At 39.7% G+C, this 288,358-nt stretch overlaps 8 protein-coding genes and 1 long non-coding RNA gene across 14 annotated transcripts; 5 read left to right on the top strand and 4 right to left on the bottom strand.

The window, feature by feature from the left end:
- Nucleotides 1–4,087: 4,087 nt before the first annotated feature.
- LOC136285911 (stromelysin-1-like) lies at nucleotides 4,088–10,894 on the top strand. The gene is made up of 10 exons (XM_066177422.1): nucleotides 4,088–4,195; nucleotides 4,941–5,182; nucleotides 5,272–5,420; nucleotides 5,739–5,864; nucleotides 6,401–6,559; nucleotides 6,693–6,849; nucleotides 7,643–7,776; nucleotides 8,263–8,422; nucleotides 9,648–9,748; nucleotides 10,794–10,894. The coding sequence occupies exons 1-10, from the start codon at nucleotides 4,088–4,090 to the stop codon at nucleotides 10,892–10,894; spliced, it is 1,437 nt and encodes a 478-aa protein (XP_066033519.1).
- A 10,079-nt stretch (nucleotides 10,895–20,973) lies between these two features.
- LOC136285910 (interstitial collagenase-like) lies at nucleotides 20,974–27,660 on the top strand. Its single transcript, XM_066177421.1, has 10 exons — nucleotides 20,974–21,084; nucleotides 22,011–22,255; nucleotides 22,548–22,696; nucleotides 22,787–22,912; nucleotides 23,673–23,834; nucleotides 24,185–24,302; nucleotides 24,887–25,020; nucleotides 26,040–26,199; nucleotides 27,142–27,242; nucleotides 27,432–27,660. The coding sequence occupies exons 1-10, from the start codon at nucleotides 20,974–20,976 to the stop codon at nucleotides 27,530–27,532; spliced, it is 1,407 nt and encodes a 468-aa protein (XP_066033518.1). The 3' UTR covers nucleotides 27,533–27,660.
- Nucleotides 27,661–32,564: 4,904 nt separating this feature from the next.
- Nucleotides 32,565–39,852, top strand: LOC136285909 (matrix metalloproteinase-27-like). Its single transcript, XM_066177419.1, has 10 exons — nucleotides 32,565–32,690; nucleotides 33,050–33,288; nucleotides 33,928–34,076; nucleotides 34,170–34,298; nucleotides 36,067–36,228; nucleotides 36,399–36,522; nucleotides 37,414–37,544; nucleotides 37,754–37,913; nucleotides 39,449–39,552; nucleotides 39,752–39,852. Exons 1-10 carry the CDS (start codon nucleotides 32,589–32,591, stop codon nucleotides 39,850–39,852), a joined length of 1,401 nt encoding a protein of 466 aa, XP_066033516.1. The 5' UTR covers nucleotides 32,565–32,588.
- Nucleotides 39,853–92,167: 52,315 nt separating this feature from the next.
- Nucleotides 92,168–96,513, top strand: MMP7 (matrix metallopeptidase 7). The gene is made up of 6 exons (XM_066177418.1): nucleotides 92,168–92,288; nucleotides 92,837–93,060; nucleotides 93,167–93,315; nucleotides 94,953–95,078; nucleotides 95,610–95,771; nucleotides 96,297–96,513. The coding sequence occupies exons 1-6, from the start codon at nucleotides 92,172–92,174 to the stop codon at nucleotides 96,308–96,310; spliced, it is 792 nt and encodes a 263-aa protein (XP_066033515.1). The 5' UTR covers nucleotides 92,168–92,171; the 3' UTR covers nucleotides 96,311–96,513.
- An 8,336-nt stretch (nucleotides 96,514–104,849) lies between these two features.
- On the bottom strand, nucleotides 104,850–110,095 carry LOC136285907 (uncharacterized). The gene is made up of 3 exons (XR_010719587.1): nucleotides 109,979–110,095; nucleotides 105,888–106,022; nucleotides 104,850–105,310 (listed from the first exon to the last, which is right to left on the bottom strand). It is a non-coding gene; the product is annotated as an uncharacterized lncRNA (long non-coding RNA).
- A 275-nt stretch (nucleotides 110,096–110,370) lies between these two features.
- Nucleotides 110,371–126,966, top strand: TMEM123 (transmembrane protein 123). The gene is made up of 6 exons (XM_066175747.1): nucleotides 110,371–110,689; nucleotides 115,620–115,688; nucleotides 117,654–117,716; nucleotides 122,327–122,521; nucleotides 123,973–124,126; nucleotides 125,157–126,966. The coding sequence occupies exons 1-6, from the start codon at nucleotides 110,626–110,628 to the stop codon at nucleotides 125,179–125,181; spliced, it is 570 nt and encodes a 189-aa protein (XP_066031844.1). The 5' UTR covers nucleotides 110,371–110,625; the 3' UTR covers nucleotides 125,182–126,966.
- A 4,203-nt stretch (nucleotides 126,967–131,169) lies between these two features.
- Nucleotides 131,170–141,147, bottom strand: BIRC2 (baculoviral IAP repeat containing 2). Its single transcript, XM_066175746.1, has 9 exons — nucleotides 141,005–141,147; nucleotides 137,555–139,645; nucleotides 137,345–137,444; nucleotides 136,053–136,131; nucleotides 135,447–135,495; nucleotides 134,253–134,495; nucleotides 133,081–133,335; nucleotides 132,889–132,930; nucleotides 131,170–132,073 (listed from the first exon to the last, which is right to left on the bottom strand). Exons 2-9 carry the CDS (start codon nucleotides 138,426–138,428, stop codon nucleotides 131,880–131,882), a joined length of 1,836 nt encoding a protein of 611 aa, XP_066031843.1. The 5' UTR covers nucleotides 138,429–139,645; nucleotides 141,005–141,147; the 3' UTR covers nucleotides 131,170–131,879.
- Nucleotides 141,148–174,535: 33,388 nt separating this feature from the next.
- On the bottom strand, nucleotides 174,536–263,427 carry YAP1 (Yes1 associated transcriptional regulator). Of its 5 annotated transcripts, XM_066175739.1 has the most exons (10): nucleotides 263,199–263,427; nucleotides 262,277–262,834; nucleotides 259,155–259,402; nucleotides 213,745–213,860; nucleotides 205,320–205,433; nucleotides 192,873–193,066; nucleotides 191,310–191,357; nucleotides 184,059–184,189; nucleotides 179,971–180,083; nucleotides 174,536–179,342 (listed from the first exon to the last, which is right to left on the bottom strand). In XM_066175739.1, exons 2-10 carry the CDS (start codon nucleotides 262,595–262,597, stop codon nucleotides 179,104–179,106), a joined length of 1,524 nt encoding a protein of 507 aa, XP_066031836.1. In that variant the 5' UTR covers nucleotides 262,598–262,834; nucleotides 263,199–263,427; the 3' UTR covers nucleotides 174,536–179,103. The 5 variants fall into 5 exon arrangements, with proteins under 5 accessions (XP_066031836.1, XP_066031835.1, XP_066031838.1 ...); XM_066175738.1 differs by lacking the exon at nucleotides 263,199–263,427 and having other exon boundaries at nucleotides 262,277–262,932; XM_066175741.1 differs by lacking the exon at nucleotides 263,199–263,427 and having other exon boundaries at nucleotides 192,885–193,066; nucleotides 262,277–262,932.
- Nucleotides 263,428–263,504: 77 nt separating this feature from the next.
- CFAP300 (cilia and flagella associated protein 300) lies at nucleotides 263,505–284,510 on the bottom strand. Of its 2 annotated transcripts, none has more exons than XM_066175744.1 (7): nucleotides 284,400–284,510; nucleotides 283,891–283,972; nucleotides 282,148–282,220; nucleotides 276,614–276,780; nucleotides 274,283–274,455; nucleotides 268,870–268,936; nucleotides 263,505–263,865 (listed from the first exon to the last, which is right to left on the bottom strand). In XM_066175744.1, exons 1-7 carry the CDS (start codon nucleotides 284,507–284,509, stop codon nucleotides 263,734–263,736), a joined length of 804 nt encoding a protein of 267 aa, XP_066031841.1. In that variant the 5' UTR covers nucleotide 284,510; the 3' UTR covers nucleotides 263,505–263,733. The 2 variants fall into 2 exon arrangements, with proteins under 2 accessions (XP_066031841.1, XP_066031842.1); XM_066175745.1 differs by having other exon boundaries at nucleotides 276,614–276,771.
- Between the last annotated feature and the right edge of the window lie 3,848 nt (nucleotides 284,511–288,358).

Below are 288,358 nucleotides of genomic sequence, written 5' to 3'. Positions count from 1 at the left end.
GCTAGATATGCTCTAAGTACCTCTCTACGTCCAGGTTTAAAAACAACCTACATTACAAAACAGGCCATGTCTTAAAAGTTACTTTTCACTTTAACAACAGTCCCTTACTGTTGTGTCAAGTAGGGACACAACAGCTCAGCATTGCCTCAAGGGCAGTGGTTCACCATGGTGAAGTCATGGACTGAGAAGTGCCTGAGCTCACCTGGCAGGAGTCCAGGCAGGGCAGAGGCACAGGAAAACTGATGTTGCCCCAACATCTCCCAGAGTCTTTCTCAATAGCTCTTGCTCTGTACATAGCCTATCCTGAACAAACTTCAGTCCGAGGACTTCAGATGCCTCTAGGCTTGTGCGTACTATTTGTGTTTAAGTAATGGAGTTAATTCCCTCTGTTTTTAAAAATTCCTACATACTTTGATATCTTAAATAGATGTCTTCTTGTATGTGAAGGCTACTTTCAGAAATCAGACCTTTAGGCTCTGGTTGCTGACTGAGACTTGAAAATGGTTGAGGAGGAACCAGAGGGAGCATTTCAACAACAGTGAAGCAGAACACTGTTGATGTTTACAATGACTCACATTAGGTTAAAGTATTTCTCCTGCATAAGATTTGTACTACTTTTTTAGTTATGGCATCTAGTAAACAGTGAAATTAAAATACTCCCTCCACCTTTGGGTATTAATTAGCTCAAACTCACAATATCTGAAAAATGAGTGATACTTACTTAGCTGTGAAGAAAAAATGTAGCAAGTGTAGCCTGGAGGAGAAATGGATGACAACACGCTATGGGTTTCACATAGACAAGGGGACTAGTGAAATGTGTTAATCACGGAATTTCTATCTGTATTTCTGCTTCGTTAATTTCTTAAATTTTGAAATGAAACAACACTACTTTCATTTTGGGAAAAGCAATGAAATTCCTGGCAAATGAAAGATGTAGCTCAGATGACGTTGGAAACTTCAGAAGCAGGAATGCTGGAGCTGCCTGTTCTATACTCAGTGAACAAGAGAAGGTTTCTTGTAACCATGATTTTGTTATAACTCATAAATTATTGTGGGAATTAAAGGTCTTTTGGTCGCCAGCAGGGGAAATTTATCCATAAACGTAATTCCAAGTACTTGTCGTGTATGAATAGGAACTTTCCTTGGAATCCAAGCGCAGACATGCAAATTAGAGTCACAAAATATAACCTGTTACATCTAAAATTCTTGACTGCACAACAGTTGACCTAGACCCAATCCCTTGCACATGAAATCTCAGGCAAAAGTCCCTTAATGACTTCACTGGCAGAGAGAAAGGGTGACCCGTGTGCAAGCTGACGAGAACTGGAACACTCAATGTTGCCAGGAAATCAGCATTACCGTTCTGGAGACCCACAACTGTTATATAAAAGCCAGAAGTAGGTCACACACTCATCTTTGTCAGCAATAGGATATTTTTGAGGCTTGGTTTGTGCTGCCAGGTCTGAGGGTTTGCAGCACAGCCAGGAAGGAGGTGCCAAAGGCACTGAATTAAGCAATGTTCATGGCAGCACAGGCTGAAGTTGCAGTTTTACAGCTCAGAAGTTTCCCCTGCACAGACCTGCTCTCCCAGGTTTTGGCCAGGGGTCCTGCACTGCTACAAGAGTTCAGCCTGGCCAGGACACTGAGGGTACATAAGGCAGCAGAGAGGAGAAGGTTCAAGGCCTGAGTAATTAAGCTCTTGGCTTTGCACAACCAGCCAACTTAGTTTCATCCTATTGAGGCTCTATGAGAGCCTCTTTCCTCTGTACTACATTTTTCATTAATTTTAAAATATATGAACTGTGAATTAGCAATAACCTTTGTGTTAAGGCTAATAATAATAATAGCAATAAACATATTTTATCTTGTGTTATACATCTTTGGGTGGGACTATGGGAATGCATCCAAGGCAGAAGATTAATTCCCGAAGAGGAAGAGATAAGGACAATCCTAGGAGCTTTCCCAGACAATTTTACAGATTGTAAAAAGGAGAACGTTGCAATTTTCACACTGACTTTGTTAAGCTAAAACCAGAGATTGGCATTATATATTGTATTACTTCTGGATAAAGTCACCTCAAAGAGCAACATCAAAGAAGGTCTCTGATAATGGAATTTTTTTTACAAAGCATATTCTAGGTGATTGATCTCTTGAGAGAAATGGGGAATAGTATCAAGAAAGTGAGAAAGAGGTTGACAGAATAGCAAAAGTATGTACTTGAGAAAGCTGATCGTCAGTCAACTATATAAATTTCATTAATACCTTCCTAGATGGTTTTGATCCCTTTTAGTAGACTTCTCATTAGAGAGAAAGATGAGTTATGAAAATTTAAGACTTATGAGCTCTAAAGTTCTTCCTTCCAGTACACATGGAGACATTGAGGGAAGGGAAGAAAGAATTGGAAGGCTGTAAGGGGCTGTAAGTACCAGAAGCTATTTCTGCAGAGGGGTGCTGTTGATGTGTAAACATCACAGGAGAACTCTGCGCCAACTTTTGGATTCATCTCACCCACTCTGGTACACCTCAAATTGGAGTCATTACCAAAAGCACCCTCAGGGGACTGCTTCCCCTTGGCTCAGCTGGTCCATTTCTGGGTCATTCCCTGTCCATCTCCTTCCAGGACTAGGGAGGGGTTTTCTCCCTAAAGGAAATGCCTCAGGTAGATGTCTACTCTTAGGGTAGGAGTTCAGTCCTCAGTGACCAGATAACCCTTGTGGAGTCTCACCAGCCTTGCCTTGCTCTTTCAGCTGCCCAGACCTAGCAATCCCTCATGTCCTGCCTGTGGATGGTCACAGGCATGCTGTGCTCTGGGGTTCCTTCTGGTACCAGCACAGTGCTCTTCAGCAGGAGATAATTTCAGCTAATACCTCAAGTGTACAATTTATTTATAAACTCTCACATCTCTATTATCCTGGCAGCTCTGTGGAAGGGGGTTTATCTCTTTGCACATTCAAAGTCTTACCTGCTCCTCAGAGCTGCAGGCTTGCCCAGAATCCTGTGTAAGCCCCACACAGAAGTCTCGAATACGTAAGGCTGTCTTTAATGGCAGCAGATATCTCTCTTCAGGACTCCCATCCCCACAGCTTTGTCCTCATTTGTGGCAGTGCACGGAGGGTGTGATTGGGCATGGAGGAAAAGTGGACCCAATCTAGAGTGGGCCAGCTGTTGAATCTCAGCAGTTCTTATCACCAATAGCAGAAACGTAGGACAGAGCAACCTCTCTCTGGCAAGGACAGCCATCAAAGAGTTTGATTCATAAAATCTCAGTGCTTTTTAAAACCTTTTAGTAAGTATCAAAGAAGGAGAACGTGAAATAAAGTCTTTGGGCAATTGTCTGAGGACAGTAGAAAAACTGCTGAATAAAACTACCATGAAACATCTTGGCTCAATTTTTACAATTTTTATATATGCTTAGAAAAGTGCTTTCATTTATTTGTGTTAATTTCACATTTTCCTGCAGAAAAAGAAGATTGTTTCATCCAAGTGCAAACTGTTTTGAAAAAATTGCATAAACCACACATTGCTTCATCAAGCAAGGACTTATAGCAGTGACAAGACTCTACCAAAGAGAAAGATGGTGGCATCATAATAGCCTCCAAAAGAAAAGATGTAAACCCCTCTGGAAAAAAATCCTAGAAAACTAATTTTCTGTTTGTAGTCTACAGTCCTGTAACATTCTGTGAATATTTATCCCTTTAGGCACTTCAACAACCATTCTGAAATCAATAGTATCTTTAAATGGAAAGCATTAAAGAGACATGCTTTAAGTTTTGGGGAGTAAGACTACATTTTAACAATTAAAAGGTTAATAAGGTCATTAAAAAGAACTACAGGTCTATTATCTTCTCATTAATCATATTTCCATGTTGCAAAACCTGCACAAGGGTGGAGCCGGATGAAAGACAGCACTGATTTGTTTTATGGTAAAACTCTTGTTTTGCATGTTCTGTTGCTAACTAGGCATTGTGAGAATCAATGAGTCAGGGATTGGAAAGCTTTATAGAGCAAAAAAAACCCAAAAAACTATATAAAGGTGAAGCAGTTGTGTGGCAGACTACAAAAAAGACTTATATAAAGGCTAGTGAAAATGAGAATGGGAAATCTCCCATTTCTCCTATTATCATGTGCAGCACTTTCTTGTGCTTTTCCTGCAAATACAAGGCAGACAAAGGAAGAAGGCACGGAGCTTATCCAGGTGAGGAAGGTAGAGAAGTTTAGCTACTGTTGTAGCATCCATGGCAGTCTGTGTAACTAGTACAGAGCAGCCAAAAAGCAAGAAGAATAAATAACTGTTTGAATATTTCTCAAAATGGATGTGTGATGATAAAGGCTACATAAGCACTATCTTATTTTACTTTTTAGAGATCAGTTAAATCCAACGATACATTCACTCAGTGTTAATTCTAAAAATAATTAAACTCCTGAGTCTGTCTAGGGTGGGTTTGTAGTTCAGGTGGAAATGTGGTTATTTACGTGACTTCTGACATTATGAAACACAACTCTTCATGGAGTAAGTATAGTATATTTTTCTGAAATATTACTGTCTATAATGTGGGCAAATGGGATACAACTACTGAAATTTTATACTCAGTTATGTATGTCAAATTACTTCCTCTAAAGGACTCTAGGTAACCTTGGGGGAATGGTAAGTGGAGGGTACATTATCAGAAAATAATATTTTAAACAAATGCTAATTTTGAATGTATTTTGATAACTACAAAATATTTATAGTGATAATACAATGTAAAAAACTACCATTAAGAGAGAAATATTCATATCGGCTTTAACAAACTATTATCCATGCTGACATAGAATAGAAAGAAAAGTAGCAAAGGCACATGCCTGAGTGGTGTTTGTTTAATGTCTTACAAGCTTTAAAAGCAAACATCAATGATTGTTCTAAGTCTTGGGTTTTGTTTGGTTTTTTTTTTTTTCATTAGAAGTACCTGGAAAATTACTATGGCTTTAAGAAAGATGGGGAATCTTTTGTTTGGAAAAATAATAATGCAATGACCCAAAAACTAAAAGAAATGCAGGAATTCTTTGGGCTGGAGGTGACAGGGAAAATGGATTCTGGCACTTTGGACTTGGTACAGAAACGCCGCTGTGGATTCCCTGATGTAGCCGGGTTTTCCGTCTTTGCAGGAGAACCAAAATGGACAAAACAAGTCCTGACATACAGGTAATCACAATGGAATTCTTCATGTCAAGACAGTGTGAAGTAGAGGGTGAGTGATAACAACACAACTTGTTCTCTCCTGCATTCTGAAGGATAGTAAACTACACACCAGACCTGCGCCCAGCAGATGTCAATGCAGCCATCAAAAAAGCACTAAGTGTTTGGAGCAGTGTGACCCCACTGAGATTCATCAAGAAGGACAGAGGTGATGCAGACATACTGATCTCCTTTGCAGCCAGAGGTAAATATCTATGCTACCATTATGAGTTATTGCCAAGTTACTGCCTATATGGAGCAGTTGACCTGGAGTGACTTCTCCCATACATAACACATGTGGAGATCAATGTCCAGTTGAACAAGCAGACAGAAAAATACAGTTCTTGCTTTAGGTGCTATGGTCACAACTCTTGACAGACTTTGGGGCAGGGCATAGAGGCAGATGAAGAGAAAGAGGAAGAAAATTTAGGGAGCTGCTGGTAGTTCACTGGATCTACCTGCTATGTGCTGCTCAGTGCGTGCATGACCCCCCAGTCAGCTGTGTTTGGGGTTTGCTCCTCAGGTCACAATGACTTCATCCCCTTTGATGGCCCAGGAGGCTCTCTTGCCCATGCCTATGCACCTGGCAAGGACTTGGGTGGAGATGCTCACTTTGATGAGGACGAAACGTGGACCAAAAGCACAGAGGGTAGGTAATTAAGTTCTCCTTCCCCAAGACCTTCCTGAAGCAAGTTGCACATGGAATCAAGGGTGCAGTGTCTGTCCCCTCTCTTCCTTAACAAGTGTTTAAATTGCCACTGATTTGAAGCAGCAAATGGTTTGCATAGCTATAAAAAGCCTCTGAGCCTCTGGTTTAAGAAGTTAAGGCCCCAGCTCAGCTTCTGCCATGCACTGCTGGGAGCTTTATTTGTAAGTGGGCCCCACTTCTTCCCACTCCTCAAACCGCTTCCTGCACAGTTACCTCACTTGTACTGGCCTGGGATCCTTCTTCCACACTGAATTCTGCAAGATCTACAGGCTATTTCCTTGCATTCTGCTGTAATGATTCCATTATTTTTACTTCTGGTCAGTATTTCATCTCCAAATGAATTTCCCACAAGAAGTTCATTTTCTTGGGCATGCAGTTCTGAAAGCTTCTGACCTACCTTATGCCCTTCATGTTATTCAGGACAAATAAAAAGACACAGCTCTCCTATTACGTGCTTTATTTGATGTTTTCAACAGGCACGAACCTGTTTTATGTTGCTGCCCATGAGTTCGGCCATTCACTGGGACTTTCCCATTCCAAAGACCCCAGTGCTCTGATGTATCCAGTTTACAGGAAATTTGACCCTTTGGTACTCCTTCATCAGGATGATATTACTGGCATACAGTACCTCTATGGTAATTCAGAATTTTTCATCAACTACTTCTTGTAATTTCAAAGACTTTGGATACTTTTCAATGACATTTTTGTGTACTGGATATACCTCAATGAGTTCACACTAGAATTTTTTCCATACACTGCTTCTCTTAGGATCATCTCCTAACACAAACAATGATCAAAGGGAATCTACTGAGATAAAAGACCCAACTGAGTCAAAAGATCCTGCACTGCCAAACAGCTGCAGTTCCAATTTAACGTTTGATGCTGTCACCACTTTCCGTGGAGAAATAATGTTCTTTAAAGACAAGTAAGTCAGCTTCTGAAAGTAAAATACCTGAGTGTCAGTTTTTAAATTATACCCTACAGCAGAGAAAAAAACACTTTAATTAGAATATCAGCCCTTTTAGACAGGAAGATAAGACAAGGAATCAGGAGAATAGATGGAAAACAAAAACAAAGAGGGTGATGGAGAAATGAAGAGAGATAACTGTAAAGAGGATGACCTTTGGAACAGGGGATGCTGTCAATAGGGTGGGGGAAAATGGCTCCTCTGCAAACACCAGCTCTTCTCACTTCAGGCTGTAAGGAATTTCCAAATGTTCAGCATCTGGGAGAGTTCAGCTTTGGCAAAACACATTACCAACCCTGGGACACTTCACACTCTCTTTGCTGTCCTTACTCTGAGAGAGCTGAGGGCTTACCAGCCCTGACAAAATACCTGCTTGTAGACAAAATACCCCTTGTAGTGAGGATTTAGTATGGCAATAAAAGGAAAGGAAAATTGGGCTTTTGTTACCAAAGTCTTACCGCATATCAGCCTTGTGAAACAGGTGTCTCTAAGATGCACTTCTGCGTAAGGGGAAATAAGTGTTTGGACAAAACAGCTCATCTGACCTATTCTAGATGTCTGCATCAAGAAGAGAGCAATCCCACCATGGAAATAACTGTCTTTAAGTTTAGAGGGAATGCTGTGTGACTAACTCTGGTACATAGCTGGGTTTAACCAGATAAATACTGGCCTGGTTGCCATGATGTGGTTTCATGCGTTAGTGTGTGTGAACATCCAATTTTATTTAAAACCTCTTCTATATTTACACAAGGCATATTTGGCGCAAACATCCAGCAGTCAGAACAACAGATTTTGAGTTGGTATCTTCATTCTGGCCACAGCTGCCACCTGGTGTCGATGCTGCGTATGAAATTCCTGAAAAAGATGAATTGGTCATTTTTAAAGGTAAAGTGTTGTCTTTTTACTTTTCCATGTTGTCTTCCCAAGTAGCCTAGAGAATTTGCATCTGAATTCAAAATCATTTAAGCTCTTTCTGTAGGATTCCACAATCCTGAATTTAGTCCAATAAACTGGTGTGCTTCAGTCACAGAAATAATAAAATTTTTGTCCAAATTAAAGAAAATCTATCTTGTTTTTGTTACTATCCACATTGAAAATTTTCCCTGCCAAGAAAAATGTCTTTACTTTTCTTCTGGGAAATTTTCTATTGAATTTAAGAGTGATACTAGCATTAGTATGAAGAAAGAATGGAATTTCAATTTTCAAAAAAATAATGTTAAGAACAATTCATTTTTTTGGACTCTAGAACTATTTTCAGTTATTTTGAAGTTCAGTGATTATTTTCAAGTGACCATCAGGTTTCATTAAAAAGATTGTGTCATTCCTAGAAGAAGATTCTCACAACATGTTGTTATCAACTTTTCTTAATAGGGAATGAATTCTGGGTTGTGAGAGGAGATACCATACTTCCTGGATACCCCCAAAAAATCTCTACACTGGGCTTTTCAAGGGATGTTACGAAAATTGATGCTGCTTTTCATAATGAAATTGAGGGGAAAACATATTACTTCATAGCAGACAAGTTTTGGAGGTAATATTTCCTGTGCTACTTTTCTAAATAGAAGCAAACATAAGCACATGATCAATATCCTGTCATGATTTAGGATGCATTAGTCAGACAGTTTTGGTGATCTCTTTCAGTGTCACAACTGGCTGAGAAAAAATACTTGAAAGAAAGTGGAACAGTACTTTTAGTTCTCCTTTTAGTTCATTTAACAGTTTATTTGTTTATTTGTTTGTTTGCTTTCATTTCACTGTCATGGTTAGAAAGCCATTGTATAGCTCCACAACTCATCTCAGGAAATCAGGCAGAAGTTCACTATCCACATATCAAATGTGTTTCTGTGGAGTAAAAAGGAGAATGTCCCCCACTTTCCAGTGACTAACAGATAATTTCATAAAGTTGATGATAAATGCCATGTACTGCAAAGAATTATCTGCCGTGCATGGTTATTATTTATTTCTTTTCAATCCCATCCCTACTGCTCAAGTTTGTCTTACAGGACATAGATTTCTAACAGCCGAAGGAGGTGCTCCCATAATGGAAGCAGTAAATAACCTGAATTATTTTAGATGAACAAAACTTAGAGTGATTATAGAGTAATTATTCAGCCACATATCTGTACTTTAAGCAGAAGATCAGACTTCCACATTTTAGGTCAAGCTCTCGTAACTTGAATGATGAAGAGTTTGATCATTAATTCTCCTGCTAAGCAAATTATAGAAGGAAAAAAGCTTTCACAAGCCTTCTTGTTCCAGCACTGATAAATAAACTGCACTTCACCAAAAATGTAATAGCTCACCATAAGTACCTAAACTAAATGGACTTAAAATACTTTCTAACTTCAGAAAAAGACCAGATTTTTCCTGATAAACCTTTCTTACAGAGATATAACATGAAAGAAATCTTTTTATTATCTACTAACTATTGCTTCTTTAGGCATGATCTCTTAGGAAAAAAAAAAAAAAAAAAAAAAAAAAAAAAAAAAAAAAACACAAACCAAATAGCTCTATAGTGATGGTTCCAATATTAGTTACTCTTAGGTGGAGTAAATAGAAGTAATTCATTCAGAACAGCTAATAAAGTAATGATTAATTTATGGCAAATTGTGTCTCTTTCTACACTACCAAATGGCACTGAAAATCTTCAATGAACTTGGTTATCTGTTGATAGGTAGAAGATAATGAGCTGAGAGTTGTAATCATGAGTTGTTTGCAGGTTTCACTGACTCCTGTTTGTTTATATTGTTTCTCAGTTTTGATAGAAGAAGTCAGTCTATGGATAGGAAGCCATTACTGATAAGACATGTGTTTCCAGGAATTAATGGGAAGATTGATGCTGTTTTTCAACATGGAAGTGAGTAACGGTCCTTGCTAAAATCTAAATGAAATGCTCAATGTGATAGGGCTGAAAGTGCTTGGGCAGAGCCAGGTACTTCTACATGCTGCTCAGAACCCACAGGATGACCAACAAGACCCTGAAGCAGTCACATAACACTCCTTTGCTTCACTTTACCCTCTTGAAAAATGGTGATGGTACACCTTTTGTGACAGCTGCACATCTGAAAAGGCCAGCTCTAAGGGAGAGATGTATCTGTATTCATGCTGATGTGCACATCACACTATGAACACTCAACACAGTGGCATCTCAACAACATAAGGTATACCTATCACATCCTGGCCCTCAGACATAAAACAGTCAGTGCCAGCTCCTCCTGCAGGAGGGTGAATGTCACTTAGACAGGGAAATACTAGACTAGACTCAAGGATATATTCACGCTGCCACATGTCACAGCTTCCCAGTTACCTCCTTGCTCCTTATCTGCTGCTCATCCAAACCCATGCATGTTAATTGTATCATAGCAAACCTTACTTGCTCCTAAATGAGTCTCGCACTGAGAGACCTCACTCCCAAGAGGGCAATGTGGATGTGACTGGCCCAGGCTGGGCCTCTCCTTCCCTGTATAGAATCTGGCAGCACCCATCAAGCAAGTACCTGCTCCCACCTTGCTGTGCTCTGCCCGACACTCTGGTCTGTGCAGTACCTACCCACAGGTGGCTGGAAATGCACCCTCCTGGTGAGGTTCAGCACAGCTGCTGTGTAAAAGCAGATATTTTAAACTGAGGAAATGCACAGGCTACATCTTTTGTAGAGTGACCTTGTGGGGTTCATCAAGCATGTGATGGAGCACGTGCATGGCTGGTTTGCTGTGGAGTGTGTCTCCATGCTGCTGGGCCATGTTTTGCAGAGGTTACACCTGGGAGTAGATACTGTTGGCAGCATAATTGTATCCAAAGGTTGCTTTGAGCTCTTTGAGGATGTTGTTAAAGTGTACTAATCTTTATATCTGCAATACCATAATTAATTCGGGTTTGGTTTTCTGTTTGTTTTTTTTTCCTAGACTTCCTTTATTTCTTCAGTGGAAGAAAGCAATTTGAGTTTGACCCTGATAAAAAGAGAGTTGCACGCTTCTTAAAGACAAACTTTTGGTTTCCATGTTAAGAAAATGAAATCTGCAATGATGTTGGAAAGAATGTACTGTTATTGTGCTAGAAAAGCTGTTTCTTTTATAAATATATAAAATGTAAAGGTACTTCAGCACTAGTCAGCAGATATCAGTTCCAGCACAATCTGTGTTTCTTTAAATAACAGAACAGTATTTAACATATTGATGTCCACATATGTATGTAGTTAACATCAGGCTGTCTAGCTTACCAAAAATTAACACAGTTTTTACTTTTGATACAAAATTTTGATTGATTTTATTATTTCTGCCATCTTCTTTTCATTCTTCTTGCCATACATCACCATACACAGAGCCCTGCCATGGAGCCAGGAGTCCATGAGGAAAAGCATTTCCCTTCCTAAAGCTAGGATTGCTTTCAACCTGTTTTAAATATTTCAAAGCTAAGCAAGAAGACTTAGCTAGTGCTCTTAGTTACAGTGAGACATACAGGAGTTTCAGAGAGCAATCCCTCCCAGCCTGAGGGGTGCTGAGAGGTGGAAGTTCTTTTTTTTTACACTGACTGGAGAGGTAGTTTATGTTGGACACTTGATTATAGAAGGCTAAATTTAAGTGTGACGAATACTACTCTATTTATTGGTATATGTCATTTCCTGTGCAATGTGCTCTCAGGGAGGTTGGAGCAGATGACCCTACTGTTATCCCTTCCAACCTTACTCATTCTGTGAGCGAAGGCTTATTACCACAGACATAGGAGCAGAGGAGCACACTGGCATGTGGGGAAAACCCAGATATCACTGACCTGCCTCTGCTCCTTTCCACTTTTCCCTGGGGAGTCCCCATGGGCTGGGGGACACCCATCATGTGTCCATGAGAAGTTCCCCATCACGTCACCTTAGGGGCTGGGGGGGATAGGGATCAATATCCCGGGTAAGAGCATTTGCACATTTCATACAATTTATTTTGTCATGTTCAAAGGGGACTGCAGGAATGTTCAAAATTTATTGTAAGTTGATTACTGGAAAGAACAAAGGCAAGGAAGAGAAAGCATAAAGATAGACTGGGAAGGAAAGGGAAAATAGAGGGATAAGTTCATAAGATGTGTTGGTTGTGTGCAAACAGGCTGCACTCAGCTGCCTCTTTGGCCCTGTCTTCTCAGTAAATCATGCCTTATGTGTGGATGAGCCCTTTCTGTGTGAGTTTGGGTGAACTTTAAGCTGGACTGGCCACTGAGGAGCTTAAGAGAGCTGAACACCAGCAGTGGGAGCAAGGCTGCAAGCTACAGGGACATGAATGTTCCTGGGGATACAGGAGGTGCAAGGCCAGCTGCTGTACTGGGAGGGCTGTGTGTCTTAGAGCAGCTCCTGAGGGCCTCCACAGTGTTAGTATTTCCATGTTGGTGCTTCACCATGGGACAGAAGTTCTCATCAGAGGGAGGTGAGAAATGGGGTGGGGCCACAAGTCCTTTTCATATTTGTCCATGTGCTCCATGGTTTCTGTCTGTGATGGTCTCTGGCCAGTCTCACGGCTCTCTGGACCCAGGGGGCAGACATGAACAAGCTGCCAGCTCAATACTGCTGTCACAATCTACCTGATGCCAAAGTCAGGCATCACTTGAGGCCCATAATTATCCACATGGACAGTGAGCAAGATCTAAGGTCTTTGAAAAGGTATCCCCTCTTTCATGCATATAAAAAAATATCTCCCAGACCCAGTGTCTCTCCCTCATTGAGCAACATCCCCCCAAAAAGGAAAAAAACTGAGAAAAAAATAGTTCTTCTATTTGATTCTGCTTCTCCATGAATCACAGACTAATCAAATGACTGATGTTAGTTGGGCCTCTGGAGGCTGTCGTGGTCAACCCCCTCTGCTCAAGCCCACCTAGAGTGGGCTACTGAGTCTCTAGGTGGCTTTTGGGGATCCTGCTTTTGCACAAAGGAGAGATACCACCACCTCACTGGCCAACCTGTCACAGCGTTCTGTCACTCTCACAGTAAAAAATGTGTTTCCTGATGTTGAGAGGGAACCTCCTGTGTTTCAGTTTGTGCCCACTCTCTCCAGATCTGTTGGGACAAGGGGATTGTGTTCTATTTATGCATAAAATAGTACAGCAAGATTGCAATGAGATATTCCAACATACTTCATATAACCTTTTTTTCTGATGCATTTTTAAAACCCCTGGTAGCAGGGCTACTCAAATGGGACACTCCAGTCACTGAGGAATCTCTATCTGAATTCAATCAGGGTCAAAAATGTATAATGGCATTGTCAGTCCTGCAAGACAAATATTGCTGCCACACCTGCTGTAGAGGTGGCAAACAATGCTTTGCTGTCCAAGCAGAAGTAAAGTCAAGATGATTAATTTTAATCACAGCACCTCAAGAAAAAGAAATTAGTCAGTGTCTGATATTGCCAAGGTCAGAGAAGCAGGTTCAAGCCCTGTAACAAGAAAGTTTCAATTGAATTTAGCAGGAAATATTTTTGTGCTGTTTATTTCCTTCTTATTAGTCTTGTTCCTGTTTTTTAATTCTATAGTTCCTTCATGTTTCTGGTACAGCCTATTGATTGGCCTTGCAGCTGAAAGTCTTTATATCTGCAGTACCATAATTCATCTGGGTTTGTTTGTTTGTTGGTTGGTTGGTTTTCCTAGACTTCCTTTATTTCTTCAGTGGAAGAAAGCAATTTGAGTTTGACTCTGATAAGAAGGTTACACACTCTTAATGGACTTAATCAGTCCATGGTCTCAGCTAAAACAGTGAAAGTTAAGAAGATGCATGAACAGCTTGGCTCACACTTTATAGTGTTGTTTGTTTGCTGTTGTTTGTTTGTCTTGGTGGGTTGAGGGGGAGGGTTTGTTCATTCTGGAAGTTTCTGGTTTGAATAGTTTTCTACAGAATCCTAACTGTTCTCGTTTGAATAGTTTTCCTCTATTGTTCCTACTGCTGGTGTTCTTCTATGGTGTCTGTGCCTTGCAAATCATTTCCATTGTGGACAACTGCATGAGACCATGTTATTTTAAATGGGATAATCTCTTCCGGCTCTGGTCTATCCAACTTTCTTTTGGAAATACTGTCTTTCAGATGAGATTATAGCTCTCAGAACAAAATGGCTGGTCCTAGACCTTTCATGATGGTTTTGTAGTTTTCTGGCTGCCACATATTTATCCCACTAGTTCTTCTTTGATGGTTTTTTGATGACTTCTGATTAGCTGGAGTTCTTTCTTTACCTATTTCTATGCATACAAATAGTCACACAAATTGTGAATATGAAGTCTAAGATCTGTGGCAAAAATAGAGCTTAGCTGATTTTAGTACTGTCTGTCTTAATATAGTTTATCTGGTTTAGTCTCGCATGTTGGTATAATTTTTTCTTCAGAATTCTTATTTTAAAAACCTCTGATACCACTAACAAGACAGCCTTACCATTTGTGTGAAAACAGGCTTTTGATTTGAACTTAAGGTGATTTACCTGCATTCAATATCCTGTGCTCTTCTAAAATACAGTTTGAGACATAGGCTCTGAGTTAAATGCATTCATTGTCTGTGGTACACTTAGTCCAAGCATTCCAGTTATAGTTTTCTCAGTCTTCTAAACGCATCAGATTTTCCATGTTCCAGACAATTTCTACGCTTTTTGCATAGAAACTTGGGTGAAGACAAAAGTCTCTCTCACAAGGAACAGGCTTATTAGTGACTGTAGAATTCAGATCACAAGAATTTCTCTATTTTCTTCTGTGTTTTATATTTAGTGGTCTCATCTTGTCTTGGAGGACATTTTGCTACATCTGAATATATATATTTGCTTTTTGCTTTTCAAGGACTCCATAGGGTGACCATCAGACACAACCCAGAAGGTCCAACATGGAAGTCCCAACACTATCTAACCAAGGAAAAAAACTGTTTGGCTTGCAAGTTCTTTTTCTTGCTATTTATTTGTTTTATTGGTTTCACACACTCATTCTGCCCAGAATGGACGAATGACCTCTGATACTGTTCTTGGCGTGATTATAAATATATGATCAAACAAGGTAGGTCTGTGGTGCTGACCTGAACTGAAAGATATTGTGTAGTGATTTAAACACTCAGACTAAGAGAGTTTGCCACCTCAGTAAACCAGGCAAAGGTAACTGATAAGTCCTGACAGAACAGAATAAGATTAAAATTGCTCCATTTAAATATTGTCTGCAGGAACTTGTTTGAAATGTTTGGTTTGGTTAATGGAAATGCTGTGGGGGAAAAAGAACCTTTCTTGAGAGCAGAAACAGCAGATTTGTAGGTTCAGAAGTGTTTAAGACAACTCAGAGCTGCAAAGATGCATGTCTTAGGTGCCATTGATATTACAGAGGAAATACTTAAAAACTGCCAAGGAGCAGGCTTTGTTTCCAGATTATTCCCTGGCAGCCTCTGAACTTCCATCTGGCTGCCAGGAAGAGAACTGCCTTTGCAGGTTCACAAGCAGTAGCTTCCTCATGAGATGTTTTGGCATTTGTGCCATGTATCCAGCTGGGGGACTATGAACCTATAGGAGTTCCAGTATGTCCCAAATGGGGCAGATCCACAGTAAATATGGAGATTTAGTTTGTAGACCAGTGTGGACACGTTAATTTCTTCTTGCTGTCTCTTTCAGGACAAGTTTTACATCTGCACAGCTTGTGTGATTACCACCAAGTTTAGAGGCAAAGGGTTTTGAGTTGGTAATGCTGGCTCTGCAGGGCATTCCCAAGGCCTATCTGCCATCAGGGAAATGAAGACTTGGACACAACAGACCAGATTCCCATCCCATGTAACAGCCCAACTGCAAAGATAAAGAATGCAATTTGATTTTCCTGTGTTCAGGAAACAGGTGCTTGGCATGGAAAGTAGCACTCCTTCCGTTCTGCTTTTACTGAAATCATTGATGATGCCATGTCTGAGACTGTGCCAGTCACTGAGGTGTAACACAGGTGCTGCCCCAGCGTGGGACTGTTCACGCTGAATTGCTTTTCTACAATAGGATAATTAGAGTTGATTCAGCACCTGTCATCTTGAGCCCTATCACAGTGGCCTTTGGACCTCTGAGTGGTTTGAACTATAGAACTGTGCTCCTAACACTGCCCAGAACTGCACCCTGATTTGTAAACCGAATGACTGATCATTCCCTTGGAGCAGTACCAACAGCAGTTCTATAAAGGAAATATTTAACACAAGGTGACGTGAAGCCATGAGCTTGTGCAAACTTCAAGACAGCTGATTTGGAGGCTTGCCTTTGGCTGTTTCATCTCAGTATTAAAATGTACTTGGTTCATTAAGAGAAAACTCCTCACAAACTCTCTAACTTCAAGCAAATATTTGGCAATCAGTAGAATATTACTGCACAGTGACTTCACATGAAAAATGACATCCTCCAAGGAAAATAGCTTGTTTCAGGATAATATTCTAGGTTTGCAGAAAGATTTCTATTTTGTTGTTACAAAATAGATTGGAAAGATATTAGAATATCAAGACATACATAAGAGCACAGAATGGAAAGAAAAGTATTTCCTGTGGGAATGATGTTTATTTTGTAATGCCACCTGCTATTGTGAAAGCAGTAGCAAACCTCATTGTGACAAATTGTAACAGTAAACAATTCTTTGAATTATGAGGTACTAGTTTTCATTTTTGTAACATTAAGATTACATAGCTACCAATCAATGTTCCCTTTTCTAGAGTAATTTTGTAGTGAGAGGCTTGATTTAGGGAAACCCCACAATGATTCACACTGTGAATTTATGTTTTCATTATTCAGTCAGGGGTGTGGGTGGAAGTCATCAGAACATGTTACCAGAGACAGCTAGGGGAAAAGAGAAGTAGCTTCAAGAGTCAAATCCAAGCCCTAGGTAAGTGAGGTACAAATTAAATTGAAAACACAGAGACAGAAAACTGTTCAAAGCTGGGAAATTCTTCTGGGGAAGTACGTCTCCTCTTAATGCCTCTGCCTAAATGTCTTTTTCAGTTAATGCATGAAAAGGGAAACAATTCTGGGTAGACCTCTCACAGTGCTTACATTCCTGTGCAGACCTAGAGAGTGAGGAGCAGTCAGTAGAGTACCTAGAAAAGGGGCATTTTGAGGTCTTTTGTCTCAACACAAGGAACAGTGGTGCAGTTTTGCTGAGGAAGAATTCTAAAAATAAAGCAGGATTATTGCTAATACAGGGAGACACAAATTTGTACTGCTTGGGTGGACACTGGAAAAACCCTTTAAAGCACTGGCTTAACATCTGTGCCACCCTCTCTTCCTTAGCAGTGGCTTAGCAGATGGGTACCAGGCCTAGCAGGGTGATTCAGGGTGAGTGAGGCACTGATGCATTTGGTCCAGACGAGAGTTGCCTCTGAAGAGCTGTTGGGGATAGGTAAATGTAAACTTTCCCTCTCTCCTTTGATTACATGGAGATTTTCCATGTAAGCAGCTCTGGAACAGCTCTGTTATGAAGACAGGCTGAGAGAGCTGGGAAGACAAGGCCTCAGGAACACATCATTGTCAGCTTCCAGTACTTTTAAGGGAATATAAGAAAGAGGTTTAGGGACTTTTTAGAGGGGCAGATAGTGGTATGACAAGGGCATATGGTTTCAAATTAAAATAGAAGAGATTTAGATTAAATCTTGGGAAGAGGTCCTTTACTTGGAGTGTAGTGAGGCACTGGAAGAGTTGCCACAGAACTTGTGGATATCCCATCCCTGGAAGTGTTTGAGACGAGGTTGGATGGGGCTTTTAGTGACCTGGTCTAGTGGAAGATGTCCCTACCAATGGTAAAGGGGTTAGAACAAGACAACCATTTAGGTTTCTTCCAGTTCAAGCCATTCTATGATTCTAAATTTCTATTATTTTAAACAAACTCCAGACAGGGACAGTGTGTTTGGGGCTGTCCAGATCTAGTACCCTGACAGACCTAAAGCTGCTGCAGCTCCCTGACCCCAGCTCCAGCAGTGAGGCTGTGCTTGTATCCCAACAGGTACATACACATGTACATATGTACCCAATGGACTTGTGTGCACCCTGGCATCCTTCCAGTCACAGCACCAATGGCACAGGGGCCTCCAGGCCTGGCCCCACCCCAGAGGCTCTCACTGAGATCCCCCAGACAGGATAGAGCCACTCACATAGGAAAATAACTGGAAGTGGGGTTTAGTGAGAGGCCAGGACAGTGCCAGTCAAATGCAGGTGCAACACAATGGTCCAGCAAGAAAAATAAGGAACTATGCAGACACCACTTAGGCTGTCAGTACCAACCCTCATGAGATCTCCAAGAAGGAGGAGGTCTCAGTTTCATTTTGGCATAGTCACGTCTCCTTCAGTTGGGATTTGAGCCTTTGTCTGAAAGCAAGTGCTTGAGAAGGAGGAGAAGGTGGTGGTGTGCTAGCTGCCACACCATGGGAAAGCAGATGACTGAAACCAGTCCTTCGCTTGACTGTAGGTTCAAGGGAGCTGTGCAGAAGGACACGCAGTAGGAAGTCAATGCAGATGGTGAAATGGGACATGACTTTGTAGCCCAACACCATGGAAATTCCCAAGGCAAGGGGATCCCACTACTATTTCCTCTTCCTGATGCTGCTAAAGTTTTTCACTCCTCAGATGCAGAGTTCCCACAGCTACTGCTGGAGTCCAAGATTTTCTAGTCCTTCCACTGGCTGCCTTTGAAAATAATTTATTTAAAGTGTCATAGAAAAAAGCCAGGAGTCCTCTCTGACCCTCTGCCCAACTCAGTATCCTCTTGATCACATTAAAACATGGCCAAAGTCCCTGCACAGAAATCTGCAAGGCAGAAGGAACTCTGTGAAAGCCACAGCACAGGATTTCCTTATGTTCCTGTCTCAGCCACCAGATGCATCTGATCAATGTGCTTCTCTTCTTTGCATGTATGTGCTTAAACTTGTCTATGATGGCCTCAGAAAATTAAGGGGGGAAAAACAGAAAAAATAAGAAGCAAAATACTTCTTAAGGAAAAAATAAGAAGTGAAGCTATTGAATCAGGAGTTATATTAACCATCCTAAAGAAACACAGGAAGGAGAAAAATGTACAGGGTCATAAGACTCGTTTATAAACAGAGTTAGAGAAGTTACGCAGCATTTCACCAATCCCAAGATCCTTTGAGTTGTAGCCAATTCTTTGGAGAAGTATCCAACACACAAAATTCTTTTTGTACGTCTGTATCAAGATGGAGTAAGAATAACCAGTAATTAAGTCTCCTTGGATTATGAACCATGAAGTTGAATTTCTTTAGTCTACAACAGCTATACCTTTTGAGGAAATCTTTTCCAAGTAATTTCAAATCTCAGCTTCTGCCTTTGAAGTGTCCTCCATTAGCTTCAATCAATCACTCCAGGCAAGCCATGTGACTTCCATTGGAAGATATAAGGTATTCTACTTTTCCCAGGAATGGTGTAAGTTCTGCTGAATCTGTTATTAGGGCATGATACACTACAGTGAGTGCAGCATCTCATATTAAATAGATTACTTTTTATGATATTTGGGAAAGTAAGTGAGGAATTTCCTGGCATAATTTAAATAATGACATTTATTTGCATTCCTCCCTCTCACACTAACATTTACTATTTCTCTTTTAAGGTTTACAAGGAGGGTCTTTACTTCCAAAAAGGACAGAAACATCAAAATCATCCTGAAAGATATCCAGTCTGTACATGAGAGCCTGCAGAGTTAGCAAACACACATTCCCTTCAGGCCAATTACTCTGATGTTTGCAGTTAGAAATATTTTCCTCAGTTTAGGAGTGTAGACTCCTAATCAAGGATATTTAAACTTCTCTCATCACTTTTAGGGGCCTGGTCAATACAGTCAATGTAGCATGGAGAGCAATTCTCATCTTGAAATCTGTGTCATGTGGTCAGTTGAATCACTCTCTAGATTTCATTGTCCAAAATGGGAACTTGGAGACCTAAATAACTTACAGATATCTACACAACAAAACACTTAAAGCAGATTCCACCTCATTACTCATTTGCCCATACTTCAGACACCCACCCAGGGCTGGCTGCCATAGCACAGGAGCTATGGAGACCTGTGTCCATCCAGGGCAGCTGGAGGTCAGTTGTCATTCCCTAGAGAATTTCAAATTACACTAATATTCAGTCAGTTGAATCCCAAACTTTATGTCTAAACTTAATCACTGTTGTTTAAGACCACACTAGGGTCTTGGAGACTGGAGGCTGCTAAATGTTTTTAAATACTTCCTTATATTTATCAGCTTTTATCATGGCTCCTCTCACTCTTCCTTCTATGAAACAGTGAACACAGGATAAAAAAAAATGGTTATTTTCATCTCCTTTTTCCACACTGATGAAAATTCCTGTTGTCTTTCATTCTGTCTTTTCCTTTCATCATCTCACTCTGCCTGAATTGAAACACACTATTGCAGCAGAGACCTTATCCATGCTGGCAAGAGTGGAAATGTTACTTACCATACAAATGAGAACCAGATTACACATTCCAGTAGCATGACCAAAACTGTTAATACCGGTAAAAAATGTTGAATCATTTTAGCACTCCAGCTAACATCAAAAAATTATAGTAGATAAAACTGTTAGATAACTGTTAGATGACAGTCCTCCTGGAGTTATGCTGCTGGTTATGCCTAAATAAGATTGGCTCTTGGTACTGTCATTTGTAGCTTGCTATTACATATTCCTACATAATATGATATAGTCTGTTTACTATTAAATCATATGTAGCAGATGTAGCATAATTTGATTAACTATCATACAATACATTATGTTGCTCTTAAATGTTCTCATTATTTCTCCAGTTTATTGAAACCTTATGCCATTAAATAGCCTAAATTCATGATTCAAAAAAAAAAATACGAAATGTAGCTCCACGTTTTACCTGTAAAACATTTTCTTATTCTTAAACATGCTATAAAATTGCCCAAACCAGAAGACTTGGGCAAAATAAGGATAGTAATATTAGTTCAACACCTTGTGATGAAACACCTGATGATGAAACTGCTATGCATCATTTTTACTAATCAGAGGATATTATACAGCGTGAGTCAGGCTGTCACTGGTTTACTATCAGCTATATAAACACAGCTGAGAAGTGTGCTCAGTAGCTCAAGAGTGAAACTGAGGCAGACAACCTTAGATGAAAATGAAGACCTTTGCAATTCTCCTGTTGCTATATGTGACCATCTCCTCTGCATTTCCTGTGCCTTCTGAAGCAGAAAATGAAAGAAAAACGCTACAGCTTGTAGAGGTAAGTATTTTTTCAGTGTGTATCTAAAGGAAACAGAAGGAATTCTGAGAAATAACTGTAATTCCAATTCACAGAATATGGGTGGAAAGTAAATGTGCCATTTTGCAGAGGTTTTAAGAGAAAATTGTTACTACTAGCTTAGAAAATGTGTGAAAATTATGTAGAACTTATTTACCCTGAAGTCATCTGAATATTACATACTTCCCTTTTGGTGTTGTCAGTAAAGTAAAAACAAAATTACTGAGGCATGAGCTCTAGAAGAAAGAGTCAAGCTCAGCAGCAATTTACATTTCAGAATATGCTTTGAAATTTGTGATAGGACTGGTCTTAATAATATAAGGAAGGAAACGTGATTGAAGCAGGCATGTTTTTCTGTGTTTTGGCTGAAGAGATCTCTTCCAGAATATTTTGGAAAAAGGGAACTCACATAGACACAACATAATTTTCCTGAGGCAAAATTCTTGAAATTCAGTAGGAAGGCCTGAGTTTCTAGGATCATATTGTGTAGCTAAAAATAAAAGGCATGATTTGCCAAGTCTGACTCTAGCAGTAGTCACCCACTTTGGTGGGAGTCCTGGCTGTGTGGATTCTCACTGCCAGCCTTAATTTCCTTGAGACCAATCGACGAGACCAATTATAAGTTATCTTGTAAGCTTCGCTGTTAGAGTAATTGAGCACAGTAAATAATGTAGAATTAATTATTAATAGTAGGTTTTAGATTTTTAAGACGTATTTCATCAGTAAAACAACAAATTCAGAAAAGTACAGGAAAACTGCTCTGAAGAAAAGAGGCTGTTGTTGGTCCTGGTAAACACAGGGCATGTCAATATGGGAGTAATTTAAGATTATTTAGAAAATTTTAAGTGACCGAAACAGTACTAATAAGTCGCAATTCTCCTTTTTTTTTTTTTTAAACTCTGATTCAGAGTTATCTACAGAATTTCTATGACCTTCAGAAGGATCCCCAACCCCATTTAAGAAAAAGTGGTGAAAACCCCCTTACTGCAAAGCTCAAGGAAATGCAGTTGTTCTTTGGACTAGAAGTAACTGGAAAACCTGATCTTGACACACTGGAGGTGATGAAAAAACCCAGATGCGGTATACCTGATGTAGAGCGATATGTGTTCACACCAGGGAATCCCAAATGGAAAAGAAATAATCTGACATACAGGTAATCTTTCCTAATCTGGTTCAAAAATGTATAAATCTAGCACCCCAACTTTGGGGTAGGGGATCAGAAGGAATCATGTCATGGATGGACATATGGAGTGATTTAGTGATTTCTGGAAGAAGACAGACACTTTAGAAGGTGGTATCTAAAACAAAGTCTTTATTAATTTTCATTCATGAAAGATAAGTCTAAGATTTTTGATTTTTTTTTACAAGTAATTATATTTCAGCTAAAATGCTGAAATTTCAACTATTTTCTAACCAGTGTATTATGTGTTGGGTTTCCTTTGAAGGATTTTGAATTACACCCCAAAGATGAGACGAGCTGATGTAGATAAAGCAGTCATAAAAGCCCTCAGTGTCTGGAGCAGCGTGACACCACTGACATTCCGAAGGGTTGACGACAAAGAAGCAGATATAATGATCTCTTTTGCTTATAGAGGTAACAGTGATAACATAGGATATTAAATACCCATTTGAAGCTATAGAAGTAATTTAGGATTTTAACTAATTTTTTACCTCTTCATTTTAGACCACCGGGACAATTCTCCTTTTGATGGTCCCAATGGACAGCTGGCTCATGCATTCCAGCCTGGTGAAGGCATCGGTGGAGATGTGCATATGGATGAGGAGGAAGCTTGGACAAAAGATGGAAGAGGTAAGCTTTTGTAGCTAAATCTATATAGTTTTAACCTCATACAATCTTACCTCATGTGATGTTTACTATTTCATGAGCCTGACTACAGGCAGAAAAGTGAGCAAAAAGGACTGAGTTTTTCATTTATAATTGCTTGCCCTTTCTTTGTTGTTTTTTACTGCCATTTTTAGGCATGAACTTGCAGAAAATAGATATTTTGATCATAGTGGCATTTATAATGTCATATAAATATTTAGGTCCTAAGGGTTTATAATGATTTTAAATTCAGCACTTTACTTTTTTGTTCAGAGGAAAGCTAAACCTTGGATACAGGGAAATCTGTTGCTTGACTTCTGAAGGCAAATTATTTCTTTTTCTCAACCTAGCACTTCAAAGTTTAGTGCGAACTAGGGTGTTTCAAGTACCACTGAAACTGTAATCTCACTGTTTGTTTTGAAGTCCTTTTTTCAGTAGGATTACTTCCAACAATCCCTCACCATGGACATGATCCTTGACGTGAGGAGTTTATGTGATAGCAGGGGAATCAACTCGTGTTTAAGAAGGAGGGACACTAGAGAAATGACAATGAGAGCACAATTAAAATCAGACATTCTTCACATACTCATACAGCTCTTCTGTAACAATGTTTTTGTGTTGTTATGATGATAGAATTACTTACAGTCTCTCTTGTACCTCTAGTGTATATTAGTTTCCCATTTAGTCAATTGTGCTAAGTATTGAAACAGATTTTATCTTGTTCCATATGGTTTTCATCCTACAGGCTACAATTTGTTCATTGTTCTTGCCCATGAGCTTGGCCATTCGCTGGGTCTGTCTCATTCAAATGATCCTGGAGCACTGATGTATCCAACTTACTCCTACACCGACCCCAATGAATTCCTTCTTCCTCAGGATGACATTGATGGAATTCAGGCCATTTATGGTAAGAAAATATATATTTATTTATGTATATATTTGGGAGGCTGTTAAGTGGTAAAACAAAGGTATTTAATATTCCACCAAAATGAGAAGTGTAACAGTTTCTGAGAAATAGATAACGAAAGAGAGAAAATTCATGGAAGCTAACTTCAGCTGAAGTCTAGTTCCACAAAAATCTCGTTTTGGAAAAGATGAACACAACTTGTTTTATCAACATTAGAAATCTGCATTTAATGACATGCTCTAACTTTAAAATTATATCCTTTTTCATTTTATATAAAACATGTTTTCTGGGTCCTTCTGAACCCTGTCCTTATATTTCTCCACATTAAATGATAAATATTCATCCTACAGGACAGTCTACTTCTGCTGTGCAGCCAACAGGGCCCATAACTCCAGAAGCTTGTGACCCAAATTTGACATTTGATGCTATTACAACCCTACGTGGAGAAATATTCTTCTTCAAGGGCAGGTAACAACAATAAACATACATATTATTTCTTTAAAATGTTCAGTAGCTTTAAAAAATCCATGAGGGAAAACTGTCCTTTTGGAATGTAAAACAAAGAGAAGTACTAGAAGCTCATTCTCATATCATTAATCCAAAGAATCCTATTTGACAAGAGCAGGGAAGGTGACAGGAACTTGTGGGTTGTTTTCCAACTATTCTATCACTGTGCCCACCACTGTGACACACCTCTGAAATTGATTCAAATAAACAGCAAAGCAAGAGCACTCTGTTAGCATTGTGTCCATGGGTCCCACACTCATCCTCAGTACAGGAGCAGGGACAGAAGTGAAAGCAGTGCCAAGGAGAAAGATGTTTGAGCCTTATTGCCCTACAGAGACTTAGAAGGTCTTATATTCAATTTGCTTAATTTTTAGCACATAATTGAGGGGCAAAAATTACAAATGTCTTAGCTCTAGATTTCTTTTACGCTCAATGGATGGGGGTATTCACATCTCCCCTCTGTTGTACTTCAGGAGAGATATTAGTTATTTTGAATTTTGGATAGAAGTGGATTTATTTTATGACTGAAATTTTCTTTAAAACAGATACATGCTGCGCAAGCATCCTGCAAGGACAGAGACAGAGCTCAATTTTATCTCGCTGTTCTGGCCAAGGTTGCCATCAGGAATTCAAGCTGCTTATGAAAACATTGAGACAGATGAAATTATAATTTTTAAAGGTAATTGAATCAGAAGGTCTCCACTTTTTCTGACCTGTTACTTCCTGCTTCTTACAAACTGTGCAGTTATAGAAGTTAAAGTGTTTTTAAGGAAGTAGAACAGACAACCTTACAATTCTGAAAATAATTACCAGAGGATCATATTTCTGTAATGGATCTCCAGATGTCATAATCCAGAAAATTTTCCACTCTGTCACAGATAATGTCCTGAAAAAACAAGTTATGAAAGCAGCTACCCTTATTTGGGTCTAGTTCTCTTCAGGTAACAGCACTTCACTTTGTGAAGCACTACACTTACTGAATTCAAATGACAAATACAGGCATTTTTATGCTACAGTTACTGATATGCTTATTAGTATTTGTTATATTTTTAAAAAATGCAAAAAATATGTTGATGGAAAATTGTACTGTGAGAGGAAAATTGCTCACTGAACTAACAATCAGTCCTTCTTTTTCAAGGTCTCAAATACCCTTTAAATATCTCAAATAAATTCATTATGCACAGACTATAATACATGATCTATTACCATATATAAATATGTTAATTGCATTAAAAATTACCAAAGCATTTTGACTAGACATGTGCTTTCCTTAATAGTTTAATTTGATGCACATTTCCTAGTTTTGAAAATATTATATGGCTCTATAATCAAATAGGATATTACAGGAATATAACAAATTCAATATCCCCATCCAAGGTCAATGGTTTAACTCATCAACCTCCTGCCCTCCCCCAGTTGTTATACAGAAAAATACCTTATATTAACTTTTAAAAGTTCTGGGAAATATTCTATCCAACATACCTCATGATTCTAATGTTTTATTCATAAAAAGAAAAACCATTTCCCCTGTCTTCATGATTTAGTCCCAGTGAAAGAATTAGAAGCATTTTCTAAAGTAGTAAACTGGAAGGTGTAATACTGACATCTAGACACACTGTCTTCCAGACATCTAAACCACAAGTTTCATTTGCTTTTTATAAATGGCAAAAACAAATGAAACTTGCTCATATTTTTCAGAGGATAAATATTGGGTCATCCGGGGATACGATGTTCTACCTGGCTATCCCAAACCAATCTATCACTTTGGGTTCCCGAAGACTGTTAAAAGAGTTAATGCAGCTTACAATGATGAAACCACAGGAAAAACATACTTCTTTGTAGCTGACAGATACTGGAGGTAAGATTTAATGTTCATTTACCAGAAGACGTTCTCATTTCCCTGGGGACTGATGTACTATATATAGTTTGAGTGGATTGATGTTTAAATCAGGAATATCCCAGAAAGTTAAATGTGTTTCTTTGGAGGGGTTTTTTTTTTGTTGGTTTTATTTTGGGTTGCTTGTTTGTTTGTTTGTTTGCTTTTTTAATTAGGTATTTGCTAGAAAATGTCAGCTTTTCATTCAGGATTTTTTTCCTAAGTATGAGATTCCTGTAGCAGGATTATAAGTACTTCCACCAGAATGAAAAGCTATCCAATAAAAAAAGAGTCTGTTTCTAGTAGATTACTAACATTTGCTCCACAACAGTGCTACTTTTTTATGCTATATTGTAATAGTGTCCACTTTTAATTCACTTTTCAAACGAGTCATCAATGCAAAGTGTTGTAATTTAATTCCTCTACGGAGTAATTATGAATATTCTCCAATTTTAAGGTTGTTTTTATTTCTAATTGAAGCTGGTGACAAATTCCAGAGAGCAATTTTGTTTAAGAAGTCCATCACTGGTGCTAATTCAACTATGGTTCAGGACTGTGCTACTGTCTTCTCTGAAGTTTTATGTTTTGTTTTCATGTTGAACTGGATATTCAGTGCCTTGAAATAGAAATTCATTTTATGTGCAAGTGATGGCCAAGGCTCCGCTAGTCCAGAAATACAAAAATAAATTTCTGAGCTGTGTTTCCAGGGTCCCTGGGAACACTGTGACAAATTTTACCATAGATAGGATTTTCAAATCTCAGAGAAATCTCTAAGAGAAATTTAATAATAAGAATCAAAAAGCTAAAGTTCATCTCTATGAGTCTTCCTAGTAACAGTAGAGTTGCCTGCAAGAATTTGCTTTTGACTTTCAAAATATTGTCCACTTCCTCATAAATTGTAATGACATTTCTTTTTCTTCTAAGATATGATGAAAAGAAAAAATCCATGGATCATGGGTATCCCAAGAAAATAGTCTCCAGCTTTGGAAACATTGGCAGAGTTGATGCTGCTTTCCAGAAAGATGGTGAGTGAAACTTACCTTTAATCTGTGTTTATGTGAATATTTGGGCTTCTGTAGATAGCATCAATTTTTTTCAAAAAGCTGTTATTAAACTTAATGAGAAGGAAACAAAAAATATCAGGTATATATGGACTGATAAAACAATGAAAAAAGTCACTTGTGAAATGTAATTATTTTAAATTTTGCTCCTAGGCTATGTGTATTTCTTCCATGGAACAACTCAGTTCCAGTTTGATCCTCGTGCCAAACAGATTGTTGGACAAACGAAGAGCACCAGCTGGTTTAATTGTTAATTGCAATGTTTTTCTATATGCACACTGTATGTTTTTAACTGCTGCGTTTTTTCAGCGTTTCATGATTCTCAGGTCAGAATGGATTTCTGTTCAAATTCTATGGCACTATAGTCTTAATAATTATTTATTTTAAGCCAAATATATATATAATTTATCACAACTTCTCCTGTTGTGATCAGGTTTCCTAATAAATTATATTTCTCATATAATTTTGTCCTTGATGTCTTTTTTTGCCCTGATGGTCAAGAGCCAAGACTAGCTTTCAAACACTAAAAATTTTATTCTGGCAGAAAATGTCAGGTTTTTTCACAAAGACAGGGAAAGTAGGACACACTTGTCTCTGAACCCCCCATTCCTCACAAACCCTGGTGAAAATCTGATGGTTAATTATTTATGGCTCATTATCATCAGTGTACAGATCTACTTCCACTTTCTGCTCCTCTTTCCCCTCTTTCCGCTCTTAGGCTACACTCCAGGGTGTATGTGTTTACAACGGTGGGCAGAGGGCAGGGGAAAAGAATATTCTCTTGGATTTGGGTTTGGAATCTGGTTTCAAGTACAGAAACACAGAAATGTAGATCAGAAAGGACCCCTGAGATAAGAAAGAAGTTACTTGCTCTCAAAGGCAGCCACCTCACATAATAAACAAATAAACTTCTTTAATTAAAGTTCTTTCTACTCTCTTACTACTCCAGTAGTTACTAAATCCCACCTAATCCCAGTGGGTTAAGAATCAAGAAGTTTGTTTAAAAGATGAAAATTTCTGGCCAAAAATTTTTCTGATAAAAATTCATTAAAGGACAGCTTGATATCCAGCTTGATCATATTTTCTGCAAAAGCCCTAAATTAACATGGTGTTTGAAGGGTTATTCACTTTCTCTTCAGTCTTTGTAGCTTAGCTGATAACATTAGAAGACATATGAACAGAACAAAATCTATTATATTTTATTTCTGTATAATTCAACAGGCTTCAGAGGAAGGTTTAAGGATAGTGTAATAAAAGATACTATATTTTGAGAAAATAATGTGTAGTCTCATTAAAACATATCTGTTTCATTTTTTTATTACTTATCTGTCTGTATTAGAAGGCTATTAAATTTTATCCTTCATAAATAAAGAACAGACTCGGTTGTCTCTTATTTTTATTAAATTCATTAGAGATCAGACTCAATACTATTCAAAGATAAGAAATTGTATAACTGAAAATTCATTTGATCATATACTTTATAAAACCTAAGAAAATATTACAAAATAATAAAAATAAATTGTAGCAAATCAAAGGCTTTAATTAAGAAGTTAATTTATGTGAATCCTGTTCTCACAGGGTGTTATAGGTACTAGTTCTTTAATATCAAACCTCAGTAGCAATGCTATTGAATGATATTTTCTTGTATAAGCCAGTGCTGCTGAATGGCAATTAAACCGAAAATTATTTTAGTAGTATATAAATCTAAATTGATTGTGTTGTGTTCTGCTTTTTTAGCAGAAATGGTCTACAAATATAACACAAGATTTACAAGCAAAGATAATAATTCTTACTAGAACAATTTCTATTAAAAAATAAAAACTGGGGGCATGTGTTCCCCACACATACGAAGTCAAAGCAGAGGATCTCAAGGTGATGTCAAAAGAGTTTCTCAGATTTAGAAAAAAAATGCTAGTCCCTCTCTAGAAGCAAACAGTGGTGAGTACTCATGGGGCAATGAAAATGTTAAATGGGACATGAGGGGTAAGGAGGTGGTTATATTTCAGAGGAAAGAGAGCTAAAGGGTAATTTACAGACTGTGGAAGATGAAGTTAAAAATAGGATGCAGTTTCTAATGCAATATTTTTAGTCCATGCCTTTTCGAATGCTGTTCAATTTTTAGTTACCAGACGCAGTTTTGAAATTCACTTTGTGAATTTCCCATGAGTAGGAAGACGAGTGCTCAAAATGAAGTGATTCGTTTGTGAGAAATCTGCCCCGTGCTTATGTGAGAGAACACTTCCTCTGCCTGCGGGAGCGCAGCGATTGCTCCATCCCAGCCACACCATGAAGAGGAGGCACATCTGGTGCCAGCTGCTCTTGTCTTCCTCCAGGCACAAAGCAGGCTTTCAGTAATTAGGAATTGGGGGGTGTTCTGTCCATAAAATCACCTGTCTTTTTTTTTCTTTTCCTTTTAATAAGTTTACCTCTATTTGCTAATTACTGTACTATGTTAACGTCCTGTACCCCTCCCCAGGGTCTTTCTACAGGTGTGGTGTGTAATTGTAGCCCATATCATTAGTAAGACAGATTTGCTCAGCCAGGAATTCAATTCCCTAAACATGTTTAGTGCATTTGCAGTTCTGTAAGGTCTCCTAGTAACCCATGCAGATATGAAACAGGACTCCTGGGAGCCCATCAGTTCCCAAAGGCCCACAGAGACTACATGGTCTCTGGGGACATGTGTTGGCATGGTTGAGTCCTGCCCTCACATGCTGCAGTCTGCTAAAAGTCCATCAGGAGTCAAAGACAGTACATGGACCATTTGCCCCATGATTTTCACTCAAGCTGAGAAACAATTCAATTTTACTGGCTCCGTGTAAGGATTGAGCCTGAAGAGTAGTGGCACAACTCTTCTAGCTGAACAGCTCTCTAGTGCCATTGAGGTGCCTAAAGGTTTCCAGCTGGCTTCCAACTACCAGTCTAGAAGCCACATGTCCCCTCTAGGTTCTGGATCACAGCTGCCAGTGTGGCTTTCTTTTTAGAGATCTGTCTTACGTTTTTAAATGGATTTATTTGCTTGTCTCAAAAGTTTCAAAGCTAGAAGGAATGACCATGGTGCTACAGTCTTATTATATTCATATCAGAAAACACAAACACTCTTCAGGGCTTTTGCACCAAACATGTTTTCCCATGGCACTAGAATACATTTTTGGAAAACATGTTTTGGCTGATGTGAATCCAATTTTATAGAAAAATCAAGAACTATGGGCAGATTTGATATGAACTTGGAGAAGTGGCTGGCTATCAGATCCCCAAAGCTGTCTGCCATGTAGAAGAAGGATAGAGACAATAAGAGCAGCCAGGTTAAGATCAGCTGCATCTAACTGTATGCATTTATTAGTTAAGCTTTCTTCTACAGAAAACAGAAATATATATCTCTGGAGAGGGATTCAAGCAACTATCTTAAAATAGGATTATCTGACCTCTACAATGTCTTCATTCAATCTTGAGAAGTTGAAACCTCTAATTTAGACTACATTTTTAATTTCAGCTAATATTAGTGTTTGCTCAGAAGACATTTGAATGACAAATGATGGAGATCTACATCACAGAAAACACTACCAGGGTTTTGCAACCTGGCCATCTACACAAGGCAGCTGCCAGGTCCCACTGCCCAAGGGAGGGAGACCAGAAAAAGTTCACAAGTGATGTTTCACAAGCATGTCTACAGCTGGCCTTGGTGTCTGGGAAAAGAAGAAGCTGTATAAGTAGCTTCTGGTTACAGTTTCCTAATGCTTATCTGACATTTATTAGAGTTGGTGGATGTTGAACTACCTCATGGCTTCTTTTCTCCTCTTAGAAGGCAGCAACGTTGTGACCCTATTTTAACCCAGAAAGTTCACTGCCTATCCTCATCACATCAGTAGTACTGATGATGTTACAGGGAGCATCCTAGGAACCAGAAATACTGCTGCAACACAGTCATGACCTTAAAACTATACCAGCGGGGACTTAACATTCCTAGTTGTTCACAACATGGGTGTCTGTTAGGTAGCTTCCTAAACATGCAGTATATCAACAAAAATGTAATCAATACGGTCAATTATATACAGAACTGAATGGGACCCATACAATGCAATGATAATAATCAAGAGAAGGGTTTGATTTCTTTTTTTTAAAGAAGCTGAGAAATGCCTTTAACAACGAGTTTAACAACGAGGTTATTGGCATGAAAAAATTCATCATTAATGCCTCCAGCTGAAGAAAAGTTGGCTGGAAGGGAGAGCAAAAAAAGCCAAAAAAGGAAGCATGGATTTCCTGAAAAAGCCATGGTCCAACATGAAGGCATTTCTTTCAACCGTTTTGTAAAAGTTGAGTAAATGCTGTGAGAGCTTCTCTGTGGTGCCAAACACCTTCATCTCTCTTTGCTGCCAGTGGAAGAGGAAGGTGCTTGGCTGGAACAGGGTGAAATCCCATAATTTGTCATAGACTGTGTGACTCTTGAAACTTCCCTTATTCTGAATTACTTAAGACAGGAAATAATCATATCCCCTGTGGCTAATGCGGTTAAACTGAAAAAACCCTTTAGTGATGAAATGTCAGATAGAAAGATTAGATAGATAGATAGATAGATAGATAGATAGATAGATAGATAGATAGATAGATAGATGCAGAGATATAAGATTATTCACATTCTTTAGGCTCAATTTGTAATGTAAAATCGATTTCATTCATAAATATCTTGGATTCAACCAGAATAATTTGAAAGAAACACTTGTTTCAAAAAGTTGCCAGAAAGATGTGAGTAGGGAATTGGCATTTTTATCCATTTCCCAAAACATTCTGTCTCACTTTACGAATCAATTTGAAAAGAAAATATTCTGCTCACAGCAGTTTCTCCCAAAATTTGTTTTGTTTGTTTTTTTATGAGTTTCATACCTCACACACATTTCTCATTTTCTAGGCTGAGAATATAGAATCCCCCTACATTTGGTGGTCCCATTTCACACAGGTGTGTTGGGACAACTTACAAGGTTCTGCATTTGTCCACCACTTAATCTGGCATGGAATTGCTGAGGTTTGTCAAAGTCAGTGTAAAATCACTAAAATTGAGTGCCAGTTTTGAAAGGGTAGCCAAGCGCCTTAGACATATTCAAATCTCAACTGACTTCAGATGACTGTGAAATCGCATGGGCTCAATTAAGTTTTATTGTGTCGATCTGCACAGTGTTACAGCTTGTGTGGAGGGAATCAGAGCATGATGAGCTCTGAGTCAGTCTACAGCTGACTCTCCAAAGCACCCCATAACCATACAAACTGGGACTGACACCAGACAGCTCTCCTACCAGCACAAGGACGAGGGTGAAAATGAAGGCTCTTTCACTTTGGCTTGTAACATGCACAGCTGTTTTGAGCACTCTCCCCATCCACCCAGAGAAAGACAATGAAGAAGATGCAAAGCTTGTACAGGTAACTGCATTGTCCGTATCTGGGATCTATTGAGCCCTCTATTTTTAGACCTATTCTGTGTGTTCCAGTTGCACAGCAGCTTGCTGCTTTTCTGAGACAATGTTATTGCATAGACCTCTGTTGCCTGAACTTTACTAAAGTAGGATAAATCCATACAAACTGGAAATGTCAAGTAAATAAGATTCAGGACAATGTTGTCTGTTTCTGTTTAGCTGTGATCCTCAGGAAAACATCTGTTGTGCTCCAAAATCACAGGCAGAAGGTTTTGCCAGCAACTTACACAAACAACATTAGTCCTAAGACATTTATTTGTTCAAGAAACAGACCAAAATGTGAAACGTGTCACCTTTTTTCTCTAGAACTATTTGAATAAGTTCTATGCTGTTGAGCCAGATCCAAATCAACTTGGATGGAAAATAAATGCTGAATCAGCAACTGAAAAACTTCAGAAAATGCAACAATTTTTTGGTTTGAAAGTAACCGGAAAACTGGATAACGAGACACTAGAAATGATGAAGAAACCCAGGTGTGGAGTTCCTGATGTGGGTCTCTATGGCTTCACTCTGCCCGGATGGAAAAAAACCAAACTGACATACAGGTAGTATTTCAGTAATTACTTTTTGAGCTTACATCTTATGTTTATGGGTATCCAAATTTGTTATATTTAGATGTAACTTCTATAGAAATTGTTTTCTGTTGGGAATACAAAAATGTTTCGTTCTCCACAGCTGTTAGGTATGCATACTCCTGAGAGGAATTCCTGAAAATCAAGCTGGGTATTTTACATTAACTGGTTCAACCATAGTATTCTTCCTGTCATTTATGACTCCTGACAAATATTCTGTAAGCCAAACAGAAGCATCAATTGCACTCTGCACAAGGCTCATTATCTACAAATTTGCTGAGACAACAGTGTAGTAGTCACAGAAACCTGAAGAGGTGACTTTCCTCATGCTCAAGTGTCAACCTCCTGGCTAAGGCCCATTTTAAGAAAAAAACTGATAATGTGTGCACAACTATTATCATGAAAAAGACATATTGGACAGTTAGTTGCACATACTCAAATGAACTCAGTTTTCACATACCAAACTCACTCAGCCCAAGACGAATCTTGGGAACTATTTGTTTAAAGGTTACATTGTTTCTTATATTTTCTGTTCATCTTCTTAACCATATTAGGGATTTTTTCTTTTCCCTGTAAATACTAAATATTATACTTGAATTCTCATAATTGTAGAATTGTGAACTACACACCAGATATGAGCAAGGAGGATGTGGACAAAGCAATTGAGAAGGCATTTAAAGTGTGGAGTGTTGTCACCCCGCTGATTTTCACTCGCATTCGTAAGGGAATAGCAGATATAATGATTGCTTTTGGGACCAAAGGTAATATGAACACTGCATACAATGATGAAATCCATTAATAGATTTTTCAACAGTCATAACCTAAGCTTAGTGTTGTATCAATCTCATATTTAGTTCATGGACATTGCCCTCGCTATTTTGATGGCCCCCTTGGAGTTCTTGCTCATGCCTTTCCACCTGGTAATGGTCTGGGCGGTGATGTGCACTTTGATGAGGATGAAGACTGGACCACAGGCTCAGCTGGTAGGTTCAAAAAGGGTTTCTAAAGTGTCATGCATAAATTTCATTCTGATTTATTTAAGTGAGGGAAGAGACTGAGATTCAACACTGCATTAACCATAAGAGCAGTTTGAGGATGATACAGGCTGTCCTCCAACTGGGATACTTACAATGACATAGACATAAACTCACCTTGATCTATTCTAGTCCTTATTTAGCCCTGATACAAATACCAACAGGACAATCCTTTTCAGGTAGGAATTCCACAAGCACAGCCACCCTTACCTGGCGGTTGGTGGTAGCCCAGAGTTTCACAACCCTTGATAAAAGCTTTCTCTTTTCCCCTCCTGGTGCACACCAGGCCTGGCATGACCATGGCCTGTCCTTTGCAGCTGCTGCCAGAGAACTGAAAAATCAATACGGCCACCAGGGAAAATTAAGACTGCACTAAAAATTCCAGGGTATGTTCAACAATAGGCAGCAGAGAGAACACTGAATGCCCAACCTCAATCTGTCTGGGATATCTTCTCCGCTCAGGCTCCAGACTGGCCGTACAGCACCTACTGCCTCTGGCAGGTCCATCAGCACACAGACATATTACCCTCTGCTACTTTGGATCCTTTTCTCATCCACTTATTGAGATGGAATCTGCAACAACAGAATTGAGGTCAGAAAGAGCGAGGCACTAATGAACAGAAAGGTGCTGTAAAACCACTGCACAAGGAGGAAAGTGTGGGTTTATTGTGGTGGGAGAAAAAGAGATGGATGAGGGCTGGACATGTCATGTGATTAGATGTAATGTCTTCCCCATACTGGGACTGAATGGGTCAACCATAGTTCTTCCACTGATCCTCAGCAGCACAGCTCCAGCAGCCAGACATTGCAGAACCCATAGCACTTGGAAGACTCGTGAGAGGGGAGGACTGACTGGAAATATGCATGGAAAAAATGAGGCTTTATTTTGTTGGGGTTTTTGAGAAATTAGTGTCTTGGCTTCAGCCAGCCTTTCTTGGGCAATCTATGACCAGTCCTCTCCTCTGCCACAGACTTGTGATCTTCATTGCATCTGTTGACATTTCTGGATCTTGGTCTGCAGGGCAGATGATCATTCTTCCCTAATTCAGGAAGGCATGTTACTTGGAGGGATGCATGGTGAAGGAAATTCCATTTTTATTTATTTATTGTGTTAACATATTTCACTAGGAATAAGCATGCAGAAGCATAATATTTTAAAAAATTATTTTGTTTGATGAATCTCCAAAGAAACCATATGCTTTAAAGTCCCAATGGTAGAAAAGTAAAGCATTCTGCTAACATTTTATTTTTCCTTGTCTATTCATGATCTCACCTTTCTTTCTCAGGTTAGTAGGAGGGAGAGTGACACACAGAGTGACACTGATATCCGCAGTGAGCACAGAGTGTGTCTTCCTGCCTTGCCCTGGAGAGCTGTTTGTTTGATCTGACTCACTATCTAATCTGTTCTACCTCAGCCAAGAAACCCTGCCAGGACATTCCAAGGAGCTGCACCCACACTCACCTCAAGATATCTACTCATGACACACACACACTTTCAGTAGCTAACAGAAAGCAAGAGGGTCAAAAGTCTCTTCTTTCCAGTGGGGGAAGTCGACAATCTTGTCCTATACAAAAATCATGTTCACATGGATGCATTCCCTAGTGAACGTCAATAGATTGTATGAAAACTGCCGCTGAGCAATAGCCCTGCTGTGATCGTATCAGACATTTACTGAGTAAAATTTGACTGATCTCTTCTCTCTATCCATTTCTTAAGGGTTCAACTTGTTCCTTGTTGCTGCTCATGAGTTTGGCCATGCCCTGGGTCTCTCCCATTCTAATGATCAGAGGGCGCTCATGTTCCCCAATTATGCCTACATCAGCCCCAGTGAATTGCCCCTCTCTCCAGATGATATAAGTGGCATTCAGTCCATTTATGGTGAGTAAAATTCACTGTTTTAAATAAAAGCAAGAAGGGGATAAATAATCTATTTCACAAAGTTTCACCATAAACTTAATCATATTTGCATAATATTTTTTAAAAAGCAAGGTGTTGAAACCTTAATATTTCTACAATTTGGTATATCCTTTCCAAAATGTCTCCCTCAGGATCCCCACCAAATGCCCCAGATGAAAGGCCTACTATCCCTACCTCACCTAAAACCTGTGGGTCCCAGATGTCTTTCGATGCTATAACGACACTCCGACGAGAAGTCATTTTTCTAAAGGGCAGGTAAATACTGATATGACATTTGTCTTTGTGGTGTTTAATTTTTCTTGATTTATATTTTAACACTTTTGTGGTTCACACGTTTACAGGATTTACAATGAGACAAATTGATTTCAATTAATGGAAATTAAAGTTTTATCAGGTATTAGCTATATTAATAATTTCACACAATCCCCTGAAAAAGCATTTCATTTTTTTCAAGAAAAGAGCTCTGTCTCAATGAGACCTTATTCCCAAATGTATAGATGGTTACACTGAGTAGTGACTTGACTTAATGATGCAAATATTCCCGGAGAATTGCATAAAGGTTTGGTTTGGAAGGTACCTCAAACATCATGTAGTTCCAAGCAGGGACACTTCCCACTAGACCAGGTTGTTCAGAGCCCCATACAACCTGGCCTTGAACATTTAATTAAGTGTTTAATTAATTTTACTTATCTAAGTAACTAACTAACTAAGAAATAAATATGTTTGACAATACAGTTGAGCTTCTCCTCCAGTCACCTCTGCAAGCCCAAAATTACCTGGGGAATTTATCTGCTGAAGACACCACAATAAGTCTTACCTGGGCTCCTACAACCCTCTTACTATACAGTACAGGTACAATGTGAAATATTCAGCTGCTTATAACTGATCCCATTTACCAATCAGTATCAATGAAATGCCAGAATGAAGATTGAAAAAAAAAAAAAAAAACAAAAAAAACCAAAAACAACAACAACAAAAAAAAACCCTCCAGCACAGGGAGTTATTTCCTCTCTAACATCCTTTCTAACACATCTAGCCAGGTAGTTCCGCTGACAAGAAAGAACTTGCAAGTGACAATGTTGTTACACATATAGAAGTTTCTGTGGTTTGTTATGTACTACAAAATCTGTTTCATATTTAAATCAGGCACTTATGGCGGGTATATCCTGATAACTCAGAAGCTGAACGGGAATTAATTTCTGTCTTCTGGCCAAATTTGTCTCCTGGTATTGAAGCTGCATATGAGAACACAAAAGATCAGATCCTACTTTTCAAAGGTGAAGTATGGGATTTTCTTTAATTTTTTTTCTTAATTTAATTATGTGGGAAGAATGGATGTGTGCATAAAAATAACTTTTCAAATAAATAAAATAAAAACTCAGAATATTTCATCTAGTTTTCCTACAACCTAAATAAAGGAATGCATTTTATAATTTACTGTCTGAAAATGAGTGGTGAAACTAAATATTTTCATTTCTCCTAACAGGCAACAAATTCTGGGTTATCAGCAGATACCAGGTGTTGCTTGGTTATCCAAAAAATATCAACACACTGGGCTTCCCTAAAGGTGTCAAGAAAGTTGATGCAGCTGTTTGTAATAAAAATACAGGGAAGACAGACTTTTTCATAGGTGACAAGTACTGGAGGTAAGAAGAATTGACAAACGTTTCCCTATTAAGGACTCCAATATAATCTGGATAAAAATTAAAGCATCTATGTGATAAAAGAGAAAGTAGACCTTTTAGGTAATTATATGTAACTAGATAATTCTAGTAATCCTACTTTTCATAGAAGTGCTTCTTTGACTCCTTCGTTGGGAGAAGAGTATAGTTTCATCTTTTGAGATCTTAAGGGTGTCTTGAAGTAGGCATTCAATAAATGGACATGCTTGATACATTATCCCTAGAAGCTGGAAAAAATTCAGCTTATAGAGACTTCTACAAATACAAAAACATCTCTAAATATTAAAGATCTAAGGTAACCTACTTAAGCAGAAGGTTGGCTGTGATGACTTGTGCAGGATTTCTCTGGTTTCTGAAAAGTCCTAGATTATTTTATCCCTTTCAGAAAAAGGAAAGTGAGAGTTCCTTTTCTGTCTTAGACTGGTTAGAACCAGCTTTTTGACATGTTCCCTCTAAATCCTATTCCCAAACTGGCATGAATGTGTCCTGGATACCCAGAGAGCAGGCAGGTGGAAGAAAGAAGCCAGTTTTGGGAAGCCGAAAATTTCTTTCTGTATGCAAGGACAATGGCTGCTAAGGTCTTCCTCAGGCAACCCAGGCAAGCGTGGGTCACACAGATTTTATTGTGACTAATTGTGGGATTCCTCAGTGATACAGAGTCAGCTGGATTTTGAGATTCCTGTGGTTTCCTGTTTTTAGGTCTTGATTAATTTGGGTAGAGTATTTACAATATCTTATTGTTATTTTACTGCTTTGGTCACAAGACAATAGCATGCAAGAAAACCAAAACACGCATTTCTTACCTAGTAACTCATTCTCTCAGCCTCATGTGCCTGGGAAAACTATTTCTTGTATCCAAGGAGAAGAAAAACAAAGGCTATGTTTACTTGTTTTGTTTTTTGGGTTGTTTGTTTTTTTTTCCTGAGAGGGTTCCTCAAATCTGGAAGAACATTTTAGGTTCTCCTTTCAACTCCCTTAATTTAGCCCCATCTCACAAAAATTGTCCTATCTCAGTTAAGAAGAACTTCATTGTATTAGAAATAAGCTATCTTCCTTGCCATAAATATGTCAGCTAGTGGAGGACTATGTGCAATAACTTATCCAAGTGTGCGAGGAGGAGTCAAAATTCATGCTATAAATATGTGCTGTAGCAGGAACAAATCTGTCCAGTTTCCAGGCACTGTCACACTCTCATCATGAGAGGAGGTAAATCCTATCCCTGGAGTCAAAATTGTGGGTGTTCATTCAATTTTTCTCACTTAGGATGCTTCTTTGGAGCTTTACCTGCCTTTATCAGCAAAAAAGCAACAACCTCATGGAAAACACAGTGGCCAGCAACCTGTAGCCATTTGTGCAAGTAAATAACACAAATTTCTCTTGCAATCCCAGGGATACCAACTAAATTGCAGATGGTGGAAACCTTTTAAAAGCTGCTTAACTCTGTGCAGAATTAAAGTCTAAACTCCAGAAAATTGCGTGTCTCCCATCATATGATTTAGGTTTGATGAAAACAGCCAGACCATGGAGAAGGGTTATCCTAGACTGACAGTCGATGAATTTCCAGGAATTAGTCAAAGGGTTGATGCTGTTTTTCAACAGAAAGGTAAATGAAATGAGCTTTTAAGTAAAATCAGTTTTGTTCTAAAGATTTTAAGTTCTGAAATTGTGATGAATGTCATTAATGCTGCATCCTGCAAAAAGACAGCAATGAAGAGATGCTCTTCTGTGTGTACAAAGGTGATTTGGCAGAGCAAAGCCATTTCTTGTATCTGTAACATAATGCTTTGCTTTTTCATTTCCAGGATTATTCTACTTCTTCCATGGATCGAAACAGTGGGAGTTTGACCCTATTGCTAAAAAAATTATCAGAGAAATGAAGAGTAACAGCTGGTTTAACTGTTAGCATCATTAAACTTTCTTACATTCAGCACAAGACAATAAATACCATTTCAGAGATCTCAGAAATTGTTTGTATGTACACTGCTCTACAGAATAGGCAACAGGATTATTTTTCATAAATACTTTTCATGTATTTTAATAATTAACATGTCAGCTCAAATTTTACTTCCAAAGACTAGAACAAAATTGTATTTTTCCCATAAGTGGAAATTGTACAAAATAATTTATTACTTTATGCTCCAGATGGTTTGGGGATTTTTTTAATATTATGGCAATAAACAGTTTTAGATTGATGGCACCTGTTTTTTGCTTCATCTGTTGAAGGCATTCTACATTTTTGAGGAGTGAAAGGCTGCAGGTTAATATGCTAATGTCCCTCCAGCATACAATGTTTGTACTTTTCCTCTTTTCTCTCCAAAGAACAAGCTTCTTTTCTCTCCACTGGAAAGATACAGGCTTTCATTAGTCACTTGCTATTCTGCAGAAGATGCATTCTCCTCTCCAGGTACTTCTTTTACATTTAGTTCTGGAAACAGACCCAGAACACCCTGCCAAATTGTTGGCCATGCTGCGTGCATGACTGGGGATATCTGAGAACCTGGCCTCAGTACTGGTTTGTCCTGCTGTTCCCTGGTTCTCACATATTTGTCTGGTTTACACACCTCTCACACGCTTTAGTAAAAAGTTTCTTTTTGCTATGTATTTTTGTAGCAATGCAATGACCCCAGTATGAACCTTGCCCACCTGATTTGCTGTAAACAGCAACAGTACTGCTGTGTTGCTGCTATTGCTGTCAGAAACCCACTGGCTTTGGTCCACCCAGGAAATCAAAGTAAAGGGTCAAATGTGAGGTTTCACTACTCTACAAGTCTAATCATGGTGAACATCATCACCATTTAGATCCCTAAGAAAATTTAAACTTAAAGTGGGGTGACATGGTAGAGATTTGAGGGAAATTCATCTGACTGCTTTAGCTTTCTGTCTAGATATATGAGTTAGGGAAGATCCCTGTACTGAAAGAAGAGGAAGACATTTTCCACTATGTTACTTCTTTTCTCTTTTCATCTCATCTCATCTCGTCTCATCCCATCTCATCCCTTCTCATCTCTTCTCATCTCTTCTAACTCAAAGACTCTGCTGGGGCAAAGCAGTGTCTCCAGCCTCCAGAGAAAACATCTCTTGGCAGGGGAAGGTTACCCAACTATCATAGAGTAGCTAACTTTCAGACAGATAAGGCTAGGTGGAATTAATAGTGTCTTTGATGGGTATCTTTCAGTTTTTATTCAGAATGGGACATCCTATATTTCTCCTATATGATGTTTGCCTTTTTGACAAGTTACAACAGCAGCTTTTTTTATTACCACAAGCCAGGGACAAAGTTGTCTGAAGGCACCTGCTTGCACTACCACTGTGGAGTGGTTGTGATATCCCACACAAAAAGAGCAGAGCATGCTGGAGTCAAGTGGGACAGACACAAATCCTTACCTCTTTCTGTATTGTCAGGCTCCTTAAACTCTTCTCCAGCATTCAATGAAATTCATGGCTGTGTAGTAGAGAGCACAGTTTAACAACACAGTCACAGAAGCCGCCACGTTACACCCAAGCGTTTATATTCAAAGGCAAGATTACTCTCTCAAACACAGTCTGCTCAGTGTGTAATACAATTGTAATCTTAACTTCAAGAAACGTTTCACCACTGAGTCATAGAAGAGGTTATTCTATTCTTTGCAACACATAGAGGAGTTCCACTGTCTTCAGATATATAAACAAACATCATAGTTACCCTGTGCTCCTTCTTTTCTCAGGTGAAACATTGTTTCATGATTAATGTAAATCCATGGCCTTAAGGCAAGTTAATCTTTAACAGTGAAATGTAGTTAATGAAGTTTTCTGACTAGCAGCTCTGACATTCTGTTAAACCAGTGTGAGGTTCATGTTCACAGGCCACCTGTGAGAACGAATAAAGCAATCAGTACTGCTTTTCCTTTATTAGTAAAAAAGGCCTAGAAAGTCATTTGCAACACAGAAAAACTTGACTTCTGATTAGTGGTACTGCTTTTCACTCAGTTTTCCCTCTCTGATTGTCATTTCATTGGAAAAGTAGGAACCAGAATAGGAGTATCAGAACAGAAGAGTGCTTACTGGTGGTCCCACACTTCCATCTCTGCCAGGAGCCTGAACAACATGGGATTATGTCTTGCACCTCACCATATCCTCCCACAGCCCTAAAGAGTTCCCAATACCCCTCCCCCTCTCTTTTGCCTCCTGTAGTTCCTCATAATGCATGTCCCATACTATATTTAGGTGTCTAGCTGAGTAATGCTGTGTAGTTACCCATGGGGTGACCAGCCACTGGCCCCACAGCCTGGCCCAGGGGTAAATAATCTGTCTTCCCATCAAGAGGGATTTTTCTCTTCTAGCCAGCTGCTATTTTCCATGAAACAAGAGTAGGAACTGTGGAATTTCAGTTTGGCTTGGAAAAATTGGCCAGTACCTCCTGTTGCTGTGGGTTCAGATGGACACATAGACATACAGAAAACAGGATCCCATGTGGTCAAGCTGAAATAATTTTCTCAGTGTTTTTACTAAACATTCTTCTTGCTTTCCACTGCAGATTTCCATTCAGTTTTATAATACTGTATTCCTCCTACTGTTGACAAGAGGAGTTTGAGAGGGCAGACAAGGAAAGGCGGAAATGACATAGAAAACCAAGGAGACAGCTAATCTGTACTGGTCTTTCCAGTTGTTTCATGTCACTAAGAAAAATGGTCATTTGCTTCTCATACAATTAAGGCTTTTCAACAGCTGTTTTTCAAATGAATTAGAAGATCCTAAGATGGTGAGACTGAACTGAAATGAGGAAATTTTTCATCCTAATGCAGTGTGTTACTGAGGCACACAAACTACAGCATTCTTGGTAGATTGTCCTGAAAAGTCCTGCTCACTTCTTTGCCTACAGGAACCCAATCTCCTGACAATAGCATGGGCGCACAGAGCTAACAGCTAACAGAGTGGTGCAGCAGCTATGTATGATCAAATACTTGCTAGAGCAGAGTTGAAAAGCCACATCTTACCCTTTGAAGTGAGCAATTCTCCCCTGTGCTCTCAGGTGACAGACCGATACCCCAAAAGCCTGGGGAAAACTGATAGTGAATTTTTTTAAGGGTTTGGTACCTTAAAGGAAGAAAAAGGACAAGCATGGGAACCAGTTTATAAAGAAAGAACTTGTTATTACCTGGCTGTACATAACCATTCCTCCCTGCACTCCTCATAACTTCATGCCCCTTGCTGCAAATTGCCCAAATCCCAATAACGGGAAAGGAAGGTACAAGGCTGTGTTGAAGTGCTGATAGCCAGCATGCTCTTTGAACAGCTTATGCAGTTTGAACCTTTCTCTACACTGGTCCATCACACGTGCCAGAGCTATATCCAAAGCCGAGAACTGAAACCCAGTACAGACATTGCAGGTGTCATCAGAACAGAACATCAACAAGAACTGCAGATGAGTGGCACAGCAGCGATGAGGGGCCTGGCCAAAACAGAGAGAGCACTTTTCTGAGGTCTACACACACAGGCAGAGAGCCTTGCAGGGTGAACATATTTAATGACAGCCATCTCAGTGATCTTACTGAGTGTACCTCGTACATGTACTTTGCAGACAGTATCCAGAGGTTTGAGATGTGGATTCTGTGGTTCTGACTGTAAATCAGACTTTTTCATGGTCTGTCTTGCATTCATTGATTAAATCAACTTGGGATAAGGGATGTCTGTTGGATTTTTCCTCAGGCATCCCAGGCTTCACATGTTTCTATGGTCCTGTAAGCCCTGTATCTTGCTAACTTTAGGCAAGTTAGTGGACATAGACCCATGTGTGTGTTCGTGTGGTCCCTAAAGTACCTTGTCCCCATACGGGTGCATGCGGGTCTGCCCAGGCTCTGTGGGGCTCTGCAGCCTGCAGGGGCTAAAGGAGCACGGAAGCTGTGGAAATGCCCTCTCTGTATGATAGGAACAAATGCTGCTGGTGGAACCAAGGGCCGTACAACCTCCACATTAATGAGCACCATGGGGTTACAAACTATGAGATAAAAATCCTATGTAGGCTCCTAAAGACTAGGCCTGGGTTTGGGGTGGGTAACTCAGCCTCTGGATATTGTGGCTGTGGGCTGTCTGTTTGACCTTGGGCTGATGAAGATGGTGATTCCTTTTGGAGTATTTGCTGCAGATACGGGAGGTTAGCACAGGCCCCCAAAGAAAATACTGCTTCCTGCAACAGATTGGAGTTATGAACAGCCTAACAATTCCCATGGACACAGCCCACAGGGACCTGCCAGCACTGCCCAGGGCCCCTGCTTCGGGTCCCCTGGTCTGGGAGTGGGGATCACCGCTGCTGTCCCAAGGTCACCGTTGTCGCCCAGGGCTCACAGCCGGCACCCCACGGCCACAGAAGCCACCCAGTGGCTACAGCTGGCACGCCAAAGTCACAACTGTCACCCCGCGGTCACCGCTGCCACCTAGCGCTCGCAGCTAGCACCTCGCGCTCACAGCTGACACCCCTCAGTCACATCTGGCACTCCGCGGTAACATCTGGCACTCAGCAGCCACAGCCGACCCAGCATCGGGTCCGGCTTGGCTACGGACAGCTCAGATGCTTAATTTAAGTTGCGCGGTTTCTCGGCTCACGATTTTTTAAATCGAAGTCTGCATAAAGGTATTGTATAGGGAGAAAAGCATGCGAGGAGAAGCACTTAGATTTGAAAATGAAAAATGCTTTGTTAAATCTAATAATAGGGTTATTTAATTTGAATAAGCTGAGCTGTGTGTTTGCCATATTGGTGATGATTCAAAATCACAAAAGGGAAAACATAAAGAAAAGCACCAAGAGGGTACTAGGAACTATGCTCTGAAGGACTGTGTCCCCTAAATTATCAGCAACTATTATAGGAGCTGGTAAAAGCTGTTTTGTCCTTGACTGAAAGGGTTGCAGTGGTTAGGATGAAAAATTGATACTTTAAAATGCAGGTGTTTTCAAACAAGAAATACTTACAGACCTATGGGAAATGTTATTATTGAACAGAGCAACTTGGTAATAAAGATGAAAAATATATAGCTTACAAAAAGCAATGAAAAGCATTTTTCAAATGTGTGCCCATGCATGTAATATAGAAATATAGGCATATATTCATCACTAGCTATGTTTCAGGCTATCACCATTACTTTTATAACTACTGTTTTTGATTTTCACCAAAGACTATAGAGGATATGATTTGCATGGTCAATATATGAACTCTTTAAAACGTGAAGCAATTTCTAGTTTGGTTATAATTTTCCAAGCAGCGGAACAGTGCATTCATCACCTCATACTACTGTAAACAGGATTAGTGTGAACACACCAAGCTTTCAGTGTAAAAAAAATCCACTTTGTGCAAGGAAGTAAGGAAAGTTTGCACTGATCTCAGGAGTAGACCAAACAGGTACAGGTGTGTTCTGGAGCAAAATTCTGCAAGTCAAGAACTGTTCGTTTATGGTGGTGTACAGAGTATGGAAGGAGAACGACAATTAGTAAAGATGTCTTTTTGATTTCTAAGTGTGATAAACTCTTTCCTCATTTCCAGGAACACAGTGCAGCCTCTGTACATTGTGAGCCAGAGGACAGGATTTATTAGAGAAGGTGCTGGTTCAGCAAAGCCCTGAAGCTCATGCCAAAATTCCAAAATGTATTTAAGTAACACTACTTTTGAAATCTTTGCACAGTCATAGCCCTAATGGGACATCTGTGCTCATTAACACCATAGAGATATACTTCCCCAGCAAAGTTCACACAAAGCATGGCCATTCCTCAAGCACTTGGCTGTATAAATGTACATTCACATCAGTACATCCAAAGTGATCTGTGTGTAAATGAGAATGGACCCCTCAGGTTCCTTCCCCTTCAAGAACCCTTGACTCTCCTTCCCAGAGCTTCACCCCCACCTTGCAAACCTTTCTGCTTCTGCCTCTGGTTTTGCAAAGATTATTCTCTACAGATTATTGGAGGCCATAATTTTGGGAATCGGTGCTATCAAAAAGGCAGAGGTGTACACAAAATGCAAATTGTACAAAGGGAGGTACAGAGGTCTTTCTTTCATCCCTGAATATGCTGTGAGATACTCTTACAGTCATTGCATTTCTGAAAGAATTTGGTAACACTGTGAAGGGCAAGTATGAGGTATCTAAGTCTGTGATTTTCACCTATATCCTTGTGTCTGGTGTCCTCCTAACTAGATCTGAGCCTTTAAAGATGCTTGACCATCAGGAAAAGTCTCTGCAATTTGGGATGAATTTGACCATTATTATGCCATTCTTAAAGCTTTTAAGTGAGGGTGAAGCAAAATGCTTGTGGAAAAAAAATTATCCTGAGCTTAGAGAACATACTGCCAACAGGCAGGAATAAAGATCTTATCTCTTAGAGCATCTATCTGAGGAAAGGACAAAGGAACTATGGTGTTTACCTGAGAATGGTTTTGAAGCCAGCTTCTTCATTATATTCACTTGCCTTGCATGTTTTTAGTTTGTGGAGCACTCTGTCACCAAAATCCTGGTCTGATCCGCCAAGATCTGTCCACATGCCTAATGGAGACATCTGAGCTCAGACCAATGAATGGTCCTTTGGACATGATGAAATCATGCAGCCAAAGGCAAGTGTTTTAGCACCAGAAGTCTGCCCAAGTCAGCTACTGAGTACTTCTCCTATGTGTGGCTGACAGCAGAGACCTAGAGAAGAGATGGATGTAGATCCCAGGTAAAGGTTTTCTGCAACCTCTAGGAAAAAAAGGCACATGGGCATCTCCTGAAGGAAACTTATGAGAGCCTTTTCCTCCTTCAGCATCAGGCCAGGAACCATTCTCAGTAGACATGGATCACTTAAAAACCTGGTCTCTGCACCTGCTGTTGGTCATCGAGGCTGGGCTGAAACTGTAAGAGAAATGCAGGGCTGCTGGGTTTGGTTTTTTTTTTTGCACCCTGAAAAAAACAAAGTGTGAACACTCTGTAACATGGCACAGGTATGAGCCATTGGTTTGCAAGAGAGAGGGGTTCCTATCCTTTCTCTTACTCTAAATCCAATTGTCTTCCTGCAGCAGTGGTGCCATACTCCTTGGCTGGCAGCTGGAATTACCAGCAGTGTGTGGTATCTGACAAAGAGACAGAGGTCTAGTTTCATTACCATGTACACTTATGTAGTAGTTTGAAGACAAAACAAATGAGAGGCTCCAAGTCAGAGATACAATTTAATAGGAAAAAAAAAAAAAAAGAAAGAAAAGTAAAATAAAATAGATGCAATAATACAAAAGACCACTGACAGAGTCAGAATACAACCTGAGCGTAGTGATGGAAGCAGTCTAGATGAGGTGGTCTTCTTGAAGCAGTGATTTTGTAGAAAGGTCTGGTAGCTCGGGTCTTCTGGGAATCCAGTGGGTAAGCGCTTCTCTGGTGTTCAGAGTCTCAGCTTATATCTAGGCTGGAATGCTTGGTTTCTCTCTCTGGGCGGAGCATCCCACAATGGGATGGTGAGTCATGTGATAAGGCCTGATGGGCCTATTAACAGGAGGTAGTCCAGGAGGGGGTTATCTGTGAGCTGTGTAGCAAAGGTGCTGATGGCCCATTAACAGAAGATAAGCCAGAGTGGAGGAGGCAGGGAGCACTGCCTCACTTGGTTTCAACAGTTCTTGAAGATGGTGATAGAATATACTTCAACCCAGGACATTATCTACCCCTTATTTTATTACCATCTACATCATCTCAAATCAATACTTTCCTTAAACTACACACACACACATATATATATAATGAAATCTTACACACAGTTTTCACTTAAAATAAGGTCTCCTTGTGGTACACAGTGGGTGTCTCCATCCTTTTGCATCACCCACCAAGTGTAACTAGGTCTTTGTGCAAAGACAACCCCACGGATGGGTTTGTCCTTGCCCGAGGTGGGATTAATCTAAACAGTCTTTCTTAACATACTTCTCATGTGTACCACAGGGACCTTATCTTCATCCACTGTATGCAAGGATTCAGACTGGGCAGGACCAGCTTGATTGATGGACCTTTGGGTATTGACTATCCAGGTGGCCTTCGCTAAGTTCAGTTCTCAATTTTTGAAGGTCCTTCTACTAAGTGCTTTAAGGGTAGTTTTAAGCAGTCCATTGCAGCGTTCCACCTTCCCGGCAGCTGGTGCATGGTATGGGATATGGTATATCTATTCGATTTTGTGTTTTCTGGTCCAAGTGCTTATGAGGCCATTTTTGAAATGAGTCTCGTTGTCTGACTCAATTCTCTCAGGGGTGCTATGTTTCTACAGGACTTGCTTTTCTAGGCCTAAGATGGTGTTCCGGGCAGTAGCATGAGGCACAGGGTAGGTCTCCAGCCATTCAGTGGTTGCTTCCACCATGGTGAGCACGTAGCGCTTGCCTTGGCGGGTTTGGGGAAGGGTGATGTAGTCAATTTGCCAGGCTTCCCCATACCTATACTTTGACCATCGTCCGCCATACCACAGAGGCTTCACTCGCTTGGCCTGTTTGATCGCAGCACAGGTCTCGCAGTCATGGATAGCCTGGGAGATGCTGTCCATAGTAATGTCTACCTCTCGGTCACGAGCCCATCGATATGTTGCATCTCTCCCTTGATGACCAGAGGCATCATGAGCTCAACGAGCTAGGAATAATTCTTCTTTGTGCTGCCAGTCTAGATTAACCTGAGATACTTTCACCCTGGCAGCTCGATCCACCTGCTCGTTGTTATGATGTTCTTTATTAGCCCGACTCTTGGGTACGTGCGCATTTACATGTCGAACCTTTATGGTCAGCTTTTCTACTCGGGTGGCGATGTCTTGCCAAATCTCAGCAGCCCAGATGGGTTTCTCTCTGCGCTGCCAGTTGGCCTTTCTTCAGCGGTCCAGCCATCTCTACAGAGCATTAGCTACCATCCATGAGTCAGTGTAGAGATAGAGCTTTGGCCACTTTTCTCGTTCAGCAATATCCAAAGCCAGCTGGACAGCTTTAAGCTCTGCGACTTGACTTGATCCACCTTCTCTCTCGGTAGCTTGTGCAACTCGTCGTGTGGGGCTCCATACAGCAGCTTTTTATTTTTGGTTAGCACTTACAATTCGGCAGGAACTGTCGGTGAAAAGGGCATATCGTCTTTCACTCTCTGGTAGCTCGTTATATGGTGGGGCTTCTTCGGCCCGTGTCACTTCCTCTTCTTTTTCTTTAGAGGATAATCCAAAGGTCTCACTTTCAGGCCAGTTTGTTATAATTTCTAGAATCTCAGGGCGATTCAGGTTTCCAATACGGGCGCGCTGCGTGATCAGGGCGATCCATTTGCTCCACGTGGTGTCGGTGGCGTGATGTGTGGTAGGAACTTTTCTCTTGAACATTTACCCCAGCACCGGTAGTCGAGGTGCTAGAAGCAGCTGTGCTTCAGTACTAATCACTTCTGAGGCAGCTTGGACTCCTTCATAGGCGGCTAAGATTTTCTTCTCTGTGGGAGTGTAGTTGGCTTCGGATCTTCTGTAGCTTCGGCTCCAGAATCCCAGTGGTCGTCCCCGAGTCTCACTCGGCACCTTCTGCCAAAGGCTCTATGACAGACCGTGGCTCCCGGCTGCAGAGTAAAGCACATTCTTTACCTCTGATCTTATCTTGACTGGGCCAAGGGCTACCGCATGAGCGATTTCCTGCTTGATCTGGGCGAAAGCTTGCTGCTGTTCTGGGCCCCAGTGGAAATCGTTCTTCTTGCGGGTAACCAGGTAGAGAGGGCTCACGATTTGGCTATACTCGGGAATGTGCATCCTCCAGAAGCCTATGGCACCTAGGAAAGCTTGTGTTTCCTTCTTGTTGGTCGGTGGAGACATTGCAGTGATCTTATTGATGACTTTAGTGGGAATCTGACGCCGTCTATCTTGCCACTTCACTCTTAGAAACTGGATCTCTCGAGCAGGTCCCTTGACTTTGCTCTTCTTGATGGCGAAGCCGGCCTTCAGGAGAATCTGAATGATTTTCTTTTCCTTTTCAAAGACTTCTGTTGCAGTGTTTCTCCACACGATAATGTCGTTAATGTATTGCAGGTGTTCTGGAGCTTCACTTTTTTCTAGTGCAGCCTGGATCAGTCTATGGCAAATGGTGGGACTGTGCTTCTACCCCTGGGGCAGTCGGTTCCAGGTGTACTGCACGCCCCTCCAGGTGAAGGCAAACTGAGGCTTGCATTTTGCTGCCAGAGGAATGGAGAAAAAGGCATTTGCAATATCAATGGTCGCATACCATTTTGCTGCCTTGGATTTCAGCTCATACTGAAGCTCCAACATGTCTGGTACGGCAGCGCTCAGTGGTGGTGTGACTTCATTCAGGCCACGGTAATCTACTGTCAGTTTCCATTCTCCACTGGACTTACGCACGGGCCATATAGGGCTATTAAAGGGTGAACGAGCTTTGCTTACCACCCCTTGGCTCTCCAGCTCACGAATCATTTCATGGATGGGGACCACAGAGTCTCTGTCGGTGCGATATTGCCGACGGTGCACTGTTGCTCGGGCGATTGGCACCTGTTGTTCTTTAACTTTTAGTAGTCTCACAGCAGAGGGGTCGTCTGAGAGTCTAGGCAAGGTACTCAGTTGTCTGATGCCTTCTGTCTCTAGAGCAGCTATGCCAAAAACCCAGCGGTATCCTCTTGGGTCTTTGAAATACTCATTTCTGAGATAGTCTATGCCCAAAATGCATGGGGCCTCTGGACCAGTCACAATGGGGTGTTTCTGCCATTCTTTCCCAGTTAGACTTACTTCAGCTTCTAGTACAGTCAGCTCTTGGGATCTTCCTGTCACCCCAGAAATGGAAATGGGTTCTGCTCTCATGTACCTTGATGGCATCAGAGTACACTGAGCACCGGTATCAACCAGAGCCGTATATCTTTGTGGGTCAGATGTTCCAGGCCATCGGATCCACACAGTCTAGTAGATCTGATTGTCCCTTTCCTCTACCTGGCTAGAGGCAGGGCCCCTCTATTCCTGGTCATGGCATACATTGCTCTCTTCTTGTAAATATGTTTCTGAGGTTCTTTCAAGAGGATCAGTCATATCGTCATTCCTGTACCGTCTGGAGTTCTGTGCACGAGAGACCGGAGCAACATTGATTCTAGATGGGCTCTTTGTGGTAGGTGTTTCTCTTTTCAGTTCACGTACCCGGGCTGCTAAGGAGGAGGTGGGTTTTCCATCCCACTTCCTCATGTCTTCTCCATGCTCCCGAAGAAAAGACCAGAGGTTACTTCGTGGTGTGTATCCTCTCTCCCTGGCTGGGGAGTGCCTGCTCCTAATGGCAGAGACTCTCATTGGCTCTGGCTGGATATGGTAAATTTCTTCCTTAAGTTCTTTTTTCAGTTTCTGATGGCTTTCTTCAATCAAGTTCCGGACTTGCTCAGCCAGTCTTGTTTCCACAGACGAGACATGGGTACGAACTGGAGCAGTGACAGTGTCCTCGTAAATTCTTAATTTATTAGCCAAGACACCTACCCTGTCCTCACCTTCTTTCCATTGCAGTGTTGCCAGGTAACGTGAGTACATCTCGGGTCCAAGCCGTGCAAATCTCAACCACATCCGTGATGTGCACTGGACACCATCTGGATTTTTAGGAAATCTCTCATCTTCTGAAAAAAGGATTTCCAACACAGCCAATTCCCTCAGGCATCGGATACCTTGTTCTATTGTGTTCCATTTTCCTTGGTGCACTTGGAGGTCTTCTTTACAAAGGTATCTATTCTTCACACTTGTTAGCAGTCGCTGCCAGAGGCTGAGAGGTTCTTGGCTTTTTTCAATCCTCTGGTCAATGACCACATCCCGGGACAACGATCCCAGTTGCCTGGCCTCACTTCCATCCAGAATGGTGTCATTGGCTGCAGCGTCTTAGATGCGGAGCAGCCAGGTCAGGATGGACTCGTTGGTCTGGCTGGTGAATTCTCTTCGCAGGTCACGCAGCTCACCCAGAGATAGAGAGCGAGTGACGATTTCTGGCTCTGTCTCTTCTGCTGATTGTGAAGGTCCTGCTGCACCCTCATCAGTCACTATGCAGACTGATTTGGTCCTTGATTTCTTCTTCTGAACGGGGGCAACTGCTACTGGTTTAGGCTGTTCCGGTTCGGTGATGGTTTGTGTGGAGATGCTGATGGCACTCTTAGTCCCTTTCTCCTCTGTGACAGTCTGCGTAGATGTGGACACTGTTGCCTCACTTTTGGCTTCTTTCTCCTCTGTGACGGTCTGTGTAGATGAGGACACTGTTGCCTTGCCTTTGGTTCCTTTCGCATCTGTGACACTCTGTGTAGACACTGATATTGTTGCTCTGCTTCTTTTTCCCTCTTCCTCTTCCTTCAGAACACGCTGTATCACACCATGTAGTGTTTTGATTTTAAGCATGGTGCGGGCCGTGCAGAGAAGACAAAGCAGGACTAACAACAACATCATGCTGTCCTTGGCATCCAGAGGGTATTCCATATTTTTAAAAACTGCTGTGTCATGCCTGAAAAGCTGGAAAAAATCATTCTTCACCCTTCCCCACAGGGGCTGGGTGAGATTGTTGAGGCCCCAGATGTAGCATCTTAGACCAGAACAAGAAAACAAAAGTGGGTGTATATTCTGAATAATGTTCATTGCCTCGGAGTTTATCAAGCAATGGACATAATAGACCACTAAAGCAATTTTAGTACCATACCCTGGTCTACGCAGGAGCATTAAGACTGGCAGATAGTACCCCAGTTGTGGAAAAATATAGAGAGATAGATATAAGACACATGTAAGCATGCTGAGCATCATAGCGAACAGGTGTCTTCTTCAATACAAAATTGTAATTCTGACTTTTCTCAGTGTCTTGGGCCCCACGTTGGGCGCCAAAAAAATGTAGTAGTTTGAAGACAAAACAAATGAGAGGCTCCAAGTCAGAGATACAATTTAATAGGAAAAAAAAAAAAAAGAAAGAAAAGTAAAATAAAATAGATGCAATAATACAAAAGACCACTGACAGAGTCAGAATACAACCTGAGCGTAGTGATGGAAGCAGTCTAGATGAGGTGGTCTTCTTGAAGCAGTGATTTTGTAGAAAGGTCTGGTAGCTCGGGTCTTCTGGGAATCCAGTGGGTAAGCGCTTCTCTGGTGTTCAGAGTCTCAGCTTATATCTAGGCTGGAATGCTTGGTTTCTCTCTCTGGGCGGAGCATCCCACAATGGGATGGTGAGTCATGTGATAAGGCCTGATGGGCCTATTAACAGGAGGTAGTCCAGGAGGGGGTTATCTGTGAGCTGTGTAGCAAAGGTGCTGATGGCCCATTAACAGAAGATAAGCCAGAGTGGAGGAGGCAGGGAGCACTGCCTCACCTGGTTTCAACAGTTCTTGAAGATGGTGATAGAATATACTTCAACCCAGGACAACTTAGTAAGTTTATCTCCATGCACAGTAGTAATTTTACATCTCTTTTGAGAAAAATAGTGGAAATAGTATTTTTCTGGTGCTAATGCTAGACAAGGGCCCGTACAAGTCATAGCTGATGTTACAGCACAATCTGTTAATTCAAAATAGAAAAGCTGAGCCCTAACCATCTACAAAATAATATGCACTCTACATTCTGCAATAAAGTTGCTGTATAGACTTCTTTGCATTATTTCTTTTTGCCTTAGAGAAAGCTGATACAAATAACCTAAAACCATCAAAACCTGAATGTTTGATATCACAGAAAATACCAAATTTGCAATTTCCTTTCATTCAGAATCAAACCTCAATCAGCATAAAATCTAAGATTTCAGTATAAATACACCATACTGTCTTCATACTAATAAACAAAAAACTGTTTGCACTGCCAGACTTTACTAATAATTGTATGTTCATGTAGATTATTTTTAACCATTTCATACATTTGTAGTGGTTTGAAAGCAAAACAAATGAGAGGCTCCAAGTCAGAGATACAATTTAATAGGAAGAAATGAAAGAAAGTAAAATAAAATAGATGCAGTAATACAAAAGACCACTGACAGGGTCAGAGTACAACCTGAGCAGAGTGATGGAAGCAGTCCAGATGAGGTGGTCTTCCTGAAGCAGTGATCCGGTAGAAAGGTCTGGTAGTTCAGGTCCTCTGGGAATCCAGTGGGTAAGCGGTGCTCTGGTGTTCAGAGTCTCAGCTTATAATTAGGCTGGAATGCTTGGTTCCTCCCTCTGGGCGGAGCATCTCACAATGGGATGGTGAGTCATGTGATAAGGCCTGATGGGCCCATTAACACGAGATAGTCCAGGAAGGAGTTATCTGTGAGTCGTGTGGCAAAGGTGCTGATGGGCCCGTTAACAGGAGATAATCCAGAGTGGGTGAGGCAGGGAGCACTGCCTCACCTGGTTTCAACAGTTCATGAAAATGGTGATAGAATATACTTCAACCCAGGACAACAATAAAAATTGTAAAATTTGTATCAGAAAATACTCAAATTTTGTCAGTCAAAATATTGACATATCAATGAGAAAAATTCACTTGAATTTTTTTGGTTTTTTGGGATTTCTTTCACATGTATTATATCAAAAAAAAGAAGGCATCAGTCTGCAAAGATGGCTGCAGCAGCATGACAGGAAATCTTAAGGACATGCAGGCATTCCTAGCTTTTCAGGTGACCAGAAATGTGGGTTACAGCCCTATGAGTATGAAGGACTCAGAGACCATGCTGTGGTGTTCCTGACATAGCAAAGTACCAGCTGTTTTCAGGAGAGCCCAAATGGATAAAGAATACTTGAATGCACAGGTGATAAATTGTGGATTTTCTGGCTTTGGAAATAAGCAAAAATTGTTTGGATGACTTAAAAGGACCTTTGACTTTTTAATTTTTGCCAATGTTGTCTTTGTTTTGTATTTCAAACATTTTATCTCTGTTATAAGCTCAGCAAGGACTCTGTAATAAAGTCTCTAAGACTTTGTAATAAAGACTCTAAGATTTTTCTTCCATTAATTCCTGGTACTTAGAATTAAAAGACAACTGTATAAAAGGACACAATGCAAGCTCAAATGCAAAATGTTTTAGTGAGAAACACACACTTTTCACCACACCACTAAGTGCATAGCATTACATTAAGTGCATTACCCTACATTTACATTGCATGCAAATTTAAAAACATAGGTTGGTTATCAGAAAATGAAATGATCCCACGATAATGGATCCTGAAGGGCTAGAATTTTCCCACGGCGTGACATCCCGGCTTTTTTGACCTCATCCCTATTGCACAGCACTGCCACTAGATGTCAGATGATAAAAGGGTCCCCACAAGTGAGCCTGGTCAACAGATGAGCTGGAAAAAAGTATTGCACAGGGTAAGATGAGTCGCCAGGTAAAAATAGGTAGCTATTGATTTTTAGCTGTTGGAAGTACTAAGGTATAGGTTTTTCAGGACAAATTTCAGTGCTGTGACACAAGAGAACACAGGAAAACTCTTGAAGTCACCTTCTTTCTCTGGGCTGTTACACTGTTTTTAGAGCATCTTTCAAAACGAACCCTGTTTCATTACAGGAGCTCTTCAGCATTATCACAATCATAACACTGAATAGAAATGGAAAAATGAGACTCAGATCTTACTCACTGGAAATTAAAGTGAGATAAAGAGAAATAAATTATTTGGTTTAATTCCTTCAGTCAGTAGAGATTTACCTGTATTGATATCTCAGCTGTCTCCACGGCCCTGCTCTTTAGCCCCACACTCAGAACTAAATTGCAATAACTGTGGAGTTTGGTGGTGGAACATGTTTACATCCAAAGAAGTTTTCAGACTGGACACTGGAAAGGAAAGAAGATTTGATACATCCTCTTAGTTATGGTGCGGAGTTGATGAATACTCTCCATAGCAGTTTAAGGGAATTTTTGCAAAGGTCAGAGCCAAGAAGACAGCCCTGGACCACATCCCGGTACACAGCAGAAGCACCAGCCTCAGACCATGAATGCCATCATGATCAAAACTTCGCAGGACAAGAGCTGGAAAGGTTAAGGACAGGGAAAGGGCAATGTTCTGCATAGAAGAGGAGAAAAAAGCTTCTGGCTTTTATCAGCATACAGGTCAAGTTCTGTATTCTGTGATTACAGCAGTTTAATCAGATTCCTCTATCCATGTTTATAGGAAAAAAATCTGCTTCAGAGAACTTCATTTTTTTTCTAGTACCTTGTGTAAAGTGGAATGATGCAAAGGGATTTTGGTCACAGTGAATGATACTAAAACCAAAGCTGATGTTCAATTTATGCCTTCCCAACCAGAGAGGGAAAGCCATGGGACATAATGCATTTAGGGTTGAGTTCAATTACTTGGGATGAGTTTAAATTGCATCAGAATGGTGTTGTAGCACTATTTCATAGCACTGCACAACCTTAACCCTTCAGCTGAATACTCTAAGTGAGCACAAAGTATTGTATTTGCACTAGTTGAGACACAACATTTTTTCTAGATCTGATTTCCTTCCTTGAAGTGTCTAAATGATTGATTTCCATGCAGTCTTTTAGTCACTGTTCATGGTCACAGCTGTGAAAAGGCACCTGCTCTTATTATCTGCTTCCAAGGCTTATGCTGGGTTGTCTTTCCATTCAAGAAAGAAGTTCCACAGACATTCATTAAAAATAGAGTTCTGGAATGCTTTGTCAGGGTGTTCTTCCTCTTTCCTCTGGTCTTATTTGCTGCATCATTGTGACTGTATCCCTTTGATAGCCCATGTGGCACCCTGGCATGTGCCTCTGCCCCAGTGAAGGGTTAGAATGGGACAATGATTTTGCCAGCACAGAGGAATGGACTGTAGAAGCAAATGGTACATGGAAATAGTTTATAAACTTTACAAATTCAAGGATTACCTGAGAACCAACCCTTGAAATTTACTTTGAGAAATCAGTCTATTCCTGAGCTACCTGGGGAGAAACAGCTTAACAGTGTGAGACATGAGAACAGTTTAAAATGTACAAGTGTGAAATATGAAATCCTACATCAGGGGATAAATTTGAGGTCAGTTTAGAAAGTGAATACAAAATGAACAGACTGATAAACCTTACTCCCAAGAAAACTCAGTGAAACAATTATAAACGAATGGATCTAATGTTACTCCTTCAAAACCAGACTGACTCAATAAATTTTGAGAAAGTTATTTCTGTCGTATCACTGAGAAACAGCAGGTGGAAGAAAAAAAATTTAATTCATCATTTGCAGCAAAAATGATTTTAATAGAACCCACACATCACAGCTATTACTGATGGCCAGTAAGAAGCAACATAAATATTAATATAAATTTATAATGTTGCTTCTTGTTGTGGTTTTCGATAAAGAGCCACAGTTTCTCTGTTGTGTGAGAGGAGGCTGTAAGACCCTAATATGAGGGATCGCTGCTTCGATGTTAGGCACATCTTGAAGAGTTTTGCAAGATCAGGGATGGAACATTTGGCAGCTTGTAGCGTTGAGGAGAAAAATCCTGAAAGGTCTGTGGAACGTACTGGCTCCTTGTCTTCAGTGAAGTAAATTGACCAGCAGCAGAGAATTAATGCTCTATACTGTTAAATTAATAACTTTATCCCTGACACAACTTTTTCCTGCACAAACTTGCATTTGGATATGGTTCAGGAGTCAGTAGAGTTCAGAGACTTTCCTCAAGAAATCAAGCAATGTGCATGTATCTGCCCTGTTTTGAAAGATAATTTAGATGAGAGTGGTTTCAGTCCTATTTTTTTTTATTAGTACAGCAAGAGTCAGTGTTTGCTTTTTGCACCTTTGATGGCTTACCACACTCATGCAGATAAGCATGAAATACCCAATCCTGCTTTCTTGTCTATATCACCGCATTTTGTTCCCATCTGATAGATCATCTGTCAAACAGCTGGGTCATATACAGTTCTTTTCCCCTCAGGATGCTCTGACAGCACACCCAAGTTTTAGTAGCCTTTTTTTTGGGAGATGGTAAGAAAAACAAATCTGAATGTTAGATAAAGTTCATAGGTGCAGTCTTAAAACCCTGAAAAAATTGCAAAAGCAATTTCCCGCCCCTCCCCTCCCCCCCCCCCCAAATATTCCACTGTTTCATAACATGTTTTTGTGGCTTGGTTTTTCGAGTTTTTCAAGAGCATATTCTTTCAATCATCTCAGTCTGTTTGGGTGGGTTTGCTTAATGGTGCCACTGAAATCTAATGCCATTGGGAGGTCCTGTTCAATGTCTGCTGTTTGTCCAACTACACTCCATAATATCCTCTTCACAAGACAGAGTTGACACTAAGGTATTCCATTAGTGTGCCCCTTGGTCTTTAGTCAAAACAACAACCAACTTTGAGCATGTCCAAGGCATCTGATAAACTATTGACTACACATCTCTCTGCCAAACCTCAGGCTCTTCAAAGCTCTGGACTACCTTTTTTCTAATCTGCCCCAGAGCTCATCTTTCATCTGTTTCATTTCAGCATCCATATAGACTGTCTTGTCTGAATAATTTAGGACCCAAATCCAATATCATTTCTTCAGTCCTTTGATTTACCAGAGAGGTCCAACTCTAGCCATAGATCTCTGACCCAGGTGACTTGTTACTCCCCCCAAGCAGATGCTTCAGCAGCTGGAGAGGGTGAAGATGGTGCATACCATTTCTGCAAGAGAATCGATCAAATGGTCACTTAGAAGAAGACGGACAGTGCTTGTTTGGATCCATTTCAGCCCAAGTTTACAGCAGAAATCCCAAACCCTAATTCTTCCACTGAGCTTTACCGGCCTGCCACTTCAGTTACTGTGAAACCAGGGACCAAGGGGACCAGAATCTCTTCTGTGAAAAATGTAAAGTTCTTTCAGGAAAGAATCAATAAGCACTGTGCTTAAAGCTGTGACAATCACTGTTTCCACTGGGCTTTGTGGACTTGGAACAGTCAGCCTGTTCATACCATTTTGGAGCAACAGTCCAGTGAAATCCCCTATACTGCAGCTACCCCTCACCACTGACTCCCACAAACTGTTAGAGAGTCCCACGGGATTTCACTGGACTGGTACCTTATTGGCACTTTGTCCAAAAACAATTAATGTCAGAGAAAACCTTTGGAAAATAAAGAAAAGTTCCTGAAAAGATATGCAATTTATGCAATTTTTATTTTTCATCAGGAATTGAAAAATGCCCCAGATTTCATGAACTGGTTGCCTAATTCTTTTTGGCCTGTGAGTCATCTCCTAGATCTGTTACAAGACTAATTTTATCACTGCTCAGTCTATCATTCTGAGGCTCACAGAGGATGTAGCACCTGCAAAAATACCTGACAAACCAGAGGTAACAAGATTGTAGCTCAACTAATATTTTAATCAGTGCTGGGGACTGGTCTCCAGCTGTAAATATAACTGATAAGGCCAGATCAAAGAGAAATCATAGGACTGAGGCTACTAGAGTAAAGCATATAGGATGGCATTTCAGATGGAGCCTAAAGCCTAAGGCTATGTCTCTAGCAGGAGATGGAATACGATTGGGACCATTCACCATTCACATTCAATTGGGACCATTGGTGCTCAAGAGACGTGAAACAGCTCACACTCAGGCTATTACACTCTCTTAATCTCTCAAGTGGTTTGTCTGCTTCCAAACAGGTTGTTTGGGAATTGCCTCTGACACATGACGTGTCCTGAATAGTGCCTGGGAACCATCCAGAGGGTTGGTATGAAATGATGACACGCAAGAGCCATTTCAGCAATTTAGCAGGAAAGAGGATTGAGATTCAGTGCTTGGGAGTGTTTCTCAGTACCACAAAATTTATTGACATCAGCCATAGCCCAAGCATCATTTCATCTCTCTCAAAGTCCATCAAACATCAGGCTCGCAGATGCCAGTGCTGCAGTTTTCAGTAAGGCTCGCCTGCAAAATATTTTGTGGACTATTTGGACTTTGAATTTTAGGCCAGTTTAGTTTGTTTAATTTATTCCTGACAAGACAATTTATGTCTGACAAGAGTATTAAGATGACTTTCACAAGAATTTGAATCAGAGTTGCAGCTGCTACTACCATTTCACAGGAGGCAACATAGCAATGATTTGTAGGAAGCCACCACACCACAGTTATAAAATGGGAAGAATTTATAAAGTAGGATATCCTTCGGAGACTGCCATTGGTCATTCAAAACAGATGTGAAACACACTGGTCAAGTGGTAGGATGAACAGAGAGAAAACTATGCTGGAGAGAGCTGGGCCGGCAAAATAGCACAGGATCTTTTTCAATGCACACACAAAATCACATACATATATATGTGCTTATGTAGTGCAAGAGTGAAATATGAAATCCTACATCGGGGGATAAATTTGAGGTCAGTTAAAAAGTGAATACTAAATGAACAGATTGGTAAGCCTTAATTCTAAACAATCCCATTGATACAATTATATATTATATGTGTGTGTGCACACATATATTATATATGTCTGTCTGTGTGTGTGTGTACTTGCATAACTTCGAGAATTCAGGCAACATGCTGCAGAGATGCTCTGTGAGTGGAAACTGCACATGGGTGAGCTGAACTTAGCTGATCTGCAGCCCTTTGGCTCTCTGCTGCTCCTCCTTCCACCTCACACAGCCTCCATCAAGGTGACTTTGGATTCACTATGATCAAGGTAGCAGTCCTTGTTGCAGCAAATTCTGTGCAGATTTTCTATGACCTCTTTTTGACAGCTTTTTTATACATGGCTTACATTAGTGTTCCCTCTGTTGCTAGCCCAGCAGAACAGTTCTGACAGGTGTTTTTAATCTCCTTGTCTAAAGAGAACACAAAGTCGAAGCTGTCAAGGAAGCCACTGCCATGTGTCATTCATCAAAGAATCATTATACTCAGTCCAGACCTGTGATTCACTCCAATCTCTGGACAGTAATTTAGAGGATGCCTCCACTGAACAGAGCTAAGGGCTGACAGAGATTGCCCTGCCATCCCTCCAGCCTCCCCAAGGTTTCCAATTTCATAGGTAAGGTGAGATTTACACTCAAGCCAAGGTTAAACATAAAACACAGGCACAGTTCATCAAATCATGGCTCCTGCAGTTTTAGAGGTAACAATGTCTAGAAGATCCACAAAATATTTATCACATATTCTTTCACATAGTACAAGGCACGAAACAATCCTGAAATAAACTGTTCAGATAACAATCTGTGAACACAGAAGAAGAGGGAAAAAGACAGCACATCCTCCAAACCACACCAGACGAAAACAACTGTCACAGAGGTATCTTAAGTCCGAGGACCTAAATCAGCTGACAATGTATTAAATACACATAGCAGATCCCTTCTTACCTCGAGCACATTTTTCATCATCGCTACTGCTCATTCTCTCCCCTGGAAGATGCTGGGGAAAAATATGCACAGAAGCCAGTCTAATCAAACTTGCTTTTAAAATAGAACTGATCATTCTTAAAATGCTCTCGTTTCATCTACAGAAGTGAAATTTGAAATATTTACATGAGTTAAGGAAGTGAATAATAAAAATACCTTAAAATAAATAAAATTATAAAATAATGAGTGGAAAATCTGTGAGTTGTTTTCACATATTTTTCCTCCCAATTAATTTTGATAATTTACATCTCTTATCTATCATACTGCATTTTTCTGACTCGTCTTACTAATTTTAATTTGCTCTCTTTTCATCTCCTAATGAAATGGGAATAATGAATATTAACTGAAAATTGAAGAAAGTGGCAGTTACTTTAAAAAAAAAATCTCCATGACTTTTACAATAAATCTTTTCTGGAAAATTCTGACCCACCTATCTAAGAGTCACCTCACTCTTACTGAGCAAATGAAATAATGTTGCACAGTGAACACTGTTATTACAGCTGCTCTAACCACTGAGTGAACACATTGATTCATTCTAAAGAAACCACAGTCAAAAAAGTTATAAAATCTTCATAGGAGGTATTGAGTTCATCTGACTTGGTGTGTGTTTTCTGGTATAGGCGTGGGTAATAAAATAAACATGTACAGAACTAAACCAAAAGGCTGTGCTTCTACAGTTGGGATGCAGCAAAGGTGATGTAGAGAACATCTGACTTTCCTTGAAGACTAACATTAAAAGTATCATGAAAGAGTTAAATCTCATTTTCCAGATCTTCTTTCCAGTGGATATTAACTTTAGAGAAAAGTTGGTGTTCATGAGCCTTTTCTACCAATCCTAGAAACTTCCCTTATTTCCTGATGAAGTTTCTTACTTGCAGTTTCTTTAGCTTTCTTTTTAGACCAGTTTCCTATGGCTCCCTACAGAATTTCTGCTCAGCACATTACACCAAAATCTTCAAATATTTTGTTTTCTGGCTTATGCATTCTATTTCTTTAAGGTATGAGAATGTCTAGCTGCATCCCCACAGATTATATTATGTAAACTGTACCAGCAAAGTGAAATTGTCTGAACCCAACTGTGTAGACGAGGGCTCAAGATTAATCAACAATTACAAGGGTGCTGGAAGTGAGCAAGTGTAAGGATCGCGTGCATTCCTGAGGGAGAGACAGCAGGAAGAGGAAGGACATGATTGTATAATATAGCTTATTATCTCATTGCTCCTCACACACCACCAGCAGTTTGAATAGACCTGCCTCTCCCCACTTTCTAACATCACATATTCAAAGTTCTCTATCAAAGGCACTGTTTAGATCTCACTTGTCCCAGCCCATGGCAGGGTGCTTGGAACTAGATGGCCTTTAAAGTCTCTTCCAACTCAAACCATTCTATGACTCCATGATCATATGATTGCAGTGAAGAAATCTTGCCGTTTCAAATACATTTTCAAAAGTACGAAAAATACTGCATTAGCTGTTTATAATACTTGGCTTTTTCTTCCAAATCTATGATTTAGAAAAGTTAAAGAAATACGGGAAAGAACTGTCCAGATAGTATTCATGAAAACTTCAGAGGAATCAGGAGCAACGTAGATGTAACACTGAAAATGAAGGGTGAGTATTTATCCTTGCAGCAAACAGGCCTGATCCTGTAAGCCTGTGCTCTGTGAAGGCAAGGAAGTTAATATATGCACATTGTTTGCTTCCAAAAATAGCACATTTATTGATTTATTTCTGTGATTAAGATGAATGCAACTTCTTTACCAGCTGCTATAACAAAGACTCTGAAATGTATCAGCTCCATATCCAAGCCATGTAATCATCAGGTCATTTCAAACCCAAATATATAATTGTGCTCTTCTCCTTGGGATCTGCTGACAGGACACAGGGGAATGGTTCAAAACTGTACCAAAAGATGTTCAGACTGGACATTAGGATACCTTTCTTTATGACAGTGTGGTCAAACACTAGAATTTTCTAGAGAGGTGGTTGATGTCCCAAGGCTGTCAGTGTTTCAGAGGCATTTGGGAAATGCCATTAGTAACACGTTTTAACTATTGATCAGCCATGAAGTGGTCAGGCACTTGGGCTGGATGATCACTGTAAGTCCCTTCCAACTGAACTGTTCTAGCGTAATCTTGCCTAATCTAGTCTATTTCATGTTTATTTTGACATGAGATCTACCATAACAAAGAGGTGAGTAGCTCATGCTGACTCCATGAATGTCAAGGGCAAGCAGGGATGTTAGTTTTGTAGTGACATCAGTATTTTAGAACTGATTTGACAGTTAATTTGGGCTGTTTGACAATGAATGTAGGGAGGTGCTACACATAGTGCAACCCAGATAGCCAACCCTGTGCTGCCTTTAGGCACTGTGTGTCAACAGCTCAGGTATTGCTAAAGCTGGAGTTGGGGTAACTCAGATTTCAGTGTTAGTTCATGATGTAAGCTCAGTCTCTGAGGCACACTGGCAAGGGGAGAGCCACCACTGCAATGAAAAAAGGAGGTCACAGTGAGCTGGGGCTTGGTTTCTTCTCCCTGGTGATAAGTGATAGGACAAGAGAAATGGCCTCAGGTTGTGCCAGAGAAGGTTTCTACTGGATAGCAGGAAAATTGTATTAATGGAAAGGTGTTACTAAGCACTGGAGAAGGCTGTCTAGGGAAGTGAAGCAATGGCTATCCCTGAAGGTGTTTAAACAGACGTTAAGATGTGGAGCATAAGAAAACGATTTAGTGGTAAAATTGGCAGTGCTGGGTAAACAGTTGGGCTTCATGATCATGCAGGTGTTTTACAACCTAAATGATAATGAATAGTAATGAAACCTCTATAAAATACAGAAAACCTTTTTTTCTCAAAAGAAGTAATTTAGTGATTCAATAGTTAATTATCTAACTGTTAAATACCTTTATTCAAAATGTAAATAATTTTGCTAGAGCATGAGAAAGCTGAAAGGCTGGTAACAGTCAGGCAAACAATTTTTTCCTGTGGCAGGCAGCAATAGCTACTGACATGGATTTAGCACAAGACAAGTTCTGCAGATGTTCAGGGGGATCAGTCAACAGCTGATGGTGCTCACTGGGAGTCACATCTCACACCCTTCCACAGAGGAACTGTTTCTCAGAGCTCTGTCTAGGGGTGATTATGAAACTCTTCTCAGTGACTCAACATCAATCACGTGGTTTTGCCAACAGACATGTCAGCCTACAGTGGGGGCATTTCATGAATGCAGACAGGATGTGGCAAGTATGAAGCTCAATCCCAGAAATTATTCACCAAGGTTTTTAATTTGTGAGAGTAAATTAAAGATGCATGAGAGTGAATTTCTCTGTCCTGTTTGAAACATATTGTTAACAAACAGGCTAAGGTTAGGTAAAGGACCCCCCAGGAAGGGTCTAGATTCACAGTTCCTCTAATGAACAATTCCTTTTTCCTTTCTCATTTTTTCCATTTTCCTAATTTTTAAGGATTTTCTTACTTTTTTTTTTTTTTTTTTTTTTTTTTTTTTCTGGTCCAAAGCTCTATAAATATGCAGAGAGAAGGAAAATGTGATCAATATTACAAAAACCAGATCCTAGAGTGGTAGCTATAGCAGTAGTCAGCAGAACATCAGATGGGGGAAGAAGGAAAAAAAAAAAAAAAAAAAAAAAAAAAAAAAAAAAAAAAAAAAAACTGGACCATAAGGTCCAGAAACAGGGTTGATCCTTTTTTTTTCTTTTATGCAAACACAGAGCACAATGAGGAATGCCACAACTCAGCCTAGAAATATAACACTATTCCAATAAATACATCTTTATTTAATCAGAGTTGGTATTTCAAAGAGCTTCAGTCCCACCTCAGAAACTCCTGGACACAGAATATTTTTACTTTTCTTTTATGTAGAATCTATTATAATGGAATTCAATAAGAAACCTTTTCTAGCCTCTTCTCAAAGACCTGCATTTACAGGGAAACCATTGAAGAAGCTGTGACTAACCATCTCCTTTCCCAAAAGAACCAGAAAAATATACTGGAGACAAGCTCTCTGGAGGAAGAACCATCTTGTGGTTTAAGTGGTCCTATGCAAGACTGATGAGCAAAGAACCAAATATTCATACTCATCCAGTATCTTATTTTGGAATTTAATCTACAGCCTCTTCAGCCTGTGCTTTTATCAACACATTCTGGTTTCATCAAGGAGAAGGTGATGACAGAACAAAAACCACTCACCACTTCTCCATTATTATTTTGATAGAACTTACTGTGTGATCTTATAAATGGGACTTAACACAGTAACTGCACATTTATTTAGCTGAAAACAGTGGTAGAGGATTTGCATATCACTCATTAAAACACTGAGGAATCATAGTTTAAAGTTTGGATGTGAATGAAGTCTGGTGCCTTTTCTTGTTGTTCTGTTCTGTAGTCACAGCTGTTTGCACTGTAAAAAAAAAAAAGTATTTAAACAGTTTTAGTTTTTGTGTTCCTTCCTTTGTGCCTTTTTATGCCAATCACAAATTTTCTCTACCAGAAACTGTTTTATCCAAGATACTTCAGAAGACTGGCCAATGGACCTGTGTTGCAGAGAAACTGCAAATGTTTAAGATATTTGCACCCAAAGCAATTTAAGCAAGAACTTTGCTGCTTTTATTCCTTTTACTAATAGCTGGAATAAGCCATTTTGATCCCCAGGAGTGCCTGAGACCTAGGTATAAGTGGAACATAAAGCTGTTATGCCTCCCCTCAGAACTGTGGAACCTATGCAGAAGACAAACATATTTCAAGGCTGGTATCTGCAATTCCTTGAATGATTTTTAGTCTTTTGCCCTACTTCTTGTGGATATATCTTCCTTTTCTGTCTACTTCAGAACAAAACCAAGAGGAAAAAAATCTATGACCCAAAACTGGGACAAATCTTTTCCTGCTTCACATAGCCTTCAGTTTTGCACATCCAAATGAGTGTCTTAGATACACATTCCTTTATTTTCCACTTCCACCAGTGAAAAGCAAAATCTTTTTTATCTCTTGTACTTAAAGCAAAAAAGTGAAAACACGATTTGTCAAACATGCTGATAAAAGGAGACATCTATCGCTGTTGTTGAACTTAGCAGACATCAGTGAGCAATGCTGTAAATCAGGATAAACACATGAGGAAGCCATTGTCAAAAGTTTAAGACACATTTTCAAAGACACAAAACCATAAGCAAGTACAGTAACTCTGTGCATCAGTGTCCATAAAAGACTGGCTAAGATAAAGGCAGACTACTTTCCCCAGGATAAAAGCAGGTGCCATTTTAACAGATGAATTCTCCATGACATCAAGATCTTAGACTGAGAGTCTGATTATTTTCAGTAATACATCTCTCAGATGAAAATTTGGAGAAGTCATACCACAATCTGTCCACCAGAATGGAATCTCCTCAGACAAAGAAAACAGGACAATTAATCAGATTTTGTCCTTGTGGGTAGAGAAAGAAGAGGAATAATTACTCTGTGGATGAAAATAGAACTACTTCTGGGGTCATACGCACTAAATAATTGATTTGATTTTTGTACATATTCTAGGTTATTGAATAAAACATGTTAAAACATTAAAATGAAAAATAAAACATGTTATAATCAGAAATTATCAAAATGCATTTCCTAAGTGACATTATTATCACAGTAGAAAACATATTTATTTGTGGACTTATAAGTAAACATTTAGCTCACATCCATAATTCTTGTATTTCATAAAATCATAGCATTTAAATCATAATATTTAAATATTTTTGCATGGACTTGTAAATATAACAAGAAACTTGAGAGCTAACTGAATTTTAATGTTCCATCAAAAATGGTAATTTTCTTATCAAAAGTTAAATGGTATATTAGAAGCTAATTATATTTTGTAATGTAATGTTTCTTGTTGGGGTTTTCAGTGCAACTTTGTGAATTTTAACATAACATATCAGATCTGAACCATACAGATACAATGATTTTCCATTTATTTTCACATTAAAATATTTGAATCAAGGAAAATATTATGAAACATTCAGACTTGCACAATAAGAATACCTTTTCCCCTGGTACATTGTTGCAGAAGGAACGTGGAAAAGGTTCTGGTTTTTAATATGCATGATTTATGAAAATAGCAATAAGCTTATTTAATGTCATCAATGGAAATCTTCTGAAACATTATATAAGTTGTCTAGAAAGGTGAAATTTTTTTACTGTTTCACTCTGAAAAAGGGTCCCATCTACCACCACTCTTTTCAGCATGATAATGGATTCTTGCTTATTGAAAAAAAAAAATGCCTTTCCTAATTGTCTCTTTGAAGAAACATGTGTTCTTTTTAAGTACTCATAGTTTCTGAAGGGTAAAAAAAGAAACTGTGACAGTCTACTTGAGTTACATTTTTTCCATACTGATAGGCGATTTTGGGTAAGGTTACAATGAAACAACTCTTCACCTTCTTTCTCTATGGGTCGTGATACATAGCTGATGAGAACGGGGCAAAAAGACCTGAAGGGAAGAACTTACTGAAATCAGTGATTTTTATCACTGGCCTAAAGGGATCAGAGGTTTCCCCCGAGACTTAAGACTTGGGGAATCCAGGATCCCAAAACCTTGTTCCCACACATAATTTATAGTAACTTTACATGTGCTGTACCATGCTTATGTAACCAAATTACAGCACAATAAATCTATTATGTCTGTGTTTTCCTTGTTTTGAAGTTTCCCATTGCCTGTGCTTTACAATAATGGCTCCTCTGTTATTCGTGAAAAGTACAAAGTTGCATAACTCGGAAAAAATTAAGAGAGCCCTGTGCAATCCACCTCCACTCAGGTACCAGAAAAAGGCTCTGCACAGTCCCAGGTGAGCGCTGGCACTTGGTGTTGGCCCTCTCTTCAATATTTCTTCTCTCTCTCTGGTCGAGCTGCAGGACAGCACACTCCTGTCTAGAAAGCCAAGACACAATGAAGGTGCCGAGCTCATGTTCACACGAGTGAAAGGTCTATTTTGGGACAGACCTGCCTGGCATTTCTCTGGGGTTTTTTCCACTGAAATTTCTATATCCCATAAATTCAACTGTCTTCCCTCCAGTTTAATCCCTGATATGTACTTGAATAAAATAATCATGTTCTCTCTTCATTGCAAAGATGCAAACACTGCTGTCAACCGTCAGTAGTTTAGACTTCAGTTGTGAAATTAATAGCTGTTCACGCATTACATAGGTTTTTTACACAAAATTGTTCTAGAGCAGAAAGTAAAAAACCTATTCTATCAAAATTCAGCAGATTTACAGCAGTAAAGATGACAGTGAAGGAAACTAGTGAAGTCCAGCTTAATATATGATGGACATCTGTGGAAGTAAGCTATAGGTGTGTTAAAATAATGTAGTTATCAGGTACTTTGCAACATAGTGAAGATGAATCATCTTTGACTACCAACAAACTCCGGCATATAAATACCTGTAGGCTACAGTTTTTAATTACAGCAATTTTAGCTATCACTAATGTGCATGGAGATATCACTGGTATCAGTGCCATGTCTTCCTTTAGTCAAAACTTCAATTTTTTTTTTTTTTCATCTAAACTTCTAGATTTCTTTGTCTTCTATGAATTTGTCTTATTTTCTACAAGGTATGGATAAATATACTGTATAACACTTTGTTTCATCAACTTTGAGAGTTTTCTTTACCCCACAGATATTTCTGCCATACCATGCAAGCTGCTACAGTGACAAACTTTGGAAAGAAAAGTCATTCAAAGGTATTCAAGAGGATGGCATAATTTTGTCCTCACTCTTTAAACTTACTGAATTTTGCATTCTTTTCTTCCCCAAGACACACTGCAGATATGTTCTGCTTTGTATTTCTCCCTGATCACAGCCATGGTGTACCCCCCTGTGATGCACCCATACTTCAAGTTTAGAAACTGATAAATTCAAGGGTTAATTTGCACATTGTTGCTCATGAGTTGTGCTATTCCAACTTTCCCATTCAAAAGCAAGTACCTCTGAAATGCCCACATACCAAAATCACAGCATTTCTGGACTACCACTTTCCCTTGAGGGTTTGAAGACAGGCTGTGAGACTTGGGGTTGTACAGCCTGGGGGAGGCTTCAGGGATGCACAATAGCTGCCTTCCAGTACCTATAGGGGACCTGCAAATGAGCTGGAGAGGGGCTTTTCACAGGGGAGTGTAGTGATAGAAAAAGGGGGAATAGCTTTAAACTGAAAGGAAGATGTTTTGGATTAGATATTAGGAAGAAATTCTTTACTGTGAAGGTGGTGAGACACAGGCAGAGGTTTCCTAGAGAAGTTGGGGATGCCCCATCCCTGGAAGTGTTAAAGGCCAGTTTGGATGAAAGCTGGTCTAGTGAAAGATGTCTCTGTCCATGGCAGGGAGTCAGAATCAGATGTTCCTTAAGGTCCCTTCCAGCCTAAACCATTCTCTGATTCTGTGAATCTACGTGCATGAATGAATTAGTTCCAATTTACAGTTCTGCGCTTGTGCATGAAAGCATGTTTCACATTACCCAACAGGGCCTGCTGCCAACAGCATCACCAGGTTTAATACGGAAATGCGAAGATGCCTTAATGGGTGGATAGAACGCTAATACAAAGCTAATGTTTGTGAAGCCAAGGGTTTCATTCTGAAAGGAAATGTGAAATTTGAGGAAGCCATAAAGGCTGCCAAACCTAGCAAATCCCTCCTCACACACACCTCTCTTTACCTGCATTTTCAAGTAGGGGAATTTTGCAGAACTGATTTCTAAGAAAGAATTCAGTTCTGCAAATTCTCACACACAGAGAAAATATGCTTCCTTAAAGCAGTCTTGCTGTTTTCCCTGAAAGTACTTTAGTGTGCAAATCTAAGCAAGCACAAAGAAATGTGAAGAACACAATCTAGCATTGAAGTCCAGGCCCCACTGAAAATCTCCAGCAAAACTGACATTGGCTTTAAGATACAGATGACAATACCTTAGATGACGTGATCCAAGGTCTCCATGACTGCCAGTGACAGCCACTGGAAAGCACAAGGCAAAACACATAAACAATAGGCCCTGCCCTGGCAACTAACTTTAATGTTTGGACAAATATATTCAAGATTTCATTTATTTTGCATCACTTAGAGATGATCATTCCAAGTCCTCAGGTAAAACTAACCTTGATCCTGTTAGTAGTCTGGGAGAAAACTGTTGTATTCTTCAGAAATGGATGTAGTAAATATTATACATTTCATTCTTGAAAGCAAAAAGAAATTTTTTTTAATTCCAGCAGAAACAGGATGTTCTGATCCATTTGTACCAGCCACAAGGAAAAAAAAGGCAATCTCTAGTTGAGTATGCTTTATGGGAGAAGTAATTTCCTTCTCCTACTTTGAACTTTCCTCTGAGCACAGAATCCTACACCCAGGAAAAGGCAACAGGACGCCTCTTCAGTGTTAAGTTATGTACATTTGTATCTGATGAAGGTTTTTGAGAAGTTTCTCTGATCTTCATAAAGTTCTAAGACCTTCATCAGCCACTGAAGGTTTTCAAATTCGTCTGTGTCCAAAACAGACAAAAGGAAAAGGATGTAGTTTTGTTTCTTCTTATCTGAGACTTTAAATAAACAGATATAATCTGTCTATTGTTTGAATCATAAACAACTGTCTGTTAAGAGTGACCTTCAGCATGCTGTATTGAGAAACTTACAGAACATGTAACATATTAGGGTACCTTTTTTTTAATACAAGGTTCTGCCTCACCTTTATATTCCCTGTAGAATAGGAACTATCAAGCAATGCAAAAGTTTCCAAAATGCCCTGTTAGAGGAGAAAAAAAGAAAAGTGATTGAAGTAAAATGCATCATTTAAGTATTTCCTGTGTGCTATCCTTCACTACTAGCAAAGAATCAAAAAATTCAAGTGCTAGGTCAATTTAACATTTTGACTACTAGTATTTATTTTCATTTCCATGGAGAAATGCTTTAACAACAGAATGTTGCATCTGAAGACATGCCTTCTCATTTACTTCATTGCCCATTAACAATGTCAATATTTTGGCTATCAGAACAAGCAGATAAAGAGGATAGGAAACTTGAGAACATCTATCTGTTTAAGGAGTCTGTGGCTAGTGTGGCAACTGCTAAAGAGCCTGTAGGAAGAGAAAGAGAGAAGGAATGGATGATAAGCTTTAAAATGGAAGAGGCTGATTTGAGATGAAATAACGTTGGTGAAATTACATCTGGCAGTAGCTTCTAGTGACAAAGAATGGAATTAAAACCACCAGATGAGTAAGTCTCAAACTTCCCCAAGCCAGAGACCTGGGGAAAAGTGGCTGGGAAGCTACCCAGTGGAAAACGACGTGGGGGTGTTGGCAACCAGCAGCTGAACATGATCCAGAGTGTCCCCAGGTGGCCAAGAAGGCCGATGGCATCCTGGCCTGGATCAGCCATGGTGTGGCCAGCAGGACCAGGGCAGTGACCGTCCCCCTGTACTGGGCACTGCTGAGGCCACACATCAAATCCTGTGTTCAGTTCTCGGCTCCTCCCTGCAAGAAAGACATTGAGAGGCTGGAGTGTCCAGAGAAGGGCAGCGGAGCTGGGGAAAAGCCCAGAGCACAAGTCCTGTGAGGAGCAGCTGAGACAGCTAAGGATGTTTATCCTGGAGAAAAGGAGGCTCAAGGGGACCTCATCACTCTCTACAGCTGCCTGGTGGGCAGGTGAGGGATGCTATCTTCTCCCAGGCTACAAGCAATAGGATGAGAGGAAATGGTCTCAAGTTGCACCAGGGGAGGTCTGGATATTGGGAAGATTTTTCTACACAGAAAGGATTGTGAATCATTGGAACAATCTGCCCGGGGAAGTGGTGGAGTCACCAGGCCTGGAGGTGTTTAAACGACACACAGACATGGTCCTTAGGGTCATGGTTTAGTGGTGAACACAGCAGTGCTGACTTAATCATTGTACTTCATGACCTTTTTCAAACTAAATGATCCTAAGTAGGCAAGAAAATCCGTTGAAAATAAGCAACTTTTTTCTTTTACAAAGAAATTGTGTAGCTATTAAACACTTTGCTCTCTCAAAGTGTGGCTTCAGTAGTAGAAGCTGAAAATAGAAGCTGTCACAATCTTGGAAAAAATTGTGAACTAATGATGAGAAATAGATGATATAATCCACATTATGGAGGAAGTCAGGACCCATGATTTAATATTTTCTACAGTTTGTTTCAGGTGACTGAAGCATTTTCTATTGCTTATTTTAGGACAGGATAAATCATTTCCTAGTGCTGCTTGTTTGTCATTCTTTTCAGTAGAAAAAGCACACGTGACCAGATAAGATTAGAGGGCTACCTTGCTCATGAGCTTGTAGACACTGAGGTAGCAATCAGACAGAGAGAAGCTCTCCAACATATTCATACTCTTCTGCCCATTCATCCTCCAATGTATCCACAAAAGAAAACAAACAAAAAAAACCCAAACAAAACCAAAGCAACTCCAAAAACCAACCAAACAAAAACCTCAAACAAAAAAAACCCAAATGAAACAAAAAAATCCACACACAAACCCATGGAGGTATGCAAATTCAACTGGCATAAAGCTAAATGCCTGGTGGAGAATGTAGAGAATAAATTGTATTTTGAAGAATAAATAGGGAGGAATATTGCAATAACCAAGAGGGACCACTGGGAAAACTTTAACATTCTAGAAATTTCTGAATTTTTGTCTTGTAGGGATCTCAGACACTGCCCAGAAACAACTGAATAAAAGTTCTAGGTGAAAAGAGTGAAGATGAGCTGCTAGGAATAGAGGTGTGACATAAACCACACAGGACTGAGGGACAACAATCTGTGACTCATTTCATTGAATAATATAAAGAGCGAGAAGAAAGACATTTCCATATTATTTTGTGAGTAGGTTCAACAAGACTGAGAATGTGAAGATCAGTGACCCTGTAGATCTAAGATGAGGTCATGGCAATTTACCATAAATGAGAAACTAAACGCGTTTAGAGAGAAAATGGTAATCTCCGGTTCATTGTTATAAATTTGTCAAAAGGTATAAGTTTTCATTATAATTAGCATTACTGATTAGTTACTTGATCCTTCCTTCCAGTAAGTTCTCAAAGATTAATTGCTGTCCATTGTGCAATAGTTCACCCCACACAAACAAGGATGCACACCTGAAAAGTAAAATAATGTAATTTTTAATGAACTGTCCTGTGAATCAGAGAACAAAAAAGTACCTCTCTTCATTGCCCTGGAGTTCAACAAAGTCCTTATGAGACGCTCCACATAATTAAGCTTCTGCAACTTTGAACACACAACTCAGCATAATTGGATCCCTGCATTATGCAAAAGTTTCACTGCCAAGCACAGGAAGCACAGCTCACACACTGTGAGCGGTGTGACAAATCACACTTGACAAACTCAGATTAGTCAAAGTAAACAGTTTTGAAGCAAACATAATTTGCAACCTCTGTCTTCAATAAGCTGTGAAGAATGAATGTATTCATTAGCAACCTAATGGTCAAGCCTAAGTACACTGAAGGTTTGTATAGAGATCATTTCCATAACAACTTCATTTAGAACTCCCTAGCCTCATGTTTGTGTAACCTTTATCAAATCTAGAGTTGAGGAACTGGGCTGGAAAATTTGATTTGAGAATGTGAAGAGATTCACAATGGGAAATGCAACCCAGAAATCTATTCTTTCAACTACAGAAAGCTGGCATCCTCACTAAATGTTGGTTAACTCAAGAAGTCCTGGGACTTCTCAGGAGGGAACAGGGTTTTGCATGTTTAGGTCCTAATTGGAGGAAGTGCTTGCTTCACTGTTTCATGTAACACAGCTGCACATCTATTGAATTTTCTGGACTGGAAAATGAACAACCCTTTGGCATATTTTTTTTTTTTTTTTTTGTTTCCGCCTAGCTAGGGTTTTAGGAAAAGTAGAAGATGAAAGGATTGTTATTCTTCTTCCACAAAATTTCAATTTAAACCCACTAAATTGATGTGTCCCAATTTCTGTAGATTGCATTCTCCTGGCAACAACGCAGAAAGTAGGGAATAAGATTGTTCTAGGTCTGCTGAGCAGAGGAACATTCAAACAAAAACACTTGTTTACCATGAAACACACTCAGTCACAGTATGTACATCCAGAACAAATGGTAAATGCAAATATTGCAAAAGAAATTGCTATAGAAGAGAAAGGGTGTCAGTGCAGCCAGTACAGTGAACTGCAGAGAATACAAGTTAGGGCTGACTGTCCAAAAAATTGCCCTTTTGTGTGATGTTAGTCTTGCAATGACTACCCTTCCTAATGGTTTAAGACAATGCCAGAGGTAAATCCTGTTAATATACAGGGACGATCCTGTAAGATCACAAGATGCTAAGCTTTTAAGCCATGTTTTGACGTAGCTTCTTGAAGTTTTGCCATTCACCTTCATCTCATTTCAAAAACAAGGAACTGGTTATACAAACCTAAATTTCCCAGTCAAAATACCCATTGTCCCAATTAGATCCCTTTAGAAAAACTGTGTACCTTCCTTTTCAAAACATTAAGAGCATATTTAAAGGTACATCTTTATTCCCAGAAAAATATCCAAATGCCCAAGAATCAAATCCTACAAATATTTACAAACAGGGTAGCTGCATTAGTAGTAAGATTACCAGATAGGGTGATCAGCACTAAGTGTTTGGAGCAATATATCTCACCTAAAGTCTCTCAGTAATAGAAATTTGCATTTGGACATCAGATTACAGATAAACTCGTTTGCATCAATATCCAAAAAAACTTTTGTAGATCTCCTGGTGTTTTAGTCAGATGAAATATTTTGCTTGACTTGAAATATTTAATTTGCTTCTTTTAAAATTTCGGGTACTGTAGCTTTGAAATATCATCAGTAGCATAAAACTATTTTATGTCAAACTTGCAAAATAACCAAACGTTTGGGAAGGGCTGAAATTTTTTAATGAATTGGGGCTGAGCTCACAAACTGTTCTATGCTACAGGGAAGTGCATTATTTTAACTCATTTCTCTGTAAGATTTCAGTCCATTCGGTTTCTGCCACTGTTTGAAATGTATTAGCTGAATGCACCCTCCTCTGTTTCTGCACTGCAGGTACATTTGCACAAGGTTTATCCACACATCACCAGTTGTTAGTGACTAGAGACAAAGCATAAATTTGACTGGACAAAATCTCTGTTAGAAGGTAGTTATCCCTAGTTATATAGAAGTGCATTTTTCTTCAGTCTTCGAGTACACTGACAACAACTTTCTTCCTAAAATATTTGGTCCATCTATTGTCACACTGCCATCTCCATAATAGTCTAGGGCTCAGATGTGGACTCCAGCTTATACAAAATATAAGTAGGTATAAATCACTTACCAGAAGATTGAATCACATCCATAGAGGCAAAGAAAGACAGCGGAGAAAAATGGTTGTGAGAAGGAAGTTGTCAGAAGATAAAAACCTAGCTCAGTTTTCCTCATTTTGTTAAACCTTGGACTTTAGTTTTGATTAACCTTGCAACACGAACTTAAAAACTTAAGGAATAACTTAATACAATCTTTTTCCTCAGCAAAAGGAGGTGCGAACTCTTTCACAGCCTGGAAGGCACCATAATAAAGAAGTCAGGATCTTTGGGTCCCACAGGTGCTATGTGAGGACTGCTGCAGACTTTGAGGGCCAGATCCTGATCTCACTGCCCTGGTTAAGCTCCAGGACCGCAAACAGCCCTAGTCAAGCGAGTGGGAAAGGGTGGAGAAAGAAGTTATTTGTTATCAGCAAGAGTTGATGATATCTATGATGCACTGCCTGTATTCCTGACTCAGACCATCTCTTTTCAGATGGAAGGTGAATAGGCCTACAGTAGATGGAGGGGGCAGAATTTGCTCCCAAGAATTAATTTGACTCCAAAGGGTTACTCCAGGTTGATTCACAAGACAGCTGAGGCCCTCATAAGTCAAGTCCGTGGTTGTGTTACAGAAATGAAAAAGCAGAACAACATGTGTCACCATCAGACTGTACTACCATAGTATTTCTGGTCATCCTTTTGGATGGTTTGATTTTGGAATAACCATTCATAAACACTATATAATTTTATTTTCAAAAATAACCTTAGATACAATAGTATCCTCAGCTGCTTTAAAAGCAGAGTAGCCAGCAGGACAAGGGATGCGATTCTCCCATTCCCCTCTGCTCCTGTAAAAGGCCACCTGGAGAGCTGCATCCAGGTCTGGGGCCCCTCAACATAAGAAGGATGTGGACCTGGTGGAGTGAGTTCAGGAGACAGCCATGAAAATGATCAGAGGGCTGGAGCAGGCTGAGAGAGTTGGGGCTGTTCAGCCTGGGGAGGAGAAGGCACTGGGGAGACCTCAGAGACACCGTCAGGTACCTACAGGGGGCTACAAGAGAGATGGAGGGGGTCTTCTTACAAGGCCACATAGTGATAGGACATTTGGGAATGGCTTTGAACTGAAAGGGAGGAGGTTTAGATTAGACATAAGGAAGAAATTCTTTGCTGTGAGGGAAGTGAAACAATGGAACTGGTTACTCAAAGAAATAGTGGATGTCCCATCCCTGGCAGTATTCAGGACCAGGTTAGATGGGGCTCTGAGCATCCTGGTTGAATAGAAGGTGTCCCTGCCCATGGCAAGGTGGGCTGGAACTAAACGATCTTCAAGGCTCCTTCCAGCCCCAACCACTCTATGATTCCTTAAGTACTTGTGAGGTAGGATTTTCTCTTAATGACTGGCTTCTGTGTCTTCTGACCCCAACATGTGCCTACTTTCAGGCAAACTGGCTCCTGTCAGTTCCCTCCTGTACTTGCAGTGTCCTTCAGCTCCCTCCAATGCTCATTCTGAACAGCAACTCACATCCAGAAATCGCTTCATGTCTTCATGGCTATCCTTCTTCAACAGGATAGCCTGAGATATGGGTTGGAGCGGCAAATGTGTGATCTGGGCATGAGGTTTCCTCTGTTCCCCAGCCTGCACTGACAGTAGTTTCACCCACTGCCTTCCTTACTCACCACTACTCAGTCAGTGCTAATGGAAAATAGAAACAACAAAACCTATATATTTGCTTCCGAATTTGTATTAGAATTTTTTGCCTTAAATATCATCATTCTTAGGTTTTCTTCCAGAGGCTAGACATATTGCCTCTCGTTTTGACTATCTAGCTCCTGCCATGAGCAACCTCTGAACCTGCTGTTTTCAAACAGCAATATCTGCCACAGGTTTATAGATAGTTCTTCAGGGAGAGCTAGGAGCTATGTTCAGAAGCTAGGAGCTATGTGACAGAAATGTGATCAAATTAATAAACCTTCTTTCAGTTTCATATCCCTGGAAAGTTGGATACTCAGGAATTCACAAAGATAAACAGTCTCAATGTGGAATTCCTGATGTGGAGACATAGCAATTCTCTCCCTCTTCTTGGTTTCATATGAATGTGACAGCTTGCTCTTTGTCATCCTTACACTGGCTGCAGAACTTATACTGGCTGCATTGCTCTGGAGTTGTAGAATTATAACACAGTAGAAAGGTGTCCTCTTTTGGTAATACCTGGGATGCTTTATTCTCATGAAAATTTAGTTGAGTAAAAATTTTAGGAATAAACCTATTCAACAAATTGAATATGGTCTCTGTCTTCTGCACTGTCAGTGTGATTGGCCTAGTCATATTCACATAACCTCACAGCTTTCAAAATTTCAAAGGAACATCAGCTAGTACATGGACAAAACATACTTGCACGTTAAACAAGAGAAGTGAGGAAGAATAACCATGGTGCCTAGCTGAGCACTCTGCAGTGTGTCTGTCAGCAGTTTCACGCTGTGATGCCATCGTTATGCTGCCATACTCAAGGGAGCTCCCTGCTCCATTCCCCAGTGCATTTCCTTCTCCCTGAACTATTAGGAATCAACCTGAGCATCCTTTCCTGGTCCTGCACTGCAAAAGCACACGTTCCCTTTAACATTTAATATTTTAATACATGTTTTGGCCCTCAAAAGTGATGGTCAGAAGAGAAATGGTGACGATCTAACAACATCTCTGTTTACTTTGTCATTCTGAAAGCATAAGATGATGACATTATACCAAACATCCATAAAGTGGCATAGACATTTTTCCAGAATTGTCTGAACAATAAAATACCACTGCATGCAATTTAAAAGCAAGCAACCTTTTGTTCTGCTAGCTAGAGTAATGCCATTATTATAGTCCAAAATAAATATTTGAAAAAAATCTGACTAAGAATTTTTCTTTGACAGAAAGGATATTAAAAGATAGAGATCTGAGTATTTTTTATGGAAAAACACTTCTGACTTTTTTAAAAAAATCTACTTCCTGAAGCCACATTCAATCAGTTAAAAGTCAGTCAAAATTCATCTGAGATCTACCTTCATTTCTCAGAGAAATTAGACCACTAGGCAATGCTGTTTTAGAACACTCCATTTTATATTTATCACTACAGAAATTTTAATAAAACTCCATTTTATATTTATCTCTACAGAACAAATGCAGGATTTCAAAGCATGCGGCCAAAAGCCAATTTTTTAACCTGTTAGCAGATTGTAACCTTTCCTTTATGATATTTGAGGACCTTGAGCTGTGCTCTATATCTTTGTCACCTTGATTTTAGATTGTAAAGCAGCATTACCTTTACACTGATAAGTGCATATTAAAAGAAAAAATGTGAAGAAGACATTTTGTGTCATTCCTTTTAAACAAAACCTTAAGGTAGATTACAGTAGTTCTTCAGGTTGTGATGTGCACCTGTGGCTTCCTTATATCAGCAGATAATTTTCCCCACACAAAGGGAAATTCCAGTGCCAATGGCTTTTGATGTACTTAGTGCTATTTTTATGAGGCTATAAACAAAGCAGAACTTCCTAGACTGGATAATAAAATATTTGTATATCAATATGGATATTTTTAAACTTTCTTTATATACAATGATACAGATGCATCAGGAAGAGGTGACAAAGAGTCAAAAGGAACTCTAAGGAACTCAAGGGATATGACACTTCAAAACTCCTTATAACTGCAAAGTGAGGACGCCAATCTCAAAAAACAGTTTCTAAAGGTGTTTGACTTCTCTGTATTAGTGGTTTGTTCTGGTATGGTTGTTTGGTTTTGGTTTGGTTTGGTTGGGGTTTTTCTTTTGTATATCAGCTGTCAGAGGTTTTCTTCTTAGAGAAGTGATGAGAATCTCCCTGCTATATTGATGCCTTAAGTTTTATCTTTCATATTTTTCACATTCTGTACTGCATTAGTACATAACTCTGAATTTCATACAGAGTGTTAGCAAGATCTCTTCACAGTGTAGTTAGACAAAACAATCCTTTCCCAGCCCTAGAACCAAGGTCACCATCACATCTTCAAGCCCAAGAAGTACAAACAACAGTGAATAGAGGACAGCAATCTGGGAGGATGGGACTTCATAGACCTGAAGCTGTAATTGGACAATTAACCCCAATATGTAAGTGGACCAAAAGCTATGAAAGTCTGAAAATGTGTGACCTGGTGTCCATCTTGGATGCAGCCTCAGCTGGGCTCTTGCACTGTCCAAGGTTTGGGCAGTATCCTTTGGAGGCTTTTTTAATAAATATCTACTTTATCCATTTAACTCTGTCTAGTCTCTCTTCCAGGTAGCCTCTCCAGGCATCAATGTCACCTTCTCATGCAAGCACTGCTGAGGAAGGACAACTTGTTTTGGTCTTAGCATGTACAGGGGATTTGAAAGTAAGTGAAGTTAACAGGGAAGAAAAATACAAGGATTATTATCCTCTAGGTTCAAATCACACCTGTTTCTGGTTGAACTGAGTACAAGAACTGCCAGCTAAAATCCAATATGCATTTTGCTACAGCAACAGGAGAATTTTTCTTACCATTTGATGGATGTCCTATTTTGCCAGCACATGTATAAGGATGTGAAGGAAAGGAAACGAGACTATAGTCACTGAGATGAAGAGGAACTTTGGGCAACAGACTATGTCCTACAAGCTCAGTCATCTACTTCCTACCAATAAAACCTTTCTGATGATTTTCATAAACTCTGGATCCTGTCCAGAATGATGAATTGGCAAACCAGGAAGTATGAAAATCTAAAGCCACTAGTGTACAGCAGCTAACAAACCTGTCACTCAGCAGGTAGGTCCACACTGACCCTCAGTCAAAACTGGGAGTTTTTCACCATGGATCTTCTACTGCAATACATGCCAAAGGGTTGAAGAGAAAGCAGTTCAAAATAATCAGTGGGTTAAAATAACATATGAATTTGACCATTTCCTTGGTCATGTCCACAATACACAAATTTTTCAGCACAGAGAAAATTCTACTCTTTCTGTTGTGCCCTTGGGCCAGAATACATGTCTTCTATGGCAAGGTGAAATGAAGTGCTCCCCATGTTAAGGGCTAAACTTCTATTCCCCTCAGACACATCATAGTATAATAGCATTTATTCTAAACTACATATGGATGAATAATTTCCCAAGACCTGGAGGTAATATAATAATTATACGTAAATGGAATATGTGAATGTCCTTTAAGAATATTAGTCTTCAGATAAGAAAAAAAAAAATCAGTAAGAGTCCACTTGTCTAGTGAGAACTTACATGTCCTCTGGAAAATTAGCTCAAGAGTACCTTTCACTGCATAACAATCTGGAACAAATCTAGAAAGTATTCAGAGTACATATGTAACAGATTGAACAAAAATCCAAAATGCAGAATAATAAATAATTTGTATGTAGTAGTTTCAACTCCAGCAAGAAAAAAAGATCCTGCTGTTATGACTACTTACACAGTGACCTTATTGAAAACCTTTAGATTGAGATTCACAGTATTATTTTCTTTTGTTTCTTCTACTTCCCCTTTAGGTGGGAATATTTACTGTATATTGTTGGGAAGGGATAGTTCAATAATCTGTTGACAAGCAATGTGTCACCTCTACAAGCTAGACCCAAAATAATAAATCCCTATTCTGCATTTGGTCAATTTGTCTTAGGCTTACAAAAACGTGTGTGGGCTCTGGCCAATTCTTTTTTATTTTTAAGGCAAATCAGTGTTTTTTCAGTGGATTTTCATCCTTGTTTCAAAGTTTTTCACACCTCTGGGATCTCACTCTTCAGGTCATCTGTGAACCAACATATTTAGTGAGCTCCTGGCACTTCTTGACTCTCTCTAACACTGCAGGAATGCTCCTAGTAATATGTGAATGAAGGCTACAAATGATTTGAAGCTCCCATGGATGATTTGCTTATTTGAATCACATTTTTCCATGAGGTCTGAGTTTTTTTTTTTAATGAAGTTTTGATCCAGTTCTCTCAAGCAAAACTAGATATAGACATTTTCATTGTTCTGATGAGATTCACAAAATACTTCAAAGAAATATAATAGGTTTTCTCTGGGATTATCAGAAAATTCAGGTTTTGAAAGAGGAGTTGGTTGGCAAATGTAATGTTGAGAGAAAAGATGTAAGTGTAGTGTTTTACATGTACACTTCACTTTGCAGAATACACCAACTGCCTCCATCAGTCAGCTGTCAGTAGCCCCTGTGAATTACTTCCATTCCACAAAACCACGGTTGTTCTATGATGGCTGTAGAGTCTTAAAACTAAAAGCAGAGTCAGCTGAGGACACTAACAAGCTGCAATCATTGCTACAGAACACAGAGAAGGAAAAGCAGATGTTCCACAGCAATTCACATTGACATCATGATGGTTTGTGGTCCAGAAAATAAGTGCTGGCCATAGTCAAGCACACATGTTATTTCCTTAACATCAACAATGTTCATAGTCTTACACAATTCATAGGAAATATGAGCAAGTAAAACTCAATTAAGGTTTGGTCAGCATTTTTTCTAGATTTCATGTACCTTTTTTTCCTGACTCTCAGGAACAGACATACAATTACAAATAGGAAAAAGTCCTGCCTGGATGTCAGTGTCCAGAGGCATCAAAAGGACATCAAATGCATCAGTTGATATAAATACAGAGCAGTCCTTTACATGCAGGCAACTTTGAGCACTTGTGTACTTTGCACGGGTTCTTTCAGGATACTGCCACCTCTTGTACTGCAAGAAAATGAAGCATGCAAAGTACATTTGGTCAAGCAAGAAAGTACCTGAGAAATCACTCATTTTCTTTAGCAGCACAGGTCTAAAATTCGGACACTGTAGTTCTGGTTATCTTGCTTCTGTTGGCCTTAAACCCAACCGGGTCTCAGGAATGAAGCTCCAGTTCTCCAGAGAGAGTGGCTGACAAATGAGTAGTGTCTTTTAACCTGTTTTTCTTAAAAGTGGCCTCATCAAGCAATCTGCTGCAATTGCAACTATCTTGGTGTTAGAGCATTTGCCCTACCTGCTAAGCTGAATCTATTTACAGCAGGCACTTCCTTCCCCTTTGCCAGTATGACCTGTGTAGCTGCAGGGTGATTATCACGTCGTTCTTCAACCTTATCTTCTCTAGATCTACCAAGCCCATTGTCTTGATCATTTCCATGGAAGTTATATTTAAAATAGCATTCCTGTGGCTCAGCTCTCTGCCCTCTCCAGTTGGTTCCCACCTTTCTAGATATATGGTGCACAAACCTGGGAGTGAAACTCTCCTCAGGGATGTACCAGCACCTCTCGGGGCAGAACAATGATATCATTTGTTTCACTTCCGGGATAATGTTTGCCTTTTTCAAAAGAGCAAACCACTCTTTTTACTCCCATTCGACTTGTGATGAACTATTAACCAGTTACTCATTATGCCTGGTGATGTGCAATATTTAACCACCATGCACAGCACGTGATCTGAATTCCTTTTTAAACTGTCCTGTTTGGCTGGCTCTTGGAGGTCAAAGGATAGGTTTCCAACTAAAATGTGTATCATTGTCTGATTTAAGGTGCAACAGCAGATTCTTCAAGTCTTCACTGTTTCTATCTATGATATTTGTACTTGACATGAAATTACTCATTTAAAAATTCATTATTAATTATTAAAAAAATCTCTACTTGATTTTTATTCAGAACTTGACAACTTACTATTGTCTTATTTTCTGTTAGAGTGATTTCATACCAGCTACCTACTATTGTAAGATTCTCTTCTTTCAGTCCCACAGGGATAAATATATTCTATAATCACTAAAAGCTAATGTAGCTTCTGTTGGTTTTTCCATGCTATGTGAAAGAAATCCAGCTGTTGGGAAGATGCTGGAATCTGTGAAGTATCTGATTAAAGTCCTAGTTCACACCAGACCACTTCTAAGTACATCAGTGCAGCTCTCCCCTATCTAGCCCAGCTGAGCTGAATGAATTGCTTGTCCTCCCTCACCCACTCTGCACATGCTGCAACCCTGCTCTGTTTGTAAGGTGAACATAATTTGAGAATAGATAGTTATGACTATTAAAAACATCCCAAAACAAACAACTAAGAATCCTAGAAAAAAACATCCATTTTTTTCCTGCCTTACTACCAGGCCACAGCCATGCTCCCTGTCAAACTAGAGCAGATATGTGGTTCTGAGGTCTCAGATTCTGCTTCTACATTCCACAGACTTATCGTATTTACCAAGTCATCTCATTCATATATTTGAAAACACCTTTAACTGTCTGAAACGTGCACCTGATATCTAGTCACTGACCTGAGTCTAGAAATCCCTCCATTCATGACAGTGAAATGAAAGCTGTATTTTTTTCTCTTTGGTAATGTTCAAAAGATGTCAGTGGCATGAATGTACCCTTGCCTAGTACAGATGCAGTAAGTAAACCACTCCTCCCTGCACAAAGAAATTGCACTGTAATATCGTTGTCTGGCTAGAAAACTGCTGAAAAAGATTCACACCCATGTTCAAATGGGTTGCCTCCACAGTTCACTAAGGAAGTGCAGATAGCTTCCAAATCTCTGCAAGGATACTTTACATCCCATGATAGCTCAACAAGTGAAGCCTTCACACAGTTCAATTGGTAAGTCAGTAAAGTTTCATGAGATTGAATCTCCAAAGCGGAAGCTGGCAGAAACTGGTTTCAAGCAGATTCATCATCACAGAAATTTTCCTTTTCACAATTGACAAAGTTTTTCTCATTAGGTATAGGCACGTTCAGGTCTTTTCTCTCCATAATTTCTCCTCCTGTGTATCTCCAACCATAAAATCTCACTGTTCAAGTAGCATAATATCCCCTCAGCTGCTCAGTGTATTCATTTGCTGCTTGTTCACCATATGACAAGAGTATTGCCATCCTGAGGTATATTCATATCACACTTTCTTCCATTCATAGCATTAAAATCTACCCACTTCATTTGCCCTTACGTATAGAGCCATTAATGACAGAACCTCTGTCTATATTCTTATATTACACTTGGCTTGCAAGTTAGGGTTGTGCCACTATGAAATTATGTGGTGTGAACAGCCTGCTAGCATATATGCACTCTATAAAAAATAAGTAAATAACCATATCTTCTAATTTCACATGTTTCTCCTCAGTTCAAGCTCTTATTACATAGCAAAGTTGCAAAGAAATAGGGCACATATAAACACATAAAAATATTATGTAGAAACAAAAGAATCATGGAAAATGTCTAACTGCAATAGAGTCAAATTCTGTAGAGGTAAAAAAGACATTATAAACCATAGAACAGGTCAGCTATACATCAGGTCCAACAGAAAAATCAGTCAATCACCATAAAAACAGTTGATCAAACATTAAACCAAATTTGCATACTTAAGTCCTCCGGTACAAGGATGTGACTTTGTTTTTATGCAACAATGCCCACAGCTTTGGCTTGTTGGGCATCTCTAGAGTTATTTTATGATCAGTTGCAGTTTTTGATTGGGCACGTATGGGTTAGGGGTTTTTTGAAGCCTGGGGGCAGGTGTGGCAAACCATGGCAGAACTCTCCAGAAGCCCATTCCCACTCTTGCCGGAATGTTACTGCCCTCTGTGTTTTAGGTCAGATGTCCTGAGTGGAATTAGAACAGTAAGAAATTGTTATTTCTTCACAAGGAACAATGATAATAAAGCAAGGAATTAAGTGTATTAAATCTATAAATGCTGGTTTCACCAAGCACATGATGCAATCAGTCTTTAAAGATCTGTCACTTTTGTCAATCTTAAGTGAGGAAAAAGTCACCCTTGCTTGCCAAAAATGTTCACATTTTTGAAGTTATTACATATTTCTTCTCAGGATTTGGGAAGCTGTCGTAATCCACAGCACAACAGGTACAACAACCTATACAGTCTAGTGTCTGGCTCTAACCTGGGCTGAGAGCACATCCCTAGGGCCACACTGCTGGTTTTGCTGTATACAAGAGATGAATTTCAACTAACTGTAAACTATAGAAAAACAGCTGTATTGCAACTGTGTAAAGCATACTGAGTTTGCTTTATGTTTCTGTCCTTGTCGTGGTACAGGCATGGATCTGTTATTAGTGTGATGGAGTCAAACTCCTTCCACCCTCTGCAGAACAATAACTGACAACAACCTCCAGAGCAAGGCAGAGTTACAGCAGGCTGGGGTAAATTAACTCTGCCTACAAAGGTGCTGCTCATTTGTAGAAAAAAGGGAAGGGAAGGGAAGGGAAGGGAAGGGAAGGGAAGGGAAGGGAAGGGAAGGGAAGGGAAGGGAAGGGAAGGGAAGGGAAGGGAAGGGAAGGGAAGGGAAGGGAAGGGAAGGGAAGGGAAGGGAAGGGAAGGGAAGGGAAGGGAAGGGAAGGGAAGGGAAGGGAAGGGAAGGGAAGGGAAGGGAAGGGAAGGGAAGGGAAGGGAAGGGAAGGGAAGGGAAGGCAAGGCAAGGCAAGGCAAGGCAAGGCAAGGCAAGGCAAGGCAAGGCAAGGCAAGGCAAGGCAAGGCAAGGCAAGGCAAGGCAAGGCAAGGCAAGGCAAGGCAAGGCAAGGCAAGGCAAGGCAAGGCAAGGCAAGGCAAGGCAAGGCAAGGCAAGGCAAGGCAAGGCAAGGCAAGGAAAGGAAAGGAAAGGAAAGGCAAGGAAAGGAAAGGAAAGGAAAGGAAAGGAAAGGAAAGGAAAGGAAAGGAAAGGAAAGGAAACACATACACCAGAAACATAGGCAAGTAGGCCAGTTTCCTTCTTTGGTAAAAATTTAAACTTGCATTATGTAAAAAATGCAAACTTCATTTACAATAAACTTCTGGGACATAGAATGAGGACTGGACTGAGGCTTTTTTCAATGTGCAATCTCCTGTTGTTACACATTAATGTAATGGATAATTAAGGATTAATATATACAAAAGCCTATTGTTCCTGACCTGTGATCAGCCATAGTCACCTGGCAGTGAAAATTGCCTCTGGAGAAAATGTAATGATGTCAATTAGATTTTAAAGGGCCAGGGTGCTGGGCGTGCCTCCAGGAGTGTTCCACACTGGACCAGGTGCATGTTTCCAGCCTAGTAACCATCTGCATTTGTTGCTCTTGAGTTCACATGAGGATCAGCTGAGCATGAGCCAACTGTGTCCCTTTCAGATGGTGCTGAGCATTCCACTGAGGGTGCTCAGCCTAATGGACCAGACCTGAACTGGTTTGGGACATTCCCCTCCCACACAGGCACCCAGGCCTCAGAACTCACTGTTTCACCCTCTACAGCTACTTAACTCCTTGGTACAGACAGAGACTTTGGTTTACTCAAATGGGGTTTGGTTAAGCAACCATTCAGGCTGCTGAGCAGCTGCCTGAAAAAGTTTTCTAAAGTCAGCAAGGCTTCTTTGTGACTCACTCCTCACCATCCCAGTGCTAGCAGTCCTTATTTGGTTGTGCATTTTTAAATGGTTGGATTACTTTTTAATGGTGCCAAAGCCAAAACCTACCATGTTGGAAAACTCAGCGTAAGTTGCTTTGTGGGACACAGAGGCTGAAACTCTGTTGAAGGAAGGAAATTTTTGGTGAAAGACAACCTCATTGGTATAACCAGATTTACCAACAAAGTGATGTTATTGTCTTTTTACTTAGTTACTGGAAACCAGACAGGGCAAGAGAAAAGAATTTGTCCCACACACTGAAGTACCTGCCTGATCAGAAAACAGCTTCCAGAGAAGAATCAGTGCTGGGAATCAGGAATCATTTGAATAGCCACAACAACATGATGAAACCTGACAACTTCCAGGGAAATGCTGTAAAATTTTTTGCCTGTGTCCGCATACATCTGGTTGCAGTCTTTTGCAATCCTCATGGCCAAATCTCAGCTCTAATACACACGAGATTAAATCAAGTTACTGCACTGATCTTATATTGATTGTATTCAAATTCAATCTCACATCTTGTGTTCTAGATCATAACACCATGGTGGTAAGCCTGTAAATCCTCTGGAATTGCTTTACTGCGCGTCAATTCATGATGGAATCTCATATCAGCTCATTGTTATTTCAGGGGAATTGAATTTTTGTACAGAAGTAGGGTTTTTCGAGTCAGGCTAAATACAAAATTTTAGTTGATGTCATTTATACTCGCAGCACTTTTCCCAAAGACTTATACAAGTCCATGAGGCTCAGCACAGGTCAAGTTCTGCAGTGGCTATCCTGTCTTTCAAACCCTGTTCTCCACAAACACCAAAGCCCAAGCTCACCATGCTGTCCCAGCACATACAGACCCTTGGAGATCATCAAGAGGAGCTTCAAACATTGGCTGCTCCTCAGTTTGGGTTATAGTCAGTGTGGACAGACCATGTCCAGCATGCCTCCCATGCTGTCACAGCTTCTCTGCCTGTTCTTGAAGCACCACTACAAGCTCAGTCTGCTTTAGGTGGGACTCTGCAGATCATTCACAGCGTTCTGCTGCAGCATCACAGGCAGTCTGAGGTTGCCTTAGTGCAAATGCTGTGTTAGGGGGTTCCTACATGAAGTAATAGGTTTTGCGCAGACAAGACGTATGCAGTGTTCTAGTCTACATCTTGTTTCAGTCATTTAAAGATAGTGGTGAGACAGACATACAAATGGATGTGGACAGCCAACTACAAAAAGCAAATTCACAAATGAAAGCTGACTATGGGAGGAGATGTAACTTTTCCTATCCAGCACAGTTTCAAATCACACTGCAGTGAAATGGAGCTGACTGACCTCTGGCCCTCTTCCCTTCCCCATGTCCTGTGCATAGCTTCTGGAAGACAGACTGCATACAACTAAAGGTTGTGACTTCTATTTAAATGGACTAAATTCAATTATTACATAGACATTTTTGAGAGATCCACATGTCTGTTAGCTGGAGGAAAGAGACTCCTTATCATTGACCAAAGGATGAGACAAATCCAAGAATTGAGGGTGTCTGAAGGTCACACAGGTAGGTAACATTTACAGGAAAGCCTTGTGGTTTGTTGCTCAAGACTATTATTGTAATATGTTATCTCTATATTTGCATCTTTTCCCACCAGATGTCCCAATTAAACAGTTGTAAATACAAAGTAATTAGAGAAACAAAGCAAAGCAATTCTAGACACTGTGAGAAGATGGTAAATCTACAAGTTGAGATGTGTTAAGTTTGATTGCTTAATTATCAGTGACATAGATTGCTAGTTGTCATCACATTGTTTGTGCTGAATCTGAACATCTAATCCCTTCCTCGGGCCTTTCCTTCCCTAAAGCAGTGGGATCATGCTGAGAAATAGCTCAATGCAGCTTGATCCAGCCAAACAGGAGAAAAGAACTGGCTTGTCTTTCTCCTGAGACGAGCTGAAGCAGTGCCAAGGGGCCCTGGCACGACCCTGGTGCCCAGGCAGGAATGACTGGAGGGTTTTACTGTCACACAGTCTGCAAAAATGGTATGTAGCCCTGTATCACAAGGGCCAAAGTGTTCCTTTGAAGAGACCCCCCCCTCAGGGGTAAAATCCATGTAAATGGACTGCAGAAGCCAGGAAGGTTCCAAATCAGACTGTGCCTCGTGGGACTTAGCTTCAGAAATTGCAATGCAAAAACCAAAACATTTTACTCTGCAAAGATATTTGCCATGTTTGAATTTTAATTTTAGTTAGTCAAATTGAATAACCAGATAACAGAACAAAACCAAACGTGTCCTGCAGATCCTAAGAAAACAGGTCTATCCTGTTTGGTAGGACTTTAAATACAATATTGCATAATTCACAAGTGACCCAAATGAAATATTTCTCAGGAATTTTTGGCAATACTCTTTTGCTTGATATTCGCCACAGTGGGTAGAAAACAGCCAACATCTAGTCACTCATATAGCCACTTAATCACTTCCCATGCACAGTGGGAGAGATTAGGAAGTGCAAACAGTTTAATCAATGGAAAGATGGGGTAGAGGTGGAGGGAATTGTTGCACAGGCTCACTGCCTGCTGCAAAAAGATTGATGTCCAACCAGTCTCCAGGCAATGATCATCTTGGAAGACAACCCTCACTCCACCTCCTTTGTCTGCTTGCCCAATTTCACTGCTGAACATGACATTATGTCATATGGAATATCCCTTTGGAGAATACAGGCAAATTCAGGATGTGTCCACTTCCCAGCCACTTTTCTACCCAGCCTCTTCCATACAGTGTGAGAGCTAAGTGTGAGCAGAGAAAGTGTCCACATTGTGGGAACACTCTTCACCAATACCCAAAGCATGGGGGTAGAGCACAATACATACTGCTATGAATAAATTTAATCTATCCCAGATAGATCTACAACACTCACAAAGATTTTTGAGCAGTTCTCGACTAGTATGAACTCTGTTGTCTGGATTCAGATTGGGCAGAATTCAGCTGAGCGTTCTGCCCCAGTCAAATGACCAAGACAGTGATCATTCACTACTGAATCATCCATTTCTACTTCACTTTTTCATCCTAGTCATGCTTAAAGGAGACTCTGGTATTACTTTCTACTGAAGTATTTTTCTCTAGAACTCAAAAAGTCTGGTGTCTATCAACAAGTTCCACATAGGACACAGTTTCATTAAGCATTCTTGATCTCAGCAGGCTTACTCTGCTCAAAAATGTCACAGTATAAACTTTTCCATGGCAATGCTGTAAGTCTTCTTAACAGACTTTACTTCATGAACTAATTTTATCTTCACCATGTGGCAACTTCAATTATTAAATATCTATACAGTGTTACTTCTGGTCTCCTTGACCTTTGTCTGTTGGAGAGGTCATACTCTCCAACATAGACACAGGTTCTCTGCTGAATACGAGTCACATGACTACAATTTTTGTGTAGGAAATTATTTTTCTTAACCCATCATATTTTTTACTATTCAAGATCAAAACAAAGCAATACAGTCTGCAAAATTCACACAGCTAAATGTAAAGAAACAGAACCTGTTCCTTTTTGATATTGATCTTATTGGAATTTGATCGATTCATGCTGATTTTGAGCCCAAAGAAATAAAAAGTCCTTTCACTGAATTTTTTTATTTCCATTCAAACCTAACATTCTTCAAAATCTTCTCGCTTTTCTTGAAAAAAAAAAAAAAAAGGAAAAAGAACAGAGTTGGCAAGCTTAGAGTAGAAAATGAAATACAGCATAGAGCTTTTGCTTTCTCATCAGGCTCTTGTGTTTAAACTCTCCTTTTCAGTTTTGCTCATGGCCCAGCTAAAGATATGAGTTGCTCAACGTTCATCATCTCTGAAATCCTTCAGATTCCTCTTGTCTATGAGGAAATAACCAGCCCCACACACTGGAGTCATGGAGTTCAAAGTGTTTTAAACACATCTTCATCTCCTGCAACACAGACCCTGTTCTGGATCCGACTTTACTACTACAGTCGGACATAAAGGCAGATGGTGACAAAGAAAAAGGTGAACCTACTCCTAGCAATAAAATGTTTGGATTTTTTAAATCAAGCCTTAACATTTGGAGACGGATTGATTTTCTGTAAGGTACAAAAATATACGGAATTGATCACATGTTAGTAACTATGCTGTTTTCAATAGTAGGTGACAGCATCATTCCTTTAGCAACTGTTTCAGACATTGCTGTGTAATCTCCTGCATAATTCAGCTGTGTGAAGTACAGATCATCTTTCCCTGGAATGAAATTCTTTCTGATCCCATCAGTCATCATTGGATACAAGCTAATAACCCATATACACTTCCATACACGTTCAGCTAAAGACATAAGAATTCCACTAGTGTCAGAAATATCAACATTCTTTTCCTATTAATGCACATTTCCTTTCAGATTAGAGGTAATATAGTCACAAAATTCCACACCCTGAGATACAAAAAATTATAAACCAGCATGTGGACTGGTGTTTTCAGACCTCAAAAACTATCCAGTGGAATTTAGTGGAGTGAAGATGGGACCACTGTTGGTACCAGGGGTCCAGGGAGGCTGCCCTGCTCTGCCAGTGCTTCATGCAGCTCTTTCAGATTGCACTGGTACATCAGGAGGTCTAAGACAGCTCCATATTAGCTAGGGAAAGCCCCTCTCTTTTTCCTGAGAGGAACTTCTACTTACTTTTGTAAGCTATATTCTATATCTAGTTCTCAAATGTAAAGATATTCTTCTGAAAGGCCATCCCGTTTGGTAGCAAAGGGACAAACGCAGCTGATGTTCTCCTAGTTCTAGAGGGATCTTTTAAAGAGCTGTCTCCTGACATCTGTAAAATCTGCAGAAACCTCTGGGAGTTTACTGAACTGGGCAGTGCTGTACATGCTCCCTCTAGGTAATGGCAGTGAGACAGGGCTTTGCAACCATCTCCTCTCTGCCTCTGCATTGACTGACACAGGTAGGCAGCCAAAGGGCTCTTGCAAAATGCCTTTGTGTATAAGGAACATGGGAAAAGCTTGGTGTGAAGTGATTACACAGTAACTGTACCGATAAAGTTACAGAAAGTGAACTTCCCTATGACCCTGTGGTTTCACTGCTGAAATAATATGAAAAGAGCGAGACAAAGCTGGCTGCTAGCTGTGACGTGACATCAACAGGGAAGTTACAGGAAAGATTTGTTTAACATGCTTTCATTTACTTCTTAGAGCATTGATGACATTACACCGACACCAAAAAGTGAGTCACATGTGTAATTGCTGCTTGGAGCTCTCAGGATCTATATAAGGGTTTTAAGTTCTGGTCTTGGGAGACAGAAAGTCAAACCCTTTCTGCTACAGCAAGGCTCCTCATCAAGATGGGCACCGTACACTACCTCGTGCTTTGTACTGTCATCTGCCTACCTGAGACTCCTGCTTTTCCAATACAACTGAGACCAGAATCATGGAGCAGCATAGACCTTGAGAAAGTAAAGGTATGTTACATGGGGGGAAATGCAACTACATTATGAATAATCTGATTTTTGATTCAGTTTCTACATTCCTTTCCTATCTCTTTATATTATCCTTGTCTTACATTACAACAACAGCTTGTGCAGACATGATATAAAACAGTTTAACCTTGCTAACTAGCTTAAACCTCCTAAGACTAACTTTAAAAAGAGACCAATTTCCAACTGGTAAATAAAGGGAAGTGTGCAATTTTAAAAATAAGTCAAAAATAAGTCCAAAAATTTATGTGTACTGTGTTAGAAGGCTGTAGATTTGGATGCTCAGTAAATTGTGGTAACTTAAAAGGATTTCTTACTTACAATGTTTCATTGCTGTTACAATTCTTTTTATATATACTGATCTATACTACTGAGAGAGCAGAATTTGGCAAATTGAAATGGAAAGAGACAACTAAAACTAAACATGGATGATGCAGGATGATGAAACAATTCAACCAAATGCAAAAAGCAATTGTCAAAACATCACAGATACATGTATTAATTTTTATTTTCCCTTCTTTTTCTTCTTGCAGGGATATCTTGATAAATTCTTTCCAGTTTTTACAAAAACACAAAACCAAAGCATAGCAGACAGGATTAAAGAAATGCAAAAGTTTTACCACCTGACTATAACTGGAAAATTAGACAAAGAAACAGAAGAAATAATGAAACATCCCAGATGTGGTTTGCCTGATGTAGCAGAATACCAACTATTTTCTGGAGCTCCAAAATGGCGGAAGACACTTTTAACTTACAAGTAAGTGATGTTTCAGGTTTTACGGGGAAGGGGATTGCTTTGTATTTAACTAGGTGGGTTTCCTTCATAGCCTACATGATATCAACCTACTTTTCTTTGCTGACAGGATCCTCAGTTATACATCTGATCTACCCAGAAGGAAAGTGGATGATGCGATTAAAAGGGCCTTAACGGTCTGGAGTGATGTGACTCCACTGCGCTTCCGAAGAGTCTACGTGGGCCAGGCAGACATTGAGATTAGATTTGCACGTCGTGGTGAGAATACCTATCATTTTTAAAATACAATGGTCCATTTTACTCAAAGCATGCATTTTTATGGCCGTAGCTTTAAGAAAGAACAAAGAGTTTGGAATTAAATCAAAGTCTGCACAAATTTTATCTTCTTTATATCATGTCACCAAATTTGTATGTTATAATTCAGTTTTACTCATATAAAACAGTTAGAAAAATCCCTTCAGAGTCACAGCTGTGAAATGAAGAGACAATTCAGCTCCAGAATGAGACACTTAAATTCAGATGTTCAAGGCTCCTTCTGCCTTGATACAAAGTGCAAACTACTGGGAAGAGCTCTGTAGAGCAGGTTCTGAAGATCCAGCCTGTGAAAGCTGGATTCAAGAAGGTTAAGGCAGGTTTATTTAGGCCTAGATCTAGTCCGGTGCCTAGAATAAACACCCTTTAGCAGCTGGGGTGCATTATGTTTGGCCATAGAAAGTGTCTTATGGTTGATTTGATTCTAGAAGGAATCGCATGTTGTATCCCAAGATTGCACCTGTGTGCAGCCAAAACATGGTAAGTGGAGTTGAGCAGAAGTCACTTCAGAAGTCTCTCTGTGATCTGGAATAGTCCATGAATGTAGCCCTAACTTTAACTTGTGCCTGGCACGTAAACTGACTCATCTTAGACAAATTAAATGCCTACTTTAAAGTTATCTGACTTGTTCTCTAGATCCACTGACAATATTTACTAGAGCTCCATTGACTGTAAGTGAAGATCAGACATCTGGCTTGCAAGCAGATGACTGCATATGAACACCAAAATGCCCAAAGCCTGTGTGTCACTGATGGGAAGAACATCATGGTGCCATAAAGAGTTGACATAATATCCCAGTCAAAGTGAGAAATGATCCTGCAAGATGGAATGGGTTTTAATCCCATGTCACACACTAGGATTAGGTCTCTTCTGCCTGTGTTAGTTGTGCCCTAAGGCCATCCACATGGTCTGGGGGAAAGGACACAGGATGGCATCTGATTTTCCAACTACTCCTTAATAAAGTCAGAGACTCACTACAAGGGAGAGGGAAGTTTTCAAAGTTAGTACAACTTCAATCCAGCTCTTGCACTCCAGGTAGGAAACAATAGTATTCCACCTGCACTATGACAGAAGTAGATAACAGATCATACCTGCAGGGTGGCAATAAAAAAACAAACTTATCTCTTCAGAAATATGGTTATCTATTACAAATCACCATCTCACACTAAAATCGGTGCAAGTGCGAATGTCTACAACTAAAATTGCCCAGCACTTTTCAACATCAAAAACATTCAGATGTTAACAACAGTGTTGTCAAGCACTGAGTATTTATTCTGAAATAATCCCTGATTACTGCCTCAGAACCACACTTCTAACAAAATCTTGGGAAAAAAATATTCAGCTCTTTCTGAAACATGCAGCAGACTGAACTATCAGACACAAGATTTGAACTTAAGTCATGAACTTGGAGAGTGTTTCCCTAAGTTTCACCTCTCATTTTCAAAACCTTTCTGCCATTGTAAGATTTTTTTTAAGGATTGGCAACCAGCAAAACTAACACAAACCAACAGCATGCTTCAATTTGCTGAATGTAAATATGACAACTGATCTCATCTGATGACATTGATTTATTTCAAATGCAGAGCATGGTGATGGATTTCCTTTTGATGGGAATGGTGGCACACTGGCCCATGCATTTGCACCCGGAGTAGGGCGGGGTGGAGATGCTCATTTTGATGATGATGAAAAATGGTCAGAAGTCGATCGAGGTAAGGTCACGTGTGTATGTGAAATGTAAAGGCAAATATTGTATGTGTTGGAAGAACACAGCCGCAGGAAATGCTTTCAATTACTCTTCAACCTTCAGTACTACTTCAGTACTAACAATTCTATTCTTTTCAACTACTTTTTTAAGTACTTGTGCTTCATTACCATGAACAGCCGCATAATGTCTGTCCTGTCCATATTTCAAAGCACTTTTTGCAGGCTAAACAAGGACTATGACTCCCTTTTTTCTACATAAATTCTGAAAAAGTAAATTGAATTGCTTCTAGGAATGAAGTTGACCAAAAGCAGAGCCAGAAAGAGACTCAGGGTCTCTAGATGCATATGCAGGGAATCGGTAGATTTTTTATAAAATATTGCAGTTATATAAAGAAGCTTAATAAGAATGGATCAAAATCCCGGAGTTTCATTCCAAGATAAATTGAAATATACTAATTCTCCTGCTATTCAATTAATTGTATTTCAAAAAGAAATGCCATACCTTTAACATAAATTTATGTGCTTCTATGTTGCAGATGTCAATTTGTTCCTCGTTGCTGCTCATGAATTTGGCCATTCTTTGGGACTTAATCATTCAAATGTCTATGGAGCTCTGATGTACCCTCTTTACTCATATCAGAACCCAGAAAACTTCAGACTTCCAGCAGATGACAGGCGAGGAATTCAGAAGTTATATGGTAAACTCATTATGAAATTTGATTTTCAAGACAAAACCTACTGGGGTACAGGTTTCACTCTCCCTGATTGCAAGGGCCTCATCATATTACAAAAAAGAAAGAAAGTGAACAAACTTGGGAAAAACAAACTCCTGCATGCTCTTTCCACTCTGTAGCCTGTTCCCACTGCACACAAGAGGTGACAAAGAAGCAGTGCATGGCCTGGTGCTCTGGCCCCCACACACCTGGATTCTGCCAAGCAAATCCTGTGGTCCTTGCTCTGAAAATGAGTTGTTTCAGTGAGTGGTGCTACTGGCAGGAAAAGAGAGGTACTGTGCCACTCATGAAGTTCAGTAAAGGCAGAAACTCCTCAACAACAAGGGAACATAACTAGAATTGACCCCACAGGACAAAATTTGTCAGGTTTGCCTTTCTTTAGGCACTTCCTGAGTTAGGGCATGCTAGAGGAACACTAAGAAAAAAACATAGTTGTCTGCATTGTCAATTTTCAGTATGGTCTCTATGTTTTGTGCTTCTTTTCCACAGGGAAAAAGTCATAAAACTCTTGAAGAAAATGCTTGATGAAGATCAAAGAATTCACATCTCATTGTTTTGGTGTCCCAAAACAACTTTGATCCACTGGTTAATTAAGGTGGTGAACTCCTGGGCTTCACTTTCTCTCCCTGAATTTTTATATTGATTTACTTGCACTTTACACAATTTCACCTAACAACAATAATAATAAAATATACATATATATATATATACTCTGTTTTCCAAGGTTTTTCTTTTTATTCTGGCATTTCAATGAGGGATTAAGTTACTCCTGCATGCATGATAGACAGTCAGACAAGTATCTTTGTGAATAGGCTTATGGGCATAAGTAATTCACACATAGAGCCTGTGTGCATTTACTGATGTAAGAACAAACCCTGTTCCTGGCTGGCTTTCAATTCCCATGCATGTCCTGCCACTTCACAGTATTCCCCCCTCGGAATCAGCGTGCTTCCCATACAGCTCACACATAGAGAAGGTCTCCACAATGCATCCGTCAGTACGGACCGGGTCATTTTCCCAAAGGGAAAGGCTTTTCACCGTCATGTCCTCCCTGGCTTTTCAGAGAAGCAGGTTTCAGAAGTAGTGGACTGGGATTCCCATTGTCCTCTGTGATATTCAAACTCTCAAGGGTATTTTTAAATAAAAAATTTAAAAAAATTAAAACTAAAACAAACAAAAACAAAACAACAAAACAAAACTCCAAAGAAACCCCAGGGATTCTCACTAGGATATTCAAAGTCTTCAAAATTAGCAAGGTAGAAGGTGTATTTACTAATAGTTTCCAACAGATGGCTCCCCGCTCACAGAGATGCGGAGCTCAGTGTCACGGCCAGCATCTTTACCGTCACCTAAACCAATATTACCCAGTACAAGGAATGACTTTAACCCAGCCTCCAGAGGTGACACAGCACAGCAGGGAATGCGCTGCTTACACAATGCAACTCGGAGAGCACACTACAATTTTGAGAGCAAATAAATCAACATTGTGACCAGTGACTACTAAATTAACACTGTGGATATCTATATAACGAATTTGGTTTTACATGCCTGCTCATATCTGTTGTTATCTCAACTCTTCCTGCCTTGTGTTGGGTGCCAAAAAGGACTGACACTGTATAACCTGACAGGTTAACAAACACCCTCACCTCCAATCCCCTTGGTGGGATGGGGGAGAGAAATGCAGAAAAAAAAAAGGTAAAATACATGGGTGGAGACACAGACGGTTCAATAAGACAGAAAAGGATGGGGAAATAACAATAAATAACAAATGCAAGAAGAAGAAAAGAAGAAGAAGAAGAACAGCAACAACAACAACAAGAAAAAAGAACGAGGAGGAGGACGAGGAAGAGGAGGCGGAGAAGCAGAATATACAAAGCAAATGATGCACAATGCAATTGCTCACCACCCACAGACCAATGCCCAGGCAGTGCCCAAGCAGAAGCCTCTGGTCAGCTTTCCCTCTAGTTTATATACTTAGTATGACATCCTGTGGCATGGAATATCCCTCTGGCCAGTTTGGGTCCCAGCTGTGTCCCCTTTCAGCTTCTTATACCCCCCAGCCTTCTCACTGGTGGGGTGGTGTGAGAAGCTGAAAAGTCTTTACTTAATGTAAAGGCTGCTGAGCAGCAACCAAAGCATCACTGCTATATCAATGTTAGTTTGAAAATGTTCTCATCAGTTACCAGACATTTCTTCCACACAAAGCTCAAAGATGGAGTGCTGGTGCTTAAGTAGGTATTTTTCTGAGGGCACAGGTGTCTTGAGGTATGAGAAAAGACTTGAAGCCCCAGAATGGAGGGTCAGATCCAATCTATATTAAAGGCTATGAAGAAGGGGTTTGTGGTCTATGTGGATGCTTGATCAACTTGGGTTGACCTGGGGGGTCCTGGAAAGATGCAATGTTGACAGAAAGTACTCTGTTCCCTTAGCCAAAGGGAACAAAGCACAAAACAGAGACACACCATGCTCTTTATCAAGCTCAAGTCACTTGCTAATGCTTCATAAAGAGAAAACAGCCATAGAAGACAGGCTTTATCAGAGGAAAAACTGTGCAGAAAAATACACTCGTAAGGCCACACAGAACAATTCATGCACAATGTTAGAAGAGGCATCATGACAAATGAAGCCAGGAGAACAAATGCTTGACTGAAAGTAGCAGATTTGTTCTCTAAAGTACAATTAATAATCCTTATCAACTGATATGAATGGGATAAAACCCAGATGTGTATTCCTAGGAATACTGTCCTGACAATGGGGCACATCTGAGAGACAGCTTCCTGTGATCACATAAGGTGACTGGCCTACAGCAGGGCCAGCTCAGGCAGCAGTGAGGCACCCTCGTGTCTTGAAGGATACATCTCAAGAGAGGCATCAGCTCCAAGTTAGCATCTCACAGCAAGTGAAATAAAATAGAAGCCAGGAATTTTGTCCTCAGAGACGACAAAGGTACCACTGATGAGGCTGCCAGCAGCATTTTACTTCTTGTTGAGCTCCTATTGAGTTTCCATTCCCATACGGGACCTCTGGTTTGGGGAAAACTGCTGCCACGGGCACACCTAACCCTGCCTAGCCGATGTGAACTGTGCAGTATTTGCCTCCATCTAGTGGCACAGCTCGGCAAACTGCACTAGCTTTGCACCCTGCTGCAAAGTGTGTCCTGTCTGCAAGCACACAGCTGGGCAGCTGCTACCATACATACCATGGCTGGGGGAAATCGGGGACAACAGCAGATCTAGCATATGTGCTGCTGTCTCTTCCTTCTTCACGTTATCCCACTGTATTCCGTGTCACTTTCTACATGCTCTCTCAAATACACATCTGAGGACATCTAGGCAACTCCTGTTACTCTAATAGCATCTTGTCCCTTCTTTTCCATACCAAAGAAGTGGCTAACCCCAACGTATTTTGGTTTGTTGGGGATTTGAGTTTTTATTTGCTTTTACAACTGTTCTTTCAAATAAAAGTATATTTAAATGCATCTTTGCCATTCCAGACAGTACAACAAGCAGCAAATGAATTCTCAACTCTGTTAATATTTCTGGTGGGTCCTTTGACCATGCACATGGAAAGGATAAGCTCTACTCCTGTACTATCTAGAAAAGCTATTATGGGGACTTACCCAGTCATTTAGGTACCTTGAGCCCACTCCATCCACACACAGAGTGATATTCTGAGAGGGCAAAATCATTACTGGCTATACCTGGTATCAACAAGGGAATAAGATCTCAGAAAAAGAAAATTAATGATATCAGCAACCTTAGCAATGCATATTGAAGCTCTCACACATAAAAAGTTCACAGATATGTGATGGGAAAGACCTGATCAGCTGCAAAATTGTAAGTATGCCCTGTCCCAGTAATGTCCCTTTGATTTTTCTTCACCGAGTTAAGTGAAAAAATTAATCCCAAATCTTTAATCCTCAAATTTAAAGCATCTGAAGATGCCTTTTTCATTTTTGTTTTTGTAAAATTATATCTTCAACAACACCTTCCTCAAACAGGATGCTCTTAATAGCATCATTACGGTGTTTTCATTTCCAGCAATGACAGTATGAAGTAGCTCCACTGACGTCAATGGAATTATTTTGGGTTTATCTATTAGAGTAAAAATGTTAGCAAAGGACTAGAGAAAATATTATCTGTTTTGGTTATTTTTACAGCAGGAACCACCACAAGCCAGAAAGCTACAGATAATCACTGTTTGTTGGAGAAGGCTGAGGAAAATTATTAGGGGGTGAAAATTGTTACGGTTTTCTGTCATCCCTAAAAATAAAGTTTATAGACAATAAAACAAGAATCATAGAGATAAGCAGCAGACTGCTCAGGTATATAGAAAAATATGGAAGTCTATCCACATCAGGAAAACATTAGAGGTCTTCTACTTGGCCACATGAAATGATCTGACAGAGCTGCTGCACTGTGTGCAGTGAGAGAGTCAGTATTTCTTGCATCTCAATTAACTGTTGTGGAAGATTTAAAATTAAGAAGGATGTACATAGCATCCTTCTTTACATAGCAAGCAATTCAGTTGTGGGATTCATTAACACTGGGTATTCAATGACAGTGGTGACCCAAATGCATTAACAGAATTGGGAAGGTTTAGATATTTTTATGTAGCCTAACAGCTGCTAAGCATGAGGGTATGGTGGTAAATGGTGGCCCACTGTTTAGCTGAATACCAAAGGAAGGATCCATCTAAATTTACCCAGTTGTGCTAACATTGCAAGACTCACTATTGGGAAAAGGAAGCACCTTGTCTTACAACTGTTGGTTAAGGATTGCATCTAGCATTTTAGTGACTGCCTCACATTAGAAGATCATGTGAATCTACCTATCTACTAAGATTTCAAGTTCTTTTCAGAATCACTGTCCCACCACCAAGGCACACCACCTGTCCTAAAGGCCATAATGAGGCTGAAAGGGATTTGTGTTACTATTGTAGTCTTTCTCTAGATGAAGTCTTGCCTCAAAGCAGAGATACCTAAGAGCAAAGTAAGGTCGTGCCAAAAAACCAGTTTGCAATCAACACCAACCCACACAGTTCAGGCATGAGTTATAGAACACAGTATGAGTGAACATACTCACAGGAGTGCCAAAAGCATGGGAATGCCATTCCATTAACTCCTGTTTGTGCAAAAATTCTGAAGGTAACATTGAATATCTAAGGTTAAATATCTTTTATTTTCAATTACAGGACAGTGGCATGGTAGTGCTCCTGATTGCATACTACTTTTGACAATTAATTCACTCCAAGTTCAACCAGTTCTCTGAAATGAATGGTTCCCCAATATAAAAACAGTTCGTTCTTTACAAAAATGAGATTTATAAAAGATCAAAACAAATGTTCTTGTCATTTGCGAATGGACATAGGATCAGGAACAGCCTGAAACAGCACTCTCTCATCTTTCTTTGAAGGGAATCACTCTCATTATAATCATAGTATTTATGCCTAGCAGAGCCTTTCTTTCTTGCGATGGTTACAACAACAACTCACAGCAGTTAAGGATGAAAGGGAAAAACATTGCAAAATACACTAAGAGACTTCCTAGTTGTTACTTTAATGCTCCCAATGCTGGTCTATTTTTGGATGTTTGGGAGAATATGCAGTACAAACTGACATTGTTTTGAAGTAGAAAAGTATATAAGAACGGTGCTGTTGTTGGTAATTTGTCTTAGCAGAGACACTGTTGCCTCAAAATTCCTTTAACATTTTCCAGAGGTTCCAAATATGGATGGACAGAGCAGTAGAAGAGGTGGGAAAGAATCATAATGAGCTGAAAAAATGTTTTAACTTTTTCTTTCTGGTTACATTATTTTCTTCATTCCTACCTTCATTTCCAGAAATAGGAATGAGGATTGATTCTTTGCATAAAAAGATTTAAACTATTACCTCCTGGGAGTGAAAAGTTCAGTAATAATTTGAACAGACGTCAAAATGCCAGCACTACTCTAATATTGGCATAATATTCTTTTAAGTGTCTCTTAACTTTGAAAATAAAACTAAACCAGGAGTTCTCCTTGAGATAATTTTCCAAACCTGGAAATTAGGTGATCATCCAGTCCTGATGAAAAAAGATATAATTTTAATTTAGCAGTGAGTAGAATTCTTTATGATAATAAGAAATACAATCAAGGAAGAAATTACTTTTCTTAATCATGTTTGCTATGGCTACGAAGCAGAATGTTTGTATTACATCACTATCAGGCTACTTCCATAGTTCCAACAACTCAGAGTTCATACACATTGCAAATCATCATCAAGAGCATGCATAATTAATGGTCAGTACTTTCCACTGAGCTATTTGCTCCCACAAAATGATGTCTACAGTGCAGAAATGTGGATGTGGGATGCTCTGTACACACTCCTTGCATGTAAAATGAGGAATGAGACCACCTATTTGGTGGTCATTTTTCCATGTTCTCTCATACAACCTTTAGAAAAGCCCATGCAAATTCCACCCCCCATTACACTGCCCATCTTCATATTCTGGTTTAACACTGGCTTTCAACAAAAAGGTGCTTAGGAATCCAGCATACCCAACACTTAAAGCAATAATCCTAACCTTTGCACTCTGTCTTCCTGAAATTTTATTACCTTGCTATCTCTTAGCTCTAATTTCTGTTGTAAATCTTTCAGTTGTCTCATGTTTATATGGTACCTAAAATGACTGACCCTCAGTTCTGTTTGTTTGACCTCTTTGTTATTACACAAGAGGAAGTAATAAAAAATAATATTCACCCTTTTCCCACAAATTAATTACACGTTAGAAATAGTACCTTGGCACTAGTTTATCTAACAATCTAAAAAATCATCTAGCAAGAACTTCAGTGTGAATACCCTGGAAGTGCCTGATCAGACCAAACACTTTGCTTTAAAATTATCCTGTGTCTAGAGAATTTTGTCAACCTGACTGACATTCCTCCAGGCACCTATAGCTTCTGCACTTCACATGTAAAATGTTGCCACTATATCTATTTGAATAAAATATATTGTAGTGCAATCTACTCATCCATTCTGAGAATACCATAGTTTTTTCACATCTTCAATGCCATTTATCATTCATGAGATCAAGGTTTTCTTTTACCAAGTAAACAACACAAAGAACCTGTATAAAAGTAAACAGAAGTTTTATAAATCAAGCCTTAAGTGCCTAAATGCATTTTTTATTTCAAGTAGCAATTTAAAGAGTTGAAGAATAAACATCATCTGGTAATTTGTGCTATCAGAGAGGTACAGACTGTGAAAGTTACATAATCCCCTCTTGGCACTTCATTTCTAGGCTATGTCTATAAGGCACAGACAAAAGTACCATTTTTGTAATTACTTCAAATTTAATTTCAGGTAACAGATGATATAAACTGTGCATTCACAAGCTAATGTGCATCATCCACACAGATGCTTCAAAGTGTACCTGCTTCAGCATGAGTCACAATCGCTTCAATAATCACAACCAGAAATGCTTTGAGATATGTTCTGCTGGGTACTTGGCCATGGCCATAGGTGTTTCAGGGTGTCCTGCTCTCAAATGGATTCCTCCACAGATCACAGTCCCTTCAATTTGAGCTCACACTGGAGTTCCAGCCTGTCCAGCACAGCAATACAGACAGCAGCGATGCCTGGGCCATCTGCCAGCCCAGACGCATTTCCCTTGCTGTTATCAAACTGTTCCCAGGCACAGCAGAGTCAGATGATGAGCAGCACAACACAACAGCAAGCAGCAAAAGAGAAAGCAGGATTAATGAGCACTGGGCTCTGATATACAATCAGGCAAGCAAGCACAGGGGCCTGTCAATCAATAGCTGAATAGCAAGAACAGCTATGAATTCAATCTCCCACATTCCAATGAAATCTGCCATTATCTCAAACCCTTTGAGCCCCCCATTAGGTGCTGAAAAGGACTGTTGTCATTTAACCTCAGAGGATTCCCAGGAATTTGTGTCAGCAAATGACTCAAATGAAAAAGTGAGATTAAAAGATGGATATACAGGCAATCACAGTGAGGAGCTGAGATATTTGGAAAAGCTGTCTCAAAGTACCAAGAGTTACTGATGGAAAACAGTTTCTTATGATATTGGTTTTTCTCTTCTTGAGTCCTGCAGCACATTTTTTCAGTTCAGGACCAAAGTCTAATATTTCACCCTTGCTGGTTCAGGAGAATGTGCTTTCCAGCTACTTTGTGTCATTGTTACAGTATTGGCCCATGTGTGCCAATACCGTGGTGCTCACCATGAGCAGTATGAAAACCCCAAACAAGTCTGGAACTCACAAACTGTTAATTCCCCTAAAGGTGACCCAATTTGTCAAACAAAATGATGGTCTGACCAGATTAATTCCAGTATTAATATTTCGTCTCACTATTATGGTAGATTTGAGCAGAAACAGAAGCAGAATCCTCTGGAATCTAAAACATTTTTAAAATGAAGACTCACATTCCAGCATATTGCAGCAGTGACCTAGTTCACATGCATTTTCATAGCAACAACAGACATATCTGCAGTCGTTGCTTAAAAGACATCAGTCATAATTACTATCTGAAGTGGATGAAAGCATTTTAAGACCATCAATGCTGAAAGCATGGAACTCTATGACAGACATAATTTACAGATTTTTCAGCTGCTAAGCCACAAACAGTATTTCTTGCTTTCAGAAAGAGTTTGGTCTGTGTTATATACATCAGGACTGATTAATTTTCTTGACTGTTTTTCCTCAACAGAAATAAGAACAAACAAGAACATATATGAAACCTACTAGAAATTCCATCTTTTTTCAGGATATGCAAAAAAATTAAAATTAAAAAAATTAGGGCAAAAAACAAATAAAACTTTGCAGCAGTGTAGTTGAAGTAGACTGCTCAATGGCTTAATGCTGCCTTCCTTGCAATGCACTGTCACAGAGTGCTAGGCTCTGAATTACTACAATCAAAAGTAAAGAATTCCTTGCAGCTGATCTAGAAAGCTTGGCTATTTTAAAATAAAAACAATTGCATCTTTTACTAGTCAGCAAACACTTTTAAAGGAAGTAAACGGACTGCAAAGCAAGCTTATTAGATGACACTGTGAACAATATATTGGTCATACAAAAAATTATATAAGGATTCTTTTCAAATAGAAAAAGAGAAGTCCAAACATTAGAGAAGGGGATGGTAGTGAAGATCAGGTAGAATAAGCCAGGTTTGGCAGAGAAAACATCATCTTGGGAGTTTTCTAGTCCTTTAACTGTGGAGTTTTAATGTAGCTGTTTCTTAAAAGAAACTTTGTAATTTTCTGGGCCTTCCATCAGCCCTGGCTCCCGAAGTGCTGAGGTGGCTGGTCACAGTGGGCAGAATGTTGGTGGTGGCTGTGGCAAGGGCCATGAGCCATGTCTTTGGGTCAGTGGGATGAGGCACAAGGCAGAGTTCAGCCTGTGGCACAAGGGCTCCATGCAGACCTCAGTGCAGGGTCATTTCATTTCAAGTCCACAGCTGGGATGTTTTCTTCTCTGTCTCTGTAAATTTTCTCTTAAGGCTGTTAAAGGAAAAAAAATCACTGTCTTACATTTTCTCTCCTAGAAAACACCCACTGGGCTTGGAATTCCCTAGAGATTCATCTGAAGATGCATATGGCTGCTATTCTGGATTTATTAATTGCAGTATTACCATATAGTGCATGAAATCTGGGGCAGACTTTATTAAACAGTTAAATAGTTTTCCTCCAGTATTTCATTATTTAGATTTAAACCCTCTTCCAGTTCTCAGGAACTCATAAATCTAAGTCAATGACAACAAGACAATAAGACTGGTATCTTATAAAAATATGTTGGTAACTCCTCAAATTCATGGTACAAATCTAAGTTTTGACTTAGCATGTAAGACAATTTTTTATGATTCAGGTGTCTCTGCAGTAGATTATGTCATGAGAGCTGGCACAGCACTTTTTAAATTCCTGCTTAGTTGAATCTTATTAGCCATCTTTCTATGATTAATTTTCATTTGAATAAAAAGAATAACAGAAGTATTTGAATAAAAGAGACTGCTAATCAGATAATACAACACAACTAATGACAAGGAAGACAATGTTGTGTAGATGAGACTCACAGACTTACACTGGGATTGTAACCATCTCTTGTTCTCTTTCCTTATTCTCTGCTATGATTTTTCAAGGCACACTTCTCCCAGAAATGCCAATGGATAGAAAAGAAGTGCATAAAAGTCATGTTCTTCAAAGCCAAGTGTGACACCTTCATGTCGAAGTGTTGAGAAAAGAGATAAAACATAGAAGGATTGTTGCAAAAAGATCTGTCAGATAAATATTAGTCATGTTTCCAAACCACACTCTGAAATAGCTTTTTACCTTTTTAGTTGCAAGGGCATGCCAGTCTATGAGATGACAATACTACAGCTCCTAGTAAGCTTAACAATTGCACCAGACCTAATCAGACTGGGTTCAGGATTTTTGTTATTAGGAGCAGTGCAAATAGAGGCCAGATTTCATCATATTCAACTAAGAGCATCCACCCCAAAGCAAAGAGTTTACCTCACCGCCCTGTCAGTGCCATGCACCCATTTGTATTATCCAGCTTCTTTGCACTCTGACAAGATCAGCAAAAGTTGCTTGCCTCACTTCTTTTTAAATAACATAATCATGATTTAGTATTCCTTTGTTATTAGCTATTATAATAATAACAACTAATGAGTTTTCCCATTATATCTACTGTTCCCTCAACCTGTGTGTTTGCTCAAGAAATAAAAAGCAGAAATCTTCCCCAATATCAACACAATATTGTTGTGGGGAAAAAAGGATAAGTATTATTTTCCAGAATATACTAGAAAGAGAAATATAAAGGAAGCACAATTTTTATTTAACTGTCTTCTGCAGACTCTTCCAGCCCCTACCTGAAACCATTTTCTGCCTAATTTTTGATTTTGTTTTTCTCTGTAAATGGCCTTGATATCATGAATTTTCTAGTAGGTTTGCAATGAGGTCAGATTAGTGTCTCTGGAATGGTTTTATTCACAAAAATTAACACAGCAATATGTTCATAACAGGCATGGATGAATGAGTAATGGAAACAAGGAGAGCACTAGGATCCTCCTCTTTCCCAAACACAAGAGAAGAAGAAACCAAAAACTAAAAAAAGTCAGTGAGCATAAGCCAGCCTCAGCTCCAGTACAAATACAAGAGAACTAAATACTCCTTGAAACAGCAGCAGTCATGCACAACCTGCTACAGCCAGATTTAGGGCTCAGGCTCTTTTGAGCTGATGAAATTGTAATAATGCAAAGTGAAAACAACAGATTGGTAAAAAAGTCAGGATAGTTTTAGCAACAGACACTGTAAGGTGCTGATGTTTCATGTGGACACTGATTCTTAAAAAAAAAAAATGACTAATCCTGGTTGTGTCAATATAATTTAGAACTTAATTCCTTACTTAAAAAAAAAAAAAAAAAAGTGTGTGAAGAAACCCAGATTTGCCAATGGTCCGGATTAAGGAGATTGACACTTTGGTCAACTTGTGTTCTTATCTCTCCTTCTACAAAGCTCAAGGGTTAACTTTGTGTTGCCAAGAAGCAAGGATTGGCAAGCTGCCCTTGCTAGTATTTCAGCAAAACATGTTACATGTTACAAAAAGATGTTCCTGTCTTTTCCTGATTGAAAGACTTTGCTGTAACCTAGCAGTGCTGCTCTAACTCTGATGTCCAACAATATAAAAATTACATGGGATGTGAAGAAAAGTGCCATCTATTATGTTTGGAATAAGGCATTTTGGGGTGGAGAATAAAAACTAATTTAAAAGTGGGATCTGTACAGAGCAGACATCATGCTAAGTACAGGCTGGGAGTGACTTCTCTGGTTGTAAGCTAAATTAATGTTTGTTAAGAGAGTAAGACAACTCATCAAGTATGTCAGCTACAAGAGATGACAGATTATAGAAGTGAACTTCCATGGCACAACAACTAGATGACGAGATGTACAGAAAACAACAGTGTTCATAAAACTTTACTGATCAAATACTGACTCCACAGTTTTGAACACTGACTGGAATCGGTACTTCGGGTTCCCAGGTTTGCCTTTGTAGGTCTTTCCTGAGGACCAGGTTTCACGTGTGGATAAAAAATAGTTTTCCTTCTTCAAACTGGGTGTTTCTGGTTTTTCATTGATCCTCCTCATGAGTTAACCCTATGCTGGACCTGTTTTGTTACACCTTCACCATCTCCCCAAAGCCATTTAAATGTCTCATGGAGAAAATGAATCTGAGATGTTTATGTTTAGGATGCTTAGGTTTTTGACAATTTTGTTGTGAGGCTTTAATTTGTAATCCTTGTGTGAATGTCCTAGCAGTTACACATCTACCTCAACAACTCTCATAAGAACAACTCTTACCCATCAAGGACATTTCTCTAAGAGGTCAGATTGTACCTCTGAAAAAACTGCCTTCAGGCTGTTCCTGTCAGGGCTCTGAGTGTTCTGGCAAGTCTAAACTGGTAATAACAAGCCCTGATCAACCTCACCTGTGACCTCCAAGCACATGCCTATGCTCATTCACCCAGCAGCTCCATTTCAGCTCTTGCCTGAGCCTTCAGTCCCCACCTGAGCTGTGCCTGTCCCCAGCTGCCCTGATTTAGAGACTGGTTTTGCTAAAGGCACTCCAGACTCACTGGTAACCTTACATCATGTCCCCTGGAATGACATTAGACTTTCAATACAGCCTTGTTTCTAAGCCTTCTCCTGCTGTTCCTTCCCAACTGGACTCCCAGGATCAGGCTCATCACCTTGACTGGGGCTGCTGGTGGATCCTGTCACTATCACCATCCTCCCCTGCTCAGGTCCTGTGGAGCACCAGGTGAGCTCCTGTGGTTACCCTCAGCACCCATTCTTGCGGCTCCCTGCCACTGGTTATCATACAAAATTGGAAGGGAAAAGAGTCCTCTCACCAATCTTATCTTTATGTGGGAATTTATATAGGAAATCATTATTTACGCCATGTACCAAAAGTGCATGATTACTCCTACTAAGTTTTCCCAGAATGTTTCCTTCTCAGTGTAGGAACAACTTCCAGCTCCCCCAATACTTTGCCGGAAATTCACCTCCCACAGAACAACACCAAAATGAAACAAGATCACACCAAAGCAATCAACACAAGAACTTCCAGCACCTCTGTCTTTACACAGCAAAGAGCCTGTGCAATTGTGCAATGTGCCTCAGTGCCTGCTAACTCATCACTTCTAGGTTAGCTACACACCTGTCTCCCACAGCCTCATGACTGCTCTTTGTTCCATCTATCTTAACTACTCTCTTCCCACAGGTACACAAGTTTAGCAATGTTAATTAGGATGTTCCCAAATAAATTGTTTCCAGTCTGGTTAAGCCTGGTGTTCACTAGAGTTGTGCAAGAGCTGAAAGACTTAGATATGTTGAAGATACGCATATATCTTATATAGAGAGACTTATCCTCTAAATGTATGTTAGTTCAATAAAATATCATTTCTTTTCCTCACTTCGCCTCTGTAACCAGCTGCCCTTATACTTCATGGCATGGATTACTCATATTTCTAAGCTTTTCTGGAATTAGGCTAGCTGAAGATACTAGTCCTACAGCCATCATAAAGAAAAACTTTGCAGGATTATATCAGAAAATTCACAGTAAAAAGGTGCATACTGATCCTTGGGTACCTTAGTCATGAAAACCACACAGGAAGCTCTGCAGAACAAAGGCATAAGAGAATGTTGGAAATACAATGCAGGCAGCTATTTTCACTGAATGCAGACCGAGGGGCCTAATTAGGCTAGAACTAAAAAAAGAATGAAATATTTCTTCACCATTTAAATTCACCACTTGCTTGCTGAGGCTTACAGAGTAAATGCATGTCTGCCTGTAGGAAAGTGAGCTAGGTTTCACACAGTACCCGAGGACAGCTTCGTAACCTGCCTGTGAGCTCTCAGGTGAGGCACTTTACCCTCTCTGGCTCAGATGTGTGGCTTGACACAGGAATACCCTTGTGCTGCAGTGAAAATAAATGTAGTAGTATCTGTGAAATATTCTACTGTGCCTTTGCTGCTGGTCCTTAATTATCCACATCAAAAATAGTTCTTTCCTCTGATAAATATTTTTCAAGTTGTTTTCACTCTCAATAACATATTAACAAACTCCCTTTGAAAAACAAATTCCCAACGCCACTTTTATGTTAGACGTACTCACGAAAAGTTTGAAAGAAATGCAGTTATTCGTGGTTGTTCCCTTTCACTTTTCCCTATCATCTTTGTAATGGGTTTCACAAATTTCTAAGTGTATCAGGAAATTCAGGATGCCTCCAGGACGTTAGCGCCGGTGACTTAAGAGCCTCCAACAAGCCGCGGCTGTGTGACAGCAGCACGCACACGGACTGAGCAGTGCCACCTCGGGGGGGCGTGCGCAGTGAATCCAGGTGTTGGTTAGGTGGATATGATTAACAAGGAAGATAAATCCACTCAGCTGAGCCTCTGCTGGCAGATTGAGTGGTATTTGGAAAACAGCCTGACATCACCAGCCGGGAGCGCCGCTCGCAGGCGGCGCTCCTGGAGCTCGGTCCTGTTTCCACAGATGCCCAGAGAGCGCCACTCAGGCGACACCTCTGTAGCACCTGATGAAGCACACACATCTCTCCGCTCGCTAGTCTCCCCTTACAGTCTAGCGCACCGTTCTGCCGTCCAGCCTGCCCGAAAACGCCGGCAGAAGGGAGCAAGAGCGACAAGCCCACCTCGCCGCGCCCAGCCCCGGCCCGGCCCCCGGCCCGCCCCGGCCCGCCCCTCTCCCGGCGGCGCGCAGACCGCGCCCGGCCGGCTCCGGCGGCCCTTCCGTGGCCATGCGGCTCCTCGGCGGCGGGTCTTGCGCTCTGTGGGCGCTGCTGCTGCTCGCCCGCGGCTCCCGTGAGTAGCGCCCGCGGCGGGACGGGACGGGTCGGGCTGGGCAGGGCCGGGCGGGCGGAGGCGCCGGCCCTGCGCCCCTCGCCGCCGCCCTAACTCCGCTGAGCCGACCCCAGGCCTCGTCCCGGCGCTGGGGCCGGAGCGGGGCCGGGGCTGCGCCCTGGCTGCCCCCGAGCGCCCCGGGGCGCGGCGACGGGGCGGGACGGGCCGGCGGTCGCTGGCGCTCTGCTCCCGAGGTGGCACGGCCGTCGTGTCCGGGAGCTGTGAAACGGGGAGGAGGCGTGAATATTCGGGATGTTCGTTCAGTAGAAACAGGAATTAGCGGAGAAGCCCCCGGGGAGCGTTGGGGTTGGGGTGCGCACGCCCGCGGGGATGCGCGGCTCAGTCCCAGGAGCGTCCCGGGAGGCGCAGCAGGGCCGGCCCCGCGGGTGTCCGGCCGGGGCCCGGGGAAGGGCCGCTCCTGCCCCCCCGGGTGCCGCTCTCTGGGGCTGCCCTCGGGGCGAGGGGCTGCGGGCTCAGCCGCTCCGCTTTGTCGCCTTTCTTTCTGTCAGGCGCTCGCAGCGGTGCCCCTTTGTAGTGGCCGGTTCTAGCAAATGCACAGCCTTGTGCCCGCGCTCAGAGCACCACAGTCGGGATCAACGTTGACAGGCACTGAAATAAACCGGGGGACATACAGGTCTGAGCTGCCAGAGTTGCCTTTTCAGAAGACTGAAGTGTCCCGTACGGTGCCACACAATTTTCCAAAGTAAAGAAGCCAAAAAATGATGGGTCAAAAGATCAATTAACCTGCTGCAAATACAGCTGAAGAATCTCAGTCCAGCAGTGTTAATATGCTGTTGTTTAATCTGGTGAAGTTGTAAGATAAATTGATTTTAAAAAATAGAATGAGGAATGTAAACAGCTTTATAATTGGTCTTCCAAAAAGAAGTTCTTTTAATCGGGGTTTACAGGTAACCTTTACTAAGATCTTATGTCCTCCATTTAACAACAATAGCCTGGCATTTCATGTGATATAAGATTGCACTGATCTGCCTTCTATCATGTTGCTTCCTGAGTGCATGTGGTGATTTAACTTAGACTACAGTCACTGCTGTCTCCTGGGGCAGGGGTGATCTTGTGTAACTCCTGAAACTCAAATGTAGTCCTTCCTCTGTATGTAAATTGGTTGTCTGGAGCTCAGTTATAATGTGTTGAAAGAAGTTGTACCCTTTTAAGGCTCAGTTTAATGTATCTGTTGAAATTGCTTTTTTTTTTTTTCTTTTTTTTTCCCCTCTGTCCACGTAGAAACTTCCAGAAAGTACTGCTGAGATTTGTGTTGATTTCAGCAGAAGTTTGTGATTATCTAATCAGCACTACAAGAGGAAGTGTGAACCCCATCAATTACTCTAATATGCAAAAAGTGAAAGTGGCAGTAGATGTGTCCTCACTCTGGTTAATATTTTTGTGCAGTCTGGTTATTTCAATATAATGCTGCTCTTTTACTCTGCTGAACAGTTTATGTGTCAGTCAGTGGAAGAAAAATTGCCAAAAAATAGGGTTTAGAAAAAATCCTTCCCACTATTCTGTAAAATCCATCTGGCTTCCTGATACCTGAGTAAGGAGAATGCCCTCTCCCTGTCAGGACTAGGCCCCCACCCCCTTCCTGCTGTGTTGAGAAGAGATAGCTAGTGACATCTTCCAGGAGCTTACTTGCATACAAAACTACTCACAGTAAAAAAATCATCAGCAGCAGCAACCTCCAGGCCTGAAAGCAGGCATGATGTTTTGATTTTAGGGTATCATCTTCTCCTAGAAGAGGTTATATTCATATTGCTCTAACATCTCTGCTTTAACCATTCCAGCATCTCAACTCTTCCTCATTTGGATTTCTTAGGGATTACTGATCAACTGGGCGATCTTTTTGAGGGACTGCACATTGTCAGTGCTTCTGTACTTTTGGGATTTTAAACCAATGACTGCAGAATGACTTGGGCATAAAACTCCCCTTTGTGCCTGCTATGCATTGACCTTGTAAAGAAAAAATACCCAGAGAGAATTTTTTTTATATGACTTTTGACATGTCCCTGATGCCTTGGGAAGGCTGACCTGGAACAGAGAGGGAACAGAGCTAAAGTGGATATTTATTGAAGGGCCTCTAAGGGTACACCTTGGGCAGGACAAGAGCCTGACAAGAGCTGACCAAAATGAGTATGTAAAGCTGTGCTTAATAAAAATGAGTGCCAACGTTTTCTGCAGGATGAAGTTTAGCTACACTAAACATAAAGTGTGTGAGTCCTTAGAAATGAGTTTGTCTTTTTACGTGAAGGTTGGAGTGAGCAAATTGACCTTGGTCACATGCAGGTAGTTGAATGACTATTGCCATTCATTTGTGTAGGTTTCTTCTACCGGGGTTCAGCTATGGTGAATAGTAATTTGGGATGTGTCTAAGCTGGAGACTATGGATTCCAAACATGAATGTTATCCACTGTGTTGATTTTTGTAGGACCTGGCAAAATCAAGTCCATTTAACATCCCATCCTTTTCATTTTTAGCAAGTATCAGAGCTGTCCCTATCATTCACCCTGTATGTATTTGTTTAACACACCAACACAAATCTTCAGTCTCTGCCACCTCAAAAAGCCCAATTCCAGCTATAAAACTGGAAGAACTGGGCTGATGTTGCCCTTTTGAAAGTTGACATATCCAAATTGTCTCCAGTTCGTGACTTCTGACGCACTAGAGCAACAAAACCACAAGAGGCCCTGAAAGCACTGGAAATGCCGGACTCTTGACAGGGACTTTCACAGTAAACACACTTGTCTTCAGATACACCCCAGCCAGCCACAGCTCTGTGGTTTTTTAGCTGCATCTGTGCCTGACCTTAAACAGAGCAAAACAGGGTTGTCAGACAAAGATCATGTTGATCCTGCATCTCTGTCCTTTTCCAGTATGTGGTGCACTGATCCAGTTTTAAATTGGGTATATCCTTGTGTTCATTCTGCTTAATCTTGAAAAATGAAAACGAGATCTTTTCTTTCCATCCCCTGTCTTCTGGGTCTCAGGGAGAGTAAACCTCAGTGCAGAGTTTTCTCTGCTGAAGATGCATAGGCCCAATGTTGCAGCTGATGCTGTGGCCCCAAGAGCTCTTCTGCTCGTGCACAGGATGCTGCAGCTGGCTGCTGGCTGTCTCCCCCCTTCCTTCCTGTACTAACCCATGTGTGTCTACACCTGGTCAGTGTAGATTTCTAACCCTTGCACTTCTGCTTCCGGGAGAAGGCCAGAACCCCTCCCTGTTTTGCTTTGGGACAGCTGAACTGTGAAGCCTGTGGTCTGGCATGAGAGGTTCTACTTTTCAGAGCTATCACTGCATAAAAGCTGTGGTGCTTTTTGTTTTGCTTAATCCAGGAGTCCTTTCTGCCTCCGTTTAAAGTCTCCTGCTTGCCACTGCAGTGATACGTGCAGCTTCAAATTCAAAGGCACAGTCTCAGGGTAGAGAACACTTTGGGAATAGTACCATTTTAAGATGTTCTTTTATCTCCCTTGTCCCATTCACTGCCATGTGTTCCAATGTGGCATATGCTTACACAAAACCCCATTTAAGGAGTATTTGTAATCTGGACCCAATCCATGTTATTCAAACTAAGAAACTTACCAATATTTGGGGTTGTTTAAGAAGGAGAAAAAAAAAAGCATCTTTTCAGCTGGATAAGATTCTTGACATCTTTCAAGGCTTGCAGTCCAAGCTGATCTGAACTAAACTAATACATTCCTGCCTTTACTTCCACCTCTGTTTCCTGCCCCTCTCTTTCAGCGAATTGTATATGGAGCCCTTTCTGCTGGTTAAAAAATTTCTCTGCAGTAAAAAACATTGTGTGATGTTGAAGAGGGACAGAGTGTCAGTTTTGTCATGGCTTAGCTTTCCCAATCAGATCATTGTTTAATATGGGAGAACTTGCTGGGATGTTGAACAGTTTTTGCAGGATTGGGTCCTCTCTGGGGAAGCTTAGTTTAGCAGGGTCCCATCTTTTGTTTGTTTTCCCTAAGCTCCCTAATTAAAGTGTAACATACCTTGCAGTGCTGCCCTCGGTCTTGATATTGCAGGGATGAGATACAATGAGTTATTTTGCCATTTGTATTTGCAAACTTGACCATTTTAAGACCTTGTCTAAGATTTTGTAAGCACGAAGAAAATGCCCTATTTCTGTGATACTCAGTTCAGGTTATTTGCTTGTCTTTTACACGACATTATGTGATTAGAACTAAACTGCTTGGCAAAGGCAGAATCCACCACTGATCCTCTTGTATGTGTGGATGTCAGTCTGTTCATTCTCGATGACTTACCTTTATATTTTACCACTTTTTGGAGGTGTGATCCTTCTCAGTCCCATTCCCCACCTGCCAAATCCTGCCTGTGGATGCACTACCATGCCCTTAGTCCCAAACTGAATAATGTAACTTCTTAGTGGAGCTAATTGTGTTACCATGTTGTCCATGTAGGGCCAGAGCAAGCACCTATCTGCCTGAAAATGCCTGGCAAACTTCACAGGAAAAGATTTAAGCGAGAAGTTCTTTCTCTTCTGCTGTAGGTGATGGAGGTCAGATGTTGTTACTGAAGGAAAGTGCCTGATTTTTTGCCTCTTTTGGTCTCATTTCATCTCAAGGAAGATGAAAACTTTTTTTCATGGGATGGGGATGATGGAGAAGATAAAGCAGAGGATGGGAGGAGTTCCAGTTCATTTGGTGCTTGGGTAGTATAAATGGTGCCACTTCTAATGCGCTCAGAGCAGGCTGTTTTGCTAACATGCTTCTATATCATCAATATGACTGACTCCTGTCCGTGGTAAATTAGTCATTTATATGCCCAAAGCAAGTGGCAGATACTATACCTTTTTTTCTTCTTCAACCTAAAACGATCTTATTATTCCTGCTTTTTTTTTATGTTTTTTTAATGTAGGTAATGAAGGCACGAACAGCACTGAAGACAGGAACAGTACTACTCCAATTCCAGGCAATAGCTTGTCAGGTAATACTTTGGCATTTCTGTTGCTGTTCCTCAGTAGCATCAAGAAAAGCAATATGTATTATTGTGTGCCTTCAACTGTCTTGTAATAATTTGCCCTTTGTTTTATTTTATTGAATGGTGAGCAGCTGTAGGGCAGAAGAGAGGTACTCTGATTGTCACATCTATTCTGGGACAACTAAGGATATTTAAGGGGAACAGTAAAACACAATTCAATTCTCATATCCTTGGGGACCCCAGAGCAACAGAGACAGGAGGAATAAAATGGGAAAATACTGTATATAGAACTAGGAACATCTGGCAACATCTATTTAGTTTTAAAAGGAGAACCAAGAAGTCTGCTGGATTAGAATTAGATCTTCAGATAAAGGCAAGGAATTTTTTCGTTTGAGTCATTTTTGCCCTGTACTACTTCAGTCATCTCATTTGCTGTTGCCCAACAATACTCTGCTCGTTAACTCACTCTGTCTTGTGTTAATTGCAATACTGACTCACACCCAAATTCCAGGCAGTAGATGTGGCTTCTTTTACCTGTATGAACATGCAGCCCACATCCAGAGCTGTCCCAGGGTTGCAGAAGTAAGCACTTAGAATCTGGGGAAAACTCAGAGATGTGCTGATTAAAGTATTGGGCCTGTGTGGAAAAGATTTAACCCCAGGCACATCCATGGCTTATGCTGGGGTAAAAGTCAAAATATGCAAGAAGAAATGTGTTTGTACAACCATAGACCCTTTCTCAAAGGCAATTAAATCTGCAACTTAATGTGTCAGTTATGTCAGTATAAGGGTTGAGGGGCTGCTTGGCTGTGATTATACCAAAGAAAAAGCAAAGTAATTCCCTCTGTAATTTCCACCCCCCTCTGCCATTTTTTGGTATGAAGATGTAAATTTGATGCATTTGTTCTTAACCTGACCTTTCTCATAACATGTATGCAATTGCAAAGAGTTTTAGACTAGACTTTCTGAGTGCTAAGAACAGCATCTATTCAAAGGAAATAGGTATAGGTCTGCTTCTTGATTGCAGTAGCTCTGTTGCTTTCCTCTTAATCTCTGAGGTTATATGCTTTGTTTTTCAGCTGTGCTTGAAAGCAGCAGAGCTGTTGCAAGACACATAACCCTGCCAGTATGGGAGGGTGCTGTAAAAGATTACTTTCTTCAGAGAAAAGAATAATCATGGAATGGGCATTCACAACAATGCAGAATGAAGGGAGGAAGGTATGGGCAGTGACACTCCCAGAAAGAACCCAGTAGATCTTTTCCAGGAGGAAAGGACACTTAATCTATGAGAAATACAGAAGAGAGATGCAGCAGAGGACAGAAGTGAGTGGGAGAGTTCCTGAGAAACATAGAAGTAGGAAGGAGGACCATGAGGAGGAAGGAGGGACAAGAAAAAGAGAACTGGAAAAGGAGAAGTGAATCTAAGGAGAGAAAGGCAAAACCACTAAGCCTGGGTTGCATTTTATGTCTGGAAACAGGGACATTCTTAGGAGCCTTTTTGTGTAGAGAACCTAAGTATGCACTAAGATGTTTCTCAGTGTATCTGTCTGCCCCTACTTGACTACAGTATATTCCCAGTATCATCCCAGTTTGCAACAGAGATGCAATAAAAGGAAAGAAAACATCAAGGGACAGAAAACTGAACTGAAATAGAGGCATAAAAATAAAAAACTGCCCCCCCCCCCCCCCCCCCGTGCATAAGTTGGTTAAGAAAGATGCAGACCATTTGGGCACTGCTGTGCATACAGTGTTAAGTAAGTTCTTGCTGCACTGAGGTCTAGAAGCATTTTGCAGAGGGATAAAAACCCTCTGCCTTGGGATGGGCTACTCTCTGCAGTATTCCCAACTGTAGTCTCCAGGCACTGATACCCTGAGGACAGTAATGTGTTGTGGGATACTTTAATTATAGTATGTTAAAATTGAAATGAATAATACTGATTTTCTTGTTTCTTTATTTTTTTTTCCTTGAAGACAATGACAATTCAACCACTGTCACTGCATCATCCACACAATCTTCATCAACATCTGCAGGAGGTATGTATCTGTTCATCTGTTCATTACTATGAACCTAGAAGTTAGTTTCAAACCTAACCCTGATCATACTAAATTCCAAAGAACAGGCCATAAAAAGCAGGTATTTGAGACAGGTGTTGTTACCATTTTAGGGCTGGGAAGCAACATGTAAAACAACTCTGAAAAAAAGCTATATTGTTTTTCAAATTTAGGTACCATACTTCATCAGTAATTACATTTGTGATGCCTTTTAAACACAGGAATCAAAATTTAACTTCAAGGAAGAATTGCAAGAAGTTGGTTTTTTTAATGTTTACTCTTAATCTTTAAGCAAACTTCTTCCTTTTTCATGAAGTAAAGATGAATAGGTTGTTATGCAAACAGTGCATATCTGTTGAATGTTACTTCACAATAAACAGATTTAGGGTGTAATGAAATCGTGGGAGCTTGAGTTTCAAGAGTAGGACTCCATTTTCTTTTACATAAGACTCATAGAATCACGGGATCATCAAGGTTGGAGGAGAACTTCAAGATCATCTGTCCAGCCATCAATGTGGCACCACCATATTGACCCCTAAACTATATCCCCATGTGCCACATCCAGGTTTCTCTTGGGGACTTCCAGAGATGGTGACTCCACCACCTCCCTGGGCAACTTATTCCAATGCCTAACCACTCTTTCAATGAAATTTTTTTCTAATATCCCCTGGCACAACTTAAGGCCATTTCTTTTTGTCCTTTCATTTGACACATGGCAGAAGAGACCCAACCTCATCTCACTATAACCTTATGGCACCTAATACCATAGAAAATAATCCTTAGAGAGTTCATAGCACAAAATAGTGCGATTTAAACCAGTATTAATCAAGTGAAACAATTTGTCGTGGGTGTATTTTCATTGTTTTGGCACTACCATATTTCCTTCACAATCTGGCAAAACAACTCTAAACAAGTAAGTTAAAAAAGGGAGTTAAAACACTCATCTTCTGGAAGAACTTGCACAGGCATATTTCACTGCATTAGTAAGGACTGGATAAGAGTTAATGTCATGCAGTTGTTCAGGCTGTGATGCACAGATAGAATGTTACATCTGAGAGAAGCTAGTTCTAGAAACTGGGGCCCCTTTGTGCTAAGAGCCATGTGAAAGCAGGGAAAAAATGCTGTGTCTACTTAAGATGCTTTGTGTATTTGTGGAGTTTTATGCTGATCATAAAGTCCCAGCTATGTAATTTCATTTCCAGTACAAATCTTGTGTTCTGTCTCTGTAATTTCCAGATAAGTTCTGAGCTGCCACACTCAGAAGTTGCCTGTTTTTTTCATTTAAGTATAAAATGCTCACTGGAAGAGAAAAAAACCCCACCTTTGGGTTTTTTCCTTCCTTTTGATAGGCAGCAAGTGGTTCAGTCTCATTCCATTGCCTGCAGTATAGCAGTTCAAGCATGTCTAACTTGGAAAGTCCAGAGATTTCTGTAATCTCCTTGTTGCCTTATGGCCATCCCCTAAGTGTGTGAAGTCACAGTGTTTCACCCACCCTGTGATCCTTCTCACTTCTGCTCCAGCCCCTGCAGATGTCTTGGGGGGGTCTGAGTTTTACTAGTTTTGGATAATAACAGTAAAAAGAGGCCTGAGCCCTTTACTGTTAGGCATAGGATAAACCTACAAGATAGCTGTGCCTTGCTTTGCAAGGTTTGGCAATTCCCATCCTTTTGTCTTTTTTTTTTTCCATTAGAAATGTAATAGATTTTAATACAGTGTTCATGTATTTTGATTATCTGTCTCAAACTCTCAGAAAAAAGACTAGTTGGTATATGTACTTAATTTTGCTTAAAGTCTCTGCCATTATTTTTTGGGGTGGGGGGGAGGGGGAGAAAGGAAGCTTTTCGTGAAGGAAGCAAAACTCTGTTTCATTAAATCATTTTCCATGCAAGAGAAAGTATTTATTTTAGGAAGGGCATTCCATAATAATCTTGCATGTTAGCACAGTGCTTACACAATTTGAGTTTTGTGCTCATTCTTGTTGAGTTAGAACACTAAGGGAGCAGTAGCATATGCTGCTAAGGATTCTTATCTATATGCTATTTTTTTTTTAATTGATGATTATAGCATTGCTATTTAATGCTTAAACACAGGTAGCAAACTATGCAAAATACTTGTCTGTATTAAAAACAAACCATCATAAACCTGAACTATATAACTGGCATGCATCCTTTTTAAGTAACAAAAAAAATGAACTCAGTCAGGATTTGTTTAATGTAGTCTTCGATGAGGCCCAGCTAGTCTTTTGGGGGGAAAGTAATTATGGAAATAAAAGATAAAAGGACAGATGTTGCTAGCAAATATTCTTTCATCTTCACTCTGTAAAATAATACAGGTAAGATTTTTCAAAGATGGAGAGGAACAGATTTGTGCCTGATTCATGTCAGCTTCCCAAATTCTCCAGCTGCCTCAGATAGCCTCCCAATGATGTTTTGAAATGACTGATGCTAAATACATCATGAAAGATAGGTCTAGAGATTAGGCAGATTTTACTGTTAAAGTGACATCAGCAAGGGCTGTAATCTTGATTAAATAAAGAGAAAAGGATTGCTACCAGAAAAGAGAGGGGGAAAAAGTAATGTGGCAAATGTGCTGAAATTCCTCATAGATGTTTGGATTTTTTTCGTCTTGACTCAGGTTTTCTCTAGGGTAATTTAATACCCATGGAATGAGTACCCAGTTTGTCTAACATCATTTTATAATGTTCCACATCTAACAGTTAGCCATTGTATTGCTCAGAAACAGAAGGCTCTTTGACACACCAAAATCTCGGCTCAAAAACAACCCAGAAAACTGCTTGACGCTTGCATCCAGATTTGTCCTTCTTTGGTATCACTTATGTTAGGAATGTACTTATCAGGTGTGGTTTCATGTCATGTAACTGTAGATGGTTTCCATGTAGATATTTCCTTGCTTACTTTCTACAATGTGGAACCATTTGATATTTATGGATCATTGTACATTTGGGGAGTTTTACCTGTCAGTATTAAAATGTGCCCTGAATTTTATCTGATGTATTTTACACATGCTTCATAGAGGAACTGAATTTTCATGATGGTAACAAGGTAAGCAAATGAATAGTGTGTTCCAATTGTTCCACCTCAATGAAGGCTCGTTTCAAAGGGTTTTCTGGGTTTATGACACAATACAGTTATAACATTGAAGAACAAGAAAACAAATAGCATTTACAAGGAGTCTGTGTTTTGGTATTTCACTAGGTTTAATGCTAAATGACTCAGAAGTGTTGTGTAAGGTGGTTCCTTTCTGCACGTTTACATTGTTATATTGATGAGTTTTTTGAAGTTTTTGATGCTCATATCAGTACTGGAAGCTGTGATGCTTAAATTTTAGCAAAGACACAGTTTTAAATGTAGTGCCTCATGTTTTTACACAACACAAATTTTATTCTACAGAAGCATTTTAAATACTGTATAAAAGAAGGCAGAAACTGAGTATCAGGGTTACTCTGGAATTGGGATGAAACTATCCTTCAATTATTCTAACTTTAGACAATTTCAAGAAAACATGGATATAATTAGATATTTGAAATTCCCTGCTGAAAAGCTTTTGAGGTGTTTAAAATGAGCCCAGCTTGTGTGAAGCTGTAGAAATTATAGAGAAGTAGACAGCTGCAAAGGAGTTTCTCTCTAGAATTCTTTCATACATAACAACTGTTTGCATCCTACTGTCTGCTTAGAGAAATGTTAGTTGCCATAACAGACTCATGTTTCTTGTTAGTTCCTTGTTAGAAAAATAAGTAATTGTTTTACAATCCTTCTATCTGGCTGCCTTCCATGAAAGTTCTAAGGATTTTGCTATAAATAGCAATTTCTATTATTCTTGAGTTTGTATCATGGTATTTTTATTCTGAACAGTTCAGTACTGTTTTCTGAGGAGGGAAGGGGAAGTATTAGGTAAAAGTAAAGTAAAAGACACTACATCAATGAAACTTCAGAGAAAGCATTCCAGCTTTTGTTTTAACCTTGGCAAGACTAAATAGATTACTCAAGCAGTACATTTACTTTGGTTGAAATTTTATCATGTTTTATCCTTACCACATAAATACAGAATTCTCTGTTGTATGTTTTAATGTATATGGCACCCTAGTAATGCTAGTGTTTCATTCAAAAGCAAATGAAAGCTCAAATCATTACTAAGATTGGAGGGTGGTGTTGTCATGCAAACCCTGTTCTTATCAGTAAAGCTTTGTTGTCTGAAAAAGTAGGCACTTCAAATAGAAAGTAAGCCTTGATCCAGAATTTTATTGCATTTTAACATATTGTAAGTTAGGCATGATTCTATGGAATTGGGTTGCTACCAAAAAAGAAAACCCGAAAAGGTGACTCACCTAAAGGTCATCATTTATTATCCAGCTTTTCTTTAAAGCCTTTCCTTTAAAGAATTCTTGACCTTGAGGCCCAGAAATCAGAAGTTAGGTGTTCCCAAAGGAAAGTCTGCATGCAAGCCTGGATACTGTGCAGTGCCATTTTCACTGTTACTCTGTTGTTCTGTTTGGGCATGATAAATACAGTCTTACTCAATGAGTGTACAGTTCTTTATTAATTTTTCTGTGTGGTATCACAAAAATTTCCCAGTCGTGTCCAACAGTACTACTCATCTGACCAGTACCAGTCAGCCCAACACCATCACCACCATGTCTGTGACCCTGACAACTCAGCCCACCAAAACCAGCCAGACAGCATCGCCCACCACAGCTTCACCAGTCACATCGCCACAGGCCAATATTACAGTTGTGACCACTTCCAAGGCTCCCTCCACTTCTGTGACAGGTGAGTTTGCAGTTCAGGAAGTTCATAATGGCTCAGATGCACATTCACATGGGTTGTAGAACAGTTAGTTCTACAGCAGTGTTAAATAAAAGAAGAAAGAAGGTATTTCTTTTCATGCTGAAAAACAGGACTAAAGTGTTAATTCATTACTAAGCTGGATACAGTAACATTGCTCTGAGCACTCAGCTTACTTAGGACTCAACTTGAGAGACCTGACAGATTTAGGGGAAAGAAAAAAAATACAAGTGGTCTTAGCCAGCAGCCACCAGCAAGGAGATCAGCAATGTAAAGGAGAAAGCCTCGATTTTGAATATTTTGAATACAACTTCTGTGTTTGTTCAGCTCTTCTTTCTGCAGTTTATTTGAACTCATTTCTAATACTTCCTTTTTCACAGCTAACCTGTATCTCAAAATAAATCTACTGGCTTGGTAAAAAGACTGAGTTCTGTTAGCAATGTAATGAATGTTACCCTAACAGAAAATAGAGCATGACTGTGCATGAGTCACCCTTTATGTAAAAGTTGTCAAATACAGTTTAACTGTACCCGATAATACAAAAACAGTTAGTGTAGAATTCAGTATTTCCTTGCAGTTGGCTGTGTTCCCATCACTTCATGCCTGCACTTCTAAACACATCAGGAGTGCTCACATATCAGTGAGGCATCATTGAGTAGGCGAAGGTGTCCCCAAAAGAACTTGATCATGTAACACTCTGTATGTAGTGAGTACAAATAAAACTGGGCACAGGCTGGGTCTTTAGGTGGGAGTTTGTAGCAGATGTAACCAGTTCTAGCAGCCAAACAGCTATGGCTTATCTGAGGTCATGTTGTCTGTGTCAGTGTTTGTGTCGGGCTGCAGAGCTGATCTCACTTGGGACTGTGAGGGTACAGTTCCATGAGACAAGGTAAAGTAATCCCAACAGCTCATTGCCACCAAGCGTTCTGCTCCTACCACGTAACTACACTGATGGACTTGGTGGTTGTGGGACTCTCTTGCAGAATCGCCCAGTATGCTCATCTGACTAAAAGCAACTTCCTTTTATGCTTGGGTTCATCTCAGGGCAGATTAGTGAGTTAAATTGGCTCATGGAGGATATGAAAAACACTAGAACTGGCCTTAGAAGGTCAGGAGCTCCATGGGTGGAAGGAGGGGAAAGCAGGGGAGAGAAAAGGCGGGGGGAAAAAGGGAGGTGGAGACAAAGAGCAGTCAGTCTTTGAGAGACAGCAAGCAGTTGGATCAGCTGTGCCCGTGTCACCAGAAAATAGCGCTTAAAAACAAAGCCCTAGGTTTCATTGTGCTTGGCTTGCATCTTGTCAGTTGAGTTATCTTGGTTAAATTTGTCTAATTGGGTCTTTGGGTGATATATCAGTGGTGAGGGCAGGATGTAGAGTAGTCCCTCAACACAATTTTGCAAGCTCTGTAAAATGTGTCTTTTGTTTTCTTCTTTTCAGCCACATCAAAATCAGAGGCTGTCATAGTCAAAACCTCCAGATTTGATGTGGGCAGTTTTGTGGGTGGCATTGTGCTGACTCTTGGCGTCCTAGTCATTCTCTACATTGGATGCAAGACTTACCACTCTAGAAGAGGCATTCAGTACAGAACCATGTAAGTTCCCAAGGGGTTGTCGCTTGACCATTTATTACTTCCTTGAGGGAGAAAAGGAAAACCAAATGGTCAGAATGAACTCTGATATATTTGTTTAATGTACATTATATTAATACCATTAAGAGATTTAACTCTGATGTTTTGTCTTTCACCACTTCTGCCATTCCTCAGCATTCGGCCTCTCTTCTGTGTGCTTTTTTTTTCTCTGATCTATTATATAAAACAATTTTATTCTTTTTAAAAGTATTCTTGTCTTTTAGCTTGTCCATGAATAGTTAACATTTCATTGAAACTTTCTACAGCTTGCAAGATTTCTTCTTTCTCCTAGACTCTGTTTGTCTATTAATTCTTTGGTGTTTTCCTTCCCTTTGCCGTTAATTTATAGTGAATTCTAATCAAAATTGTGCCATCTCACTTGCTGTTTATGCTCAGCTCTACTCCAGGCCTCAGGACTCACCCACATTTAGTTTAAGAATTAGATTGCTTTTCTTTTCCTCTTCAGTGTCATCCATCTCAGTCAAGAAGCTTGTTTTAAGTGAGATGATGTCATTAGACCTGTTGGGATACTGGTGTTTAGGTCCTTACTGGTCATGGAATGAAGCCAGTCCCTGCTGCACCTTTACCCAAAGTGGTGTTTGTGAAGGGGTATTGTAAAATTCATATCAACAGTATCTTCGAAACAAAGGGAACCTGCTGCTGAGCTTGTACAGTGGCTTTGATTGCTGTTACTACTGATTATAGGTAAGACAGATAGAATAAACAGGCCTGAGCAACAGCTGATCTATGAATGACTTGTGAAAGACAAGGTGTTAATGAGGCCAGTGAAGCAAAAAAACCCCAGAACTGTTCAGCTAACTTGAGGCTTGGCTCAGAGAGGACTTTAACTTCTAGATCAATGTTACTCCTTACTCCTTCCTAGCAAGGTGTCCTCTGCTCACAAAATAACCTTCTCAGCAGCAGCTGGGTGGCTCTTTGTCATGCTGACTGTTGCTTGTAGTGCAGAACATTAATTACTGTGTTTCTGTTACAGTGATGAACACGATGCCATCATTTAAAGAAGACTTCAGAGAAGACAGGGTTGGAAACCCATCCTGTCACAGCTGTTGTTACTTCTGAAAGAGTTCCTTCCAGAAAAGATGATCACAGTCTCTAAACCTGTCTTGAGTGTTATCCTGCAAAATGTTGAGAAGCTTTTTAAACATCCTGATTTTTACATTGGCTCCTGTAAGAGGAACTCAGCACTTTGTAGAGATGGTATTTTCTTTTTCCAGTACTTGTATCCAGATTTAGAGAAAATCACATACTGAGTCATTTTAAGGTACATACACAGCTCTCTGAAATAGCTAATTACTAGCACAGGCAATTGCATCAGTGCAATTCTAAGTTCAGGGGGTTTTTTTCTAAAATTTTGTATTAAATTGTATTTATTTTGAAGTTTGATGTGAACTTTAGTTTAGAAATTTCGGGTTTTGAACAACTCAGTTAATTTTTAATAGGCTTCAAAGGAGGTGTGGTTAGATAACTGTATAGAATCTAAAGAGTAATCTAAATGTCAGCTGAAGACACTTTCCTTAATAGGCTATGTAAGGAGAGTAGCTGCAGGAAACATGGACAGAATGGAAGTACCCATCCATAAGCCTGTTCCCTAAAAGCTTATTTTTTTTCTAGCATGTCTTAATGAAGCTTGTGCAATTGAAGATTTAACAAAAATGGAGAAAAGTAACTTTGCCATTATAAATATAAAAAAAAATCTAAAATTGGCTTTTTAGTGGAAGGTAGCAATCACTTGATTCTTGCGTTTTTATTATCAAAAAGTTGTCTGCAGTGTTTTAGCAGCATTTGATAATCATTCAAAGTTATATAGAGAAGGAAAAACCTCTAAGACAGCATTTTAGCAGACTATAAAGTGCATTTTTATAGCTGTTTTCAGAACTTGATCCTGCTGCACAGATGTACATAGGTCTGGTCAGAAGCCCATCTGAAGGCACTGAGACATCTCTGAGCACACCTTTAGCTGAAGACTCAAATGCTCTGGGGGTCCTTGTGCTGGTGGCTGGTCCTGTTCCCATGTCACTTCTGCAGGTCCACTCAGGTAAAGCTGCTGACTTCAGTGATGGGCTCCTGACCTACACTGCTAAAAGGAAAACTAGAACAAGGATCAGGGAACATAGGCCTGCATCTCTCTAAGTCACTGAATGATTGTTCAGTCTTGCTCAGGCTTCACTTGTAGAGCTGTCCCCATTGAAGAGGGTTGGTATGGTGGGGTTTGACTGTCCTGGTTACTGCTGGCACCAGTCACTCATGCTGGGCACAGGGGAGATGGTGACAGGTGAGGAAAGTCACAGTGGGAACTGCACATAGGTCTGTCGGGGGCTGGGGAACAACTCATCAGGGAAAATGTAACTACTCTGGAATAAGATTATTTTCTTAAGCAATAGTTTATTCTGACATGCAATGTCAAAGTGGCCATATGGGGTTTTTTCCTTTTTCACATGTAATAGTAAAACTGTTTCCAAGGCACAGCCAACTCCAGCAAACCATGGCTAATGAGTCATCTTACTAGCTACTCACCTGAAAAAAAAGGTAACAGGGCTGTTTAATTTTTTACTGCATTTGAGGGTCAGGGGGAGAGAGTGATTTGAAGTAACTTTTGTATTTTTTTCTTAATTGTACTGTTTGGTGGAATATTACTGGATTTGACTTGAAGAGTTATTGAAGCAATTCTTTCATAGAACTGTAATTCCTTTGTAGAAATTAAGATAGTTAAGTGCAACTCAATTACTGGGATTGTCTCACCTCTGCTGTACAGACAAATAAAATCTTTTGAGTTACTACATTAATTTCAGTTGGATTTTTAATTTATTAGTTGGTTATGTAATTCCTTCAGTCCTTTTCACAGTCATAACCATTTTATAAGAAGCATTCACTATATATACTTTTAAATGCTAGAATATCAGACCTAGCTCCTTTTTGCCTAGTTCAATAATTCCTGATTTATTCTCTAATCTCATTACTACAGTAAAGCAAAAGTACGTGCTTAAGACTTCAGAAGTGCAGACATAAAACCAGACCTCCTTTGAGGTGTTTGGACCCTAAACAAAGGGCAGTGTAATTGATAAATTTTACCTTATCTTTACTTTCCAACAAGAAGTGAAACCCCAGCTTTGTTAGTAATTTATAAAGGGAACTGGTGCTATAGTCATTCAGCCCTTACTTGAGTTTACTAATACTTGTAAAGATGATTCAGTTCTTTCTAGTCCATCCCCTCACAGGACTCTGTGTGTTTTCTTTCAGTGCTGGTGGCCGAGCAATGCAGTTCCTAATTCTGTCTGCCTTAGGAGCCCCTCTGGTGACACAGCAAGGAACTGCGTTTGCGGGGTCACGTTTTAGGCCCATCACCAGCATTCAATTCGTCATTGCAGCTCTTTCACACAACCCCTATGCAAACATTTTACCCTTCATCTTCATGGCTTTTTGCTTCATGTTAAAGTGTTTTTATTTAATACTGCAGGCTGGGGGAGTCAGTCACTGACTACAGAACATGGCCAGCTTAGGTTAGCTTCCATAAATGTTACTTCTGCCTTTCAAACACATGAAGGTCAACCTTATAGTCACATCTCAGGGCTGCAGTATTCTGCCTTCATGCCACAGGTCTTTCCTTTTTGTGCAGCTCTCCCTTAGCCTGTATTGCAGTACCAAGTCATAGCACTTCAGCTTAATTGGTTTGATGGGCCTCTGCATCAGAGGCTTCAAAGCAGTCTGGAAATGCTGCAGTGCTATACTTGTGTTTTCATATTTTTTAAAAAAGCACATACTATTAAAGCAAGATCATGTTGTTGTGATAACATTCAGTAATTTGAACATTATCCTTTTGTAAATTTGTCATACCTTTCTTCTTTGTTCAGAGCTCTTACATACTCATGACACTATTTTTGCCCTGAAAAGTTACATAGCATTCTTAACATGCTTTGTTGAAAAAGATGTAAGCAACAATGTGACAGTGGAAGGAAGTAGAAGGGCATCAGAGACTGGAAATTCCCTAGAGAACTCAAGAGGTTATGAATTTAGCTGTGATACAGAAGCAGAGGGAATGAGAAAGGACCTGTGGAGAAAGTAAACACATTTTCTCAACAGCAGTGAAGGAGTCCCAATTGGTGGTCCTTACAGCTGCTGTGTTATTTTCCAAAAATATTTGTGCTCCAGCTGGGAATATTGCTGTGCTCTACACAGGATGTCTGCAATACCCTGGACTCATGCTTGAAGGGTCCTGTGGCAGCAGCGAGGAAGCAGGGCTGGAGCATCAGTAAACACTGTGATCACATGTTCCATTAAAAACAGAAATGGTGATTTAGTGTTGTGTCAGGAAGTTGACTCTGTGCAACAGTAACCTCTCGAGCAACGGTGGCAACAGTTACACTTTTGAAGTAGTTCAACAGAACGGAGAGTACCATCCCTGTCCAGAATACATCTGCATAAATTCACATACCTGAGGTGAGATATTCAGAAAACAATTTCTAGTTCAGTCCATCTGCAGCATTAAACATGACACTGCACATCTTGGCCCTACTAGACTACAACTGCCACAAGGCAGAATTCAAGGCAGATAAACACATTATTAACAATTTTCATGTGCCTCTCTTCAGGTGTCTTGTGAGGAATACAGCAAATAAAAGTTCTGAAAGCACGGCACCATGGAGATACTACGCAACCACTACTTCTCTCAGACACAAAAAGCAATATAAAGATTTTTCTTTTCTATCATGCTAATAGGATTCCTAGGTATTTCCCACATAGCAATTCATTTTGGCATGTAAGAGCAGTGCTCTGTTATGCCTAGTGGCAGTCTGATCATTTGTGGGCACTAGAACTACATGATGTCTTCAATTTGAAGAACACTGGGCTTCCTGCTCAATGCCTAAAAGCAAACAGAAGAGAGAGATGTGCATTCAGTCAAAAAAAGTATTCAAAAAAAATTCAGGGAACTGCTGATTAGAATAAAGCTGCATGGTACTGGCTTCACAAAACATGCAACTGCTACTTGGGGAGACCATTTCTTGCAATATCTCACACTAGTATCAGAAACCACAACTACTTCAGGCTAGATCCATTGCAGAAATGGTAAACTTCACTCCAGAAAAGGAATTGTGCATTTATAGCAGCTGGAAATACAAACGGCTGGGAATAGTGCCTTCTATCTGCATCCCACAGCAATGTAACCACTAAACTCCAATACTGAAGTTCACATCCTCCACACCCTCAAAGCCTTGCAAGCACACGCTGTCAGCTAATGACACGCCATGGGGCTGAGACACTGCTGTCCAAGAACTTGAGCTGCTCAGACACCAGAGCTGCACAGGATGCTGGGGGTAGGGGCCTATTTATTGTTTCCCAGTCAGAGCTCTGGAAAATACTTTCAAAGAAGGAAGTAGATGCAGAATGAGGTGTGAACACAGTCAGCTGGTTCACAAGTGACAGAAGTCACTTGACCCTCTCCCAGCGAAACACTGAACTGTTACCCATGGTTTAACCTTTTGCCAGGGTTGTTTGCAATGTGCTACAGCCAAACCTGACCAGAGCTTTCTTGGAATAGTCTTAAGGAGATCATAAGTGCTCACATGCACAGCATTATGCATCAGGGCACCCAGTCATTATAGCAGGGCGTAGCAGAGACTCATAACCTTCATCAGCTTCCTGCCAAAACCAGGTCAACAGAGTTTTATGCACTAGTTTCTAGATCAAGTTCTTCCACTTCTCAAAGCAATTCAGGTGCCTAGTAAAGACAGCTGGTGCTGTTTAAAGCTGCTGTTTGAAGGGATATTCAAAACATTCAGTGATGGGCTGACTGGTATGTTGCAGCTCCTGAGGGAGATACAGGCATCACAAATGACACTGAACACTTTTTAAAGCCCTGTATATCCTCTCGTCTGATTTATACGTAGTTAACTTCAGTGTCTGAAAAACTCCCACCCCACACAGTTCTAAAGAAAAATGCATTGCTTAAAAAAGTCTGCCTGCTACTATGCTTTTTCCTATCCTCTTCCCTGCTCACAAACAAGGTGTACTTGCTAGCAATTCCACACACCTCAGGTGAGCCTGACCTCCAGAGCTCCCCCTGCAGGTTCATCTTCATCTGTAGAAAGTACACTTGGTTCTAATTTTACTAATTTCTCACCTGGAACAAATCAATGAAATTTCAAGTCCTGAAATTTCTTACTGAAGAAGTTTTCACAATATTTGACAACTTTTTAAGTTGCTACACAAGACAAAAGAGCTTTTAGAGGCATTTCAAAACCAGAAAAGGAAACGCATATTCATCCAAGCTGCTTAAAACTACATGCTAGGTTTGAAACATTTACATTTTTAGTAACAAAAATAAAGGGAAGTACATGTAATAAAGCTGGACAAAAGTCTGCACTTGAAAGAATTACAGCAAGCCAACCTACAGGTGAAGAATCCAGGTCTGGACTGAAGACTGTGTTATCCACACTCTGGCTCTAAGTGTGGGCAACTGTGGACTGAAGATGACTGACTTGAAATGAGGCAGACAAACTGACTCCACCACTGCAGGACCTGATGCCATTAACCTAGCAGTATTCTTCCAGTGACTGACATGAAATCCTTGCAAACTACCTATGAACACCTCTCTTTATAGGTACCCACCATGCAAGCCTAGGGATACAAAGCTGAAAAGGGTAACAAGTCAACCAGAGAGGGAATAGGAGCTCCCAAACTATCAGCTTACAAAACAAAACCCAGGACTTCAGAGGTGCCTAGGAGATCCTATTCTTTAACTGCACAATCCCTATAAAGTTCCAAACACAGAAAAGTAACTTTTACAATCCCTAGCACAGACTGTATAGCTACCCTCCGTCTCATCTTTAAGGTCAAGAGGACCAGGATTTGTCATTTGAAAAATCAATTCAGAAGGGTATTGGATGCTGTTGGGGTTTTGGGGGGCTACCCAAAAAACTGTTGGAGTTGTTTGTTTTTAAATGAAGGGGAAATCACCAAACAGGAAAGAAGTTCACTTCCCTGTTCAAAAATTAAGGAAAGACAAATAGAATGAAGTTTTATTGTACTTTTGCAGGCAAACAACCCCAAACTTTTGTCAGGAAAAGACAGCATTCTAATCACTGCAGTCTACAGAGAAAAGTCAATAATGCCAACAGAGTAAACAAGCCCATGTTTGAGAAGTAGAAATATTTTAATTGTCTTCATAAAAACTATTAGTATTATATATTACACAAATATCAAGAAATCAAAAAACTTTAAAAGTCCTGCTGTCCCTGCAACAGTTAGCCTCTTTTCTCCTTAAGTCAAGAAGAAAGCCAAAACAGAAGTAGCTGATGTTAATTAACATTAACTATTAATAACAGCAATCTTAGTATATCTCCCCATATCTGCATGAGGAAACTCATGAGAAGAGTTTTGCCAAGCTCCATTTTTAGGAACTTAACCAAAAACCTCTTTGAATAAAAGTGACACCAGTGAACCTACTTTCCCTACTCAGAGAGGAACGCCACAAAAACCTCACCCTTATATTGAGTTAGTTTTATGAACAGAGAGTCTTTGGTGCCAAAGTCCTTCTCTACATAATCATACATCATAATGAGGATACACTTTACTATCACAAAACTTAGGTAGTTGATTCATCCTCTTCTGTACCACAATTTTCCATTCTTAAAATACTGCTGCCTTAAGCTTCAGCAGCTGGAGGATGGCAGGAACAAAGACATTTTGCGAATTTCCCTTTTTACGAAAGAAACGTCCGGACTGTACCCTTGATTGTCCCCCTGCAAATTGGGCATTTCCTAAGGGATGGCGCACATTCTTTGCACACCACTAAGTGACCACATGGAATAAAAACAATAGAAACTTCTTTGTCCATGCAAACTTTACATGTTCTTTCCTCTTGCAATCTTCTTAATTGTTCTTCCATAGGTAAACCTGGAAAAAAAGAGTTAACTTTTTGTCAGTCTGAATATATGTGAATATATCAAACTATATTTAGAGTGTAGCCATGCTCCTTTTCACCTTTTATTTCCCTACCTGTATTGACTAAATATAGATGGCAGTGAACATTTTTCAGAGCTCAGAAAGAGGCATGCAAGGAACTAGTCTGTACTTTCCAGTTCTGTGAGATGGGACAGCCCAGGGGCTGGAAGCCAACCGGTGTTTACATTTTAGCAAATGCTGTACTTTTCTCAGCTGGATATCAGAAACACAAACACAGCCTGACTGGTAGAAGTGAGCTATATCCAGGTTTGTATACTTTTCTGCAGTCTATTAACAGATTAAACTGCAGGATCAGAGCAAACTCAGTCTCATGTCTGACAGTTTTTATCTACACATTTGTTGGTCAAGCTAGATCTCAGGAAACCCATAACCCACTATGGAAAAGCAGAGATGACACTTGTTCTGAAATGCTAACCAACTACTCATTCTCTAGTCTTTACCAAATGCCTGAATGCTTGCTTTTATCAGGATCAAGTCCAGCATGTGCTGCTTGAATTGTTGAGCTCCAGAAAGCTCTACATCCTGTGATGTGCAAAAGCATGAGCAAGGCACAAATACAGCTTAGAGCTGACAGACTTACTTGCAAGTATGCACATGCACTTAACTTTTTAACTTTTTCAGTCCATATTACTAAAGCAGAATCAGAGAGGGTAAAGCACCAAACCTACTTCTTAACCAAAGTAATTTTTATGTTAGCTGTTTGTTCTACAATAGAATTTAAGATAAGAAGGTAGAATTTAAGGTACCTGAAACATCTTCTGTGGGAACATACTTGATGGTCTTCTCCACTAGAATAAAAGAAAAAACAACCTTATCATTTAACTGATCTATGTTCAAACAGCATCTGTTTGTTTCTTCTTTAGACTGCTGTGAGAGCACTGGTTAGACTTCTATAAAAGGATATCCTTTAAAAACAAAAGGAAAGCAGACAGACATACCAAATAAATCTTTGTAGAGCACAGGGTCACAATCTCGTAGACAATTCCTGAAGATGCTGGCTGCTTCATTTCCTTTCACTAAAATTGTATCTATCAGTTCTCTCGCCTGCAATGGTATCTGAGTCTTCTGCTTAATAACATCATGCTCGAGTTCTGTTATCACTTTAGCTGATAGCAAACTCTCAAGGATTGGGAGGACACATGTTAAACGTTGGAATAAAGCCATTCGATTCTTCTGGATCAAGTACAGATCATCTGGAATGTAAGGGGGAATTAGACAAGAGTTAGGAATACACTCCTCCAAGTTGCACTTCTGTTTAACAATAATTGATACATTCTTCAAACTCTACTTGCAATGTTTGCTTATTACACATCATTAATAAAACCCTCAGCAAGTTTTAGTGGTATTCATGCAATGAACAGACTTAAGGAAACAACATAAAAGCAGCTTCTGAGCCAAAGTCTGTTCACCAAGAAAACTTCCTGCTCCCATCTCTAGGTTAACTGATCAGAGAGGATCTTGTGTTAACTCCATATTAGCAAGACTTACACTCTCTGGATGACTGCAAAGAAAAAACTAACACCAATGCTAACTCATTGACATGCCAGAGGTTAATTTTTGTCACTGCTAGCCTGTAGATAAAAGAAAGCTCTTCTAAGAAGTGTTCATGTTGCATTCAAGCAACAGGAAATGTTAAAGACACATCATATAAACAAACTGCTGACATACATGGGCTGAGTCAGACAGAAAAGCAGATCTTAGGCTATCTTACAGAATCTGAATTTATAGAAGTTTACGGCCCCCTCTAGGAGGTGGATGTGGCAACTTACTGATTCAAGCAGCTTAAAGAGCAGGCAAATTTGGATAAAAATTAGTAGAGTGTACCAAGCGTTTCATTAACAGCAATATAAAGACACATAAATGAAAAAAAAATGGCTTTGGAAAGAAGAGATGAATCAGAACCCTTGGCCTCCACTATGAATCATTCTCCTAAAAGAGAATGAAACAATTCTCAGACTGCTGGTTCCATACAGATATCCCAACAATGCTTTTAGAGAAGCTGATTCTAACAGCATTTAAACTAAATCACTTAGTGCATAAAAACAAATATAAAAACTATACATATTACAAACTGCTTCAGATTTCACTTTTATTTATGCCTGATGCCCACCTGATGCCACTTCTTCCAGCTGCTTTTCTTTTTCTTCTTCAATCTTCTCATCTTCAGCCGTGAGCAGATCAGACACAAGATCATTAACAGTCTTGTAGTTTTCTCCAGTGGCCAAGATTTTACTTTGCACTGTTTGCTTTATTAGCCTTCTACTGAATCCCATCTCCAAGGCAGCTTTAACCACAGGCGTGTTCATCATGATTGCATCTTCTGAACGGCTCTCTCCAGGTTCAAAACGAATAACTAATCAAAAAGGGAGATTCTTGTGTATCATATAAAGCATAAAACACCCATACAACCCCAGAAGTCAGAAACATCAACATTACCTACACCCACAAATAGTAACCAGTAACAAGTTTTAACTGTTGAATTTTTGTAAAGTAGTTTTAACAATGGAAGCTGGTCACTCAGTCATGGATTGAATCCAAGATAAACATCAATCCATGTCAGGCCTTTGCTAAAATCTAGGTTAAATCCAGAGAAACCACTGAGAATTCCACTGTGTCCTGGCAGCTTTTTTTATACTCACTTATTTCTAACTTCAGCCTTGAAAAATGGCCTGGGGGTGTGCCAGGGGTGGGGGAGGGAAGTCAGAGTTTATAGTACAAACAATTGCTCTATTCCAGCTCTTGATCAGTAATTTGCATTTAATTTAGTAAACACCAGACACATGGGATTCTGACTCATTGTCCTCAGTCAGCAGGGTTCTAGGACAGCAGGAACTCCCAGAGGGTGAGTGGGTTTTTCCACCACAACTAGAGTCCAGCTTAGAAAGACTTCATTGTACCAGCTTGTTCTACCTTCTCCCTTACCTGCTGCTCAGCTCAGAGCATTTACCTAGTTAAGTGCCTAGAGATGGAACTGCATAACTGCCTAGTCATTGACACCCTCTAGCAACTGTCCCACCAAGCCCAACACTTGCTTTGCTTAACCCAACCCTGAAACAAAAAAAAACCCAGCAACCAAGTGTGCACACCCAAAAATTTGGCATGAGTTGCTAGCATGAAAAGAAAGAAAATAAAAACCAAGATCTTTTAAAGGTGTTTCCTTGGAGTTTGTCAACACAACATCAAAATGATTAAACTTTTAGGAAACAAATCTAAGAATTGGCTATCCAAAGCTAACTTGGATATTCACAATCATTAAGTTTGCAAAGTGCTGAGGAAGTTTAAAAACATGCTTTAATATACATACTTGGAGGATCAAGGTTTTCATCTACAGGTGGATCAGAGGTTGACAAGAGCTGTGGAACCCAAGAGAACTATGTTAGTATTGAAGTATTGCTCTTCCCTCTATGTACCTTTCTAACATATTGTTTGTCACCAATCCTGCTAAGTTTTCAACCCATTAAATATTTCACCTGCAGTTACACAAGCCTGCAAATTTGTGTGAGTGTATAATCAACAGAAAGCTGGTGCTGACCACTTCCATGAAGAATAGTCTGGTTACTCATGCTGTAAGAATTATGCATAGAAATAATTCACACTGTCCATGACTGATTTCTGAAATAATAATTACTGATCTGTACTATTCAGTGTATAATCAGAATTTCCCTCTGCTAACATAAAGGAATTCACTGCCTCATAGGACTTTCCGTAAGTTATCTGTAGAGGTTAAACTCTGCTAGTCCAAGACCAGCCATGGTTCAGCACCAGTTTCTTTCATGTGCTCATGAAGAGCATTTATGATGTTAGAAACCCAGAAGAAACATACACAGAAAGAAGAAAGGACTGAACTCAAAAAAAAACACAGAACTGTTCAACGAGGAAAAACCAAAGTTAAAGGACAGTAAAAGTTTACCTGTTCAAGGAGGTGGGGGAATCTGGCCTGAATTTGACTTACAAACTCTCTTCCTTTTACACGAAGCAGATACTCACACCTGAAACATTGACAAAAGTGTATCAAATCATACTTTCTACTTGCCAAAGGAAAAAAAAAAAAAAACATAGAAGAACTAACAAATTTAAACCCAGTGTAAGTTAAAAACATTTCTTTTCCTTCAGCAGAGAAAGAAGACTCTTAATTGGAAGCTTGGGGCAGCCTAGTGTCCAGTGACACTTAGATAAAGCTTTTCCATGACATCCAGCTGTCAGCAGTCTTATGTATAGAAATGCAACGGCTTTACATTCTGCTACCACTTGTAATCAAAATGGCATGTCATGAGGAGTGATACTGTGTCAGAATCACTACAAAGTGCAGTGATAAACTGTTTCTATCCTGCATCTCAACATTCTTGTCTCCTGCTCAAATCGCTCAAAAGAAAGAATTTAACAAAATATAACACCATTATCAAAGCCTGCTTCACTAACACAGGTTTATCTCATATGTACATTTACTGACAAGCTTAACACAGTATGAAACAACAGTGACATTTAACCCTACATACATCATGTAGTCCAGCAGTAGCTGATAAATTGCCTGTGAAAACCTAGCTGGAGATCTACTATGAGAAGAATTATTATTAGCTTTCCTGAAATCAAGTGCAGTTATTTCTGTAATGGAGGTGGTGATTTCCACAGGCATAGATAGCAATTAGGTATGAAATTGCCATTTAATTATAGATGACATTAGAAAGTTATTTCTGTCCTTTTTCCAGCAGAGACATACCAAAGAGCCACTGAAACCTTCACAAGCTCTTACACGTGGGAAACTAAACCGTACAAGCAAAAGAAGTGGTTCAAGAGCATTCAGCATGGGCACAAAACCAGAAGCAATGAGTTAAACATCCTTTCTACTTCATTTCTCAGCAGCCTTTACTCCCCTTGATAAGCTTACTGACTGCTTCTCTTACTCACACTTATGAGAAAAGTATGCTCATTAACAATGCAGTCTCGCTGTTAGGGATCTGGGGATGCACACAGCTTTTCATAATGAAAGGGAAAGCATTATAAGCCATGGTTAATGAAGAAATATTTTAATTATGCCCACCTACACACTTCAGAGCTTTTAGACATACATGCAATAAATCCAAATGAAAGAGTGAATCTGTAAATCAAATAAAGTTAAACAAAACTATTAAGTGCAGTACATATCTGCCAAAATTAGAACATATAAGAACATGAACAAACTCTGATAAATATTTTGCAAATTACCTTGGAAACCACTTAGCATGCTCAATCCATGGATCATCTCCAGATTCCCAGCACCTTAAGCCACCATCACAGCAAAAACACTTCACATCATCATTGCGACCTTAAATTTAAAAAAAAGACAAAATATCTAGCAAACATCGACACAACTTACTTGAAAGTAAATGTTGACATAGCAGCGTGAACAAAACTAGAAAAGTCTGGGTTTCTTACCTACATAGTAAAAGCCAGCATCTGCAAGCTGTTCAGGCTGAACTGGAATTCTGGTTGGCCAATTAATGAATGTTTTAACACGTGCTTCATGCGTTTGCATGCTCACATTTGAAACATTGAAACTCTGCTGGTCTCGGATAAGGTTTTCCACAAAAGGGCAGTTGGGATAGTGTCTCCGATGCTCTGACATAGCATTATCTTTTGGTTCCCAGTTACACAGCTGACCACCACAGGTAAAACAAGCAACTTTGTCTGCTGTCCCCAAGTAATAAAGTCCAGCCTTTGCCAGATCAGTGGGCGAGAGAAACGTCAGCGGCCACGAGTGAAAGGTGCGTAGCCTCGCATCTTCTGTCCTCATAGAAGGATTGTGAAGCTTAGGGCTCAAGAATGGAAGGTCTTCAACTGCCCTAGTAGTTACTGGGTCTTGAGGAAAACTGGAAAATGAGCCACTGAAATATCCAACCTGTTCTAAACTTGGAGAAAGTGCCATGGAATGTAGAGATGGTGAGAGACTGTTTGCAACTGAGGGTGAAAAGGCAGAACGAGATGACAGTCCAAGGTTGTTAACTGAAAGCATTCTTTGAACAAAACTGCAGCTAGGATACAGTTGCTTATGTTTTTCCATAGCATTATCTCCTGGCTGCCAGTTATCCAATGTTAAGCCACAACTGAAGCACTTCACTTTATCTTGCACACCCGTGTAATAAAACCCAGCCCGGGCAAGGCTCCGCTCTGACACGGGCGCGTTCATGGGGAACGTGGAGAACGTTGACATTCTGTAGAGCTCACAGGACAGATCATACTTCAGCTCATCACACAGAGCACTCTGCCTCATGATGCTAGCTAAGAAAGGGCTATCTTCCACTATGTTCATGATGGACTGGTGTGGGAAAAATGGGACAAGTCTTCCTCTGGGAGGTAGTTGTGTGCATTAAAGGCAATTTGGAACAACCCCTGTACAAAACCAATAAATACTTTAAAGTGTCACTTCAAATGTGCATATGAATAGAACTGACCTGATGATTTAACAGCCTTTAAACATTTGGGAAGTTCTTGTACCTTAGTTTAGCAACTGCTTTCACTGCAAAAAGCTTCTGCATCCCATTTTAACAGCTGAAGAAAGGAGGTTAAAAAGCAATTTCCACTGAATCATATAAGCACCACAAGCTTTACTTGTTCTGTGTATCTGGGAGAGAGGAAAGCAGTAACAATTTGTCAGGCTCGTGGAGGTGGGATCAAAAGAGGAAAAACCTCAAATGGGTTTATCAAAATCCTTTGTCAATAAAGAAACTAAATTGGGAGGCAACTAAAACAACATTGTTCTTATCCAGAACATATGTTAAGTAATTTAAGGACAAGATTTCACCCTAGAAAGCGGATAAATATGTAGCTTATACACACACAAAGATTTTAGTTTGTAAAACCTCACTAGGATGCTGAAAAAAGGATTTACCAAGTTCAAAGGGCACACAAAAAACAGACCCTGAACTGATGTTACTATACTGATCTTGTATATTTGCTACTACTAGACTCCAAAAAAAAACCTCTCAAGTTCTGCATATTGTTGTAACAAGCTGTTAAGACTAAACAAGTTAGCTTATACTCCACTTCACAGGTATAGAATATTCAGCTATTAGAGAAACAAATCCTATACATTGTCCCAGACAAGGATGAACTCTCTTTATTCACAAACCTGGGACAGTCCCAGGCTTGTCTACAAGTCAGCACCAAATTAACAGAGCACATCAGTTTTAGCCTGGTGCTTTAGTTACAAGTACAGAGTTATCAAATTTAACATAAATTAATTGCCTTGAGTTGAGACATTCTGATGCTTTATACTGTTGAATCAAGTTTTTTCTGTATGCCATGTTTATGGCATACAGAAGCATACAGAACTCTCAGATTTAAAAAAAAAAAAAAAAGTATTTGATGCCTTAGTTTCTTTATTTCTGCACAGAACTACCTCCCAGAGGTAAGACTGAAGTCCCTTCTAAGGTGTCTACGCCTCCATATTGGTACTGACTGTCCTCAAGAAGAAATTGTAAGTATCTGTAGTTTCAACTAGTCAATATTTTTGTGACAGAACAAAACCTGTAAGGAAGAAAAAGAGTGCTTTAAAACACATGAGATGAGGTGCATGCAATGTCTATGCAAACAGCAATTAAACTAATTGAAACAGCATAAGCTTTTTGCAATTATAGAATGTTAAGGGTTGGAAGAAACCTTAAAGATCATCTAGTCCCAACCCCCTCGCCATGGGCAGGGACACCTTCCAGCAGACCGGGCTGCTCAGAGCCACATCCAACCTGGCCGTGAACACTGCCACAACTGGGGTGTCCACAACCTCCTCTCTGAGCAATCTGCTCCAGTGTCTCACTACCCTCGCAGTAAAGAATTCCTTCCTAATATCTAACATCAATTTCTTCTCTTTCAGTTTGTTCCCATTACTGCTTGTCCTGTCCCTACAGTTCCTGATGAAGAGCCCCTCTCTGGCTTCCCGGCAGCCCCCTTCAGATACTGGCAGGTTGCTATGAGGTCTCCATGCAGCCTTCTCTTCTCCAGGCTGAACAAGCCCCAAGTTCCTCTGCTTAATGTCAGCCAGAAAGCTTCAGGGAGTCACCTTCACATACTGTGATAAGGAATGGACTTCACACACTTCATTTCCCTGTTATTGACGCGTATGCAAAACTGTTTAACCCACAAGCAGAAGTTTTTGGCAAATGGATTAATCAGGCTACTTAATCACAAGTTGTATGACCAAAGGTATGATCCCGTACTAAAGAAGCAGCATCCATTTAAATTGGCTTAACTTCGCAGATTCCCAAACAATGAAGACACAGTTTTACAACACTGACTTAAAGAGCACTGGATTTTCTAATGTAGGTAAATCCAAATATATTTGAAGCAAGGACACCGGCAAAACTGAACTTCTCCAAAAATTTAGGTAAGGGCAAACACAAAGTTCAAAGGGTTTTTATATATTCAGCCGTGAATAAATATAAAATCATGTATTTAGTAGTGTGGTCTGGAGGATCGGTTTTGAAAAAGTTTTTCCCGGAAAGACTCAGTCACGATGACACAGCACTGCAGAAACAGCCCCCTGCGCTAAGGCGCCCGATCCTGAGCACCAGACCCCGCACGGCGGGCCCTGAGCGCGGCCCCAACCCGGGCAGCGACCGCCCCACGTTCCCCGGGGCCTCGCTCTCCGCTCCCCCTCCTCCCGCGGGCCCCGGCCCCGCTCCCCGAGCGGGTCCCAGCGGGGCGGCCGCGCTGCCCTCCAGGCGCCGGGGGCCACAGCCCGGGCCCGCAGAGCTCCTCCAGCCCCCGCCCGGCCGGGCACGGGCCCGCAGAGCACCGGGCACAGAGCACAGGCACCCCCCGCCCCCTGACGGCCGCGCCCTCCCGGCAGGGCCCCCGCCCGGCCCTACCCGCAGCACCCCCCGTACTCACGGCCTCCGAGCAGGCCCCCACGGCGGCCCCCAGCGAGGCCCAGCCTATATGCGGCGCCCGGCAGGGCGCGGGGGGAGAGGCGCCCCCGGCGGCACCGCCCCGCCTCGGAAACGCCGGCAGGGCCCGCCCGGAGCTCCCGGCCCAGCGCCGGGCACAGGCGGCGCCTGACGGGGCGGGCACAGCCCCGCCCTTGCCGGGCCGCCGGCGCCCTCGTGCGGCGGGAGGGGACGGGAGGGTCCCCGGGCCGGGCCCCTCGGCCCCGGGGCGTCCCGGGCGGATGTTCCGCCTCGGCGGGCGTGCGCTGCGGGGGAGGTCCGCCCTGCCGTCAGCGGGGACCTGGGTACTTTCCTCAACCCTGTTCCTCGGGCGGGGGAAACCCGAGTGTCAGCGCCGGCCGGGGATTTCCAGCCGTGGGCGCGGGGCTGGCGAGCAGCCGGGAAGGGGAGCGGCCGGAGGGGCGGCGGCCGGGCCCGCGGGGCCCGCTCTGGCCGTGCTGCGGCGGCCGGGCCCGTCGGTACCGGCACCGCGCTCCCAGCGCACGGCGGGGCCCGGCTCGCCGCACACCCCGCGGTTTCACCCTTGCTCCCTGACACCAGCGTGAAACAACAGTTCCTCGGCCGCATTTCCTAATAAAGGCGGCTGTGCTGCCTGCCAGAGGGGAAACAACGTGACCGGTGGAAGACTTTGGTCACTTGAAAGCACTGGGGAAGAACAAGAGGAAGACAAAATAAGACCATAAATTTCCACTGGAGGGGTTTAAAGCGGTATCTCTGCGTATCGAAACCTGAAAAACTTCCACAGAGCCTCCCAGAACGCTGACCAAATGCTCAAAATGTCCCAGCACAGTCATGGTCTGGCATTTCCTATGAACGAACAGGAGATAAGAGATTTTTAAAAGCCCCGTTTTGTGACTACAGATTGGTAGTAGGGTGTTTACACAACTGAGAACTGAAAAGTAAAAATAAGGAAGTGTAAGAGCATTATGACACTAGTAGGTAATTTTCCGTATCGGAGTTCCAGTAAGATGAGTTTGCAAGAGACTCATTCATATATTTTCTAAAACTCTTTCAAATTTCCTGTCATATATGATGACATTTATCATGTATAACAATACTGCTAAATTTGAACTGCGGTGATGGCATCTAGTACAGCACAGCTTCTACTGTAACACTACTTAACATCATATAATGGTAGACAGAGAAACATTTCCTTTGCAGCAGCTGCAGAAGACAGTCAAAAGCTTCCTTTTTAAGTTTAAAATGGTTGTCAGATCCGTGATACCTTGTTTTAAGGAAGTTGCTGACACAGGGAAGAGAAGGTTCAACAACGAAGCCAGCTCTTCAAATACCTTATATGAAGAGTGCTGAGGTGTGGTTTTGTTTGACACAAGGAACTGTTCAATGTCACACAAGGAACTGAGCTCTGTATTTACTTGTGGCTTTAACTGCAAGTGGTTAAAGATTTATATTGACCGGTTATCTCCAGTTGCGGAACTTCAGGCAGGACTCCCCAGATGAAGTTATACTCATCTGTTATAACAGATGCTTGACGTTTTACTGTACATTCTCTCAAAACTAGTTCCTCCTTAACCCTCCTCCCTCCCTTATGCTACTGCACACCCAGCCACTATCTGCCCTTGCCCCCTGTACCCTTGGCCTCCTGCTAATCTGGCCATATAAACTGCTATTTCCGCCTCACCCAGGCCTCCAGGCGAGCAGTTTCAGGTTCTCCCTTTGTGCTTGGCAGCCTCGTGTTGCAATGGAGGAAGGGAGGGGGAGAAAATAAAAAGCAGGCTAAAATGCTTGTGATAGGAGAAAAAGAGGTGTAGCTGCCCTGAGCGCTTTTTGCTTGCTTTGCCTCATTCTGTGTAGTAGCAGCCGCCCCATTCCCAGTAATTTCTTCCTTTTTCAGAGAAAGAGGTAAGAGGGAACTTTCCCCAGTTAGCTGCAATGATGGATTGTCCTTTACCCAAAGGGCATGAAGTAAGGGTGTAAGTACAGGGTTCTTCGTAGGACTGAAACTCCTGAGGAACAGCGCTGCATTATCATTAGCATTCTGCATCTGGCGTCAGCCTGGGGCCAGGGTAACTCTCCAGAGGCAGAGTAAGAGGACAACAGTGGTGCTTAAGCCCTACCAAGCTAAATGCATGCTTTGACTTTGGTTCTCAGGCTGTCGCATATCACTGGGACTGTTCCTTATTCCAGCCTTTTCACCAACTGCAGCAACCTTCCTAGATCACCGTCTTGACATACAAACCAGTGAGTGATGGGTGAAACAAGGCCCTCTGCTTTGCAGAGTCAGCTCTAGAGAGGGAGGAAGAAGGCAGCTGTCAGATAAAGCTGTCCTCAACCAAAGGAAACTGCAGAGGTCAAAGTGCTAATAAAAGTGTCACTGCCACATTACCAGGGTTTATGAAAATAAACCTGATGGTAGTGTTGACTGAAATAGCAAAGGTGAGAGAGCAAATTTCTGGAGGTGGGAGGCAGTGACCTTACAGCATGAGCGCATTATCACACCAGGTAGCACAGCCAGCCCTTGAACTACCTGATGTGAGTCCAGAAGTCTTCTCTGAATGTCCTGCTGAATGGCAGTCTCCCCACGGTGTCTTCCTTCTCTGATGCATTCTCCAGCTTACCATGTTCCACAACGTTAAAGAATCTGGCTTTAATGGTGCCTCTATAATACCCCTCTAAGCATCTATGAAGAGGAGAGATGGAAAAAACACACATTGTTATTTGCCTTTCCATTGCAACTGACTCCTGTATCCACTCTCCCACAAATCTAACCCCCCCTGTAAAACCTGTATTAAAAAAGAAAATCAGTTATCACTGGGTAGTGCTCACATTTTTCAGCTTTCCAAAGGTATCAAATGCCTCTGTGGAACATGACCTTCTTATTCTGAACCCCGTGGCATTGGCTTCACTGCTAGCATCAACCCCCATTCCAGCAGTAAGGAGTAGGTTTCGTCTTATAAACTGACCTAACATGGTGATTAGGGTTCCACAAAAAACTTTAGAAGGAATTCCTCAGCTCCTTCAGGACATAAGGGGAAGATAATGATGAGAGAAATAAGAAAAATATATATATATTAAGGAAACCTTTGGAAAAGCCAACTTGAAAAATACAAAAAATACCAGCTGTAGATAAACTTGCATTATCTATTCAATTTACAAATGAAGGAAGTCCCAATAGCAGAGTAGTTCTGACATCCTGTAAACATGAGATCAGATAAACTGTGTTATGCTAATCTATGTGGGTGCAACTGCCCACTTTGTTTTGACTAAACACAGCAACTTCATGTGTATATTTTTTTATTATTATTATTTTTTTTTTAAATTTTAGTCACCTTTGCCCAGGGGGAAAGGAATTGAAGTTTCTCTTCAAAACCTCTCATCACCGGCTGAGGTCTGATGAGCTTAACGTCCACAGATTGGGAGTAGCCAGAAGATGCACAGGTGATAAGAGAACATTAAGGAACATTACCCTCTGGTGTAGCCGGAGATAGCTGGTCTGGGAAGAGATCGATAAGAGAACCAAACATTGAAGACCAGATTAGCATCACAGGCAAAGGGATCAATAACCAATAGGAGATCGAATACTAAGAGTTGTGTAATTTAAGACAAATGAATATGAATTTCTTTGGGGTGTTTATATATAAATATGTGAAAAGTCTGGTAAAGAATGACGTGAACGATTTTCATGGCGCAACCTGGGCATGTGTTGGTGAAATAATTTCTTTTGCACATCCTGGCCAGAATAAAGTAATGCCCTGAGCCTCTAACACTGAAAAGATGCTGTAGAGTTTCTGGTTTTCCCGTAGTTTCAGTGACAAGGGCACGTACATCTACACCAGCAATAATGATTACTTCTTTTCTTTTTTTAAATGAAACTTTTTAAATTGCATTTGGGCATATAGCAAAAAGAAATTAAAATGTCAGTAGGGCCAAATATAATATCTAGATATTAAGGGCATCCATGACTCATTGTGATAGCCCTAAATGTTCAAGAAAAAAAAAAAACCACCTTGCTGCTCCCTTTCTGAAGGTCAGTACATTCACAGTCTGCAAAGTTTCCATTCCCTTTGCACACAGACAAGAGGCTTCTTTTACACATCCTCCTACGCAAAGGATCACGAGTACAAAAGTTTAGGTTTACCTAAATCAGTTGTGGGCTTTCTCACATTTAGTTCTCAGATAAATTCTCCAATAAGCCATAAGTAGTCTCAAGAACATATCAAAGCCACACTGAATAAGTTGAGGCTTTTAAATCAGTCAGAAGTTCTCATTAATATTTACTTGGAAGATAAAAAATAATCAGAATGAGTTGCAAAAAGATCTTCATAGATGTTGAGTTCAATTCTCTTTTTAGATTGGAGAATCTGCTCACTCTTCTAAGCTTTATTGTCTGCTTCTAGGAAGACATTTTGTTCCAATGGTATAACAAACATACATGCAGCAGGAGATAGGAACGTGAAGAATGCCAAAGCAGAGATGACTTGACTGAAATAAACCACAATCAAGTAGAAAGAGGACCAGTTATATATCAGAGAAATAAAATGGCTTCTATTCAACTGCTTCAAATTGTGTCAATTCAGAGCCCCACATTCCTGTTTTTTTCCAAAGGAGTTGTTTTTCTAAACAGCAGGTTGTCTGCTTTGACTCCAAGTTACTTCCTGCTGTCAGAGTAAGAAAATTTCTCTAGATCTGATTTCCCTCATTTATTCCCCATTACCTCTCTGCAGATTTAAAAACCTTCCCAAGGTGTTTAACTTGCTTTAATTGAACCAGCTGTTGCTATTCATGTTCTTGGAGAATGTTTTTATGTCAATACTCCTTCAACTGAAATAGAATCAAATGTGCCACTTTTTAATTTCCTGAGGATTACACTGAAGGTTTTCTACCACGACTGCTGCTAGGTTCAGGAAGATACAAATTATTTGTAAATCATGCTAAATGTGATTCCATCACACTTTACCTAGAAAATGGGTGATTGCCTCGACAGAGTTCTGTTTAAAATGCCAAATACCTCAGAAATTAAATAATCCATTCGGAGGCTACAGATACAAGATGAAGTTTCCCAAAGTTTCTACATCACCGTTTCAAATGGCACTCAAGCACATGGGAACGCAGAAACCCATATACAAAGAGGACCTTAAGCCTTCTGTTGCAATATGCAAAATAAAACCCTAATTCTGTAAGCAAAACCAGAAATCTGATCTCTGTGGCTGCCTGAGTTCCCAATGCAGCTCATGGGGAACTGATTTGTGATTTTCAACGAAACCAAAAAACCCCAAGCCCCTGTGTGCAAACTGAACAAGCCATAAATCACCTCTCCGTGAACAACAATGGCACAAGCAGTTGTAGCAGACACGGGGTTAAATGACAGGAGTGAGGGCTGCTTAGGTTAATCCTGGTGCCACATGGTACTAAAACTGCAGCCTGAGAGAAGCTAAGCTTTCCAGTTTTGTATTCTGCTGCACAGTACTGTGTTTCTTAAGAACGTAAGAGAAATAAGAGGAATCATAGTGGTACTGAAAATGCTTTCACTTTCATTTCTTAGGATTTACAGGAATAAATAAATTAAAAGTAATGTAGCATGCACTACTGAAAAAAAGTTTATTTTGGACATTAAATTATAATATTTTCATGAGAATATATTAGAGGAAAAACATAGTGAAAACAGAAAAAAAGTGATGCAAAATAGAGTGATGCATCTTTGATAAGGGGTTAAGCTAGTATTTTTTGGCTAGTAGCTACAAATTGATTATTAATTTACATATCAGTACCCACTGGATACATGTAACAGGGAAGGCATTTGGGTGAGGAACAAGTGCCAATTGAGTGCATATAAATTGCTGTTTATGACAAGGTTAGAGGACTGGGTTTCTAGAAGCTGGAACGTGCTGTCAGATTTTGAGAGATTTGCTGTTAAATCGTTCAAAGTATTGAAAAGTTATTGGGGTGGATTAGACAGACAGATACATTCCTATACAAAAAAAAAAAAAAAAAAAAAAAAAAAAAAAAAAAAAAAAAGCATAAATGAGATGCCAAAATGAGGTTAAAATAACCTGAGATGTCATCCTGAACACTCACTTGTTTTTTTTTTTTAGTGGACTAGCTAGAAAAATTGCTTTGTTCCTAGGGTACTTATTCAGAAGGGGCACCTCAGACTCAGAAAACAAAGACTGTACTGACAGGGCTTAATTTAGCATCAACCAATGGCTGCACTGACCTAAAATCCATCTATCCCAGTACCAGCCAGTACCAGACATCCCTGGTTTCAGATAATCTCTTTATGTAATGAAAACCATCTCAGCCTCTAGGGCGATAATCTGGGCCTATTATCTGAAGTTCAATGTTACTAATTGTGATAATCCAAAAGGTTACTCTAGTCCTTATGAACAAATAGTTTTGGGGGAAAAAGGAAGTTTGCATGCAAATTGAAGCATTCTTGGGTCAGGAATTCAGAGTGGCAGTGAGCACAGTTGGCTTGGGAAACAGGAGTTAGATGCTGTGTTCATTACCCCACAGTACTGCTGAGACAGAGGGCCTTGGAGAAGCAAAGGGTCCTTTGTTTCTCTGCTGAGTTATTTCAGCAGAGAAAAACCCTTTTCTGCTGAAAAAGCACTGTCCTAAAGATCACTGATATCAAAGAATGTGAAAAGGCCCGAAGTAAGATTCTCCCATCCTTCCATTGTGCAAGATTCAAGAAACAAAGCACCCCATTCCTAACAGGCCAGACAATAGGAACATGTTTTGAGCAAAAAGAAAAACCTGATAAAATGTGCTTGTACAGCACCTGGAAAATTAAGCTCCAGCCTCTGAGGCTTTAAGTCTCTATAAAACATGAATGTTGTAAGTTGCCATGAGATGGATTTTGTGCTGCTCTGACATTAAAGTACATATTTAAAGCAGACTAGACCACCAATTCTGAGACATAAGGTGCTGTGATGTGCTCCTTTCAGGCTCTGAACTAGTGGAGATTAAATCACCATCTAAGGGCTGCCACAGAAGAAGTCTCAATATCAAATGTGTTGAAGCCTTAGGCACATAGCATGATTTCTAGCACCACCTGCACATCGAGAAGTACAAATGCAAGGGTCTGAATAAAGTACCAGTGTCTTGAGGCTTGATGTGGCCTCTTGCCACTTCCTTATGACTTCCTTAGTTTGATTTTAAAGAAAACTACCTTTTATCCTGTCTCAAAGATCTTCCTAATACAGTTTTGAATGTTTATCTATCTAGGAACATGGTTTGTGTCTGAACTTTGTCAAACACATACTGTAGGTCTCCAGAACACTGTCTCTTTCACTTGGCCACACGGTTATAAGCACAAAATAAGCTACTGTGAGAACATTTCCAAAATTAAGCAGGTTATCTTCCTTTGAAAGTATATACAAGAGTTTGGCATTGGCCCAGGACTGTAGGAGTTTCTGGTTTTTGTGATTCTGTTTTTCTTACTTGGAAACAATAGTGGTATTCATGCCTAGGCAGTTCATGAGGTTACAGTTTCTGAGGCTGAGTTTCTCAGTACGCAGCAATAAAAGATTCAGTGTACTTCAGTGTTACCACAGTGATTTCCCTTCTGCTGGCTCCTGTGGAGTAATTAAAGAATGTATGTGTTTTAAAGTGAAACATTGCTTGTACATACGAAGCTACTCAGTCCTGCATCCAGACATGTAGACCTGTGGGCCAAGACTTGGTAGACTGGGGTACATGTACTTTGTGACTGTGAGCACTATTCTTTTGTTTCTGTCCTTTCAAATCTCTTTCCCCTTCCAGTCAACTCCTCTCTACCCAATGCTAATCTCCTGGACACAGAAAATGAGCGCATTTATACAATATCCTGTTTGTCAAACGTTGTTTTGTCCCTTTAGTTATTACACACAAGTGCTCTTCAGCTGACAAGTTGTCAGCTGCATTGTTTGCAGGTTGTCAGGCCTCCCACATTACAGTGTACTTGCCCAGCCTCAGAGAGAAAGACTATGGCTTTTTCATAGACAAAAATAAGAAAAAAAAATATCCATTGTGAAACAATTTCTTCTGTTCAATAAATAGTTGAACAAAAGACAAGTCTCTGCAAAGCTATGTGTGTTTGTCTTCTGTAACATAACACTATGGCAGGCACTGCAGTAAGCTAGAGAAGGCAGGCATGCCACAGCAGCTCCAAAAACAAAAAGAGCTGCTGACCAACAAAACTCTTGGGAAATACCAAAAAAGGGTGCAGAATCTGAATGTCAGGAAAGAGAGGGACAAAGGTTACAATGATGCAATTGCCAAGAGAGAATCGTCTAGCAAAATGTGTAAGGGCTACAGAATAGATATTTATATCTGAGCTGGTCAGTCTTTATCGTCAAATGAAAAGATGAACACGCCTTTAGGATGTGTTTTTGTATTAAATCCTAAAATAGGAATTTAAAATGGATTACATGCATCACCCCAAAGTGCATTTTCCTTTCTGTTGATTGCTAAGGAGGTGAGAGTGTTAAGGCACTAGGGAGGTTGTTCCAAAGTCATGCATTTTTTTAACATCGTTAGGAGGCAAACATAACTAAAATCTGAGGATGAAACTTCCTGGGGTCGGGCCCAGACTATCAGACCCCTCTGAGTTTCCTTGGGACTCAGCCCCTCTGTGACTTGAATGGAGAGAGACAACTTTGATCCAGTTCTCCGAAAAGTAGTTTTAATAATAGAAAAGTAACAAACCATAAGGCATCCACTGTATTGGACTGAACTGGATCAAGGCAGTAACAAGGGGCAAAAGGCACAAGGCCAAAGGTGTAGTCCAGGGTCAGAGAGGGGTAGTTATACACCTCAGTGTGGGAGGGGAGTTAAGGTGTGGTCTGAGGGAAGGGTCCAACGGGATTAAGAATATTACAATTCTTGCACCAAAAATCAACCTGTGATAACACTGAGAACTGAGAACTTTCTGGTAACCATTAGCATAGAGAGCATGTCAATCAGCCTTCTGCTTATGGCACCTAGAATGGAGTTTCCCCAGGCATTTTTCCAGGGTTCTCTTTTTTCCTGTGGAAACTGCTCTCTACAAGAGGACAAGGGAAAATGATAAACAAGTCAATGATTGTTCCAGATATACATCGTTTTTTGTGCATGGTTTATACAGCAAAGGCAGGAACCCAACAGCTGTTCCCATGAACCAGACCTGTGGTCTGCTGCCATTTCTAGGAACCATAGAAAATACAAGAAATTCAATAGTAGGAAATTATGAGTAAACACAGCAGATCTTAAAATACTTTTTTCTTTTTGTTTCTGTCCATATTTCACTTTTGTTCCATCAGGGAGAGAATTTGACTAAAAACTGCTCAAAAACAAAACTAAAATTCTTCCTGTTGGGGCAGGAGATCAGAACAAGAGTTAGTTTTTTCGGTTTCTTTTTCAAAGCACTGTTTTGGAGTGGGTGTTTTAGAAGCTAATCAGGAAAGGGTCATTGTTTTACTGGTGCAATTACATATAATGAGCTATGGCAGTAACATATTCCTATGAGGACACTATCTGTAGGTGTCCTTTGGCAGGCCTCAGCTCATAAAACACCAGCCCAGGAGGCCTAGGCTGGGTAGCCACATGCACTGGTCCCAAAAAGCCTTTTCTGAGCAGCAAGCACCTTCTCTTGGGTTGGGCTAATCCTCCCTGCAGTAAAGGCACTGTCCCTATTGCCCCGACTGCCACATCTGAACATGAAGATACAGGTACTCACCAGCCATGGAAGCTGCATTTCACATTAGCAGCAGTTGGACCATCTCATCCTCATTCTGTATGTTCAGCAGGTTAAATAAAATGCAGGTGACTGCTGCTGGGGCAGCCAGAGAGAAGACAGGGATAGGGACGAGCAGCTCATCGGAGGGTGGTCCTGCAGAAGAGCGCAGCAGTGCATTTCATACACCAGAATTTTGGAAAGCTGAGCAGTCCACAGGCAGGTTCCGGCACACAGAAACTTTTGACATACTTACAAAGTGTGGCATGGGGCCAAATTTCACAAACAAGTAGTCAAGATAATCAAAATTATCTGGCTGCTCCCACCAAGGGCTACGTTTTCCAGAGTATGATCTATCTATCATGTAGTGTGACAGTGGTATTTTATTGCCAAAGAGGCTTCAGTGGAACCCTCAGTGAGTTTTCAGATTGGTTTCTGGTAAATGAACTTTCCAGAGGGCAGGATATTTGACAGCATTACCCTCAAAATTCGTGGGAATTGTCTTTGAATCTGAAAGGGTGTGAGAGTTCATGGACTGAATATGGATCTCTTCAGACCATAGAGCCAAGGACTCAGAGGAGCAATGCACATCATTGCTGCAGAGCTGGAGTGTTTCTATGGTGAATATCTGCTATTGCAAAAGTGTATTCAGCAGGAAAAGTCCGTCCCTGAGGTTTCTTGGGGTCAAGTCATCCTAAGTGCTGCAGACCACACACCTCAATGGAAGGCTGTTGTGAAGAGAGGGAAGCAACACAGCCAGACTATCTCACCTCCCCCTTGACATTCCTCATCACCTCCTGCACCCAGCCACTGTGGAGCCCACAAGGTTGTGCTTCCCCCATCTGTGCCCCAAAAGGGAGCTGCAAACATCCATCTCTGTTCCTGAAAAAGATCTTATAGGACCCTGTTGACTTGCAGCACAGGAGAAGGCAGGACTCAGGTAAATCTATGTTTCCTGGGCAGCCTGTGAACTGGAAGAGTTCCAGCCCGGGCAGAGCACAGACATTGCCTGACTCAGCGTCACCCACACGCATCAGTGTGGTATCCAGTTCAAAGGACAACCAGGGCAGGTCATGTCCCTGCCACATGGCCACATTACTGGAGCAGGAGATGGTTCTTGGGCTTTTTACACAGAATTTGATTAAGAGGTCTGTGCAAATCAGCAGGTCATAGGCTGTGACTTAGGCAATGAACCTCCGAGGCTGCTTCTGGTCACAGGAAGTTAATGAGGTAAAAATTCAGGTGAAGAGGAAGAACAAAGTACAGCATTGTCTACAAGGATTTAACCACCCGTGTGCCAAGTGCTGAGGATGCCTGGAATTTTTTCATCATACCAGAGTTTAGAGGTATTATTGCACTTTTCCATACAGAGCTCTATTACAAGAATTCATAGAATTATAGAAAGGCTTAGGCTGGAAGGGATCTTGAAGATTATTTCATTTCAGCCCCGCTGCCATGAGCAGGGTCACCTTCCACTAGACCAGGTTTCTCAAACCAGCACTAACCCAGCTTTGAATGTTTCCAGGGATGGCTCATCCACAACTTTTCTGGGCAAGCTGTTTCAGTGTCTCACCACACTCACAGGAGAGACAGGGTTCTCTTTTTTCCTGTGGAAACTGCTCTCTACAAGAGGACAAGGGAAAATGATAAACGAGTCAATGATTGTTCCAGATATACATCGTTTTTTGTGCATGGTTTATATAGCAAAGGCAGGAACCCAACAGTTGTTCCCATGAACCAGACCTGTGGTCTGCTGCCATTTCTAGGAACCTAGAATTTCTTCCTAATATCTAATCTAAGCCCCCCTTCTGTAGTCACATCACATGCTATAAAAGTTTTTCCTCAATGACTTTAACTTCAGAGAATCCTCCCCTTCAGTCATACTCAGCCTCTTGCCATTTTTTGAGTGTTGACTCTGAAAATTAGGGCTAGCAAACATTCCTGGCATTTCAAATGCCTATCCTTCTCATGGTGTGCCACTCTACACAGTGTGTTCTCTGCTGAATGCTGAGATTCAGCTTAACTGCACATTAGTGTAAAAGAAATTGAACTTCAAGAGAACTGGGTATCACAGACTAAACTTTGTGGGTTTTCACTTTTTTCTTTTAATCAGTTGATTAACAGAAAAAGAAAATATTTTCCCCCCAATTTTGCCTAGCAGAGTCAATTCTTCTCTGTCAGCTCTTTTTGAAAACAAAAGAATTGACCGTGTTTCATTCACTTTTTCTCTAAAATTACACAGAATCCCATATTAATTAAAATATGCTGAACATTAGGGAAAAAAAAAGATCATGGATTTGCTAATCTCATCCTATGTAATTGGGCATGACAAGTCTTATCTTTATTCCATTGGAAACGTAGCAACAGGGTACAAAGCAGAGACCCAAGGTGCTAATTTGGTTTCCTGACCCTCGGATTTGCAGAGGTAGGTTTTTAAAGGGGTGACTTGAACATTGCACAGGGCACTGACACTCTGCCTGACACAGGCCGGTGAGGAAATGCCAAGGAGGGGCTGGTGGTGTTTTAGCACCACCGGGTGGACAAATAAGGGAAAAAAGTTCATTTTTGAGACTGTATGCATGGGTGTCCTAGAAGGCAATAGTCCCACCTCGGAGCAGGAGCCCTGAGCAGTGTCCCAACTTCACCTATGCTGTTCTTATTGACAAGTATCTCAGGAAGTCCTCACACATCTCTTCACCAAATCAGGCATTTCTCTTACACTACATGTGATCCAAGAGTCTGGAAAGTCTTCCCAGAAAAATCAGATTTGCAAATACAAACATAATATCTGTAATAAATATGACCACAATAGAAAACAAACACGATTTATATTTTTAATTCAGAATTTCAGTTGCCTCCAAAACAGTTCAGATATTGTTCAGACACTTCTCAGTGTTTCCTGCCAGTTTTGTTTCTCCCTTGAAATCAGAGCCCTGATAGGTAAATGAGTGGGTTCCTTAAATCACAGGAAAAAAAACCCTGCTTAATGTAGCGTTTCTAAGTGTTTCTTAACACCTTGACTGTTCTGTGGGCTTTTGGACAAGTAATTGTTGTGGGCAGCTGGCCTTGGACAGCTTTTAATTCTGTTCACAGAAGATACATGAATACATGTAACATTTGTAGCTACGTAAGAGCTGCTTTCCTCGGCACCAGATAAGATAGTTTGTTGAATTAAGTAAAACTGCTCTCACCCTCCCACCTATATCCTATGTGCTTTACTAGCACACTTCTGCCTAAAGCTTTGGCCAGCTCTGTGCCCTGTGACTTCTCTGTTATGGATCTGTTCTTTGAATTACACTACAGACCAGAGAGCCCTTTGTGCTACCCCACGAATGCACATGCTGTCTCTTTACGGGGCACTTACCTTTGGCTGACATCAGCCAGAGAGAAAGTGAAGCACGGGGCACTCTGGCAGCAGGACCCCCACACTGGCCCCTGTCCCCTCTCACCAAGCTGTGGAAAGCAGGCACGGATGGCACCTTTCCAAGAGGGCATCTTCAAATTGATGCGGGAGACAAGGAGTGGCAAAGCTCCCAAAATACATTCTATAAAAGGGTAACATTTGGGTGACTGGTGAGTATCCTTTGGGATACCTGACCGAATTGCTGTAGCCAAGAGATTTCTCCTGGCAGCAGCTCCAGGGCATACTACACACACCCTTTCTGCAAATTCCACATTTAACAGCACGTTTGCTGCTTGCTTATCACACACAGCCTGCTTAAAATAGAAGCATTTGAGCTGACGCCTCAGGTCCTCTCAGCTTTGAATGAAAGAGGAAAAAAATCCCCTTCAGAGATTCAAAGTACAAATTGTAGTTCTTGCTAATCTGTGTGATGTACTTCTCTGTGCCACTCACACAGCTCTGAGGGTCAAGTGAACTGCTCAGTCAGGTCTGACAGTAGATTTCTCAGCTCTTTATAAGACATCAGAATACTTGAATCCAAAATAATGCAAAGACAACTAATCATCTGCCTAAAGAAAGTGAGGACTCTGACTAATATTTTTTATGTTAAGGTAGCTTGGTGGAAGAAAATCCATCTCCTACCTACCTGCCACTGTACCATACCAGACATGGTATTTATTTCTTCAGCCTCAGCACTCTGTAATCCTTGGCTGCTTAATAGTTGAAGCATCTATAGGAAGACTGGGAAATCATGGCATTCTTGCAAGTTATCTGTACCCCAGACATGTTGGTTGTACTCATTTAACACTTCAGAGTGAGGAGGGAATTCACAACAGGTCCTCTGCATCCTGGGAACATGAGCCGTGTAGCAGGCTACCAGGCCAGGGGGGCACTCAGCATGGTGGCCCAGGTGCCAGGGCTGCCTCACCGTCTCAGCTGATGGCACACAAGTGCAGCCACAAGAGCAAGACTCCTCACTTGCTCCTGGGCCCTGCACAACTCATGGGGCTGGAGACCTGAACCTGCTGGGACACTGAAATTACTCAAAATCAGCAGGGATGGGCAATCAGTATGTTAGATCCTGTGCAATAACCCTTTCACAGTCACCTCAACCACTGTCTCTCTTCTAAAACAATAAGTTGCAAAGACAGCTGGGCTGAAGGCAAGCCTCTGAGCTATGGACTTAAGTAAAGCAAGGCAATGAAATCCCTGAAAGGCAGTATTTTAACAAATGCATGTCCCTAGAACTCCTTGCTGGTTCATTCCAAGAAGCTTCCCAACTCTTGCTTTACCTGTTGGCATATTGGATCATTTGAGTCCTCCTAAATGTTCCACAGGGAAGATGGGTGCCTGACGCATGGTCCAACCTCCATTTGGAATAAGAAGATCTTTAAACATCTGGTTCTCAACATCTGAGAGATCTATTATAGAGCTTGTTTAGAAAGCACACTCGATCTTGGTTCTGGCTGGAGCAGAGGGCCTGCATTTTGTCTCTCCTCACTGCGCACTGCCCAGCTGTTTGTGTACCAGCTTTCTGTGCAAAGAGAGCTGCTGCTGCCAGGTTCATTCAGCAGTTTCACAGGCCAGCATCTGTGACCTTGCAGTTCCCAGGCCTCCCTTGGAACAAGGCTGATTAAAGGAGAGATTGTGCTATCTCACAGCTGTCCCGGTACCTCACAGAAACAGGAAAAAGATACAAATGTACCACAAATGCATTTGAATACAATGAAGTTATTGTTCCAGCTCACCCAGCTGTGGCAATGACTTAAGGAAAGTACAGTTTGCCTTGATTTTCATTCTAGGAGTACAAGGGCTTTAAAAAGCACTGACTGAGTACGTGACTCGGGTTTCTCTTACCCCTCTTGCCATGTCTCTGGCTCAAACCCTCAGGCTCCCTCACCTGCTGCAGTTGTGTTCAGAGCTGTAGCAATGTGCTTTATTTCCCAACTGAACTTCCATGGAAATGCAGCCTAAAGACCTGAACCTGTCTGACTCAACAGCACTCACCATTTTCCTGCCTCTTCCCTGCCTGGGGACCAACCAGCTTCTCACCCTGTTCCCCACCCTGACCATCTGATCCTCCCCAGAAGGCACCAGTAAGCAATTAATGTTCTTATTCTGAGCTTGTTTCTCACAAACTTTCCATAATTGGGTAACAAAAAACAAACATGGAAAGGAAACAGGACAAGACCCAGCCAGCAGGTACCCACACCCCACATGCATCACACCACACCATGCCACACCCCACCACATCCATCTAATCCATGGTGCCACCTACAAACCATCCGATTGCATGCACCTTTTCCACAGTGAGCTAAGAAACCAGAAAGGTAAAGCATGTAAATAGAGGTTAAAGTCATAGAACCCATAAATAAATTAAACTGTGGATTCCCTGCAGTTCTGATTTTCTGTCTTGGTCTCCTTTCTGACAAGGTCTGCAAACATCTTCAGAGCAGGATTCAGGAGCTGTGCAAAGGAAGTCACCTCCTCAATGCAGTGAGCTCCCTTCTCTCCAAGTGAGTGGGAAAAGAGGTTTGCACTCACACTAAACCCAGGTACTTGTATTGATTAGTGTAGACTAGTTTGAAAGCAAATAATGTAGAGGAACATGCTACTGAAATGTAATAGGCTATTTTTGAAACAAACGTTCTTATTCCACAATTGCAGCTGGGGGAATAGTTCTCATCCCAACGGAGATGTCCATTTATATGAACACGATTAAGCTGCTGGTGTTATCCAGAGTGGGCAACTTCAAATCACAGGGATTCATCACCATTAAGCAGGCGCCAACGATTTAGATAGCACTCAAGTTACACCCACAGTTAACCTGAGAGCATTACAGATGCAAAACCTGGGGGCTCATATTTGGGGGCTCAGTGTGAGAAGTACCTAGAGCTACCATAAAATAGTGCCTGGGTATTGCTTTTTCATGAAGATTATGGTCTAACTGAGTAAACTTCAATCCAGGGAAGCCCCACGGCCTATGTTATGCTAGATATCAGATTGGATAACAAGGAAGTTGTCTTCTGGATTTACAGCTGTGAAATGGCTGAATCCTTTCTACTACTGACTAGGCAGACTTTTAACCCTCTGTGAATCCAAAGCAGAGCTAACCAAGTTGTCCTGTAGATAGTTTATCCTGTGTCATTGGCGAGCAACAAATCTCCTAAATATACCACTTGTATCAACCATCACATTTTTAAGCTAACATCTGAAGGTGATATAAAGGAGATTCAAACAGTGTCTGTAGATGGGTGTTATAAAGGTTTTTTAGTTGCCTTTATCTGAAGCTTATTCATGTGCAAAATTGTAAGTCAATATTTCTTCCTTGCTTCTCACATGCGGATTTTTTCTCAGCATCAGGAGCTTTAAAAATCATTACAAAATAGGCAGGGAGTGAAATGAAGCATCTATTAATATTTCTGATTTCTGAAGAAACTAGATTTTACTAAAAGTACCGCTTTAAAATGAAGCTACTCTAAGATGTCCATGGCTTCCTCACTGATTTTTTGTCTTCTTCCTCTAAATAATGGTTCATGATCTGGAAACACCTTAACATAAACTGCCCAATGAAACTCATTATCATAAGTGTTAATGTTGTCAGGATCACATGAATCTGTAGATTTGCCTCCTTTTCGTAACTCTTTTTTAAAATGAACCCCAAATATTCTCAGCTAAGTTGAGCAAACCTTTTCATCTTTTCAGAGATTAACATTAGCAGAATGAGGAGAAAAGAGCAAAAGACAAGAGATCTCAGATACAAATGTCACCCAAAGCTGACGTTAGAGACCTGACAGGAGAATACAAGAGTGCTGCTCCAGATGGCAGGAGCTGCAAAGGAGGAAGAGCACAGCTGAGAAGCAGTGAAGGGAAGCTAACCATAGATGAAGGAGGATGAGAAACAGACACTCCAAGGCATGTATCCAATTCTTCAGGTTACGTAAAATGATTTTTTACCATTTATGCAGTTCCTTCCTTTTCTGGGTGATGCACATTGCAGATAGAGTTGGTAGCAGTGCTTGCAATTACCCCCGCCTGACAGCTCTTGTTACAAGCTCCTGCTTTCAGTTGCTGCTAAGTTTGTTAGATGTTACTCATCCAGGCTGAAAAGTCTTTTGCCAAGGCTTGGCCTCAGGCTGATCCTTTTCCCTTCCATTTTCTTTTGGGAGGAGGAAAGGGGAAGGCAGTTTCAGCAAAAATGGTTCTGTGGTTTCCAGGGCAAGATTAGGCAACTGTTTATTTGAGCAAGAACTTGAAATTTGGCAAAACGGGGGGGGGTATCACCCTGATGCCAGGAGACGTAGCCAAGTTATAAATGTGTTTTTAAAAAGTCTCAGCTCATGTAGTTTAGCAGAGACTTGTCAGCTTGGCAGATGAATTTTCAGAGGATTGTGTCAGCACAGGGCACAGTGTGTCCCCTGCCAACTTCCAGGCCCTCAAAGGACTGTCCCCAGCAGAGCTGGATGGTGCCTCCTCCAGTGCTGCCACAGGCCCTGAGCAGGGCAGGAGCTGCCTCTGGGTGCCCAGGCTGCCTTGAGGGGCTCAAGGCTGGAGGTGGGTGTGAGCAGGGAAGTGGGGCTGAGGTACCAAGGTAAAAAGGCACTAGGAAAACAAACCATGGAGAATCAGCCTGTGATTACATAAGGAACTGGAAAGACAACGACTAATGAGCCAGCCTAGCAAAGAGCCCAGGATCTGAAGCAGGGTGACTGGTGGGACAAGAGGTGCAGGGTGGTCAGGAGTATAAGGAAGGAAGGAAAGACATTTTGGTGATAGCTATCCTGTCCTTTCCAGAGCCCAGAGCAGAGCTGAGGGCACCTCCAACAGAAACCTAGAAGTCAACTGGCATGTGTGATCTTTCCTGCTTGCAGAGTCTTCTGCACTGGCTGAAAACCTGTAACTACTTTTCCTTTATTAGGTCTAAAGCTTCAATTCTCCAGCAGAGAGATGGATTAGCACTTCTCATTGGAGCACCTCAACTTGGGAGCAGGGCAAACATCTCTGCCATCTACCATGCACGCTCCCCCCTAATGCTGCAGGGGAGATGAGGAGTGAGAGGTGGTGCAGAGCCAGACTAGCTGTCTGTGCTCCCTTCTTTGCTGCTTGGTGAGGAAAGAAGAACAGCTGTCCCTAGGCTGGGCAGCACAGAGGTGACAAAAGGCCCTAACACCAGGCCAGACACTGCTTCCAGCCCTAAAGCACAGCACGGAGCAGCTATAGAGGAAAAATTGAAGAAAGGCCAGAAGCAATGGCCATTAACCATCTCCTTACTCCTGGGTACTAACAATCTCTTTCTTCCTCAGCCAAGTAAACAGTTAGTGTTCTCTCACAACCCTACTAGCTCCTCGTGGCAATATTTTCAATCAAGATAAAGCTAAAACTCTGTTCCCATCAGACCAGCATGTCTTTGTTCTGCACCTCAGCATCTTCCCAATACCACTGCCACCAGTGACCATTACCCCTCAGGCCTCAGCTCTAGTAGCATCTGAATATCCCAGCACTCTCCTGATAACTCAAATCCAGTGACAGTCCTCTGGAGCCCTTCTGGCTTTTGCATTAAACCCTGTTACTCTGTAGCCTCCACACCCTCACACTCCAGTCATCCCCACATCACCACTGACCCTGCTCCAACAACCCCTCATCTCTGGTGATGCCCAAGATTCCAAGGTCTAGTTCCCAGTGTCACCCTGAACACCTTCTCCAGCTGCCTCCTCCTCTTCATGCAGGGGGAGGTGGACACAGAGACCCCACCAGCAATGCAGCACTACACTTGTCTGACTTTTCTAGACAAAGCCCAGTGTCCCCTGGGTTGGAGTTCCGGCCAGCTGACCTTGGACACCTGAATTCAATCCAGTGGGTGTCTGTTTCCTTCACAGTGATGCATGGAGGTAACTGGATAGTTTTAGGGTACCACTGACCTACCTCACTTTAGATATTTACTTGGACTGCCCCAAAAGCATCATTACCTCTCATCACTTAAGTGGAGAGAAGAATTATCTCAGTTTAGGTATGTCCTTTGCTCATAACACAGTCGGGCACAGAAATGCCAGGGTGGTAAGAGATACTGAAAAGCAGAAATAAGGGAAAGTTCCAGGAGTGATTTCTCTACCAATTCCACCCTTGTTCCTAGAACACACCATTCTCAGCGGGGTGTTTTTAGAACACATTTAAATGTTATCTTTCATCAAGGTCAGTGTGTTCCAGTTTGATCAACTTGACCAGAAAAGTTGGTTGAAAGTTATAGAGACTGGAGAATGGAGGAGACAACATCATGCACTAGAGAACTCCAGGTTGGGCCCATGTCTGTAATTCTCTGAGCAGTTTTCCCTGTTGAAAATGACACTGTAGGAATGGAAAGGCTCCAAGAAGGGATGCAAAGGCTTGGAGGTTTGGGAACAATTTCACACAAAGAGTACTTGAATGAGTCACAGTTATTCTGCTCAAGAATAGGCAGAACTAAGGAGAAAGAGATGAAATATAAATAGGAATAAAGGGAACAGGAAATTACTCCTCACCCTTTCTTGTGTTACAAAAAGAATCAGACAACATCAAATTAAATTTGTAGAGAACAAGCTCAAGACAAGTAAGATGCAATGGCTATCTTCACAAAGTTAATCAGGCGAGAGGTGTGTGACTCCTTGCCACATGATGTAGTGAGTACTGAAATACCCACCATCTGTCAGGAGAGCATTCAGGGCTCGTACACCACACTCACAGTGTGCAGTGTGTGACAGGGCTCCTGTCCTGTCCTCTGGCCTTCCAACAGATGTGTGTGCGTGTGTGTCTCCCAGTGCTTCCAGCTTCTCTGCTCTTGCCCACAGCTGGCAAGGGGGTACTTGCCTCTGCAGAGCTTTGCCCTAGGTGTTTCTAGGAGAAAAAAATAGAATTTAAACATGAAAACTCAGAAATGAAAACACAGTGCACAAATATGTAGATAAATATATCTAAGATTTTTTTTAGTTGATCTTAAACAGTTGTTTTCAAAGTTTCACAATAGAAAACCTTATTTTGTGTGTGTGTGTGTATTGAAACAAGGAAATCTGAAGTAAAATTGTCTTTCAAAAATCATTCTCAGCTCCAAGCTTCTTTTGCATAGCATAGACTGGTTGCTCATTCACTAAGTATTTTCATTATGTGCTTCTGTAGGGAAGTTAATTTGTAGCCATATTTACTTGAAGACTATATTACAATGAATAAGCATAAATAATGTATATGAGAAGGCAAGAGAGAATAGCCTGGCAGCCTTCAATCTGTCATTCCTTTGACTGCTAACTTGGCAATTTGTGTGGGACAAATTATAAGGCAAATAATCCTGAGGTAAGCCTTTCATTGCCTACACAGTGCTGAATGTATTAATTTTTTAACTCCATTCAGGTCCCAAGAGCTGTCAGAATGCCAGAGTTTCAGCCGATATGATTTTTTATACTGCAAAATCTTCTTTGTTTAATTTAAAATGGAGCTGTCAAATCTCCTGTGATGACTGGGGCAATGTTATTTTACAAAGATATCAAAAACAATTGAAACTTTTCAAGGTCTCCTGGAAGTTTCTGCACAAGATAAAGTTGTTGAGGTGCTCTGAGCCACATCCAGTCACAGCTTCTCTGGAGGCTGACAGAGAACCTTATAATCTCTTGAGTTTTTTCTCTCTTTTCTCTTTTCTGGTGGTTTAGTAGGTGATACGGTGTCCAGCAAGATCTGCATGCTCCTTTAGAACACTTTCAGTGATGGTGATTCTACCACTTCCCCAGGCAGCCTGTTCCAATGCCTGACCACTCTTTCAGGGAAGAATTTTTACCTAATGTCCAATCTAAACCTCCCCTGAGGCCATTTCCTCTTGTCCTTTCACAAGGTCCCTGTGCATAAGCATCACCTGAAACTAAAGGCTCTGCAGGTTTCCCTCAACGTGCCTCTGCAGCAACACTGAGTAGTGAAACTCTTCTTGGCATCTCAGCAGCAACCCACTGTCATGGAGGAGTAGTATCCTTAATGCATGTCACCCCCCTTTCCAAGGGACTTGCAAAGGGGCAAGCAGTGGTTTGCCTGAGCTGGCAGAGAAGCAAATCTCCTAATGCTCTCCAGCTTGTTCCCTCCTTCTTCTTCACATACAAGTGAAAGGTGGAATGAAGGAGGAAACTGAGCCCACTTCTGGGGATGAAGCAGCTGAAGATCCAGTTAAAGCTGCCAGAGAGATTTCTTCTTTACTTACTACTGCAAAGCAGAATACAACTGCCAAGGATTTAGTTAATCTGTCATAAAAAATCAATTGACCTAGGAGGCTGATGCTTTTCTTTGTATCACTACAAATGACACATCCTTTTGCTGTTTCAACACTGGTGGTATGGAAGTTTTAACAATTAACAAAAAAAGCTAAAGTAACCTCATTAAATTTGTAAGCATGCACTGTGAACAACATAAAAATAGCTTAGGATGCTAGAATCGTTCCAAACCAAACACAACCTAAAAAAAGTGGAGTTAAATTTAACAGAAATCAAATATATTTAAGATCCAGGAAATGTTAAGCTAAAATAACCCCACTTTGCTCTGACTCTAAAAAGTTATTTCAGGATCATAAACAATATTCAGATTTATACCGAGCTAGGATTTTTTTGAGGTTTCATCTATATATTTTCTTCTGTTTGAGATTCTGACTTTTACAAATGTTTAGCATCGGGCATTCAAGAACCAATTTAGCATTTAGAAATGGACATTCCCAATTGACTGTTGTCTAGAGCATTTTTCAAGAGGCAAAGGATTGAGGACAAAGGAAATTCTTCAGTTTAAGACATAACCATTTCAGAAGTTAAGCACTGCTCTGCATAAGAGAATTTTGGTTGAATAATAACACTTTTAAGGAAAACCAAGAGACACATACTGCCATTTACTTCACACTTCGTAAAAACATCATTCAGTAATACAGAATACATAGATTAACTAATGTAATCTATGATAAGAATCTCTTCTGATTTTCAAAACATCAGCAAGCTGATATTCAGGCTGCATATTTGGGGTCCATGCTTATATATTACCTTTTTAAAATGTGTGTGGTTCCTACCAACACTTCTCCATAAAGCCTCAAAACTTCTAAATTAAGTAACACTATGTAGGATATATTTCCTTTCTCTTTTTTTTATGCAAGCAGCTGGTGCAAACTCCATCTCTTTAAAAATGAGTTGCCAAGTATTTTCTTCTTTCCTGGGAGATAAATAAAACCTATCTCAGTTTTTCATAAAGCTGGGTTGAGATTGCCATTCTGTTTGGGAGAAGAGGGGGAAAGACTACTGCTTCAGATAGGATTGGCTATATCAGTTTCAAATTCCATTGGGTTGGAAAAAGGTAGCAGAATTAGACCAGAAGAAAAAATGGGAAGGGCCAAAAAGCAAATTTTAAAAAATCAGTTATAATTTGTAGACTGCTCATTTATTATGAAGGAGAAGAAGAGATGAAGTCCAAGCTCTTTGTGTCTATCAGTAAAAAACAGATTCTCCCAGCTGGTAACACAGCAAAATTCACCCCAAGTTTGATGTTTATGAGCTCTCTCTCTCCCAGTCAACCACAAACTAATCACATAAATGCCACAAAATACAGAAAGTCAGCTTCAGCTGGAGAGCAACAGCCCTCAGGCAGTTTCAACAGCATGAGTGTCACAAGGACCATCTCACCTCCTGGAGTTACTTGGTGGCTTCTCCAAGCCGGTTAAGCCAAATATCTCAGCACACACTTCCTAAAGCGATATGGATAGCTTAAAAATTTCCCTTGCTCAGATACAGCACTGCCACAGAAGCCCAGCTTTTTGAGGGGATCCCTGTTGTTAGTGAATTTAATGGGTTAATCCCATCATCATAGGATTTTTTGTGGATGTGTGGACTTTGGAGGACTTGCTCAGGAAAGGATGCTGGCGCCTGAGTCACCAAATCACTGGAGATCCCAGACTTTTATGTTTAGTTCCCTGTGGTTTGTGGGGGGTTCTGTGCTGAGAGGAGCACAGTGCACAGAAGGGCCTGTTGGAGTATCTGACACCCTGGCAGGAACACACAGATGGTTCAAACCAGACTGGCCATTTAGCATTTGGACCACTTTTCAATTTCTCCTAGATCTTTTAAAGCAAAGGTCGAATTTACCCTGTAAAGGGAAGGTTAAAGTCATGGGAATTCTCATCGAGGAAAACTGGATTCAGTTGTTGTTGAAGGTCCTGCACACAGAACTGTGATTTACTGTAGGCTGGAAGCAACGTTTAGAGTTCCCTGTCACAGCTCTTAATTATGTTGTGCAGAGCTCCAAGCTTATTTAAAGTTGTAGCAGACAAGTATGATTTGTGTGTTTAGGATCAGGGTGATTCACTCAGACACATGAAAACCCGTGGCCTGTACTGGCAGGGGGACAAGCCCAAGGACAGCTCAAGGTCTGCTGAGAGTGGGCTCTACTGGTATCAACTGTAGTTATTCCCTTGCTTTACTTAAAGCCAAAAAGAAGGAGCAATTTGAAGGTAGTAGATTATTTGGAGGTAGTAGATTTTAAAGAATTACTGTTATAAATCAGGAAAAAGAATTCCACTAAATAGAGAAATCTCTTTTAGAGGCTGCATCTCCTACTGCCTGCCAGCTGTGTTTTAATTTTTTTTTTCCCCAGACAGAAAAATAAGATAGGACCTAAACCAACAATCCCACTATTAACTTGCAATTTATGGCATAGCACAGCTGTCTGAAAGGATGCTGGATTACTGGCTCTGTTTGCTTTTATCTGTCCACATTCTGAAACACTTAATTCAGTGTTTCTTAAGTTTTAACTGTGGCCATGCTTTGATAATTGAACTACACCCTGGGCATGGGATACATTTCTGACACCTGGCTATCACACCCTCCACTAAGAAAACACAGCAAAGGTGACCTCATGATTTTTTTGGTAAATGATGAAGAGACTCCACATACCTAATGAATGGATGAATCAAGCAATTCACCTTTCATCAAAGCCACTTTAGGATATGATTTGTAAACTTCATGAGAAATAACACATGAATGGCAAATGTGCTCTCACTTAAGTTGATTGCACTGGCTATGACTGCATCATTACTGGCACCTTTGCAACCACTTTTGTTAGTCTTGAGACTGACTAGAGGCTCCTGTTCCCCTCTCCTGGCCAGGCAGAATGGCATTAACAGGTTTGTACCAAACAGTGAATGCAGTTGAAGAACATCCCAGGGAGAATTTTCCAGGGTCCAAACTGCCTGTGGCAACTTGTTCCTACACCTGTGATTTGACTTGCTAGCATTGTGATCGTGCTTTTCATAGAAAAATCTGTGCAGCTTCTAAAACATCAGAGTTCATGAACGCTCTGGTACAAATGAGAGATACCAGGCTCGCCAGGGCAGTTTTCTGGCATCCCAAAGTTTCATGGCAGGTATAAGCATTGCCAAGTCCAAGGTGACACTGTTGATGAGCTAGGCTTCCAGAGAAGGCACTTGCATTTTCAGGAAATATTTGGGGAGTTCTTAACCCTATATATTTTTTGTGGATGCCTTTCAAGTATGACTTGTTAGCTTGAAATGGTTATCAAACCTTGAAATGGTTTGATAAAGCAAGTTACTTTCACAGTGGTAAATTCACTCTACCCATTTCACCCATTAATACAGACATGTGAGGAGAGCAGGTTTGCCAGGAGTCTGCTCTATGACAATTCAGGGTTTGGTTTGTGATCCTGTGTAATACCCCTGCCCATCCACTCACAGTGACTACTTCACTAGTCAGAGGTATCAAATGACTGGTTTTGCTCAGCCTTTCACGCAAAGCAAACTAGAAGAACTTGCTTGTATAAAATGGCTATGTTATTAATATCTTATTTTCCATATCAGGGAATCAAGAGAATTACTGAATTTTGTAGATCAGGCATCTTGATTGCTGGCATCAGCTGCAGTTAATAACCTCAGAAAGATGGTGTGTTGTCTTTTGTGCAGGATGGACATAACGGTGCCAAGGAGGTCTATGCTAACTGGACTCAAACACTTCTTGAAGAGAACAAAATGTTCCCAACCCTCTTCCCAAAAATAGAAAAGGGAGAGACAATACTCCTTAAGGCATTTGCCAAAATGATAAGGGAGATGAACAAAAACCACTCCCAGCAATTTTTTAAGCTCACCAGAATGCTGCTTTACCTATTCCAATGCTGGCGCTGCTGATCCCAAACCCTCGGAAGTCCCATCCCACCTGTGTGAGGCAGCAAGAAACAGCAACATTATCTTGCCTGCATTTTGAAATAAAACCATTTGAGAGGGGAAAAAATGTTAGTGAACTCCTGAAGGAAGTGACAGACTCTTTGATGGTATCACCTAAGTCGGCATGCCCGAGCCTGAAACTCCACCTCTCACATGTTGTTCGTTGTACATTTAGGTCACTGAAGTACATCTCCAGGGAGGGGCTGTCTCCTGAAAGCTTCAAGATACATTGCTTCCTGTCTCCCTAATCAGCTGTGCAACAGGGTAAATTTAGAAACAAAAGGCAGCGCAGCAGTACTGGCAAATGCATTTAGTGCACATTAAAACCTGTTCCGGAGAAGTCAGAACAGGTTGTGCATGTCTTCAGCTCAGGCTCTGAGCAAAATAATAAATGACTTGCATACATTTAGCACCTTTCATCCTGAGAGAGCCTGCAGTAGTTTACATAATAGGAGTTATCACCTACCCACCCATGAGCAGGCACCTGTGGAAGGCAGGGGAGGCTGCAAGGGCCAGATGGGGCACAAGCATCGTAAAGAGGCAAGTGAAGATGATCATCTCTATTCAAACACAGGAGGAATTTAGGTGGGCACATGAAATAGCCAGGTTGGAACTTAGCCAGGAAAACAGTGTATGAAACAGTCCTTGCTTGGCAATAAGTACAATGAGTTATTTAATGACCCTGAGCCAAACACAGAGCATTTCATCTTAACTTACTGAAATTGCTCCCAAACATGTTTATATTCCACAGAATTCTCTTTTAAGTTTTCTGAAGCTTATTTATTCAAGGGCAGAAGTGTGAACAGCAGAAAGTCAGCTACAAGGGAGACCTTCCTCAGAAGGGAAAAAAAAGGAAAAAAAAATGATGTAGAGAGAAAGTTTTGAGGTGAAGGGGGTGGGATATATGCCACTCCCTTAAGGGAAATACATACCAGTAAACAAATGATGTGTAAGTCTGCAGGCCATCATTTTTTACCACACTGCTCTACACCAGAGAACGTGCAAAAAAGACTGTTCCATTAGAAAAAGACCACACACTTCTTTGGCTGGATTTTTTCCCCTCTTACCCAGTTTGATGCTTTTGTTTTTGCCAAGACTGGTATCTGGGCTTAGCTTCAAGCTCATCAGTACTTCTCCCCTAGAGTTTCAGCCAAAAATACATCTTTTCCACAAAGGCTGGATGACTTTCAGGATGATTTTACTTCTCTGCAGGAGGTTTTTCTCCTACTAAGTGGGAGCTGTGCTCAATCTATTGTATCTCGGCCACACTCAAACTCGACTTGCTGGGTTAATTCACAGACAAATTGCACACATGAAGTACATTTAGTAAGAAGACAGATAGCAATAAAGCGCCCCTTACCACAGTGGAAATATTCTGTCCAGTTATTAAAGCAGTTGACCTTATTTAAAGCATGCAAATATTTTCAATAGAAGAAAAGAGGAGGTACCAAACGACATCTTAAGCAGAGAAATAATCAAAGCTGGACAAATGGAACTAGCAAATAAGTTATTTTGGATTTAATTTTTTGCATTTTTACGCTGACAGTATGATTGTGTATTTTAAGGAATTATCAGACAAATCTGCAGGGTCAGAACTGCACCTTTCTGAAGTGTTTTCCTTAGCTAACAAGTTGCAGGAGCAACAGGGTTATGAGCTCATATAAAGGAAGGGGGTCCACCGATGTGAAACTCTAGGAAACCTGCATTTTCTAACCTAGTCCTGGAGTTCTAGCAGTGGCCCCAGTTCTTTGACTTGGTGCTCAGGAGTGGACCTCAGAGGTCAGCTCAATCTTTCAGCCACCCTGAGGCTGGGTCAGCTCCATCCAGTTTCTGAGAGATGCTCATCAAACTTGTTCTTTGAATGCTCCCACAACACAGCTACTACAGCCTCCTCAGGTATCACAACCAAACAGCCAGAAGAGTAAAAGAAGGGTTTCCTAACCTAAAGTTTACTTACTCCAATGTAACTTCTCACCCTTTACTCCATGGATAACAGATTTATAGTAGCACTTTCCTTTTACTTGAAGATCATCTCTCCCCATTTAGTCAGCTTTTCTGTAGAAAAACAGCCCAGCTACTTTAATCTTCTTCTCTCACATTTTCCTCATCATCACTGCTTGCCTCTGGACCATGTTTAGTGCCTGTCTTTCATCAAATGCTGTACCCAAAAGTCTGACCAGCACTCCAGCTGCTCACTGATACAAACCAGTGCAGGATTCCCTTGTGCCTGTTCTATTTGCATTTGTGCATCCCATGAGAGCATACACATTTATTTCTCAGTTAAATCAAATTTATTTCTCAGTTAAATAACAGCTAAGTCAATTTTGTGTTGATCTCCTGAGCCACAAAAGCAATTTTATCTACCGAGCTAGTAGGTCCTAATTTATGATTCCTTAGCTGACTACTTAGTACATTTGTGTGTATCTGCCTCAATTGGTTTGTCTCCATTTTTTCTCCAAACACTTCATTGTCTGATTTGTCTTATGGTACACTCAAAGCCCCTCTGAATTTTGTGTGTGTATTTCTAAATACAGTTCGCAAATATGTACAAAGTATTAGTTCATATAAATGCGTAAAATGTAAACGTCTCATCTGAGATCTGAGTATTTGGATAACACAGAAAGTACGTCATCCATTTTTACAGATGACACAATGAGAAAGAAAAAAAGAAAAATAAAAAAGAAAAGCCTAAGATAGTAGCCACTGCAGTCAGTTCTAGAAGTAGTCAGAGTACTGTTTGACTATTATGGGATATAAAAATCTCCTCTGTGTTTCAGTGGCAGGCTAGGTCCAGTCCAAACACAGCATGGAAACCAAAGGGCTGATTCAAGATCGAAGGTCACATAATCATAGAACCATTATGGCTGGAAAAGACTTCCAAGATCACAGAGTCCAACCTTTGACCAACCATCCTCTTGTCAATTAGACCATGGCACAGTGTGCCGTGTCCAATTGTTTCTGGAACACCTCCATGGATAGTGCCTCCATCGCTTCCCTGGGGTGCCAAGGGGGCAACTCCATCCCCACATTCAGGTCATTGATAAGGACATTAAACAGGTCTGGCCCCAGCACTGAGCCCTGGGGAATCCCATTTGTGACTGGCCCCCACCTGGACATAACTGCAGTCACCAACACTCCCTGGGCTTGGCCAACCAGTCAGTTCTTAGGCACCCAACAAGCAGTGCACTTGTCCAAGCCATGAGCAGCCAGCTTCCCCAAGAGAATGCTGTGGGACATGGTTCAAAGACTTTACTGGAGTCCAGGTGCACAACATCTACAGCCTTTCCCTCATCCACAGGCAGCTCACCTGGTTATAAAAGGAGATCAGATTGATCAAGCAGGATAAGTCTTTCCCAACTCTATGCTTCCCAGACTTCTGGCTTTCAAAAGCATCCTGAATCTGCTTCAAATGCCTAGGCATCTACTTGTCATCTTATCTTCCAGTGCTGCTGCTCTAACAAAGACATACCTAGCAACAAAGTCAGAGCACAGAAGTAGTTACACTGAAGTGCAGAGTAAATCCATGTTAATACATTTTAAAACAGTCTAGGCCCACCCACAGAGGCATCTTAAATCTTTAAAACCATAAGAAACCCCAGCAACTGTCATGGGATTTTGGGGATAGGGAAGTAATCCAAAAAAACATCTTAATCTCCATTTAAAGAGAATAGCTCAAGCAAGTAGCACAGTATGTGCTGTGTATCACTGGAACATAGGCACCCATTAGGGGTTAATCCTTGCTGGGAGTAAACTCTGCTCTATAATGTACCAGTTCATGTCTCAATAGCCACACACACACATCTCTCTGTGACTGTGCAGTGACAGAACGCACACACACTAAGGTGCAGAGCATGGGTGATGCATTAAATGCGAAGGTAAGCGTCAGTGTAGACAAATCTGACCTGCAGTCAGCTTCCCTTCGGTCCCAGCTTAAAAGCAAAACATGCTCTCTCACAGGGGGCAGACTGGCAACCCTACCTTTCTTACCTCAGCTCTTTGCTTTTGGGTTTTTTGTGTGCAAGGTGCCTTTAAGTCTCCAAGAACTGACTACTCAAGACTGTTTTCTTGAGAGGCAGCATAAAGGAGTAACAGGTGTATTCATATTCTCTCATTATTCATTCTGGTTTTCTGATTGAAATGATTCCACGTCACACCTAAAACCCGAAATATTTAAAAATAAGCAACAACCATGCAGACTTTGCAACTGGGATGACACTTTTACTGTTTATTTTTTTTTTCCTTGTGAATCCTAGAACAAATATAATGCTCATGAGAAACTGAGTTGTCTTTAGGCAGGAAATTAATGTTTATATATAGAGTATCTATATATAGACACACACACAAATGCATGCAACAATACTCTATGCCTGTATATATGTATCATAATGCAAGATTTCTCCCCCCTCACATTCATGATCATTCAATGTCCTTCTACACCTAAAGGGTCACTCCGGCTTCGCAGAAGCAGCTCAACAAAAAAGCTCAATCTAAAAAATAATGAAAAACTTAAGGACTTAGGAACAAAAGTTTTGAGGGAAGGAAGAACTGGTGCATGTTCATCTGTCAGTAGTAACTGTGCACTCTCTTCTACCAAATAGAATGGAATGGAAGCTAACTGGTGAGCAGCACAGCAGGGCTAACTTGAGTCAGTTCACCCTTCCTACTGAGTGTTCATATGCCAGTGAAAACCACCATGTGGTATGCACCAATATATGGCCTTCCTATAATGCGTTTTTGAGTTTAAACTTGTAGGATCAGATGCATGCCTTATACTACATTGCAAAGATTATATTCATATGTGGTGATGTCACTGAGTAGGAGCCCCAGAATAGCACAGCTTGAGAATGAATTAATAGGAAGCACTTAATGCTTAACCCTCAAAGCATTTTGCAAACATTAACATTTCAGTGCTCCCAGGACACAAGTAAAGCCATGCACACAGCTTTCCTGGGAAATGGTAAAATGCCTCACTTAAAGCCTCAGCAGGAAGTCAGATGTGCCATTATAAGGTGGAAACTGTCTTTATCCAGGACAATGTGTACCCAGGCAGGTTGCACCTGACTACATTTTAAAAAACATTTTTATCCTGTTTCAGATGTTGCCAGTGCAATCACTTCAATAATGTGGTCATCCGTTAAATGTTAGTGACACTGAAAATAAATTGCAAGCAAACATGAAGTGCCAAGACCACCACGTCTTCAAAGTGAGACATTTCCAAGAGGAGCTAAGAAACACAGTCCTCATGCTGCAGCAGAACACGTCTGCTCCCTTCCAATTTTCATGAACCTCACCAAGCTTCATTATTTTCTTTTCGAGGCAATGATACAGCGAAATCCACATACTGCAATAGCAAACTTTACCAGCAGAGATGACAGTTGAGAAGAACCTTAGCCTTACTGCAGTCATGGATTTTCATGTAAAACCAGCTTGTTTTCCAAACCATGTCTAGTATATGGGTGAGAGGAACTTGGATGCTGATACTATTGTTTGAGTGACAGATTTTCTATCATTCTTGCCACTAAGCTGCAAAGAGAAATTTCTATTTCTCAGTGATCTATTGTTGCTTATCACATTCGTAAAAATTAGAAATCTATATCCACGGAAAGATTACCAGATCCTGAAAGGCTGTTCAGAGGAACAAAAACCTTTAAAAGGAGTCATGTTTTAAGTGAAAAACAAACATGTGAAAAATAAAGGAAGTCATGTTTTACATACGGGCAAATACAAATCTAAACCCCAGGGCTTTAGAGCAGTTGCTTGAATCACCTGCAGGCAGGGATCAAGGGGGTGGCAGGTACAGGCTGCACTGACAGGGGAGCTTTAATCAGCCCAACAGCTGTCACCTTCTGTAGCACTGACACTTTTCTCAATCACAGCCTGAATCTCTCCTGTATGGCAAGTCAAGTTGCCCCACAGGCTTTGCTTTTGCCAGCAACTTCTTGGACTACACAGCCACTGATAACCACTTTCAGGCTGAACCCCAGTTCCTGCCATTTGCTGTGAGGTATCACCACCTAAGCCACGCCATTTCTTAGCACTGCGGGTTTGGGATTTTGTCATACACAAATATAACCGGTTACCTCGTTCTGACTGCAGACACTGACAGTCCAGGATTGCAGCTGAACCTCTCAGAGGCCTCTGGGTCACACTTCAACAGCGGATGATGGGTATGAAAGGATTACATCCTTTGGCAAAGTCTGAAAAGGGCCCCTTGACAGTTGAGAGCTGAGACAACCGTATTTGCATGCCTAACAATGAAACTATGAGAGAAAGACTGAATTATTCTGTCAGCTTAAAAAAACCCCATCATGGCTAACATCAGGTTAAGTGCTAGGTAGGAGTCCTCCAACAGGCACTGTGGCACTCCCTGCTCCTGCTAGGACAGCTGGCTGCAGAAATCAAGGCAATGACACAGCCAAAATTTTCCAGTCTCAAACAAGAACAGGAATCTGCCATTGTTCAAAAAAATCATGCTTGCCCATAACTATCCTGGACCAGAAGCTGGGCAGCAGTACACTTGGACTGTGTTATATTACACACTTCAAACACAATGGCAGTTGGATTTAAGAATGGAGGAACTCTGCTCTCCTCTGGGGACAAACAGCACCTAGTATTACAGTCCAGTCTTTGGGTGTTAGGAAAGCAAAACTCTCAAATGGTAAAGGCAATAAATAATTTAAAACACACTAGAGCACCTCAGAATTGACATATATGGGAGGAGAAAGACCATTTCAGGTGAGATCGATGTACCATTTTTATGGAGCTCTAGTTTGTTGTTACTGCACATTGAAAAAGAAGCCTCTCAGGCTGCTGACCCCTCTCCTTAAAAAAACAAAACAACCCCCTCCCCCAGCTAATAGACAGGAAAATCCCATAAAACTACTTTGCCTCTCATGTTCTAAACCAAGTCAATTTAATATAGAGAATTCTGTCATCAGAGTGGCCAACTGCATTCCCACATATAGAAAATAAATCCAGTCTGTGACAGCCTAGATCTGTAGCATTCACTTTTACAACCTCTGCATTAAAGACAGAGTAGTATGTCTGGAAAAGTACAAACCATGAGTTTTTCACAAAATCCATTAGACAGCTTTGTCAGATGTGTCAGTAATTATACGTTTCTCACTCAACATGCTCCCTCAGTGCCTAGAGAAAAACACATTGGCTATTTAAGAGGCTTTCAGTACCGGATATGGTAGTTGGTACAAAGCTCTACCCTCTGTTCTAAAGACAATTTGATTCTTCAGTGAAGAGTTGGATTCACCATTTTACATCAATCAAGTTCTCTCATCCTGTACTGACATCTTCCTGTTTTGATGACACACAAGTTTAGAGGATGCAGATAACCCGTTAGCAATAATAAGTTAGCAAAGGTCGAAAGGCACACCCTTACTCTTTAGGAGGAACATATAAACTCTGGATGCTGATACTGCAAATAAAATCAGTGGCCCTGGTTTATCTCTGAATGAACCTCTAAAACAGGAGGCGCTATACAGATCCTAGCTTGATCTCAAATAATTATTCTGTTGATGTTCCAAGATGAAAAATGCTTTCTTTGGCTGATAACTTGCTCTTGCTTCCTTGGAAGCATATTATTTCTGGCTTACTGAAACAAATATTTTTTAACTGTGTTGAAAATATTTTAAAGCAAATTGCCAAGCGAGCCTTAATACCTGTACCAAATATCCTGTTTTGCAGTAATACAGTCTATTTAGGGCTGCCTCAGAAGGTCACTCATACTTCAACTGCTGCAATATGTCACCACATTATAAATGAGAGTGATATCAGCAAACAAAATTGGTGCCTTATCATTCCCTGGCACTGGCCATCTACTTTCAGGTGGAAGGTGTGATGTTACATTTAAATTTAAAGGATCTGGGTGACTAAAGGTGGCTATGAACTCTGAAGTAAAAAATTAACTGACAAATCCATCAAGGGCTGTACCCTTAACTAAGAAAACATACAAATGTGCTAAATTCCACATGGGTAGGGCATTTGTTGCTGAATAGTAACAACTCTGGGACTGCTAAAATGCAAACAGTGTATGACTTTGGTCTTTCCAAATTGCACTACATTTAAAAAAAATCCCATCTTTTAGACTGTTATATAGAAGGTCATAATTAATGAAATCTGTCAAGATTTATTTTAAACTAAAATCTTCAGACACTTTCAAGGTATGTCATGACATATTTCACAATTCATAAGTCAAAACTTGGAAATGAAAATAGTGTGTCTTTATTGATAGTCTGCCACAAATTAATGCATAAACTTAAGAGTTAGCCAAAAATGTATCCGCCATCCAAACATGGCAAGCATTATCTGCAAAAAGTGGATGCTTTCTTCTAGTAGATACCCAGGTGTTGTGTTGCCAGGTCTCACTATAGTGCCATTTGCAATTAAAGTATTGTTTTACACAAGCTGCATGATGTTCACCAGGGTCACTGTCTCTTCATTACTGCAAGCACACAGAGATGTACACTTTAATGTTAAGCCTTTACTGAAGCCAGTGGAACTCATTTGTCTCTCAGGTGAGCTTGCACACCATATTTGCAGAACTGGAGTCTATGACTACAAAAGCAATGACAAGGGGGACAAGAACAGACGCACTACAATAGGCATTCCAACAATTCAATGCATCTATCTTACTGAAGGAAATCACATCTTTACATACTACTGAATGTTAAAAACAAACAAAGATGTTTAAGCACAAAGTATATATTTATACCAAATAAAACAACTGAAAAAGTATTACATAAAGAAAAATAATGTAACAGAATGTACTTAAGTACCTAGCTTACAGTCATGCTCATATCTAAAAATAACATTGTTAAGTAATATATATAATTTTGGACATAATTCTCTAACATACAACATGATTCTGTGATTCTAAATGTGGAGAGTACTTTTTCCATGATACAGAACACAAATTATTTTATACAGGCACACCTGCTAATTTGTATAAAAAACATGCTTGTAAGTGAAAAGGTCACTGTAGTACTAATTTACCATGTAGTGTTAATCATGTTGAAATTGTCTCTTCTCCTTTTGCATTGGTGAGCGCCAACACTGAATGGTACAGTATTTGATCCATATGGTTCACTGACACTGCAACTTGTTCCCAAGCAGTAGCCCTGCCCGGGTGTTAACAGTACAGTTCTGCACAGCCCCATCTGTCTGCATATAGTGTATTTCAAACTAACAGCTATTACAATTATTACAATGATTTCTGTTTCAATATATACATCAGTATAAAATACTACCCAAAACACTTTTGCATTTCAAACAATTTTAACCACTTCATCAAACAATGCATTTGCAGAATTAAAAAAAAAAATCCAAATTAAAATTGATTGCCAACAGTACAGCATCTCTATGGTATGTTTCCTAGTAAGTGAGAGAACGGAAATGTCTTAATTAAAATAAGCATCACAAAACATAATTAATGTTAGAGCAGTTCAAGGATTCCCAGTTTGTCAGTATCTACCCTAAGCAGTGCTACCCAAATACAGTATAAGCCATTTAGTGTTTCTACAATGAGAATAAAACATTCAAATATTAAAGCTGTGACAAACACACAAAAGCAAGGAAAGATACTCAGTTCTGTATCATTTCTGTTGTAGCAAGGTACAGCATGTCTGGAGTTTGCACTCAGTGCATCATATCTGGTTGTGTGCATGGACCGGGGAATGAGGTGCTGCAGAGCAGTGCTGCACAACGGGACCTTGGGGTCCTGGTCTGTGGCAAGTTGGACATGAGCCAGCAATATCCTGGCAGTCAGGAGGGCCAACCCTGTACTGGGGGGCATCAGGCACAGCATGGCCAGCCAGGCAAGGGGGGGGATTGTCCCCTCTGCTCTGAGCTGGGGTGGCCTCACTTCCAGTGCTGGGGGCAGTTCTGGCTATCACAATATGAGAGGGATATTAAGCTACTGGAGAGTGTGCAAAGGAGGACAATGAAGGTGGTGAAATGCCTTGAGGGGAAGCCATTCCTCATGGCTGAGGTCACTTGGTGTGTTCAGCCTGGAGGAGATGAAGGGAGATCTCATTGCAGGCTACAACATCCTCATGAGGGAAGAAGAGGGATAGGTAAGATTTCTTCACTCTCAAGACCAGTGACAGGACCAGAGGGAATGGCCCGAAGCTGAGTCGGGGGTGGTTAGGCTGGATATCAAGAAAAGGATATCAGCCAGAGGGTGTATGGGCACTGGAACGGGCTCTTCAGGCACATGGTCCCAGCACCAGCCTGACAGAGATCAAGAAGCACTTGGACAACACTCTTGGGCACATGGTGTGAAGCTTGGGGTGTCCTGCATAGGCCAAGGAGTTGGACTTGATGATCCTGATGGGTCCCTTCCAACTCAGCTTATTCTCTATGTGCTATGATACCTGGATACAACTGTGGAAGACAACTGAAATAGAATCAACTCTGAATTTCCTTGCTGTTGTGGTTTTATGTCAGTCAGACCATTCAAGTTATGAAAACTTAGTGTCTTTTTCTTTTCCTGAAGGGAAGGAGAGAGAGGAATTCATAATGAAATTCCAAAAATGCTACTAAAATCCCTATCTTGGACACAATACACTGCTTCAGGAGCTACTGTGTCATTGCACAATATAAGTGGCCTATTAATCACTGAATTATTGGTGTAGCAGAATATATATCATTGTGAATGTGTTTTAAAAATTGGTATTTTACAACTTGCCTGTATCCAATAACAAGCCACAAAATTTTGTGTTTTTCAAACACTAATATGTTTATGTAAAGTAGTAAATGTACAAATACAGTGGCAAATTGCAAATCACTGCCTCTGTTGCTTCAGTTTTTAAAATGGGATTTGATTAAGAGTTTTCATTCTTTATATCATCCTAAACCACAATTCTTTCTAAAGCATAAAAGAAATCTAAATGGCAATAGTAATATGATGGGGTGTTTTTTGTTTGTTTTGCTGATTTGTTCCTAGCTTAAAAAATAATCAATGTCTTTAAAAAAATGCAAAACAGTAAAACCCAAAAAATCTCTCCTCAGGAGAAGTCCCTGCTAACTGAGAGTTTTTTTCCCAAAACTAAGTGTCATGCTTACAGTATCTTTATAGTCATGTTATACACCCTTGAAAATAAAGGCTCAACGTTGAGAATGGTGACAGGCCCTTAATTATACAGGTGTTAACTGGTGACACTATTTTTCATCAGAAAAAAATCCAAAAGCCCCACGAAAAAGTCATAGCTTATATTGAAAGTTTGATTCATGCTCGTTTTGTTCAGTTAAAAATACTCTTTGGAAACTTATGTCAACTCCTGCAGACAACTTAGTGATACATCTTTTCCTGTTAAAATAAAAATTATTCATATTCACCTCTACCCCATGCTAAACTCTACTACTAATATACACTTCATTACCTGCTCGTGTCACCATCTAACACGTATCTTTACATTCTTCTACATATAGTGTCCAGGGCTTATTTTTCACCAAACAGAACTTGCTAACTATTAAACTTAGAAGTTTTCATTGAGAAGTTTTTTGGTGTTCTAGCCTTTTCATTGCAACGCACAGTGATATTGATAGTTCAGAAATTTTGTGCGTGTTAACTTAAGAGAAACTTTTGATTTTTTTTTTCCCATTAAGGATTTTAAAATCTGAACTCACTTAGAGACCAAAACCAAAAACCAGAAGAGAGATTAGATGTAATTTTAGAATGGTTCTGCTACTTTAAAATACATTTAAAATTTGTACACATGACAAAGGACTCTAACTTTTACATTGCTGTAATCAGATTCTAATTCAAAGTCTCACAAATACACATGAAAAATAAGCCACTGGTCGTGAAATCTAATGATTACATTCAAAGCTAGCCTTTAAAAAAATAAAAAAGTTACAGGCAAAACATACTGATTTATGTACTCACTAGCTTATCAGGCTACAATAGGCATGGTTTAAGTATAAAAAAAAAGCAGACAATTCAGATTTAAATAAGACTGTGTGAAATCAGAAAAAAACCCTTAGATTTCACTATTAAAAAACCCCCAGAACACCTATAATTACTTCCCATCCTACAGCTACAGTTAAACCAACTAACAAAAATAATCAAAGTATTTTTGACAAATGGAAGTTAGGCTAGGGTATGTGGCAACAATCAAAGTTCATATATGTTTCTATGTAAAATGACTCATGATTTACTATAACATAAAATATGAACAAGAGCACTTTGTGGCTAAGGCAAGAGCTACTAGTAGGAACACTTAATGCCAAACAGTCTTCAGCCCTTCTTTACGTCGTATCTCCAAATCAGTATTGACTTCTTGTGACCAGATACATCATTTTTGGCTTGTCACCCCAGTATGTCATGTTCTACCACTTGCCACAGGCAGCAGGAGACAACTAGCTGAGCAAACTACAAGCAGTGACATGCAGAAATTAACTCTCAAATCTGAGTACTTAGATAAAATGATATGCAAGCGCACACTAGGACAAAAGGAATGGCATTCGTCATCCAAATAGGCTCATCATCCCTCCCCAGCCCCCTTGAACAGTAGTTGCAACAGCAATAGAAAAAGATCAAGAAGATGTCTGTTCTTCAGAGTCAACTGTGGAAAAAAGTCAGCAATATATAACAGCAGCGATGGACAAGGAAGAGCAAACCCAAAGAATCTTGTTGAGTATTTGTTCATTTACTTTTTCTGAACACAAGCCAAAGTGCACCACACTGGCTTGTTCTGAACTTCAGATACAGATGTCCTAATCTCCTTAGATCCTTCACAGATTTAGAATTCAGTCTCCCTGAGGCCCCTATAACCAAGTAAGAAAACTCTCTTTATCTAGCTTGGTGGCTGCCAAGACAGATTCCATGTCATTAAGGATGTCAGAACTCAAAGCCTCTTGCAGACTTGGCATCAGTTCTTCTCCTTCTATATTCATTCCATCTCCTTCCAGTGTCCCAAGGTCCACATTTGTCCCTGGAATGGCTTCAAGGTAGTCTGGGAAACGGTTCTGATGGGATGGTATGTTACTTTGGCCGATACTGTCACCTAGTTATAACACAAAGATGGATATTAAGTATACTAAGTATACTAAGCACCAAGCCTACAATTTATCAGGACAACTGGTTAAAGGTTAATCAAATACCTCTTGCATCATACAAGCAGCGTGACTCATAGAAATCCATCACAAACCCCAAAGGTAACTTGACTGCATTTGCAGATGTACAAAGAACATGCCTTTGCTTCCAACTTTCACCTACTGACCCAAATCTTACAGACCTTTGATGTCATTTAGCATAATTTGATTTTTACACTTGAAGGACAAAGACAATACTGAGCCAAATAGAGTTTTGGAGTAGTATTAACAACACAGTATGAGGTACTATTCTTAGATCTGAACAACATTACTTCAAAAAGCAAACACACTCAAATTCCTTATAAAACCAGGAGTGCTACTACTTACAAGCAATTTCCCCATCCTCCCAATACAGTTGATTACAAATAAGTTTTTTCACAAATCTAACCATAATGTTTCTATCAGAGAAGTAGGGGAAATGAGAAAAGGTAGAAAACCAATGCAGAAAGTATCACAGCTTTTCAGAGTTGCTTGTTTTTATTGCAAATGGATAAAAATGTATTTGGAAAGCACCCATTAAAAATGTACAGCAAATCAGACCTGTATCCATCTCATCAACACTGTTCAAGAAGTCATCTGGGGTTCTGGGTACACTGTAACTGCTCATGCTAAGTCCACTGTCTGTGCTTTCATCTCTGGAGTGATATGTTCCACTGTAACAGAAGAAAAGGTGGAAAAAAATGAGGGTAGAGCACTGAAGAAAATAAAACAGATGCTTGTTTTGAACTAATTTATGGGCTTTAAAAACATTGCTACCATGAGAAATGCCCTATTCTAATAAAAAATGGAAGCATTTGTGTGAGACATCTAGGCTTTATTTTATGCAGACTTTTCCAATCAAAACTGTATTATTTAGATTCAGTTTAACTTGAGAACATACCTAAGCAGCTTTAAGAAACTGCCTACTTGTGTTGTGCATAATTTTAATCTTTTCACACCCACCCACAGCTAAAACCTTTCGAAGCCTATCAGATAATTCCTAATGATTATAAAAATAATAATTATGGTGCACCCTTTTATGCTTCCATAAGGATAAAAAAAGTACTTCTAACTAATGTTCCCATGTTTAATCAACCACTGTAAGTGTATTTTTAGGTCACCGCTGTTATAAATAGTTGGAACTCCTTTAGCAATTCCTCAATTTCTTCCCACTGCTGCATTACTACTTGTTCAGCCACACATGTCAAGGCAAGAGAGCACCCAAATATAAATCAAATACTGGTACAGAAGCCATCCTATAAACAAATGCTGCTCAGAATGATCTTGCTGACAGAACAGTTAGCCAAACTGATGGCATGGGGCCTTACATGCCTTCACTTTCTTCCTGCCAGCGCAGCAAGCAAGACCAAGAGAGCCACAGTGGAAAAAGTGTGATGGGGAGGGGAAGTAGGCCAGTGCATTGAGTTCATATAGCACGGTTTTGGTAGCAGGGGTCTGCAGGGATCACAGTGTGACACAGCAGGAGGAGCTGATTCCATGTCACCCAGCTACTTCCAGCTATCTCCGAAGTGCTCCAGCTGCCCAAAGCTGAGCCCATCAGTGACAATGGTGGTACCTTTGTCAATACACATTTAAGAAGAGGGGAAAAATGCTGAAGAGCAGATGGGAGAGACGAGTGAGAAGATGTGAGAGGAACATCCCTGCAGACCCCCAGGTCAGTGCAGAAGGAGGGGCTGGAGGTGCCCCAGGTACCAGAGCTGGGACTCCCCCACAGCCCATGGTGAGGCAGCTGTGCCCCTGCAGCCCCTGCAGATTCAAGGGGGGGCAGAGATCCACCTGCAGCCCATGGAGGATCCATGCCAGAGCAGGGGGATGCCTGAAGGAGGTTGTGACCCTACGGGAAGCCTGTGCTGGAGCAGGCTGACAGGACCTGGGGCCCCACAGAAAGAGGAGCTCATGCTGGAGCAGCTTTGCTGGCAGGAGCTGTGGCCTGCATAAGCAGCTGTTGAAGGCCACCATTACCTCCCCACCCTACATCTCCTAATATTCACGTCTTCACAAAATATTTTCAAAATCTGTATTTCCTCAGGTTATGGTAGCATTCTCTGAGAATCCCTACTGATATTCCATCATGCATCCTAAATGAACATCAACTTGATTCACTGTTCAAATTGTCATTTGAAGACTGATCCTCCTCATGATGTACTTGTGAAGTATATAGTACATGCCTTTTTGTCAAGTATGAAGAACCAAAAAACTTATGAACAGCTATTCAACACTGGATGCCAGTAGAATGTCTTCAGCCATGTATATAAATACATATACATATATATATATATATATGATCCCATGAGGACATCGTTGCCAAACAAGAAAGGAACCTAACATTTCTTTATAGATAAATAAATATTTCTCTTTTTTAGATTGATTTAAAAACAGAATCACCACACATTTGATATAATCCTAGTAATTAAATGATTTAGAACTTCTGTGAACAAAAATGCTGGTTTACTTTATGGGACAAAATACTAAAAACAGAACTGAGACTATGCTGAACTAAATCATTCCAGTGGAGAAGGCCTTTTGGCTGTTGCTCTCACACTTGGAATGTACAGCATTTCTCTTCAAATCACTCCTCAATGCACATTTCCTCTATCTTCAACAAGTATTTGTTCATTTACTATTCACACCACTCAAAATTACGACATGCAACTAAACAGCATTACCCAAAATAGAGTGGATACTTCTTCAACTAATCATTGTTAAAATATGTGTATACAAAAGAAGAAATACCAGTTTAGGAGTTTAACAGAGAACTACCATCACCACCAATATAAATCTAACTGACAAAAATATATAGAAGTGTGGCAAATCAAAAGGTGAAATAGTCTAATGAAGTCCGCACTGATGAATATCCCATACAAAAAAAAAAAAAATCAAATATACCATAATGACAGTAAGTACTGAAGATAGCAGGCAGATTTGATTACGCATCTTAAACCACTACTGAGAATTATCTCAAATTGCTTCAATGTAGTGATTTTCTGAGATTTTTTATGCTTCTATTATATAGGCACCAGAAAATAAGAAACAACCTGAACTCTGAATATATAACTTTGGGGCCTAAATTTATTACTGTCTCACCAGGAACTTTATATACACCCGATAAAGACAGAAAGGAGCATTTCTCCAAGTCTGAACTTTAACATAAGGAATATCAACAAGATCTTTAGGTTGAAACTACTGGACTACTTTCTGAGACAGCAATGCATATTCACAAATGTCCTTTCTTAAAAATCCCTTTCCCACACACATATGACAGAATCAAGTGTGGTGCCACACATACACCAGCCTAGGAGGAGACAAATGTTCAGACCAAAATGCAAATTAAGGTAATCTGAACTCAAGTCAAATACAGATTTTCAACATTTTGCATGGGGTAAGGGCTACATTAAAAAAAACCCCAACCAGTTAAACACATATGCAACTAGCATATAAGCAGTATCTTTTTGCACTTTGCAGTAAATACCAACCTGTAATATCAAATTACAAAATAAAAACTTGCCCTTTCTAGCTTTTTCCCCTTTTCTAGTCAATGGCAAAGATCTATCACTTTGTATTTTATGTGTGTAGACTCCCAACAGATAAGCTGCATCAGTCCACTGCCATGGCCATTTGAAACCTAAAAATGCATTTCCTTCAGGTCAGAGGACAAGTTTTGAAGATGTGAAGACCTGTATGATGGCAACAGCCTTCCAGAAGTTCAAGCTAGAATGTTACCATACCACATCAATACCATCATCTATCTACAGAGGCTTCCCATAAGAGAGCAAGTCAGCTCTAAATTGTCTCGTCGACATCTTTTATTTCTCAGGACAAAGCCAGCACAGTTGAGGCTCATGCAAGAACACATGCAAGAACATGCAAGAACAGGATGAATTCCATGTAGGATAATCCCTCCAAAAACCATCAAGTTTTCTAATAATAATTGTCTGTGTAGGACATAAATCTTCCCAAAGAAATTACCCAAAATACAGATATCACTTATCTCAAGCTGCAGCAGTGTCTCTAAAGTTGTAATGTTTGGTATGAAACATCTGCAAGCTGAAATATGAACTCTACTGCCAACCAACACTTCAAGTTAGAGGGATTTAGGAAAAAGTTTTATGAAAGACTAGTCTATACGGTAAGATTCTGAATCATGAATGAAAATACCCACTTCAAAATAATACAGCATTTAAAATGAAACATGCTACTATTTGTAGACCTAACATTAGCAGAGTAAAAATACTGCTAAATACCTGAAGTGGAGAGGAGGGGTGAATGGAGAAACCTTAAAATAAACCTCAAGCTGTAATCCTAAATGTGCCTCACAGTTCATTTGATCTCACAGTCAGCGATTCACAAATTCTTTGAGTCGGTAATTTAAAATGAATGTTAGTCAACAGATTATGCAGAGGCAAACATGTTATGACTTTGAATAAAAACCTTCCTACAAGTCTGAACAGACTACTTCCTCCCACAGGAGACAGCTTTTAATCTTCAACTTTTACTAGACTTGCCATTTAAGGAAAGATTCATTTACAGCTGTGGCTCTTGGCACAGACAGATGTTCAAAATAAACTATTACACGTACCAAACAGAATTTTAAATCAAATTTCTTTCCTCTAGTAGCTGCTCCTACAAACCTGTTAAGAAAGGGATCAGAACTATTTGTAGTCATTGTTCTCAGTTCCTGAGACATTCCAGGAGATGACACGGGGTTTTGAGATCCACCGTCTTGTTCCATTGTTGGAAGCTGGCTACGGAGAGCCAATTCCTAGAACAGCAGGAGAGGGAGAAAGAGACATCATGTTAGGCCTTTGAATGCACTTTTTGGATACATGAACACATGACATTATAGATAATTGATGCTTTTACTGCTTCTGGTTACAAGAGTTAAATCAAATTAAACTAAAGTTTCTGAGGACAAAGCAAGAATCTGTACTAGCTTCAATGAAAATGCAGGTTCAAGTAGCCATGCCCAACATTACAGAGAATGCACTGTCAATGTATTTATGGAGATAAATATCTGTATGTTTACACAAACATTTTCTAGTTCACTTCAGTATCCTTCTGCTAAGTCTATACTTTAACCAAAATAAGAATTGTCAATACTATCTGACCCCTAATACAACCTGTTTAGCTCTTCTAAATAGCATTTTATTCTCATCTCTTTTAAATTCTGATTTAGTTCCTGGCTTCCTTTGTAATTTTCTTGTTTCAGTCAGCAAACTTTCAAGTCTTTCCCCAGAAGTTTCCATTCACGCATTTGAGGTATGCATTGAAAATTTCTAACTAATCAAATCAGTGATTAGTTCCCTAAGTAAATTTCAAAGCTCTTAAAATTCTGAGTAATATCCTAATAAAACCAAGACACTGCACTTCTGAAGTTACAAACCTAAACTGCATGTAATTTTTTACACATCTGAATGTTTACCAGCTTGAATCAAACCATGCATTAAGCTTGTAATTACTAACTAATGAAAGTAAGTGTTAACATAAAATGCATTACATTGAAGGTGGATGGAAATAAGCAATATTTTATGTAATTTCCAGTGACCCCTCTCCCCTTTTTAAACAAGTAATCCCTGAGTAACACATATGAAAATACAGTAATTTTCTTCAAGCAACTCTATTCAAATATCATCAGTGTCTCACCAAGACTGAGCTTTGTTAATGCAGAGACTGGTAAATCTATTGACTATCTTGTCACCATTACTGTTAGTATGTGACTTCCAGGCTGTGCCCGGGAGGATAATCTCAGGCAAAACCAAGCCTGTCAGTCTTGACAGTACTCATTATTTCTTACTTGTAAAATGAGAGGTCTTCAACCATTTTCAATGATAAGCTTAAGGACTACTATACTGTAGTCTTTTAGTATACAAAACTAACTAGTCCCCAGTTCTTCAAACCGATTTTTTTAAGAAATCCCAAGGTTATTGTATTTCCAGCAGACGGTGTATTCAAGTTTCCCTACTGCCTCATTTTCTTTTCTTTTCTAATCTGCACATGCTTCATTCCCATTCCTGTGGATTACTATTCTACGTATTCCTTTAAGTTTTATGTCTTGCACTAGAAAACTTCTCACTATAGTTCATTAGATCTCTGCAGAAAATATACAAGCATATCACTGGTTTTTGTGTTCATTACACTCAATTCCTACTTCAAGTAAACCCAGCCCTCTGCTCACCACTGCTTATTTGGCCACTGTTCCAACAAACAATAATAATACTCCATCCCCATTTTCAGATCACAGGATGTTAAGCCTCTTTTAATAATTTCTAAAGGCTTATCTGTATGATGTTCATTTGCTTATGTAATAAAACCAAGCATAAAGCCCACATAATGACATCCTACTTCACAGCTAAATTTGCAACCTTGTGTCAGTCACAAGTTACCTGACATACAGGTACACTCGTCCATTTGAAAAAAAGAAAGGAAAAAGCATTCTTTCTTGCAATGCTTCTCAACAATTATCTGAAGAAGGCAGAAGGTCTTAAGAGCAGCTATCCCAGGGATGGCTCAAGAACTGCTCACTCACATGCTCTGTCCTTTCCCCCCTCCCACTTGTTTGATCTGTCCATTACATCTTATCTTTATTTCCTTGGGCTGCAGTCCCTGATTTGGATGAAGAGAAGGAGCTGAAAGTGCCAGTGGACTGCAGAAGCAGCTTAATCACACACCAGTGCCACAAGGAGTGGTAGCAAAGCAAAACCTACATGGAGTCATTTCTGTATATGAAGTAAAGTGACATTTTATCTCCTTCGTGTGGCCTTTCCAATCAGGACTGCCTCCTGATTCAGTAATTCTGAGGAAGATAAGAAATCCAGACACGTTCCCTTTTCAAGAGCTACTGACACCAGGAAAGAAAAAAAAACCCCACAATTTTTCTTCTGTTACCTTAAGAAGAAACAGTAAGTACGAAGGAACAAGAAATTTGGAAGAACAGATAAGTTCCTTTTATATTTTTCTAAATCCTCAGAGTGCAGGAGAGGTTGAAGTTTCTTCAACACATGGACTTAAATAGTATGGTAAAAATAAATGCAGCTCAAGACACTAGCCAGCTAAAACAAACAAAAAAAAATCTCATTTCTCTGAAGGCCCACTAAAGAGATGTATTAAACCAGGAGAGAGAACTATATTTTGCCTATTCTTTGGCACGTTAAACTAGTATTTTTAAAAGTAGTACTATTTTTATCTTTGTTTCAACAACATCGCTAAAAAATGCAAAACTGAAACTATTTTTAACTATTTATAAGTAGCATTACTGCTACTTTTTCAGGAGTCAGAAGCACTTTCCCCTCAAAAGAATGTTATTACTCATCTAAGCAATACATTTATGTCATTCTGGGAGTCTGAAAGAAAAAGGAATTACCAAAAAAGACAAGCTATTGAGAAACAAATACAGGGCAACTTTTAATCATTCTGCAAGATAAGCAAAGTTTCCTAAAGGCCTAATAAGTATGTTAAGACTACTTTTCCTAAAAGTTGTATAAAACGGAAGCTGAAGTTGTGTTGCTTGAAGAACAGCCTTTTCATTTCCCCTTCCTTACAAACCTGTTTTGCAATAAAAAAGCTATTTTCTATACTTGAAAAAAAAATATGGGAGTGTCCAAGTCTCTCCCAGCTCCAAACAGAGCAATGTGAACTCTAGGCTTTCAATTCATGCTTTAAAATACATGCTTTATTAGAAGTATTTAAAGTCTGGAGGCAAAAATAAAACTATGACAAAATCCTGGCTTAGATTTCTATGAATTGATCTCATCCTATTTTTTAAGTATGTCAAACTTGTTTTAAGTACCTCTGGGAAAAGAAAAGCTTAGTGTTCCTATTATTAGCACAAAAGCTGAATTTTGGTTATTATATAGAGACCAAAATTATCTGTCATCTCCTTAAATAATTTTAAAAATAAAGGTCAGCACTGTGTAATTTATCTGACTGACCTCATCCCCATTTTTTTCATAATTCCATACAGATTAAGTTTTACATGAAGTTACAGGTCATTCACACAAGGTCCAAATTAACTTATAAAACTACCCTTTTCAGAGCATTTCTACCTTCACTGGCTTTTGAGGAAAGGCAGATGACTTGTGCAACTCACTTATATTCTTACTGTATGAAACCTGTGATATGCTACTCAGTTTGACTTGATATATTCTGATAATTGGTTTTGCCAACTTACTTTAAGAGTGCCAATTATAACGTTTCTGCTCCCAACAACCCAACCATGTGGACTTTCAAATGATCCACAGGCTTTCCTGGGATGGGAGAGAAGTTTTAGTGGAAAGAGAAGACCACAACACTTATGGGCAGACTTACAGCACCAGTTGCTTCTTCAGATTAAGTGTTTGCCTTCTTGTGAGGGCCACATAGTTACAGCACATAAACAATGAAACAGGGAAGACACCTGGGCAGACAGAAGACAAATGAACTCAGCAATGAGGAGCTGGGCAATTTGTGAGGACTGAGCGGGAAACGCAACAGTCACTGGTTCAATCAGGACAACCAGCACAGCCAGCGAACGCAGGTCTGATTTACTACACAGACGTTTAAACAAGGTATTTATCCATAAACATCTACAGATATGAGCAAGCAAATTATTTTGTTGATCTGTAAAGCTTAGAAACAAGCTAGAAACAAGCAGCAGATACAGAATGAGCAAGCATGTCCAGAGGGACTTGTCTCATAAATGTGTAGTATGCTGATCTTACTAGCAAATACTCTAATATTAGCAGCAGATAAATAAGAAATCTTCCATTCTCAGCACAAGAAAATAGTCTGCACAACATCCAAGAATAATGCCATCAGTACCTCGACATTATTTGCCTCTATTTCTTTCCAGAGCACACTGTAAGGGAAGAAATCTGTTACTTAACATCTGTTCAATTTTGTGACATATACACAACTTGATTGACATCTGCTCTACTTTAGAAATTTTTGACAACTAGATGCTAACTGCAGAAAAATGGAAAGAGAACTACTGGGGATGGAGTGAAAGTCAAGTCATTCAATCTCTTTACTAAGACAGATAGGCATCTTTAAGGTTTCACAAATAACTGATGATAAGCACAAGTAACTGAACAGATGCTCGGCATTTTTAAATTTCCTGAATGTATTTAAGAGTTCTTGCTGATACACAGTAAGTCTGAAACTTTTCATTTTTGCTACAGGTACCTTTGAAATTTTTATAATTTCAGTAAAATACATCTTCATTCAAGCAAGAAGAGTCTCTTGCAGCACTTGCTATAAAAAACAAAGCTGAGCAATTATTTCCTCTTTCCAGAAGGTGCTAAGGCTTCCAGATATAACACTTGGCGTGTTAGTGTCACCACAGGATACTATAGTATCACGGCAGAGAGAGTGAGACAAAAACCTGGCAGGGACACTGCGGTTACCCAGTACCAAAAAACCCTGACCACAGATATCAATACAACCATGGTACTGTATACATGGGGAAAAATGTCAAGAAGGATGAGGATGTTGGGCTAGATGACCTCCACCAGTCCCTTCTAAACTAGTGATTGTGTGACATGAAAAGCTCGGAGATCCAGTTAAAAGTTAAGGAACAATTCAGATGTTTTTAATCCATCTATACCAGAGATTTCATTAGAGGCAAGCTTCAAGAACGCTGGCATTACATCATTTCTTTACAAACTAAAGACCTCTCTAAAATAGACTGAGCCTTCCCAAACTAAGAGCACTGAACATAGGAAGATTTAATTTTTAGTATTCCTGAAAAGAACACCTAAAAATTAGCAAGAGAAGCAATTACTCCGCCACCAAGCACAACTTTATCATCAGGAAAGATAATCCCTCCAAACTTCATAATTTTATTCAAAAAGAAAGAAAGAGTTGTCAGAAAGAGAAAGCTGAACAAAGAAATTTTTATTCTTTCTATACATTTTCCTAGATTCATTAGATCAGCTGTGATCTGATCAGATGTACAGATTAGGACCTCAATAGCAGCATCATCAGAGAAGATAGACTACATTTGCCTCTACAGTACAAGGCCTCAAGAAGCATTCAGAGAACCAGAACCCAGAAGCAGCTCTCTAAGCAGTTTCTTCCACCTGTGGCTGGCTGCTCATTACATTACTGAGGTGATATGAAAACACAAAAAATACATTTAGATGGTGCAACACAGATAGTTTAGTATTAAAGAACTTCAAAGGTGACATGATTGCCCATTCTTCTACTCAACAGATCGCTCACACACACCTTGACTCATTAGCAAGTGTAGACTAATAAAACTGATCCCAGGCAGGAGGTTTGGTAGGAAGCAAATTCAAATATAATGGAATCCTGATTTTTCAATGAATCCTTTCATCAGCTCCATGCCAAATAAAGCAGAGTGACCAGTACACATATATTTAATGAATTATTAGTATAGTCCCTTTGAGTTTTTGCAGTTTTTTATAGGATTTAAAGCCACAATTTCAAGAAGTTCCAAAAATCTCATCTTACATGAGTAGGATATATGAAACTGACAACAAATTTCTCCATTTCCTCTATTTTTTTCGAGTTGGCAACAGGAAGAAATTAGTGGAAGAGTGAACAGTGGTATGACAGGGCTTCAGGCATAGAAGAAAACATAGAATACACTTCTGGCATTCTGTAAGAAAAACACCCCCTATGAATGACCTAATTACGACAGAAGATAAGGTATTTTCAACTGGTGAGGAGGAGTCCTCCTTTACTTATTCTCTTGAATACTAGAGGACTTTTTTTCTCCTCCAGAATAAGATCTAATATTGATTGACAAAATCATTATGTGGCTAATGCTTTGTAAATTAATCAAATTACTACTTCATCTCAATTAAAATTCTTCTGTTTAAGAGCTGCTCTGGTATTGCCAAACAAGAAAGTTTTTTTTTTTTTCCAGGGTGTTAGCACTAAGGTCAGAGGTTCCTATTTCTCAGAATCAGTAACACACAAATTTTGTGGTATCCTTCAGAATGCAACAGTACGCCAGTACTCATGGCTTCCAAACATAAGATACTTTCTTGTATTCTGTTTTTCTTACCTAGTGCATACAGAGGTTTTTTCTTAAAAAGCAAAGTACAGTACAAGCCAATATAAATATTGTACTAAGATCCAGTAGATTAAAATACTGTTAGCAATAGTAAACATGAAGTTCTCTGAATATATCCATAAATCCACCCTTCCAGAGATTCATTCTATATTCAACTTCTTTAGTGAGTAAAAGAAGACAACACTAAACTGTTTATTATGCTTCACATTTTGAACAATTTTATTTTGGTCTGAGCTTGAAAGGCTTTTCATAACTATTGTTTCCTATACAGAGAATGTATCAGTGCAAGAGCCAGTTAAACATGAAAATAGAAAAATTCTATCTGAATGGCAATTATTTTGTTAGTTTAATCTATTAAGTAATTCTGTTATACTATGAATGCTTAAAAATCGTAACTATTTCAAGTGACTTTTCATCAACTGATAACAGATATCCTTCTCTAAGATCTTACCTGCTTAAACAAACTGATAAGAACATTCATACGAACAGTACTCGAAAGTCACCAACTACTACCGTAGATAGTTTGCTTTAAATAAACATCTTGATGACATCAGGACTGGAACAGCAGTATCCTCAAGAATGCTAAACAAGAAGGCTGTTTTCAATGTAAAAAATGTGCAATGAATTCCTCATTTGCTCTTAAATATTGATAAGAAGTTGTGGTAATGCAGCACTCCTAAAAACAGTGTTAGGGCTGTGACCAGAAAAGTGATTCAAATTTGTGCATGGCAGAGCTTGGTTTTTCGTTTGTTTGGTTTCTAATTTTTATTTTTTAGAATGTTTTCATGTAGCAAAAAGTTCCCTGCTAGCCTAATTTAATGCTTTCATTTTTCTAATTATGCTGAAACATCAGTTAAGAGCCTACCTGATGTTTTGGAGAATTTGCTGTGCTGGGATTGATATTCCGCAATGCCTAAGAGTAAAAATAAGATGGATAAAAATTACTTTAGCTGCATGGTTTACCTATGCAGGCTGTCTTATAAACACCATCTTGTAGTATCAAGCCCCCGAGACAGGCCAGATGAGACAGGATAAGGGAGTTAAGAAACTGTGAAAATCATGACACAGTGAAACAAAATTCACAGATTTACCAAGGATGCGTATTTGACAGATAAGCTTAATGACTAAGGAGAACAACATGAAGAGAAGTGGTTGTCACCTGCTCCAAAGTTAGTCAAATTCTCAATGACAACTGAGGCAAGAAGACAATTAGAAGGCCTATCTAGAAGCATGCTAGCACAGGGTAAAATGTCTGTTTGTGGATTAATTGCAAAGCAGGAACAGCAGAAGCCCAAGTGCTTAAGCGGAGAGAAAGTCCTGATGCCACCTTTGCAATGTATTCTTACCTAGAGTACTATAAAAAGTAATGGCTGTAAAGATGACCCATCTTACACCAAGAGATGCTGAAGATTCCTACAAAACAGTCCTTGACTACAAAGGGGATAACGGGAGTCAGATTCCAGGACAGAATACTGCAGGTGATGAAGAAAGAGAAAATCTGTCTTTGAGGACGTTAAGATATTATCCTCTTCTGATACAAGGCCCATCACCCAAAGTGAAAAGGGAAAGATTTTAGAAGGTTTTCCTCAAAGAGAAGATTAGTGCTTTTTCTGGCAGTGTCAAAACCCCAAAGACATATCTTAAGTATCTAGCACAGATGGTAGTAACTCTTAAAACATTCAGACTGAACAACCGAAGCAGAAGGCTTAGAGTCAAAAGGAGATCAAGCCCGAATTCCAATCCAGAGATTGCAAAGTCCAGCCCTACACTTTAATATTTGCTACAGCCATATCCATATAGTGGATAATACAGCCATATCCATATAGTAGAAAATACTGAATGGCATAGCTTGAAGTCTTATCATGAAGTTCAAAATTCTTCAGAAAACCAGAGGTTCAAAATGCAGCACAAGTTATTCAGTTGTACCATGCTCACTCCACTGTTCAACAGGTAAGATTTTGGCAACAAGGCATCTCCTCAATGTATCTTATATAAACTTTAAAAATACTTCAAAATCCTAAAGACTGCAACAGGTTCTAAAACTGAAGACTTTCCCCTCTTAAAAGGAAGAACTAAAGTAGCTGTGGGAAATAACTTTTAGCATGACTAGGAACTCAATGAATATGAAACATTCTCAGAAGGAATATCCAATCACATCAACAGTCCATCTTGTCATCCTTATAGTTTACGAAGACTGCTCTTAAAGAGTTTTGTTAGAAGGAGGAATGAGGGAAGAAAGCAAAACCCTTCAGTCTAAAAAATCAGATACTCTCACCACCAAGCTGACATCAGTAAGAGAATGAATTCAAATCTTTTTAGATCTCAAAGCTTTTTGTACAGTCACTGGCTTTCAAGACTCACTGAAAAAACAACTTAGAAAAAATCAAAATATAACATACAAAAGAAATAGTGGAAGTAGGTGTCTAACCTGTGGCCTCACCTGCCGAAGCAGTTCTTGATGCTTCAGTCTCAGCCTTTCTTTCTCCATCTGTAGCTGCTGAAGTCTCATCTGTTGTTGCTGATTGGAGCTACTCCCTCCCATCACACCACCCTGGGGACTCTGAGGAGCCAGAGGAGGTGGCTGTTTGACTGGAGCACTTTGGCTGATTCGCTGATTCATGGCTAAGGAACCAAAACAATAAACATTTAAAAAATAAATTCAAACAAATAATTGCAAGGAAAGTATTATCCACGAAAGGTATACATGAAAAAATCTACAAAATTACAAGGCATGACAGTAGAAAACATGCTGTTACACTGATGTTCAGAGTGTGAAATGTTTGCTCATGTGTGAGCAATAGATGTGTGTAAAATCAACACAACAGTCTCATCATTAAGACTACATACTTGTTCTAAAAGCTTCTGAAAACAGTTTAATGTGCTAACTGGTGAAAAATTCCAAAGTGGTAGTAAAATATTTCAAGTTGAGTAAGAAGAATATATCTTTTTTTAAATAAACTATTCTCACTGCAGACACAAACTGTAAATAACTTGTTTGATTCATGTGAAATTTTAGGTTCATTTAATTTGAGAATGACAAAAATAACACAGAATGACAAAATGGATCATTTCACTTTTACTGAAAACAATTAAAAGCTACCCATTGTGCTGGAAGGTCACGCAACCAGCATTCACATCCTTGTCACATCAAGATTTTAGTGTTTGAGACTTCATTTAGAGCTTCTTGACAGGCAATTTAAGAGTTGGTACAGAAATGGCAGATAAATTATACAGCCATAAACACTGACATTAACATAGGAAACATTTTGCTAGTGTTTCATTTTCTTTTACCCCTCATAACTACGCATTGCATTTCCCCTGGGGAGCAGAGAAGAAAAAATGTAACCTTGTAAGCATAATGCACAATGAAAACCCATCTTTGCTTCCCCTATAAAAGGAAGGCCTAAGACAATCTTGTTTTATAAAATAATACATGACTGGAATGCATCTATTTGACAGGCCTGATTTCTCCCTCACATGACACCAATAAAGTCAACAGAGGCACTGAAGTTCCCAGAGTGAAAGAGAGGGTGGGGGAAAGACTGACTGTATTGCAAGGGCACTATTTTCAGGGGATTTCAGTTTGGAATTAGCTCTACATCGTGTTCTCTGCAATGGACTGAATCTGTTAACAGTCAGAGTATTCTGCAGAATGCACTTGCTGAAGCAATGTTGGGAGAGTAGCAGGGATTTTTTTTTTTCCTGGGAATGAGGATTATGGTTTACAGAAACTAAGAAAAAACAAGGAGAGAGTTTCTTTTAGGATGAGAGGGTGAAGTGGGGCAAAAAAAAAAAAAAAAAAAAATCTATAGAATTAGTTTGAATGAATGCTTTCATCATATAGGGGATTCCATAAGAAAGGAGAATTCTCTCATTAAAAAAATCTGTATCATCTTTTCACTGAAAAGCCCTTCAGTCTCCACTGTCTTTTGAGTGTTCAATTTAAGCCAGGGTAGTGCTGTTCTCTTTCAAGAAAGCCAACATATATTCACCACTTAGAGACCCAACTCTGCAGTTAAACCTTTCAACTAATCCACCGGCCCAGCACAGACTCAACAGTCTAATGGGCAGAAGGGTCATATTTTCATGAGTCCAATCAACATAAAATACTGTCAAATAGCTTAAAGTGATTTGAAATAGTACTTCATGCAGTTACGTGCTAAAGAGCTTCATACATGTGATTCATACATGTGACTGCTATTACGATAAAACTTCCTGTAAGGTAAGTGAAACTGTGAAGTAGGAATAGAAACTGGATCCCAGTATCAAGCAGAACCAACTAGGGCTGCAGTTCAGCTTCAACCTACAAGTCTCATCCTAACCCAGCACGAAAAAAAAAATAGTGCGAAAATGACATTCCTGTGGATCAAGGCCTAAAATCAAGCAGTTGATATTACAAGACATCCAGCACTACTTCCCCATCAGAACTGAACTTCAGGACAGAAGGTGACCAGAGCAAGCCAATTTACAAGCTTTGCCACAAGAGCTGTGGTCTCTGGGCCAGTGACAGGAAGATTGGCCCCAAGACACTAGGAACTGTTAAGCAAAAGTTCTAACAGCATCAACAGCAGTCCTGTAAGGATGTGGGCAGTGAACATTTAACTATAAGCACCAGGAGCTCCACTGGGCAACACCTGCTGGAAGCTTGACAGCAATTAGACAACCTTCATTTATCAAAGCTGAAGCTAGAGAAAGCAATGCAAAAAGCAAGGCAGCCCCTCGAGTAGTTTTAGACAAGCTAGACATGACACTGCTGGAGTGGGGAACAGATCTCCTCCTTTCTTCAAATCTGGAACCAGGACCACGCTTTTAGCTCTATATATATCCATATATCTCTCTATTTCACTTTATAAGCAGAAACGAACAGGTTAGTAGGGGACAACAGAAAACAGCCTTCTCCTGCTGTTAGTTAATTCTGCAAACCCTATCCAAAGTCTGTGCTACCCCTCAGAAGTTCCAGGATCCAAACCCAGCTATTAAACAAGATGGAAGGTCAATTACAGTGTAAAGTCAAGAGGGAGAAAAATTTGAAATGAGCACATCTAATTTAAAAGCAAACTAGCTTGTAAAATCTGTGTACTCAAAGCTGAAAAATGTCAATTTTCTTTTGGTTAAAAAGGCACCCTTTATTGTCCAGTCCCCAATTACATAATCATGGTTTCAGAGTCCTACCTCAATGCAGTCCACAGTCCCGTCATGTTACAGATAACCTCAGAAAAATTTAACAGTGTCTAACCTTAGTTAAACACTTCAATGCAGTATCACTAACATTCCTTCAACATGTTATGAATTTGTTTCTCCTGCATGCACCATACAAGTATCTCTTTACCACAAATAGGCAGCTTTGTATTTCCTGCTCATGCCACTTTCTGCTCTTTTTGTTTTATATATGTGTGTCTTTCTGACAGCTGCTTGTATTATTCCTGTTCTGACCACTGTTTGCTCCATTCTCTCACCTACTGACATTGCAATTTTAACTTTAAGAAAGAAATCATGTTTCTCTGATATTTTTAATTTTATTCCCTCATCCTAGACCCTCAAAATGTCTTCAAATGTCCATTCTGAAAGGAGTATTTCGAACTAAAAGCATATCTAAAGCAGGAATACCATAAGATATTGAGACTTTGGTGTATACATAAGATTCCAATATTAGGGGATAACTTAATGATATAATTTGGTAACTATTCAGAAACTGAATAAAAATTCCAGTTTCTAAACTGGATATTAACATCATTATTATTATTATTCACACATCCATTGAAAATGTTTCCGAACATTTTATGTTTTCAAGAATGAAAGTGCAAAAGACTTCAAATTGGTAAGATTTTAAACTGTCCTCAGAACAGATCAGAGGTGTTTTTAAACGAGCAAATTCCTTTTAACCATGAAATGTAACTAAAAGTTGGGATATTAGAAGAAGATGCTGCCAACTGAATTTTACTGACTTAGCATATCCAAGCGAAGAACCAGTGAAAAAACCACAACAGTATCAATGATTTTCATACACCTTGGTGATTACACAAGTGTGCTATCTAAACTCAAAGAAGAATGCAATTATAATTTCCAACACAGTATTTAGTGAAAAGAGGGGTGGAAACACATCTTGTTTCTAGTGACAGAAAAACCAGACGGTTTTAAAGATTTTTGTTGTTGCTTTGGGGTTGAGGTTTTTTTGCTTGTTTGTTTTGTGGGTGAGGTGTTGTTTTTTTTTTTACATTCCTATTTGCCATTACTTACCAGGACATGGCTGCAGAAATCTGCACTCTAAAGAACATGCTTATAATGTGATCTCAGATGGCAGATTTTATTTTTTCTACACCTCACACATTTGTAATGATCCTGACATGCACAGCTCTTTCCAAGTACTTTGAATTCAAAGGCAAAGACCTTAATTCTATCTGTTAGCTAGGACTTACCAGTGTCTAATGCATCCTGTTCCTTACCTTCCATGGCTATGGAAAGCATTTAAATAAGGGGCTCTGCACCCACACAGCCCAGGCTGCAAAGACCTCACAGGCAGAGCAGGAACAAACAAGTCTTTGTTTCTAGAAGAGGGGGATTTGAGGGAGGAGGAGGGGCAGACAAGTTAAAAAACATGGGCAACTTAAGACAATAAAGAAGATCTCATCTGAAAATACAGCTTCACAATCTGCAAAATACAGTCAAGTGCAATTGCTGCAATACGTTTTTTGAGAAAATTATTGGTCTTCAAATGCTACACATTAAATGTTCTCCTGTCAACAGCAGAAATGCCTCTTCTGTACTGTACCAGACAATACCCAACAATTCCTGAAAAATTTTAGACTGCTGTCTACATACATGACAAAAACCAAACAACCAAAATCCAAAAAACAAAACCAAGAGAGAGAAACAATTACCAGGCATTGTGCTAGAGAGAAAAGGCCAACAAATTTTTAACAACTCAAACACAAAAGGGTAATTTCTCTCCCCAGACTGTCAGTTGAAAATCGCAAGTCCCAGGGTAGTAACAGTCTGCAGTAACACAGCACCTCTCCCCTATGCAGAATTACAAGCAGAGATTACACCCATAATGATTAGCAGACACAGCTGAATGTCTGATGTTGTTTCTTTCCTACTTATAATTTCACCCTTCAAAGCAAAACCTAATTTTAATCTGCAAATTTGAAGGCATTATTTAGTTGAACAAACAACAACAAAAAAGCTCAGGATGTGAGCATACTATAGCTGACTGTCCTTATTAATAAGAATCAATGTTTTCATTGGTGGAACTAAAAAAAAAGAACTCGTCCCCTTCAGCTTCATTTTGAAACCAGACAACTACTGTGCATCATTTTTGGTTATAGTCAGGTTTTTACCTGGTGCTAGTTTGCAACAGCTCAACAAAGGTAAAAATCCTCTTTGATTACGTTTAAAAGAGCTGTGAAGAAAAAAAAATACCACTTGGATTTGAAAGTCTCGGAAGCAATAAAAGCATGTTCTAAGGGGTTTTTAAAGAAAGGCTTGGTACAATAATTTGTTGTTTAATCAGGATGTAAGGCATATTTCTGGATTGCATTCTTCATAATGTATTGCTACGTTACTCTAAGGAAATCCCAGTCACAGTTTCATAATGCTGCTGTTATGAAACCACCTAAAAATTAGCACAATAGAATATTCCATTGCTTTCAGTCTCTGATTAATCCTGGATCTTAGAGTATGGGGGAAACCACAAACAGACTGTTCTCTGGGCTCATTTTGCTGCTTTAAGTGTACAAACAAATCTTAGCGTCTTAGGCAAACAGAAATATTCACAGACTCCTGAGCTGATCTTTTGGTTAAAGCAAGATACAGCCAATAAAAAAACTACTACAGATTCATGTCCAAACTACAGACTGGTTAATCTGCATTTATCAACTAGTTTCCTTCAAATTAAATTAGTATTTTTCTTTTTGTTTTACTACCACTATCAGAGCTGCTGGTTAAAACAACATAAATTAAGTTCCTTTTTCTTTGATAAATCTGCCATTGTTTTTGAAGTCTTTCTGTACTGTCAACTGTAGATGTGCAATAGCCAGACTGACTTGAGTACCATTAAGACTCTAGAGCATGTACAGACAGACTCTTGAATGGCAACTAAACCAAAGTAAAATGCTGTGTCAGTTCTTTTCCCCCCATAGCAGTAAACAGCAGTATGCAGCACTTATAAAGCACTTTCACTCAATGTATGCCAGTTTCAGAAGAACTAAAATACTCTGGCCACCCAGAAAAGCAAATATAAACGATATTCGGCAGTAAAGTAACTTAAGTAAGTACCTTTTAGGAACTTCTGTTCAGTGCATACATATAAAACAAAACTCCATAAATAATGGGCTCTTGCTAAAATTCTCTTTGAACTCTTTATGTAACTCTTTTTCACTTTTTAAAAAGGAATCAGTTTTAATTTTGGAAGGCTAAACAAGTTTTAAATTACTTGACTTACAGAATGCAACTGACAACCATAAGTATTAGTACTTCAGAACTATGTAAGACACACTGCATTGGAGAGATTATGAGAAGAAACCTGAACTAATGTTATTTAAATTTATGCCCCATATGTCTGTCCACTGACTCTCTGGAAAAATATATTTAATGAAAGCTAGTCCGTATGTTAGACCACAGTTTAATCAGCAAAGAGTCTACATAAGGCTGTGAACAGTTTCATTGTTTAATCACCACATAGTACTTCCAAGCTTCTTTACAATTTCTTATAAAACAATGTGATAACTTTTTAAATGCAGGTTTCCTTTAATTTATTTGAGTGGAACAAACCCTGTATATATGCATCCGCACATCTTTGTTTTTATTTTAATTTCTGTCATAAGCCCATTAGAAATGATTAAACAGAAATTACAAAATCCAGTAAAAACTACCATTTTAAAAAAATCAACAGTATTCTGTCAAGAAATATATACTTGTATATATTTCTATATATAAGAACTTCTGTACAGAAGAAAACTTCTATATATAAGAAACTACCATCACATTTCAACACGACTGAATTCAAGGACAAAAAACCTGATGTATCTTTGAATTTAAGATCATATATGATTAGATATAGACTATGTAATTACTGTGTGCATATATATTTAATTACAGATAATGAATCGTGTTCAAAACGATCCACCTTCAACTTTTAACACAGCATGTGCATTAACAGGGAAGTGCAAACTGTGTGTTAGAAGGATATGGTGGAAAAAATGTCCCTGTTAGGAGTGCAGTTTCCTTTCACTATCACAGCTGCTCAGCACAACACTGCAAGCATGCATTATTTTTACTGGCACCCACACATCATTAGTAATAAATCTCCTTTCTCAAACAGGATTAAATTACTCTGAAAACAAAACAAATCCCAAACCAGGTATAAACTTACATAAATCTACTGTCCTGACAAGTTCTTAAGAAAAGTGTGGGTTTCTCTCTCTTTAATAGTCTAAAAACATTCTACCTAAAGTAGATACCTGAATCCTGACACAATACTTGTGGACAGATTTAGTGATTTCTTCAGTGAACTCAGTTCAGTTAAGAGGTGTAAATATATCCTGCTTTCAAACAAACCAAGATTTCACTTTCTGATATAATCATACACAACAAATAATTGTTTATTGTCATTACCATAAAGCAGCACCTGCCTTTTACAAAAGGATGCTTACCAGTGAAATTTCATCTGCCTCTGCAGATTAGCAGCAGGCTTTGACAGAAGTCACTGGTTCACTGAAAACTGATGCTGCTTCACCTGTACACATCTCTGACAGACACACCAAAATACAGAAGTCTTTACCCCATCCTAAATGATCTCCTGAAACTGTTCTTCTGGAAAAACAGAGACAGGGAAGTGAAAAATCTAGTACCACTAGACCTTTTTAGATGAGTGAAAGCCTCTTTTGTTTTACAGAGTATGTAAAGAGGATATGCCATTGCATTTGCAGATCAAACCCATTTGTGGCTCATGCTCTGCTTTTTGTGCAAAAAACTGAAGGCAAATCTGGAACTTAAGAAGTCTAAAATGCTACCATGATCAGACACAAGGTCTCGGCTTTTTTCTTCTTTTTTATTTTTTTTCTTTGGACTAGATGAAGGCCAAAATCCAGTTTTCCAATCTAGAGTTCCAGTTCTATCTTGTCCAAAAATCTGCATCTTGAAAGGCTACTACAAACTAATTTGAAGGAACATATATTAAACGAAGTGCTAGACAGGTAAGGAGTAGGAAAGCAACACTATGGACTACCTCCTTTTAATTTCTGATACTTAAAAATTAGCAGATGCTCTGAAGCGTAAGCTTTTAATTGAATTTCAAGCTTTTAGTGTGTATTTGCTCGCTCTTCCTTTAAACAGAAATGATAAATACGTTTCAATGAAATGTATATTTTACTACCGTGTTTCTGAACAAGCTCTTTTTACTTTTTCAAAGGCACAATGTTTTTATAGTAGAAAAAAAAAGGAAGCAGAAAAACCTGGTGTGCATTCTCTATAATCATACTGTCATCATCAGTTTTATTTCATTTCCTAATTATGTAGTCAAGTAGCTACTGTACACAGAGCCCCTATGGCACTTTCCATAATGATACTAAACATTGTCTTGCCTTACCTTCCACCTCATCCAAAATTCATGCAGAACTTCAAAGAACATTAACATTATCTCTAAGTGGGAGTGATAAAAGTTGTGGGCGTGATAAAATCGTGGCAGTGATTTCAACCTGAGGTCACATATTTTGCTTCATACCCCATTATCGCAGCTCCAAGAATTGAAAGACCAGAAGGAAAGAGACTGGGAGTGTGCAACACTGGTATTACCACTAGTTACAAGTCTTTAAAACCCAAGTTTAGAATAAAATAACAAGGAAACTGTAACAATATCTTGTTTTACTCCAATCCCTACAGACATTAGTCTGACTACTCTACTGGAGCAGTAAAGTCTCCACACCAAACTTAAACCAGCAGAGATACAGAAATCAACTGCCAGTTTCCATTATTTTCCCACTTCAACTTCATCTTTGAATTTAACATACTAAGAACCCTTGAAGGGCAAATTATTTAAGGCTGCATTTCAAAACCAAGTCCTATCACTGGCAAACTTAAATAAGGATTAAAATCCCTTCAATGGTGTTTGATACAAAAGCCAATTCTTGGAAACTTACAGCAAAATAGCTGAACAATTTTAAACATCAACTGGTTCTAGGAAATTTGACTTTATAGGAAAAGCAGATATTCTTCTACTTCTCCAACTCCAGCCACTCAAAATGCATAGCTGACCTGTTTCCTATCCAGATGTTCTTTGAGTGTCAAAAAATGCGTTATGTTATCTGAAAGGCTTAAAAATCCAGTAGGATCTGTGAAGAATGACCAATGAACAATAGCAGAAAAGACAAAACAGTCTAAAAGACAAGTTTAACCTGACAGTCCAATTCCCTCAAGGACAAAACCCCTCTTCTAAACAAATAAATTTTTAAAAGGCAATTTGAAGCCTCTCACTATGAGGCCTGCACAGGCACTGAGAAGGTAGGACAGCATGTTTTTACCAGATGCTCCACTAGACAAGAATCCTGCTGACACAGGCCCAAGGACCAACCGCCTCCCATCCCCAACTCCTTTGATCCCATGTCATCCTTTATGACTGCCTCTGCTTGGCATAAGAAGACCCTCCTTTCATACTTAGTTCTTTCCTAGATATTAAAGTTTGTGAATTGCCCTACCAAGAAACTCTTTAAAACTGTATTTTTAGACTTGGAGGATGAAAGTCTGAGCCACCGGTTTTCACGGACACCTAAATGGTGTCGCCAAAGACCTCGAACCCATTTCAAATATGGGTTTCAAAGACTTGAGTCTTGGAACAAAGTTCTTATCTTCAACTTGGAGCACTCAGGTTTTGGACCCAGCCTGCCCCACAGCTATTCTGACAGAGGCTCTTTTCTGATGCACTACTTCTAAAAGCCTGCTCCAAGAAAGAATACAACATACTAACTACATTCTTTCATTTTCTGTTTAAAAGCATGAATGCTATACCAAAAAGCCCCATACCAAGTCAGCCCACTTAAAATAATTTTTCCAGCTGATTCTCCTTCCCCTCTCTTTTCTAGCCGCAATAATGGGACATTCCAAACTCTATTTAACAAAGAGCTATATCCACACCTACTAGAGAAAATAAAGATGAATGCAAAGCTTCCATCTGATGAGGAACATAGAGAGACATAAAGGCTGTCTCCCTGGAAGCTGGGAATTCAGAAGCAATAAGGGCAAAGACTCTTCATACCTTCTGCTTCTGAACACTGGAACAGAGGAGTATGTTTGCACATACCATTCAATAGCTTTGTTTTCTTCAAAGGTTCTTAAGATTGGTGAAAGTGGCAGAGAGAGAAAATAATTCCTCCTTCATTTTCAATCACCATTAGCATCACTGTAATAACCAAAAGCTTCAACAAGACAAAAAATTAATTCATCCTGCTTCTGGAAGTATTAGTACCCAAAATATTGAAAACCAAGCACTTTAATTAAAGCACAGTGATAGAAAAGGGTATGGTCATCCTCAGGGGAAAAATACCAACAAAAGTTTCAACCTATATTAAGCACAGAAAGGTAAACTTCTGAGTCATTCACATGCTATTTAGGGTCACAGCACGTATTTGTCAAGGATCTCCACATGATAAATAAATGCAAGGCTCAGTAATTTAACTGTCAAACAGATTTTTTTTTCTTCTTGACTGGAGTGAATTAAGGAGGTCACAAGTAAGAAAGCAACAGGAATAGAATTTCGTATTTTCTTGGCTCAAATGATAAAAACATAAACCACAATACACTGTGTACAACTTAGGTTTTCAAGGAAAACTCCTTCATGCTCAACAGCAGCTAGCAGCTTGTCTCTATTTGCCGTCACTCTAGAACAGAAGAGCCCACATGCTTTTTTTTCCTTTCCTGCCCCTTTCAGTTACACTTGAGCTCTTTGACTGAAAAGGTCTGGAACAGATTAAAAGTCCAACCACAAAATAAAGAGCCTTGGCATGTACTCAAGCCTGTCTGGGATACACATACACAGTGGGCCCAAAAAGGGAAGCTATGCAGCAAGAAACCCTTAATCAGTCTTTTGGACATTTCTAACTTCTTTCAGCTTAAGTGCACAGCCTTAACATTTGATGGAGTTTCAGTATGCACAAGACAAGCAGCTTTTGCCCTTACAGTTGGACCACTCTATTTACAGGAATACAAAATAGTTGTGAAATGCAAGATTCATCTCATTCACAACCTCTGTCCATAAAGGTGTTTTCCACACTCCTTTTTAATTCCAGTTCATCTTTGGAAACTATAAAGTAATGCACGTAAAGAAAAACAGATACCCTGCAAGACTACCTGAGTAAATGTAATTGCAAAAGGCAACACTAATTTTCAAAATGACTGCTTCCTTTTCAGCCTTCTTCACATACTAAGTAATTGTGAGGTTGCAAATTACCCACACACTCCTCTTGCAACATGCACACAGGTCTGTAGCTCTGGCTGGTGTTAAAGCCAGCATGGACATTTGCCAAAGCTGACACCCCACCTTTGGGCTCAAGTTGCATAGTGGTTCAACCTGTCTACAAACTGGTGAGCAGTTTACAAACAATGTGTGACAGTCTGGTCTTCTCCGTAAGAGTAAATGGATGTTGTAAGTAAGCACTCAAGCCTACAAACCAAAAATACAGAATTTCTAACAGACATTTCAAAAAACAAAACAGAACAGTGACTGTTGAGTTTTTGTAGCTCTGTATTTATATGGCATTCATGGAGTTAATGCCTCTCCCAAAAGGGGCCCACAGTTGTTGTTAGGTCAACCCCTGTAAAGCTTCAAAGGTTTTGCATCCCCTCAGCCTGACCTACTCAGCGATCTGCACACTGTTTTCATTTAGCTGCACTGAGTCCAAAAGTAAAGCCTGAAAACCACAATGATCTTTTCTTTTTTTTTACTCCTACTGTTTTTCCATGGCTCTGGAAAAATAACTATAATCCTAAGGAGTTGAAAATAGTAAGTTATTGGGAAAACAAATCAAGGGCAAGCTAATAAGGCTGACACACACAGGTCATGGCTTTACAAAAAACCAGAGATTGTAATGCCATATTAAATACATCACTTGGACAATCTAAGAAAATAGTTTAGAGTCTTCACACTATACATGATTTCTACTTATAGTCATCAGTGCCAATATTTAATCAAAAAGTCTGCAGTTCTGCTCTTCACACAGATCAAAAACATTACTGAAAAAAAATACATGACAGTTCTGTTTTGTTGAATTTCTCCATCTAGACTTTGTGATCATTACGTTATTATTATTATTTCCAATATTACGTAGTCTTTACACCACAAAAAGGTTATTAAAGTAGGAGCAACAAAACTAATAATTCCTCATCATATTGTTTTAAACAGAAAGTTTTGTCATGATAATCACTGTGACAAGCTGGAATTATAAGCTGGTATATGTTTCAAGTGTATTTAAACAGCATGAACTATTATTTGACAATGCCCTCTTAAGATAGCACAAAGGAAAGCAAATATTTGTCTAGGAAATAAAAGATTCTTCTGTGGTAAAGTTTTGCTAATTTACAGGGGTAAGTGAGCTTGACTGAAACTATCTCAGTAAGTAATTTCTGAATGTCACCACTTTGGGGAACTGTATGGATGATATAGCAAAATACTAACCCATAGCATTAGAAACTTGGGTAACATCCAGTCCTGAAGGATACAAGCTAATAGTTTTTATCTTAAAAAAATTATATATAATTATTTAAACAAGGCCTCTACAACTCAAAATATATTTTAATTGTACTATAAAAAGTTTCAAAATATGCCTGCAAAATTAAAGCTGAGTGAACTGAAGCAAATCAAGAATTCTGAATTGAGATGAACTTTTACCAAAGCGTGGGTCAAGCCTTGGGTCTAGCCAAGATGTGGTCTTGTTCTTATGGTTTATGTAGTAAATTTCTCCATCCTGGGTCATAGCTTGTTCCCATCCATCGGGGAGTGGGCCTGCAATATAGAAGGAAGGAGTTGATGGCGGGCTCTTGTTTGCTCCAGCTGAAATTGATCTAAAAAAATTTTTAACATTTTACATATATAACAGTACACGAAATAGAAGAGTTTCAAGCTCATTTCTGGGATTAAGGGCAAAGAAGTGCTGGGTGGGAAACCAAGGAACAAGAAACACTTCTATAATTTTTATTTAGGATTTGGACTTTTAATTTTCAAACTTGTTTGCATCCTTTCATATGCTTTTGACACATAATTTTGCTATAGCATTCTAGTATAAAACCAGCAATAAGTCAAGCCTGCCAGAATGAAACCAGCATGAGCAACAGGAAAAAGAAGCATAGAATAATTCTGCCTCTCATTGGAAAGTTTATCTAGTGATTAAGGCTAACACTGAGGAGATCCTGAAATATTCCTATCTTTCACAATTAAAAAAAGAAGTGACAAAACTCATTTCCCCTTTACCTCATACCCTAAGTTTCAGTGAAAGCATTCAAGGCTTAAGCAGACAAAAATGCAAACCCGAAGAACAAGGCAGGCAAACAAGCAATGACAAAGCAAAGCCAAGAAAACACCACGAGCAGCCACAAAGATACAGTGCTATGAACAGCAGTACAACACCTCTACAAGCAGAAAGGCACACACAGGAAAAACTACATCTGGAAAATGGTCAAAGAGAGGCACATAATGATGTTGTGGAGTCCACAGCCGATGTCTGAACATAGAGTGTGAGGAGTGGTTCCCATATGATCCCATCAGCAGCTTCGAGAAACTACCTTTCATTCCTGTACAGTTCTTAAACCCCTCATTCCCATCTCTATATGATCACATACATTCACCTGTACTTTGCTTACACTGAAAACTATTTTAAAAAGTTATATTTATCTCATCTTATCTGGCAGGTGCTTTACAAATACATGGGTTTGAATTTTTATACTCACATTGACATGGACTTTAAAAAATACCTAAATTAGATACAGGAAGATCTTCCTTTGTATTTTAGATTTAAGTACAATCCTCCAACTATAAAACAGAAGATTCACTACACATGTTAAGAATGTAAAAGAAAATAGAACAAAACCTGCTGTGGCAGCAAGCCATTGAATTTCAGGTCCTTCTACTCTTCCTCAGTGTAATACAGTAATACAGCAACAGAAGCCATCTGGCTGTTAGACATGGCTTCTAACATGTCTGCACAGATTATTCTACATAATGTAAGATACACGAAGTACACACAAACATCATTATTTCACACATGAAATTCAGATACACCCAAAAACATGAGTCTATCTGATAAATGTTTACTATATCCATCTTCAAACTACATAAGCTCTTGACTGTAACTTTGTCCTGAAGTCATGCTCCTGCTTAAGAATTCAGTCTAAAGCTGGGAGGAGAGGTGGGGAGGATAGATTTGTTTGCTTAATCTCGAAAGATGTTCTTGGAGAAATGTCAAAAAGAGTAAAAAAATAATTCAGTTGCATTCCAGTAATATCCCAAAGCACAACCAGGACAAGAATTTCTTACTGTGGTCTTTGAAGATCCCTTGCAAACTACATTTCTAATTTAAACTTTCATTTTGGCTCAGAAAACAAAAGACCTTCTCTAACAACTTCACTACTCCATCATTAGAGTTACAGATTTTCAAGTGAGGAAAAACAGTGAACACCAGGCATTTTCTTCCCACCTCTAATGCTCATAAGCTTTAAATGTTGCCTACAAGTAATGAACACCTCAGCTTTTATCAGAAGCTAGTGAACAGAACAGACAAGAAAGAGTGACAATACTGCAAATAATTCTTGAACCCTAACATATTCACTACACAAAAGGACTTTGATGGAGAAATGAAAGCTCCACTGCAAAGAATGCTGTATTTTGTTACCATACTCAAAGACCAGGCAGCTAATCAGTAAGATGCTTTTTCATAAAACTGGGGCACAGGAGCACAGAGACATGCCCCCCATCATCCAAGTGTAGAGGCCAACGAAGAACCAAACCCACTCCTTTACTGCTGAGCCAACGTGCTAGCCATGCAGTCAGACCTTCTCACTACCACTCTCCTCAAAGTCCTGCTAAGCCACACAACCCTTGGAGAAACTCAGCAAGAAAATCTTTGAGAACTGTAAAGCCAGAAAAACCCTCTTTGGCTTTAGGAAAAACAAAACCAGCCTTGGGGCGTCAGTCCTGCTGAACACTGAAGTCTGTACTGGTCCAGCATGTTCCTTTCTAGCAAGTAAGAACAAAACGCCTCTGAAGAGGGCTGCCAGGAGCTGATCAGTCCACCCACCTGGTGGAATAATGCTACTTGTGAGATTCAGTGATCTGATGAGTACTAGCTTACTACTAGAGACAAACCTGAGCAAGGTCCCCTTTCTAAATAAAATGCTCAGCTTGTGAACAGGATAGAAAGGTCCATCTGCTCACCTCGCTGTCACAGCAGCAAGCTTTCCTTGCTAAGTGCCACAAATGACTGCAAAAGCACAGCTTTTATCTCTAGAAACTTCTGGCATTAATAATGTAGCTTTCTTCCTTGGATAACAAACTGTTTTCATGTTTCTGCTGTCATCCTTACATATTCAAAAGCCAGTTCAAAAATTGAAATTATTGCCTTCTGTAATTCCTGTTTGGTTTTGTGAGCAATTGTGACACCAGAAGACAAGTCTGATTTTCTAAATGGTCACCTGACAAACTCTGTATTAGAGGCAAGTACCAAAGGAAAGAACTAAACCCCATGTGGAGGAATAGGAGACACATTCACCCAGAGCACCTAGGAAAATTCCTTCGCAATTACATGCCCATTTTCCCTCAAAAGGCTCAAGAGAACAGAATTTTCAGCGTTAGATAACCTAGGTCACAAAAGTTAAGTCCTACGTTGGTGCTATTCAGACTTTCTCACTAAAATTTCCATAGTAACTGTAGCTCATGTTACACAGAAAGAGGAATACTGGGTCTAACCAAAAGTCCATTTAGTCCAGGCAACTAGCCTGGGGTGATGGACAGATCCTGTTAGCTGCTGAAAGTAGCCCATTTACTGACTGTCACACTCTATAAACTTTTAAATAAAGCACCAAACACATAGAGACATGTAAAAGGTATGGAGGCTATGAATAGTCACTTGGCCTCCAAGTATGCTGGGCACTAGAACAGGCTCCCCATGGACATGGTCATAGCTCCAGTCCTGGCAGAGCTCAAGAAGCGTTTGGGCAATCCTCTTAGGCACACGTCGTGACTCTTGGGGATGTCCTGCGCCCAGGAGTCGGACTCAGTGATTCTTGTGGGTCCCTTCCAAATCAGGATATTCTGTGATTCTATCACAAGTTATTCCTTGGGCCAGTTTTTGACTGCTTACTAAGTGCCAAAATACGGCCTTTTCTAGCACTTCTCCAGTCTCCCCTCCAAAGTTTGTAAATATTTAGCACAAACAATATCCCAGTGACATGGTCTCCTACTAGTTCTGTTTGGTGTCTCCTATGACAACTGAACACTATCACAACTATAAGTTTAGAATTCTATGAAATAATTTGTACAGGGAGACACAACCCTTCTAGGTAGGGAACTAAGCCTGCACTGTGGTACTCTTAAGGACAAAGTTACAAAAAAAAAATAAATTCTAATGACCAAATGTAAAGCCATCTTTACAGAACTACTAATAAGCCATACCTCTGTAACTAAATATTTATATAATGGTGTAACTTCACATAAATAACATGCAATAACATAAATAACATGCAACAACATAAATAACATGTGCATGTCTCTTTGGTGCATGTCTCCACTTTTTATGAGTTTTTTTTTTTTTTTTTTACTTTCTCATATGCCATGGAATCTGGAATGCAGAGGAGAGCTTGCTGCTGGCAGATAGAAAGCAACGGGAAGAGAAACAAAAGTAAAAATGTAGTAAGAGATTCAACCTATGCTGGGATAAGAAGTGAATCTAGGAAGACAACAGTTCCTAACACTTAATTTAAAAACAAATGTAAACAAAGGCATATTTTATCATTAGGTCAATGCATATAAGAGAGCATCTGCATCCATCTACCAACTGAATATGCATGGACAACCTAGGAACTAGAATGCCTATGTTAAACAACAGGAATCGCCTCCACCTAATACAAAACACCGATCTCCAAAACCTAACTTTTTCCCGTCACTGTGGTTCTAAAACTTCCAAAAATTATTTCGAAGTCTACAAAATTTAGTTAAAGTACACCTTTATCCTGTCAAATTAGTATAAAAAGACACTATTTAAAAAGGGGCAGGTTTTGCAGATGAAGAAAGAAATTAACATTCCTGTCAGGCAGATAATTAAAAACCCGAGTTTCACAACAGATCAGTGTTGACTGTACACAAAACAGAGTTTTGTAGTATGACTGGCTACATAGGAGCAATCTGCAACTGAAGTGAGCAAGGATCTAAGAAAAGAGCTAGAACTTGTTTTAGTTATTGGCACGACCCTCCTGTCCCCTGAGAGTTACCAATTCAAGTGTCTATTTTCTTACCATCACTTAACATGGCACTACAGCCTTACCTGAAGAGACAATGGAATTGCACTAGGTCTACAAACTTCTACTGGGAAACTCAATTCAAAACTGCCACATAAGAATGAAGACAAAAGAGGACAAAGACACATAATCTGCTCCAAAGCTAATTATCTAAGGTCTATGTGCAAGCAGAAGAGGCTACAGTATGCAGTGCGGACAAGCATGATTCAGGAAGTAAAAGTATCTGAAGAACAGAAGTATATGAATACAATTATCCCATCTCTGATGTATCAACTGTAATTGCATACCAAACAGCCGCTGTTTATTTACAAATGTATAATCATACCTCAGTAGGAAATCTATAGGAGATGCTCCTAAGAAGAATAACATACCATTATTACTACTTTTTTGTTTGTTTTAAATCAAGACAGAAGAAATGATGTTCTTTTTCTCTGTTCTATCTGTTTTCCTTTAGGGAAAAAATGGTTAGAAACATAACGCAAAAAATATCAGAACAGTCACAATGAATTTTTTATACATGTGGCATATTTACAAATAACAGGCTTGTTTCCTTTCCTTTCCACTTCCCTACTGAAGTGAAGATGCAATCCTATTTCACAGATTAACCAACAAATGCCATCTAAAAGAGCACTGTGCTGCTTCTCTGCATACATATGGCCCATACTATTTTAGTTGATTACATGTAGCAAGCTAAGTTAAGAAAGACAGACAAAAACCCCCTCACTTTTCACATACTGATGACTTCCTATAAAGGATGTAGCTAACTAACACGTAAAACTCATTCACAAAAATCATGCCTGGAACAGATAAAACTGCTTCAGATGTCCATTAACTTCCTTGAAGAAATGTAATTTGCAGCAAGATACCTGAGTTTTCATACAGTCTTAAGTGCCTCAAGAGATGGAATTTCTGAAGACAGATAACCTAAAGATTTCAATCTCATGCTAAACTACATCTTTCCCATTTTTATATTTTAACAATTTTTTTTACTTGGCCTTATCACATCTTTCCTGAGTTCTTCTTCCCCTATTTATCCAAAAAGACAACGGGTTTATCTCCAGTATGCATACATCAGCTTTCAGAGGTCTCTGCACACATCAGCTTTCATAGTTCTCTCTCTGCATCTTCAGTTTCTTTTCCTCTTATTAATTCTAGCAAATGTCAAGAACTCTAATTCTGGCTAAATGATTAAAGCTTATAAAAGCTCTCAAGACAGCTCCCAGAAATCTCTCTTACGTTTCAGCACAGCAACTTGACTTACAGGCTCCTGCAGCAGTACACTAGAATTTGGACACTAACTTTAACGGTTAAAATTAATGAGCACCATACAAGGTCTACACAGAAAGGAAAATATTCTCCTTTGTGGCATTTCAGACACTTTTTTGCAAGTCAGTGATCTCCAGCTGTCACAATACTTACACTCGTTCTTTCCCAATATCTTTCAGAAAAGCCTCTCATGCATTAGGATACGTTTCACTGCCAGCAATATTTCGTAACAGGAAACTTCTGTCTTAAAGGTCTCAACTTGATTTCCCAGTTCTTGAGCATGAATACCCAAATTAGAACATTAAGTAGTCTTAAATCTGAGTGCCAACATCATGACTCTAAGTTCCACTGTGCTGAAAGGGTACATAGTTACTTGACTTTTCCATTTTTCTCAAAGATTATTCAAGAGGCTACTCAGGAAACATAAGCTATTCAGTAATAAAAAGTAACAAAACCAGGTATAAGAGACTTTAGGAAAAACAAATATACAGTCATAATTTAAAGTTAGTACATAAACACTTGCCAGATCAAGTATCAGAAAGAGAATTGCACCCAATAAATGCAGGTTCAGTATTATTGAAGTCAAGGCAGACTTTTGTTAATAGCAAACAAGGGTAAGCAAGTGCATCCAAAGATCCAGTTCCAAGTCACACTATCTCAACTGACTAAAGCTTAAAAAACCCTAACACCACATAGCATATGTGTGGTGTAATTCAGTACACACAGGAGTTCTGAGTCCTTCATGCACTTTATCAGATTCAGAGCACTGGGAGAAAAAAAATCATGGGATTTTCAGTTGATATTCAACACAGCATCATCTGTGAAATTAAAAATAAATGTTCAATGCACTTGTATCCAAGGAAGTGCTTACACAAATCACAAGACAACCCACTCGCACATTTCAACTGCATTGAAATTTATTGCATGAACAACAAAATCTATGTAGCATCACTCTCTCACACACATCAGGCAATTACATGTTAATTCTTCATGTTCTTTTAAAAGTAATCCTTGTGTCCAGATTGCTAGCTTCTTTTCTAGTTTGTTACCACCCTGTTACAATTTAACAGTACTTCTTTTGCTAAGGACTCTTCATCTCTTTCTCAGTACATAAAGTGCTTCCTATTTTACTATCAATATTTTTTCCTGTCAATTCTTGTTACAGTGGAAGGTTTGAGGACTTATCTTGAAATACAGAATTTATGTCAATATTGAAACAACAAGCATCTAGTTTCAGCACAAATACGCAAAAAGGCAGGACAGACGAAGGGAATTGTTTCCTTTCGCCTATTCTCCCTCCTTTAGAAGTGTCCCTGCAAAAACATGCCAACTCTACTGCTGCAGGTTTCCTGGCATAAATTTACAGAAAAAATAATCACACTATTTTATTTTCACATCAGAGCCTGAGACCTTAATTGCTGTGAATCACAACTTCCTGAACTTGAACAGGACTCATTTGTTTCAGGATAATCCAGCCTCCTGGCCTAGCCAGCAAAAAGTTTGATTAACTTCCCCTCTAATACTCAGTCATGAACAGCACAGTTTGGTCACACCGGCTAATCTTTCGGTATTGTCTGCAGCACATGAATTGCAGCATGAAACAAAGCTGTCTAAACAGACCACAAAAAGCAGCACCAGAGAGTAACCCTTGGGAAGTACAGGAACAGCAGACACACACAAAATACAGCCAGACTGTGAGAAAATAAATATAACATGAACCTCAGTGACAGACAGGAGGTGACAAAGCAAGGGGAAGTTCAAGCACTCAAACTAGCAAGGCACCAAATTTATCTCCTTGCTCTCTGCATAATCAGATGAGAGAGCTCTGAAAACATACAGCAGATTCTACAGCAAGAACAGGAACATTTTACTGCTGTCTAGTGACAGCCCCCCACTCTCCAGGACAGCTGAAAAACAATTCTGTGTTTCAGGAAAATACATCAGACTTCCCCAGCTAGAGCAATAATACTGATACTGGATTTTGGAAGTAACAGAAACACAAGAGGAAAACCAAAACATCTCTGCTTCTAAAAAAGATTTTCAAGGTGTTTGCTTGATCTATTTAGGGAGGACAGGAAAAAATTATATGTTCATATTAAATGTATGAAATGTAAACAAATGGCAGTATACCATGTTGAGTCAGTGAAAAAATGGAGGCAGAAGAACACAGTGAAGCACAAAAGCTTTAATGTAAATTGATACTAATTTAATGGAAATTTTGGTCTTCATCAATTTAACAGCATTTTTTAGTCGGAAGAAAATAGACAAAAATTCTGCTTCCTTAGAAGTCTGAACCATTCATTTGAAAATATAAAAACACAAATCAAAGCACTACAGTGTACTTTCTATTTACAATATAAATATACAAATTCTCTTACTTAACTATCAGCCTCTTGCTTGATGAAACAGGCAACAACAAATTTAAAGTTTCAAACCAGGATAACTAGAAGAACATTTATTAAATCTGGACTCATGCCCCTCCTAATTACAATAGCTTGTGGTTTCCTTGTATGATCTTTTTCATAAATACAAATTTTGCTTACCTGATGCCGAGTTCATGATGTTCTGCTGTACAGAAGGACTGGTGGGAGCTGTAACATTCATCTGGGAAAGCATGGCCTTCCTAGGATCTTGCCATGTTGTTGTCTGATCAATGTGACTAAGATAAAACAAAGCAAGAGTTAGGACAGTCATGCATTCACAACAATGACCTGCTAGCACAGAAAGTTTAACAACAGAAAGTTAAGCCTGCCAACAACAGACACATTCAAAACCAAACAAGAACTGTTTGGATTCTCTCCAAATACCACTGTATGTCAGATTCTCAAACCCTTGCCCTGGCCACCACCACTTTCTCAACCAACAGCTGCAGCAATCAGAGCTAGAGCAATGGTGAGGTAAGGTTCATCATGAATACCATAATCTAAACTGTTGTACCACAGCTAGATGTTGTACCCTTGAACTAAACATTTGTTTCTTCCTCTCTTTGATCAGTTATTTGCCATTTTAAAATGTGACTTCACAGATATATCAAACCAAGCCAGTTACGTCTGGAATGTCAAGCACAGTCCAGTACCTCGGCATGATGATTTCATATTCAGGGCCTAGGGAGTGCCAATGAACTGGCTAGTATGAAAACATTAGTCTCCCCAAACTTTCTGTGCATAGACCACATCCTTAGATTATGGGCCAGAGTACCCTCCTCACCACTGACACCTGAACAATCTCTCAGTGTAGTTGAAGTAACCAGGCCCACTAAAGTAGTAATGTGAAAGGGATGTGCAGCTGGCCTTTTAACTTCATGTAAAAAGCTGAGGACAGTGGGACTGTCAAGTAACCCACCCAGCCCTCTGCAAAACTTCGGAAGCTTAAATTTCTCTGTTTTGAAAAAAAATGGCAAGTACATTCACAACTGTCATTTACAGAAGGATTCAATGAAAATACAAAAGTGTAGTGAATCATTGTTTTACTTTTGGAGTATGTGATTAGCATGCTTTGCTAATGAGCAACAAATGCAGTCTATTCATAACAAGCATCAATGTTATCTTGATGCCATTAAGCAACTCTGCTCAGAGAAGTACATGGGGACAAAGATACCAACTCCAAATGCACATAAACACTGACAACAAAATTTGTTATCCAATCATTTAGGACTGGTATCAACTGAAAATCATATTCAGATAATATTGTTACAAATTAGAATACAATGCATTATTAACTTGGTATCATTCTTTCCTTAAAAAATTATCCTTAAAATTATGCTTTTCTGGATTACATGGAATGCCCCCTTTCATATACTTCAGCAAAACCACAAGAAGTAACAAATTCAGAAGAACATAAAACAAAGCAATAGTCACCAAAATAACTACTTATGTCAATTTACTTATCTAACCTTCTGTTACAAGGTAGACATACCACAAACTGGCTTTTAAAAAAGTTTTAAGACATATATATTTACCCTCTCTAAACATGCACACTAGCAATTCCAGATCTGCAACTAAGGAGTTATAGACATATTGTAGTAGGGTCACAATACAGCTCATTTAATACCGTATGTGCTGGTTTTGTCTGGGGTAGAGGTTATTTTCTTCACCATGGTTAGTACTGGGCTATATTTTGGATGAACCTGACCTCCCTCTGATCGACACACCAATAAATTAGACTGCTTGATGACCAGGGTAAAACCTCAACAAGGTACTATTAGGCACACTGCATCTTTGATTGCACAGGTTTTCAAATATTCAGATTCACTGAGAAATATGCTACATACAGCAAGACTTCTTTATTTCTTTTTTTACGCCTATTTATTTATAAAACATGGTGCAATATAGTAAAGACTGCCCTATATACTGGCTTATACATAAACTTTCATGCTGGAAAACAATTTTTCACTTTCCTGCTGGTCAGTTTTGCAAAGGAACGAAAACAAGTAAAGATAATACAGATGTAAAAACACTGCACTGTAATGCTTCAGAGACCGTGTGTTTAAATTACTGTACCAGCACATACTACTCCTCCCCTACATTTCTGATTTGTTATATTTGCTCAACTCAGTTCTGGGAATAGTGGAAACTGGGAAAACACCACTGTACCCATAATAACACATTCATCTATTTCCATTTAACTCTTGTAAAAATCCATGTAACACTGTGAACTAATAAAATGTAAGGCACATAATTTATAGCCTTTGTTTTTATATGCTTTTTGAGTGCAGAGTAAGAAATAGAAGGAAAAATGTTTTCTCCCTGCATGACAGAAATATTTTAAGTTAACTGTAAAAATGCACTGAAACAACAACATTCATCAGTTTTTCAAAATACATCTGAACATGGGACAAATGAATGGACTATGGAAGAGGCAGTTTTACATGCACCTCCAATTCTGAGCACAAGGACAGCATTACTGATTCCTCAAGACAGCGTAAGCATACCACACAAAGTACAGTTAATGTTCATATGGAGTTGTTAACAAGGATAGCTATTTTAGGCAGCAGCAGCTTCCAGCTTTTCCTTAGCTCAGTTTCACTTGAGAAAAGTCAGCATGTTCCTTATGTGGCCAACTGAACTATAATCAGCAGCCTTAGAGCCAAGAGCCATGGAAGAAAAGTCTCAAAATAAGCAAGCTGATTATATTAATATCATTCTGACCATATGACTGGTTCAACAATGCAAACTTTTTTTCCCTCCCACCCAGTTCAGTGCTCCATGATCTACATATCCATTTCCTCCACACCTTCCTTCAAAACCTTTCTCTTCAACCTCCATCAAATGTCTTCATATGAATCTTATCTGCTCCATATCCTTAGTATTTGAATGCTATACACTAAGAAACCACCTGAAACACATCACAACAGAACAATTCTTTCTACAAATTCCAAATAATGCTCAGCAACTGATGGAATACAAAGTAGACAAGCCCCCACTTATATGGATGAAATGTTTAAATAAATCCTACACATGGAGGAATATAGGACTTCATTTCATTCCTACTCACAGCATGTGGACTAGGGTAACCTAGTATAAACACTGTGTATTTTTAATTATCAATTTAAGTATTGAAACAGGACATTCTCCACAGGTAGAGATCTTTCCCTCTGTTTTCAACAGCAGTGCAGGAAAGGTCTCAATGGACACAAGAAGAACGGACATCAGTTCATTAGCTTTCCCTGCATTAAGTAGATTTTTTTCTCATAGTAGCTGAATTACATGACAACTGCCCCAATCCTTACGTTCAAGATCTTCTATTTTACATGAGCTTCACCATATCTCAATAAGAACTAGTGTCAACACAAAATAGAAGATTAAAAAACATTAGTGAATTATATGAAATCAATGTAACCTATAAATCAGCCACTGTATGTAGGATGTATTAATGAATTAAAACTTAAAATTCTACCTACTCAGGAAGGAGGAACACAGCTCTGTACTGTGTGAACAAAACAAAGGGAGCAAATGCTCCTGGAATTATATCAATATCTCTAGATAATCAAGCAATGTAAGTCGTTTTATTTCACAAAATAAATTCTCAAATCTAACATTTTTCTATCTGGCACTATTTCTTATTGTTCATTTACGTCACCAAGAAGCAAAACTTTGTTAAACTGGACACACATAGTAGAAACTATGGAAATTAATTCAGACGGTACCATAAATGTAGGCCTGTGGTAACAGGCCTTAGAAAAACAAAGCTAAAACACCCACCACATGCTAAGCATTTGTTAGCAAACTTACATCAATTCTAGTATCAAGAAGAGTGCCTGTTCCAAGACACATCACCCACCATCCTCCACCAAGAAGGACTTTCAAAATGCTGTGCACTGCAAAAAGCACAAGCTGCATCTCCCTGGCCATCTTCAAGTTCTACAGTCAAAGAAATGCAGTTTCTGCAGTTACTAAGAATCAGAATTTCCAGCTGAAAGAAATCTTTACTGGCATTAAACACTATCACAAGATTTGTCAGATTCAAATCTAACCTAATTTTAAAGTTTTAAGTTTGGGTTTGCTGTGGTGGTGATGGTGGTTTGTTTTGTGCTTTTCTTTTTTTTTTTTTTTTGAGGGAGAGAGGTGTTGAAGATTTTGATTTGAGTTTTTGTTTGTGTTTTTTTTTTTTTTAAATACACTGGAAAAGAAGCAGGAGATCTAGAGACAAAAAAAAAAAACCTTCTTATTTTAAGAACCCTTTGGATTCTAGTAGACTAATAACACCATTTTAAAAACAAAGAACTCATCTGCCCTTTGTACAAAGTCTACCTTCCCATTCATTCTCCACTTGCTGCACTGAAAAGACATGCACTGTTCTGTTAAAAACCATGAAAGAAATAAACTAACACAAAAAAGACACTCAAGAAATTACTTAAATGCGTCAAAAAAGGCTTATCTGAGAGGCCTTCAGTTCTGATATTCTCTAGTACGTATTGCAACTAAAGTGTCCCCGCAGGCAGGTGCACTTCCCAGCGTATGCTGAGAACTTAATTTGTGTAACAGAATTCCCAGTCATTACAAAACCATATGTCTTTTTGCCTTTATTAGCCTAGAATCACCTTATATATGCTCCATCATTTGTAATTAGGACTTCCCTTTCACAAAAACAGATCTCCTTAGGACAGATATTATTAACATAAGCAGGTCAGAACTGCAAGACTATTCTACTGAAGTGTGCAATAGAAATGTAACATTAGGAAGAAAAGCAGAAGAGAATGAAAGAACATTTTAATCCTTAGTACCAGATGAACGTACTGTGCGAAATTTCTGCAACAGCAAAAAAACATGAAAGAATCTACACATAAAAGAATAGATAAGAATAAATAATCCGTCGCTTCTCCCTACATTTGGACATGACTCTTCATGAAAGGACATTTCAAAAATTTAGTCTCAAACACACAGAAAGAGAAGTTGTTCCCAAGTACAAAAGCATCACTGTAAAATACTATGCAAGCATCTCCCCATAACGGAATGCTTGTTTTTTAACAATCTAGACAAGAATTATATTTTATGTCTGTGAGAAAATTATTTTCAGTCTCTAGTGAATTTGAGATTACTAACTTAGGATTTTGGTTTTCAGTTTTTGGGACTGCTAAGAATTCACTGGAAATCACATTTTAGGGAAAGCAAAACACAAACACATACCACCGACCACATCATGACAGACCTCCCAAGGCTGCTGATGTGGCATTGAGTACTTCTTCTTCTGGGGATAGCTAGGAAAGTCTTTGTGTAACATAAGCAAGTGCACAAATGAAACTAAACCTAATTATGTTCTATTTTTGGTGTGAAATTTAAACTTTTCATTAAATCCCAAATGTCAGCTACTCCACTGACTGGAGTATGATTCTGTTTTATGTTAAATGAATGAGACATAGATTCTACTCTTCCATTTTTCCTTTGTCTTCTTAACCAGCTAGTTCCTTTAATCCATATAATGCGTCACATGCTGAAAGGTTTTGTCTTTTTATTTATATTTGTGTATTAACTTTAAGGACGAGTAAAGAGAAAGTGTCTCCTCATAAATGCCAAAACTATTTTCGGGCGCTCACCAGTACATTTCAGCATGCCAGGTCTTGATGTATATACTGAAAGTCAGCTTTCCTGGTGATGCCAGGAGAAACTGTGTATTTCTGCTCTCAAAGCTACTATAAATTGTCGAAAAAAACCCCAAAAAAACCCAACTAACCTCTTTACCAACTCTTACACAGACTTGTCCTGTGCACAGACAGCCTAGGGTACCTCAAAGACACCCACTTAGCTATCATTTTAGCAGGCAGAGAAGAAATCAGAATACCTACTGCAGAGGCCTGAGCTCTACAGCAGAATACTAATGTAGTGGTCTGACCATAAGAAAGCTGTGAAAGTGGCAGTATCCACTAATTCAAGAATAGAGCTGGATGCATATTCCTAAGAAAGCGGCAATAGCTAGCAGGCCAACATCGATTTGACAGGGCTGATGAGCTAGGAGGATTCCCACAGGTAAATTTTTCACAGCTGCATTTAGAAATGGGATGAAAAAGACGGTTTAGAGATATAAGGAGCCTCAACAAGAACTGGTCTAATTATCACTCCCAAAAACTAGAGTGTAGCATAGAAAGACTTCTGGGTAATGGCTGATGATGATCTTAGGATATTTACACACAATAGAGTGGATTCAGCTTTGGCTGAGGAAAGAAGGTGTCAACATTCTTTATGCATGCACCGTTTTCTATCCTATACAGGGGATTTTGAGAATTGGAAAGGATTAAAACATGAATCTAAGTCTTCAGATATATGGGCCATTTTTAACTAGCATAGCTGACTTTGCAGGTGCTGTAACAAAATTACAGATTTATACTTTACATACATTATTTGAGATTATTTCAATTCCAAGCAGCAGTACAGAGAAAAGCCTGAAGGGGAGATGAGGTAGCTCAGTTAGCGATTACCTCTACCCTCAGTTCAGTTCTCCGTAAACATTTTCCTGAATTTGCACCCTTCTTAGACAAGGATACACACTTGAAGTGGCCCTAAACCCTTTAAAGATTTTCCAACTGGCTTTGTAAAAAAAAACATCCAACAAAATCCAGCAAAAAAAAGGCTGGCTACAGAGCAATGAAAATCTAATCTGCTGAGAGATTATATTCCACCCACTGTTTCTCCACTTTTGTTGTCCACGTACTTGCAATATTTCCTTAGGTTTCAGGACTGTTACAGCTTAATTTATATAAAAACACATGGCAGTAAAATTCAGAACTTCTTAATCACACTGTTTCCCAAAAGCATCAGAAAAAGGCCCTAAAATTTTTAACAGTTTATCTCTTAAGGATGTTAATGTCTCCAGGCATGGTCTAATTGCCTGAATGAAATAGAAACATTGATACAATCTTCTGAACATTCCTGCAATACATAAAATAGCTGTATTTTTGAGTTTTCCTTATTCTTTCTTCTGCTTGGCAGCCTTAATGCATCAACAAAACAAAGCTTGTGTTGGACTACTCCATCTACACCATTGATCATGTTCCCACCAAACTGCACCACAGGCATACAAGGCCAGAGAGCACACTGGTGAAATGATAATAGACAAATGACAATGAAGGTTCAACATTCATTCAGCTTGCAAAAGCATACCTTAAAATTGTCATGCAAGTGTTCAGTGTGCAATCCTTTGGTGCCACAGCTGTGATTTCCTTAACTTTAAAATAGAACAAAAGCAAAAAGTAAGAGAACGGTGGGCACAAGCATCCTGTTGACCAGGTGGGAAGAGAGCCTGTCAGGGCTCAATTTCCTTAACCTAAGTATGAAATAAAACCACACACGCTATCCTATGAAATTACAGTCCTAGATTGCAGAAATTCTTCCAGGAATTTATGGCTTCAATCTGAACTAGAACAATGCAGTCAGGGAAACATAAATGCATCTGACAAAAGTCTGATTTTTCAAGAAACAGATTTTGCACACAGTCATTACTAATCAGACAAGTTCTTCTACAAATCCCTCTGGAACTTATTTCTAAGGTGGCTGAATATTATAAGATACTAAGAGGTACCAGAAATTCTAAAAAGCATGGCCCATGAAGCTGTGGACATTGATACACAAAATAAAAAGCTTTTACAGATACACAAAACACAGAATTTAGTGTTAAATACTAATATAAATACTATTAATATTAATAAATATCAATATAAACAATTAACTAATATAAATACTAATATTAATAAATACTAACATATTCAAAGGCAGCCTTCATTAGCACTGGCCTGCCTGCAGACAGTGCACAATATATACACCAAAGACTTAAAAACTAAGGTTCCTATTCTGAGTATAAACGCCACGCTGCTCTGAAGCTGCAGAACAGCACTGCACGCCTTAGGTAAGCATTCACAGAAAGGTCCTCACTTCAGAGTGTGTAATGCTAAAATGGATGTGTGGGCAGTAGGCAGTCTGACCACATATGCATCATTAACACAAAGAGATGAACGCATGATATGATTCTCAAAGGTTTGCCAAGGTAGCGCCACTTTTATTATAATGCGCTCTTGAAACAACTACCTTTTGTCAAAGCAAAAATGGAAGCAAAAACAGGCTTATTTTTGTGTTTATTATTATTTCTCCTCCTGCCCTTTTTCCTGCCCTGCACTTAAAGACCTCATTTAGAAAACAAGGGCTGATATCTTACAATCAAATTTTAAAATTGATTCTCCAAAGCACTATTCTTGGATTCCTCTGTGCATTTCACAAATAAATAGTTTTCTGAGTTTCAGGAACAAAAAAAGAGTACAAGGACATTTTCATTTCTGGAGTTTTTTCCATTACTTTGAAAACTATAAGACACAGCAGTATTATAGACACTAAAAAGAAAATTCCTTGTTATATAGTCTTTTTACCAGTTCAATTATTTTCCAAAGTCTGTAAAGGACTAAATGCTGTGATCACATTTTGTGTCACCAGAATTATTTAAACTTCTCTTCTCAGTTGCCCAGCGGAAAAAAAGGGCTATTTTTAAAGGAAACCTCCTTTTTTTTCTACCTTAGCCCCGAAGTTCAGAAGTTTGTTTCCCATGGCTAAGTCATTCAGCATATGCAGAATTCACCTTTTTTCTCTCCTTAATTTTCAATGAAAGACATAAAGATGTAACACCAAGGAAAGCAAATCTTAAGAAAGAACTGTCTCTGCTCCTATTTCAAGCGAAATTACTATATTTGTTTGTACAGATAACTCCACTCCTGCTTAGCAAATGTAGAAGACCTCCTCAAGATGTAACCATTTTGCCTTCTGTAACACTAAAGACAAGATTACACAAACACTATCTTTTCCAGTTATTAAGGGAAGGCAGATGATTTTCAGAAGCGATGGGCCATGGAATACTTTATCACTTTTGTGTCCTTTCATCTCTGAGATTCTATCTCATTTCTCTCTCTTAAAAGGAGACAAAGCAAGCAAGAGGGAAATTAAGTGCTTCTTTGCATGAAGAGAAGCCAGGCAATTTAACGCCCCTCTCTAAACACCCTATTTTTGTTGCCTGAAGGCTTCAAGTCAGAGACTAGCCTAAGCACGCTGCAATAAAAGCTGCTACAGCCAGCTGTCTTAGCATCTAAAGGGGGTTGTTGCTAGCAATCCTGTCGATTAACCCTCAGGCTAACCACCACTAAGGAAAACAAAATATTAAGATAAAAAGATTCTTTAGGTTGTTTCCTTATTGCTCTAAGCAGGAAGTCTCAGAGGGCAGTTCCAACTGGTTGCTTGAGTGTTCAGACAATGATCACTCCCAGATGGCCTTGGCAGGATGAGCTGACTCTTAGGGAAACATTAGGTAGGACCTACTGGAAATGAAGACACAGCTTTCTGTTACAAAGTGAACCTGTTTCTCTTGCCATTAAAATCATTGATATTGACATTGCTTTTTAATTTATGTTTCAGAGCTCACACTTCACACCTTAAGTTCATCATCTGTTCAGATGTTCTTGGTTTTAGTCATACAAATCATCTTATGGAATCTTTTCCCTCATTTGAGGGCTGCACTTTATTTCATAAAAAAACCCAAGTCGTCTGTTTCCTTCTTACAACACTTATGACTCTTTCCTTCTAATGTTCCTGGGAGAGATTTTTATTTTTACAATTCAGACAACCACCACGTGCTGCTGAGGTAGGAGGCAATTATTCCTGTCCCTAAAGACTCAGATTGGTAAGTAAAACAAAGAAGAGAATCTTCCAACAGCAAGTTGCTGCCTGAGTCAGTACTTGAAAGATACCTGTACAGTCAACCCTAGGCAATGGCAATCTTGTACTGTTTTTCGCCAGCATATTATTCTTTTTCCTCCCCTACCCTTCAACCCCCTGAAGACAGATTTCACAAGTTGCAATCCACCAGAGGCAACAGATTTCTTGACCCCAGATACACCGTATTGTCTGAAGGCTATGCTTTCAAAAGTTATTTTTATTTACACATTTAACATAGAGTGGCAAAGAAAATACAGAGCAAAACCCTGAGAAAAAAACTGAACTACTTAGTGTATGGTTTTAATTATTATAGTTATCATTTAAATGTACAGTACACTTAAATATAATAGCTATTATATTTGTCTTTAAAAATGACCTAAAAATGTTTTCAACCTGAGGATTTTGAAGCTTCAGGTTTTACATTTCTCTTCACCATTCACAAAAAGTTTAAGGAGCATCGGCTTAAACAGCATTCAAAGGCCCACTGTAAAATAAGCAAAGGAAACCAAAACTAATTTTGAACTCAAATTTCACTGCAAGTTTCAGAAGTTATCAACTGGAAATATTAATTTACCTTTTGATTTATTATTAAGAATTTGGACATTCAAAGAAACTAAAAGGTTGAAGGGATTACTGGAAGCCATCCAGTCCAACATTCCTGCTCAAGCAAGTAACAGAGCAATAGCAAAGTCCAGGATCGAACAGAAACTAAGAGTTTGACTGTAAAATCATCATCAGCAAAACAAACCCTAGCTTTCTAGAAACAATCAAAGTCTTAATTTATTTTAATAAGTCATCATAATAAATACCAATACCTTAGCATTTATGTATTTGATTTGCAGTAATTTGACTTGCTTCCTGAGTATCTTTTGGTACAGAGGGAATTACAAATAGGGATGACAAAATGCATCAAGCACATGATTCTATTTGAAAGCACATCACTTAAATTGCTAAAGGTTCTTAAAGTACTAGCAGTTTAGTTTTTACCAAAATTAGCAACTACCACACTTTTACCAATAAACATAGTGAAGTACTTATTTAGAAACGGTCCAACCCCTACCCTTAGATGCAAAACAGACCACAGAGCAAAAATCACAAATCTCCTAATTTCACTAAATTTCAGCACATTTGTAAGTGCTGAAGTTCCAAAAAAAATCCCAAATAACTTTAAGTTATCCCTTTAACTTAGTATAAATTAATCCCAAATTTATAATCACTGCAGTCTTCATCTACCAGTTAGGAAAATCAGCATTTGTCACCGGGGGGGGGGGGGGGGGGGGAAACGGTGAAGGGATTGTGCTGCTGCCATGAGACAGGGGGAAAAACACTGTATTTACGTATTGTCATCCATTTTTAAAAACCACGTACTCACCAAAAATATGTCTACCACTTAAAATGATGCTTACTCTTAACAGGCCTAAAGATATGAATACATTGTACCCACACAAGAGATCAGACAACAAGTCACACACAACTGATGACACTAACTTCTGTCTCAAAAGACAATTGCGTGGGATTTTTAATGGCTAACATCATTATAATCAAGCTTTCCTTCTAGCCTCATCCCTCCCCACAGTCCAGTTTAGAGACTGCCCCATCCCAGATTTTATACTTGAATAGCATAGAGTTTACTTTCCTTTAGGAAGTGAGATCAGTTCTTAATACAAGAACTCCCTTACAGTGTTTGTTCACCATTAGTCAGCACTTCCCTATGACCCATCCCTTTCCTCCACTCCCTTTCAGTTCCAAAAACTGTCATTATCGGATTCCAGTTTTTTGGGATTTTTGCCTGCAAGTTCACAAACTATTTTAGAAATCCCCTGGAGGGTGAAGCAGCATTTTTCTACAAGTATTATCACTTTGAACTCTTGGACAAACTGAGTTCCTGGATAGACTTCCTACAGCCAAAAGTCTTATCACCATCTTACAGGACCATTTTGCCCATCAACTAGGCAGCCAAAATAGTTTTGAAACTTTCAATTTAAACAAAATTCTAAGTGCAAACTCTGGAGGTCGTCTAGGTTTTGTCTATTTGCTTGGGTTTAGCTCATACAGTAATAAAATTCCAAAGACAAAACATATTTGTTTCATAACCCATGTTTGGAAAATATAATGCTCCTGATGTCAGAAGAGACAATGTGCACTATCACTTGACAGTAATTTCAACAGCTAAATAAGAAGACACAGCTTTTCTGAAATTTAAGCAGTAGATTAGAGAACACAGTTAATGGAACCATATTGACCCCAGTTGTATGCCAAGCTCTCAGGAAGCAAGCCTGTATAAAGGTTACCTGATACACAGCTGCTGGAGCAAGGCACCTAAACCGCACATGAACAGTTACAACACTCAGTGATTTACTGTCACTGCAAACTTCAGAATATATCCACTCCTGCCCTTTAAACTCAGTACTCTGGATTGTAATCTTCAGATCAGAAGGTGTAAACTGTACCTGAAGGCAAAAGATGAAGGATATATCAAGAGGAGACTGAAACTCCCAATATATTTTTTAATTCATAATACTTCACAGTCATCCACACTTAGCTTGCTAAAACTGAACACCGAGCTAATATAATCCTTTTGCCCTGCCCCATTCCAGTGATCTTTGATATTCCCATAAAATGTCTGAACTGTATTTATCAATCTGAATCGACTGCCTCTAGTCACCATGTAAAGAAAGCTTATTGTAACGGATTTTTTTTACCACAGCATTTTACATTCAGAATTATGGAAGAAGGAAACAAATCACTCTGCTCTTCAGCTCCAAGTTTCTTAGTTTTGAACTAAGATGCTTGAAAAAACCAAAAAGTAAACATTTACTTGGTTAATGCTTTCTAAGCTGTGGTTTAACACTTTATAGTTCTAGGTACTTACACAGCAACTTCCTTCCAGAATTTATCACTCAAAGTTCAGTAGCAAACATTCACTGTTTAGTGCAATCTTAAAATTTATTTTGCAATCACTACATTATCACTACACAGGTCATAATTTTAAACTTTATCTCAAAACTTCTTAAAAGTAAACTGTACATTAAAAAGAAATAAATCTATTCCTAGATACTGTGATTCTAGTTGTATAAACTGGGACATTTAAACATTCTGATCACTCTTCTCTGATACCTTGTCATCCTTTATATATATTTTCAGAAATCTATTCCTTCAGAAAATTGTTACAAAACATTTATGTTCAAATAAGAACTGAAAAGGACTGTTACATGTCTGACAATGTAACAAGCTTCTTTACAAGAAATCTACTTCCATTTTCATGTATATCAATAACAAAATTTAAGAGTATACCAAGAGCAAAGAATATACTGCAGAAGGGGTATGAAATTAAGTCAACCAGGCCCTGGAGTTGAATGGCTGTATTTCAGAGTCCTACTTCTTCGTGCTACATTTCTCCTCACCCCTGACTTGACTACTCATATATGCTGAGCTTGTCAGGATTGCAATCTCACTTAAGTAACCTGCAGTAGTCCTGTAACCTTGCAGTCTATGTGGCAACTCTCCTACTCTACTAGAGGGAACAGCTGCTTGGACAGCAAGCATCACCCAAGCAGCCAAATACCACCTTCTGTGCTAGAGTATGCACTGAGCTGGCTGGAAGCTGCTGCTGCCAACGCTGCTCCCACATGCAGGAGGAGCAGGGCCTGGGGCACCCGCGTCCTGCTCATGGAGCAGCCAAACTCTGCTCTTTGCTGATTCTGTCACAGCAATCAGAGGGGGATTTGTTCCTTAAACATGGTAACTGCACTGAGACCACATCAGTGTCAGTACACACAAGACAAATCTGATGACAGACTCATTAGAAAATCATTTGTGATGAGGGGATTTCAAACAAATCAATTTCCTGAATATCTTCATCAGATGCTAAGTTATCTAGCACCTTATCTGAAAATCACTGTATATGTTAAGAGTAAAAAATGTCCCGCAGGTGAAAGCTGTTGAACAGCAGTTTGCACTAAAATAAATCACATCCATTAAAAATTAATTTGCATCCTATCCAGAACTGTGCAAAGATCTAGTAAACTGTTTAATTACTGAACACCTGTAGCTATTTTGTGAGATAATGACACTAAAGTAATTTCTGTACTTTCATAACATTGAAAGGCACTACACTCCAAAACGGCAGATGTTAAAACATGGTTTACCTCACTCCGTAACTGCTACTTACTTACTTATTTATTTACAGTCATGTAAAAAAAGAAAATCATTGTGAACCACTTCAGCACAGTACTGGGGGTGATTAATTAGGGAGTGGCAGAGGAAAGGATGAAACATCAAAAGAAAGTGAATACTGTAAGCATAAAAGAAGAAACGTCTTGCAGAGGGATCTGGCAATCTTGTAATATCAACTTCTCCCAGGGAGGCAATCTACATGAAGAGACACTGAAGTAGCCAAGGAAGGAAGTCAAAATCTGCAAATTTACAAACCACAGGAAGAATTCTTGCCGAGAATGAATGAACTGTTGAATCCACTGCATAGGAATATACTGGTCTGGGAGATTAAACTGGGAGGCAGACTCTCACCAGAGTGGAAGTAAGTACTGAACAAAAACATTATGAACCCTCCTCTACTCTTAGGCAGAGAAAGAACACAGAGCACTTCAGTCCAGGTGGTAGAATGAACCCAATTTGCAGAGCAGAAAACTACCAGAGATGAGCAACACAACTTATCAGAGTAGCAACAGTAACAAAAGGACACAGAGGCATTTGTATATCAGTGGCAGAAGAACAGTGAAAGAACATAATGGACAGGAGAAGCTAAAAGCTGATTTAAAATTTTCCCAATGTTAAGAAGAGTTTTGATTTTCAATCTGCACAAGCCAAAACAAAACTTTACATACTTGCAAAGCAAAACTGCAGTTCTTTCTTTACGCACATACCTGAAATTCCCTATAAGCATCAACTGAGAAATGGAAAAAAAATCATCAAAAGCTGTAAAACAGTAGGTTTTACAGTAAAAAATATATGCCAGCTGGATACAAATCATCACTTCCCAAAGGTAGAATTATTTTTTTTTAGCATTGTGCAATCCCCTTTCAAAAATCTTGACCTCCAAGAAATAAAAAAGTTTCCTCACTCTCACATTCCAAATTATTAGATGAAATGTTTTTACTTCACCATAACTGGTAACAACCAAGATATTCCCTCGGTTTTGAACCAAAGGGTTTTTTAAATAGGCAACAAATATCCCAGTACCCTACAGAAATAGGGTGCACATACTCTGTGTAAGGGGGTAACACTGTTCTCAGCACAGAGAATGCCAGTACTGACTTAGCAGTTTTGTGCACAAAGCTGCCCATTTGCTCCTTGCTCTCCTTGTTTTTGCTTTGCTGATCAAAGCAGTTGCCAAGTTTTTTCTTTACCATTACAAGGCAGGAAAAATGGCTCTCCTCGGAGAGGCCCCTTGTGAAGGTCACAAAGGTTAGCTCCACAAGCCCTGGAGTCTGCTCTGATGCTGGAGTGATTGGCTGGCTTCCCTGCAGTTACCCTGCATTTCCCCTCCTTCACAATAGTGCACTGGTTATGGAAACTAAATATGAAAGAACTTGGTGGGGGAGGAAAGAATTTCTATGGAGACACATTCTAAAACGCTCACAAGTTCTACTTGTTTGAGCAGCCTAGAAACTCAGCATTCTAAAACATTTGATTTCTTTCTGGAAAACTCAAAAATTTCAGCCTGCAAGCCTCTCTACTTTCAAAGGAAAACCCACAAAGTTTGCTTTCTCTTGGCATACAAATACATAGATACTAGTCTGCCTTGGTATGGAAAAAGTTTAAGATGTTTACTTGCTCCATCTCCAGACTTAAGCAAGTGGAACCCACACATCACACCACCTTAATGAAGACTGAAATGAAGCCAACTAATCAGGATTCAGGTTTGTAGCACTTTCCAGCTCCACAGCAGTATTGGACCAAAGACTTTAGGTCTGAAAGTTAAGTAATGAAGACATCTTGAGATATGCAGCAAAACAATCCTTGTGTTTTAGACAGCTGATTAAAACACTCCCCATTTTCAAACCTACCAATCCACAGGTAGCCACAATTATTCAGGTATTTCTTATACATAAAAAATTTAACCCATAGTGTATACACTGAAACCTCTAAGCCACTTCAATCCTAGAAAACGGATTCAGTATTGGTTCAAGTAGGGGAAAGTAGTACAAATTTTCTATATTGAAGAATGAACTTTCTGAGGCTTCATATTTTGGGGATACAATTTCATACCACTTTACAAATAAAACTTTGATTTTCAGCATTGCTCAAGAAGCTTTCTTACCACCCTGAAAGTCAAGCCAGGCTCTTTCCTCTCTATATAACTGTAGGTGTCAAGTTCTGTCTCCACTGCCAGCACCCATGTGTTTGGACAGATGAAGCCAATTAAAATGCAGCCAGTGTGTTTGATGCTGAACCTTCCTCTGCAGCTGTTCTGAGTTCATTATGTTACAAGGAGTCAAATGTACTTCCAGAATAGTGAAGATGTCCAGCCCCACTAACTAGGTATGTCAAGCTGTTTAAGTACTCTCAATATTTAACAAATACCTACTAAGAGAGAGGCTCATAGCACAGCTTGATCTTCCCAGGTGAAATCAACAGCCTTCCTCTTAGCCAGATGCCTCTGTCCACAAAACATTAAGAAAAACAAACCCTCTCTATTGGGACACAGCAACAAAATACTGAGAATGCCAAAATCCTAAGCTGAAAATAGTAAAACACATAATTAAAGGAGGAATATTATAGTTCATATAAAAGCACAGAAGTGTAAGTGGGATTTTGACCCAGTTACTTGTTCACCTGTAAAAAGATGTAATGAAAGTAGAGATACCTCATGGAGTCTCCAGAACTACTCCAACAAGTTTAGATGTAGATGCAAGGAGAAATCCAAACAATAGCCATGTTGTAATAAAAAGCAAAAAGTATAAGTAGGAAAGAGCTGCATCTGACCATCATTAATATTTACTGGAGAAACTTTTAAAGAGATACAAAAACACAATACCAAATTCCTTTTCTCCTCTTTGGCAGGAGAGCTTTTATCACCAACACTTGCCATTTTTTTGATAGCTGGTATAATAAGGCATAGCACGTCTGACAAAAAGCTTTATCAAACTTCTCAAGCCTCCTCAGGGGTGGGCCACAAAGGCCAGCACACCTGACACCTACCAAACTCAAGCCTTCCTCTACTCTCATACAATTGCTGGGTACACAGTGTGATGGCCAGCAGAAAGCACAGACACCAGATCACCTGCGACACTTGCAACACCAACACATCGCTTAACTTTGGAACTTGCCATGACAATAAAACCCAAGAGGAGAAAGAATTGGGTCAAGAGTCAATAACATGTGCTGTTTTGCTACCAGGCACATATCTGACCCCCTCAGTACAGAACAGAAATTCTTATCCTTCTGGCGGATGTTGCTACGCAGACAAGAAGCCTCCCATGGTATATGTTGTGATAACATTAAGGCATTTCTCCTGCTTTTGTTACTCAGGCAATACAGGGCAAAAAAATCCTTCTTATGCCACCACCTACCCAAACCACATCGGGGGCTCTGCTGACGTCATCACATTTTCCGACAAGTATTTACTTCATAATTATATTAACCCATTCCTGTCTAAGGAATTAAATATATTATCTGAAAAATGTGGAGCAACATCAGCTTGCTGCAGCTTCTGTGTTCTTACAGTCCCCACAGTAAGAGAAAAGAAAAAGCTTTGGTCCAAAATACCCGAAAGTTTAGACACTAATAAAGAAACAAAAAACCCTCTCCGTAAGCAGCAGTAAGACCAAGACACCACTCAAATCTGGAATATGGGAAAAGGTTAAAGTTCAGGACTACGGTTTTGTAAGTTTTTATGTTAAAGGTTCAGATTGCTGTAATGCTTTAATAATGACACAACTGGGCCAAGGAATAAATGCACTGTAACCAGCCTCTTCCTGCTGTATGTAATACAGGAAGGACGTCCAAGATTGTTTTGGAAAGCAAACTCCTTCAAAAACATACTTTATGAAAATGCTGAGTAATTCCCTGATACAAGACTCAAGCAATATAAGAATCCTTGGAGTGGTTGTAGGACCAAGTGTCCTACACCAATCCTGCAATTGTACAGAACAAGTATCTTCAGACCTATTGCCTTTTTACAGTGAAAGTCACAGAAAAATTACTGAAACCAGCCTGACCACCTATCGTTCTTAAAACTTGAATTGAAAAGAGCTTCATGTACGGCAAAAAGCTTAAATGTCTTATTTGCACCTGAGTTTCATTTAATTTTATGACTCATGACGTAACCAAAAAGTCAATAAGCTTATAATTTCCAAATTAGCAAAAAACCCACCCCATAAATTGGCATAAAACATAGAAGGAAAAGAATATATACAAAATGGGGAAGAAGATCAAAATAATTTAGTTTTACATTTTCCACTTGAGTAATATGGATGTCTCGACTCATCGGTTATGACATATGACCTCCAAAGTTAGGTTTTTAGCTTAATCAGGCCTTATTTTTTGATTTAACCTATAAAAAACAGTAAACCTAACACTGTTGTTAAAAGTTCACAGTATTTCTTGGAAATGTAAATTATGACATAATATAAAAGTGCAACTTCCAAGACTTTTATACCACACCAACTGATTCAAGGCAATCTTTACGACAATTCTAGACAACTTCACATACACCTACAGAGGTAAATGTGATCTACTAAAAATTAAAACCCCCTTTGTTTCTGATATTTTAAATACCAAGTTGTAAGAGAACACAGAGGTTTTCTAGTACAAAAGGGGAGCAGGACAAAGAACGCAACAAAAATACACATGCCAAAATGTTTGTTACAAGGTAGCTTAGATCAGTGGTCTCCAAACTTCTTTACCACAAAACTTATCAGTAAAACAATTTTGAGTATGCACCCACAATAGATGTACATTTATAAATAATACACATGTAATACATGAGGTACATTATAAAACATATACAGATACAGAAAGAAGAAAAGGATGTGCTAAAGACAAACTAAGCACTATTTTACTTCTTAATTTTTTATTTGTTAAGGGTCCAAAATACATTTTCCTCCCCCCACTGGACTGTCTTTCACAGCACTTGGGTTATACACACCCCATATTGAAGACCACCAGCTTATACTGTCCAAAAGATGAATGTCATCCTTCTGAAATGCACTCAATTTCAGAACTTGGTCTTTTAAATATGAGTTGAACAACTATTGGAAAGGCTGATGAGAGCTATACTTTAATTCAAGGCTAAAATCTTACATGTTTTGACTGTAACAGACTTTTATTTTTAACAAGGATCACATTTGTTACATTCTACCAAAAGTTTTTGAGACTTCTAGAAGCATAGGGAGGAGACAAGACAAAGCTGGCAGCATTTACCAGTGCAAGCTCTTATTTCATAAGAGGTTACATAGCTTCACCTTTCCAACTGGGGAACCCATCTGGGTACATTACAAATATTACCTGAAATTAGAAGTCTACACTGAAAGCTACTGCAATTTCTGTTGCCTGTTTTCATAAATGCAAAGAGAAACTAGATCTGAGGTTCATGCTGAAGGAGATTCAGTCTGAATTAATTCTCCACCAAAAACAACAGGATCAGGAGGAGGGGTGAAAGAAGGAAAAAATATTCTAGTACAAAGCCGAGTCCAAATCCAGAAGACAAAACAAATTCATATGCAGCAATGAAACCAGGCCTGATATAAAAGGCACTATCTACTACAAGGACAACAGTTCCTCTGTTTGCTGCTTGCTGCAGACAAGAAACCCTTTAGTTTGCCATGATTTTAACATCAATTCACATCTAGAAGGTGACCAGATAGTGACTGATCATCTCCTTAAAGCTATTACCTCAGAGGATGCTGACTTTAGCTTGAAGGATGATGCTCTAGTAAGAAAACAGCTATGACAATTTACAGAAATACTTATTTCTTCTAAATGCTATTACTTTTTGCTAGATCAAACAATTAGGCGGTGTATTCAAGCTATTGAGAAGAGGGTCAGGTTCAGCAATACTCTTAGTGATTCCTGAGCCATTGGGCCACAAGGTTCCATTTCTATATATGGATAAACAGAAAAAAAACAAATAAAAATCATGTGCCCAGGAAAGTCAGGAAGAGGGACAACACTTTGAGAAAATCAGCCTTATGTTGATCCAACACTCCTTAGGCACATGGTATTAGCACCCCAAGACAGTCATCAGAAAGACTGAAATTCTCTGTGAGTACAGTTGCCTAAAAAACGCTAGTAAAGAGGTAGGGAAAATTATGGCCCACTTACTAAGCTTACATTTGTTATGAGAGAGTGCTATTTATAATGTCACATGCTGAAACTTGTTCCCAAGCTAGCTAAACCTACATGCTTAATTGACTCAATAGACAATGCTGTATTGTTAAGACTAATCTCTTCCTACAGGCTACAGTTTCCAAATCATGAAAGCTTTTACACATTTTAATTTTTTCAGCAGTTCTGAAATCAGAAAACTTCAAAATGCACATGCACATACAGACACACACAGTATGATATTGACTGCCACTAAAATTCACATATCCATATGCAAATGGAGTCATCAGAAAGTCCAAGTGTTTTAAAGAACATAGGAGCCAGAGGGTTCTTAAAGTTGCTATTTCAGACATCCAAGATGAAAGAGACTAAGGAAGAAAAAGCCTGGGAGCGTGTTCATGTCAGCATGGAGCAGCAGCTCTCACGTCACACTAGATTTTGACTAAGCCACCTTAAAAAGTATTTGTTTTGAGGTACGTCCCAAGAGTAAGGTTTTGGGAACTTCTAATTAGTTTAAAGTCTCACAAGTTTAGAATTAAAAACTAATTTAAACAAAAAATACCCTGAATGCTGCAGACAGACTGGATTGAAGACTACCTTAGTTTTGCACAGTAAACAAGTTTCATGAAGTAATTCAGCCATGAAAAGGAACTCAAATTTCCAAATATTTGCATACCAAGTATCAAAATAATTGCCGAATTTCAGGAATTGAAGTGATTCAATTACTGTTTATTTGAAACAGCAAATTGGTTCAATCAGTTTTATAACCAGCTTCAGAAAGCTGAATTTTGATATCTTAGGATCAGTCAAGCTATTTTGATTTTAAAATATTCCTTCTGACTCCACCCCCGCCTGAAATGAATGAAAAGAAACAACTTTGAGAACAACACTACTAAATCTCAAAATTTCTTGAGTAGCTTTAGGAAAAAATAACAAATAAAGACAAAAATTAATTAAACTATGCCTTCTCAAACTACTGCCAGATGAAAGTGATTAGCAGAACTGAAGCAACTCTGACAAGAGCACTTCAGTTTAAGTCAATCATGACTGGGTGCTCTAAATGCCTATAAACCACAACTACACACATCTAACAGTTACCAAAGTACTGAGACTATAAGATAAACATTAAAAGGCATCAGTGTACAGATGTACTGATATTTTTCTGTACAGACTTGCTGTTTAATGAATCTACCTTTGAAATTTTTAACAGTTAATATAATGAAGATTTGTATTTTTTTATAGTTAATATAATGAAGATTTGTATTTGAACTCCCTCTTTTTCTTGCTAGTATCTCAACAGGATAGCACTCAACAACTAAAACAATCATCCTCTTTAAACAATGCTTCACCGTAAAGACAGTCTCCTAAAGGATATATTTACATACATGCAATGTTTTTCGAATAACATGACAGTAGGAATGACATGCTGAGCGCTGGTGATAAAACCTGTTTTAGATAGTCTCCCATATCTCATGTTTCATCGACTCAAGCTGAAGACAGCCCTCTAAAACATTGGAGGGTTAAATTAACAACCATCATGGCTTTCCTCTACAATGCATCTCCTAATTTTCCCATATCAAGAAGCCATCAGGTTAATACTGCAGGAGGATAAAACAGCTTTGCAAAAACAATGCTTGATTCCCTTTAACCTGAAGGGGTTTTTATGCTGAAGGGTACCTGGTCCCACTTGTTTCACTTTTTTCTTATCTTCACAAGAACACCATTATTCAACCTGACTGTAAAAACTGAAAGAAAAAGATGTAGATAGAAAACTGCTAAATTACTTAAAGCATAAAAAATGGGACTCCAAGAAGTCAAACCATGTTGGAAAGACACTCTTTCAATCGCCACAGGGTCTAATGATATTTTGACAAGACTGCAATTATGTTTCTGTTATAAGAACAGATCTTGCTCTCCATGCCTTGCCAGGATAATACTGCTTTTAATTAATGCTTTTGTTGTGAAGTGTTCCCTCAGGCAGTAATAACTTTTATAATAATTTCAGTATGCAGCATGTATTTCCCCACACCATTTACTCAAAATTTCTCATCACTTGGCCTCACGGATAATGCCCAGGCCCTTGCTTCCCAGAAGGCTTCAAAACATGGCCAACCACTGCCATGCTGAGCAAGACACTGTTAAAACATGTCTTCATACAATTGGGTTTTTTTGCTTCCCTCAGGAAGAAAGAAACATTACATGCCTATCATACTGGCACAAACACAAGAGAACCAAATTTCCTTATAAACATCAGTCCCAATTTCACTCTCAGGAAGCAGCACACATGTCTTTTTTTCAAGTTGTTGATACACGCTTTTAGTGTACATTTTAAGAAGAGTTGCAACCATCGCCAGAGTGCTGTAAGATGCTGATCCTCAACTCCATTTACTGATCACTAAACCTGGGTAAAGCAGTACAAGTGCAGCTTTTCTTCTTACAATCCACTGTATAACCCACCTCTCAAATTTGTAAAGTTATGCTAAAGGAAGTTCCAAACCAGAGTCTAGCAAACAGGCCATTACTGAAGCCGTGGAACTACAAACACACACTTATCTGAAGTTTGAGATAAACACAGTAATGGGTGGGAATATTATGAAATCCCTGCCAAGAAAATTCGGCCTCAGATTTAATCCACTCACTGCCTCTTTCTACCACAAACAGCTGTGTAGTAACTAACTTGGTTTTGATTTAAATGTTACTAATTAATAAAACATGACTGTCGAACTCCACAAGAAGATAGGAAATTTCAAACTAATTTCTATATGCCAATTAAAATTGGCTTTACAAGATGTTTTGATAAATTACATTGACTTGTAAAGTCAATAAACATACTGCAGGGACTCATTTTTATCTGTCACATGTTCTCTGACCATTTTCAAGAGAATAAATTAAAAGGTTAAATCTCACTTCCACTGAAATGTTTAAACTTTGTGCCTTTTCTTTCCTTAATTAAAGTGATCTCTGTATTTTAGTAGGTTCAGTTCTCCAAAGCTCAAGCACTAAAAGTAGTAGCACGTTTATACCTTCAACAGAGGGAAGAATTAATGTTACAACTACAAACAGAATTACAAACATTATTTCTAATTATTTTCCATTACTTTTTTATTTCTCTAACAAAACGAATCCAATATTCTGTCAGATCCCTCAAAAGCAAAATTTCAGAGTCCTGTCCCCATTTCAGGCACAAACAGTTTCTCCTGCATGGTCTTTGCAGACTTCACTGGAAGTCAACATTTAAGTAGACCATGATAAAGGAATTGTAATTATGTAACTACTTTTAGACTCAAATCTACCACAACATTGAGCTTTTGCAATCTTAACTGCCAATGTCTTTTACACTGCTGACATATTTGCCCAGAGAACAGCTACTGATGGACTTAATCAGAGGTCAAATCCAAATCAATAATAAACACAGGCTTTCTTTATAAATGGCTGAATTGCTCCAATCCATAGAGATCCACTGGTTGCCTCTGAACAGCAGGCTATAAGCATCGATTTAAGAAATTTATCCTTTGACCCTTCCCCTCTTTTTTCAGAGGAAACATTTCTCATAATAAAGCAAAATATAATCTTGGAATTAAAACGGACTCACCAAACAGAAGCTGACTGAATAAAGAGTTGAAATACTAGACTTCAGGTAATCAATTTTAACACTAATAATACTAAATCATTCACTAAAGAAGGCAGTATGCAACCTCCAGAAACCTGTACATTGGCTTCAATTAACACTACACTCAAAAAGCTTCCATTATAAAAAAGGAAATCAAAATAATTACTGTCTTTCTCCTGTAGTTACCGGGTGACATTACCATCAATGGCATATCTAGTTCTACTAGAAACAAAGTTTACAACCAAAGTGTAAAAAAGGTGCGTAACTCAGAACTGAGATTTCTTTCTTTCTGATTCTGTCACACTGGCTAAGTTGTATAGTTATTGTGTAAAGACTATTAAATCCACATGAAATGACTTCAAACATGTAGATTTCCAGAATCAGAACTACCACCTTTAGATCTCAGGCACAAGTGATAATTTCTACTTTGAGAGACATTTCATGCTATACAAAGTCCTTGACTGAACTTACACAAAATATTTAACAGTATGTGCTTTTTTTTTTTCCAAGGATGTGTCAGCCATTGAAGTTCTGTATTGAGCACTGAGAATTTTAATGGTACTCATTTCTTAAAAGATGCTTTTGTGTTACAAGTCTGACTTCTGCTTAAAATCAAATTGTATGTATTTTGATCTGTGTATCTGATTATATACATATAGCAGAATAAAAGGTTCACAGATGAGTTGAATACATCTCTCTGTAATGAAACATACACTGAAACTTTTTGCTCTAACCTCATATACTACGACAGCTAATTAAAGCATTCAAAGTTTACTTTAGTTTTACACAGCACAGCAGTTAAACCAAGCTGGTCAACTGGAAGAACAAGTCATAAATCAAAAAGGAGCCTTGCGTAGCAAGGAATAAGGACATTTTTTATTCTGATATTTAAGATGAACTGCAACTGCAGTAACTATTTACATAAGCAACAAGAGATTTTAGAAAAGGACTGAACTTCAGAAAATTTATAAAATACTACTGTTTACTCACATTTTTAAATGTTTAGCAGAATATCTGAAGACAATGGTACTGGCTTGAATTATTTGTTAGTATCAGTTCTTCCAAGAGTAAACCATGACAAATTCCTTGTAGTAGACCTGTACCTACATACATGTTTCTTGTTGTCTTGTTTCCCCTACATCAATTCCTGTTGGTCTGACACTCAGTGTTCTTCATCACTCTGTTTAGTCTACAGTGAACAAAACAGACACGTGTATTTTCTGACCAAAAAAACCCCCAAACTGCAGCAAAAACCCAAGCCCATCCCTCCTCTTAGGCTTCCATTTCAAGCCTAACTTTACTATAGGACATAAAGCAGTAGCATAACTTTGTCACTAAAAAGCGTAAGAGATTGTACTGTATAAGCATGCAATTGTAATTTTAAACTGTCATTACTACTTAAAAGTGAGCTAAATCATTACCTCTTTCATTGCTCCTGTTGAACAACTTTTCTGTAACACAAGAAAGAAATGAAGAAATGCCAATACTGCATTATTTTTCAGTTCCTTTCTATTTCAGTCTCCTTCTAAACCCTCCGTCACATCACGTGCTGTATGAATTTGAACCTTGATCAACATTTCAATTTTGCTGGCAAGTGTGCTTTAAGAACTTTCAATATGTTCAGCAAGAAGAAAAAAAAAAAAAACAAACCAAAAAAACCAAGAAACAAGAGCGTGGCGTGGATACACTTATGAACAAATTTATGCATTCACTCTTCTAAATAAAGCTTGCATTCTGTGATTTATTCTACTGACACAGACCTTCAGAACATCCGAGACTTTTGCTTGCACAGGTAGGTTTACAACAAAAAGCTTTTCAGAACAGAAAATATTTGTTCTGATTTTACCTGGACCAGGAGCAACCAGAGTTGCAACAGACCAACTACTTAAAAGTTGTGCTGCTAAGTACAATAGTTACAGCGTTAAATATCACACTTTGATCTAGTACAACTCACAATATTTATCAATACCTCACTTCAGATCTGAACCACTCAGCTTTTGTAAATGTTTGGGTTTTGGTTTTATTTTTTTCCCCTCTCCCTCCATTTTACTTTTAGCGTGCTTTGATCGAATTATTACTGAGTAGCTTTGTGCCAACAACGCAAATATTCTGGTGGGAGTCAGTTACAGACCACCCAAACAGGATGAAGAGGCAGATTAAATATTCTGTAAGCAACTGGGATGAGTCTCACCATCTCTGGCCCTTACTCTCATGGGGAACTTCAACTTACCTGATGTCTGCTGGAAGTACAACACAGCAGAGAGGAAAAAGTCCAGGATATTCCTGAAGTCTGCAAAAGAGACTTTCCCTGTAATGGAAGGGAGCTGATGAGGGAGCTAGCTAGGGAGGGTATCCCTCTGGACAAACTGTTTGTGAGCAGAGAAGGACTGGTGGGTGGTCAGAGGCCATCTTGGTCACAGCACTCAGAAAATGACAGCTTTCAATTCTCAAAATAAGAAGGGGCATCAGCAGAACTGCCACCATGGACTTACAGAAGGAAGATTTTGGCCTGTTTAGGAGCCTGACTGAGAAAGCTACTTGGGAACTTAAGGGCAAAGGAATGCAGGAAGGCTGGAAGGAAATATGAAAGGTATGGTCACAGGCCATCCCCATGTGGTAAAAAGACAAGCTGTTTAGGAAGACTGGCCTGGCTGAAGAGATGGATCTGGCCAGAAGTAATGATAAAAAGAAGAGTTTGTGATCTTTGAGAGACGTGGCAGGCAACTCATGAGGACTACAAAGATGTCATAGGTTATGCAAGGAGAAAATTAGGACCAAAGCACAACTAGAACTTAAATTGATTACTGCTGCTAAGGACAAAAAAAAGTTTCTATGAATGCATTAGCAACAAAAGGAAAGCGAAGGAGAATCTCCATCCTTTACGGAAACAGGGAGAAACACAGCGACAACAAAGGATGATAAAAAGGCTGAGGTACTTAATGCCTTCATTGCCTCAGCTCCTCTAAACAGTAAGAGCAGTTGTTCTCAGAGTACCCAGCCCCCAGTCTAGAAGACTGAGATGGGGAGCAGAATGAAACTCCCATAATCCAAGAAGAAACAGTCAGCGATCTGCTACACCACAGAGATGTGTCCCTGAGGTCAAATGGGATCCAACCAAGAGTCCTGAGGGAGGTGGTGGAAATGCTCACCAAGCCACTTTCCATCATTTACCAGCAGCCCTGGGAATTAGTGAGGTTCTAGTTGATGAAAGGTCAGCAAATGTGATTTCCATGTATAAGAAGAGACAGAGGAGCTGTGGGAGTACAGGCCTGTCAATCTAATCTCAGTGCTGGGAAGGTTGTGGAACAGATCATTTTGAGCGCCAACACTCAGCACATGCAGAACAACCAGGGGATCAGGTCCAGTCAGCACAGGTTTATGAAAGGTATGTCCTGCTTGACCAACCTGACCTCTTTATGTGATCAGGTGACCCACTCAGTGGATGACAGAAATGCTGTGGATTTCATCTACCTGGACTTCAGTAAAGCCTTTGGCACCATTTTGCACAGCATTCTCCTGGAAAAACTGTCTGCTAGTGGCTTGCAGGGGCACATTGTTCACTGCATTAAAACTTTAACTCAACTGCCGAGATGTCTGAGTCCAGAGAGGAGTTGTGAATGGAGTCACATACAGTTGGCACCCAGTCACAAGTAGGGTTCCCAAGGGCTCAGTATTTGGGCCAGTCCCGTTTAATGTCTTTTCTAATGATGTGGATTAGAAGATCAAGTGTCCACTCAGCAGGTTCGCAGATGACACCAAGTTGGGTGGGAGTGTTGATCTGCTGATGGGTCTGCAGGGCAATCTGGAAAGGCTGGATTGATGATACAGTTGGTCAAGGCCAGCTGTAAGAGGTTCAACAAGCCCAAGTGCCGGGTCCTGCCCTTGGGTCACAATAACCCCAGGCAGTGCTACAGGCTGGGGGCAGTGGCTGGAAAAATGCTCAGTGGAAAAGGACTTGGGGGTGCTGGTTGACTGTGGCTGAACATGACCCAGAGTGTGCCCAGGTGGCCAAGAAGGCTGATGGCATCCTGGCCTGGCTCAGCCACGGTGTGGCCAGCAGGACCAGGGCAGTGACCGTCCCCCTGTACTGGGCACTGCTGAGTCCACACCTCAAATCCTGTGTTCAATTCTGGGCCCCTCCCTGCAAGAAAGACATTGAGGGGCTGGAGGGTGTCCAGAGAAGGGCAACGGAGCTGGGGAAGGGTCTTGAACAGCAATCCTGTGAGGAGTGGCTGAGGAAGCTGTGGTTAGCCAGGAGAAAGGGCAGCTCAGGGAGGAGCTTATCATTCTCTACACTGCCTGAAAGGAGGGTGTAGCCAAGTGGGGTCAGTCTCTTCTCCCAGGTAACAAGTGGCAGGACAAGACAAAATAGCCTCAAGTTGTGCCAGGGAGGTTTATGTTGGGTATCAGGAAAAATTTATTCACTGAAAGGGCTATCAGGCATTCAAACTGGCTGTCCAGGGAAGTGGTAGAGTCACCATCCCTGGAGGTATTTAAAAGACATATACACATGGCACTTTGCGATGGTGAACACAGTGGTGTCAGGTTAGCAGTCCGGCTCCATGACCTTAGAGGTCCTTTCCAACTTAAATGATTCCAGGATTAAAAGACACTTGCAGATCAGCCATTAATTCAACGCAATACGTTTCTTTTTACAGTAACTTTCTAATACCACGTGCACAAAATTTACACCATTAAAAAATTAAAATTAATCTTTTGTTCCCTCAATGAAAATGAACTACAGTAACACTACTCATTTTCTGTAGATTTTAGATCCTGTTAATGGCCTGAACAGGATGAAATTTGGTTGAGCACTTGTCGGCTCAAAAATCAACACTTACATGCAGTGACAAAAATCAAAGTTGTCTTCCTCCCAGTACTCCTCCAAAAACCCACACTACTTCAGATCTTCCAGTTAAGCCAGAAGTTTTGGACTTTGATAAATCACAAGGAACAAAAGATTCCATACAAAGACAACACAGTTTTATTTCAGCTTTATTAGCACATCATCTTTGATAGCACACATCATGTGAGCTAATGGCTCAATTCAATGTTCAAGTTTTTTAACTAAAGAAAAAAATATAACCCAACCAAACCCCTCAATACCACAAACCAAAACAAAAGAAAAAAAAAAAAATCCAACCACAAAACCACACACACCCCTTGCTGATTTCAGCGGAATTTAGATAACACATCAAATCTGTAACTGCACCAAAGCCAAGTTTATGCATATTGTTAGAATAAAATCAAGCTCACACCTCAATGAATTAGCTACAGAACACATACTGGACCACAGCAAAGTATACGACTTATCAAGCATTAAAGTATGCCTTATTTTCTGGATTGTTCTTTTATTTTCAGTTGCCAGTCCTAAGTAACTTATATGTGTATTGATGAGATTGGAAGGACCATTGTGTCACCCTAGTCCAGTTTCTGTGAAGAAGAAAGGTGGCAACTCTACACAGTTGGCTGCAATAAAACTTGAAGTTTACAAACCAGACAAACATGACTGCTTTTGATTTTTTTTTTCTCTGTATGGTTCACTAAAAACTCCTCTTCTCCCTTTTCTTTTTGCTATTTGTGAAGTTCATATTAAGCTACATATTAATGCATGGGTTTATTTAAAAAAAAACCCAAAACACCCAAGAATGACTCCCCCAAACCTCCATCTAAACTGAAGAATTATACAAATTCTTTCTATACTATTTCCTCTGTCCCCCACTGATGTACCACATACTTGGACCAGAAGACTGACATTTGCAGTTCGACCCCAAAGCAGACCATCTTACACCATGTTTCAGGCTACTCCATTCAGTGGGACCTGTGCTTTGAAAAAGAGCACAATGAAAATTCCACAAACAGAAGATTACGATCACATACCTACTGGAGTCTACACAAGGGGGATTGGGGGTTTTTTTGTGTGTTTTTTGAACCAAATATCTCAAAATACAATTTAAAAAGTGAAATTTTGTATGCTTTTTAAACTCACTTCTTGAGGATTGCAGTCAATCAGCTCTCTGAATTTTAGATTAAGGATTATTACATTTGTTGAGCATCACCATGGCTGATACAACGTGCACAAAGATTAACACAAAAACCTAAAGGGCCCCTTTTCTGGAGGTTCATCACACAATCTGGATTCAAGATAGACAAGAATAAACATTATGTCTTATTACTCAATTACTCTTGCAGTGACTGTGTTTAATATCCACAGTGAACTTATTAACAAAAAGAGAATCAAAACACTGCTTAGAAGCTTTAGTCAAGAATTTAGAAGTAACATTTCAATGAAGGCTTAAAAAAATTATGTTGTTTCTCCTGTACAGGTAGGTTTATGTTCAGTCACTATGAAGTTCATTAAAATATTGTTTGATTGCATCAGAGGGTAAGAGAGTAAAATCAGCACCAGTTAAACTTAAAATATAATTATTGCAGACAAAACAAGTGGATTAAATACCCACTAAAGATGCCCAGAACAAGGCAATATAGAATTCAGTCATTTGTCCACAGGAAATGGTAAGCATGTGATTTTGAATTGCAGAAAATAGTACAGAAAGTAAATATAAACAATAAGCAAACTGTAAAACAAAAACAATGCACACTCCCTCCAAAAAAACTCAAACCAAAATCCATAACCCACCAGACAACCAACAAGCTCCTGCTCTAAACCCCCAATCCCACTCAGTACATCCCAAGTGAAAATGAAATACTTCATGGAAAAGAGGCTTGTTTTGACAAAAATAGTAAAACTAGATTCTGATGTCATATGGAATGATTCCACATGCATCTCTCTTCAGTACCATCACTGATTTGAGGCTTAATTAACTCTCAGGAAGCATCTACCTCACTTCCTCCTCTGAGGAGTCACACCATGGCCTGGATCAGGGATTGAGTTTAGTTGTAAAGATACAATCACAGAAAAAGCTGATATGTGGTTTATAATAACTACACAATAACTATGCACAGCTTCAGCTACAAAACCCAGAGAGGCTGCCTCAAACACAATCTATAAACACAATTCTCTTTTGCTCTTCAAACTCAACCTCTTCTAACGTCTTTACCCTCATGAGGCTCTGCTGTCCTCCCATGACTTTACTGATTCACATCCCATCTGCCATGACAAGTTCAACAACTGGAAGAGAAAAATTAAGACTGACTGTAGCACCAAGAATCAGGGAGTACCACTGCTGACAAAAGACCATCCTCATACACCAGTGCGATGAGCTCACTCTGGAATCAGATGAGAAGTCAGCGCTGTAAGATTTTTTTCCAAAATCAAACTACTTTTTAGGACATGCTTTCCCAATGGAAATAGGCTTCTCTCTGTTCTATCTAGTTTCCTCTCAGTTCTAGCTTGTTCAGAAACCCATAATTACAGTACACTGAGAGTACAAATACAGTGGATGATTTCATACACAAGGAGCAATTTCTTTTATTTTGAACAGGATTCCCTGCTATTATGACCTGGAACTCACCATATACATTTAAGAAACATGTCATATGCTGACTGAAATGCAATTATTGTATTACACATCCAGTAACGTGTCAGAGCTTCATGAAATTTAAAGAAATTGCATAAATATGATCACAACTGTAAACAACAACCAAAAAAACTGATCTATGTTAACCAGGTATTTCAGTAAGGCAGATCCCTGGATGAATACAGAGTACAGCACAGTCATCTGGAGAACTTACCCCATGTAAAATGATCATGGGATATCACAACACAGGACTAACACAAGTATATGAAACGGACCATGAAAATGAAGGCTGACCCTGGTGGCCCACCAAAGCTGCACTATCTCTCCTTTCCTCAGCTGGAGAGAAAATGTAACAAAAGGCTCCTGGGTTGAGGTAAGGACAGAGAGAGATCACTCACCAGTTACCATCACAGGCAAAACACATGATGCAGGGAAACAAGTTTAATTTATTGCCAGTCAAATCAGAGTGGTATTATGAGAAATAAACCAAAATCTAAAAAACGCCTTACCCCACACTTCCTTGTCCCTGGGCTCAACTTCACTTCTGATTTCTCTACTTTTTCCCTGACAACAGTGCAGGGGGACAGGGAATGGGGGCTGCGGTCAGTTCATCACATGCTGTCCACTCAGGGGAAGGGCCCCTGCTCCAGTGTGGAGTCACTCTCATGGGATGCAAGTTCTTCACTAACAGCTCCAACATGAGATCTACCCATAGGCTGCAGACTGCTCCTGTGTGGGTCCTCCCCACAGAGTAGGGTTCCCCTCAGGAACAGGCTGCTCCAGTGTGGATGACCCACTGGGCTCACAAGTCTTGCAAGCAAACCTGCTCCAGTGTGGGGTTCCCTCTCCATGGAGCCACAGGTCCTGCCAGAGGCCTGTTACAGTGTGGGCTTCCCACGGGGTCACAGCCTCCTTCAGGCACTCACCTGGTCTGGCATGACATCCTGCAGGGCCTGCAGGTGAATCTCTGCACCCCCACGGACCTCCATGGGCTGCAGGGGCTCAGCTACCTCACCATGGGCGGCAGCAGGAGCTGCAGGGGAATCTCAGCTCCAGAGGCTGGAGCACCTCCTGCCCTTCCTTCTGTTTGGATCTTAGGGTCTCCAGAGCTGTTCCTCTCACTCCTCTCTCCAGCTACTGCTGTTCTGCAGCAGTTCTTTTCCCTTCTTAAACACATTATTCCAGAAGAACTACCTCTGCCACTGATGGGCTCAGTCTACACCAGCTTCTTAGAGCCAGATGGCATTGGCTCTGTGAGACATGGAGGAGGCTTCTAGTAACTTCTCAAAGAAATCATCCCTACAGCTTCCCCGCTACCGAAATCCTGCTATGCAATTCCAATATAGGAACCTCCTTAATTGCTTTTTTTTTTAAATCATAAAAAAGTATCACCTAAAGATTTTTTTTTTCACTAGTAGAGAAACTTCAGCCCCTTTACAAAATCACTGTGTCCATCAGGAGCTACATTAGATATTTTGCTGTGCTGCAGAGAAGTCATCTTATGAAGGATCATTTCAATAGGAGGAAAGGAGGATGTGGTATCTCCAACCTTAGATGGTTTCCAGACTTTGCTCAACAGGTCATTTCTGGCCTGATTAAGCTTTAGCAACATTTGTGTGTGCTTTCAGCAGAAGGCTGGATAGATGACCAACCTTCACCAAGTACTAGGTTGGATAGGTAATACTAATGACATGAACGGCTACGGTTGTGAACTTCAGGGGATAAACAGAGAAAAAACTCAAACCATGTTTAGCTCACTTGTTGATTTACGGTTCTTTGTATTTCCAGTCAACTTAAGACCTGAACAATGCTGAACTGTCTATGCAGAATCAACCAACCTTGACTGCTATGAGAAAAAACCTTCCACTGAGCTAATTACTCAGGTGTTTTTCAGACTCAGACAACTCTCCTTTATTATCTATTTACTAATTTCTACATTTGAAACAACATTTTCAATATCACAAAATCAGTTACAGATGGCTGACAATCTTTAAAAAAACACAACTCTGGAGAACCAAATACTTCTCTTTTGATTACTGAACTGTTGTGCTATGCAGACATACTGCATGACACAGAAAAATACGGTGTAAGCATCTGGTATTCAGATACTTGGAAGTAAAGCATGGTATCAGGCAGAAGTGGTTTTGCAGCAAAATTTAGTAGAGTATCAAATGACAGTTCCAAAGCATGGTTGAGACTGACATTATTTCAGCATCACTGAAACTGAGTATATGAAGAAACATAAGCCATCTTCCAAATACACTGCCACTGCTCACTTTAATCACATTTCCATTCAAGTCAAGACCTGCATACATTGACTAGGTTTAGTACATCTGGTAGATCATTCAGTACATGTGTACTATCATGCACAAAATATTTTGTTCTAGAAATTAATCTTGCTTGGGTATTTGGTTGAAGCAGCTTCCAAATGTAAGCCCAAACACAAGTGCAAATGACCTTTCTCTTTCAAAGTGAAATGTACCAACAAGTACTTGCATCCCAAGGTTTACACAGGAGACACAGCAATCACAGTAGGCATTAAGCTTCAGAAACCAGTGACTGCAAGATCTAATAAGAAACAGCAAGTATTGTTGGGTTTTACTAAAACAAACAAAAGGCAGCTACAGGATGCAGATAGGTCCTGATATGACACGAAGAAACAGTTACCAGTAAGAAAGTATAAAGCAAACACACAGCACTAAGAAAAAGGAATCAGCAGCTCTTGCACCAGAGGTGGGACTCCTGCAAACTTCTGCAGGGGCCTAGAAACTGGAATCTATCCAAGAGAAAGCAGCAGCACCATAGCTCCCCAATGATACAAATTTACTTTTGGTCAACTGCTGACTGCAAAGAACTGGGGAGAAAAAACAGGAAAATAGCATAAAAGGCCAAGTGGCAGTAAGAATAAATTGAGTACTTTTTAGATGGAAGGTTCAGAATGGTGAATGCTGTAAAACATTCTTAACTTTTCACTTGAAAAATAACAAAAATTGGAAAATGCATGAGTTAAGGATACGAAAAAGATGGGTTGTAGGGATACCTGAAAAAAAACTTCTATTCCCAGAAGATCCGGCAGGTTAGGACTCCTCAAATTTCAAAAGAAGTCATTTCCAGAGGAAAAGACAGCAATCTTGAACAGAATACATATGCACCAACTGCTCATTGTCACACCTAAAGTAAGAACTGGGCAGCACTGAATGCAGCTGATGGGAGCCAAACTTAGTAGAGATGGAAGGCGTTTCTTCGTGCAGTGGACAGGACAACCAGTGAGAGAGACTCCCTGCCAAAGCACGCAGCCAGTGCTAAAAGGTGCCTCAGGCAGAGACAACACAAGTCTTGGAGGACAGCTGGAAGGCAGCAGAGTTCTCAGAGAAGAGTATTTGCTTGCCCTGCGCAGTATTTGCAAGAAATTTGCTCATGACCACTACTAGCAACAGGACAGTTGCCTGGACAGGCACCTGGACTCGGTTTGTATAAATGAGGGCAGTTTCAAGTGATGCTGTTAACAAGTTCTTCTACAAAAGCAACGATGACAGGGCCCAGCAGTTGGCAGGTCTTAAAACTAAATTATCTTGAACATCTCGAACACCTCAAGAACAGCACAAGGAGGCTTAGGAAGAACAACATAGCTACTTCTACTGCATCCCTACTGCCAGTACTGCTGTTTTTTATCTCCACTTCTATCATGTATCTTCTGATTTTTTCCCTTCACCTGATGATTTAAAGTATACTTTAGATGTGTTACTCAGAAAGATACCTCAGTGATAAACAACACAACACTATTATCTGATTCTGCAGTTCAGTCTTGCTATAGGATCCACCAGCACTAATCTAAAATGCTGGGCACCAACATGAGCTAAACAGCCTAATAGCTATGACTAATAAGTGTTTTTTTTCTTTAGCCGAAATATTGTCTCAAATGTTATCCAAGATTTATACTAACCTAAAAGAAAACCTACTAGTCCTCATGAAGTGCAAATGAAAGGATTGTGGTATAAAGCACAGTGTGACAGCACCAACTGCTACTGCACTGCAGTCTGTATATATTAATTTCATATAACTTTCTGGAGTTTGCTTATAAGAATTTGCATCTTCTTTATTTTTCTGCAACTTGCAGAACAGACAAGATTTTTAGCTGGAAGTCAGGAACTGAACTGCATCCTATACAATAGAAGAACATCTTTTATCTAAAGTCTATCTTGCAGTTTGAGTAGATGAAGAGACACACTATGTGCATAAATGTCTACATAAGGTAGTTGAGGCTGGAAAATTTTAATCAACGGTGGGTGAGTAACTGAATGGTTACATTCAGTTTTTATAAACCTCAGTAAAGTATTCTAAGGTCTGGTAAATTCTTGTCCCATCTGCAGGTAACAGCAACAATGATCAAATGTATTTATCAGGAAAAATCAGAAAGAAGTCATATAAGCTGGTTAAGAAGTCAAAGCACCATGCATTAGTAAACTTGTAGGTTTGCTTATACCTTTCACATAAAGAATTTTACAAAGTATGTTGTCTCTGCCCGAGCCCCCTTTTAGCACTGGCTGCGTGCTTTGGGAAGGAGTCTGTCTCACTGGTTGTCCTGTCCACTGCATGAAGAAACGCCTTCCATCTCTACTAAGCCTGGCTCCCATCAGCTGCATGTACCAAGATCTTGATACAAAGATCTTGGCAAAGTAAAAAGAGCCAATACCAGGATCTCCTGTATTTCAAATTAATTCCATAAAAACATGCATGCATGTTTGCATGCACAAAACAACTACTTCTTGCAAATATAAAAGACTTCCTCCCATAGACTGATCTGCATAAATTTTATCCATTACAAAAGCCAGCAATTTTCACTGTATTGCCACTCCCTCAACTATTTGGTAAGTTAGTTGTTGCCTTAGCTTGGAAACCACTTAAAATCGTCCCCTTTAGGTTTCAGAGAACAAGCATTTGAGGCCATTTTAAAAAGGTAAAGTTTGGCACAGACGGAAGCCTACACTTCTTCTCCAACAAGACTGCAGAGCAAAGGAATCAGTTAAAGTTCATCCACAATCTCTGAACTGCTCACCATCACAGCATAAACAGGATTCAAACTGCAGCTGTCAGCAAAAGCTACACAAATAGTTGCACCAGAAGAAAAACAAAAGCATCCCCCTTCTGCTTCCATGCTCCCTACTCCAAAGCAACACTAAAACGAAGTTGGAAAATGGGTACCACAATGATGAAGCTGATTCATTGATTCCTTTCTCCTGGATACATTACTACATAAAACTGAAATTTAATTAATTAAGAAAACAATTAACTGTCCAAGTTCCTCAACAAATTTGCATAACACAAAGCTGATCGTGTCAGGACCCATCTGACAGCATAACAAAAAATGAGGACAATTTTGAATCGCAAACAATTTTTAAAAGCATGTAATTAAGACTTCCTTTGACCTTGCAAACATGGATGCTAAATTGTTAATTCTTAACTAACTGTTTATGCTAAGGTCTGTTTCACATTTTCTCTTCCTTATGCCTAATCAATGTCTAAATTACCAGGATATTGTTAAATATCCAATAGATTTTTTCCTGTTATTAGTCATTACAGGTAGAATGAAAAGACAAAGGCAAACCCTCACAATCATAAAGATTAACAGTTCTAACACTACAGATCTGAAAGCTCCTGCCCTCTGTTACTTACTAATTATTTGGCTCCACATCTTAGGTCTGCTTAGTTTTAGAATTAAAATCTCATAAAAAGTGAAAATCTGAAATACCAGTTATGGAAGAGAATGCTTACTTCAGTTCAAATGTTATACTCACTGGCCAGAAGAGATAAACATGGACAGAAATTAAGTGTGCATGTGTTTAGAGGCCAAAGGTATAAAAATGAAACACAGGTCTACACTGATGATAAGAAAATTCTGTCAACAGTAGCATAACAAAAAGCTCTCAAAAATCTATCCATACATGAACCAGAACACAAGCAATTTTAGCTTACTCAGGCTCTCGTGTACAAAACCCTGTAACCACAGAATATGTTATTAACTGTTTTCACTGAAAACTGGAAGTATTTAAAATATTTCACTGTTAAATGAGTACAGCTCATCATGACCCACAGACCATCACTGAAGTCAATGGACACCTGAACTCCAGTTACAGCACAGTACTACTTTTTTCTGAAAATATGTTTTTCTTATATATATAAAAACAGCCTCTAAAGATGGCACAGAACATGCTTCAATGCAACTTTGTCACAGCCTTTTATGTATAAGATGACACCTTTTTAAGTATATGTATTTCATATTCCTTAACTCATGCAATGCTGACTGTTCTGAGAGTGACTAAAATTTTGTAAATAAAAATCACTACTGAATTATGTGTTCATTGGATATTTAGGTCTATTAACCATATTAAATATACCAACAGCATAGTTAGCAAACACAGGAAGAAATTTCTCTTTGACTCTATTTTTCACCATTCTAAAGAGACTAAATGAAATGTTGCAACCAAAGTAATTACAGAGGACTTGCCAACCAAGCTTTTCAAATACAAACAACAAATTAGAAAAAATAACCGAGAAGTGAGATCCAATAAGAGAATATACCCATGAGTTGCATTTATTTATTTTATTCAAAGAATTCCATTTTGCCTATAAACCTACGCTTCTTTGCTTTCAGATGCTTTTTTCAGCCACAGATATCTAACTTGATAACATATCCAGTAAAGGCAGAAAGTTTACTTGCAACAAAGGAATCAGAAAGGGAAAGGCATCCTTGAAGTTGTAACACTGTTTAAACAAACGTGCCCAGTGCAGACAGATTTCCAACAAAGTTCTCAATAAATCAGAACTCACTGGAGATAAACTAGCAATAGTAAATGACCTTCACTTGACTTTCCTATAAAACAATTCAGCAGAAAAAAAACTGGCTTCACAACCTCAGTGTAATAATCAGTAACTACACTGAACCTCTAACACTGATCTAAGTTACCAAACAGCATGTCACAGGCTCAACAAAAGAGATCTGATCTTTCACTGTGAGGAAGCAAAGCCTCGTTAGCAAAATTAAAGCAAAGTCCAAGACTGTTTTCAAGACAGCTTTGTCTCCTTAGCAACTGACATGACTGACAGGCAGTATACTGGTAAAAGTCTTACTTTACAAGGCAGCTTTGTATTATTACTTTGACTTAACCAGTAATTTAGACTACTTGCCTGAAACACAGCCTGAAGTAACTTAGTTAAAAGTCAAATAAAACAGCAACAGAGTGAATCCCAGAAAACAGACTCCAAGAAGGACTTCAGGAGGCCATGAAACAGCAACACAGCTTAGTCACGCCTTACAAAAACTTTTGTTCTCCAAATAAAACTCCAGTTTTATCTAGCAAAAAGCAGCTATAAGGTACTGTTTTCTTATTAAAAACAAATTTCCCCCATGCTGTAGTTCATCTGGTAAATTTTCCAATAGAGCCTGACATCAAAATCAGGTTTAGCAAACTGTTTGGGGAACAGTGTCCAGTTAGTACACGGCATCCATCTGTTAACATTCCAGTACAACATCCCCCCAAGAATTTGTTTCCCAACATGCTAACCCCCATGCTGTTGAATTTCCCCTAGATACAATTCTGTCATCCTCTTAGGCCAACTACATGGTACCCTGCCCGTATCTTAGGGGCACCTACTAGAGGACTGCTACTCACACTAATCTCCTGTAAATTTCCGGCATTCAAGTAAATGAAATTTTCTTTAGAATTTACACGAGAAACTGAGTAAGGTAAATATCAGTGTTTACATATTCACTCACAGCTTGTTGCCACGGGGAGAGAAAAAAAAGAAAAGAAAAAACCACACCTTAAAAAAAGGACCGTTTGCTCAAATAGCATAAGACAGAAAGTTCCACCCACCATTACTGAGTTATACTGCACAGATATATGAGAACTATACAAACAATAAATGCAAGTATGTTGGAATGTATAAAAACACAAGGACACAAATTAATAGGAGAACTGAGCAGTTACCAGTTTTAAAAGGTTAAACGAAATCTAGTTACATCATCTGAATTTGTTCCCAGCTATGAAGATAAACACATGCAGGGCTCTGGCCATGTATAAAAAGAAGACAAACATCCCCAGTTTTGGATGACAGATCTCTGTCGCTGTTTACCTCATTTTTGGTTTTTTTTTCTTTGGCTGGTTGCAGAGGAGAGGTCTAGTCTTAATCAAGACTGCTTGTTAACTCAGACTAGTTTCAACAGTTAATCTTCTACCTCAGCCCTAAGCAACACCTCTTGCTCTCCTGGGCATCACCCCCTAAGTGCTTATGTCTGATATGGGAAAACGTGTCTTTAAGAGCAACAGGAACTCTGCTTTAATTTTACATGGGACTTAATTTAGGTCCTGACGTTAAACATTTCAGCACTCCCAGTGCTAATAAGTTACTTTCTCTGAAGGTTTAGTCTAAAACTAGACAGAGTGAAAAATCCAATTTGCTTGCTGTGTCAGCTTTTAAAAATTTGCAGCTGTTGTGCCACAACTGCAGAGGGAAATTGAGCAAAGTATAAACGGTGGCTTTACATTTCAAATTTTGAAGTTGCTGTTATTTTTTTCATTTCCAGAAGGACAAAGATAAGAGAGTAAGAGATGAACCTTGTAAAAGTTGATACGATTTTACCCAAACATGCCACTGATCAGTTCAACAGTATTTACCCATTAGAAGCTTCTTGCAAAAATATGATGCAGTAGTGCTCAGTCTTACGTTCATGGGAATTTTCAAATTAACATTATTTTATTATTTTACTGCTTTCCATCAAGCAGGAATTTCCATTGTGTGACTGAGGGTTTAAGACTACCCTGTGGTACAAGCCAGATGACTACGAAAAACCCCACTACTGTAATTCTTTACCATCTTCAGCATACAGAAAAAAAAGGTAAAAGGATAAAAATCCAGAAGATACTCATCTTCATTTATATCAAACTCCTGTCTGTCTTTAGAAGTCACGACCTCAGAAAAAAAGTAGTTCCACAGCAGTGCAATTACACCCACAGAGCTTAATGCTACAACTCTAACTCAAATATAAGCAGATGAAATATTTAGCAAGTAGAATTGCAGAAGCATTTTTTTTTTTAAACATGAAATTCTGATTAAACCTGTATTCGAATACTCTTCTTATTACTAATCAGTGATAGTTTAGTATTTTTAATTATAAAAGACTGGTTAAGACTTGGTCACAATTACAGCTTTCAACAAAATAAAAAGTTTTCAGATCACCAGTCAGATAAAACTGATCTCAAATTTGATTCAGGAGATAGGAAAGCAGTGCTGCAAAGCAGTAAGAGATACCTAAAGCATTTAACCCAAAATCAGACACTATAAAGCACAAAGACTATTTTTACGAGAGATGTGTGAAAGACAAAACCTGTGGGAAGAAGAAAGGTTCAGATCAACAAATAATTTAAAAAAAAAATCCTCAGAGAGAATTTAATTATTAACGTCCAACTAGCTGCCACAGATGCTGCATTTTCCCCAGTTCTATTTTCTTCTGAAGACAATAAATGTCAATATGCTTATAAATAAATTTTAAAAAAATTAGTGAAAACCATGAGATATGATTTTGATTTACCTGAAATCATATCTAAACTGCTTTTTGGAATAGTCTTATAAAATCACCTTGTACAGCAGGGTAGTGAATACATGGATATCGTTATTTGACCAAACAGAAGAAAACGTGTGCCACTGCTTTCACTGCTGCCCAGTCTCAGTGCTAACACAACTGAGCCATGTTTGCCCTTATTCCTCCTCGGCCCTTTCAGAGATGTTGAAATCTTCAGTAGAATTGTGAATTCGAAGTAACTTGTGTTCTTGTTCTTTCATAGGACTTTTCAAAGTAAGAGGTAGAAGGAAAAACATACACTTAGTAGTACTGTGACTGTCTTCCCTTAAAATGTCAAAAACATATCACAGCAAGCTTTCCTTTGAAAGCTTTTTAGCTAATGTTTTTCCTTCAGCTATGTTCTGAAACTGACCATGTCCACAAAGCCATTTTTTTTAGGGAAATTTTTTTCTAGGGAGATCTTTGGTCTTTTGAGTATTTTCTTGAACAGTCATATCATCAATATATAAAAATGCAACCAGCTTGACATATTACAAATAGAATTTAGCAACCAAAGATGCTCAAAAGTGGAGGAGCCATCAAAATCAGTGGCAACAGTTTTGGCTTCCAACAATACAGCTATTTTACTGACCAGCTTGGCCGAACTATAGAATTAAAGGCATAAGGAGTCATATTGGTGATTCCAAATATGTACTTCCACACTAAATTAAGGTATTCAATAAAACATGCAGTTGTGGCTGCAGTTCTTCCAATGAACATCTTTTGTCCTTGAAAACTAAGATTTCTTTGGTGGGGTGGGGAGATGAAGGGGAGCAGAGGATATTGGTGTAGTGGGTAGTACCAGTCAGGGGCAAAAACAGGATGCAAGAGAAATTTAACAGCATCACTGGATATTTTTCATATGTGACATGAGGAAATAAAAAAAAAAAAAAACAAAAAACAAAAATCATAGGAACAAACTTCCCTGTTTGTCTTAAAACTAGCTGGTTTCAAAACATCCAAAGCCATACCTCTCTGTATGGAGCGCATGAGAAATGTGTAACAGCAATCTCTTTTTCTGCCAGATGGATAAACACCTCAAACACACCCACAAATAGTAATGAAAACCACCTTGGCCTCCTTCAGGAAGTCATTCAATACTTCACAGAAAAAATAGGAAGTTGTTGATAAACTGCTTGCAAGAACTACTTCCTGTAGAAAAAATAATTACAAGACTTGTTTGCTGGACAATCAGTTAACTTTTCCTCACACTACAACAAGAGAAGAGGTATTACACAAGCTCTGTAAAAATTTAAAGCATAACTGTAATTTAAAAGGATACAAGAGTAGTTCTAAACCCGAGCAAACTTTGGTTTTTCTCTCTGCAAGCTGCTGTCTGCTGCTCCCGTTGCACATTATCTTTTGCCTGGAGAGCGATCCCCTATCTTTCTGCACAGTTCACTGAAATGTCAAGCAGCAGCTGGCTAACAGGAAGCGGTTAAAAAGCAATGCAATTGACATCACCACACAAACCAAGCTGGCTTTTTTACTGCATGTTTAAGAATGGGCTAAAGCTACCACACACCAGTGAGAGATGACTCAGATGTGACCACTTACTAACCAGGCAAGTCTTAACTTCTGAGCTCCACTGAAGGAGCAGGATCAATAAAAGCTGGTTTCACCAGCTGTACAGTCAACAGGCCTTAACCCACCGCTCAAAATCATCGCTAAGGGAAAATTAAACTCAGCACTACTGCTCATAACAGTGAGATGAATGCTAATGAGTGGAACTCTGACAAATCATATGTTGGGCATTTATACATAAGGGGCTCTATTTATTCAGATGATAGAGCAATTTACAAGAGTATTTCTGGTTCAAACCCTAAAGTATCGCTCCCACCTTCTTTTAATATGTATGGATATGGGGCATGTATATAAAATATCTGGCCAAGTAACTCTGTGCATCTATCTCTGTATACACACACACACACACACACACACACGGAGATGATTAAATATTTTCTCACCCATATACACTATTTTCATTTCTTTGCACAAATTACAATGTTTGCAGTGCTTGACCCACTGATTAATGGAAGTGACTGTAATTCCAGAGTGCATTAAGTATGGTACTCAATTTTGTATTATTCTCTTTGCACTGTAGCATATTATGATAACTATAACCATAAGGTTTACTGACATCTGGAAAAAATCTAATATTGTTACCTATTCTGCAAAGATCTTTCTAGAGCCTGATTACCAGACTGTTCAAGGAGTGGCTACAGAATAGAGCAAGTGGAAACAAAGAGCAATGCAGCCAATCAAGAAAAAAAGCTGAATACTTGGAAGAGACACTAAAAATCTGCGTATGGTAGAAGGAACCACATTAAATGCATTTAGAATCAGAAATCTTAGTACTCACACTTCAAGCAAATGTTTAAGGTATAACCAGGCAAGATGTGAGTTTTAGTGTGCTTGTAGGTGTAAGACAGAACTTGTCACTCATCACTGAAAAAAACCTTTAGTATATAAATTTGTTACTCAAAACTAGTCTTAAATTTCTTTGGGTTTCCTACACATACAGAGCAAACATTGTGCTAGTACTTTAAATGCTTTTTACAAATCTTAACAAACTCCACTAAGTTGGTGTATTTCACGAGTAGATAGTATTAAGCAACCTTTTATGAACAAATGCTCTTCAAGTGTGAAGAGAGCTGTCCTCATTAGATTCTCCCATACCACAGCATCACCCAAGGAAAGTCAAAAGGAAACAGCCCATTACACTGTTTAGAATCTCCCAAGGTCAGCATGTGACCCAGCAGGGAGAGGTTCAGAAAGTACAGCCTTTATTTTTTTTTTCCTAACAACCTGGTTTGTTTCCACTCCTTTCCCCTTCAAGACACATCCTTCACAGCTAGCAGCTCTTTCAATCATTTACTTTGGATGTCTGCTTGAGAACAAACGATCTTGCTCATGCAGATGAGTTTGCCAGACTTGTGTGTACTTTCCAGTCTCAGGCTCTTTATTGTTCTTGCTGAAACCTGACCCTTTGAAATGGATACCAGGACACCAAGAAAGGACAAAAAAACTTGCAGAAGAAAAAGGAAAGATTTTTGTGGTAATAATCAAACTGCAGAAAAAGCTTTCCAAGAATAAATCTTTCATTCTGATTTCACCCGAATGAGCACAATTTTAAAAATCCATTAAAAGAGCAGGAAGACATTTTTCATCTCTTAAACTGTTTCATCTTCTGTAAAATTGACAGTGCTATCAAGAACAAACACTTGTGGCAGTAAAACTTTAAAATCAAGTATCTATTTTTCATGTTTCATAAGCTGCTCATTAAGAGCTCTCACTAACAGTCAAAACAAAAGTTTGCTTTTCATTTCAAAACCCATTCTGTTCTTTCCTCAAGGTTCAATGAGCTACAGTTCTCAAATGGCATAAACTTACACCGTTCAAAAAAACCTACTTGTGCCTGCTGAAGAGCACTTATTCCAGAACACACTGATACGTTAAACTTCACCAAAGAAAGTATCCTATCTTCAAGATCTACAGCTAATGCTTATTTTCACATTTCTAATAGAAAATGATTATTCTCAAAAGGGAACCTTCAGGTTCAAATAATTTCAGACAACTACTGCAACCTCTTTTTGGTTGGAGAAAAAAAAAGCCAATTTCTCTGTATGGAAACACCACAGCTACAGGAACAAGAAACATTTTTAAGAAGTTCTGAAAATTCAGTTTTCATTGCAGACAAAATTTGTTTTTGTTTTTGAAGCTACAAGCTCAACTACTTCAATCAGATGCACATATTAATCAAAAACAATGTTTGAGTGAGAAAGGTAGGAAAAAATATGTTTTTCTTGGCTGCAACAAGTTTTACATAAATAACACAGTGTTACCTCTCCCCACCCTGCAAATGACATAATGGGTTATTTAGAGACTTGTTGTTAAATAAAAAGTTCAAATTATAGTCAAAATATTTGAGGGCAAGTTATGGTCTTGGTGGGCACACTTTCAGAAAGAAGGACAAGTCCCTGCTGTTTTAGAAAACTGCACAGAATAAAAGAAAATGCTTCCTGATGGATTGTGTGTCACGTGGATGGCATGTGTAACTTTTCTTCAGTTACAGAAAAGTTCTATACTAATTTCACTGATACTAATTTCACTGTGTGAAAAAGTTACAGCTCTAGGAACACGAGACAACGTTAGAAATTCTGAAATTCCTCTTCACTGCCAAGAATGTAGATGAGTTAAGTTACAAACACAAATACTGCAATCAAACACATATGTTAATTACCTCAGGGAGAGAGAGTAGGCAAAAAAACACTTCAGTTGTGTACTTAAAACAGTTGTCCTTAATCAAAACATAAGAAGTTCTGTCATACTGTCACTACAATAGTCTCTAAAGTTAACTCTGTATTTTTACATATGTATTATTAAAATGAGGTAAAATGTATCTTGACCTGCATGACAACTGACATATCCAGCAAATCCAAAAGTCTCATTGTTCAAGAATGACTATGCTCATTTCACTGATTTTTTTAGTACACAATATAATGGGTAACATTCTTTAGTTAAGAATCAGATAGGACAAATATTCACAGAGTACCATAGAGTTTTCAGAAACAGCAGAGTTAATATGGGAGAAATACTGAAGTGATAGGGCCCTCACTTAAAATCAGGAGCATGTTTTTAAAAATACATATTTTAAACATGATGAAATTTACTGAAATTCTAAGATCGTAAAAACAAAATATATATCCAAAAAAAAGAAAAAAAAAGCCAGAGATACAGTTAATTGAAAAGGAATTAGAGAAATTTTACTTACTTAAGAAAGTATCTCTGTCCAGATGGTGTCTTAGCCATCTCCCAACCTGGTGGCAAAGGTACATCATCAGGGATCTCAAAAGACGACTGGCGGAGATGTTGAGAAGATGGAGCTCCAGGTCCAGTCACTACTCCAGAGGGTGTAAGTGTCCCCGGAGAAACAGCTCCCAGCTGCAGTGATGCTGGAGAGGAATGAGCTCGGACGTGCTGTGGGGTCAGGGCTCCTGCTGTCCCAGCATCAGTGCTGGCCTGCCAGGAGTGAAATTATTTTTATTAAGATCCCTATATGTCAGTAGAAATGCTGCAGTCAGAAGGCATTTCACTTTAAATGAACACTTCGGGAAAAATTCATAGCTTAGTTGTTCTAAAGTCCTACTTATTTTCCAGTTGTTACTGCTCAAGCAAGCCTCATGTAGTTTGGTTAATTAGCATCACAAAAGCCCTTGTGCAAGTCAAGAAATATTAACTGTGTATGTAGAGAGCTCTTAGCTTTATTTTGAAAACTAAAGTTTTTACTACTCAGCACAGGGTTAAGAACAAACCTGCCTGCAGTCAGCAGATCTCATCCAGTGCATGAGTGGTTTGCTACTGGACTGCACCCACTCACTACCATCATACTCACTTTCTGCTGGAGGAGTCCATTTCCCACTCTCCTTTTCAAGTGAGGGTGTGGGGATTCAAATACAGGCACACACCACCACCCTCCCCACCCCCCGTAGGGATTTAAAAGATCACACAAAGAGAAAAGCAATTGTAAAATGCCAACTGGCAGCAGTGAGTTCCAATGAAGGAAGACTCACTAATTCAACCATTAAAAAAACCTATACAAGAAGACTGAACATAACGTTTCCTAGTAACTCAAACTTTTAAGGGTATAAAGAGTCTGTCCATGCTTTATCCAAAGCAAAGCTTCGGCAAAAGGTTGAACTAGTCAATCAGAAAAGACTCACAAACCCATCCACCCGAGTCACCACTCGTAAGTACACAGAACGTCCTTGCCAGTAGTAAACTCATGTCCAACATGGAACAGAAAAGACAGCTCTGAAAACATGATTAAAGTAAAAATGGCTTTAAAAAATATATTTACCAATTAACTGGTCTTATAGATAGATCAAAACAACATTCACACCTCTAATGAGATGCATGTATCAGTCCCTGTCACACCTCTCTACACAAGGTATTGCACCATAGGAGGCCCCACTTACAGACTCTTTAAGAGTTCTTGCTTTGCTCCATCTCCATGCACACATGAAGTTCTGTGTGTTCAACTGGAAATGAATCAGTTTGCACTTACGTTCAGACAAAATAAGCAAGTAATAAATCAAGCGGATTTGCAATATTTTAATTCCTGAGAATCACAGAATTACAGGAAATAGACCTTTTCTTTAAGCAGAGTATTTGTGGCACAATTAAACAAAAAGGAAAAATGAAAACAGTCCACAATGAAGCAAATCTCTCTTCCTTAGCTAGATTTCAAGCTTATGTTTTAGGAACCACTGAGTGGTACAAGGAACAGTGATCCAACTAAATATGCTTTACAGACAAAGATTAACATTCACAAGGACTATAAGGCTAAGCTTAAAAGTACCAAAGTTGTATGACCATCACACACCTTAAGTGCATTTCGAACATAACAGCTATTTTAACTGCAGTTACTGTATTTAACAAGACACAGCACCAAGTGTTAGTCTACCCATTCAGATTTGTACACAATGGAACCGCGATGAGATCTGCACAAGTTGGGAGAGCACTATACATAAGCCCCTTATTCCTTGCTGGATTTCAGTACGTTATTAAAGGTCTGCAACTCAGAAGCTAGCAAAACTACAGCAGCAAACGAGCTCCACCCCTTCCAATTTTCTTTTCAGTCTTCCTATATGAAGGCCAGACTGCTCTTTTGAGTATTTGGAAAATGAATTAACTCCTAGGCTGGGAGAGTACGTGCCAAGGTTCAGCCTGGAATAAACTTCTGAAGTCAAGCTATAAATCGTCCAAAACAGAAGTTTAATAATGGAAATGTTGACAAACCCTTAACAACACGGGTACCAGTACACAGCGAGTTTCACTGTCACTGGCGACACAGATAAAAGTGACAATAGCCAATAATAAAACCTATTTCACAGCTTAGCAACAAAGTTCATTACTTAAAAACACTCGACTAGGTAGGCACAGCCTCCTTCCAAAAAGCTGGGAACAGCGTCGTATTCACACCAGCACTCAGGTCTTGGTACCAAAGTCCCTCTGCTTTAACACCAAACGCTCCCGGAGGCCGAGTGACGACCCTGCCCCGCATCCCCCACCCCGCTCCTCCCCAGCCCTGCCCCCGCATCGCCCCTTCCCCCCGGCCCTGCCCCGCCCCGCATCCCTCCCCCGCTCCCTGCGCGGCCCTGCCCCGCATCCCTCCCTCTCCTCCCCCGGGCCGGCACGGCCGAGGCCCCGCGGCTCCGAGCCCCGGTCCCGGCCGCCGCCGCTGCCCTGGGTGCGGGCGCTGCGCCCGGCAGACCCTGGGCGCCGTCAGACCTGGCGTCTGGCTCGGGAATTAACTTCGGATGTGCCTGCGTGTGTATGTGGGGGGTTAATCCTACTCAAGCCAGCGCCGTGCTGAAATGGTGGAAAAGTCACATCCATATTTACTGTCTGACGGGGCGAGGGGTGTAGGTTTGGCACCACTTCATCGACCCCTTCCACAGAGGGCAGGGAATTGGGCCGCAAAGCGAAATTCCAAGCGAAGCGTTTTCACCCAAGTTTCAGGGGCTCGCCCCCACTGTCGCCCTCCCGGTGAGAGCGAGACAGCCAAGGAGCGGATGCGGAGTTCGAGGCCCCGCCGGAGACCGGGACGGGGCCAGCGTTCACCCGCCCTCCCGCCGCGGCCCCGTTGGCGTCCCGGGAGGCGGCCCTGCCCCAGGGGAAGAACAACTAAAGTGGTGTGGGGGCGGCAGAGAGCGCCCCGACAGCCCCGGCCGGGCGCCCCCCGCCCCGCTCGGCCCCGCGGATTCCCGCCCCGGCCCCCTCCCCCACACGCCTCCCCCGGGAAGAGCCCGGCGGCGAGGAGGGGGAACGCGGGCCGGCCGGGCCGCCCCTCGCCCGCCCGCGGCGCGGGCCCCTTCCTTCCCTCCCCCTCACCTGGCGGGAGTGGGCCTTGGGCTCGGGCGGCTTGAAGAAGGAGTCGGGCAGTTTCCGCAGTCGCATGGGCAGCGTGTGTGGCACGTTGGCGCCCTTGGGGTTCATCACGGCGTTGAACAGCGCCTCCAAGTCGGTCTCCGAGTCGCCCCGCACATGGACGATCTGGTGCCCCGCCGGAGGGGGCCCCGCACCCGGGGGCTGCGCCGCGCCGGCCGGGGCCCCCGACACCGCGCCCGGGGGCTGCGGCGGCGGCTGCTGCTGCGAGGCCGGGGGCTGCGCTGCCTGCGGCGGCTGCTGCGTTTGAGGCTGCCCAGTATCCATGGCTCCGTCGGGACCCCCCGGCGCTTCCCTGGCGGGGCTCGGCGGCTCAGAGCCCGGATTCCCAGTCCCGCATGCCCCGCTCCCCGGGCCGCGGGCTTGTCTTGCTGTCGCCGGTGTTTCTCACCCCTCGGTCGGGAAGCCGACCCGGCCGCGGCAACTGGCAAAACAACTCTGGCCGTGCGGCGCTTCCCCGAACCCGGCCCAGCCCGGCCGGCGCCTCTGTCCCGGCGGCGGAAACTAACTCACACAACACACCAAACAAAAGTTCGCAGTTACGCCCGCCCGAATCACTCTCCGCCGCCGGCTCCGCCCCTCCTGAGCCCGCCCGCACCGTATCCGACCGAGGGAACCCGTGCTCGCAGCACTCCTGCGCGCGTCCGCCCGCACCACCTTCCGCTGGGGGCGCTGCGGGCGCTGCGGGCGCTGCGCCCCCGAACCCCGCTCCGCCCGCGGCCCCGGCCCCGGCCCCGGCCCCGGCCCCGGCCCCGGCCCCGGCCCCGGCCCCGGCCCCGGCCCCGGCCCCGGCCCCGGCCCCGGCCCCGGCCCGGCGGAACCGCGCCGCGCCTCGCTTCGCTTCGCTTCGCGCCCGCCCGCGCCTCACCCGCCCGCCCGCGGCCGCCACGGAGCGCTGCCGCCAACCAGAACTTTTTTTTCTCCCTAACTTCTATCCCAACTTCCAGGAGGCCGCTCCGCGAGGGGGTGGGGAGGGCCGGCCGCGCTTCCCCGCCCCCGGCCCGGAGGAGCCATCGGCCCGGGACCCTTCCCGCAGTCCCCTCCCGCGCTTTCTCCCGGTTCCGCAGAGCTTTCACCGACTGCAGAGCCTTCCCTGCAGTTACCCGTCGTGGGTCTGCAAAGCTGGCTCATAAAAATGACGAGACCTCTAGAGAAATACTTTTTATTAGATAAAACGGATGAAGGAAGGGGGGCAACGGCCAAGGAAACGGCTGCAAGGATTATAAATACCGGAAAACTTTTGTCACTGACCACATAGTGACATCTGAGTGAACGGGAAGCACTTCCGAGCATGTCACCAAGGAGTAGAGCTTTCCTCGTCAGAAAACTATGCAATATCTACCTGAACCCAACAGAAAGAAGGCAACCCCCATTATAAAACTGGGGAGCAGCCAGCTTTTTAGCTAGTTTGTAAATAGGCTTCCACCGAAACAGTGATACAGAATATTCACATGTCGCTTGCAGGGATCCACAATCAAGTAGGCAAAAGTCTGTTGGTGGCTTTTGCTGGAAGGATAACACAGGCCATTAGCATCCTGAGAAAAAAAACCAAAACAGTATTAGGGACAATAGGGATATCTGTAAGAGAATTAATAAAATCTGAAGTTAATAATTTTGTTCCAATTTTAACTGTTCATTGCACAGCAAAATGAAACAAATACACCATAGTTTATTTAAACGGTATTATGTCCCCATGAGGATCCCAACACTACAAAATGCACAGTAATTCTGGCTGGATGTATCAAATAACCTTGAGGTAAATTTAATATTCATAGAAAATGTAAAATTAAACATGTAAGCATGTGTTTACACAATTAGAGCCTAAAATACAAATGATTAAATATACAACAGCCCATCATTTCCTTTGAAAGAGAAAAAAAACCCCATGTACTCTATATTAATACATAAAGCTGTTCTATCTGTAATTTTTTTCACTTAACATTTGCCAAAGCATCTGTTCAGGTTCCAATATTTGCATTTAAGCAAAACACTCATTACAGATCACAATAACAACTTTGGACTATTATTAAAAACATTTTGTGTGCCAGTCCTCGGAAAGGACTTGAAGGAATTCTAGACACCTAGCTGCAAAATCCTGGTTCTGAAAAAACACATTCAGCTGACAATTGGCATGGGAACTGGGCTCTTTACATTAACATCCTACATCTGCACATGTCAATAAAAGCTTCAGTGTTGACAGAGCAGCACAGCTAGACACACTTCAAATCCAGTAGGGATCCAGAAACTAGATGGAGGGATATTTAAATGGTCGGGGTTTTTTGGTTTTGTTTTGTTTTGTTTTTGTAATTTTTTTTAGTCAGTGTGGTAATTGAACATGTGAAAGATCAATAAATATGTAGCTGACACTCCTTTCTTTTAAAACATGTAACAGTTTCCTCCTGCTCCCCAACACCTTTGTACAACAGTTGAAGAGACGTAGGTTCTTTTACACTTTTCTTGCTTGAAGGAAATCGCTATATTGCATATGCATTCATTTTCTCCAGGAAAATTTTAAACTCACAGACTACAGACTATTCCAGATTCCACATCTCTCGCATTCTTTTGTTGAAGCTGTCTTCCTTTGCATAAAATAATCTGTCTTTTCTTGGACCAAGGAAACATGAAAACTGTAACCTCTCTCAATGGTTTAAGTCAAGTCGACTGAGAAGGAAAAGAGCTGGGTCCCCATTTCTGCACCAAGGACCATTTGTGAATTTTATCCTTTAACTGTTACTGGCACCCCATTTTCTCCTGCTATTTCAAAGAGAATGAATCCATTATTAGATGTTCTGCTGTCTTTCTTTAGGGGATTATTTAAACACCTAAATCTTAAATTAAGCTAAGTACCTCATAAAAGCAGTGTTTTAGACAGGTAGAGATTTGACAATGTTTATTTTCAGAATTTTCCAATGGTAGTCAAATGCCACAAGCTAGAAATAGCATTTTATTTTTAAGTGGCATAGCATATAAGCTCTGTAGCTTCAATTGTAGGATACCTAGCTTTCTTCAGGTGTTTTTAAGGATACATGTGTAACAAACACTGGATTCTCAACTTCAATAAGGAGAGCAAATTTTAATATTTTATAGTGCTCAGCATCAAAAGGCCTTTGGAATTTGATCCAAAAATAACCTAAGCTCATGCATGTAACTGAAGAAAAAAAAGACAAGATCAACATCAAGATGTGATTGCATGTTAAACATTTTTCCCATTGCTACCGAGGATCCCACTCCTGCAGTCTTTGTGGAATTGATGGATGGCAGTTGGAGTTTTGACTGTTTAGAGGCAGTGTGAGCCCACTAAAAATTTGTTCAACAACTCAAGAACAAAAACAATGTAAGTTCTGGTGATGAGGCATTTCAAGCAATACACCAAACTTGGTATCAGGAAAATAATATGACCCAATTAAATGAAAAGGGTTCTTAAATTTATTTTAATTAGCAAAAGAGGTCATAAACCCCCTAAAATGCTTGAACATAAAAGCTCTGATATTTACATTCATGCATGTACACAAGTTAAGAATCATACCAATTCCATCTGCAGTGTGGACTTTGGTTCACACATGCAGGGGGTGTAATGATTGATTTAGTGATGTTAGAGTAGGATCATTTTATTTTTTCTTTGTAGCAACACAGCTGATGGTTTAAAACAGAAATAAAAATACTGCTGAACATTCTCAAAACTGCATAATGTAATTGACAATTTTTAAAAATACTTCTTGAATAAACTTTGCATTATTCTGATTTCTACCACTGCCACAGTTTGGGTTCAGGTAAAGAAAGTTCTAAAATATCAGTGAGCATTCCAATACTTAACCTGTAAAAGTGTTTCATTATATGCAAAGCTCCAAAGCTCTCAAGGGTATTTGGAGTTCAACAGAGTACTTTGTCACAAGATCTAAAATAATTTCTCTTGTGATGCCCAGGTCTATCAGGTTTTGATGCTAAAGAGCTCTACAGAGATTTGTAAGAGCGACCTCAACAAATTAGAGGGCTGGACAATCACCAACCATATGGAGTTCAACAAGGCAAAGTGCCAGATTCTGCACCTGGGATGGGGCAACCCTGGATGTACAGACAAACTGGGGAATGAGGTGCTGCAGAGCAGTGCTGCACAACGGGACCTTGGGGTCCTGGTCTGTGGCAAGTTGGACATGAGCCAGCAGTGTCCTGGCAGTCAGGAGGCCAACCCTGTCCTGGGGGGCATCAGGCACAGCATCCCCAGCCAGGCAAGGGAGGGATTGTCCCCTCTGCTCTGAGCTGGGGTGGCCTCACCCTCCAGTGCTGGGGCAGTTCTGGGTGCCATGATGTGAGAAAGACACTGAACTGTCAGAGAGTGTCCAAAGGAGGGCAATGATGATGGTCAAGGGCCTTGAGGGGAAAATCGTGTGAGGAGTGGCTGAGGTCACTTGGTGTGTTCAGCCTGGAGGAGACTGAGGGGAGACCTCATTGCAGTTACAGCTTCCTGGTGAGGGCAAGAGGGCAGGCACTGATCTCTTCACTCTCATTACCAGTGACAAGACTTGAGGCAACAGCACGAAGCTGAGTCAAGGGAGGTTTAGGTTAGACTGTAGGAAAAGGTTCTTCACCCAGAGGGTGTTTGGGCACTGGAATAGGCTCCCCAGGGCAGTGGTCACAGCACCAGCCTGACAGAGTTCAAGAAGTGTTTGGACAACACTCTCTGGCACATGGTGTGTCTCTTGGGGATGGTCCTGTGCAGGGCCAGGAGTTGGACTTGAGTATCCTTGTGAGTCCCTTCTAACTCAGCATATTCTGTGATCTAACTCAGCATATTCTGTGATTCTGTGAACTGTAACTTAAAACCTCGCGATATTTACATCTCTAATAGTGTGCTTTTTTAGATATCTTTTTTAAATTGTGCTCAGCTGCACAAGTCACTTATATGAGCTGAGCTTTTTAAAATTTATTTATTTTAAAAATTATTTATCTATTTACATCAGGCTAGGGGGGTATGTTCTTTTCTTCCAGATATAAACCAAGAAAACTTGGCTTAAAAATTGTCAGCTCAACATAAGGGTTATAATAACACGCTACAGTTATTTAGCAAATTAACGCAGAAACTAAATCCACCATAGAAATGCAGTTATCTCCTTGAGAGAAACTTTTCATCACAAACACAAGACATTTGTGCTCCAGTAAGTGATCTTTCTGTAAGTGCCACATGGAGTGGAGTAGTTTGATCCACATAACCATCAAACAGTCTAAACACACAGTTTAAGCCTTTCTGTTTTCTGAGAGAAAATTCTTCAGGATGTTCTTTAAGAGAAACTGTGATTTCAGAATTCTTCACCCCACAAATTTTAAGAATGTGCAGTAATGCCCAATTTTCCTCCAAGGCTACAAGGAGAATAGCCTGCTCTGCATTAACACTGGATTTTCTTTTGTCCATCTATTTTGTTTACAAAAAGTTGCTAAAGTTTGGTTGGGGTTTTGTTTGTTGCTTAATTCTTTGTAGTACTGATGATATTTAACATATGGCCAACACAGTTAGGGGAGCTCTTTAATGTCCATCTACCTAGACACAGAAATCTGCAAAGTTCACATCAATGCATTTGATTCAGAGGTTGGAAAGGAACAGTAATAACAGAAGAACATCCAGTTACCAGGGTTTTGCTTTTTTATTACAGTCTGCAACCTGGCAGAAAGATAAATTTTGATACACCCATAAAGTGTTTATTTTCAAAAGCCTTTTATGAATCATACATAATACTTAAAAGGTGATGACCAACAGATGAACAACTGGGCTATTGGCAACCTACAGGGAAGTTTGTGCAGTCTGAAATGACATCAGCTACTGCTGTTGAAAGTGGGTACATTATCTGACATTTAATTATCACATGTTCTGGTTACTCAAGAAGAATTTGGAGTAGTTCAGCCTACTGTAACAACTTAAATGACAGATATGCTGAATCTAGTAAACATGCAGCCAGTTCTCAAACTTATCTTGATGGTAAATGTATGATTTTGCAAGGGAAACAGATAGCAATGAGACTTGGCATGGGAAGGCAAAAGGGGTTAGCTCTCATCTCACCACCCCAGCCTTTTTGTATACTCAACTTCCTTGCAGTCTTTACAGAAACAGATGCAATACAAGCTATTCACAAAGCTCTAGCAATATTTCAAAAATCAGAACTATAGGAAGTCAAGAGTGCATCCTTTATCCTTATGTTAACTCAAGTTTTATTATTATCTAAACCCAGAATTACTCAGATTTTTTTATCTTTTTTCATTAACTAGTTTCTGGATGACTATTATGACTTCTACTGTAATCCACTGTAATCACTATTTTTAGTGAGCTACCAAATAAAACTTCAGCTGGTCTTTACTAATCAAGAGTTAGTAAAGAGGATGAGAAACAGGATGAGATCGGGGAAAGAGTTCTTTAATAAAAAAATGACAACTATGGGAAAATAACCCATTACAATGGAATATTATATTTTCTTTGTGCAACAGTCAATTCATTATTTTCATGTTATGTATATTATTGCCAGTAAAATCCCATAAAAATTATTAATACTTACATATGCAGACACTCTGAAGACTGTAGAGATAATATGTATTTCTTTTGTTTCAGGGTTCTTTTGAACACTGAAATACAGAGGTATAATTCATACTTAATATTTATCATAAGTACTGATAATTAGACTCTTTAATTTATGAAATACATTCTAAACATATACACTGTGTCCTTGCTCAAATTTTATAAAGGTCAAATTTATAGGTAAAATTCAACTTATGTCATATTGAACATGAAAAGCTATATGGCCATTGTTAGCTAACATGGTTATTATGATGTTTTACTGAAAAATATTGAATATATCTAGCCATCTGACTTGGTTTCACTGTTCTCAGCTACTAAATCACAGCAGTATTACCCCGACCTAGATGATTCCGAATATAGAGTTTTCATTTTGATAGATAGGAAAAACTCTGCAGCTAAACATTTCATAAAAATCTTGTCACATATTCTTTGAGAAAGAACCTGCAAAGTGAAATGCATCTTAATACAGACTACAAGAAGCAGCAGCAGTACTGGTGAAGACATACATTCTTTAGCTCATTTTTAATTAGTATATATTTATAGTTTAGGTTTATTTTTTCTCCTTTGGAATTTTGTATATATAGTCAGCTATGCAACTTGGGATGGGATTAGTTCTGAGCTTTTATATTTCTAGACTGTTTGTTGTGAAGATTGCCATTTTTTTCATCACATTTACTAATAACACTGAATATTATTGCAAAGAATCCAGGCACTTCAACCTATTAAAAGTATTTTAATCTATCATTTTTCCTCAAGTCTGCTTTAGGTGATGCTTACATTTCTTCAGAAATTAGATCACGCAACTGCTATTCATTTATCTAATTTTGCAGATTCCTATTTACATAAACTCACTGTGGAACAGCTGAGGCTTAAAACTTCCATACTTACACACTTCCAAGCAATGCATTGCTCAAAACCTGCCTTGTCACAAATAGGTTCCATTCCCAAGAAAGGTCACAGTATAGACAAGTCACAAGAGGATGTGTGAAACAGAGACCAGTTGAACACCACACCAGGTCCAAGCTGTGACAGCAGTCCCCTGTTACCAGTGCTTTGGCAAAACTTTTTTTTATAAGAACAAACAAACCCCAAATCAACCAAAAGCACCTTTGTTGATTCAATCTCTGCAGCTAGTAAAAGAGATTGACTCTCCAATTAACTGATTTCATCTGTAGAGTAATGACACAGTCATGTTTGAACCTATACTGTGAAGCTGATCTTCCCTGTGGTCAGTCAGTAATGAGGCTTTCTCAGAACTTTTTGCTGCATCCGACATGTTGACATACTCAACAGTCAATGAAGACAGCGTTGCTGAAATGGGTACTGACCCCAGTTGTCTGCCTTCCCACCCCTCCAGAGAGGATTGCCTTCCCAGCAGGACAGCTCAGCCACCTCATGACTCAGCTTCTGACCACTGCAGTTTACAGACCAGCACATGAAGCCAAACTAACACAGATGTCACTTCATGCTGACACACCAGGCTGTAACTGCAGCAGTTCAGAAACTCTTCAGCCATCTCTGTGGAAAGAGTGACAACTTTCGGAACAGGACATCGAGGATTAGTGGCATTATTGCCTTCTACCAGATATCATCACCCCCAAAGCAACAGTTGTATTTCAGTTACTCTGGTTTCAGATTCTTCTCTCAGAAAACTATGCTATCAATTTCTGGTTTCTTAATTTTCATGTTATATAAATATCGAGGATACCAAAGTAAGAGTTGACAAAGAATAAGTCTTCCTATTTATTCCATGACATTGGGAAATTTTTCCCTTATGGTTAGCTTCCTGTAAGTCATTTTTCAGATGTTTATTTCCAGCACTTTGGTTATTTTTTAAGGCAAAAAATTGCGTCTGTTAAAATCAGATGAGATTCTTCCTTTGCTGACTTGAAAGAAAAACAAGAGGTTGCCTTTGACAAGCTCATTTGCTCTATTTTTTTCCACTAAAAGGTTTTAGAAAAAGCTATCTTGTCCTTTTGAAGAGGATAGTATTTCCTTAAAAATACTGTTAATAGCCCCATGTTCTTTCAAATTGTTAACTTCTAAACTATTCATTGGATACAGTAATTCATCATTTTAATGTGCATCTATTCTCTTTTTATGAAGAGCAAACATCCTCATGGTCTCTCTATTCACTTTGAGCTTTATTTATATCTTAACCTTACTGGCAATATTTTACTAAGCTTTTCAAACAATAAAAGAACAACTTAATACTTTCACATACATTCATTCATTATGGGGAAAGGGCATGGAGATGGAGATTAAAAAAGGAGAAGAAAACAATCACTACAAGATGCTACAGCAGCTGTCACCATGGAAAGACACTGTCAGAAAAATCAGGGGTCAAGATTTATTAACAGAGATTCATAGATTATATTTTAATTAACAAGTTTTTGTCATGTAAATATATTCTTCAAATCAAAGTACTACAACAAAGGATTTGAAATTATTTAGGGTACACAGGATACAACACTAAACACCAGAATTTTGGATGTATTCAACAGTTCACAGACTAATTACCGATGGGTTAGTAAATACAAGTCTACATTAATTACTACAAGTCGTGCATTAATTTTTTAGTAAGAATATATCACTCTTTTTGTAAAGAAAAAAATGCCACTTAGTAGCTGTATTTGGAAGTCCCCAGCTTGTAAAATATCTAGAGCTGTTAATTTCAAAAAGATAATTGCATTCTCTCATAATAAAGCAATGGGCATAGAAATGCTTTAATAAAATGAAACCTCAAAACTTTTGACACTATTTTGAATGCTAGTGCCTTGGAGTTAGAACTCAGGTATGGCCAGGAAAAAAAAAAAGCTGTAATAAGGATAAGTAGGGAAAAGCTTATTAACAGGTCTGCTACTCCCAGCAGTAAAAGCACTTCTGTGGAACTCTTCATGCCAAGGCTCTTGCCCATAAGGAATCCTGTAAGAGGACTAAACAGTGGCAGTTTATGCATCCAAAAGCTCACTGTTATTAGACTGAATTCACCTGTGGCAGCTAATTTTTCAATGCACATCATCAGTCAGCAGCTAATAATTATTGAAATATCCATTTGGTTTTTACCAAACCTTCTGATCCTCAAACATAAAAATTAAACCTTAAGGACACTACAGTTTACAGAATTTTTAATACCATGAAAAGCTTTTAATATAACTTTACAAAGAGTAGAAAGTGTCCAATGAAACTGTAATCCAAGATACAATGAAACCAGACAGAGGATAGCAGTCTAAAAAAGAATTTAAACAAAACTTGGTATTCAATAGGAATTTGAGGCTGAACTTTTTGGTATACAGAATTTAAGAGATTACTACTATCATTAGCAATCTTTTACTGAAAATAAGAGGCTATAAGAAAGTAATTTTACTTGATTTTCTGGTGTAATTTGTGCAAGAATGAAGTAACACAGTGCACAGCATGGACCAAAAATTAGAATTAAGTCAAGACTGTCATTAATGTCCCTGTTCAGAGCCCATCACTGTCTTTTTCTCTCTTAGTGCAGAGGAAATAAAACAGAAGCTGCATTTTGGATAAACTGGGAGCAGGGGGAAGTGAGACCAAGAAAAAGACAACCATGATTCTGAAAGGGGAGGAAAGGTCTGAAATGTCAAGATCAAAAGCTTTTCTCATGGGGCTGACAAAGAACCCAACACTAAAGGAGAAAGAGAAAAGATTCACTGAAATGGTTATGTTTTGTTTTCAGCTGGTAACCAGTGCTAACACCACCTTCTCTGGCAGTGAGAAACCAGCATACATTTACAGGCACAGAAAGGCAGACACACATGGCAGACAAATACTGAAGATCAGTTACATCACTTCAAAACTCCAGAGGATAGAAAACAATCTGCCAACTGGTAAAAACAAAAAACAAAAACAAAAAACCCAAACAAACAACAACAACAAAAAAACCCCAAACAGCACAGGAATAGATCTTGAAACATTTTCTCCTAAATATTATATTAAGGACAGAAGCAGCACACAAGAGGAAAATACAGAGGGCTAATAGGGAACAGATTAAAGATACAGAAAATGTAAACTTTGAAAGCAGGATGAAATTGTGGGAGGTTCTTGGCAGAGGCTTTTTTTCTGTTTTAAGTAAAACTATTGGACAACCTTATCAAATTTTACAGCATGGAAAGGAAAAAGAATGGAATGAGGTTTAAGGAGATAGGAAGGTAAAGAAAATGAGTGGCCTAGAACAGAACTTGAACATGTTCAGGAAAAAACAACTCAACAGTAAAGGGGAGCAGTAAGTGAAGGAACTGATTGGATTTGCACTTTGTCCTAGATTAATTTAACAACAGAAGAGCAGAAGCAGCTGCAGTCAATGCAGAGTCACCTATGGCCCAGGACTGAAGTAACAAGCAGCTTGATTCAAATGCAGGGTGAACAATATAAAAGAAAAGGGAGGGTAGAGTTAAACATTGATGGATCCTTTTATGTCAGATGCTGTATTTCTGAAGCACTCACATGATTCTCATCTATGTATGAGATGAAAATACCAAAACTACTCATACTAACAAAAATTTTAGTAATATCTTTTACAATATTTATATTTCCATTAGCTTAACTGAGAATGAGTCTGTATAACCAATAACTACATTCCATTTCCCAGCAACCAGAACATAAGAAGTTTTGTCATCCAGAGAAGTCAGCATATGGATGTATCAAAGCAAGGCGAAAATTGTGGTTTTAGTCAGAATCTAAACCTCTAAATCTAATCTCAATGGAAAAAAACCCTCACATAAAGTTCCAAACAATCCTATACCCAAACCTGGGAAAAAATGTGTGTTAGTTCACCATGTCATATTAACAGCAAGATTCTATCACCCTTAGCTCTACACTGTCAGAAGTGTATTTGCAGAACTAGGAAGGCCAAAATCCAACTGTATTAACAAAAAAAAAATCAGCAGGGAAAAAAAATATACAGAACTGAAAGTTTCAACTAATTATTTCAATTTTTAAATCCTAAATTAAAAGCAGTCCAATTGAAAGTAGCCCAAGATCATACAGGAAGGAGTTAATTGTTGATACTTTATCAATGACAGTGGGAACATGGTCTGTTTCCAGTACCATGCCATGTTTTCAGCAGATGATTACAGAAAAAAGTATCTTTAAATTTGGAATGAATTATAAACCATCAATGTCCATAAATGTAGTATAAAAAATGTTCTTAAGTGGGACTGATGCAATGAAAATTGCATATATTTTGCTACTGAACTACGACCATTGTTCCATGGCATTTTGATAGTTGGACACAAATAAGCTTGCAGGTGGATTAAATAACAGCCCCATTTTTGAAGCAGTAATGTACAATACTTTTACACAAATCAAGACAAAGTATCTATGGACAGTACATGTACACAGCTGTACAAAAAGTGAGTAACACTTACCTCACCAAGTCTTTATAAAAAGCTTTTGTAGTTTCTAAGTATGGGTCAACTACATCTTCAAACTGGCAAAGAGTTCCTCCAATGCAAAAATGCTTTAAAAGACAGAATAGAAATTCCTCGCGATCCAATTGAGTGAATAAGTCATAATGATCAGAATCCTCCAAAAGCAAGAGCTTGTGGAACAAGGAAAAAACAAGGAAGTCAAATTAATAAAATTTTTTTTAAGATTCAGTTTACAAATAATTCAACTAGTACGCTGTATGGTGCACGGAAATTATGTCCATATAAAATATATGGATGAGGGACAGAAGTACATATTTCTAAATCCTTCTTCCAATGATGCAATTAGGTTGAAAATTCTTACATATAAAGCAGAATCACTGTCAGATTTGTGCCCAAAAGACATAAAGGAATATTTTTCAAGTCTTTTTATTTCACTGGTCAATTACCTGTAGTGTTAATGAAACAATCAATCTGAAAATAATCTACCTATATTTGATATTGATCGATTGCTGTTAATCAGTTTGGTAACCGTTTCTGGTAATATTTGCTTTTTCTCTTTTAGATTGACACAGTTATTTCACATTTCACTCAAACTCCCATGATTCTTTATTGCAGACTCCAGTGAGCCCTGACCTGTAGCCTGGAATAGCCAGACATGCATCCAGCTGCCTCCATGCATCTCACCTGCCTTTTGCTGAGATATTATGTGAACAGAGAGGACTTGCTAGATTAGTGTCAACACTGATTCGTGTAAATGTGGACAAGAATTGTAATTCACAATGGCTACAAGACATTTGAGTCATGTCAGCCAAACTGCAGAGGCCAGCCCAGGCAAACTGGTCAAAGTTAAACATGAGCCCACTGCTCTCTGGCCCTCTTTATAACAAAACTACACAACCTGAGTTAAAAGGGGTCAGGGCAACAACTGTTCTGGATGGCCACTTCATACATATCCCAACCTCCTTGGTTGAAACAAGAGAAGACATGGCAGGTAGGAAAGAAACACGGAGTCTTGTAGCCAAGAGCCACCCTCTGATACCAGGAGACAGTTTGGTGCCCCCTACAGCCTTCTGTCCTAGAGCCCTGAATAATTAATTTGAGGTTTTGATGTCATTCCTGGATTTTGACTTATTCTTTCTGCTGTCTTAGGAGCAGGAATCACCTTTGTTTTAAACCAATGTTAAACCCTCAACTTGCAAATGCTAACACACACATCACTTCCATGGGAAGGAAACTGGGAAGACACTGAAACCCCAATTATTTCTAATTTTAAATTCTGCCTCTAACCTTCCTACACACAATATATTTAATTTTCAGAAAACATTTCCCATGTACCCAACTTATAAATGAATACATAGTATTTTGAACTGCTAGGCTACAAACTACATCTGAAATTCAAACATGAGCTTGAGTTCTCACCTTTTCCCAGAACTTTACAAGACAAACCAGTATTTCAGGCCACATCCTGTAACCAGTGTCACTGGTTCAAATACATTGCCTTCAAAGGATTTGCCAAGTGCAAATGAGTGCAACTCTATAATTATTTAGTACTTATGTTGATTATATATACAAGGAAGAGCAAAATCCAGTTCTCCCACACTATGCTTTGCTAATGCTACACAAACATAAGTTTAAAAAAATGGTTTTCGCTTATGAAGTCAAAAGAAACGCAGTAAAAACATACATTGGTTAAAAGAGTGCCACTGTAACAGATTCTTTTTCAGATAATCTGCTTTCTGACACCTCCACTAGAGTATAGCAAACAATTTTACATTGCAGGCCTGTTCAGGAGTTGTATTTAGTAATTTTCCAGTATTACACTGAAAAATAATTTCTATTCGTCTTCCATAGTTCCTCTTGCTTTAGAGAAAATGTATTTACATGGCTTTCTTTAAATGCCATCACACATGATTTGAGCAGCATCCCTGTCCAGAAATGCTTTAGGATGTAGCTATCAAATACATTCAGTTTCATCCACTACCTGGAAGGCTGGATGAACCTACAGCTCTGAGTATCACAGCACCTTCTCTTTGGCACCCTTTGTTTCCCCCTCCTAAGCAAATGAGCAGCTGCATTTCCCCACATCCCCCCAGCACTGACTCTCTGAGACATAGGTGGGTAGAAGAAGGCTTAACCTTTTTCTCTCACCTAAAAATGAAAGAGGGCTCACCTGGAAAACAAGTAATTGCTTTCACATATTCAGGCACTGCAGTGCCTCAGTTGTTTGTAAACCATGGCTATTGATGCCTGCTTTTACCACTGTCAGAAAAAAAACCCAACCTAATAGAGTAGGAAAAATGATAATAAATTATTCATTACTATACTGACCTTCCTTAATTCATCAGAGATAAGGATATCATCATAATAGTCATCATAACATTTTGCAATAGTTCCAGTTTCTCTAACAATTCCTTCAGAGTACAGCCGATCAAAAAATGACATGGAAATCTGTGTACAGGGTACCACTGTAGCTTCAATTTTTGTCACTTTGGAACCTGGAAGATATAGGAAGCTGTTTGCATGTCTCATGTTAAAAAAAAAAAAAACCAAAACACAAATCATGTAAGTATGACTCAATCACAGAGTCCCTCAAACAAAAACAAAAACAAAAACAAACAAAACCAAAACAAAAAACCCCACCAAAAAAAATCACAAAAAAAAAAAAAAAAAAAAAAAAAAAAAAAAAGACCAAAAAAAGCTAAGAAGGAAACAAGTGTAAAAAAACCATTAAATTCATCTGAATCCTACTTTCCATTCAGGCCCATGTGCCTGCTCCCCCTGTTGGAAAATACCATCAACCGAAACTAGGGATAGATGGAGCATCGTGTGAACCCAGCATCACATTAGATCACACCCTTAGAAAATCATATTCCACAGCTTAAGCCTTAAAGCATCTGAGGACATATGCCAAATTTGGCATGATGAAGTACAGAGGCTCAGTAGCTGCTAACAGCACCCCACAAAGTAAAAACCAAAATGAGCACAGCCTCAAAGAATTTTTGATTTAAGTATTATATTGAACTTTTACAAAAGTTCCTTTGTAGCCACTGTAAGCTTTATTACCCAGCTATTTCAGAAGATGAAAAAGGTACTCTCAGCACTTCCTGTATGAATCTGGAGTATTACCTCTGTAATCATTAAACACAGAATACATTTTTCTACATTTTTTCCCCTCTGCTTTCAAATTATCCAAGGCTGTATCCTGTTGCTCACAGACATCTAGTGTCATTTGAGAAACCCTACAGTATTTTCCCTAAAGAGGTATCAGTCCATAAGGGCACATATCTTCTCTATATACAGTGTTACATCTACAAATCTGTCTGCATGGTGTTGGATAACTTCTGGCATCTCAAATAGCATTAGGCCCCATGTTTCAGAAGCTTTGGACTCAGCCCAGTTCTGTCTGCTCTCTGCAGTCCAACTCAACTGTTCAGCCCAAATGTTAGAACATGCTCTCCACCCATCTCCATGTCCTCCTGAACACCCTTCAAAGTGCTTCTGAACAGGAGAGAGGGGAGGAGAGCACAAGTGAACATTCAGCACAAGGGCAATGTGTTTTAGCAGGGAGAATATTCACAACATTCCAGCTGTTCACGAGTTTATTCTTATCTCTTCTCCTATGTAGATTCCCCGATGGGAGACTGGCCAGCAACATCACAGTATCGAAAGGTTTTTCACCATACAAGTAAAGATAAAATTCAGTGCTGTCCTGACAAACTGACCTTAAGGATCACTAAGCATTACTACTTAGGAAATGTCCAAATTTCCCTCTAGATGACAGTATTTCAGGAGCACAAACATGCCATCAAGGGATGCGTGAACCATGATGCTTCCAAGAGCACCTATCATTTCACTCCAATCCTAATCTTTGTAAGCATAGCATAACCTGAATTTTCTCTTGCCCCCACACCTGCAGAAAGCCTTGGGATTTCTGTCATATACTATTACATACAGATTATTTATTCATAGGTTAAGTAGAGCTGACATTTTAATACCTAAACCTGGGTAAACTGTACCACCCAACCAATCAATACCAGGAAAAAAAAAAATAAAGAGAAGTTATAAGTTGACAGCTTGAAAATATGCCTACTTAAGCTAAAATACTGACAGGAAATTTTAAAATTATTTTATTGGACCATTGTGATATCAAGAAAATCTGTTAAAGACAAAAGCACAGCATTTGCTTGGCTTCCTGTCTACAGACAATGGTTATGAAAAAGGGTACATTTTATTAAAGAATAAAAGGTTTAGTACATTCTCCTACCAGTACACAAAGTGACTATTAAAAAAAAAATCATATATTACATGACCACAAACAAGTCATAAAAATCATGAATTACAGCCTTACAACCTATGAAAAAATCCCAAACTGATTTATATTTATTTATTTGTACTTCCTCCCACCCCCTCACTTCTAGTTTCCTCTAACTTCTAATTTTCCAGCTCCCTTTCACAAAAACTGAATTTTTATTTTATGAGGGATTTAGTATGAGCCAAATTAGCTTTTATCAAATAAATTATTTTAAAATTAACATTAAAACCTCAGTCAACCAACAAACATCAGATGCTAAATGACTTGAGAAAAGTGAAAGATCCAGTTACTGAGCTAAAAGTATAGGAAACTGAGCTATTTATAGATCTTAAATTATAAGGATTTTATCGGTGGAAGGGAAGGAGACTTATGCCCTGAAAAAAGGTTTTATGAAAATTTTATTAATGAAAAAAAAAATCAAGAGCTTTGTAATTTATTCAGTAGTTCAGAAAACCAAAATACACATGGAAAAGTTTAAATACACTGGAAGGTCCTACTCTCTGTTTGAGAGGTGAGATTTGAAATTCAGAATTTCCTGGACAAGAGTGATAGGTTTTAAAAACACTATAAAAGTAAGCAGTAAAAGAGGTAGAAGAAATGCCTGGACAACTCTACAAGTGGAAAACAAATAGCTGAGAAATCCTGAAACAGTTTAAGCCTATTATAACAGCCAACTCTGGAATATCTATAAAGTGCTGCCAAAATACTTTTAAATTAACACATTGCATATCTAGTATGGGGCAGATAAACCCTGGATTAGGTATATTTAGAATTCTTCCAAAATAAATATAAGTTTTTTATGTCAGAAAAATATCTTGTAACTTACTATATACAAAACAGTTTATATATAATGCAAGTTTAGTGCTCAGTATTAAAAAATTAGGGTATTTCAAAAGTAAACGTGTAGGTTGATGGTTTGTGGGTTCATATGACATCTAAAATTCTTTGCAAATTATAACTTATAATAGTAGTTTAAAATTTGCTGATTTAAGATTACCTTCCAAGTTTTAAAACCCCATTCTAAGGACAGAAATCATTGAAGCTTCAGGCACTCAAGAATGCTTCATATGGCAACTCACGAATCCTCTTTTAGGCAAATCCTAATTTTTTATTTACACAAATGGATGGTAACTTTACCCCTTTGAAGATAAACTTTCAAGTGTTAATTGAGCTTAAGCAGATACTGCCTCCCTAAGACTGCTGACAGGTGCAAGGCCACCAATGTATCCAGGGAAAAATGACTGTTTAGTTCTCATTGCAGCTATTTAAAAAACACAAGGCTCAATACATAAATGGGTATGCATCAAATTTGTTCCTTTTGCTGCTTCTATTTTTGAAATATCAGAGTAACAGATGAATAGGTGACTTAAAGCACATCAGAAATTACAGATAGTCTGCCACACAGGCAAAAGGAAGGGAAAATATATCCCTACTACAACAGGCAAAAAAGTTTGGTGTGAGACTAGATCATTAAGTATGCTTTTGATCAGAGGAAGCAGACTAGATAATATCCTTGTGTATCATTTACCTAAAATATTTTATTTCAAGCAATGTTGAAGCTGGAGTTATTGAAATAATGTATTATTGTGGAATTTAAACAGTACAAAAAACCATAAGTGAAAAGGTGAGAGGGGACCACAGCCTTAAAAAAGAAAAAAATATTATGAAAACAAACACTACTGTAATGTTTTATTAATTTCCTTTATAATGCTAACATCTTTCTGTGGGTCCACAAATATTTTCTGACCAGCTCATGGAGGGCAGAAGGGAGGTTTCTATGGGTCTATTCAAACCCCACCTATATTATGCATTCAAACTATCTCCCTCATTAAAAAAAAAAAAAAATTACTAACATTTTTGTTTGTAACAGAATAAATGTGGTATTTGAATCAACACAGACTATGTATTTTCTTCAGATTTTCTAAAAAGCAAAATAAGCAGGTTTCCAGTATTTTTTTAACAACAGGAATGTTGTTTTAAAGTTACTCTACAGTGATAACCAAATGGTATATATGGATTAATGTACCAGCACGCCTGAAGAAGATACTAGAAGATGATTTTTACCTCCTCCCACTCACAGCTAATTCTTACTATATTTTCAAAAAATGCACATGAAGACTAAGTATAGAAAAATGTGCTAACATTCCTCACCAAAAATAGGCAAAGAATGGGAAGATGAAATTTTAAGAGCAAACAGGGTATACCAGCTGTTCAGGATTTAGAAAGGGAACCCTTCCAGTCCTTGGGACAAAATGCTTCACTTCTGTGTGAAAGAGGACTGAGCAGAACCAAGAGTTAAGCTGGGTTACTTGGCAAGAGACCCTCCACTCTTCACACAAGGTATGTAACCTACTGACCTCCACTTCGGGGACTGTCAAGTTGTAGACTAGACAGATAGCCTAAAAAAAAATCTTGTCTAAAGCAAGAAAAGGTTTACTACTGGCTTAAAATACATCTAATTTCTTTCTGCTTGCCAGAGAAAGAGGCACCTGAAAAGGTACTTGATTTTTTGCATTTTATATATTTCAATTGTTTTAACAGTTGGGTGAAGTGTTTGGAAAATGGATTTTTGCTGACAAAAAAGTGGCAACATCTAGTGTCATTGTATGCAGTGGGAAAAGCCTATGCCAATTCCAAAGAGTTGAAATGGAAAAATTAGAAAATTCTCAAAGCTCCATTAAATATTTACACAAAGTAATATTTTCAGACAAACCAAAAGAAATGAGGGCTTCCCACCATCCTCTTTTAAGATACTCCTATTATGGAAAATCACTTTGGCAGTATCAGAGTTCACTCTATGCATAAAACACTATGACATGACCACAGGCGATTGCCGTGAATTTTTGTGTGCCATTTATGTCATGAAAAACGCAATTTCAAAGTGGTGCCATGAATTTGCTGCTTGCTTTTGGCCTTCCTGCTTTAGAATCTCATCTGCCTCTCCAGACATAATGGAGAGTTTTCAGAAGTTTCTGATATGGCAACGAAGTTGAGGTGACCCTCATGGCCTGGCTGCAAGGGGAGCAACCTGTCCCACGGGGCTGCTGTGTGCCTCCATCCCCAGGCTGTAGAGACAGCAGATTGACACGAGCTCAGGGTGTGCCCTACCACTAACTCTCCACTCTCAACTTTCATTTGGAATAGAGCAATGATCTCACACCTGCCCCAAGTCAGGTCACTGCATCGGTAGAAGAATGCCCCTCTCCAAATGAATAAGGCACTACTATAATTCCTCAAATAATGCAGTTGTTTATGTCCGGATACATGATCAGGTCAACTGGATGCCACAAACCATTTATAAAGAGCTTCAGGTGCTTGATTTATGGAATGATGCAGGGGTCAAAAAAGGTATAAAAGGTGACAATTTAGTTATTTTATTCTAGCAGTAGAATCTCTTCCTATTACTTAGTAAAAGAAGTAATTTTTAAGATATTTCAGCTAGCTGAAAACACACAAATATGAACTGTCATTATTAGAAAACAGTTAATTAGAGCAAAATAGTTAAAAACACAGACTTTTTTTGTTTAACATTAATTTATTCTAAATTTACCCAATGTAGTCCATTGTCCTGAAGCTGACAGCAGCTTTAAACTGGAATTCACACTTTGATCATTAAAAAATGCCTATAATATTCAAATAAGAGAATACAAGTTAATGAAATGAAACATAAAATCATCAATTATAGTGCCTTGGATACTTTTAATCCAAATTATAAGGCTCCAATTAGTAAGTAGATTCCGTATATCTTTCAGTTTGTATACTAAATATCACACCACCAAATCCATGCATTTGTAACTCAGTGTCTTTTATACATAGAAGATTATCTTCAGGTGTATATTTATATATGTAGTATTAAAAGTTTTAAAACAAAGCAGTTTTAGTCCAAGAACACACAAGCATGTATGAAATTAATGGAGGAAATTGAGGAAGAGATAAAACAGTTCTATCTCTGCATACAATGTCATTGAAGTTAAAAATGAAATGCCAAGTATGAGTTTAAAATTTACTCTTTTAAAAGAAATTTGAAGCTTGGAGAAGTGTAGAGCCACACAAAAATTATTACACAGACACAGAGGAGATTCATAAGTTATTGAAGGGATGGAGGATATATTCCACAGTAAGATTTGAAGAATTCAATCTCATTGATTTATCAATTAAAAGAAGGAGACATGCATAGTAATGTTGGCATTACTGGCCAACATTACTATGCTGGCAAGTTTCCATGATAGATAAGCCAACTAAGAAAACCCATCCTTATGTATTTGCATACAGAGTGAATAATCACTGAAGAAACTGCTAAGAAAATGAAATTATGGACCTTTCAATTTCTGCATCACTAAACTTATCGCCCCTCTGGGATACAGAGAGATCAGACATTACATGTAATGGTCCTTTTTTTTCCCAATTACTTTACAGCTCTTCAGATTTCATAACTTCATAGCGATATCTTTACATTTTTAATTCAAAAGAGACAAGCATTGAGAGGGTTAATTGGGATTCTGTAAACTTCAATATTTTGAAATGTTTATCAGTGGATGATTAAATAAATATTGGTGGATTTCTGTGTAAATTTCTTTTAAGTTTTAAAGAGGCTGAATTCTTTATCCAGGATAACAATAGAAAGTAGACATATAAAATATCAGAGTTGTTATTAAAACAACAGATGTAAAATTCACATTGGTTTTTAAAACCACAGGTTTGGGTTTTTTCTGTTTGCAAACAGATGAAGACATTAGGCTTTGCAGATGACAGAAATGGAGGACACAAAATCAGCAAGAGATCTGAGTCTCAAAAAGCTGAGAGTTCAAAGTTCTAGTATAAAGCAATGGTATCCAATAAATTTCAAAAGTTTTATTTCCAGATATGTGGTGCACAGACACATCTAATTGCACTGTGAATTTACTGCGAGAAATTTACTGATAGCTGTGAGCGTGTACACTGTTTGAAGTCTCACACTAGGTGAAACTTCCCAACATGAAACGCTGCGGCCAAGATCAGCATCCAGTTCAGATTTCCATTCTTGGGAATCCTGAAAGCCTAAATTGTTGCCTCTTAAAGCAGAGTAACATTAGTGCAAACCAAAATATTTTTGCTGGACAATACAGTTAACCCACAAAGTCAGAGACTTGAGCACCACACCTAAATCACCTCCTCTCAAGGAGACAGTGAGCAGGCCAATAGCATTCAACACTGCTACTTTGTTCACTGTTATGCACTTTTCCCGTAGCTTTAATTTCACGGGGTCGGGGGGCAGAAAAAAAGTCAACTTAAAATACTAAGAATTTAGAACTACCATAAGAAACTCATCCTTCTGATAGGGCTTAAACTGCTGGTCAAAACTGAACGCTTGGGCTGTGATCCTGCCTTGCATGGACCTGAAATGAAAAAAATGGGATTAAATTTTCTTTAAATACATAAAGCCCTATTCTGACCAATTATACTTTATTCCCGCCCCCTGCCCATTCCCGTTGGAGGGCTCGAGCAGCGCTGGAGCCCCGCTGCGAGGCTGAAATGGATCTCGGCTCGCTGCGTGGTGCGAGGACCGACGCCTCACACCTCAGAAGGCGCTGTTTGCCTGCCGAGAAAATATCAAGGAGACTTCAAATTAAGGGGTTGGGGGGGAATAAATTAATTAAAAAAAAAAAAAAGAGAGAGAGAGAGAGAGAGAGAGAGAGATAGAAAGAGATGCGGACCCGCCACCACCGGAGAGGGCGACGTGCGGGCTCCAGCCCTCAGCACCGCCCGCCTGTTCCCCCGCCGCCCCCAGACCGACGGATCCCGTGGCAGGCGTCCCCCCCCCACCATTTGAGGAGTCGGTCCGCGATGTCCCTGTCCTGCAGGCAGGAGAAGGTTTTCTGCGGCAGGGCTCGGAACACGACGCGGGCCGGGCCTCGCCCGCTCTCCGCCGACATCTTCCCGGGGCCCCGCGGTTGCCGTGGAGACGGCGCCGCTCCGGCACGGAGCCCCGCCCCGCTCAGGAGTGTTCCGCCGCCGCTGGGGGCCGGCAGACTCGGCCGCCACCCTTTTCTTTGTTGTTTGCCTACAAAATCCCTTAATTCCACACCAACCTTCTCCCCTCTCTCCTGTCTCTGCACCAGGAAAACTAAGGCTTGGCCCGCAGGCCGAGGCAGGGGCAGCCGTTGCTGCCTTTGCCAAGGCTACCCCAGTGACATAGCACCAGAACTAACGAGGGAAAGGCCAAAGTTATGAATTATGAACTTCTAGCGAATCGGAGCTGCTGCTTGCTTCCCAGGATGTGGAACCATTTGGGAATAGCAGAGCTGTGCTTTCAAACTCTTCCCAGTCAGAATTCAAGGAAAGACCATTGTTACTTCAGGAAATTATTTCTTCAAGTCTAGTAAAGCAAGGGACACCTTGCACAGGTTGTGGAATTTCCTGCGCTTTGCAGGAAAGGCAGTGAGAATTTAAGGATGGTCCCATCTCAGGCTATATCCTTCAGCAAACCACCCCCTCCAAAGCCTGTGCTTGCTTAGCCACAGATTTCCAAAACAGTAATTTTCCCATTAATCTATTGCTCAGGCTTAGCAGCATTCCCATGTCCAAGAAGTTTGGCAGTGTTTTTGTTGGTGTCTAAAAAAAAAAATAAAAATTAAAGATTAAGCTGATCCATATCTTTGATTACAAGTCAAAACGGTTGGCACACATCTCTTGGTCTCATTGGCCTCAAAAAGGCTCCCAAAGATTTAACTTGTGAGACATTTATCAAACAGGCTTGTACCAAAGGAATTCAGAAGAAATTGATATCATAAGCCTGTTAAGAAGCCCTGTGTTAACATTGTTTCAATAGAATTCATTGCTCACTACATACTCATCAAATTTTCTAACAGTGCAGTGGACTGCAGTTCAGCAGTCCAAATTGCTGTATAGCAGCTATGTATGTGAGATTTAAGGAGCCATTTCCCTTTATTTTTTTCATTCTGTTTTCTCCAAGCATTTTGTAACATGCATCCATTTTTTTTTCCCCAATAAATTTTGCTCACACCTAAGCAATGAGAGAAAATAAAGCTACAGTATACTTCAAAATGTTTAAATGGTTAAAGATTTTTAATGGTAGATCAAGAGGGGATAAAGAAAAAGTGTGCCTTTCTTTTAAGTGTTTGAGTACAATGTAAAGTGGTAGCATGTGATACAAATTATTATAACCTTCTTCTCAACAAGTCTCCATCTACTCCAGCACTACCCCATCTGTTAAATTCCTCTTGCCACTAATATTACTAGCCAGTGATTAAATAGCCAGAGTGAAAGAACTGGTTTGGGCAGGGAGTGATGCATAGCAACAACTAGCAAACACATAAATTCTTAATTTCAAGTTTTGTGGACTGAAATGCAGGATTTAAAAACCAAACAAAAAAAAGACCAAAACTTTAGGTCTTTAGGGAAAAAAAATCCTACTGACTTTAGTGAGGATTTTATCTGATTAAAGTGTTGAATCAACTAGCATATGCTCAAAACCCCACAGAAATCTGGAGTGTTTAAACACTTTGATGAATCAGGGGTAAGGAAATGAGCAAGGACTTCAGGACTGGCCCAGAGGGATCAGGACAGGAAACTCTAAACTATGGAATTAATTTCTTTAATGTTATGCCATTTACCTATCATAGTTTATGATTCAGTAGTTCCAGTTTAAGCAGTACACAATAATAAAAGTTAAATCGGGACTTTCAGTTTAAACACTGACCTCAGTATCCTCTGATGTCATGAAAAACAGCCTGAAGAAGAAAGTCAGACACAGTACTCTTTTAAACACAGACACTGAACTTGGTTTTTTAACATGTCAAGGATTTTATTACCTCACAGAAAACATTTGGAGGGTGGAAAATATATACTGGTAAGTATATACTGTTAAGCAGCAGCAGTCATTCCCTTTTAAGCAGACAAATTTTCAGCATTGTTTGTTTTCCACTTATTTACTTATGTGTGATTTTGAAGAGTTTTAGAGTCCTGAATAAACTGCGGGCCTTAAGTGCAAAGCTAACAAACCAGCCTTTCCATGGCAAACAAAAATCAAATTACAGAGGACCAGCCCTGTTGTACCTCTGCGAAGTGGATCAGTCTTTAAGGCAAAGGTCAGCTGGTGACAGAGGAGCAGCCTGTTCCTGTTGGGGTGATAGTGAAGAACCTGAATGGCAGCACCTCCCTCCCTCCTGCAGAAGTCTTCAGCATCGCTGAGGGGTAGTTAAGCCATGTGAATTAGCCGAATGGAGGAGGAAAAGGGTAATTATCAGTCTATAAATTAATCTGTGAAATAAATTAGTCTTTCCAGTGTTAAAATACTGTAGGATAAGTCTGATGGAGAGTAAATTTAAGTCCAGATCCTGCATCCAGTCTGTAATGAAGATTAGAATCACCCAGCATAGAAGGCATTGTACATTCTTCCTGCAGAAGATTTATTGGGTATCAATGTCCAATTCTAGGCACAGAGTTACTTGCACTGATAAAAGATTCCATGTTCAAGTCTGTGAGAGATAGAGGCCAATTAGAAGCCAAATAAAAATGTATCTAAATCAGTGAGTAGAAATCTGTGGTATATCTGAATTTCCCTCTTTCTCCACCACCACCCCAAGCATTACTCTTCAGTAATTCAAGATTGCAAGGCTGAGTCATTGTCTGCTCCAGATTCAGACTCTGGATCCTCAGGTGAGGGCAGGAATTAACACCTCTGCTTGCAGAGACCTTTATTCTTTTAAAAGACAACAAACAGGTTCCCAGGAAGAGGAAAATCAGGATTTTACCATCCTTCAGCCTGAGGAAGTCCAAGCTCAAAGCTTTTACATCTTAAGTGCCTCAACTACTAGGGCTGTTGTCACATTCCGAGTTAACCTGCTTCTGTCCTAGCAAGTGTACTTCTGGATCACTGTCAGGACCCTACAGAGACTCAGCAGCCACTTTTGCCTAGTGGTAGGGCTGCTGCACTCAAGGCTAACTCTACTGTGACCTTGGATCAGACAACTGGGTGGGACAGAAGTGTAAGGCACCTCAATGGGACCTTAATCCTCTTGGCTTGGGAGCTTCATATCAGCCCCAGCTGCTACCCCAGCTGCTTGTTGGAGGTGCGTGGACAGCATACTTGTGCCTGGCCATAAACCCACCAGTCCTGAGCCTGACCTCAGATTCAGCCTGTCTCATCCCTTTGCACTGGTCTGATGATCTGGACTCATGGTCACCGAACATGGTCACTGTCATCAGACCTGCTTTGCTGGTTAGGGTGCTCTGGGATGGCGCTGTGTGTCAGGGAGGGCACTGCCCTACCAACTTCACTGTCACCCTTGGCTGCCAGCTCAGCTGATTTTACAGATTTTACCCCCTCTTGTAGCTGCCTGACACTTAGTATGTGGTTAAAAAGTTGTTATGTTTATTGCAGATTTGTCCAAATTGTCTGTCTTAGTTTAATCAGCTTCATATATCTGAGTGACTGCTCCATTAATAACCTCTGCTTTCAATGGGTGCATGGTACATTGTTTAATACATGCACTACAGCCTATTATGAGGCTTAATTCAAAAGGTTATATATATATATAAAATATAGATAATTTACAATCTACATCTTAAAAAGTATTTAGAAATAAATGGTAAAGAAAAAAGTGAGGTTTAATACCTACAGTAATAGGTATAATAACAGAATACAGTAATGGGAGTTTAGGTATCAAAGCAACAAGCATTGCAATGTCTAGATTTCTTTGGTCCTCAAGAAAGAGACGTGAGATGCTGGAGATGCACAGTTAAAATTAGAGGGAGGCCCA

This window comes from Chamaea fasciata, unplaced genomic scaffold, assembly GCF_029207755.1.
Source record: "Chamaea fasciata isolate MVZ Bird 193981 ecotype frontalis unplaced genomic scaffold, bChaFas1.0.hap1 SCAF_2, whole genome shotgun sequence".
NCBI lineage: Eukaryota > Metazoa > Chordata > Aves > Passeriformes > Sylviidae > Chamaea > Chamaea fasciata.
Note: the sequence above shows the minus strand (reverse complement) of the source record. Positions and strands in the feature narration are given on the sequence as shown.

Coding starts and splice junctions, on each gene's coding strand:
- BIRC2 (XM_066175746.1), bottom strand. CDS start 138,428: ATGAACATAGTGGAAGATAGCCCTTTCTTAGCTAGCATCATGAGGCAG. Junction 134,496..135,446: donor TGAAAACCTTGATCCTCCAA/GTATGTATATTA, acceptor CTTTTTGATTAG/TTATTCGTTTTGAACCTGGA. Junction 132,931..133,080: donor GCTCTACAAAGATTTATTTG/GTATGTCTGTCT, acceptor CTTTTATTCTAG/TGGAGAAGACCATCAAGTAT.
- LOC136285911 (XM_066177422.1), top strand. CDS start 4,088: ATGAGAATGGGAAATCTCCCATTTCTCCTATTATCATGTGCAGCACTT. Junction 4,196..4,940: donor AAGGCACGGAGCTTATCCAG/GTGAGGAAGGTA, acceptor TTTTTTCATTAG/AAGTACCTGGAAAATTACTA. Junction 5,865..6,400: donor GTGGACCAAAAGCACAGAGG/GTAGGTAATTAA, acceptor TGTTTTCAACAG/GCACGAACCTGTTTTATGTT.
- LOC136285909 (XM_066177419.1), top strand. CDS start 32,589: ATGAAGGCTCTTTCACTTTGGCTTGTAACATGCACAGCTGTTTTGAGC. Junction 37,545..37,753: donor TCAGATCCTACTTTTCAAAG/GTGAAGTATGGG, acceptor TTCTCCTAACAG/GCAACAAATTCTGGGTTATC. Junction 39,553..39,751: donor TGCTGTTTTTCAACAGAAAG/GTAAATGAAATG, acceptor TTTCATTTCCAG/GATTATTCTACTTCTTCCAT.
- MMP7 (XM_066177418.1), top strand. CDS start 92,172: ATGGGCACCGTACACTACCTCGTGCTTTGTACTGTCATCTGCCTACCT. Junction 92,289..92,836: donor TAGACCTTGAGAAAGTAAAG/GTATGTTACATG, acceptor TTCTTCTTGCAG/GGATATCTTGATAAATTCTT. Junction 93,316..94,952: donor GATTAGATTTGCACGTCGTG/GTGAGAATACCT, acceptor TTTCAAATGCAG/AGCATGGTGATGGATTTCCT.
- LOC136285910 (XM_066177421.1), top strand. CDS start 20,974: ATGAAAATGAAGACCTTTGCAATTCTCCTGTTGCTATATGTGACCATC. Junction 22,697..22,786: donor GATCTCTTTTGCTTATAGAG/GTAACAGTGATA, acceptor TCTTCATTTTAG/ACCACCGGGACAATTCTCCT. Junction 23,835..24,184: donor TGGAATTCAGGCCATTTATG/GTAAGAAAATAT, acceptor TTCATCCTACAG/GACAGTCTACTTCTGCTGTG.
- YAP1 (XM_066175739.1), bottom strand. CDS start 262,597: ATGGATACTGGGCAGCCTCAAACGCAGCAGCCGCCGCAGGCAGCGCAG. Junction 191,358..192,872: donor TTCGGCAGGTGAGGCCACAG/GTTAGACACCTA, acceptor TTTTACTCTTAG/GCATTGCGGAATATCAATCC. Junction 179,343..179,970: donor TGTTGATGAGATGGATACAG/GTCTGATTTGCT, acceptor TGTTATAACTAG/GTGACAGTATCGGCCAAAGT.
- TMEM123 (XM_066175747.1), top strand. CDS start 110,626: ATGCGGCTCCTCGGCGGCGGGTCTTGCGCTCTGTGGGCGCTGCTGCTG. Junction 117,717..122,326: donor TTCATCAACATCTGCAGGAG/GTATGTATCTGT, acceptor AAAATTTCCCAG/TCGTGTCCAACAGTACTACT. Junction 124,127..125,156: donor GGCATTCAGTACAGAACCAT/GTAAGTTCCCAA, acceptor TTTCTGTTACAG/TGATGAACACGATGCCATCA.
- CFAP300 (XM_066175744.1), bottom strand. CDS start 284,509: ATGTCGGCGGAGAGCGGGCGAGGCCCGGCCCGCGTCGTGTTCCGAGCC. Junction 276,781..282,147: donor AGGACAATGGACTACATTGG/GTAAATTTAGAA, acceptor TATATCTTCCAG/GTTCCAAAGTGACAAAAATT. Junction 274,456..276,613: donor TCTCTGATGAATTAAGGAAG/GTCAGTATAGTA, acceptor TTGTTCCACAAG/CTCTTGCTTTTGGAGGATTC.